This window comes from Saccopteryx bilineata, chromosome 6 (assembly GCF_036850765.1).
Source record: "Saccopteryx bilineata isolate mSacBil1 chromosome 6, mSacBil1_pri_phased_curated, whole genome shotgun sequence".
In the NCBI taxonomy this organism is placed as follows: Eukaryota; Metazoa; Chordata; class Mammalia; order Chiroptera; family Emballonuridae; genus Saccopteryx; species Saccopteryx bilineata.
This window is the reverse complement of record NC_089495.1, coordinates 183,911,264-184,193,907: the sequence shown is the minus strand read 5'-3', so window position 1 is coordinate 184,193,907 and position 282,644 is coordinate 183,911,264. Positions and strand designations below refer to the sequence as shown.

Here is a 282,644-nt window from a genome sequence, read left to right as displayed (position 1 = left end):
CGACCTCAGCATTTCCAGGTCGACGCTTTATCCACTGCACCACTACAGGTCAGGCCCCTGCCAATTTTTGAACACCTTCCACACAGACGCCCCATTTCGCTAGCCGGGACAGAGTCCCTAAAGTGCTCGCGGGGAGCCCTCCGGATCATGCAGCTCCCGCCTAACAACGTAACTAGGGGAAAGATGGTATGAGTGGCTGTGGCCCAGCTTTCTGAAGGACCCGGATCGCTGCCTTTGGGGAGCCCCCAAGGCTCCTACCCGCTGCGGGATCCCTGTGCTCTGGTTTGCACAGTGTTGGCAAACTCATTTTCCTGAGCTCTTGTTTCCATCCAGTCTTCCCCTGCTGCAAAGCGCTCCAGGGCTCTGCAACTGTCTCCAGCAGAGCCTCACAAACTTTTTAGCAGCATTTTGGGTGATTCGTACGCACTCTGGCGTTTGAGATTCTGTCTTCCAGCGCGGGCATTGGGAGATTTCAACATTCTGATTCCAACCCACCAGCTCCTGTCAAAAGCTTTCTCACTACCCAACCCCACTGTTCCATGCGCTCTATTGTGCACCCCCTTCAATTGTATGCCCATGTCTGTTCTATTCTAAAGGGTCTAAAGTTGGCAGACAGTGGTCCCAAAGCAGACTGCAGTTGTATTTTGCTTAGCCCACATGGGCTTTTAAAAATTCCAATTCTTGGCCCTGGTTGGGTAGTTCAGTTAGAGCATCATCACAATACGCCAAGATTGTGGGTTCAATCCCGAGTCAGGACACATACAATAAGGTGACCAACGTTTTTACAATGAAAAGGAGGACAAAAATAAATTGAAGAAAACAATATTGTAAATAAAAGATACATTTTATTCATTGTAACAATACACTATAATATGATAAATGCATAAAAAAACTTGTAATATTTTGTTATAATTATGCTTACATGCCTATTAATTTTTAATAATAATTGTAAGAAAAAGTACTCATTTTCCATTGAATGAGTTTTTTTGTCAATGTATCATCTTGTAACAACATATTGGAAATATCTGAACAAGAAATATCCTTTATATTGAATTTTACGGCAAGTGCTGCAGCTAGAGTATCAACATTCAATCTTGATTTCTCACATCCAAAAATCATTAGCAATTGAAAAAACTCTTTCAACTGCTTCATTAGTTCCAAGGCAGCACAATGTAAATTGAACAAGAATAAATAAATTTTCACATGGACTATGTGCATTTTTGAAATGGCTGAATATTTCCACCCATCTTTTATCAATTTCGACGTTTTCAGAATTTAAATATACATTCAGTCTTCTGATTTCTTCAAAGAGACAATAGTCTATTTTGATGTCTGGCATTTCTTTAGATAAAAACTCAAAACAAGATTCAATATCTGTCCAATATACTTGCGATGAAGTAAAAAAAAACATTGAAAACTTATTTCCTGTGATGTTTGTTTCAGACCATTCTTCAATATATTGATTGAAAACATGTCTGGTAAAAATTCTGCACTTCTTTGATAAACTTTTCTGTTATGCCCGGATTTGATTCCTCTAAGTCTGACAATTTTCTTTTTATAATTAAAGGAAGAAATTTTTCTTCAAAATGAGATTTATATTGAAGGATAAAGTCATTCAAAATAAGACTAACTTCCATAGCTGAAATGTGTTCACCTTCAATCTTTTGAATCGTTTTGTGAAAAATAGGTGCTTGAGTATATACAAAATACATTAATATCTCAGATATTTTATTATTGAAAAACGATTCCAGGATTTTAGGACATTTGTCTAAATTTTAAAAATATGAATGGAGAGGATCAAATAATTGTAGAACTCACTCTATAGCAAGTGTTAGAGCAAGCCATCTAACTTTTTAAAAATACTTTATTGATTTTTACAGAGACAGGAGAGAAAGGGGAGCATGGAATGGGAAGTAACAACTCATAGTTGTTTCAGGCTAGTTGTTCATTGCTTGCTTGTGGTATGTGCCTTGACCAGGGAAGCCCAGGGTTTCAAACCAGCAACCTTGGCATTCCAGGCCAAAGGTTTATCCACTGCGCCACCACAGGCCAGGCACCATCTAACTTTTGAATATCCTAAAAGTTTTTTGTAGTAAATGTTTGCTTCTTCACAAAATTGTTTTAAAGTAGCAACACATGGTAAAATGGACTAAAATGCAACTAAATTGTAGTTATTATTACTTCTACATCAATTGGCATGGCACATGATGCTGTGTTAATTGCGTTTGACAAAATATGTGCATTACAACCTATTCCTAGTATTTTCTTTTGGAGTAACTCTTGTAATTTTACATACACATTATTTATTCCTTTGCATCTTCACTCACCAAAATTTGTATTTGTATTATCAGCTGTTAGTGCAACAACTTTGGATTTCAAGTTGTTTTCATTTATTACTCTGTATAGTAATCGAAATTCCTTTTTCAATTTATCATTGAAATGGCATTTTCTGTTTTTTTATTTTTCCATCCCTTAAATGAAACTAAAAATTAAAAATAAAATATAGAGGTACACGAACGATGCAAGCACATTAGGAATTAAAAACATTACATTATGTTAGGCGAATTTTCTGGAAGCTAAATTAACAAAACTAAATATCAAACAAAACCACTAATTTGGAGTGATATTTGGGTGTATTTATCATTTTCTTTTTTTTTTATTTTTATTTTTATTTATTCATTTTAGAGAGGAGAGGGGGGGGGAGAGAGAGAGAGAGAGAGAGAGAGAGAGAGAGAGAGGAGAGACAGAGAGAGAGAAGGGGGGAGGAGCTGGAAGCATCAACTCCCATATGTGCCTTGACCAGGCAAGCCCAGGGTTTCGAACCGGCGACCTCAGCATTTCCAGGTCAACGCTTTATCCACTGCGCCACCACAGGTCAGGCTCTTTTTTTTTTTTTTTTAATTTTTATTTATTTATTTATTCATTCATTTTAGAGAGGAGAGGGAGAGACAGAGAGAAAGAAGGGGGGGAGGAGCTGGAAGCATCAACTCCCATATGTGCCTTGACCAGGCAAGCCCAGGGTTTCGAACCGGCGACCTCAGCATTTCCAGGTCGATGCTTTATCCACTGCGCCACCACAGGTCAGGCCTCATTTTCTTTTTTTTTAATATTTTATTTATTCATTATAGAGAGGGGAGAGAGAAAGAGAGAGAGAGAGAGAGAAGGGGGGAGGAGCAGAAAGCATCAACTCCCATATGTGCCTTGACCAGGCAAGCCCAGGGTTTTGAACCGGCAACCTCAGTGTTTCCAGGTTGACATTTTATCCACTGCACCACCACAGGTCAGGCTATTTATCATTTTCTAATTTAAAAATGTCTGTTTTATGCAATTATTCAATCAAAATGCCTTATTAATAGATATGGTTTGAGGTTAAATTTCCACTTTAAAACTTGAATTTCGGGAAAATACTTATAAATAAAATTATACATATTTGGAAATTATTAAATAGATAATGAATTAGTAAAGCGTGAATTGTGCTTACCTGTCTATGATTGAATATTCACTGAGAAAGAAATAACTGTGAGTCTACAATGTCGTATGTGCCACGTCATGTTTCAGTAAGAAGTACACAAAGCCATTTGCGCGCTTGGTATATCATACACTCTCTCAAGGTCTCCTGTGTGGAGCGCATGCGTCTCGCCACACTGTACTGATCCTTGACGAATCGTCATGTCAAATACAAATATATCACATCACACGCAATGGATTAACTCTGCATCAATCAATTACGGACATTTACAGATTAGTCTTCCAATATCAAAAAGGAGGACGTGCAGGAGGTCACTTTTCGAGGGAGGACGGAACTTACAAAAGAAGGACTGTCCTCCCTAAAGGAGGATGGTTGGCCACCTTACATACAAGAATCAACCAATGAATGCATAAATAAGTGGAAGAACAAATTGAAGTTTGTCTTTCTCAAATCAGTCAATAAATTTACATTTTTTATTCTAATTTTTTTCTCCTCTTCTTCCTCTTCTTCCCCACCTCCATTCTAGTCTTCATTTTTCTCCCCTTCCTCTACTTATTCCTCTTTTATTTTTTTTAAAGATTCTATTTATTGATTTTTAGTGAGAAGAGAGGGGAAAGGGAGCTGAAAGCATCAAACAGTAGTTGTTTCTCTTATGTGACTTGGCCAGGCAAGCCCAGGGTTTCAAACTGGCAACCTCAGCATTCCAAGTAGACATTTTATCCACTGCGCCACCAAAGGTTGGGCTACTTATTCCTCTTTAGAAATACCCAAAAATCTAACAAGATGGGTTCATGTTTCAGCCTGGCACCAAAGGCTGGCATATCAGTTTTCCATAGTCCCCAGCAATTCCTATTTTCTCACATTATCTGGGTCTGTGCATACATTTGATTTCATGATACCTTCCTTATGCTACCTTCCCACCTGGAATGCCCTTCCTACTCGCCTCTCATGGGCAAAATTCATCCTCCAAGAACAAGTTAAGGCTTGCTTATTTATATCTTTCTAGCCAACTACTCACAACCATTCCTGGCTCTTCCAAACACACAGACTAGCTGGAACTGCTAACTTTGGGCTGTCTGGTGCTACAGTATTTCCCCCTTTATCTGTGATTTCACTTTTCATGGTTCCAGTTAGCTGCCATTGACTGTGGTCCCAAAATATTAAATGGAAAGTTCTGAAAATAAACTACTCAAAGTTTTAAATTGTACACCATTCTGAGTAGCACGAAGAAGTCTTGCACTGTCCTCCATCCTGCCCACGCTATCTGTGTACACTACCCACCCGTTAGTCATATACTGGCCATCTCTGTTATGAGATTGGTTATCAGAGAGAGAGAGAGACCATATTCACTCTGTGCCTAATTTATAAATTAAACTTTATCATAGCTACATATGTGTAGGAAAAAACAGTATGTATAAGGTTTGGTACTATCTGAGGTTTCAGGCATCCACTGGAGGGATCTCAGAATGTAATCCCTGCAGATAAGGGGGCACTACTATATATTGTATTGTATATTCTAGTTCCTATCTTTTTACTGATTTTTTTTCCATTGGTTGATTTTTTTTTCTTTTTACACAGACAGAGAGAGTCAGAGAGAGGGATAGATAGGGACAGACAGACAGGAACGGAGAGAGATGAGAAGCATCAATCATCAGTTTTTCGTTGGGACACCTTAGTTGTTCCTTGATTGCTTTCTCATATGTGCCTTGACCGCGGGCCTTCAGCAGACTGAGTAACCCCTTGCTGGAGCCAGCGATCTTGGGTCCAAGCTGGTGAGCTTTGCTCAAACCAGATGAGCCCGCGCTCAAGCTGGCAACCTCAGGGTCTCAAACCTGGGTCCTTGCACATCCCAGTCCGACACTCTATCCACTGTGCCACCACCTGGTCAGGCTCATTGGTTGATTCTTGTATGTGCCTGACCAGGGATAAAACCTGCAACCTAGCATATTGGGACGATGCTGTAACCAACTGAGCTACCTGGCCAAGGAACTTAAGTACATGTCTTGGTAAACATATGGATGCTTTTCTCTTGACTATATATTGAGGAATGAAATCACTGTATCAGAGCTGTGGTGGCTTTATAATGTGCCAACTTAGGATGAACTACATTTCCCAGAAATCTCTTCCATGCATGTTTCCAATTAGGGTGAACTACAACAGACATTTTGCATGAGATTTGAAGGGCAGAAGAAAAGCAGTGACTATACTGGGTTTTACACTTGCAAGGCCTAGGCAGGAGCTTTGTAGCCCATGGACTTTGTTGCTGATCTGCTGGCTCACCTCACTGACATTGGGGTAGCACCCAGGCCTGCAACTGCTCCACTTTGCCCTGGATCCTCCTTCACCACCTCTAACTCCTGGACCAGATAGGAAAGGGCACCAGTTTCTCCAGCATGACACCCACATCTTCATGTTTGGAAGCAGGGGAGACAAATGTGTTCCAGTTTGTCCTCAAGGGTCCCAGCTTGTGCTCATGGATTCCAACTCATCCTTTCTCTTTCCCACTTTATATCCATCTTCCCTACCCAACTGCCTGACCTATGAACTATTGTTTATAATCTTTTTAATGTTTATTAATTTTAGAGGAAGGGAGAGAGCAGAAGGCAGACAGAACATCTGTTCTTGTTTGTGCCCTGACAAGGGATCAAACCAACAACTTCTATACTTCGGGACGATGCTTTAACCAGCTGAGCTATCTGGCCAGGGCCTGACCTGTGAACTTAAAGCTCCAGTATCAGATGCAAAACATGAGCCTTACAGAGCCTACTTAGCCAAAGTCAAATCCCTGTAACAAATCCTTTCTGCTTCTCTGATTGAACTGATACAATAGCATAGGCATATGTTTAGTTTTATATGAAACTGTCAAACTTTTCTAAAATGGCTGTATTCACACTGCCATCAGCAGAGTATGAGAGTTCTAGTTGCTTCACATCCTCATTAATATAAAAATTAACAATTAATTTTGTGAAGACATAACACCACAAGTAAAAGCAGGCCAATGAGCCACCAGTCTTCAATGTCTGCTCTGAACCATGTGCTTGTAGGGGACAATTTCACAACATCTATCAAGATTACAAATGTAGCCTGACCAGGAGGTGGCGCAGTGGATAGAGCATTGGACTGGGATGCAGAGGACCGAGGTTCGAGACCCCAAGGTCGCCAGATTGAGCGCGGGCTCATCTGGTTTGAGGAAAAGCCTACCAGCTTGAACCCAAGGTTGCTGGCTCCAGCAAGGGGTTACTCGGTCTGCTGAAGGTCCGCAGTCAAGGTACATATGAGAAAGCAATCAATGAACAGCTAAGGTGTCCCAACGAAAAACTAATGACTGATGCTTCTCATCTCTCTCCGTTCCTGTCTGTCTGTCCCTGTCTATCCCTCTCTCTCTCTGAAAAAAAAAAAAAAAAAGATTACAAATGTAGGCCCTGGCTGGTTGGCTCAGTGGTAGAGCGTCGGCCTGGAATGCAGGGGTTCCAGGTTCGATTCCCGGCCAGGGTACACAGGAGAAGCACCCATCTGCTTCTCCACCCCTCCCCCTCTCCTTCCTCTCTGTCTCTCTCTTCCCCTCCCGCAGCCGAGGCTCCATTGGAGCAAAGTTGGCCCGGGTGCTGAGGATGGCTCCATGGCCTCTGCCTCAGGCGCTAGAATGGCTCTGGTCGCAACAGAGCAATGCCTCAGATGGGCAGAGCATCGCCCCCTGGTGGGCATGCCAAGTGGATCCCGGTCGGGCGCATGCAGGAGTCTATCTGACTGCCTCCCCGTTTCCAACTTCAGAAAAATAAAAATTAAAATTAAATTAAATTTTAAAAAAAGATTACAAATGCATGTATTCTTTGACCTAACAATCCCAGTTCTGGAATTTATCATGCAGATATACTTGTACACAATACTAAATTATGAATGTATGAAGTTATTCACTGTGTTGTTTTTTAAAGATTTTATTTATTGATTTTAGAGAGAGGAAAGAAAGAGGGAGAGAGAGAGAGAGAGATAGAAGGGGGGAGGAGCAGGAAGCATCCACTCATAGCAGTTGCTTCCCATCTGTGCCATGACCAGGCAAGCTTGGAGTTTTGAACTCATAACCTCCGCATTCTAGCACAACATTTTGTCCACTAAACCACCACAGGTCAGGCGCATTGTTGTATTATTAATAATAAAAGAATAAAAAAAATAGCCCTGGTTGGATAGCTTGGCTGGTTAGAGAATAGTCCCAATATGCCAAGGTTGTGGGTTCAATCCCTGGTCAGGGCACATAGAAGAGGCAACCAATGAATGCATAAATTAAGTGAAACAACACATCACTGTTTCTCTTTCTCTCGCTTCCTCTTTCTCTAAAATCAATCAATCAATAAACAAATCAAATGTCCTTTGAGTATTAATTAAACTTGGTACAGACAATAGAATTTTATTTCGTTTTAAAAGCAGAGGAAATTTTCAACGCACTAATATGGGAAAATCTTGCATTAGTTAAGGTTCTCCAAAGAAATGGAACCAATGGGAAACAGAGAAATTAACTCATGCAATGATGAAGGCTGGCAAGTTGCAAGATCTGTAAAATGAGTCAGCAAGCTGGAGTCCCAGGAGAGTCAATGGTTTAGGTCCAGTCCAAAGGCTAGAAGGCTTAATACCCAGGAAGAATCCATGTTTCAGTTAGAGTCCAAAGGCAGAGAAAAAAACTGATGTCCCAGTTCAAAGGCTATCAAGCAGGAGCAATTCTCTTAGTTGGGGAAGAGACAGCTTTTTTATTCTATTCAGACCTTCGATTGATTGGAAGAGGCCCACTCAGATCAGGGAGAACAACCTGCTTTACCCAGTCTACCCATTTAAATGTTAATCTCATCCAAAAACACCCTCACAGAAACATCCAGAATAATAATTAACTAAATGTCTGAGCCCCTGTGGCCCAAATTGGCACCTAACATTGACCATTATCACATATTTACCAGAGATCTCGTTGAGTGGAAAATCAAGATACAGAACAGAGTGGGTAGTCTGCTTCCCCTTTGTGTTAAAAAATGGTGGGGGTAAGCCTGACCTGTGGTGGTGCAGTGGATAAAGCATCAACCTGGAATGTTGAGGTCACTGGTTTGAACCCTGGCTTCCCTGGTCAAGGCACATACAGGAGTTGATACTTCCTGCTCCTCCCCCTTCTCTCTCTTTTTCTCTCTCTCTCTAAAATGAATAAATAAAATCTTTAAAAAATAAATGTTTAAAAATGATAAGGGTAAGATAAAAATAAATGTGCATATTTGCTTATATTCACATAAAGATACTCTGAAAGAACAAAAACTAATAAAGGTTACCTATTGGAAGTTTATGAGAACCAAGGAGAGTTTTTATGATTTTTTAAAACTTTTTTTACTGACCTGTGGTGGCACAGTGGATAATGCGTCAACCTTGAAACGCTGAGGTTGCCGGTTCAAAACCCTGGACTTGCCTGGTCAAGGCACATATGGGAGTTGAAGCTTCCTGCTCCTACCCCCTTGTCTCTCTCTCTCTCTCTCTCTTCCCTCTCTATAATGAATAAATTTTTAAAAAATCTTTAAAACTGTTTCTAGATTTTATTTATTCATTTTTAGAGATACAGGAGAGAGACAGAGAGAGAGAAAGGGGAAGAGCAGGAAGCATCAACTCCCACATGTGCCTTGACCAGGCAAGCCCAGGGTTTCAAACCGGCAACCTCAGTGTTACAGATTGATGCTTTATCTACTGCGCCAACACAGGTCAGGCCTTTATGGTTTTTTAAATGATGTGTTTTATCTATTCAAAATATTAAATAACAAAAAAATTTAAATACATTTTTACATGACTTCTTGCCCTCTAGGCTTGTGAAATGGGGTGATACAAATCTTGTTTTAATTATTTTTTTATTTATTCATTTTTTAGAGAAGAGAGAGAGAGAGAGAGAAGGGGGTGGAGGAGCAGGAAGCATCAACTCCCATATGTGCCTTGACCAGGCAAGCCCAGGGTTTTGAACCGGCGACCTCAACATTCCAGGTCGATGCTTTATCCACTGCGCCACCACAAGTCAGGCCATTTTTATTTTTATTTTATTATTTTAAGAGCTTGATTTTTTTTTTTATTCTTCTTTTAAATTTTTAAGAGCTTGAGTAAACAGAATTTGGCTCCACATAATCCTTGGTTCATGACACTTTTTCCCTAGTAGTCCATAAACAGCCCACTTATGAATACCTGTAAACGTACCACCTGCCCCACAAGCTAAAACATTACAAATAATTTATATCTACTCATGTGATATAAATCTTTACTTTCTCTTAGAAGTAATGACTATCCTAGGTTTTATCCTTCATAGCTTTTTCTTCCTTGTAGCCAGTTTCTAAAATGACTTCCAGCCTGGCCGGTTGGCTCAGGGGTAGAGTGTCGGCCTGGTGTGCAGGAGTCCCAGGTTTGATTCCCAGCCAGGGCACACAGGAGAAGCGCCCATCTGCTTCTCCACCCCTTCCCTTCTCCTTACTCTCTGTCTCTCTCTTCCCCTCCCGCAACCAAGGCTCCATTGGAGCAAAGTTGGCCCGGGCACTGAGGATGGCTCCATGGCCTCTGCCTCAGGCGCTAGAATGGCTCTGGTTGCAACAGAGTGATGCCCCAGATGGGCAGAGCATTGCCCCCTGGTGGGCATGCCAGGTGGATCCCAGTCGGGCGCATGTGGGAATCTGTCTGACTGCCTCCCCATTTCCAACTTCAGAAAAATACAAAAAAATAAAAATAAAAATAAATAGAATGGGATGGATGTGATGGATGGCACGCCCGTAATTGCATTAGCTAGGACTATAGTATAACTTCCATCTTGCTAGCAGACTCTAACTCTAAAATACACATTCTGAGACCCTGGCCAATGCTGCAGATTCAATCTACTATCAGGGCACTTAAGAGAAACAATCAATGAGTGCACAACTAAATAGAGCATCTAAGTGAACAAGCGAGTTCCTTGTTAGATGGCAAGGAAATGAGGGCAGCCACCAGTCAACAACCAGCTAGAAATTAAAACCCTCAGTTGAACAGGCCACAAGAAACAACTCAGCAAACAACCGCATGAACCTGGACATGAGTCCCACCCCAGTCACTCCTTCACATGAGACTCAGCTCCGGCCAACACTTTGATTGCAGCCTTGTGAGAACCCCTGAAAAGGAGCACCCAGCTAAGCCATACCTGGACTCTTGAGCCATAGAAGATATGTTCATGTTGCTTTAAGCCGTTAAGTTTGTGCTAATTTGTGACACAGTAATAGATAACAAATAAAAATCCTTTTCAGTTCTTTTGCTATTACAAAACATGTTGCTATGAACATCACTATACATGTGTACCAGTACACAGAACACAGAGCTCAAATTTCTCCTGGGTATATGCTGAGTGTATGCCTCAGAACAGAACTAGGGGAGGGGGACTCAGGGTTTCCAAATGTTCACTATTACTGATCAGAGTTAGGGTTATACCATGACCATGGTGTCTTGATCAGGATTGGGAGTTAAGCTTGTCTTCAGTTCAGAGAACTTGGGATCAGTCTGTAAGGGTTGAGAGTCATACAGAGGACATATTTAGGGGTCAGTCAGTCCATGGGCAGTGTTGAGAGCAAATATCTGGCTACATTTGGAGAGAATCTAAAGTCTGAGTTTGGACAGAGTTGGAAGATAGTATAAGGGTGGGTTTGGGGGTCAGTCCAGTAAGGGCAGAGTTAGAAATCAGACCCTCCTAGTATAGAAGACCTAAAGCTCTGTGATATCAACCTACTAAGCAATGGCGATCCAGGGCCCAGCTGCCCTCAATGTAAGACCCACTCTGGGCCCCAAAGACTCTTTCACTCAAGGGATGGAGGGGGCAGCACAAAGGAGGCAGGACCTCACTGTCCATAGGATCCAGCAGAGAGAGAGAGAGCAGGAATAGGAAAGAGCACACCTTTAATGGGGGCAGCTCACCCCCGTATACCCCAAATAGTCTCAACAACGCCTCATGGGAGGGGAGGGCAACTGGTATAGGCACTCCTCATGTCTTCTCGCCACACCTAGCTGAGCCACTCCTCACCCCTTCCTCTCCAGTGGCTGTGCTCCTCCGGCCTCCTGATGGGTCCCATGTAAGTACGGAAGAGTGGCAAGGAACTCCCTAAGCTGCCGGGGGTAGCTTTCCCTATAGCCCAGGGCGCAAAGAACTAGCCTGGATGGAGATATCACGGTCCTCACAGCTGGGTAACGACCCAGTTCTAGGGATGTGGACCAAATCAGTGGACCGCCCCCCAAGGCCCAACACAGGGAGCTCCAAGGTGGAGTCCCAGGTGTTGGACACTGTTTTGGGGTGCACACCAAGTCTTTGCACATGGCTCCTGAGTTCTGGAAAGCAGTCCATTCTCCTGACCCGAATGAAATGGAAGGATGTGGCTCAGTCTCTGGCTCCACTAAGGGTTCCTATCCCGCAACCCCACATTCATCCTCACCCCAAGGGAGGGGCTTCCTATGCCCCAGGAGGCTCTTCCAAGCCACTGACCCCGCCCGCCCCTTTGTCTGTGTCTGTCTGTGGGTGACTCAGTAGGTGGGGTGTGGAGTCAGGGCTCTGGCGGACACTGGGCATCCCTGAGTGGCCAGAGCCGCGCTCACCGCTGCGTATGTTCTGCCTGCTGGAGCCGCCGGGAGAGGTCGTCGATGCGTATGTTCTTGAGCTGGAGGAGGTGCTCCAAGCGCCTCACCTTCATCTGGAGGACCTGCCTCGGGGTGCAGAAGTCAAGTCCAGGGACCTGCTACGCTCTGTCCCTGCCTCTGGGGCCCCAAATCCCTCACCTTCCCAGTGCTCTCACCTGCACAGTTTCCTGTGAGGCTAACAACTCCTGCTCCTTTTCAGCGATCTGGAGGACAAAACTTGGGTCTCCATGCAGCACCTGGTTATACCCTCGAGGCCTGGAGGCTGGCAGCCGTGTCCCCCTGGGTGGGAATCAGGTTAGAGGAGGCCTGGACCTTAAGCTCCACCTTCACCCTTCCGGTGCTCCTCAGCAAGGCCTCCCCCCACCCGGGCCTGCCTTCCCTACCTTCCCAGCCCTGGGCAGGGAGCTGCCTTACCTGAGCTGCCCCCCTCCCTGGGGGTCCAGGGCACCTTCTCCTCGAGCCTTCTGTGAGAAACCTAAGAAGAGGTTAGTGGTGGATTAACTCTTCTGGAGTCCTGTTTTCTTGTCTTCCCCTCCGCCCTCCTCCCATAAGAAGGAAAGATAGGAGAACAACTCCTCCTGGGAGAGGGGGAAAAAAAAAGCCACTTTACCCACATCCATGTAGCCAGTGCCATCCTGGAGGGCCAGCTCCTGAAAGAACCGCAAGGTTTACCATGAGCTTACGCTCGCCCATCCCTAAGGAGCCCAGGTCCCTTCCTCTGTCCCTCAGGCCAGGCTCCCTTTAACCAGGCACCCTTCTTCCACACTTTTGCTAAGGGGGGAGCTTTCCCCAGCCTGGGGAGCGCCCCTAGACCAGTGGGGGAAGCCTGAGTTGGGTGGCACCTGTAAGGAGCCGGAGCCCTGCTTCCTCTGCTTCTGCCGCTCGTCCAGGCGCTGCCTCAGCGGAATGAGCACCAACTCCACCACGCCAGGGACGCACTGCGCAATCTTGCACATCACGTCTTCTGGTACTGAGAAGTTCAGCTTGTTCAGCACCTTCCTGGGAGGCAGACACAGGGAAGGCAGACTGGGTCCTCAGGAAATGGACGGGATGGGGGGAGAAAAATGTGGGTGCAGCAGTTGCTGTACTAAGTGTGCAGCCCGGAGGGAGTGGAAGGGCATCATACCTGAGCCCCATCCTTGGGTGTCCTAAGTTACCTTGTCGCCTCCCCAATAGAAGAGTTTCTTGATTATGTTACCAGACAATTCTGTCTGCATTGTCCCTCCCCACCCTGCTCTTCCTGGGAGCCCAGGATCGGGGCTGAAGATCCTGCTAGTGCACTCAGATATTCTTCTACCTGTTCAGGTGACGCCAGTTGCTGAGCTTCTGCTGGAGAGAGTTGGCAGGGACATAATTGTGCATCTCCACCATCTTGGGGAAGTAAAACTTGATGACTTCTGCGACCAGGACTGAGAGAGTGGGAGTGGGAGCAGACGTGGAAGATAGGGGGATAGGAAAGGGAGAAGAGGAAGGGGGAAGAAATGGGTGGGATGGGAGAATGGGGGGGGGCAAGTGGAGACATGGAGATGTGGAAAGGGAAAAAATGATAGGGAGTGGGGAGTGGTAGAGTTTAGGGGAGGAGGAGCCAAAGAAGTGAGATCAGTGATCAGCTGGAGACTAAGCCTCCAGCATACCCTAGAGGGACTGAATCCCTTACCCATTAACTCAGGGCATTTGAAAACAGCGGCCTCTAGTGCTTTAATAGAGAATTAATTTCATAGGAGTCTTTCAGGATCCTGGGGCCCCACCCTAGGCATTCATATGGATACACACATATACTCCAACATCAAAGTCCCAGGAGAAAGTCATAGACTTACACAGACACCTGTGATAAGATCCCTCTACAGATATGCACATAGGACAGAATTTGTAGACACGCAGGATACATATATGCCCAGGCACACATACAGCACACACACACAGACACAAAGAGATAGACAAACACATGTACACAAACACATACTTCCATCACTGAAGTTCCAAGGGACAGTAACCAACATAGACACAGAAGCACAAAGAGTCACACACATTAAAATCCCAGGAGAGAGCAAGAAAAAAAAATAAGAGAAAAAAAAATCCCAGGAGACAGTCTCAGACACACAGATATCTACACAATCTACAAAGTGACAGATATGCACACAAGATCCCCCTACATACACACAGGATAGAATGTGTCAATATACATATTAACACACACAGGCTCAGACTCCCAAAAGACATAGAATACAGCAATGTGCATGCACACACATAGAGATGCAAAAAGACAATACACAGATACACATCTTAGTCATTAAGTCCCAGGAGAGACACTGACACACTGCTACAATTGAAGTCCTAGAGGCAGTGACACTCCCCCCCCCAAAAAAAACTATACACACCCCACATGCACACAAGCATAAAGACATGTACACAAAACCCCTTTACACACGTTCATACAGGACAGAACATGTGGACACACACCTCCGTCACTGAAGTCCCGGGAGAGATTTCGCTTGGGCCGGGACAGAGGGATGTTGTCTACCCACAGGTACAGCTGATGCAGCGCCTCCTCGTCCACGCTGTCGGCCATTGGCGCCCTCGGCAGAGGCAGGCCGTTCCGGCCGTGAACCGTCCAGCCCCAAACTCACGACCGCTCAAGTGCCTCCTCTCTCGCGGCTGCGGGCGCCCAGATCCGATTCTGCCTCTGTAACCCGAAGACTCCCGTACCAGGAGGGAGCGGCCATATTGTTTTCTGAAACCATGACAACCGTTCCTGACTTCGGGAAGCAGACGCTCCTGGGAGTTGTAGTTTTCCCTGGTTACTGTCACTCAGGCCTCAGATTCGAAAAGGCGACTGACTATAGGTGGCCTTGTCTTCCCCGCCTCCCAAGAAAAAATCATTTTTGCCCACGTCACCGCTAACCAACCACTGGTTCACCGCGGGTTCTGCCAAAGCCAACCAGGCCTCCAGAACCCCTGCACCAGCATTCCTAGGGCTGAGATGCCCCTTCTGTTTCCTTTAGCAAGCAGCCCCAAGTGAAGGCAGCATCTGCTGCTTCCCATATGGACTGGGCCATAATGCCTCCTTGCTCAAAGCTATGGACTTATATATAGGTCCATTCACTGCATCCCCCTTCCCAGCAGTGTCCTGATGGAGCATTTAATATGTAGCCCAGACTCCCAGAGAGAACACCAGAATTTAAGGCCAGTGCCTGGGGCAGGTCATTTAACTCCTTAACCCTATTACCTTCTTTCTGAAATGCAGTTAGTTCTCATCTATTTGTCCCAATAGGGTAATGGGGAGGAGAATAGGAAGAGTATTTACAAAAGACCTGTATTTGTTTGGAGACTGCTGGAACAGGAGTTGGTTATAGGTGTAAGAGCTCCAAAAACTCCTATAGACACTTCCACATCACATATCTTGCTCCAAAAAGCTATTCGTCCATGGGTTAGAAATTTATTTCAGTAACCAGTTCCATTTCAAAAGGACTACCTTTAGGATTAGGAAGATGGGTCCTTTCTTTATTGCTTCTTAGGAAGAACAGCAATAAAGGGCCACTTGTAGGTCATCATGGGGAGAACAGTGGCTTCCACACTAGTGGTATAGCTTTGGGCACATTACTGGATCTCCCTGTGCCTATTTTCCCGTGGTTTTACCTAACTCATCGGGGCTTTGTGAGCATCTAAAGTGCTTAGCACAGTGCCTGACATGTGGCAAGATGTATAAACATCAGTTGGTGTTATCAATAATGAGATGATCTCAGTTGCAAGAGATGTTCTTGTAAGCAGGAGACAAATGGAAAGGACTTGCCTTGTTATTTGAGGTGAACTTTGATTGGCCAGAGGAACCTGGGGAGAGGGCTACTGCTCCCACTTACTTACTCCAGAGCAGGCCAGGAGGTGGGGGTGAGGGCATGGTGGACTTACTCCAGAGCAGGCCAGGAGGTGGGGGTGAGGGCATGGTGGACTTACTCCAGAGCAGGCCAGGAGGTGGGGGTGAGGGCATGGTGGACTTACTCCAGAGCAGGCCAGGAGGTGGGGGTGAGGGCATGGTGGTAAGAGGAATCCCTACTTTTTTGCTGTCACTTAGTTTCAAGCCCTGTGTGCCAGGAGTCACGGAGTTTCAAGCCCTGAGTGCCAGGAGTGAGGAAGGCCAAGGGTGGACTGATGATCCCATCTTTTGTTTTAAAGTCATACATAGAGAACTTGCATTTCTAGAAGGGACCACACCCAAGGCAAGCAAAAAAGAAAAGATTACCTGAATACCCACCCTCCTTTAACATTCCAGGGTGGAGAGAGGAACTGCAAGGTGGGGGGGGGAACTACAGGACTACAGGGGTTATGAGCCAGCCCTAGTCAAGGTGGGAAAACCGGTTTGGGGCCCAGACCGCCCTGCTCAAGATCAGGCCCTCCCTCAGCTGGAACCGCTGGAGCCTGAAGGCCTCACTGCTGGAGGGCTAGGAACACAGGGCTGGCCCAGAAAGGAGAAAGCGGATAGGATCAGCCAGGGGCTTGTCTTCACCTTTGGACTGGGGGGGGGGGGGGGGGGGCTGCAGGGCACCACACAGGGAGTTGCTAATTCACCTTCAGCCTCTTGGGGGTGCAATCTCTCCCCAGCAATACCATTTCTTCCACCTCTGTTCCCAAGAATAGCCACTAGGCTGCCCTGTATGCCCCTCCAAACTCCAACCTGGAGCACAACAGCTGTTCTAATACCCCTTTCTTTCTGCCCTCTGGCCCTACTCCTGCAAGAACCTTCTTTAATGAGCCTTGATAGGCCTACTTCCCAGGTAATTTACTTTAGCCCAAGACTGTTGGCTCCCTCCTTCCTGTCCCAACCAACTGATCCCAAGCTTCTAACCCCAAAGCAGTGCAAGCTCCAGCTTCCTCAAACCCATGCGCAGGCAGGTGCACTGAAGACCCCTACCTCGCCAAGTCTAGATAGCATTTAGATATAGAGGTGGCCTCTCACCCTCGTCAGGGCCTAGGCTGTGGCCACTTTCGCAACATCTGCTGTCATGTCCCACCAGAGCAAGGCCAAAGGAAACCAGAAAAGGACATGTCCCCAAGACAGACGCAAGCCCAGACCATGAAGGATGCACTTTTGGCTGTTAAAACGTTCACACCCACAAAAGGGGGGTGGACGGATTTATTGAATTCAAACTGGGAAAGGAGCAGCTGGATGGCTGGACTCTGGGCCCAGCCCCAGGCCCCCTGCCCAGGATAGGACCCTGCCAGCGAGGGAGGAGAGGCATGGGGCCTGCAGCTGCCCACAAGGGAAACGCCCATTTTCACTCCCCTGGAGGGCCTCTTGGGAGCCTTCAATCTGGAAAGAAAACCAAGGGCCGAAAGTAACATGGGCTGGGCCAGAGAAAGGGATTGGGGAGGTGGGAAAGCAGGCAGAGGCAGGCTCAGAAGCCTGGGGTGAGTTAGACTGTGCTTCTCGAGGCGGTCTGGGGGCAGGAGTGGGGGCTGCCAGCCTTGTGGGGGCCTAGGCTGGACCTTCCTCTGAAGCCCTTCCCAGAATGGCTTTGGGGTCCCCCCCACCAAAGACCTGGTGTGGACGGCAGAGGGGAGAGGCACTCTCTGGCCGGGAGCTTCCAGGGCCCATCCCTGGCGGCTGCTGTGGCCTAGTCCACTGATGGCATGGTGTGGTAGCACCAGACAGCTCCCCAACTGGTCCCCCAAGCTCAGGGGCAAATGGGGAGGAAACAGGACTCTGAGAAAGAGGCAGTAAGCAGGCAGTGAGGCTGACCCCAGCCCTGGGCCCTACCAAGTTGATGGGGCTTGTTCACAGGGCCTGGAAATCATCACTAAAGGATCTGGGGCTCCCATTCTGGCTCTATCCACAGCAGCTGCCCAGAGTCCTTTGCCCTGGGCTGACGCTGCCACATCTCGGTCGAGGGCATGGCTAGGCCCAATGGCTCAGCTTTGATATCCAAGACCCCAAACTCCTGCCTGCCTGGCGTGATTCTTCCTGGTCACATGGACCAGATCATGTTCCAAGTGGAGGATGTGGCTCTGCACACGATCATCAATGGGGAAGGAGGTCAAGTACCTCTTTACCATAGCAAAGTAAGCCATGGCCTCCCCGAAGCTGGGCACAGGCACCTCATCACCATCCTCATCATCATCATCTTCATCGTCATCATCATTGTCATCATCGTCCTCTTCTTCCTCACTGTCCGACTCAGAGTCCTCCTCACCTTCCAGGAAATGGAGGGTAGGGCACTGGGCCTCCTCCTGGGCACCATAGCCTCCAAAGCTGCCACCAGCCTCCATTACCCCCTGGGCCCAGTCCTCTGCTTCCAAGCCCTCAGAGGAGCTCTCTTCCTCCTCTTCCTCCTCTTCATCACTGTCATCAACATCACCCTCTTCTACCTCCTCTTCCTCCTCCAACTCCTCTCCTTCCCCCCCTTCCTCCTCTTCCTCTCCTTCTTCCTCCTCCTCTGCCTCCTCCTCCTCCCCTTCACCTTCCTCTTCCTCTTCCTCCTCCTCTTCTTCTTCCTCCTCCTCCTCCTCCTCTTCCTCACCCTCACTTTTGAGGGCAGTGGTGATGGTAGCATTTGGCCCACCCCCGAAGCCAGCCTCACGAAAGCAGGCAGCTATGTCCGAAGGCTCCACTGCTTGCCAGGCTGCAGCCACGAAGTGCAGAGCCTCCATGAGGCCGAGCTGCAGGCCTGACCGATCTTGGCCTTCTAGTGCAGCCATGGCCTTGAGCAGCATGGCTTGGCGGTAGTGGCCCTTCACCTGCTGGACCACTCCCCGCTCCAGCGGCTGTACGGTGCCCGATGGGAAGAAGGCCAGCTGCACATGCCGCAGGCCCGAGGTATCCAGGGACTGGGCAGCCAGGCGGCCGGCAAGTAGCAGGACTCGGCGAGACTCTGCAGCCATGCGGGTGTCTAGGGCCTTCAGGTACTTGGCCAGGGCCTGAGTGGTGACACCACCCTTAGAGTTGGCAGTGTAGTCGCAGGGCAGGCCAGCTTGGCCTGCACGGGGCTTGGCTGACTTGCCGGCCACCAACGGGGGCAGCTTCTCGCTGCCGTCTGCGTTGGCGCACAGCAACACACTCAGGCGCTGGGTGGCCCTGCGCGCACGTCCATCACTGCCGCACAACCCCGCGGCCTGATCCGGCAGAAGAAAGTCGTACCACAGGCTGGTCTCAGTGGCGCTGAACACGTCCTGGGAGGCGTAGCCCTCGACCACCGACGGCGGCTGTTCCTCCAGAGCGTGCCAGCCCGTCGTGCCCCCGCCGCTGCCCTCCGAGGGCACCGCAGGTGGGCTGGCGGGCGCTGCTGGGGCCCGGGAAGCAGTGCTACGCGAGCGGGCTCGAGCCACGCCACTGCCGGACACTACTCCGTGCCGCCGGCGGAAGCGGTCCAGCCAGCCATTGGAGGCAGTGAAGTCGTCCATGCCCAACTCCTCGGCTATCCGCAGAGCCTTCTCCTTGAGAATGATGCCCTTCACTGGCAAGCCAGCGGCGCGGATCTGTTGGAACCAGGCGATGAGCAGCCCCTCGAGCTTGTCGTAGGGGGATAGCTTGTTGGTCTTGCGGCAGGTGGAGGCCACACCGTACTTGCGCTCCGACGCCAGGATGGCGCGCTTGTTCTTCAGGATGGTGCTCAGCGTGGACGGTGGGATGTTGAAACGCCGCGCGATCTCGCCCTTGCGCAGGTCCGGGTTCTCCTCCACCTCCTGGATGATTCGCGACTTCTCCCGGAACGTCAGCTGCCGCCGCTTGGGGCCCATCCTGGCGCGCCCCCCGCCCCGGGGCCCGGCGCCACCGCCGCCGCCCCGGGGCGGAGGGCCCGGGCCCGCGGCGGGGGGCACCTGGCGGCCTCTCCCACGCGCCCCGCCCGAGACAAAGCGGCTCTCGGGGCAGCGGGCGGGGCGGCGACCGGTCGGGCCGGGGACACCTTCGGGGGCGCCGGCGGGCGCGGCGCCGAGCAGCAGGCAGCAGGCGGCGAGCGCGGACGAGGGCGGGTGGCGCGGGCACCGATGGCAGGAAGTGCCGCGGCGCGGGGAGCTAGAAGCGCGGCGAGCGGGGCGGGGCGGGCGGAGCGGGATCTCGCGGGAAGCGCGTGGACGCCCGGCACCGCCTCCCCGCCCTCCGCGCCCACCCCTCCCCGCCGCCCCGGACCGACCGCGGTGGGGCGCTGCGGCCTGCTGGACCGTCCAGTGCTCCGGGTTCCGCTGACCCCGGGGCGAAGGCACGGTGCCCGGCCACGGAGTCGGGTAGGCAGCGAATTGCTGCTTGTAAAGAATAACAACTATGTTTTGTGTTTTATTAAGGTGAAAATTACCCATGCTTTTTGCAGAAACTTAAAAGCATAGGAAACTAGAAATCACCTTTCATCCCAACACCTGGAGAGATACGCAAGTAACATTTTGATACATTTCCTTCCAGTCTTTTCTCTAGGCGCATGCATTTAAAAAATTATTGCATAAAACTGGTATCAGATTGTAGAGACTGTCTATCTGGCATCTCCTGCTCTTTTACCTGGCATCAGGTGATGAGAATTTTACCATATTGGCCAACATTCTTTTTAATGGTTGTATATTGGTCCAGTTATGAATAAACTAATCTCTGTAGCCTATTGCCACACATTTAGGGTATTTTTATAAGCAACACCAGTTTTAAATCTATTTGTTGGTACTCCCACAATTTGTAGATAAACACTGATAACATCTTAGTGTGTCACACGCACATAGTCCTAAATATGTGTTTGTACCAGCAGAAATAATGTCATGTATATAACAAATAGGCATGCATACACATGAGTCCCTGAAATCTCTTCTTTCTGCACCACATAAAAATAAAATTCTTAAAACGTTGACTGTATTACAGTGTTTAAAAAAATCTCTTAGAGTAACATGAGAAATAGGCAGAGAGGAATGCCGTGGTCCCAGGAGGAGAGCTGAGTGAGTACCTGGAGCTAGATGATGCTTCAAGTCAGTGGGTGTAGACAAAGAAGAAAAGAGAACCAAGGACCCTGCCCTGAACTTTCTAAGGTAAAGGGCTCAAGAAAGAACTAGTGCCTGACCTGTGGTGGTGCAGTGGATAAAGCATCAACCTGGAACACTGAGGTAGCTGGTTCAAGACCCTGGGCTTGCCTGGTCAAGGCACATATGGGAGTTGATGCTGCCTGCTCTTCTTCTTCTTCTTCTTTCTTCTTCTTCTTCTTCTTCTTCTTCTTCTTCTTCTTCTTCTTCTTCTTCTTCTTCTTCTTTTCTTCTTCTTCTTCTTCTTCTTCTTCTTCTTCTTTTCTTCTTCTTCTTCTTCTTTTCTTCTTCTTCTTCTTCTTCTTCTTCCTTCTTTTCTTCTTCTTCTTTTCTTCTTCTCCTTCTCCTTCTCCTTCTTCTTCTTCTCTTTCTTCTTCTTCCTTCCTCTTCGTCGTCGTCCTCCTCCTCCTCTTCTTCTTCTTCTTCTTCCTCTCTCTCTCCTCTCTAAAATGAATAAATAAAATCTTAAAAAAAAAAAAAGAAAGGACTAGTAATGACTGATGGGTGGTGGCGCAGTGGATAGAGTGTAGACCTGGGATGCTGAGGTCTTAGGTTCAAAACCCTGAGGTTGTTAGCTTGAGGGCAGGCTCACCAGCTTGAGTTTGGGTTCCTTGGCTTGAGCCCAAAAGTCCTTGGCTTGAGCAAGGGGTCACTGGCTCAGCAAGAGGTCTCCTCTCCACCCTGGCCACAAGGCACATATGAGAACAAGTTAATCTTCTTATCTGTCTCTCTCTCTGTCTCATGCTAGAAGGGGGAAAAATGTATACTGCAAATACATTCTCCAGTTGTCCTTTAACTTAGCCTAGGGAGTCTTAGATATGAGAAGTTTTAAATCTTTAAGTAGGCACATCTATCAATTTTTTCGGTATTGCTTCTAGGTTTTGTGTCTTACTTAGCCCTTTCCCACCCCTGAGATATAAAAAATATTCTTCTGGCCCTGGCCGGTTGGCTCAGTGGTAGAGCGTCGGCCTGGCGTGCAGAAGTCCTGGGTTCGATTCCCGGCCAGGGCACACAGGAGAAGCGCCCATCTGCTTCTCCACCCCCCCTCTCCTTCCTCTCTGTCTCTCTCTTCCCCTCCCGCAGCAAGGCTCCATTGGAGCAAAGATGGCCCGGGCGCTGGGGATGGCCCCTTGGCCTCTGCCCCAGGCGCTGGAGTGGCTCTGGTCGCAACAGAGCGACGCCCCAGAGGGGCAGAGCATCGCCCCCTGGTGGGCAGAGCACCCACCCCCGTGGGCGTGCCGGGTGGATCCGGGTCGGGCGCATGCGGGAGTCTGTCTGACTGTCTCTCCCGTTTCCAGCTTCAGAAAAATATTAAAAAAAAAAAAAATCTAATCACAAGGTCCAGAAGAAATGTAGGAGACTTTTTCCTATACAGGCCAGATCTGTGCTTTGCCCATAATGCGTGTATGGTCCCTGTACAAAGGTGAATGTAGCCCTGGCCGGTTGGCTCAGCGGTAGAGCGTCGGCCTGGTGTGTGGGGGACCCGGGATTCCCGGCCAGGACACATAGGAGAAGCGCCCATTTGCTTCTCCACCCCACCCCCCTCCTTCCTCTCTGTCTCTCTCTTCCCCTCCCGCAGCCAAGGCTCCATTGGAGCAAAGATGGCCCGGGTGCTGGGGATGGCTCCTTGGCCTCTGCCCCAGGGGCTAGAGTGGCTCTGGTCCCGGCAGAGCGACGCCCCAGAGGGGCAGAGCATTGCCCCCTGGTGGGCAGAGCGTCGCCCCTGGTGGGCGTGCCGGGTGGATCCCGGTCGGGCACATGCAGGAGTCTGACTGTCTCTCCCCGTTTCCAGCTTCAGAAAAAAAAAAAAAAAAAAAAAAAAGGACAAAAAAAAGGTGAATGTAGGGCCACCTGGCTGAGGACTCCTTCCCATGCATATTCAGGAAAGCTTGTTACATTTTGGAGATTTTGTCCATATGACATATGCCCTTTCCACCCCCCCTTAAACTGGAATATGGGTGGGCTTTTTCTCTACTTTGCTGAATTATCCAAGTTTCCTTCAATAATCAAGTAATAGGCCCTTTAAAATGAAATGCAGCTCCCTGGCCCAATAGCTCAGCTGTTTAGCGCATTGGCTGGGTAACATTAGGGTTAGAGGTTCGGTCCCCCCATCAGGGCGCGTACAAGAATCAACTGATGAATGCATATATAAATAAGTGGAACAACAAATCAGTGTTTCTCTTTCTCCCTTCCCCTCTCTCTTTGAAAAATATCAATCAATCAAAGAACCCCCCAAAAACCTAATGTTTTAATAAAATGAAAAGGAGAATGGTAAGCTCGTGGAGAAGCCCAAAGAAGAGTGATTAGGTAAGTGGAATGGTTATTAGGCCTGACACGCAGCTTCGGACAGCCTGGGCCAGAAGAAGAAAAAGATGACTGTGGCCTGACCTGTGGTGGCGCAGTGGATAAAGCGTCGACCTGGAAATGCTGAGGTCACCGGTTCGAAACCCTGGGCTTGCCTGGTCAAGGCACATATGGGAGTTGATGCTTCCTGCTCCTCCCCCCTTCTCTCTCTCTCTCTCTCTCTCTCCCTCTCTCTCTCCTTTCTAAAATGAATAAATAAAAAAAAAAAATTTAAAAAAAAAAAAAAAAAAAGAAAAAGATGACTGTGGACTTCCCTAAAGTAGAGAAGTGGAAAGATGGGGCTTGTGGAAGGAAGTGGGGGATCCAGGGCTTGGGATAAATTGGTGCGGGAAATAGACGAGAGGGAGTAGAAATGGGCCCTATGCACTACTACAGGCAGTGGTTAGAGCAAGGTGTCTGGAAATGGATATGCCATCAACGTGTGTGTGTGTGTGTGTGTGTGTGTGTGTGTGTGTCCTAGAAGCGGCTGTATCAGTTCCCTTGGTAGGGCACTAAAGTTGGGCCTGGAAGTAGAAGATACTGTGGGCCTATTGATGGGGAGCTGCTGCAATTAGCAGCAAAGAGGTTGTCCAGCCATAGAGTTCCTAGAGCCAAAACTCCGAAGAGAAATATCTCATCTCTCCCCTAATCCTTCATAGCATATGCTTTTATTTATTTTTTTTTCTGAAGCTGGAAACGGGGAGAGACAGTCAGACAGACTCGACTCCCGCATGAGCCCGACCGGGATCCACCCGGCACGCCCACCAGGGGCGATGCTCTGCCCACCAGGGGGCGATGCTCTGCCCACCAGGGGTGACGCTCTGCCCACCAGGGGGCGATGCTCTGCCCCTCCTGGGCGTCGCTCTGCCGCGACCAGAGCCACTCTAGTGCCTGGGGCAGAGGCCAAGGAGCCATCCCCAGCACCCGGGCCATCTTTGCTCCAATGGAGCCTTGGCTGCGGGAGGGGAAGAGAGAGACAGAGAGGAAGGAGGGGGGGGTGGAGAAGCAAATGGGCGCTTCTCCTATGTGCCCTGGCCGGGAATCGAACCTGGGTCCCCCGCACGCCAGGCCAACGCTCTACCGCTTAGCCAACCGGCCAGGGCATGCTTTTATTTTTAATAGGTTCATTGCAATATATTCCATGTAGTATACAATTTACCCGCTTAAAGTATACAATTCACAGTTATATGAAACTATTACCACAGTCAATTTCAGAACATTTCCATCACCTTAGAAAGAGATTCCATGCTTTTTAGCTATCATCTCCCTATCTGCACCCCACTACCACCCCTCCCCCAGCCCTAAGCAACCACTAATCTACTTTCTGTTTATAGATTTCCCTGTTCTAGACATTTCATATGAATGAAATTATGTGTCTATGGCTGACTTCTTTAAAGTTTTATTTATTGAGCATTTGCTGTGGACATGACCACAAAACATTTTTCCACTAGGTTTTCTTTCTATTGCATTGCTAGCATTCAGCCTGTTGGGAACATTTTTTTTTTATATTTATTCATTTATTTATTTGAGAAAGGCAGGGGCAGAGATTGAGACAGGAACATTGAGCTGCTCCTGTATGTGCCCTGACCTGGAATCGAACCGGCAACCTCCGTGCTCCGGGATGATGCTCCAACCGAATGAGCTATGTGGTCAGGGCAAGGGAACATTTTATTAACCCTTATTTCCATAACACAGGGTGTAAATGCCTTTGTAATACCCATTGGTAATCAGCGAGATGTTTTTTTAAATTTTTTATTTTATTTATTCATTTTTAGAGAGAGAGAAGAAAGAGATAGAGAAAGAGAAGGGGAGAGGAGCAGGAAGCATCAACTCCCATATGTGCCTTGACCAGGCTAGCGTGGAATTTTCCAATGAGATTTTTTTCTTTTTTTGTTTTTTTGTTTGTTTGGGGGTTTTTTGTATTTTGGGTTTTTTTTTTCCTGAAGTTGGAAATGGGGAGGCAGTCAGACAGACTCCCACATGCGCCCGACCGGGATCCACCCGGCATGCCCACCAGGGGGTGATGCTCTGCCCATCTGAGGCGTTGCTCTGTTGCAACCAGAGCCATTCTAGTGCCTGAGGCAGAGGCCATGGAGCCATCCTCAGCGCCCGGGCCATTTTTGCTCCAATGGAGCCTTGGCTGCGGGAGGGGAAGAGAGAGACAGAGAGGAAGGAAAAGGGGAGGGGTGGAGAAGCAGATGGGCGCTTCTCCTGTGTGCCCTGGCCGGGAATCGAACCCAGGACTCCTGCACACCAGGCCGACGCTCTATCACTGAGCCAACCAGCCAGGGCTTCCAGTGAGTTTTTTTTTTTTTTATAATTTTTACCCTTGTGTCATGGGCTGACTTTCAATAGATTGCAGCGAGGGAGCTGCTCTGCTACATACGAAACCCCGATCAGTGAGATTTTTTAATAGCTGTCTCAGACCTCTGGAGTTTGTCTCGCTAATTGTAGGTTGCTAGTGACCAGATAGTTTGTGATCACATGATTCATCTCTATTACTGTTATATAGGACTTACTGACATGACAACAAGACTGAGTAAAAAAAAGGGATTAAGACTCAGACTGAGCCTGACCAGGTGGTGGCGCAGTGGATAGAGCATCGGACTGGGATGTGGAAGGACCCAGGTTCGAGACCCCGAGGTCGCCAGCTTGAGCGCGGGCTCATCTGGCTTGAGCAAAAAAAAAAAGCTCACCAGCTTGGACCCAGGGTCTCTGGCTCCAGCAGGGGGTTACTCGGTCTGCTGAGGGCCCGCGGTCAAGGCACATATGAGAAAGCAATCAATGAACAACTAAGAGGTCACAACGCACAACGAGAAACTAATGATTGATGCTTCTCATCTCTCTCTCCGTTCCTGTCTGTCTGTCCCTGTCTATTTCTGCCTATGTAAAAAAAAAAAGAAAAAAAAGACTCAGACTGAGGCCCTGGCCGGTTGGCTCAGTGGTAGAGCGTCAGCCTGGCGTGCAGGAGTCCTGGGTTCGATTCCCCGCCAGGGCACACAGGAGAAGTGCTCATCTGCTTCTCCACCCCTCCCCCTCTCCTTCCTCTCTGTCTCTCTCTTCCCCTCCCGCAGCCAAGGCTCCATTGGAGCAAAGTTGGCCCAGCGCTGAGAATGGCTTTATGGCCTCTGCCTCAGGCGCTAGAATGGCTCTGGTTACAACAGAGCAATGCCCCAGATGGGCAGAGCATTGCCCCCTGGTGGGCATGCTAGGTGGATCCTGGTCGGGTGCATGCGGGAGTCTGTCTGACTGCCCTTTGTTTCCAACTTTAGAAAAATACAAAAGAAAAAAAAAAAGACTCAGACTGGAGGAACTGCAGTGAAGGACTCACAACATATGAAATTCCTTAAATAAAAATTTATTAAGCCTGACCAGGCAGTGACGCAGTGGATAGAGCATCGAACTGGGATGCAGAGGACCCAGGTTCGAGACCCCGAGGTTGCCAGCTTGAGCACAGGGTTCATCTGGTTTGAGCAAAAAGCCCACCAGCTTGAACCCAAGGTCGCTGGCTCCAGCAAGGGTTACTCGGTCTGCTGAAGGCCCGTGGTCAAGGCACGTATGAGAAAGCAATCAATGAACAACTAAGGTGTTGCAACGCGCAATGAAAAACTAATGATTGATGCTTCTCATCTCTCTCCGTTCCTGTCTGTCTGTCCCTGTCTATCCCTCTCTCTGACTCACTCTCTGTCTCTATAATAAATAAATAAAGTTTTATTTATTGGTTTTAGAGAGAGAGAGAAAAATGTCAATCTGTTGTTCTACCTATCCATGCACTCATTGGTCAACTCCTGTATGTGCCCTGACTGGGGATAGAACTCACATCCTTGGTGTACCAGGATGATGCTCTAACAAACTGAGCTACCTGGCCAGGGCTATGATCGGTTTCTTTCACTTAGCATCATGGTTTTTTTGTTTGTTTGTTTGTTTTAGAAGATATTTTTTTAAAGTATTTTTTTTAAGTCTTTATTCATTTTTTAGAGAGGGGAGAGAGAAAGAGAAAAGAGAGGAGGAGCAGGAAGCATCAATTTCCATATTCCTTGACCAGGGAAGCCCAGATGTTTTTTGTTTGTTGGTTTGTTTTTTTTGTATTTTTCTGAAGTTGGAAATGGAGAGACAGTCACACAGACTCCCGCATGCATCCGACCGGGATCTACCCGGCATGCCCACCAGGGGGCGATGCTCTGCCCATCTGGGGCGTCGCTCTGTTGCAACCAGAGCCACTCTAACGACTGAGGCAGAGGCTATGGAGCCATGCTCAGCGCCCGGGCCAACTTTGCTCCAATGGAGCCTTGGCTGCTGGAGGGGAAGAGAGAGACAGAGAGGAAGGAGGGGGGGAGGGGGAGGAGAAGCAGATGGGTGCTTCTCCTGTGTGCCCTGGCGGGGAATCGAACCTGGGACTCCCGCACGCCAGGCCGACACTCTACCACTGAGCCAACCGGCCAGGGCCAAGCCCAGGGTTTTGAACCGGCGACCTCAGTGTTCCAGGTTGATGCTTTATCCACTGCACCACCACAGGCCAGGCAGCATCATGTTTTACTATTTTTTTTTTTTTGTATTTTTCTGAAGCTGGAAACGGGGAGAGACAGTCAGACAGACTCCCGCATGCGCCCGACCCACCGGGATCCACCTGGCACGCCCACCAGGGGCAACGCTCTGCCCACCAGGGGGCGATGCTCTGCCCCTCCAGGGCATTGCTCTGTTGCAACCAGAGCCACTCCAGCGCCTGGGGCAGAGGCCAAGGAGCCATTCCCAGCGCCCGGGCCATCTTTGCTCCGATGGAGCCTCGGCTGCGGGAGGGGAAGAGAGAGACAGAGAGGAAGGAGAGGGGGAGGGGTAGAGAAGCAGATGGGCGCTTCTCCTGTGTGCCCTGGCCGGGAATCGAACCCGGGACTTCTGCACGCCAGGCCGACGCTCTACCACTGAGCCAACCGGCCAGGGCCCAGGCAGCATCATGTTTTAAAGATTCATCCTTTCTGTAGCAGCTATAGTACTTCATTTTTTTTAATAGCTGAATGAAATTCTGTTGTATGGATATGACATTTTGTTTACACATTTTCAGTTAATAGACATTTGACTTTTGGTAACCATGAATAATGCTGCTATAAACATTTGTTTGCACCTGACCAGGCGGTGGCACAGTGGATAGAGCGCCAGACTGGGATGCAGAGGACACAGCTTCAAAACCCTGAGGTTACCTCAGGGGTCCCCAAACTTTTTACACAGGGGGCCAGTTCACTGTCCCTCAGACCATTGGAGGGCCGGACTATAAAAAAAACTATGAACAAATCCCTATGCACAGTGCACATATCTTATTTTAAAGTAAAAAAAAAACAAAAACAAAAAAAACGGGAACAAATACAATATTTAAAATAAAGAACAAGTAAATTTAAATCAACAAACTGACCAGTATTTCAATGGGAACTATGCTCCTCTCACTGACGACCAATGAAAGAGATGCCCCTTCTGGAAGTGCGGCGGGGGCCAGATAAATGGCCTCAGGGGGCCGCATGCGGCCCGTGGGCCTTAGTTTGGGGACCCCTGGGTTACCTGGTGGGTTGGCTCAGTGGTAGAGCGTCGGCCTGGCATGCAGGAGTCCCGGGTTCGATTCCCGGCTAGGGCACACAGGAGAAGCACCCATCTGCTTCTCCACCCCTCCCCCTCTCCTTCCTCTCTGTCTTTCTTCCCCTCCCGCAGCCAAGGCTCCATTGCAGCAAAGTTGGCCGGGAACTAAGGATGGCTCTGTGGCCTCTGCCTCAGGTGCAAGAGTGGCTCTGTTCGCAACAGAGCGACACCCCGGATGGGCAGAGCATAGCCCCCTTGTGGGCATGCTGGGTGGATCCCAGTCGGGCGCATGCGGGAGTCTGACTGCCTTCCCGTTTCTGGCTTCGGAAAAATTAAAAAAAATAAAATAAAACACACAAAAAAACTTTCTCTCGCCTGACCAGGCAGTGGCACAGTGGATAGAGCGTCGGACTGGGATGCCGAGGACCCAGGTTCGAGACCCCAAGGTCGCCAGCTTGAGCGCGAGCTCATCTGGTTTGACCAAAAGCTCACCAGCTTGGATCCAAGGTCACTGGCTTGAGCAAGGGGTTACTCGGTCTGCTGAAGGCCCGCGGTCAAGGCACATATGAGAAAGCAATCAATGAACAACTAAGGTGTCGCAACGAAAAACTGATGATTGATGCTTCTCATCTCTCTGTTCCTGTCTGTCTGTCCCCGTCTATCCCTCTCTCTGACTGTAAAAACAAAAACAAAAACAAAAAAACTTTCTCTCACCTGACCTGCGGTGGTGCAGTGGATAAAGCGTCGACCTGGAATGCTGAGGTCGCCGGTTTGAAACCCTGGGCTTGCCCGGTCAAGGCACATATGGGAGTTGATGCTTCCTGCTCCTCCCCCCCTTCTCTCTCTGTCTCTTTCTCTCCTCTCTCTAAAATAAAAAAATAAAAAAAACTTTCCCTCTCCAAAAAAGCCTAGCACCAAAAAAAAAAAAAAAAAAAAAAAGGCTTCAAAAACCCTGAGGTTGCCGGCTTGAGCGCAGGGTCGCTGGCTTGAGTGTGGGATCATAGACATGACCCCATGGTCACTGGCTTGAGCCCAAAGGCTTCTGGCTTGAAGCCCAAGGTTACTGGCTTGAGCAAGGGGTTGCTCGCTCTGCTGGAGCCCCCTGGTCAAGGTACTTATGAGAAAGCAATCAATGAACAACTAAGGTGCCACAATGAAGACTTGATCCTCATCTCTCTCCCTTCTTGTCTGTCTGTCCCTCTCTGTCTCTGTTGAAAACAAAAACATTTGTATGCAAGTTTTTTTTGTTTTTTTTTTGTTTTTTTTTTTGTTTTTTTTTTTTATTTTTCTGAAGCTGGAAATGGGGAGAGACAGTCAGACAGACTCCCGCATGCGCCCGACCGGGATCCACCCGGCACGCCTACCAGGGGCGACGCTCTGCCCACCAGGGGGCGATGCTCTGCCCCTCCGGGGCGTCGCTCTGCCGCGACCAGGGCCACTCTAGCACCTGGGGCAGAGGCCAAGGAGCCATCCCCAGCGCCCGGGCCATCTTTGCTCCAATGGAGCCTTGGCTGCGGGAGGGGAAGAGAGAGACAGAGAGGAAGGAGGGGGGGGGGTGGAGAAGCAAATGGGCGCTTCTCCTATGTGCCCTGGCCGGGAATCGAACCCGGGTCCCCCGCACGCCAGGCCGACGCTCTACCGCTGAGCCAACCGGCCAGGGCCATGTATGCAAGTTTTTGTGTGGATATGTGTTTTCACTTTTCTTGGGCTTGCCAGGTGGATCCTGGTTGGGGTACATGTGGGAGTCTGTCTCTCCCTCCCCTCCTCTCACTGAATTAAAAAATAATAATAATAAATAAAAATAAATGAATAAAATCTTTTTTGTGACAGAGACAAAGAGAGACAGAGAGAGGGACAGATAGGAACAGACAGACAGGAAGGGAGAGAGATGAGAAGCATCAATTCTTCATTGCAGCACCTTAGATGTTCACTGATTGCTTACTCATATATGTACCTTGATGGGGTGAGAGGGGGGCTACAGCAGAGTGAATGACCCCTTGCTCAAGCCAGCGATCTTGGGCTTAAGCCAGTGACCTTTGGGTTCAAGCCAATGACCATGGGGTCATGTCTATGATCCTATGCTCAAGCTGGCAACCTCAGGGTTTTGAACCTTGGTCCTCAGGTTCCCAGGCCGGCACTCTATCCACTGCACCACCACCGGTCAGGTGGCTTAGACTGTTATAGATGATGTAACAAATTTATAATAGGCTGCCGGGAGATTTGTGTGGGTAAGAGATTGAATTTTCACTACCTTTTTCTCTTTTTTTTAAATGAAAAAATTTTAAAGATTTTTTTAAATTTTATTTATTGATTTTTAGAGAGAGAGGAATGAGAGAGAAAGAGAGAGAAAGGGGGAGGAGCAGGAAGCATCAACTCCCATATGTGCCTTGACCAGGCAAGCCCAAGGTTTTGAACCGGCAACCTCAGTGTTCCAGGTCGACGCTTTATCCCACTGCGCCACCACAGGTCAGGCTTAAATGAATTTTTTTAAGACTTTAATCATTTTATTTTCTTTTTTTTATTTATTTTTATTTTTTTATTTTTTTTCATTTTTCCGAAGCTGGAAACGGGGAGGCAGTCAGACTCCCGCATGCGCCCGATCGGGATCCACCCAGCATGCCCACCAGGGGGCGATGCCCTGCCCTTCCGGGGCGTCCCTCTGTTGCATCCAGAGCCATTCCAGCGCCTGAGGTAGAGGCCACAGAGGGCGCTCCTCCCCAGCGCCCGGGCCATCTTTGCTCCAATGGAGCCTCGGCTGCGGGAGGGGAAGAGAGAGACAGAGAGGAAGGAGAGGGGGAGGGGTGGAGAAGCAAATGGGCGCCTCTCCTGTGTGCCCTGGCTGGGAATCGAACCCGGGACTCCTGCACGCCAGGCCGACACTCTACTGCTGAGCCAACCGGCCAGGGCCAAGACTTTAATCATTTTAGAGAGAAGAGAGAACGGGAGAGAGAGAGAGAGAGAGAAGGTGGGGTGGAGCAGGAAACATCAACTCCCATATGTGCCTTGACCGGGCAAGCCAAGGGTTTTGAACCGGCGACCTCAGTGATCCAGATCGGTGCTTTATCCACTGCGCCACCACAGGTCAGAATTACTACCTTTTTGTATCATTTGAATTTTCTTCTTTGTCTGAATTTTTGGTACCATGTACCAATTTTTTTATAAAGATTTTATTCATTATAAAGAGGGGAGAGGGAGAGAGAGAGAGAGAGGAGGGGGGAGGAGCAGAAAGCATCAACTCCCATATGTGCCTTGACCAGGCAAGCCCAGGGTTTTGAACCAGCAGCCTCAGCGTTTCCAGGTTGACACTTTATCCACTGTGCCACCACAGGTCAGGCCCATGTACCAATTTTAAAAATCCATTTAACATGTCATAATCCATGACCAAAAAAAAAAAAAAGGTACCAGAAAAATGAGTCCCCCAAAGAAGATGCTGTTTGGGAACAGGCTTGGAGAAGTAGGACTTTACAAGCTTGTGGTCATTTTTCCTCCGCTTGTGGCAAGGCTCCAGGGTCACACCAGACCCCTTAACTAAGCCTAGTGCTTGATGTGTACAGTCTGGTGCCAGGTCATCCCTTCTATAGGAAGACTGAGCCTTCTGCCCAGAAGTAGCATTGGATGAGAGGAGTTGATCCTCTTACTCTAATGTTTGCAATTTTTTTTAGCTTCTTTTTATTGACTGGGATTCTTTTTTTTTTATTTTTCTTAATTTATTTTTATTTTTTATTTTTATTAATTTTTAGAGAGGGGAGAGAGAGAGAGAGAAGGGGGAGGGAGGAGCAGGAAGCATCAACTCATCAACTCCCATATGTGCCTTGACCAGGCAAGCCCAGGGTTTTGAACTGGTGACCTCAGCGTTTCCAGGTCGACGCTTTATCCACTGCACCACCACAGGTCACAAGTCAGGCTGGGATTCTTTTTTTTTTTTTTTTTTCTGAAGTAGGAAAGGAGGAGGCAGTCAGACAGACTCCCGCATGTGCCTGACTGGGATCCACCCTGCATGCCCACCAGGGGGCAATGCTCTGCCCATCTGGGGCATCGCTCTATTGCAATCAGAGCCATTCTAGCGCCTGAGGCAGAGGCCATAGAGCCATCCTCAGTGCCCGGGCCAACTTTGCTCCAATGGAGCCTTGGCTGTGGGAGGGGAAGAGAGAGACAGAGAGGAAGAAGAGGGGGAGGGGTGGAGAAGCAGATGGGCACTTCTTCTGTGTGCCCTGGCCGGGAATCGAACCCAGGACTCCTGCACACCAGGCCGACGCTCTACCACTGAGCAAACCAGCCAGGGCTTGGGATTCTTTTTTTTTTTTAATTCATTTTTTAGAGAGGAGATGGGGGGAAGAGAGAGAGAGAGAAGGGGGGTGGAGCAGGACAACTCCCATATGTGCCTTGATGAGGCAAGCCCAGGGTTTCAAACCGGTGACCTCAGTGTTCCCGGTCAATGCTTTATAGGATTTTTTAAAAAATTGAACACAATCTAATCTAATCGGCAAAAGGAGACAAAGGAAGATACACAGAACTGCTGAGTGGGATGCTCTGGAATGATCCCTCTGTGGTCCTGGCTCCTCCTCAGTTGTCCAGAGGTGACCTTCTGACTGGGATTTCAAGGGATTGGAGTATCGCGGCTCGCCCCGCCATTACCACTACCACCTGGGCACACCCTGTAGAAGTATGTGTGGAGTTACCCGTGCTGGGCTGATTTTGAAAGTGCAACCCTCAGAGCAGTTTTATTTCTGGTCTTTTGGGTGAGAGCCCCCCCCCCCCCCCCAGCAATCACTATCTTAAATCTTGGAAGTCTGGAGCTGAACACTTGACCCAAAATCTAGCACACAACATAGCTCCTGTCATAGCACAGGAGCTGGGCAAAATGTAGAGAGAAGGAGAAGTCACGACCCTCACCTAGGTCACCCCTATAAGATGGTCCCATTCCCTTCCTCTACACATGTGTCCCCTAGCTGACAGGTCCTCCTTTTCGACGCTGTGGTCCAGTGGTTGGAGCTACACAGGAAGGGGCGCAAGGCTGCATGAAGCTCCTACCTTCCTGAGGATACCACATCTTCCCTGGGAAGACAGGAGGCAAAAGCTGCTTACCACCCACTTGATTCTGGTTACAGTCTTCCTGTCTCCTTCCAGAAAATAAGGCTTGCCAGAAGGTAATTAGGTAATTAGAAGATGCTCAGCCTGACCTGTGGTGGCACAGTGGATGGAGCATGGACTTGGAATGCTGAGGTCGCTGGTTCGAAACCCTGGGATTGCCAGGTCGAGGCTCGTAGGAGAAGCAACTATTATGCCTTTCTCTCTCCCTATAATCAATAAATAAAATCTTTAAAAAAGAAAAATGCTCAGTTTAAACTAGTGACAAATTCAGCCTCTCAGATCATCAAAGAAACACCAATTAAACTATATGATGTACTTTGATACCACATTAGCCAAAATGTCAAAGGGCCAGAGATATGCCCACACTGGGTTTTGAGGTCACGGACACCCTCCTCAGCCCTCGCTTCTACAACCCACCATTAAAGCCTCCGTTGGCACAGCCTTATAAAACTGGACGCCTTGGTGTCACATCTAACCTGGGTACCGGGGAAGCGTCTATCAGTTATATCAGTTAGGTGTTGACCCCCCACTTCGGGTCCACTTCCTGCGCTGGAGGATCCTGGTGGGAATTAGGCTTTGGGGCCGCCTGTTGCCAGGGCAGGAAAGCTGCGCGAGCTGACGTGCCTTGGGGAGAATCTCGGCTCCACCACTTGTCCATCGCTGCGACCTTGAACGAGTTAAGGAACTTCTCCACGCCTCTACGTCCCGTCTGCAAAGTGGCGAACACAAACCGCATAGTGCAACTGCGTTTGGCAAATTCCTGGAACCGGTACCTCTCCCAGTGCCTACGGGTGCTTATAAATGATACTAAACCGCGGCGGTCCCTCTTGAGGCCATCCTAGAGGTTTGTTGCGTCCCCTGGGGCTCTCTCCGCTGGGGGTGTGTAATTCCAAACCACGTCCTCAGAAGAGGAATTAGGAAGCCAGGATTCTCCGGCCTGGGCGTATGGGGTGGAGTAAGGGTGGTGGGGCGTGGGAGAAACCCCAATTCTCCGCCTCACCCTAAGCCTGGAACCAGGCGGGGCAGGGCTGGCCTCCGCGCCTTTCTCCCCGCGGGCCCCGCCCTCGGTCCCGCCCTCCTCTAACCCGCGCCCCCATTGGTGGCGTCCGGCGGCGCGGCCGCTGTTATTTTTCGAATATATAAGGAGATAGAGGTGGCAGCTGCTGCTTGAGGCTTCCTAGACTAGTGGCTGGTCCCCGCATCCCTCCCCCCCTCCCCATCCTCCCCGCTTCCCTCTCCTCCCTCGCTTCCCTCGCTCCGTCCCCGTTGCGCTTCCTTCCTTCCCCTCACCCCGGACCCGCTCCCCACTTGGTCCTGGCCAGCCGTGCCGGCGTCTGTGGGTCTCCCGGCGCCCTGCCGTCCGGGCAGCCTCTGCGGGCCCCGCCACGATGGAGCTGCCCCAACCGGACCCCGCCGCGCCGAGCTCGGCTCTCAGTCCGGCCGGCGTGCGCGGCAGCGCGGAACGTCCGAGTCACCTCCCGGGCCTCCGGCTGGGAGCTCATGGCCTCCTGGGGTCCCCGAAGCGCGCGGCCACTTCCTCGCCGGTCGCCACCATCACCCAGACCATGCACGACCTCGCCGGGCTTGGCAGGTAGGGCGCCCCAAGGAGGCGGGGTGTGGGGTGACAGGTTCTCACTAGGGTGTTGGGTCACGGGCCTCCTGGGGAACCCGGCATGGGATCCGAATCCGAGAGGCAGAGAGGAGAGGTGTCTCGGGCAGAGCCTGCTTCGGGACAACTGCAGTGAAGCCACACTCTACAGGTGACCTGCTCTACACGGGCACAAGACTGAAGACCATCTACCCCACCCCGTTTCCAGTATGCCTCCACCATGCTCCCTCCCTAATTTCTGCCCAAATCGCCACCGTTTTGATCCACGCAGGGATCATGAGCCTGGAGGGAAAAGTTGAGGGTGGCAGAGCAGTCCCGTTCTCATGTCCATTGCCCCTGCCCCCTCTACCCCTAGTTCTTTCCTGGGGGTTAAAGGGTTCAATGCTGGTTCTGCTGCCTGAGCTAGCCTGCAGGGTCCAGGCTGGGTTGTCCTCCCAGCAACAGAAACCCAAATCTTAGCCCTTCCTCCAGGAAGGCTTGTGGATGGGTAGATGCTTAAGGCCCTCCAGGGCTTCTCTGCTGCCCCACTATCCCAGCCCCTTCCTCTTGTCTTGGGCTCACCTCCCCCTCTAATCGGGAGGATCTTTCTTAAATCAGTCAACAAAGAGAAGACACTTAGCGACTCTGTAGAAGGAGCCTTCCTTGGCTTGAGAAGAGGGCAGGTTTTCCATGCCATCACCTCTCCTGGGGCAGTACAGAAGCTGGATGGGCCCTTCAGAAGTGGATGGCTGGTGGGAGCATGGGCCAGCCAGCCCTTGAACCCCATATTTACCTTTCTGCTTCCCTGGGTCCCTGCTACCTTCCCAGGGAGATACCAAAGCATCAGGTAGGCAGCCTGCTCACATGCCTATCCCTGTCCCCGCGGCGGGCGTCTGCATCCTCCCTGTCGTCTGAGTCCTCTGAATCTTCTGATGCAGGTGAGGCCCAGGGGAGTTTGGGGGCCTGCCGGAGCCTCCCCATTTCCCTGCCAATTGGACTAACATTCTTCCAACAACCTGGGTACCTGAGAGGCCTCCCCCCACCCACCTGTGGTAGGGCTCACCACATCCAGCCCAGAATGACAGAGCGGGTAGTTGGGTGGGGCCCTCTTCCTGAGATGAGATCTTACCTCTTTAAAACCAAATTCCCTGCCTGACCTGTAGTGGCGCAGTGGATAAAGCGTCGACCTGGAAATGCTGAGGTCGCCGGTTCGAAACCCTGGGCTTGCCTGGTCAAGGCACATATGGGAGTTTATGCTTCTAGCTCCTCCCCCCGTCTCTCTCTCCTCTCTCCTCTCTCTCTCTCTCTCTCTCTCTGTCTCTCTCCCCCTCTCTCTCTCCTCTCTAAAATGAATAAATAAAAATTTAAAAAAAAAAAAAAAAAAAAAAAAAAAAAAAAAAAAAAAAAACTAAATTCCCTGATCGCTTCTCGGCCTTTTGGCTAAGATCAAGTGTAGTATCTGTTCTTATCAGTTTAAAACCAAATTCCCTGAACCATAACCCCACCTGGGAGGCATTATGGCTGAAAGCTGGTTATTTAATTACACTCACTTGCCCTTAGCTATAATATTTTTCTTTTAAAAAGCTGTTAGCTCTTCCAGAACCAATGATCTTAAGCCAGTTAAAGAAAAATGCGTAGCTAAACCATATAGAGGTGTTTCCACAGTAAACGGGAAGTCAGCCCTGGGCAATTGGGGAGGGATCCATGAGTGGGTTTTGCTTCATTTGTTTAATGTGTTAAGATCTTTTCCCTTCTCTGAATAGGGTTGGGATATGGTGGGGGAAATCGTGCAGAAAATGGCACTACTGTCAAACCAAGGCACTCTGTCCCCTCAGGTCTCTGCATGGATTCTCCCAGCCCCATGGATCCCCAGAGAGCAGAGCAGACGTGAGTAGAGAAGAGGGATTCCCACTCCCAAGGAGTTGGCACCTGCCTTTGGGAATCCTAGCTCTAGCATAAACTCACCGGGAAAGCCTGGGAGAGTGGACAGAGCCCTCCAGATCCCCACATGGGGTACTAATAGACCTTCCTAAGTTCTGGGTTCTGCTCCCTGTCTCAGAGAAGGGTCTGCTCCTGTTCTCACAGGAACAGACCCTAGTGGGCTCAGGGCCAGGGTGGTGGGGACAGTGGCTTCTGGGAGCAGCAGCTACTTGACGCCAGCCAGCCCTTGTGGAAATACAGGCCTGGTATGTATCCTGTTTTCCTTACTGCCTATATAGGTGTGTGTTTGTATGTGTGGGTGTGTGTGAAATATCACAATTTTATTTTATTTTATTTTTGTTTAAAAAAGACTTTATTTTGCCTGACCAGGCAGTGGCGCAGTGGATAGAGCATCGGACTGGGATGCCTAGGACCCAGGTTCAAGACCCTGAGGTCGCCAGCTTGAGCGCGGGCTCATCTGGTTTGAGCAAAAGCTCACCAGCTTGGACCCAAGGTCGCTGGCCCGAGCAAGGGGTTACTTGGTCTGCTGAAGGCCCGCGATCAAGGCACATATGAGAAAGCAATCAATGAACAACTAAGGTGTCACAATGTGCAACGAAAAACTAATGATTGATGCTTCTCATTTCTCTGTTCCTGTCTGTCTGTCCCTGTCTATCCCTCTCTCTGACTCTCTCTCTGTCTCTGTAAAAAAATTAAAAAAAAACCCAAAAACTATTTTTACACAGAGTGGGAAAAGGGAGCCAGAAGTATCAACTCATAGTTGCTTCTTTTTAGTTGTTCATTGATTGCTTGTCATATGTACCATGACTGGGCAAGCCCAGGGTTTTTAACCGGTGACCTCAGCATTCCAGGTAGATGCTTTTTCCACTGTGCCACCACAGACCAGGCAAAATATCACAATTTTAAAATATGGTTCAACTAATTCAAAAGCTTTTATCACTAAACCAAACTAGTTGCTGTAGACTGGTATGGCCCTCTGCCATCCTATCAGCAACCTCTGGTGTGACACTTAACCCTCTGGTCTACCCTTGGACCAGGCCCTTACTGGGAGGGACTAGAGAGGGAGCTAGTGGGCTCTGCTGAGGACAGATCTCAGCCCTTGGTGGTGGGGCGGGAGTAGTACCTTCCAGAGCACAGCTGTTCCCATCCAGCTGTTTGAGCCTCAGCTGGGAGAGCAGCTGCCAGGCATTAATGAGAACAGCTGGGCATCCCTAACCTGGGCTGGGGACTATGGCTTTGGGTTTAGGGCAGTGGCTGGCTGTCTTTCCTCCCACTGCCTTTGATCAGACTGGGCTAGGCCGCAGGGTTTGTTCACAAACAGGAAATGGGGAGAGAATTGGGTGGAGGGACTGCATGTTCGGTTTTGGTAGCAACACAGAGCTGTTGCTGCTTTACCCCCAAGGCCCAGGTGCAGATTGGAAACCAAGCCAATGAAATTGGTCATCCTTGATGCCAGGTTGGCTGGGTACAGCCACCCCCACACACATACCTTGGGGCCAACCCCCTGATATTTTAGTCCTCAATGCCCACCCCCCCACCTCTGCACCTGCTTGGACTGTTACAGTTTCTCAAAAAGAAGCTTGTGTATGTCTGTGTGCATGCATAGATGCACAAAGTCCTGTGTGGCAGGTGGCCTCTGGTAACACAGCTAGGGGGGCGGGGCCTATCTACAGAAGCTTGTGCTCCGGCCTCAAAAGGAACATCTGTTGGAATTCCTTGCCTGCTGGCCTCTATGGCAGGATGAGGAGGTGGAACAGAGGCTGGGTCTAGAAAAATTCCTTAGGATGTGACCCTACACATTTGTCATTGGGGGATCTGGCAGGCAGACTATGGCTGATCCAGAAGCACACTTAACCAGGCTCCTGTCCTGGGGGGAGCCAGGACAGCCCCACAAAAGGAGGGAGACCCAGCCTTGCTGGCATCTAGGCCTTGGAGGCACCCACATTGTCAGCCAAGACCTGTCATCAGGGGATGGATGAATGCCTTTCCTGGTGGCCATATGGCCTCACTGAGGTCATTTGCATACAGGTGGAAGGCCTCCGGGCAGGCTGGTGTGACCGTTGTCTGGGTAACACTCAGCCACCCCGCAGCCTACCCAGCTGTCTCCATCGTTGCCACTCTCTGAGCCCTCTTGCATTCAAGGCATCCTCTAAATCCCAGGCTGCCTCTCATCTTCCCCCTCCCAATACCTGGGTGGCCAGATAGCTGACATTCTTCCTACCTCCCCTTTCCACGACCCTTTGCCCTAGTCCCCAGGGGTTGTGGATGGGGGGCACTGATGCTGGTGGCAGGGAGTAGGCTACATGGGGCCCTTCTCTCCTAGATTTGAACAGGCCATCCAGGCAGCTAGCCAGTTCATTCGAAAGTAAGTGTTTGGCCTTCCTCTTGCAGGCTCTGGTGGTCTACCCACCACAGGCCACTTCTGCTCTCCCAGGCCCTCCCACGGGTGGGGGAGAGGTGTGCAGGGCGAAGCAGCACTGTGCGTGCTCTTCATTATGGTCCTGGACCCTCCAGCTCTGACGTGTCCCTGTTTCCTTCGGCAGCAAGCAGTTCACCATCCAACGCTTCCATTCCTTGCCGGTGAGTGCCCTCTGAGACTCTATAGGAGGCTCAGGCATACTGGCCAGGATTGGGAAGGGCAGGAGGGTTCTGGGGCCCAACTCCTAGAGGGTATGTTTGGGGTCAGATGTCCCTAATCTGGCTGTGGGAGGTTGGGTTGGGGGAGGTGGATGGGCGAGCAGGAAGACTCAGGCGGGATGGGAGAAGGTAGGGCCTGTGCTGGTGTTAGAGAAATGGGACCTTCAATACCTGCTGCCCTTCTGGCTCCCTAGGTGAGGCTTCTGGGCCACAGCCCTGTGCTTCGGAACATCACCAACACCCAGACACCTGGCAGCTGGAGGAGGAGCGAGGCTCGTGGCCAAACTGCCCACAGCTCTGGGGAAGATAAGGAGAATGTACGCTTCCAGCAGGCCAGAGCCGGAGTGGAAGCACGCCAGCGGCAGAGGGCACACGCTGGGCTGGTTCCCTGGCATTTGATGATGCCCACATCCCACCCCCTTACCTTGCCCACAGGATGAATTTGTCTTCAAGATGCCGTGGAAGCCCACACATCCCAGCCATGCCCAAGCCCTGGCTGAGTGGACCGGCCGCAGAGAAACCTTTGCCCAGAGGCCAAGCTCAGCCCCCGACCTCATGGTACGCTGGGAGGGCTGACCCTTACAGGGCAGGTGTGCACATGGGAGGTGCCGCCAAGGCATCCTGGGCATGGGAGGGTGATTCTGAGCCTGAGGCAGGGGACCCTTTCTCAGGATAGGGGCAGGGACCGTCTCGAGTTCCCACCCCTGAGAAGCCACCCACACGAGTGTGTTTGTCACCCACACAAGTGTCTCACCCCTGAGCGGAAGATGGAAGTAGAGGAGCTGAGTCCCCTGGCCAAGCGCTTCCCCCTGAGCCCCACCAAGGGGGCTCCCGAGGAGGAGGATGACGGGTTTGTGGACATCCTGGAGAATGACTTAAAGGTAAGCAGCCCTCAGGCCCCTACGTCTCCCTCCTTGGGGGCTCCCAAAGAGGAGAGCTCTGAACTCCAGCAGCAAGACCACAATCTCATTCCCATGTCAGAAGAATTGGCGGTGATTGAGTCACAGCCTGACCTCTGGCTAATCTGCAAAGAGCAGGTAGCTGAGGCCGCAGCGAGGGGAGGATGAACAGTGTGGCAGGAAGACGCTCCTTCATGGCCACGGTGCTCATGGTTCTGTGGTTCTGTGCAAGACCTGGCAGCAAGGGGTCCCTGCCATCTGGCTCTGCCCGTGTGGAGGTGCTGGCAGGGCCAGAGAAGGCTGGACTGAAGGACTGGGGCCTGGGGGCTGGCCTGTGCCTGAGGATGTGACCACAGCCTTGTTCATTTGGCCTCAGGACCGTGATTCCGTACCCCCAAGCATGGAGAGACTCATTAGCGCCCCACTGGTCAGGACTTTGGAAAAGGAAGAGGAACAGGTGAGTTTTCTGGGGTGGCAGCCCCGGAACCTGGAGGGATGGGGCCCTACCCTCCAGGTGGGGTTGGGGGGAGCAGGAGCTAGCACTCTGTCCCCTGACATTGCCCTCGCCAGGACCTCATCATGTACAGCAAGTGCCAGCGGCTCTTCCGCTCTCCCTCCATGCCCTGTGGCATGATCCGGCCCATCCTCAAGAGGCTGGAGCGGCCCCAGGACAGGGAGCTGCCCACACAGAACAAGCGGAGGAGGAGCGTGACCCCTCAGGAGGAGCCGCAAGAGGCTGAGGAGCCTGTGAGTTCCTTCCCCTGGGGTGGGCGGCCACCTTCCGAGTCCACTCTGCAAGCCCTTCTCAGCCAGGGCACAAGCAAGGGGGTATACCAGGCAGCCTCCCCTCTGACCTGGGCTGCCGTTTGTCTCACAGAAAGCCCGTGTCCTCCGCTCCAAGTCCTTGTGTCACGACGAGATTGAGAACATCCTAGATAGTGACCACCGTGAACTGATTGGGGATTACTCCAAGGTATGAGCTGGCCAGACCCTCAGGCCCCACCCCTACTGACGGTGCCCTCCCCCCCAGCCCAGCAGCTGCGTCAGGGCTGCCCTCTCTCCCCGGAGGCCCCCTTGCTTTGTCCTTTGTGTCCTACTGTCCTTTACTCTTACCCAGCCTCATTTCTCTGGCTGTCCTTGGTCTCCTGACTATCTCACATATGTCCGGGCATCAGTGGTGCCTCCATCTTGAAAAATATTTCCAAACTAATGTTTAGCCTGATCTTCCTCAGGCGTCATCCCTGGGCTCGGCAGAGCTGGGGGCAGGAGGCAGGAGGCAGGAGTCCATCGCTTCCCTTAGGAAGGTTGCTCCCGGGGTGTCAGACCCAAGAGGTGCCTCTCGGTTGCTTTGGGAATCAGAGCTGAATTTGAAGGTCCAATTAGGTGTGGCTTCTGGGCTTGGGAAGGGAACTCCATCCTTTCCGTGCTCCTCAGCTTACCCGTTTCACTTTCTTCCTCTTCTCTTTCTCAACCTTTCTCTCTCTGCCGCTCCCCTCAGGCCTTCCTCCTACAGACCGTGGATGGCAAGCACCAAGACCTCAAGTACATCTCACCAGAAATGGTAGGTGCGGGTGCAGACGAGCCGCTTGCCTGTTAACTTTCCCTGGTTAACAGGCTGCAAGCACTGGGTAAGGTAGGGTTAGGGGCCAGCCCCTGCCTGCCAGCCTGACCTACTGGGACCCGCCTCCATGGTTCCTACAGATGGTGGCCCTGCTGATGGGCAAATTCAGCAACATCGTGGAGAGGTTTGTAATTGTGGACTGCAGATACCCCTACGAGTACGAAGGCGGGCACATCAAGGTGAGGCCGGAAAACGCACTGGCTCTGTCCTTCCTCTGTCGGGGCACCTTCTTGTGGGGAAGGGTCCTCCTAGCAAGAGGTGGGGTCACCCTTTTGAAGGGTAGGCACTGCCTGGGGGAAGGCTCTGCCACTCAGGCCCCGGGCTCTGGCCTGACCTCCAGCTCCCCCGCAGAGTGCTGTGAACCTGCCCCTCGAACGGGACGCCGAGATCTTCCTGCTGCAGAGCCCCATCACGCCCTGTAGCCTGGACAAGAGAGTCATCCTCATTTTCCACTGTGAATTCTCATCTGAGCGTGGGCCCCGCATGTGAGTCCCAGCTCCACCAAGCTTATGGATGCTCAGGCCAAGAGGTCTGAGCCAGACCCTCCTTGGCCTGGGCCTCTTGTCTCATCTGACCGCCTGGAGCAGATCTCATCCCTGCTTCCTTCTGCATGGCACCTTCCTCTTGTCTCCCTCTTACTGTCTTTCCTATCAGGCCTCACCCTCCATCCATTGCTGCCACCCTCCCCAAAAGCTGGTCCCAAACCCCCAGCAGGGTCCTTAAAATCCAAAGGTCCTATCCCAGTCCTCAGTGACATCGATCTTTCTGACGTTCAAGTTCCCTTGCCTTTTCCCACCTCTCTTCCTCACCAAGTCTTATACATCTTTTGAATTTTGTCCATTCTCTTTGTTCTGTTTACCCTTTCCTGGTTCCAACTAAATATCACTAACAGATTCTGTGAGAGCCACCTAGGAACAGAGAGGCCCCCCTTGATTTTCCTCCTTCCTTCCATCTTCCCAGCTTCTTCTGTACCCAGTAGCCAAACTGATGGAAAAGTGCCTGCACTGAGCCTTCTGTGGTTCTCCAAGGCCTTCGGTGGAGTGGGCACAGGGAGTAGGTTCCCTGAGGCCTACCCTGCTGCACACCCACCTCTGACTCCACACCCCTGGTGGTCCCAGGTGCCGTTTCATCAGGGAGCGAGATCGGGCTGTCAATGACTACCCCAGCCTCCACTATCCTGAGATGTACATCCTCAAAGGCGGCTACAAGGAATTCTTCCCACAGCACCCGGTACAATGGGCAGGCGTGGCCGCAGCGTCCATAGGAAAGTTGGTCTGCAGGGAAAGGGCTTGGCCGGGTGTCACCGTAGGAGAAGGGAGGGCTGCCCCCCAAAAGTTACCCATTCTCCCATATTGATTGACCCCGCCCATCCTGCCTTAGACCTTCTGTGAACCCCAAGACTATCGGCCCATGAACCATGAGGCCTTCAAGGACGAGCTGAGGACCTTCCGCCTCAAGACGCGCAGCTGGGCTGGGGAGCGGAGCCGGCGGGGGCTCTGCAGTCGCCTGCAGGACCAGTGAGGGGCCAGCCACAGACTGACCGACCTTCATTGCCTTGAGTGGCCTGGGCACCAGCCACCCAGGGGCCTGTGGGGCTGGGGGTCTGCTGGAGGCCCCAGGCACCATCCAGGGAAAGACAGGGAGGCTGTCCTGTGTGTCTGCCCCTAGCCCCAGGCCCCTTGTCTCACTCCAGCCATACTCCATATCCCGGTGCTGTCCCTACCCAGCCCCTGGAAGAACCCAGCCTGTTGACTTAGTGAAATTGGATTAAGTTCAGCTCAAAGGAAGTATTTTGTGTTCAGCAGGAGCCTTTTTGCTTTTTTTCTTCCTTGTTTGGGTTAACCCTTTATCTTCCTGTGTCCAGGAAATCCCCCCCCTTTTTTAGAGACTTTCTCCCAAGATGGGCCAGAGCTGTACTCCTCTCTGCCCTGAGAGGCAGCCCTGTGTCCTGGGCCTCACAGCACTGTGTCCTGGGCCTCACAGCACTGTGTCCTGGGCCTCACAGCACTCCTGAGTGTGTCTGCGTGTCCTCCTCTCTCATACACTTTCCTGTCCCTCCTTGTGTACACTTCCAGCACAAACGGAAGCTCTTACTCCTTCCTGTTTCAGTATTACCTGCCTGCTTGATTTGTCTGTTGGATTTTTTGGCCCATCTCAGGACATTCACAGGAGGCCAGGCAGTCACCCTAAGAGAAGGAGGCAGGGCTACCCCCACCCAAAGTTAGCCAGCAGGCTCCCCCTATCCAGTTGGGATTAGAGACTCAAACCTTAATTATCTACTTGGCCTGTCTTCTTTTGCCTTGGAAAGTGATGTTGTTATATTTGGGGGGCCCCTGGGTGAAGGCTAAGGCCTATGTCCTTAACCTCACTGGAAGCCCAACCCCCACTGCTGTGAACCCTGGGGCCTGACCTCTCAGAACTTGCTGCCGTCTTGCCGTGGGTGGAGAGACAGAAGGACAAGTGGATGGATGATGAATGGATGGATAGCTGTAGGTGAACTAGGCCTTGCACATACTGAGTGGAAGCATTTCAGTGAGCATGACAGCCTATGACAGGAGTATATGTCTGTATGGAAAAAATCCTTATACTTTTAAGGTTTAGAAATGCTCAAAAGGAAATGTCATGGAAGCAGCTAAACCAAGGACAGATCCACCTCTGACTTCTGAATCTCAGGATGTGGGAAGGGCTGTGCTTGAAGGCCCTGATGAGTCATCTGTTAGGGCCTTGTTTCAATAAAGCACTGAACAAATTGAGCAACCAGCATTGTGTCCTGTGGGGCCCTTGACAAGACCACAGCAGACCCTGATGATAGGGTCCAGAAGGGGAAGTTCAGCAGACTGGGGAGGTCCAGAAGGGGAAGACAGCAGCCTCATGCTGTCTTCCCAAGTCTTTTTAGACTGGATCTAGTCTCCCTCTTTATCTGGCTGCTCAAGCATCTCTGGGCTCACCCTTACTCAACTTTGAACCAAGAAGGCAAGAGTCCCTGACCAGGTGGTGGTGCAGTGGATAGAGCATCGGACTGGGATGCAGAAGACCCAAGTTCGAGACCCCAAGGTCGCCAGCTTGAGCATGAGCTCATCTGGCTTGAGCAAAAAAATAGCTCACCAGCTTGGACCCAAGGTCGCTGGCTCGAGCAAGGGGCACTTGGTCTGCTGAAGGCCCATGGTGAAGGCACATATGAGAAAGCAATCAATGAACAACTAAGGTGTTGCAATGAGAAACTGATGATTGATGCTTCTCATCTCTCCGTTCCTGTCTGTCTGTCCCTGTCTAACCCTCTCTCTGACTCTCTGTCCCTGTAAAAAAAAAAAAAAAATCAGAGAATGGGAAAGTGCAATCTGGGAAAACTGGTCCCAGGCCCAAGCCCAGTGACTCAGGAAATCCTCTCAAAATACCACTGCTATTGACGACAACCCCCCCAAAAAACCAACGTGAGCTGTTTGTGATTGCAGGGACCCTTTTGCAAATGTGTAAGATGCTGCCTGGCACAGAATGGCACATATGTCAGGGGTCATGAACATTTTATATGGAAAGGTCATCTACTGAAGGGATGACCAAAGTGGTGGGATGATGATCCCCTCCACTTTGCAGATGGGAAAATGGAAGTTATTTCTAACAAGAAGGGACTCCAGATTCCCAGGTGAGACAGCCCAACAATAGTCACCTCCCCCTGATGGTTTTACAGAGGAGGAAGGCAACTGGCTGGCCCCAGCAGATAGAAGCAGAACAGCCATTTCAGCTGCTCAGGACTCCTCACTCCTCACTTCCTGCCCTGGACCCAGAGCAGCCAAGGGGGTGGGGCTGGGCTGCTTGGCTTCTGTTCTGAGTGTCCTCTTCCCACTACTTCAGCCTGCGTAGGACCACATGGGGAGGAGGGAACACTGGGTGCTGAGTGGCTAACAATGCCCAGGCCACGTGCCAGGTGCTGACATGCACAGCCATGTCTGCCCCCTCCTAATCTGGCACCAGAGTCATAGCTGCAGTCATGGGACACTTAGTCTGCTCTGGGTACTTTTACACATTATCTCCCAAGCTCACCAGGTCAGTTTTCAGCACATTTTGTAGGGAAACAGGAGGAGGGCAGGGAGGGGGCTTTGGTCAATCCAGGAGACAAAACTTCCCCAAGAGAAGGCCCTGGTGCTGGCATCTACCCTGAGGAAGGTGCAGGCCTCAGCCTGAAGGAAAGGGATATCAGCGGGTCACCTTTTCAACTCAGGCCAGGATCCCCTCTGACCTGAAGAAGTTCAGCACTTGAAGCAGAGGTGGTCCAATCCCTCATTGCTCCAGCAAGATAAGCTATAACTTTCTTCCTGGATATTCAAAAGGAAGAGGATCAGACAAGGAAGTGGTTTCAATTCTGGGCTGCCAGCCAGTTTTTAAGGTTGTTTTGCTTGGGCCAGGGTGGGGCAGGAATTCCAGGCTGCAAGGAGCCACCTGCAGTCAGCTCCCCTGGTTCAAGAGCTGCATGCCTTTGGGTGCCAATGGGATGCTGGGCTGTGCCAGGCCTGGCCTAAGCGGTGGGCAGGCAGGGGGTCTGGCCATCATCTGAATTGCTCTCCAGGTAACTTTCAATGACAATTTTAAAAAAATAATGTTTTCTTTTTCTTTTTATTTATTTATTTATCATTTTTTATTGTTTTATAGGGACAGAGAGAGACTCAGATAGAGACATAGATAGGGACAGACAGGAACGGAGAGAGATGAGAAGCATCAATCATCAGTTTTTCGTTGCGACACTATAGTTGTTCATTGATTGCTTTCTCATATGTGCCATGACCGTGGACCTTCAGCAGACTGAGTAACCCCCGCTCGAGCCAGTGACCTTGGGTCCATGCTAGTGAGCTTTTTGCTCAAACCAGATGAACCTGCACTCAAGCTGGCGACCCCGGGGTCTCGAACCTGGGTCCTTCCGCATCCCAGTCCGACACTCTATCCACTGTGCCACCGCCTGGTCAGGTGATGTGTTTTCTTTTTAAATTAAATAATCAACATTTCGGCCCTGGCCGGTTGGCTCAGCGGTAGAGCGTCGGCCTGGCGTGCGGGGAACCCGGGTTCGATTCCCAGCCAGGGCACACAGGAGAAGCGCCCATTTGCTTCTCCACCCCCGCCCTTCCTCTCTGTCTCTCTCTTCCCCTCCCGCAGCCAAGGCTCCATTGGAGCAAAGATGGCCCGGGCGCTGGGGATGGCTCCTTGGCTTCTGCCCCAGGCACTAGAGTGGCTCTGGTCGCGGCAGAGCGACCCCCCGGAGGGGCAGAGCATCGCCCCCTGGTGGGCAGAGCGTCACCCCCTGGTGGGCGTGCCGGGTGGATCCCGGTCGGGCGCATGCGGGAGTCTGTCTGACTGTCTCTCCCCATTTCCAGCTTCAGAAAAATACAAAAAAAAAAAAAATAATAATAATAATAATCAACATTTCCTCAAGGGCACCAAGCACAGACCCGAGGAGCCACCACACAGCTCAAGATACAGGAGTGTCTACAGTCCCAGGTTTCCTCCTCATCTGTCCCAGTTCTAGGACTCTGAGGTCCCCGCTATTCTGGCCCCTATCACAGTAGATTAGTTTCATCTGTTCTAGGGCTTTATTTACATGAAATCACACACTTTTTTTAATCTTTTGTGTTTTGTGTCTTGCACTCAGCATGATCAGTTCAGTTTCAGTATTTTCCACACAGTTCTCCAGGGTTGTTGCTATGCCGACTTCCTGCCAGCAGTAGCTGAGAGTTCTGTTGCTCCATAATCTTATCAAAATTGGTAAATTTTAATCTCTCTCTTCATCAGAAAACTTGATTGTATATAGCAAAGAGCTCTGTTGTCAAGCTGAATCTACATGCCATGACACGGCAGTAGCTGGGGTGGGAGCGTCCCAGAGCCAGCCTGTTTTCTGACTATCCTATATTGAAATATTAGCCTTAGTTCTGACTTTTTTCCTATCAGCTTCTTTAAGAAGTTAAAGTGACTCTGGAGTTAATTGGCAATATGTTGCTGGCTTGCGTCCATCCACTGACGACAGCTCACAGCCATCTAGAAAACTTAGGACTTCTAAAAGGTTTTTATCCCTGGAACTGAATGCACAGGCACTGTACTTTCCAGAGACAATAAACTGTTGGTGGTGCGGAGGGTGTTTAGACAAGAAAGTCCATAGCCACGTGGGATCTGGAAACAATCAGGAGAGGGAAGTTGAGTAATGATGGAGAAGTGGCTGTTTTGCAGCCATGAAAATTAGGCCTGAGAGAATGTTGGATAATATGAAGTTATTCAGTCTATTGTTTAAAGAAGACAGTTGATTATGGGACAGAACGTAAGAAGCCATCCCACTCTACCCCCATGGGAGTTTGTGTGGGTGCCAGGCATCGCTGCTGGGGTGGCCTCTGCCTCACCCAGCCCATATTGCACACATATCCCTGGGAGGGGGTGCCAACAGCAGCTGCCAGGCTCTGAGTCAGCAGGGCCTGGGGTAGGGGGAAGGGAAGGGGCCTCACGTGGCTGGGCCTGAGCTACCTCGTGAGGCCTCCTGGCTCTCAGCCCTGCAGGAAGTGAGGCCGTTTGAAAGGGCGAATCACACATGGACTAGTCCTCCTGGGACCCAGCCAGGACTACTTTCATGGGCCCTGAGCCTCCCTGAGGGGATGGCCAGTGGAGAGAGCTTCCTGGGTTGGGACTGGGAGCACTGAAGAAGGCATCAACCAACCGGGAGGGAAGAAGTTCCCAGGCTTGGGTAGTTGGGGGTAAGTAGTGCTGGGTATATGGCCTCATGGAGTTGAGGGCAGGAGCTGAGCCAGCCCCTGGGGTGGACTGGAGGCAACAGTGGAAGAAAGGGAAACCCAAGGGGAGAGACAGGAACAGACTAAAACCTATTTCTGTTGACGCGCACACCTTCCTTAGCACATGTGTAACATGGGAGAAGTTATTTGATTTCGCTGTGCCTCAATTTCCTCACCTGTAAAATGGAGATATAAAGCCCCTCCTTCAAAGCAATGTGGATTATATCAAATGAGTTGGTGCATGCAGAACACGCAGAACAGGGCCACCGATAGCAAATGCCATCTAAGAGTCTACTAGGGCTGTTATGACTGAGGGTGTGTAGGGATCAGACAGGTAAGAGAATGATCCTAAAACCATTCATACTGCTCACAAAAATTAGGGAATATTTTATCACTTCATATTCATTTTGAAGATATCCCCTAATTTTTGTGAGCAGTATAATTTAAAAAAGGACAGCCTGACCAGGTGGTGGCGCAGTGGATAGAGTGTTGGACTGGGATGTGGAGGACCCAGGTTCAAGACCCCAAGGTCACCAGCTTGAGCGCGGGCTCATCTGGTTTGAGCAAAGTCTCACCAGCTTGGACCCAAGGTCGCTGGCTCAAGCAAGGGGTTACTCGGTCTGCTGTAGCCCCCCCATCAAGGCACATATGAGAAAGCAATCAATGAACAACTAAGGAACCGCAACGAAGAATTGATGTTTCTCATCTCTCTCCCTTTCTATCTGTCCCTCTCTCTGACTCTCTCTCTGATACACACACACACACACACACACACACACACACACACACACACACATAAACGAAGGACAACCTGGGTATTCCCTCCCCTTTTTGCAGATAGAAAAGCCAGTGGATGATGGGTTAAAAACCTAGCCACTGTATTTAGGAGGCAGGTGGCCTACTGCACAAGTCTGTGTAACAAGAAGCTGTGAACAGGGGTTCGGGTGACAACAGAGGAAGAAGGCATCTGGGTGACCCATGGGAGGCTGCCCACACAGGTAAGGTGACCAATCGTCCTCCTTTAAGGAAGACAGTCCTTCTTTTGTAAGTTCCATCCTCCCTCAAAAAGTGTCCTCCTACATGTCCTCCTTTCTTTTTTTTTTTTTTTTTTACAGAGACAGAGAGTCAGAGAGAGGGATAGACAGGGAGAGATGAGGAAGCATCAATCATTAGTTTTTCGTTGCACATTGCGACACCTTAGTTGTTCATTGATTGCTTTCTCATATGTGTCTTGACCGCGGGCCTTCAGCAGACCAAGTAACCCCTTACTCAAGCCAGCGACCTTGGGTCCAAGCTGGTGAGACTTTGCTCAAACGAGATGAGCCCGCGTTCAAACTGATGAGCTCGGGGTTTCGAACCTGGGTCCTCGGCATCCCAGTCTGTCGCTCTGTCCACTGCACCACCACCTGGTCAGGCTGTCCTCCTTTTTGATATTGGAAGACTAATCTGTAAATGTCCATATTCGATCAATGCAGAGTGGATCCATTGCGTGTGATGTGACGTATTTGTATTTGACATGACGATTTGTCAAGGATCAATACAGTGTGGCGAAACACGATTATGAGATGCATACACTCCACACAGGAGACCTTGCGACAGCTCACGATATACCAAGCACGCAAATGGCTTTGTGTACTTCTTACTGAAACACGACACGCACATACGACATTGTAGACTCACGGTTATTTCTTTCTCAGTGAATATTCAATCATAGACAGGTACGTACAATTCATATTTTATTCATTCATTATCTATTTAATAATTTCCAGCCTGACCTGTGGTGGCGCAGTGGATAAAGCATCGACCTGGAAATGCTGAGGTCGCCAGTTCGAAATCCTGGGCTTGCCTGGTCAAGGCACATATGGGAGTTGATGCTTCCAGCTCCTCCCCCTTCTCTCTCTCTGTCTCTCCCTCTCTCTCTCTCTCTCTCTCTCTCCCTCTCCTCTCTAAAATAAATAAATAAATAAAAAATTTTTAAAAATATTAAAAAAATAATTTCCAAGTACGTATACTTTTATTTACAAGTATTTTCCCAAAATTCAAGTTTTAAAGTGGAAATCTAACCTTAAACCATATCTGTTAATAATGCATTTTGATTAAATAGTTGCATAAAACAGACATTTTTTTAAAAGATTTTATTTATTTATTTTGGGGGGGAGAGAGAGAGAGAGAAGGGGGGAGAAGTAGGAAGCATCAACTCCCATATGTGCCTTGACCAGGCAAGCCTGGGGTTTTGAACCAGTGACCTCAGCATTGCAAGCCAATGCTTTATCCACTGTGCCACTATAGGTCAGGCAAACAGACATTTTTTAATTAGAAAATTTTAAATACACCCAAATATCATTTCAAATTAGTGGTTTTGTTTGATATTTAGTTTTACTAAATGAGTATTATTTTTTGTATATTTTGAAATTAGAAGTGGGGAGGCAGTCAGACTCCCACATGCCGCCCAACTGGGATCCACCTGGCATGCCCACCTGGGGACGATGCTCGGCCCATCTAGGCATTGTGCAGCCGGAGCCATTCTAACACCTGAGGCAGAGGCCATGGAGCTGTCCTCAGTGCCTGGGCCAACTTTGCTCCAGTGGAGCCTTGGCTGCAGGATGGGAAGAGAGAGATAGAGAGGAAGGAGAAGGGGAAGGGTGGAGAAGCAGATGTGTGCCCTGGCTGGGAATCGAACCTGGTACTTCCACACACCAGGCCGATGCTCTACCACTGAGCCAACTGGCCAGGGAATGAGTACTTTTTCTTACAATTATTATTAAAAATTAATAGGCATGTGTGCAGCCAGTAGGCACAGCCGCCATTACAGCCGCCTAGCCCATGCAGGTTCGCATTGGATTTGGACAGATGGTAATGAAACAACGGAGCCACAGACTGGTGGGCCATCATCTTTAATCCTAGCTTGCACCCGGCAGGCAAGTAAAAACACACACTGGGCTCCAAAACCCACTCATTCAGTGCTCACAAAGCTACTGACTTATCCGAGTTTCCTAGAATCAAAGATTTCTAGCTCACCAGACTTAGTCACTTCTGTTCCCCATCTCCTTCCTTCTCCCTGCACAAACTCTGCACAAGCTGGCTTCTCCCTCAGCACTCCACCATATTGGCTGCTTCTCCTGGCCTCCTCCACGTGGCCTTTCTCTGCTCTGCTCTCTAATGCTAATCTCAGGAACCGAGAGCAAGCTCCCATTCTGCCCCCATTTTATTGTGTAGAAATCAAAACTTTTAATCCAATATACAAAATAGGGAAGCCTCTAATACAAAGTCACTTATCTGGGGCATGATGGGATTGCACCACCCCACATCAAAAAGGGTGGGAGCCTGACCTGTGGTGGCACAGTGGATAAAGCGTCGACCTGGAAATGCTGAGGTCGCCGGTTTGAAACCCTGGGCTTGCCTGGTCAAGGCACATATGGGAGTTGATGCTTCCAGCTCCTCCCCCCCTTCTCTCTCTCTGTCTCTCCTCTCTCTCTCTCTCTCTCTCTGTCTCTCCCTCTCCTCTCTAAAAAAATGAATAAATTAAAAAAAAAAGAAAATATTAAAAAAAAAGGGTGGGAAAGGCTTAGTCTTAAAACCAAGCCCCAGGCTACAAGGATCCTGCCTGCCCACAGCCCGCCCCCAACACACATTAATATCACCTGGGCAACTGGCCTCCACGTGGGCAGCGCCATCTTTAACAAAGTGAGCATAATATTTATATATTTTATCTGCTCAACAGCGTGTAAGCATAATTACAATGTAAAATATTACAAATATTTTTATTATGCACTTATCATATTATAGTGTATTATTATTGCAATGAATAAAATGTTTCTTTTATTTATGATATTGTTTTCTTCAATTTATTTTTGTCCTTCTTTTCATGTAAAATAAGTTGGTCACCTTACACACAAGGCAATGTCATCTCTGAGCTGGCCCAGGGAATGGGAGAGGAATGAAGGAGAATGCTTGCCTGACTTTGGTCCCCTTAGGGCAACCAAATCTATTCAGTCTCAGTTGACCTGTGTTCTCAAAAAAGCAAATCCTCTCACTCTCTTAGTTTCCTGTTCTAATCTTTGAGAAATGACTAGATATCCTTATCCAGGAATCAATCAAAAAACCTACTGACTGAGGTTGACAGATTCCACCTAATTGCTCTTCCCACGCCCAGAAATAGGTGGTGGCTTGACTGTGGTCTGAAGGATCTCTGAAAGTCATTGATAAGGCTTTACAGCTGTTAATAACCAAAGAGGCTGTCCCAGGGAATGATCTCCCTGTCTCTAGAGGTGTGTAAGCAGGACTTGGGGTTTGGTCCTGATGTCTGGGAGAAGCAGCAGAACTTTCCAAGCTGTCCATCAATATTTCAGGACCCTGCTGTGCTTGGGTAAGTGGTAATGGAACCTCTTTTCCAAATTCAGTCAGTAACAGTCACCAAGTGTGTCCTAGTGGTGGGTGACAAGGAGGATCAGAAGAGACAAGCACCAGGCTGCCTGCCCCAATGGTGCAGGTCTCACCCTGACTTGAGTATAGAGCAGCGGAGGGTCGGGTGTAGGGAAGGGGCCAGTGTGAGGGTCTGTAGGCAACCTGCCCAACTCAGAAGACCACTGAGAAGAACAGAATTGGGCGTGAGCCAGAGGGCAGGGAGGGAAACTGACACAAGGTGTGGCCACTAGCCCCATATGGGCAGGTGGGCCAGATCTCACATCCAGCCATCTATCTGCTTCTTCAAGCTCCTTTAAAGTTTTTGTTATGCTTTATTTAAATTTCTTTTTCTTCCTTCTCTTGTCTGTCTCTCTCACATACACACCCTTCTATCCATATCCTACAAACCCACATCTGTACATATTAACTGTGGGCCTAACCTCGCCACATTATTTAGGATAACCAGTATAAAAGCCTTGCGCATGTGAACATGCACACACATTGCCTCCAACACACTTCGACTGTCCAGTTTGTTTTCAGGGAGGGCCTTATAACCCTGTGAAGCACAGGAAGTTTGGCCTGTCCGTCCCTCTGCCTCTGGATTAATAGCTGTCAACATTGATTGATTTGCTCAGTGCCAAGCTCCCTCCTGCCCACTCACACGCTGCCTCACTTAGGAACGAGTTAGGCTGCATGTAACAGAAACCTCACAAAGCACAAATTAAAGTATGTGTTCCTCACTCAGCAAGAAGACTCTAGGCCTGACCTGTGGTGGCGCAGTGGATAAAGCGTCGACCTGGAAATGCTGAGGTCACCGGTTCGAAACCCTGGGCTTGCCTGGTAAAGGCACATATGGGAGTTGATGCTTCCAGCTCCTCCTCCCCTTCTCTCTCTCTGTCTCTCCTCTCTCTCTCTCTCTCTCTCTCTGTCTCTCCCTCTCCTCTCTAAAATGAAAAAAAGAAGACTCTGTGGCATACACTGGCTGAGGGCTATAAAAAGTCAGGAATGGGGCCCTGGCCGGTTGGCTCAGTGGTAGAGCATCGGCCTGGCGTGCAGAAGTCCTGGGTTCGATTCCCAGCCAGGGCACACAGGAGAAGCGCCCATCTGCTTCTCCACCCCTCCCCCTCTCCTTCCTCTCTGTCTCTCTCTTCCCCTCCTGCAGCCGAGGCTCCATTGGAGCAAAGATGGCCTGGGCGCTGGGGATGGCTCCTTGGCCTCTACCCCAGGCGCTAGAGTGGCTCTGGTCGCAACATAGCGATGCCCCGGAGGGGCAGAGCATCGCCCCCTGGTGGGCAGAGCGTCACCCCCAGGTGGGCGTGCCGGGTGGATCCCGGTCGGGCGCATGTGGGAGTCTGTCTGACTGTCTCTCCCCGTTTCCAGCTTCAGAAAAATACAAAAAAAAAAAAAAAAAGTCAGGAATGGCAACTGAGTCTGCCCCTCTTATCTGGACACATCATCTGGGTGCCCCATGGCCCTCAACATAGTGGTTCAGGTCAGCTTCTCAATGCTGTTTCCTCCACGCACCTCACACAGGTTGGCCCCACAGTGGCCTGGGACTTGGACTGCACTCACTGCCTGAGGAGTGGACAGAAGCAGGACTACTGTGTTCCAGACGCCAGGTGGCCTCCAGCGACCAGAGCCGTGTGCCAGTTCTCTGCTGTAATCAGCTGGCATACATGAGTCCTGGCTGAGAGCGATAGGAACGGGGGACCAGGAATTGAGCCAAAATGATCCCCAGACTTACGGCTGAGGCCCCATACTCTCTGAGCCTGCCCCTCCACATACAAAAATATTTCTATGTTGTACCTGTGCCTGCCCACATGCCCTGGCCAGCCCCTGGCTACCTCCTCTAGCCTCCCTTCAGTGGCCCCTTGCCCAGGTCCTATGGCCAGAAGGACCCTTGGAGGGCCCTAGTGCCAGCGTCCCTGCCCTGTTGGTCGTTCCTTCAGTCATCAAGAAGTGTGTTTGAGTTGGCTCCAGGCCTGCCTTGTGCACGGCTCTGGGGAGTGAGGCGAGGCGCCATAGCCAGGCTGAACCCCATGAGAGACCCACTACCGCAGGCAGACCCTGGGTGGAAAGGGGACACCTGATAGCTAGTGGACAATTTAGACAGGAAAGCTTCTCCTAAGTTTTTGTCTGAGCACATTCTGAAGGGCAAAAAGGGGATGGAAGCGCCTTCCAGGCTGAGGGAATAGCCAGTGCAAGGGTTCTGAGAAACAGAACACTGGGCCCGTCTGCGGAAGCTCCAGCATCTCACCTGCCAAGAGGTAAAGGAGTATGTGTGTTTGTGTGTGTGTGTGTGTGGGGGGGGGCACCCAGGGCAGGCTCTGAGACCCCAGACAGACCTTGCGAGGCCCCAAACACCTCTAGGCCAACCCCCAGTTGGGGCTTATACCCACTGCAGAGCTCTGGAAGCTGGCACCTGGTTGTGCCCCTTTCAGGTTTAAGGTATAAAAGTCTCCTCACTATGCCTTTGATGGCAAGGAGGGAGCTTGTCAGAAGTGGGAGTGCGAAAGGAAAAACTGGTCAGCCCACTAACTCCTGTGGACTTCACTGGGGCCCAACGAACTGACTGACCTGCCGGGGACATGCAGCTGGGCTGGGACTAGAGTTTGAGTCGTTCTACTCTAGAGGAAGTCCTAGTCTTAATCTACTGCAGGAACTCACAACTCTGAATTCCTCCTCCAAACCGCGTAAATAGACGTATTTCCCTTAAAAGTCATAATTTCCGGGAATCGGCATTTTATCAGACGTCCCAATGATTCCCACGTATGCCAGTTTGAGAACTCGGTCCTGCACGTTCAGGTCCCGCGAGCCTGACAAGACTGGTAGGAACCGCGGGACTCTGAACCCCGCCCTCTGGCGACGACTCGGCCACCCGGCCTCTTCCCGAAAATCCACGGGACGGGCCGCTGCGCCCCCTCGCGGCCGCCAGATCCGGTGGCCTAAGCCCCGCTGGTTTGAGGCTTCGAGCAGGAACCCACCGTACCCGGTCCAGGAGTGACGGGCGTGCGCACGCCCCTTCGTGCACGCGCCCGCAACTCTTGTGCGCAGGCGCCTAGAGGCCAAGCAGCCGCCATTTCTCCCTGGCTGCTGACCGAAGTACCCTGTTAAAAGTCTGCGGGAGCAGAAGGAAGGGTAAGTACGACGCCTCGAGGACAGCGACTCAGGCCTGAAGGGGTAGCATACTCAAGGCGGTATGCTCTGCTTAGACCTGGCCGACTGGAGCAAGGAACTACAATCCCCAAAATGCACTGCGCTGCAGGGTTGCGCGAGGCAGTGACGTAAAGAGTCTTTGCTGCTACCATTTCTCTATGCGGGGTACGTGGTGGGGAGGTCTGTTCGTTTTTCTTGTGGTTAGAGAGTCTCTGAAAGTCGGTGTCAGGTCGACTGACTCTGGTTCTGAAAGTGCCTTCGCGAACCATCTTGTTTGACCAGTTTAAATCGACAATATATTTACACTTAACTACAGGTATCTGCATACTGTGTACCTGCTGCCTTTGAACCCTGGCTCTTTATTTTGAAATAATCTCAAACTTACAGAAACTCTTAAGAATTTTTTTTTAACAAAGAACTTCTATATCCCTTTTATAACTAAGTTAGTTGCAGATATGATGCCCCTTTACCTCTATGTTTAGAGGTATATCAGTGTGTGTTTTGTAGAAAGGACATTACCTATCGTGCAAAATCAGGAAATACTGACTTTTTATTTATTTATTTTAATACAGGGACAGAGAGTCAGAGAGAGGGATAGATAGGGACAGACAGACAGGAATGGAGAGAGATGAGAAGCATCAATTATCAGTTTTTCGTTTTGACACCTTGTTGTTCATTGATTGCTTTCTCATATGTGCCTTGACCATGGGCCTTCAGCAGACTGAGTAACCCCTTGCTCGAGCCAGCGACCTTGGGTCCAAGCTGGTGAGCTGTTTTTGCTCAAGCCAGATGAGCCCGCGCCCAAGCTGGGGACCTGGGGGTCTCGAACCTGGGTCCTCTTCATCCCAGTCCGACGCTCTATCCACTGTGCCACTGCCTGATCAGGCCAGGAAATACTGATTTAAACTATAATCTAGGCCCTGGCCGGTTGGCTCAGCGGTAGAGCGTCGGCCTAGCGTGCGGAGGACCCGGGTTCGATTCCTGGCCAGGGCACATAGGAGAAGCGCCCATTTGCTTCTCCACCCCTCCGCCGTGCTTTCCTCTCTGTCTCTCTCTTACCCTCCCGCAGCCAAGGCTCCATTGGAGCAGAGATGGCCCGGGCGCTGGGGATGGCTCTGTGGCCTCTGCCTCAGGCGCTAGAGTGGCTCTGGTCGCAACATGGCGACGCCCAGGATGGGCAGAGCATCGCCCCCTGGTGGGCAGAGCTTCGCCCCTGGTGGGCGTGCTGGGTGGATCCCGGTCGGGCGCATGCGGGAATCTGTCTGACTGTCTCTCCCTGTTTCCAGCTTCAGAAAAATGAAAAAAAAAAAAAAAAAATTAAACTATAATCTAACTTGTAGTCTGTATTTAACTGCTTCCAGTTGTCCTAATAATGCCCTTTATTGAAACTATCTTTTTCTTGGCCCGAAGTCCCGTCCAGGAACATATATTGCCTTTAGCTGTCTTGTTTCTTTAGTCACTGTCAACCTGGAGCAGCTCCGGAACTTCCTTTGACTCTCATGAGTTTGACATTTTTTAATATTTCTGGCCAGTTGTTTTGTAGAACTGAATTTGGGGTTGTCAGATTTCTTCACCATCAGACTGTTATGGGCAGAAACGATACTGACCAGCCTGTTATTCAGAGCCTGGGAGTGTGTTTTGGGTAGCCGAGGAGAACCCGTGACCGGCCACACCAGTCTTTAAACATAGTTCCAGACCTTGCGAGGTCAGACCTTTTTTTTTTTTTTTTTTTTTACAGAGACAGAGAGAGAGTCAGAGGGATAGACAGACAGGAACAGAGAGAGATGAGAAGCATCAATCATTAGTTTTTTCGTTGCGCGTTGCAACACTTTAGTTGTTCATTGATTGCTTTCTCATATGTGCCTTGACCGCGGACCTTCAGCAGACTGAGTAACCCCTTGCTGGAGCCAGCGACCTTGGGCTGAAGCTGGTGAGCCTTGCTCAAACCAGATGAGCCCGCGCTCAAGCTGGTGACCTCGGGGTCTCGAACCTGGGTCTTCCGCATCCCAGTCCAACGCTCTATCCACTGTGCCACCGCCTGGTCAGGCAAGGCCAGACCTTTTCTGTGGTTGCCTCCCTTGTTGGGGTTTCACACTTACCTCACCCAGGTGTCTGGCTTCCCTGCAGCACTCACCCTGGAGCCATGGTCCATGCCTTCCTCATCCACACCTTGAGGGCCCCACAGGCTGAGGATACAGGCCTTTGCCGAGTGCTCTACTCCTGTGTCTTTGGTGCGGAGAATTCACCTGATGACCCACGACCACATGGTGCTGAGAGGGACAGGCTTCTTCGCAAGGAGCAGATTTTGGCGGTGGCCAGGTAACCACACATCCCCGTTCAGCCCCACACCTTCGTTGATCACATGCCTGATTGTGATAGGTTTTCTGGGGGTCACAGAGAAATGAGAAGACTAAGAATCAGAGAGGAAGTTTTACAGTAGCATTTTCCAAAGAGTCTTTCACAGTTGTTCACAAGTGACACATGAAAAGTTTAAAGAAAATAATAATGCTATTATTGTAGTTTTAGCTAGCGTTGATTGAGCTTGAAATATGTACTAAGCATTTATGTTCTGAGCATTTCATGTATATGAATTCATTTAATCCTTGTAGCAGTCTTTTGAAGTAAGTACAGTTATACCCATCTTACAGGTAAATAAATGAGTGAACTGAGGTGTGGGGAGTGTAAGGAGCTTATCCTGCACAAGTTTATGTGGCTGGAAAGCAATAGAGCTGGGATTTGACTGTAAGCAGGCAAACATCAGGACAGATTAGACATGCTTTGCACTGCAGGACTTCTTGGGGCCTTCACTGTACCTGTGGGTTTAATACATGTCTAAGTAGGAGAGAGAATATGGTACGTAGGAACTTTTTATGCTCAGAGCCTTCCAAAAGCTTGGGATCCAAAGAGTACAGTTTGGGAAACACTGTTCCAGATGGGGTGGCTGGCCTTGGACCTTCCCATCTCAGATGGAGTCAGCAGGTACCAGACTCTCCTGGTCTCTGCATTCTGGCTGAGGGATTAACACTCTGGGGCAGCCCTGTGTCCGATTCCTGCCACCCCCTTGTTCCTGTGGACCTCTGCTGCCTCCTGTGGCACGGAAGACCAGACAGATTCCTTTAAGACCAGCCTGTGCAAGCCTTGGTGGGATTCAAATACTGTAACAGCCAGTTCTCTGCCCTGATGACAGTTTCGAGTATTAAAAAATGATATACCAATAGGTAGTTTATTATTTCATGCATTTAAATAAGAACAATTGCCATGGCCGGTTGGCTCAGTGGTAGAGCGTTGGCCTGGCGTGCAGAAGTCCCGGGTTCGATTCCCAGCCAGGGCACACAGGAGAAGCGCCCATCTGCTTCACCGCCCCTCCCACTCTCCTTCCTTTCTGTCTCTCTCTTCCCCTCCCGCAGCCAAGGCTCCATTGGAGCAAAGTTGGCCTGAGCACTGAGGACGGCTCTATGGCCTCAGCCTCAGACGCTAGAATGGCTCTGGTTGCAACAGAGCAATGCCCCAGATGGGCAGAACATCGCCCCCTGGTGGGCATGCCGGGTGGATCCCAGTTGGGCTCATGCGGGAGTCTGTCTGACTGCCTCACCATTTCTTTTTTTTTTTTTTTTTTTTATTAAAATTTTTTTTTATTCATTTTTTTTTTTTAGAGAGGAGAGGGAGAGAGAGAGGAAGAGAGAGAGAGAGAGAGGAGAGACAGAGAGAGAAGGCGGGGAGGAGCTGGAAGCATCAACTCCCATATGTGCCTTGACCAGGCAAGCCCAGGGTTTCGAACCGGCGACCTCAGGATTTCCAGGTCGATGCTTTATCCACTGCGCCACCACAGGCCAGGCCTAAGAAAGCGTTTTATTTTTTTTATTTTTTTAAAGCATTTTAATTTTTTTTTTTAATGTTTCCTTTATTTATTTATTTATTTATTTACAGAGACAGAGAGAGTCAGAGAGAGGGATAGACAGGGACAGACAGACAGGAACAGAGAGATGAGAAGCATCAATCATCAGTTTTTTGTTGTGACACCTTAGTTGTTCATCGATTGCTTTCTCATCTGTGCCTTGACCGCGGGCCTTCAGCAGACCGAGTAATCCCTTACTCGAGCCAGCGACCTTGGGTCCAAGCTGGTGAGCTTTTTGCTCAAACCAGGTGAGCCTGCGCTCAAGCTTGCGACCTCGGGGTCTCGAACCTGGGTCCTCCGCATCCCAGTCCAACGCTCTATCCACTGCGCCAGTGCCTGGTCAGGTGCATTTTAATTTTTTAATTAATTTATTTAGTGACAGAGACAGAGGGAGTCAGAGAGAGGGACAGACAGGAAGGTAAAAAGATGAGAAGCATCAATTCTTCGTTACGGCACCTCAGTTGTTCACTGATTGCTTTCTCATATGTGCCTTGACGGGACTACAGCAGACTGAGTGAGCCAGCAACCTTGGGCTCAAGCTGGTGAGCCATGCTCAAACCAGATGAGCCTGCACTCAAGCTGGCAACCTTGGGGTCTCAAACTTGGGTCCTCTGCATCCCAGTTCGACGCTCTATCCTTTGCGCCACCGCCCGGTCAGGCGCCTAAGAAAGAGTTTTAAAATATTTAAAAAAATATTAAATAATACCTGACAAAAAACAATAAAACTGTTATTTAGAAATTTTTATTTTATTTATTTTTTTATGTATTTATTCATTTTAGAAAGGGGAGAGGGAGAGACAGAGAGAGAGAAGGGGGGGAGGAGCTGGAAGCATCAACTCCCATGTGTGCCTTGACCAGGCAAGCCCAAGGTTTCAAACCTGCGACCTCAGCATTTCCAGGTCGACACTTTATCCACTGCGCCACCACAGGTCAGGCAATAAAACTGTTATTTAAACTGTTTCCATATTACTTCTTTTTTTTTTTTTTTTTTTTCATAAATTTTTTTATTTATTCATTTTAGAGAGGAGAGGGAGAGACAGAGAGAGAGAGAAGGGGGAGGAGCTAGAAGCATCAACTCCCATATATGCCTTGACTAGGCAAGCCCAGGGCTTCGAACTGGCCACCTCAGCATTTCCAGATTGACGCTTTATCCACTGCGCCACCACAGGTCAGGCTCCATATTACTACTTGATTGGTCTCCTCACTTGCAATTTTTTTACATATGGACGGAATGAACATTACTATAGGCACTTAGAATACACCGTTGTGCAGATGGAAGTTAAAAAAGAGTAAGGAGCCTGACCTGTGGTGGTGCAGTGGATAAAGCGTCGACCTGGAAATGCTGAGGTCGCTGGTTCAAAACCCTGGGCTTGCCTGGTCAAGGCACATATGGGAGTTGATGCTTCCTGCTCCTCCCTTTCTCTCTCTCTCTCCTCTCTAAAATGAATAAATAAATAAAGTCTTTAAAAAAAAAAAGGAGTAAGGAATGTAAATTTGTGATTTCCACATTGGGCAGCTGCTCAGTTGCCCACGTTAGAGAGAACGCTGATTACAAGTGCCATTTCAGCAACTGGTTCACCAAACTAAAAAATTAGGTATCGATTCTGCCTAACTGTTGTGAACTGGCTGAATCCCACCACTGTGTGCAAGGCCCAAATTGGAGGTCAATTCAGGAGGCATCAGAGAGTGCTTTCAAAAGCCTGAATGGCCTGACATGTGGTGGCGCGGTGGATAAAGCGTTGACCTGGAAATGCTGAGGTCGCTGGTTCGAAACCCTGGGCTTGCCTGGTCAAGGCACATATGGGAGTTGATGCTTCCAGCTCCTCCCCCCTTCTCTCTCTCCTCTCTCTCCCTTTCTGTCTCTCTCTCTCTCTCCTCTCTAAAAATGAATAAATAAAATAAAATAAAATAATAAAATAAAAAAATTTAAAAAGCCTGAATGATCAAGTGAAGGTTTTTCTTTTCTATTTGGAGAGGGTTGCAGGATGGGATAAGGATGGCAATTTTTGATGGCGCAGGTTGGGTGTGGCTTTTACACCACTTCTCACTGGTTGCTTTTCTTCATGTTGAGGAGACCTCTGTGTAGCAGGTGGGTCAGGATCTTCTTCCCCTGGTGTCCTTCTCCAGCCCAAGCAGCTGTGTTCAAAATCTGCCTTCTCTTGGCCACACTGACTGAAATGATTTAGGGCCTGGAGGCGGGAGCCTGGATTTCTGTTCCAGCTCACACTCCCTTCTGTGGTGCAGGGCAGGTCATTTAGTCTCTAGGGCTCAGCTTCTCCATCTGAGATATGGGGATAATGGCAACTCCAAGTGTGGTCATGAGGATGACAGAAGTTGGTGACCTGCCCACTCTCCCCAGGCAGGTGGAATGCATGTGCCAGCTGCAGCAGCAGGCATCTGGCCGGCCCCCTCCGGACCTGCAGCCCCAGTCCTCAGATGAGCCAGTGCTTCTGCATGAGGCCCCACGAGGGGCCTTCCGCCTGGCGGCAGGGGACCCGTTCCGGGAACCTCGGACGGTGGTGTGGCTGGGAGTGCTCTCGTTAGGCTTTGCCCTGGTGCTGGATGCCCACGAGAACCTACTGCTGGCCGAGGGCACGCTCCGGCTGCTGGCACGCCTCCTCCTCGACCACCTCCGGCTGCTGGCCCCTGGCGCCAATCTCCTGCTGCGGGCTGACCGAATCGAGGGCATCCTCACCCGCTTCCTGCCCCATGGTCAGCTGCTCTTCCTCAACGACCAGTTTGTCCAGGGTCTGGAGAAGGAATTCAGTGCTGCCTGGCCCCGTTGACCCCTCATTGGATGGACTTCTTGAGAGCACAGGAAGGAAGGACAAGGACGTGTGGACCCACAGCCAGGTGAAACTCGGCCTCCACCTCCACCTCAGTCTGCCTCCTGCTCGGGTGTGCTGCCACCGTCGGGACAAGTGGGTGGGACAGGCTGGCGGAAAAGGGGGGAGGGCGGAAGGTGGAGGGGAGGAATCACAGAACCCTCAGTGCCTGGAGCTGCTGCATGGTTTATTCGGACTGCCACGGTGGGCCAGCCCTGCTTGTCCTTGACCGCTTTCTCCCATACCCAACAACCAGCCCCATACCGTCCACCAGCCCCTACTGCTGGGGCAGTGAGGAGCAGCTGCCTGGGCTTGGCCTACCTCCTCCTCCCAAACCCAGAGTCCTCGCAGTGCAAGAGGAGTGAGACTCAGCTCCATCATGGTTCACATGATGTCAGTCATTCAGGGGGACTCTGTATGTGCCTGTGGGCCCAGCCATGCCCACCAGACAGCCTCAAGATGAGCATGGGCTTCCCTCATCTTCAGGGAGAGGTGTGTCAGGTGGGTGTAAGAAGCCTGGCCTGGATGACGTCATCTTTCTAATTTTGAATTAAAAGCACTGACTATATCATTTTGTCATTGATCTCAAGGTTGGGAGGGGACCCCAGGTTGTGGTGGTTCTGCTCAGTGTTGCTTGTGTTGAAGGAGGAGAAACCAGTAGAATGCAGAGGAGAGGGAGCCTGCAATGTCTGGGGTCTTACACTCCAGCCCGTGACCTCAGTGTTCTGACTGAGGGAACAAGGGCAGATAGAAAAGTTTGAAAAATAACAAACCAAGGCTATGGACCTTGCTTGTTATCAGTTCCTGGAAATGAACTTGCAGCTCCAGTAATAAGAATGAGTGATAGGATTATCAAAGACAGACCCTCCAGCCTCCTCTCCCCTTCCCCTCCCTAAGACATGAAAGTCATGTAGGCCTGCAAACAGGGAAGTCATAGAACTCGGGCATTTGTCATGTGAAAGCTAACACTGTAAAGGATGTAAGAAATCTAACATATAAGATGTAAGAAATCTAACTTCGGGGAGTGTGAAGCCAGGGGCTGCCATTGTGGCCATTCACATGCAGGTTTGCATTTGATTCAGACAGAGTAATGAAACAATGGAGCCAAGAACTGGTGGGCCTGTAAAGCCAGTAGCCGCCATCGTGGCCATTCACATGCAGGTTCGCATTGGATTCGGACAGTCGGTAAAGAAACAACGGAGCCACAAACTGGTGGGCCATAGTCTTTAATTCTAGCTTGCACCCGGCAGGCAAGTAAAAACATACACTGGGCTCCAAAACCCAATCACATTCAGTGCTCACAAAGCCACTGACTTATCCGAGTTTCCTAGAATCAAAGGTTTCTAACTCACCAGCCTTATTCTCCTCAGTTCCCCATCTCCTTCCTTATCCCAGATACTCTACACAAACTGGCATCTCACTCAGCACTCCGCCATCTTGGCTGCTTCTCCTGGCCACATGGCCTCTTTCCGCTCTCTGCTCTGCTCTCTCCTCTAATGATAACCTCAGGAACCAAGAGCGCAAACTCCCGTTTTGCCCCCACTTTATACTGTAGCTTCACAACCTCTAATCCAATATACAAAGTAGGGAAGTCTCTAATACAAAGTCACTTCTCTGAGGCATGATTGGATTGTACCACCCCACATCAAAAAGGGTAGGAAAGGCTTAATCCCAAAACCAAGCCCCAGGCTACAAGGATTCTGCCTGCCTTTAGCCCACCCAACACACATTAATATCACCTGGGCGTCGGCCTCCTTGTGTTATCTTTAACAAAGTGAGCATAATACATTTTACCTGCCCAACAGGGCCATTACCTTTAATCCTAGCTTGCACTCAGTGGGCGAGAAATACACACTGTGGGAAAACACTTCCCTTTCCATTGAGTGCTCCCAAAGCCACTGACTTATCGGAGTATTCCTAGAATCAAAGGTTTCTACCTCACCAGCCTTATTCACCTCTGTTCTCCATCTCCTCCTCTCTGCACAAACTGCACAAACCGATTTCTCCTTCAGCACTCGCCATCTTGGCTGCTTCTCCTCTGCAATGTTAATTTCAGGAACAGAGAGAGAGAGAGAGAGAGGGAGAGCTCCTGGTCTCCCTTATTTTATAGTGTAGAAATTAAAGCCTTTAAGCCAGTATACAAATAAGGAAGTCTCTGATACAAAGCCACTTATCTGAGGCATAAATGGGATTCCTCATAAGAGTGTACCACCCCATATCATGCAACAATCAGGTGTGGGGAAAAGCTTAGTGTTGAGAAGATCTTAGTATTAAAAGGGTGGGAAAGGCTTAGTCTTAAAACTAAGCCTTAGACTATAACAGGGTTCAGGAACCTTTTTGGCTGAGAGAGCCATGTACACCACATATTTTAAAATATAATTCCGTGAAAGCCATACAACGACCCGTGTACATTTCACATTATCCAATAAAAATTTGGTGTCCCGGAGGACAGCTGTGATTGGCTCCAGCCACTCGCAACCACAAACAGTGGTAGGAAATGAATGGATTGTAATACATGTGAATGTTTTATATTTTTAATGTTATTATTTTTTTTATTAAAGATTTATCGGCCCTGGCCGGTTGGCTCAGTGGTAGAGCGTCGGCCTGGCGTGCAGAAGTCCCAGGTTCGATTCCCGGTGAGGGCACACAGGAGAAGTGCCCATCTGCTTCTCCACCCCTCCCCCTCTCCTTCCTCTCTGTCTCTCTCTTCCCCTTCCGCAGCCGAGGTTCCATTGGAGCAAAGATGGCCCGGGCGCTGGGGATGGCTCCTTGGCCTCTGCCCCAGGCGCTAGAGTGGCTCTGGTCGCAACAGAGCGATGCCCCGGAGGGGCAGAGCGTCGCCCCCTGGTGGGCGTGCCGGGTGGATCCTGGTTGGGCGCACGCAGGAGTCTGTCTGTCTCTCCCGGTTTCCAGCTTCAGAAAAATACAAAAAAAAAAAGATTTGTCTGACAGCCAGATGATGCCATCAAAAGAGCCACATCTGGCTCATGAGCCATAGATTCCCAACCCCTGGACTATAAGGACCCTGCCTGCTTACAGCCTGTCCCCTACACCCAATGCAAATGTAAAGCCAGGAGGCACGGCCAGGGCCAGCATCACAGCCGTCTGGCCCATGCAGGTTCACATTGGATTCGGACAGTCGGTAAAGAAACCATGGAGCCAAAAACTGGTGGGCCATAGTCTTTAATCTAGCTTGCACCCGGCAGGCAAGTAAAAATACACACTGGGCTCCAAAACCCAGTCACATTCAGTGCTCACAAAGCTACTGATTTATCTGAGTTTCCTAGAATCAAAGGTTTCTAGCTCAACAGCCTTATTCTCCTCAGTTCCCCATTTCCTTCCTTATCCCAGATACAAACTCTGTACAAACTGGCATCTCACTCAGTACTCCGCCATCTTGGCTGCTTTTCCTGGCCTTCTCCACGTGGCCTCCTCCCGCTGCTGGCTCTATTCTCTCTGCTCTCTCATGCTAACCTCAGGAACCAAGGGAGCAAACTCCCGCTCCGTTCCCATTTTATAGTGTAGAAATCCAAACCCTTAATCCAATATACATAATGGGGAAGTCTCTAATACAAAATCACTTCTATGAGGCATGATAGGATTGTACCACCTCACACCAAAAAGGGTGGGACAGGCTTAATCCCAAAACCAAGCCTCAAGCTACAACAATTCTCAACACACATTAATATCACCTGGGCAACGGCCTCTTTAACAAAGTGAGCATAATACATTTTATCTGCCCAACAGCAAATTATAAGCGAGCGAACATATACATCATATTTGCAAACTTATTTGACATTTGACACACAGGGAGCATGTGTTTTGTTGCCTCTTTTGGGGTCACGCAGCTCCACCAGCTAAATAAAGCCTATTTTCTTCATCAAGTTGTCTGGACATTTTCATCCTCCTTTGATTCCTACAATATAAGGTGACCAACTTTTTACAATGAAAAGGAAAACAAAAATAAATTGAAGAAAAAAGCATCATAAATAAAAGAAACATTTTATTCATTGCAACAATAATACACTATAATATGGTAAATGCATAATAAAACATTTGTAATATTTTATATTGTAATGCTTACATGCCTATTAATTTTTAATAATAATTATCAGAAAATACTCATTTAGATACATACACATCACATCACATGCAATGGATCGACTGTGCATAGATCAAATACGAACATTTTCAGATTAGTTTTCCAGTATCAAAAAGGAGGACATGTAGGAGGACACTTTTCTAGAGAGGACAGAACTTACAAAAGGACTGTCCTCCCTAAAGGAGGACAATTGGTCACCTTAATAATGTGGCCTTGGCCATGTAGTTCATTAGAGCGTCATCCCCATATGCCAGGGTAGTGGGTTGCAGGTTTGATTTCTGGAATCAACCAATGAATGCATAAATAGGTGGAAGAGCAGATTGATATTTTTCTCCTCTCTCTCTTTCTCTTGTTACCCACCCCTTTCTCTCTCTCTCTCTCTCTCTCTCTCTCTCTCTCTCTCAAATCAAGCTCAGGGGAGGCTGCCTTGTCAGCCTTACAAACTCAGAGACCTAAGTAAAGCAGTTCTCTCTGGGTAGTAATGTCCTAGGGCGGTATTTTTCCCTAACAAAGGTCAATGTTTACATTAACTGAGCCTGTCTTTTTGCATCTACAGTAACATACCTGATAACCTTTAAAAATGTAAGAGTTACATGCCTTTGAAATGGAAGAGTAATCTTCCAGACCCCTCAGGGCACAACCACTGCCCTGAAGCTGAGACCACAAATCCCCTTTGTATTGTCATGTTAATCGTTAACTGTTAACTATCCTATACTCACCTATGTAAAAGAAGTCTGTGTTTATCCCTTTTACTTTTTATCCAGTCGTAGAGATTTCCCCACCTCCCTAATCTATCACCAGTGGATTTCCCGTAACCCCTGACGTGTTCCCCTTTGATTGTGAGGTATAAAGTAAATGGTGAAAGTGCCATTTTCCCGGAGCATTTTCTCAGTCTGCTTCCCAGCAGTTGTGGGTCAGTTTGGCTCAAATAAATTCGTAAGAATTCTTACAGGTTTGGATGTCTCTTTCTTCCTTTCTCTCTTTATTTCTCTCTTCCTTTCCTCCTCCTCCTCCCCCTCCTCCTCCTCCTCCTCCTCCTCCTCCTCCTCCTCCTCCTCCTCCTTCCTCTTCTCCTTCCCCTCCCTCCCTCCCTCCTTTCTTTCTTTTAGATTTTTTTTGTTTGTTTTTTAAGATTTTATTTATTGATTTTACAGAGAGAGAGAGAGAGTAGAGGGGTTGAGGAAGGAGAAATATTTTTTTTTTTTTTTTTACAGAGTGTTGGTCAAATAAGTTTGTAAACATGATATATATGTTTGCTCGCTTGTGACTTATAATGGGTGTGGGGGACAGGCTATAAGCAGGCCAGGTTGTTGTAGCCTGGGGTTTGGTTTTGGGACTAAGCTTTTCCCCACACCCTTGACTGATTGTATGATCTGGGTGGTGCACTATCATGAGAAATCCAATTATGCCTTGGATAAGTGACTTTGTATCGGAGACTTCCTTGTTTGTATATTGGATTAAGGGATTTTGGTTTGCTACACTATAAAGTGGGACAGACCAGGAGCTCAGACACACAGTTCCTGCTATCACAATTGCAGGGGCTCCCCTGATCCCTTGCCCTTCATGGGAAGAGCTGGTTTTCTGCTTTTCCCTTGTCTTCTTTTGTGGTTTGCCTGTCTTGGTGAGACACCAATAAATAGGATGGCCCCCCATCCTCTGACTCCGCCATTTCTTTATCGTCTGCCCGAATCCAATGGGAACCTGCATGTGAATAGTCACGATGACGGCTCCTGGCCTTACACAGAGACAAAGTCAGAGAGGGATAGACAGACAGGAATGGAGAGAGATGAGAAGCATTAATCATTAGTTTTTCATTGCGACATGTTAGTTATTCGTTGATTGCTTTCTCATATGTGCTTTGACAGCAGGCCTTCAGCAGACCAAGTATCCCCTTGCTCAAGCCAGTGAGTGACCTTGGGTCCAAGCTGGTGAGCTTTGCTCAATCCAGATGCACCTGCGCTCAAGCTGGCGACCTCGGGGTCTCGAACCTGGGTCCTCTGCGTTCCAGTCCGACACTCTATCCACTGTGCCACCACCTGGTCAGGCTCCTTTAGATTTTATTTATTGATTTTACAAAGAGGAGAGAGAGGGATGGATGGGAAGTGAGAAGTATCAACTTGAGTTGGGTTGTTCATTGCTTGCTTGCTTGTTGTATGTGCCTTGGCCAGGCAAGCCCAGTTTCGAACTGGCAACTTCAGCATTCCAGTTTGTTGCTTTATCCATTGTACTGCAGGCCAAGCTATTGTTACACACTCCTAATTCCTAAGTGTCTTGATCATTTCCCCCAAGGGGGTCTTCTTTCCCCCGCCCCCAAGGGGGTCTTATCGTCTTAGTCTCCCTTTTCCTCTAGAGCTTCAGCCTCACATCAACATTCTGGCTGCTCCCTTCTTTTAAAAAATTTTTTAAAATTAATTAATTAATTTTTTTACAGAGACAGAGAGTGAGTCAGAGAGAGGGATACACAGGTACAGACAGACAGGAACAGAGAGAGATGAGAAGCATCAATCATTAGTTTTTCATTGTGCGTTGCAACACCTTAGTTGTTCATTGATTGCTTTCTCATATGTGCCTTGACCACGGGCTTTCAGCAGACCGAGTAACCCCTTGCTGGAGCCAGCGACCTTGGGGTCAAGCTGGTGGGCTTTTCCTCAAACCAGATGAGCCCGCACTCAAGCGGGCAACCTCGGGGTCTCGAACCCGGGTCCTCTGCATCCCAGTCTGATGCTCTATCCACTGTGCCACCGCCTGGTCAGGCTAAAATTTTTTTAAATTAAAAAATTGGTTTTTGTCCTGACCAGGCAGTTGGCGCAGTGACTAGAGCATCAGCCTGAGACTCAGAGGGCCTAGGTTTGAAATCCTGAGGTCACTGGCTTGAGCGTGGGCTCATCTGACTTTAGCATGAGGTCAGGGGCTTGAGCATGGGATCATAGACATGACTTCATGGTCGCTGGCTTGAGCCCAAGGTTGCTGGCTTGAGCAAGGGGTCACTGGCTTGGCTGGAGCCCCTGGTCAAGGCACATATGAGAAAGCAATTGAACTAAGGTGCCACAATGAAGAATTCATGCTTCTTCATCCCTCTCCCTTCCTATCCGCCTGTCTCTCTCACTAAAAAAATAAATAAATAAAAATAAAAACTTATTTATTTTTATTTATTCATTTTAGAGAGGAGGGAGGGAGAGAGAGAGAGAGAGAGAGAGAGAGAAAGGAGGGAGGAACAGAAAGCATCAACTCCCATATGTGCCTTGACCAGACAAGTGCAGGGTTTTTTGTTTTGTTTTGTTTTGTTTTTAATTTATTCATTTATTTATTTGAGAAAGGCAGGGGCAGAGAGAGAGAGACAGGAACATTGAGCTGCTCCTGTATGTGCCCTGACCTGGAATCGAACCGGCAACCTCCGTGCTCCGGGATGATGCTCCAACCGAATGAGCTATGTGGTCAGGGCAAGTGCAGGGTTTTGAACCGGCAACCTCAGTGTTCCCAGGTCGACGCTTTATCCACTGCGCCACCAGAGGTCAGGCTAAAAACTTATTTTTTTTTTTTTTCCATTTTTCTGAAGCTGGAAACAGGGAGAGACAGTCAGACAGACTCCCGCATGCGCCCGACCGGGATCCACCCGGCACGCCCACCAGGGGTGACGCCCTGCCCACCAGGGGGCGATGCTCTGCCCATCCTGGGCGTCGCCATGTTGCGACCAGAGCCACTCTAGCACCTGAGGCAGAGGCCACAGAGCCATCCCCAGCGCCCGGGCCATCTCTGCTCCAATGGAGCCTTGGCTGCGGGAGGGGAAGAGAGAGACAGAGAGGAAAGCGCGGCGGAGGGGTGGAGAAGCAAATGGGCGCTTCTCCTGTGTGCCCTGGCCGGGAATCGAACCCGGGTCCTCTGCACGCTAGGCTGACGCTCTACCGCTGAGCCAACCGGCCAGGGCTAAAAACTTATTTTAATGATTTATTTATTTACCTTAGAGAGGAAAGAGAGAGAGAGAGAGAAGGGAGGGAGGGGCAGGAAGCATCAACTCCCACACGTGCCTTGACCAGGCAAGCCCAGGGTTTTGAACTGGCAACCTCAGTGTTGCAGGTCGATACTTTATCAACTGCACCACCACAGGTCAGGCTGTTTATTTATTTATTGATTGATTGATTTTAAAATATATTTACATAGCGCCTGATCAGGTGGTGGCACAGTGGATAGAGCATCGGACTGGGATGCGGAGGACCCAGGTTCGAGACCCTGAGGTCACCAGCTTGAGCGCAGGCTCATCTGGTTTGAGCAAAAGCTCACCAGCTTGGACCCAAGGTCACTGGCTTGAGCAAAGGGTTACTCGGTCTGCTGAAGGCCTGTGGTCAAGGCACATATGAGAAAGCAATCAATGAACAACTAAGGTGTCGCAAGGAAAAACTAATGATTGATGCTTCTCATCTCTCTCCCTTCCTGTCTGTCTGTCTGTCCCTGTCTATCCCTCTCTCTGAATCTCTCTCTGTCTCTATAAAAAATAAAAATAAAAATAAAAAATAAAATATACATAGCATAAAACTGACCATTTTAACAATTTCTCTTTCTTTCTTTCTTTCTTTCTTTCTTTCTTTCTTTCTTTCTTTCTTTCTTTCTTTCTTTCTTGTGTCTTTTTTTTTTTTCTTTTCATTTTTTTCTGAAGCTGGAAACAGGGAGAGACAGTCAGACAGACTCCCGCATGCGCCCGACCGAGATCCACCCGGCACGCCCACCAGGGGCGACGCTCTGCCCACCAGGGGGCGATGCTCTGCCCATCCTGGGCGTCGCCATGTTGCGACCAGAGCCACTGTAGCGCCTGGGGCAGAGGCCACAGAGCCATCCCCAGCGCCCGGGGCCATCTTTGCTCCAATGGAGCCTCGGCTGCGGGAGGGGAAGAGAGAGACAGAGAGGAAAGCGCGGCGGAGGGGTGGAGAAGCAAATGGGCGCTTCTCCTGTGTGCCCTGGCCAGGAATCGAACCCGGGTCCTCCGCACGCTAGGCCGACGCTCTACCGCTGAGCCAACCCGGCCAGGGCTCTTGTGTCTTTTTTTAAATTTTTTTTTTATTTTATTTATTCATTTTAGTTAGAGAGGAGAGAGAGAGAAGGGAGGAGAAGCAGGAAGCATCAACTTTCTTTTATTTATTTATTTTTATTTTTAAATTATTTTATTTTATTTTATTTATTCATTTTTAGAGAGGACAGAGAGAGACAGAGAGGGAGAGAGGAGAGAGAGAGAAGGGGGAAGGAGCTGGAAGCATCAACTTCCATATGTCATCTTTTCTTTTTTTTTTACAGAGACAGAGAGAGATTCAGAGAGAGGGATAGACAGGGACAGACAGACAGATAGGAAGGGAGAGAGATGAGAAGCATCAATCATTAGTCTTTCCTTGCGACACCTTAGTTGTTCATTGATTGCTTCCTCACATGTGCCTTGACCATGGGGCTACAGCAAACTGAGTAACCCCTTTCTCGAGCCAGTGACCTTGGGTCCAAGCTGATGAGCTTTGCTCAAACCAGATGAGCCCGCACTCAAGCTGGAGACCTCGGGGTCTTGAACCTGGGTCCTCCGCATCCCAGTCCGACGCTCTGTCCCCTGCGCCACCGCCTGGTCAGGCTATTGTATCTTTTTGAAGTGAGAAGTGGAGGCAGAGAGACAGACTCCTGAATGCACCCTACCGGGATCCACCCAGGATGCCCACTAGGGGGCATTGTTCCTTTGCAACCAAAGCCATTCTAGTGCCTGAGGTGGAAGCCATGGAGCTGTCCTCAGCGCTGGGGCCAACTTTGCTCCAATGGAGCCTTGGCTGCAGGAGGGGAAGAGAGAGACAGAAAGAAAGGAGAGGGGGAGGGGTGGAGAAGCAGATGGGCGCTTCTCCTGTGTGCTCTAGCTGCAAATCGAATCCAGGACTTCCACATGCTGGGCCGACACTACTGCTGAGCCAAACGGCCAGGGCAGCTGTGCCCACTTTAAAAGGAGGAAGAAGAGCCTGACCAGGCGGTGGCGCAGTGGATAGAGCGTCGGTCTGGGATGTGGAGGACCCAGGTTCGAGACCTCAAGGTTGCCAGCTTGAGCGCGGGCTCATCTGGCTTAAGCAAAAAGCTCACCAGCTTGGACCCAAGGTTGCTGGCTCGAGCAAGGGGTTACTCAGTCTGCTGAAGGCCCACGGTCAAGGCACATATGAGAAAGCAATCAATGAACAACTAATGTGTTGCAACGAAAAACTGATGATTGATGCTTCTCATCTCTCTCCGTTCCTGTCTGTCTGTCCCTATCTATCCCTCTCTCTGACTCTCTGTCCCTGAAAAAAAAAAAAAGGAGGAAGAAGAGAGTGTTCTGGGCTCCATCTTAATCAGCTCAAAGCACATTTTCAATTCTGCTTTGAAATTACACACTCTTATGGGACATGATTAAATTATCAGGCAAGACAGCCTTCTCCACTAATGTCTGCAAGCTAGACCATAAAAAGATACTTCCAGATGTGAATCATACATTCCCCTTAAGAGGCAGGGATAGCTATACTAATTTTTTAACAGCTTTCTCCATCCACATTGCATGCTTGTGTGTTAATTAATGTTTATTTTCCCCATCAGGTTATAACCTCCAGGAGGGTTATACTGTTTGTCTTCTACATTAACACCTGGCACTTAGCAGGCACCAAGTACAATATATATCATATTAAAGAAGTGAATGAATGAATGCATGAGTGAATAAGTGGTATCTAGTTCCTTGGGGTCAAGGACTCTGAAACATTACATATACCAACTTTTTCTTTCTTCTGGGAAGCAAGTAGAAATAATAGACGGTGTCTTTTATTTTTAAGGATTGTATCCCCGAACTATATACAGTATCCCTTTCCCAAGTGATACACTGTTTGTGACAGTAAAAGAAGCAGTCATGTAACATTGGCAAATTTCTTGCTACAAGGCCCCAGTCTTCCTAAATTATGCTGGCTTGCCTTCTACACCACTGTCAACAAATAGGAATGATCTTTCCCCTCAGTATTCTGAAAGAGGGCGGAGTCATGATTAGGTATTACCACAGGCCTATGATTTCTGCCCCTAAAAAGGTGAGTAAAGTGATCAAAATACCTCTTTTCTCTAAAACGGTCTTTTGGTTTTACAAAACCTAGCAGTGGTCAGAACAACAGACACCTTCTATGTTCCCCCTAATTAGACAAGACTTGAGCCCTGGTCGGTTAGCTAAGTGGTAGAGCATCAGCCTGGCGTGCAGGAGTTCCGGGTTCGATTCCTGGCCAGGGCACACAGGAGAAGCGCCCATCTGCTTCTCCACCCCTCCCCCTCTCCTTCCTCTCTGTCTCTCTCTTCCCCTCTTGCAGCCAAGGCTCCACTGGAGCAAAGTTTGCCCGGGCGCTGAGGATGGCTCTGTGGCCTCTGCCTCAGGTGCTAGAATGGCTCTGATTGCGGCAGAGCAATGCCCCAGATGGGCAGAGCATCGCCCCCTGGTGGGCATGCTGGGTGGATCCCGGTCTGGCGCATGCGGGAGTCTGTCTGACTGCCTCCCCGTTTCCAGCTTCGGGGAAAAAAAAAAAAAAGACTTGAGTGTCCAGAAGTCTTTGAACCAGCAAAAATTTCACCTTAAGCTAGAGCTGGCAGCAGAATGTTTACTGTCTGAGTGTTGCTTGGGAGTGAGACTTGATCAGAAGTAAAAGGACATTAAAACCCCTGACAGAAAAAACAAACAAACAAACAAAAAAACACTCTGACAGGCCCTGGATAGTTAGCTCACTTGGTTAGAACGTCGTCCTGAAACACCAAGGTTGTTGGGTTCGATCCCCAATCAGGGCACAAACAAGAACCAACCAGTGAATGCATAAATAAATGGATCAATGAACGCTTCTTTCTCTCTTCTTCATGCTGTTTCTTTGAAATCAACTTAAAAAAAAGAAAAGGGGCCTGACCAGGTGGTGGCGCAGTGGATAGAGCGTCGGACTGGGATGTGGAAGGAACCAGGTTCGAGACCCCGAGGTTGCCAATTTGAGCACGGACTCATCTGGCTTGAGCAAAGCTCCCCAGCTTGGACCCAAGGTCGCTGGCTCAAACAAGGGGTTACTCGGTCTGCTGAAGGCCCACGGTCAAGGCACATATGAGAAAGCAATCAATGAACAACTAAGGTGTTACAATGAAAACTGATGATTGATGCTTCTCATCTCCATTCCTGTCTGTCTGTCCCTATCTATCCCTCTCTCTAACTCTCTCTCTGTCCCTGTAAAAAATATAAATAAATAAAATAAAATTAAAAAAAAAAAAAAAGAGCCTGACCAGGCAGTGGCACAGTGGATAGAGCGTCGGACTGGGATGCAGAGGACCCAGGTTCGAGACCCCGAGGTCGCCAACTTGAGCGCGGGCTCATCTGGTTTGAGCAAAAGCCTACCAGCTTGAACCCAAAGTCGCTGGGTCCAGCAAGGGGTTACTCGGTCTGCTAAAGGCCTGCGGTCAAGGCACATATGAGAAAGCAATCAATGAACAACTAAGGTGTTGCAATGCATAATGAAAAACTAATGATTGATGCTTCTCATCTCTCTCTGTCCCTGTCTATCACTCTCTGTCTCTATAATAAATAAATAAATAAAATTTAAAAAATTTATAAAAAAAAAAAAAAAGAAAAGAGAAGGAAGGAAGGGAGGGAGAGAGGGAGGGAGGGAGGAAAAAGAAAGAAAGAAAGACAAACCCTTTGACAGCTCTGACTCATGTGGTTCTGCACCAGCCATGCGATGAAAACAGTAAGTAAGTTCTGGCCAAGACAGGAGACGTCCCTGACTTGGAGAGGCCCTCAGGTAGGCGGCTGCTAACAAAAGTGATAAGAAAAAAATCAGTACTTTTCTATGTGAATGAATAGTGAGTTAATAAATATAAGAAAGACAAGATCCCATTTAGCATAAGGACAAAAAATATAAAATACCTAGGATCAGAAATAATTACAAATACACTGGGTCTATATGAAGAAGACCTATGAACTATGTATATATAGCAAGATGCTAAAACCAGTGGGTGAAAGGTTGATGAGAAATAGGATTTTTTTTTAAAGATTTTATGGTGTGTTTTTGGGTTTTTTGTTTGTTTGTTTGTTTGTTTTGTATTTTTCTGAAGTTGGAAATGGGGAGGCAGTCAGACTCCCGCATGCACCTGACTGGGATCCACCCAGCATGCCCACCAGGGGGCGATGCTCTGCCCATCTGGGGCATCACTCTGTTGCAACCAGAGCCATTCCAGTGCCTGAGGCAGAGGCCATAGAGCCATCCTCGGCACCCGGGCCAACTTTACTCCAATAGAGCCTTGGCTGCGGGAGGGGAAGAGAGAGACAGAGAGGAAGGAGAGGGGAGGGGTGGAGAAGCTGATGGGCACTTCTCCTGTGTGCCCTGGCCGGGAATCGAATCCGGGACTCCTGCATGTCAGGCCGATGCTCTACCACTGAGCAAACCGGCCAGGAGAGGAATAGGATTTTTATATAGCCTCAAAGTGCCTTTCCATAAATTACTTATTAATTAAAAATGGAGACATAGTAAATCTGCAGAGAAGAAACCTGGAGGGCACCTTCTTTACCAAGTGATCAAAATGAACATTGTCAGTAATGAAACAAGTGAACATCTGTGCCCCCTGAAGGGCAAGGAGGACACAGTCACTGCTGACTTCCAGCAGTGCTTAGCCTGGAAGATCAAGAAGAAGCCACGGTTAAACCCAAACAGAGGGCAGTTCTGGCCTGTCTTCTTCAAACTTATCATGGCAGTGAAAGGCCGGGGAACAGTCTGTCTGTGGCAGTGAGAATGAAAATGTCACCAGATGTTAAACCAGTGGGGCCGGACTGGACCTTTGTGCAGCAACCTTGGTTCCTGAGTTCTGGCTAGGTAAAAATTCAGAGTCAAGACTCAAATATAGCCCTGGCCGGTTGGCTCAGCGGTAGAGCGTCGGCCTAGCGTGCGGAGGACCCGGGTTCGATTCCCGGCCAGGGCACACAGGAGAAGCGCCCATTTGCTTCTCCACCCCTCCGCCGCGCCTTCCTCTCTGTCTCTCTCTTCCCCTCCCGCAGCCAAGGCTCCATTGGAGCAAAGATGGCCCGGGCGCTGGGATGGCTCTGTGGCCTCTGCCCCAGACGCTAGAGTGGCTCTGGTCGCAATATGGCGACGCCCCGGAGGGGCAGAGCATCGCCCCCTGGTGGGCAGAGCGTCGCCCCTGGTGGGCGTGCCGGGTGAATCCCGGTCGGGCGCATGCGGGAGTCTGTCTGACTGTCTCTCCCCATTTCCAGCTTCAGGAAAAAAAAAAAAAAAGACTCAAAATATAAGAGAAAGTTTATTTGACAGTCACAGAGGTAGGAGAAATGGGCTTTAAGAAACATGACACAAGGCCCTGGCCAGTTGGCTCAGTGGTAGAGCATCAGCCTGGCGTGCAGGAGTCCTGGGTTTGATTCCCGGCCAGGGCACACAGGAGAAGCACCCATCTGCTTCTCCACCCCTCTCCCTCTCCTTCCTCTCTGTCTCTCTTCCCCTCCTGCAGCCAAGGCTCCATTGGAGCAAAGATGGCCCAGGCGCTGAGGATGGCTCTGTGGCCTCTGCCTCAGGCGCTAGAATGGCTCTGATTGCGGCAGAGCGATGCCCCAAGATGGGCAGAGCATCGCCCCCTGGTGGGCATGCCGGGTGGATCCCGGTCGGGCACATGTGGGAGTCTCTGTCTGACTGCCTCCCCCTTTCCAGCTTTGGGAAAATACAATAAAAAGAAAAAAGAAAAAAAAAGAAACATGACACAGAGGCAACAGAAGGGAAGATTAGGAGAAAGAGAGAACACGCTCCAGAGGGGTGAGGGAGAGGCACCGCTGTGCTCCTAAGGGCTTTCGGGGAGGCAGACTTCAGGGGAGGCCCCAGGGGAGGGTGTCAAGACTATTCATCAGCTCTCCAGGTATGGCCTTTCAGGGCTGTGGTTTCCAGTGATAGGTCTGCACCAGGGCAGGGGGCCCTTCATTAACGCACTTGGTCCTGAGGTCAGCTGTGGAGTCACTTGTCTGGTTTTGCTGCTTTTCTGAGCATGGAGCTGCAGCACAACAGGGCTGGCCTTTCATCCTTGCTTTGGTGACCTTCTGTACTAGGCTTCTCATCCTTGCTCTGCTCATATCTGTCTATCTGCCTACCATAGAACTGCTTCAGATGAAAGGAGTTCTAAGAAATATGACCTCTCAAGGCAATGTGTGATCACACAGAGATTTAGGGGAAAACACCCCCACAAGTTTATTTCACCCCATGTTGCCTTTTGTGTTTGAGTTTTTGTTCTATTTTTGGTTTTAGGTGAAAGGAGGGGAGATAGTGAGTCAGACTCCCTCATGCACCCCAAGTGGGATCTATTTGGCAGCCCCATCAGGGGCCAATGCTCGAGTACTGAACATTTTTAGTGCCACTGGCTGCAGGAGGGGAATAGAGTGAGAAGGGGGAGAAGGAATGGAAGAGAAGCAGACGGTCGCTTCTCTTCTGTGCCCTGACTGCGAATTGAACCCTGGATGTCCATACACCTGGCTCATGCTCTATTCACTGTGCCACTGGCCAGGTGTGTTTGAGTTATTTTTAATATTTTCTCATAACGCCTGACCAGGTGGTGGCGCAGTGGATAGAATGTCGGACTGGGATGCGGACGACCCAGGTTCGAGACCCCGAGGTTGCCAGCTTGAGCGCGGGCTCATCTGGTTTGAGCAAAGTTCACCAGCTTGGACCCAAGGTCACGGTCAAGCAAGGGGTTACTCGGTCTGCTGCAGCCCCACAGTCAAGGCACATATGAGAAAGCAATCAGTGAACAACTAAGGTGTCACAACGAAAAACTGATGATTGATGCTTTAAATCTCTCTCTGTTCCTGTCTGTCCCTATCTGTCCTTCTCTCTGACTCTCTCTCTGTCTCTGTAAATAAATAAATAAATATTTTCTCATAACATCTTATAATATTGTAATGAAATGAATTATAATGTCATTTCCTCTTTAAAATTTTTTTATTGAATTTATTGGGGTGTCTGGCTAATAAAATTATGTTTCAGGTTTACAATTCTTTTTTTTTTATTATTCATTTTAGAGAGGAGAGGGAGAGACAGAGAGGAGAGACAGAGAGAGAGAAGGGGGAGGAGCTGGAAGCATCAACTCCCATATGTGCCTTGACCAGGCAAGCCCAGGGTTTAGAACCGGCAACCTCAGCATTTCCAGGTCGACGTTTTATCCACTGCGCCACCACAGGTCAGGCAGGTTTACAATTCTATAATACATCATCTATATATTGCATTGTGTGTTCACCGTCCCAAGTTACAATGTCATTTCCTAATACAAAGCAAGATGTGTGGGAAGAAAATGTACAATTCTTTTTTTTTAAAATTATTATTGATTTTTAGAGAGAAAGGAAAGGAGAGAGACAGAGAGAAACATCAATTTGTTGTTCCACTTATGTATTCATTGATTGATTCTCCTGTGTGCTCTGATTGGGGATCGAACCTGCGACCTGAACATGTAGGTACAATGCTTTAACCAACTGAGCTATCCGGCCAGGGCCAAAATGTACAATTCTTTTTTTTTTTTTTTTCATTTTTCCGAAGCTGGAAACGGGAGGCAGTCAGACAGACTCCCGCATGCGCCCGACTGGGATCCACCCAGCATGCCCACCAGGGGGCGATGCTCCGCCCATCTGGGGCGTTGCTCTGTTGCATCCAGAGCCATTCTAGCACCTGAGGCAGAAACCACAGAGCCATCCTCAGTGCCGGGGCCATCTTTGCTCCAATGGAGCCTTGGCTGCGGGAGGGGAAGAGAGAGACAGAGAGGAAGGAAGGGGGGAGGGGGGGAGAAGCAAATGGGCACTTCTCCTGTGTGCCCTGGCCGGGAATCGAACCCGGGACTCCTGCACGCCAGGCTGACGCTCTACCGCTGAGCCAACCAGCCAGGGCCAACAATTCTTTGATTAAAATTATTTTCCACTGACTTACACTTTGAGTGTTTCATAGAATAAATAAATCATGTTCTACACCAAGAAAAATATTTTAAAACTTTTTTGAGTGAGGAAAAAAATTGTTATTGTCAGGGAATTATTGGGATAATGATAGGACCTTGGAACCATGGACCTTCAAGAGATCCATGGATACAATTCAGGGAATTCTGCAGAGTTAGATGGGAGCAAAACTTGCATCTTTTCTACTACTCACTTATTAAAATTAACATTTTCTTTTTAAAAAAATGTTAAGAGTTTCATGATGTATAATTGGCATACAATGAGGTGCTGTAAGCATAAATAAAATGAATTTTTTTGTTTAATGAAGGAGAAGTAGCTGCTTCTCCCTTCATGCTAGGAAGACTCCTTAAGAACATCAAAGGCCCAGCCTGACCTGTGGTGGCGCAGTGAATAAAGTGTTGACCTGGAACACTGAGGTCACCGGTTTGAAACCCTGGGCTTGCTCGGTCAAGACACATATGGGCCTGACCAGGCAGTGGCACAGTGGATAGAGCATCGGACTGGGATGTGGAAGGACCCTGGTTCAAGACCCCGAGGTCGCCAGCTTGAGCACGTGCTCATCTGGCTTAAGCAAAAAGCTCACCAGCTTGGACCCAGGGTCGCTGGCTCGAGCAAGTGGTTACTCGGTCTGCTGAAGGCCCACGGTCATGGTACATATGAGAAAGCAATCAATGAACAATTAAGGTGTTGCCACGAAAAACTGATGATTGATGCTTCTCATCTCTTTCCGTTCCTGTCTGTCTGTCCCTATCTATCCCTCTCTTTGACTCTCTCTCTGTCCCTGTAAAAAAAAAAAAAAAAAAAAGACTCATATGGGAGTTAAGAGAAGGGAGGACCCCCTTCTCTTTCTCTCTCTCTCTTCTCTAAAATGAATAAAGTCTTTAAAAAGAACAGCATAGGCCCAACTAGTTGGTCAGGAATTAGATAAACCCTGGATTTCATAATGCTAGCCTTCTGATCTTAGAACCCTATCCATTAACCTCCGAAACTCACTTAGGAATTTCCTGTGAGGTGGACAGGAAACTATCACAAGGTTCACTCATTTGTCTCCCGAGGAGATAAGGGAAGTTTTCCTTGTTCTTTCTTCTACTTCACTGGATAAGAAGTGTGAAGTGCTGCCAAGACTCTGTATGTCTCATGAAGTACCTGCATATTTTTTTTTTTTTTTCTTTCCATTTTCCTGAAGCTGGAAACAGGGAGAGACAGTCAGACAGACTCCCGCATGCGCCCGACCGGGATCCACCCGGCACGCCCACCAGGGGCGCCGCTCTGCCCACCAGGGGGCGATGCTCTGCCCATCCTGGGCGTCGCCATATTGCGACCAGAGCCACTCTAGCGCCTGAGGCAGAGGCCACAGAGCCATCCCCAGCGCCCGGGCCATCTTTGCTCCAATGGAGCCTTGGCTGCGGGAGGGGAAGAAAGACAGAGAGGAAAGCGCGGCGGAGGGGTGGAGAAGCAAATGGGCGCTTCTCCTGTGTGCCCTGGCCGGGAATCGAACCCGGGTCTTCCGCATGCTAGGCCGACGCTCTACCGCTGAGCCAACCGGCCAGGGCCTGCATATTTGTAATCTGATTGCATTTTTAAAATTTTATTTTATTTTATTTCTATTTATTTATTTATTTATTTATTTTTTAAATTTTATTTATTCATTTTTAGAGAGGAGAGAGAGAAGGAGAGAGAGAAACAGAGAGAGAGAAGGGGGAGGAGCCGGAAGCATCAACTCCCATATGTGCCTTGACCAGGCAAGCCCAGGGTTTCGAACTGGCGACCTCAGCATTTCCAGGTCGACGCTTTATCCACTGTGCCACCACAGGTCATATTTCTATTTATTGATTTTAGCGAGAAAGGAATAGAGAGAGAGAGAGAGACATAGAAACATCCATCTGTGCCTGTATGTGCCCTGTCCGGGGATTGAACCCACAGCCACTGTGCTTTGGGATGAGGCTCTAACCAACTGAACCATCTGGCCAGGGCTGATTGCATTTTTAATACTAGTATTTTCTCTCTATATATTGTTGTATGGGGGTCTTTCTTTCTTTTTTAAAAAATATTTTATTTATTAATTTTAGAGAGAAAGAGCGGGAAGCATCAACTCGCAGTAGTTGCTTCTCATATGTGCCCTGATTGGGCAAGACCGGCAACCTCAGCATTCTAGGTTGATGTTCTATCCACTGTGCCACCACAGGCCAGGCTATGGGGTCTTTCTGTTATCAGGATTCTTTTTTTTTTTTTATACATACTTTTTTTTTTTTTCTTTTAAAGAGAGGAGGAGAGAAGGGGGCAAGGAACGGAGCATAACTCGTAGTTGCTTCTCATATGTGCCCTGACCAGGGAAACCCACGGTTTTGAACTGGTGACCTCAGCATTCCAGGTTGGCGCTTTCTCCGCTGCACCACCACTGGTCAGACAGATTTTACCTTTTTTATTTTTTTTAATTTTTTTTATTTTTCTGAAGCTGGAAATGGGGAGGCAGTCAGACAGACTCCTGCATGTGGCCGACCGGGATCCACCCGGCACGCCCACCAAGGGGGCGTCACTCTGTTGCGACCAGAGCCGCTCTAGCGCCTGAGGCGGAGGCCATGGAGCCATCCCCAGTGCCCGGGCCATCTTTTGCTCCAACGGAGCCTCTGCTGCCGCGGGAGGGGAACAGACAGAGAGGAAGGAGAGGGGGAGGGGTGGAGAAGCAGATGGGCGCCTCTCCTGTGTGCCCTGGCCGGGAATCGAACCTGGGACTCCTGCACGCCAGGCCGATGCTCTACCACTGAGCCAACCGGCCAGGGCCGCAGGATTCTTTAGTTCTCCCAAACTATACATATCGAAAGTGTACAATTGCTGAGACTTGATGCATGTACATACCCATGAAAACATCACTACATCCAGATGACAAACACATATCTGATACTCCTTGAAAAGTGTGCCTTTTGTAATTTTCTTCCTTTTTTTAAATTTTATTTTATTTTTTACAGAGACAGAGAGAGAATCAGAGAGAGGGATAGATAGGGACAGACAGGAATGGAGAGAGATGAGAAGCATCAATCATCAGTTTTTCGCTGGGACACCTTAGTTGTTCACTGATTGCTTTCTCATATGTGCCTTGACTGTGGGGCTACAGCAGACCGAGTAATCCCTTGCTTGAGCCAGCGACCTTGGGCTCAAGCTGGTGAGCTTTTTTGCTCAAACCAGATAAGCCTGCGCTCAAGCTGGTGACCTAGGGGTCTTGAACCTGGGTCCTCTGCATCCCAATCTGACGCTCTATCCACTGCGCCACCACTTGGTCAAGCTATTGCTTCATTTTTAATGTGAACAAAGTTCACCAGACATCTGGGGAAAGCTTGCCATGCCATACTAAAGAGAAACTAAATAAGCAAACAGCAGAAAATTGTTTCAGAGGAAAATCATGCAGGGACATAAGAGAAGTATTAAAAAAAAATTCTCTAATTACTATTATCAGTAATTAGATTCAGGAAGATATCACATCCAAAAAGCAAAAACAGGAACAACAGAGAATAGGAATGAATTCTCAGAAAATAAAAGATAAAAGTGTTATTGCTTACTTTAAAAATTGAGATGAGCCCTGGCCGGTTGGCTCAGCGGTAGAGCGTCAGCCTAGCGTGCGGAGGACCTGGGTTCGATTCCCGGCCAGGGCACACAGGAGAAGCGCCCATTTGCTTCTCCACCTCTCCACCGCACTTTCCTCTCTGTCTCTCTCTTCCCCTCCCGCAGCCAAGGCTCCATTGGAGCAAAGATGGCCCGGGCGCTGGGGATGGCTCTGTGGCCTCTGCCTCAGGCACTAGAGTGGCTCTGGTCACAACATGGCGACGCCCAGGATGGGCAGAGCATCGCCCCCTGGTGGGCAGAGCGTCGCCCCCTGGTGGGCGTGCTGGGTGGATCCCGGTCGGGCGCATGCGGAAGTCTGTCTGACTGTCTCTCCCTGTTTCCAGCTTCAGAAAAATGAAAAAGAAAAAAAAAATTGAGATGAAAAAAAAATTTGAGATGATATGGAAAATAAAGTTAAGTAACCCAAGAAACAGAACAAAATGAAGGGACAGTAAAGGTAAGATACAAAGAATCTTGTTGCTTTGCACAAAAAAGAAACAAAGTTCTTGGGATTTGCTGGGTTGTTTTGGGAGGAGGAAGTATAGTGGATGCTGTGGACTGGTGTGGTAGATTGCCCTGACTTTTCATCCGACTACTTTTCACACCCTTGCAATGTGGCTCTACATCCCCTCCTGGAAGAGGTGGAGTCTATTTCTGCTCTCCGCTAAGTTCCGCCCCATATCTGTGAGCTGAATAAATGGGTGCTGTCATGTTTTGGGGTAGCTTTCTTACTCAGCAAAAGCCAATGGATGCAACTCGGGATGTGCTCTTGAGCTCAGTTATTGTGGTGGTAGCCTCCTGACTCTGGCTTCTGTAGCCCCCCTCAAAATTTTGCAGCCAACTACTTTCCTGTATTAAATCCCCATCTGTAAAAAAACCCTGACCATGTCAAGTGTTGGTGAAGAAGACTAGACTGTAGCACCTGGAACCGTCAATACACTGCTGGTGGAAGTGTAAAGTGGAAGAACCACTTTGCAGAAATGTTTGGAAGCTTCTAACAAAGCTAAACATGCCCTGCCCTATCATCCAGCACTTTTTTTTTTTTTTCATCATCCAGCACTTTTTAAATGAGTGTATAACTCCACAGAAAAACTTATCAGGGTTTCTCCCCCATGCGACCAGGGCATGAACCAGGCATGGGCACAGACCAAAAGCCAAGCTGGGATAAACAAGAAGTTACTTTGTCCCTGGCTGATGTGAGACAAGCAACACCAAACCAGGGGCAACTCTACCCAGGTCAAGGACTCATAACAGTTTTATTCCTAATAGCTCAAATCTGGGAAAGCCCACATATTCCATTAAAATATAGAATGAATAAACAAACTGTGATATATTCATATAGGGGGGGGGAGGGGGTCCTCGGGTTATGACACAGTTCCGTTCCTATAACAGTGACGTAACCTGAATTTTGGTATAAGTTGAAACACACCCTAGTGTAAGTCACTTACCTATCCTAACACAGTTGTAAAATCATAATGTAGAACAGGGGTAGTCAACCTTTTTATACCTACCGCCCACTTTTGTATCTCTGTTAGTAGTAAAATTTTCTAACCGCCCACCGGTTCCACAGTAATGGTGACTTATAAAGTAGAGAAGTAACTTTACTTTATAAGATTTATAAAGTAGAGTTACAGCAAGTTAAAGCATATAATAATAATTACATACCAAGTACTTTATGTCGGATTTTCGCTAAGTTTGGCAGAATAAATCTTTATAAAACAACTTACTATAGTTAAATCTTTTTTTTTAGTTAAATCTTTTTTTAAAATATTTTTTTAAATTAAATTTAATGCAGTGACATTGATAAATGAGAGTACATATGTTGAGAGAAAACATTGCCAGATTATTTTGACATTTGATTATGCCGTATACCCCTCACCCAAAGTCAAATTATCTTCTGTCACCTTCTATCTGGTTTTCTTTGTGCCCCTCCCCTCCCCCACCCCCTTTCTCCTTCCTCGCCCCATCCCCTAGTTAAATCTTTTTATTTATACTTCGGTTGCTCCGCTACCGCCCACCATGAAAGCTGGAACATCCACTAGTGGGTGGTAGGGACCAGGTTGACTACCACTGATCTAGATCATAAAAACAAGTAAGACACAGCCTGACCTGTGGTGGCGCAGTGGATAAAGCGTCAACCTGGAATGCTGAGGTCGCTGGTTCGAAACCCTGGGCTTACCTGGTCAAGGCACATATGGGAGTTGATGCTTCCAGCTTCTCCCCCCTTCTCTCTCTCTGTCTCTCTCTCTTCTCTCTCTCTCTCTCTCTCTCTCTCTCTCTCCCCTTTCTAAAATGAATAAATAAAATAAAATTTTAAAAAATTAAAAAAAAAAAACAAGTAAGCCACAGATAAAGAATATTGTGCCTGACCTGTGGTAGCGCAGGGGATAAAGCATTGACCTGAAATTCTAAGGTCGCCAGTTCGAAACCCTGGGCTTGCCTGGTCAAAGAACCTATGGACCTATGGGAGTTGATGCTTCCTGCTCCTTCCCCCTTCCCTCTCTCTCTCTCTCCTGTCTAAAATGAATAAAGTCTTCTTCGGCCACATGCAGCCTAACTAGTTTACCCACTTAGTCCATAAGTATCCGTAAGTACAACGCTAACAGCATAAGCCGAACACATCTCAATTTTAAAGTTTTTGTGGACTGAGCATCATAAACTCTAAACATCGTATATTGAGACTGTCATAACCCAAGGACCCCCCCTGTAGTGGACTACCACTCAGCAATGAAAGAATACATTTCTGATATATACAACATATATCGATGTCAAAAAACGTGTTGAGTAAAAGATGCCAGACACAAACAGTATGTATTATCTGGTTCCATTCATATTAAATTTAAGAACAGGCAAAGCTAACCTAAGGTGATGAAATTAGAATAATGGTTGGGGGTGGAAACTGATAAAGAAGGATTACAAGTGAACTCTCTGGGGAGGTGGAAATAGTACAGATCTTGATCTAGGTACTGGTCACACAGGTATTTACTTGGATAAAAATTAAACTGCACACTTAAGATTGATGTATTTCCTGGAATGTAAATTATGTTTCAAAAAAACAAAACCCTTTCATGCAGTAAATACCTACAGTGGTTTCTGTTTTCTGCATTGAGCTCCAAATCCTGGGCGAGGGGCCACAGGACCAGAGAGAGTAAGAAGGTTTGAAAGCAAGCAGGGCACCAGCAGTGTGATAGGCATCTGTGGCCAGGGAAAAGTCTGCACTGAATGTTAAGAACTCTGATCTAACCTGACCAGGCGGTGGCGCAGTGGATAGAGTGTCATACTGGGATGCCGAGGACCCAGGTTCGAGACCCCGAGGTTGCCAGCTTGAGCACGGGCTCATCTGGGTTTTTTTTTTTTTAATATTTTATTTATTGATTTTTAGAGAGAGGGGAGAGAGAGAGAGAGAGAGAGAAAGGGGAGGAGCAAGAAGCATCAACTCCCATATGTGCCTTGACCAGGCAAGCCCAGGGTTTTGAACCGGCAACCTCAGTGTTCCAGGTCGACGCTTTATCCCATTGCGCCACCACAGGTCAGGCCATCTGGGTTTTTTTGAGCAAAAAAAGCTCACCAGCTTGGACCCAAGGTCGCTAGCGAGCAAAGGGTTACTCGGTCTGCTGCAGCCCCATGGTCAAGGCACATATGAGAAAGCAATCAATGAACAACTAAGGTGTCGCAAGGAAAAACTGATGATTGATGCTTCTCATCTCTCCGTTCCTGTCTGTCTGTCCCTGTCTATCCCTCTCTCTGACTCTCTCTGTCTCTGTAAAAAAAAAAAAGAACTTATCTAACTTTGAAGGCATGTCTTGCCCATGCATTCATTTCCGTGTCCCTCCAACCCCAATTTAAATATCTGTTGCCAAGCAACTTGTCAGTGGTTCTCAGGAATGAATAGCATATGTCAGCCTCTGAGTGGCAGTTGACCAGCAACACACTGCCTGGAGGCTGACAAAGCCACGCTGACCACAGGGGCTGGCAGCTCTGGAGGAGTTGGATGCAGCAGGGACTGACCCATGAGCTGACATTGTCCAAGTTCCCTCGTTCTTCTGAGACCCCTGAGAGGTAAGGGCTCATACCAAAGGACCTATCATATCCTAGATCATGACCTGAACCGTCTCATGTGACTGTTCAAGGCAAGGGGGAACTCCAGGAAGCCAGAGGAAAAGAAAATACTAGAAGGAAAGACACCAGCGTATCACTAGTCGTTTCTCCTAGGTGGTGGCATCATGAGTACAGATTTGATTTTCTTTCTTAAACATGTCTGTTTTCCCTCATATGAACCATATGAGCATTTACTAATTACCCCCAGCCTTATTGAGCATATGTTAATTTTTTGTAATAAAACAGTATGAAAATATAAACTATTTTAAAGAATAGCAATTTAGGAATTTATTTGAAACAATGTTGTAAAGGCAGGGATTATATTTTGTTTTTCAGTTTGGAAGAGTTCCCTGAAGGGACTCAGACATGAGAACATGTCCCTCTCTGCAGCCCTCCGGCACTATCTTTGGGCCTGACTTTGCTCTCTGGGGGAAATGTGAGCTGGTGGTTGCTGAGTCATCACATGTAAGCCACATGAGCCACAGCCTTCCTTGGAGAACTGGCCTGCAGACATGGGCCACCTGCATGGGGATGAGCTTTACTGCAGTGGGGGTGGAGGGGTGGGGCGTTGCGAAGCCCTCACTGGGGGAGCTGCCTGGGTATAGATCACTCTTTGGACTCACCCTTCTACTAATAAATGGACAACAATCAGTGACTTCTACTCATGAAAAAGGGTGGAATGTAATCAACATTTAAACACTTGCCATTTTCTGTTTATTTATTTATTTTTTTAAATTTTTTATTTTTTATTTATTTATTCATTTTTTAGAGAGGAGAGGGAGAGACAGAGAGAGAGAGAGAGAGGAGAGACAGAGAGAGAGAGAAGTGGGGGGAGGAGCTGGAAGCATCAACTCCTACATGTGCCTTGACCAGGCAAGCCCAGGGTTTCGACGAACTGGTAACCTCAACATTTCCAGGTCCACGCTTTATCCACTGCGCCACCACAGGTCAGGCTTCTGTTTGTTTATTTTAATAATAGCCATCTTAATGGCTGATCTCTATTCTAGATTGAATGTTTATGTTGCTCCCCCCACTCATATATTGAAACCTAATCCCCAATGTGATGCTATTTGGAGATTTGGAGGTGAGGGTCTTTGGAAGGTGATTAGGTCATAAGGGGAAAGCCTTCAGGAATGGAATTAGTGCTCTTTTTTTTTTTTTTCTTCTGAAGCTGGAAACGGGGAGAGACAGTCAGACAGACTCCTGCATGCGCCGGACCGGGATCCACCCGGCACGCCCACCAGGGGCGACGCTCTGCCCACCAGGGGGCGATGCTCTGCCGCGACCAGAGCCACTCTAGCGCCTGGGGCAGAGGCCAAGGAGCCATCCCCAGCGCCCGGGCCATCCTTGCTCCAATGGAGCCTTGGCTGCGGGAGGGGAAGAGAGAGACAGAGAGGAAGGAGGGGGGGGGGATGGAGAAGCAAATGGGTGCTTCTCCTGTGTGCCCTGGCCGGGAATCGAACCCGGGTCCCCCGCACGGCAGGCCGACGCTCTACCGCTGAGCCAACCGGCCAGGGCCTCTTTTTTTTTTTTTTTTAAAGATTTTATTTATTCATTATAGAGAGGGAAGAGAGAGAGAGCGAGAAGGGGGGAGGAGCAGAAAGCATCAACTCCCATATGTGCCTTGACCAGGCAAGCCCAGGGTTTTGAACCAGCAACCTCAGCGTTTCCAGGCTGACACTTTATCTGCTGCGCCACCACAGGTCAGGCGAATTAGTGCTCTTTTAAAGAAGACCCCAGAGCCCTGGCCAGATAGCTCGGCTGGTTAAAGCAGTGTCCCGATAGGCAGAGGTTGCCAGTTTGATGCTGTGAGGACACATACAGAAACAGATTGATGTTTCTGTCTCTCTCTCCCTTCTTCTCTCTCTTAAAAAAAAAGAAAGAAAAAGACCCAAAGAGCTCCCCTGTTCCTTCTGCCATGTGAGGACACAGAGAGACGACTATGGCTATGAACCAGGAATTGAGCCCTTAGCAGACACTGAATCTGCCAGCCCCTTGATCTTGGACTTCCCAGCCTCCAGAACTGAGATGTAAATGTTTGTTGTTTAAGCCACCCAGTCTATGATGTTTTTGTTATAGCATCTCAAACAGACAAGACAGTAGTATCTCCCAGTGTTTTTTGAGGAAGCGGTATATAAATATTTTTAATGCCCTGTGAGGTCCAGCAAAAACAGGGTGACAACTACATTTCAAAGCAAGTTGCCATACTCCTGCTGCCCTTCCTAAAAGAATTAAATATGAAGTCACTGGATTTGGGTGGGTTTCAGGCAGGATTAATTTTCAAATCTATCAACGTTCACCTTGTCTTGGTTTTATTACAGTTAGTTGAGTTTAGGTGTGATATTAACATTTTGTATGTGCTGAATGTTGTGAAATATCCACAAGTTTACCAAATAAAGTAATACAATCCCATCTGAAAAATGTTCAGGTATTTATTTGCACATAATCTTGGCCAAGCCTTTTAACTCCTCGGGTGTCTTTTAAGTTGCACTATAAAGTTTAATAATCTTAAGTACACAGCTGATGCATTTTTACACGTGCAAAAGCCCCTGTACTTAACACTCACATCAAGAAACACAATATATCCATTCCTCCCAGAAGCCTCCCTTGTACCCCACCCTCAAGATACCCATAAGTAACTAGTGATTTGATTTCTATTTATGTAGATGAGTTTTTGAGCCTTACCTTGTGACTGCAGACAGACAGCATGTACTCTCTGTGCTTGGCTTAATTAGTCACAGTGTTCATTTATCCAGTGAGATTTAGCCATGTTGTGTCTATCAATAGCTTGTTCCTTTTCACTGTTGTATATTATTCCATGTTATAGCACACCAGAGTTTGTTTCTCCATTTTATTTTTTTAAATTATTTTTATTTATTTATTCATTTTAGAGGAGAGAGAGAGAGAGAGATTGAGAGAGAGAGAGAAGGGGGGGGAGGACCAGGAAGCTTCAACTCCCATATGTGCCTTGACCAGGCAAACCCAGGGTTTTGAACCAGCAACCTCAGCATTCCAGGTCAATGCTTTATCCACTGCGCCACCACAGGTCAGGCCTTGTTTCTCCATTTTCCTGCTGATGGGTTGTTTGGAATTTGCCTATTCAAATAAAGCCACTATGAACATTGCTGTGCATGTCTCTAGGTAGATGCATACCCAGGAGTCATTGCTATGTGAGAGTGTTGGCATATGTTTAAATTTTAGAAAGAACTGCCAAACATTTCCCCAAATCTTTAAATCTCTCTTTAAAACAGAAAAAATAAACCTCTACCTCGTTATTGTAAGAGATTTAAAGGGCCCTAAGATACAGACTTTAAGCCTTTATCCGGAACATGGCAGATGCTCAAAAGTGCTGGCTTCTGCCCCAGCAAGTGTCCTCTGCCTCATTAGAGGAAGGACAAGGCGGTTGACAAGCACTGAGGGAGGTACCTGCGGGGGCAGAGAAACCTTTGCCACACAGCACTCAAGGCCCACACCCAGGGTGCCAGGCGCCCCAACCTTGGCGCTCATGCCTACAGCTGGATCCTGCTACTTCAGACCCAGCACGCGCTGTTTCCTGGCTGGGCACTCCTACACATGTAAACTTTGCGAGTCACCCGACGTTTATTTTATTTTATTTTATTTTATTGTATTTTTCTGAAGCTGGAAACGGGGAGAGACAGACTCCCGCATGCGCACGACCGGGATCCACCCGGCACGCCCACCAGGGGCGATGCTCTGCCCACCAGGGGGCGATGCTCTGCCCCTCCGGGGCCTCGCTCTGTCGCGACCAGAGCCACTCTAGAGCCTGGGGCAGCCTGACCTGTGGTGGCGCAGTGGATAAAGTGTCAGCCTGGAAATGCTGAAGTCGCCGGTTCAAAACCCTGGGCTTGCCTGGTCAAGGCACATATGGGAGTTGATGCTTCCAACTCCTCCCCCCTTCTCTCTCTCTGTCTCTCCTCTCTCTCTCATCTCTAAAAAATGAATAAATAAATAAAATTTAGAGCCTGGGGCAGAGACCAAGGAGCCATCCCCAGCGCCCGGGGCCATCTTTGCTCCAATGGAGCCTTGGCTGCGGGAGGAGAAGAGAGAGACAGAGAGGAAGGAGAGGGGGAGGGGTGGAGAAGCAGATGGGCGCTTCTCCTGTGTGCCCTGGCCGGGAATCGAACCCAGGACTTCTGCACGCCAGGCCGACGCTCTACCACTGAGCCAACCGGCCAGGGCCCGACGTTTATTGAGCACTCACAGTGTGCCAGGCCCTGCGCGCCCAAGAGCGAACGACGTAACGCCCCTCACCCCTTAAACTACTCGGAGGGACGACGTGTAGCGTCCCTTATGAAGCATGGGAACCGAGCTGGCCACATAGAGATCAACCGTCCGCTTGATTTCTGGCCAGACCCTGAAAGTTGCTCTACAAACAAGAAAAGAAAAGAATCGATTCCTTTGCGCACCAGCAAAAACCTAGGTCGTTTTGGAGCGCGGGTCCAGCGGAGCCAGGCCCCCAAACCTAGGTTTTTACACATACACAAGCCCATGTACTCAGCACTCGCACCAAGATACACAATAAATATATCCATCCCCCCAGAAGTAACTAGTGATTTGACTTCTATTTAGGAACGTCCCTGTTGCCCGGCTAGCTGCCCACGCGAGCCGCGAGGTCCCGCCCCTGCCGTCTAGCTAGTGGCCCCGCTCCTCCCTCCCTGCGGGGAGGGTTCCGGGCTGCAGGTGGCGGTCCGTACAAGTCCGTGGCTGTCGGCAGGTCGCCGGGTCTTGTCTACCGAAGGTAAGATCGCCGCCCAGTGAGCTCCGTCCTTTGGGCTTAGGGAGCACGGACGCCTTTCGGTGGGTGGCCCGCGGAAGCAAGAGTCGAGTGGGACTCAGAGCCCGCCTGGGCACGCGGGATCCGGGGCCGGCGGGGAGCGGGGGAGCGGACAGGGCGCGCGGGGCTCAGGGCAGTGCGGGCCCCACGCGCCGCATCCAGTTCCAGGGGGCTCGGGAGGTGCATGGCGCCGGGCGTCGGCTCGGACTGCGGGGGCGGTTGGGCCGGAAGGAGCTGGGCGCCGGCTGCCGAGCTCCTCCAGCGGCCGACAGGCTCAGGGTGACCCTGGGCGAGGCCTACTCCGGGGCACCAGGCGAGGGCGGGCGCCGCCGCGCCTGGGAGTAGAGGGTTACCGCCCTTCCCTCGGCTTGACAGTTTTCGGTGGTGACACCTGCTCCGAAGAGCTGCCTCCCGGCCCCCCGCGGCCCTGGGTCTGTCCCAGGAGTCTAGGATCTGAGCCCAGGCTGTGAGGCCTCACTCCTCCGGCGCGCGGGTGGATATTTCTCCAACGCGCTCAGAGCCCTAAGGCAGTAGGGTTGGAAACTCTCTCCCCTCTGGGTGCATCCAGAACACTCGGCCGTCTATTTTCTCTGAGACAGTAAAGAAGTGCCAGAAAAACCCTAGGGAAAACAAAACAAAACAATACCCAATCACGATGTTCTCCGTGTAGATGCTGGAGCCTCCAAAACATCTGGAAGGACGGTCAGCGACCTGAGACCCGCGCTGCTGTGGAGGGCACAGTTAGAAGGTCCTCCGCCCTGTCTGAAAGATTGCCATTGTCCACAAGAGAAGGGACTAAATGTTGCATCTTCCCAGGCACAGCCTTACCCAGCGACTCCCACCTCTACCCCCAACTCAGGCAGTTACCTTGGCGCCTCCCTGAGCTTAAAGGCAGGCGTCTGTATGCTTCTCACTTGCTTCAGGGCCTCTATGCACTGCCAGGTGTATGGTGAGCTCTGTATGCTTCTCACTTGCTGCAGGGCCTCTGTGCACTGCCAGGTGTATGGTGAGCTCTGTATGCTTCTCACTTGCTTCAGGGCCTCTATGCACCGCCAGGTGTATGGTGAGCTGCAGTGAGTCAGTGACTGACATATTAGGTTCAAGTCCTGTCAGAGCCACTGGTCAGCTGTGCAACTTGGCTTTATTTATCCTCGTGGGATTGTGGCAAGGATTAAATGAAACAAATATAGGATGTGCCTACCTATAGCGGATCCTCAATAAATGTGAACAAATATGGGCTTCCTTTCTTTTTGGTGGGACCATATATATCATAAAACCATGCCCCCCAAACTCTGAGTCTTAACGGCTGAGGCTGGGATGCAGAAGAATGTTTCACCTCACTCTCTCCTGATACCTCCCTGGATGTCGTGGGGGGGGGGGGGGAGGAGAAAAATGTCTATTAGCTACCATTGAGTTGTTCTTTGCTTACCTCCTGAAGCCTCCTGAGGACCCTGCCCCACCTCCCTGATTCTCTTGACCTCTGTCATTAGCACTTGCCCCACCAGGAATGTAGCACCTGATGGTTGGCAAAACAGGTCATGCAGTGTGAGTTGTGAGGCCATGAGGCTGGTAGCCTGGACTGCTTCCCTGTTTCCCACGTGGTGAGGGACGGGTGGTCTCCGCAGTTTTTGGATGCTCTCTGCTCTTCAGCACTGTCTCCTAGAGGTCTCATTCACCCTGCTATCCCTGTTTCTACTCAAGCCTGGCCTTCTCCTCTGGCGCTACCCTCCCTGAAAACGCATTTGGACATCCAATAGCATCTCAGGGTTCACTTGTTCAAAATGGAGCTCTGGAGTCTCCTGACAATGCTCCTCCTCCTGAATACCCTGGCTGGCTGAACAGCAGTCTCCATCCAACCAGCGCCCAAGGAGTCGTTCTTTTTTTTTTTTTTTTTTTAATTATTTATTTACTTATTCAATTTAGAGAAGAGAGAGAGCAAGAAAGAGAGAGAGAGAAAGGGAGGAGCAGCAGGAAGCATCAACTCCCATATGTGCCTTGACCAGGCAAGCCCAGGGTTTTGAACCGGCAACCTCAGCGTTCCAGGTCGAGGCTTTATCCATTGCGCCACCGCAGGTCAGGCCAAGGAGTCGTTCTTGACTCTTCTCTCTCCCTCACCTCCTGAATCCACAAACACAGTAATCCAACCATCTCAAGCCACCTCCGTAGTTACCCTCCCAGCCATACCTACTATGTGTTTGTCCCCTGCTGTGGTCTCCTGACTTGTCGCCTTGCCTCCATTCTGGCCCCTCCACAGTCTAATGTCCTTACAACTGCCAGAAGAGCTTTAACAGAAATCAAATCCTCTCTCTTCCCTGCTCAGATCCCTCCAATGGTTCTTTGTTTCACTCCAAATAAAACCCAACATCTTTTCCTATAACTCTATATATGGGCAGACCCTCCCAACCTCCTTGACCTTGATCTCTGCCCCTCCCACTAGTGTTCTTAACCTGGACCACCTGGACCTGCTTTCTTTCCTTTCTTTCTTTTTTTTTTTTTACAGAGACAGAGAGAGAGTCAGAGAGAGGGATAGACAGAGACAGACAGGAACGGAGAGATGAGAAGCATCAATCATTAGTTTTTTGTTGCTCATTGCAACACCTTAATTGTTCATTGATTGCCTTCTCATACGTGCCTTGACCGCGGGCCTTCAGCAGACCAAGTAACCCCTTGCTCAAGCCAGCGACCTTGGGCTCAAGCTGGTGAGCTTTTTGCTCAAACCAGATGAGTCCTCACTCAAGCCGGCGACCTCGGGGTCTCGAACCTGGGTCTTCCGCATCACAGTCTGACGCTCTATCCATTGCGCCACTGCCACATCAGGCTGGACCTGCTTTCTATTCTTCAAACATGCCTAGCTTGTTCCCACCTTAGCAGCTCTCCCTTGCTGTGCCCTCTGCCCGATATCACAGCTATCACAGCTAAGAACGGCTCAGCTCAAATGTTGCCAATTCAGAAAGGCTTCTCTGACTATCCAGTTCAAGCCGCATGCCCTTCTGCATGGGCTCTGTCTCATTACCCTGCTTAATTTTCTATGTAACTTTTATTATTATCCATGTATCCGTTTGCTGATTTGTTTTCTGTCCCACAAAGTAGAATATAATGTTGGATGATGGCACAGACCTTGTCTTATTCCCTGCAGCTCTCCGTAGGGGGGAGACAAATAAGAAACAAACAAACAAATGCATTTATAATTGCAAATTGTGGTAAGTTCTACACAAGCAACTGGCAATAATGGCTAGTATTTGAGGCACTTGTGAATTTTAAGCTTATAGGGCAGAACTAATGCATTGTCAGTACAAGCTCTCTGAGCCATTTTACGGGTAAGGATAAGCCTGGAAAAGATTGGTAAATTGCCCTAGGTCAATAGTGAGTTCAGGGCAGAGGAGCTCAGCTTCCTAAGAACATGTATGTAGCAAGCTTTATTTATTTATTTTAAAGATTTTATTTATTGCTCTTACAGGGGGTGGGGGAGGAATGAGAAGTATCAACTCATAGTTGCTTCACTTTATTTGTTCATTGATTGCTTCTATTATGTGCCTTGACTAGACAAGCCCAGGGTTTCAAACTGGCAACCTGAGCATTCCAAGTGAACGCTCTATCCACTGTGCCACCACAGGCCAGGCATGTAGCAAGCTTTAAATGGTGGGCCCACAGTAATGTTCTGGAAAGAACCTGATCCTGGATCCTGAAGACCTCAATTCTTTACTCTTCCATTAACTAATAGCTCCCTTTCTTATTCTTTTTTTTTTGTTTGTATTTTTCTGAAGTTGGAAACGGAGAGGCAGTCAGATAGACTCCTGCATGCGCCTGACCGGGATCCACCTGGCATGCCCACCAGGGGGTGATGCTCCGCCCATCTGAGGCGTTGCTCTGCTGCAACCAGAGCCATTCTAGCGCCTGAGGCAGAGGCCACAGAACCATCCCCAGCGCCCAGGCCATCTTTGCTCCAATGGAGCCTCGGCTGCGGGAGGGGAAGAGAGAGACAGAGAGGAAGGAGAGGGGGAGGGGTGGAGAAGCAGATGGGCACTTCTCCTGTGTGCCCTGGCCAGGAATTGAACCCGGGACTTCTGCATGCCAGGCCGATGCTTTACCACTGAGCCAACTGGCCAGGGCCAGCTCCCTTTCTTTCTTAATACTTCATTTTATTTATCTTTCAAGTAGGATGAATCCTAGTATCATGTTGGGCTGCTGCTCCCCCCCACCCCCAGTGTACCTCAGAGAAGCAGCACTTCCAGGTGGAGCCCTCTTACTAACACAGACCTGGGGAGGATGGCGGGGACCTTCCTCAACACTGACCAGCTTGCAGGGCAGAAATGGACCCTAGATCTTCAGAATCTGATTGGATTTGTTTTTATTTTTATTTTTTGTCATCAATTTGTCTTTAAGCAAATTGCTTGAAGGTCTGTGGGACTCCGGCCACAATAAAATAGGATGCTTAAAGAGAAAAGCCAAAATTCCAGAGTTGAGAAAGAAAGAATTGCCTTTTGTCCGACCTCACCTCCAATCCTGTTGTCATGTGTGCTCTCTTTTCTTCCAGTCTGTTCCCCTCTCAGTCCTTGGACAGACCAGAGCCCTCTGTCACTTCAGAACCTAGACAGTGATGACGTTTGCCGAGGACAAGACTTATGAGTTCATCCGCCACCATTTCCGCAAGTTTTACCACATTCATGTTCTGGAGATCCTGCCTTACTTGTCTTGTCTCACAACAAGTGACCAGGTGAGCCACGGCGTGAGCACCAGCCAGACGGGGGCAGGGCTGTGCAATGCAGAGTTTCACTCAAGCCACAGTCAACTCCTTCCTTCCCTGTCCTTGTCCCTTTTCTTTTTTTTTTTTTTTTTTTTATTTTTTTATTTATTCATTTTAGAGAGGAAAGAGAGAGGGAGAGAGAGACAGGGGGGAGGAGCTGGAAGCATCAACTCCCATATGTGCCTTGACCAGGCAAGCCCAGGGTTTCAAACCGGCGACCTCAGCATTTCCAGGTCGACGCTTTATCCACTGTGCCACCACAGGTCAGGCTCCTTGTCCCTTTTCTAACTTTCAGAGAGAATGTGGTTCAGGGTGGCCTTTCCAACTTTGCTGAGCTCCCTCTGATGCCATTGTGGTATACACTCGTCCCTCGCCATATCACGGTTCATTCTCGTGGTCTCGCTGTTTCGCGGATTTTTAAATTGTATACAGTATATTTAATTTTGTATCTCGGGTTTTCCGCTATATAAGTGTTTTTACCTATAGCGTGGGATTTTGTGGTATATAGGTATTTTTATATATTTATTATTTTAATTATTTTTGTGGTAAAATAAGCATTTTCTAGCCTAAAAAATTGAAAAGGTTTATAAGAGCATGGGGAGGGTTTATAAAGCCTTAAACTATATATAAATAATAAAATAAATATAAGGTTGCTACTTCATGGATTTTTGCCTCCTGGGGGGTGTTCTGGAACCTAGCCCCCGCGATAGACGAGGGGCCACTGTAGTGCTTACCAGTATGGCGCTGGCTGCCTGAAATTCCAGGCTCCAGGGCCCTGCATCCACTTTTATCGGAATCGTCTTTTTCTTCATCTCTTGTCCTTGTTCTGGCTGTTTTGATTCCATTCTCCTTGTTGCGGGACCCCGTCCTGTTACGGAGCCCAGGGCTCAGTTTTGAGAGTTCATGAGTGTCAGACCAGCCCAGCTGCCTCAGAACCGAACCCGTTATGAAGTGGGCCAGAGCCTTCCCAGTTATTGCTGTTCTTAGATTGAACTCCCCTATTCTCTGCTTCCTGCCCACTGATGCTGGCAGCACCAGTCTGTGACTGATGGGGTTTGGCCTCTTGTATTTTGCGGTTTGTGGGGATACCTTGTCACCTGTTCTTCAGTAAATATTTTCCATGAGTTTTGTTTCTGCTCTCTGGTTGCTTATTTGTATGTGAGAATTCAGGTGGATTTAAAGACTGCAGCTGCTTCATCATCCCAGAATCTCCCGTCCGTTTTCTTCCCTGGTTCTCATTGTTGACCTCCTCTCTTTCCCTGTATGCTCCTCTTCAGCTGCTGTTTCCTACACTTCTTTTCTTCCTCTGCTAATTTAAACCCTTTGGCCTTGGGGCTATATAAATAAACCCCAGGCTTTGGCATCAGACTAATAGGGTTCAGATTCCCGCCCCACTGATGTAGGATCTTTCTACCTTACTTCTGCGAAGTCTTAGTTTCCTCATCTGCAGAGTAGGAATAATAATTGCATTAAATAAGATAACTCTAGAGAGCCCAGGACATGGTAGGGGCCTCTGGCAGCTTTCCTGGTGGCTGCCTTTATTTATATTTTGTTTATTCCATTCATTGAGAGAGCAAGGGCGGGGGCATGAGGGGGGTGGAGAGGGAGGGAGAGAAAAGAATCAACTTGTTGTTTCATTTAGTTGTGCACTCATTGACTGCTTTTCGTACTTGCCCTGACTGGGGGTGCAACCAGCAATCTCAGTGCACTGGGTGACACTTTATCCACTGAACCACCCAGCCAGGGCATGGTAGCCACCTTTAAACTTGAACTCAAACCCTAGCCTTGTCCTGGCTCTGACCCAGTTTCAGATAGCTGCCTCCCTCTTGTGGTTGCTGGGTGCCCCTCTCTGCAGCTGTGCCCTCTAGAGTGAGGAAAGGGCCAAGGCCACCTGGCTTGAGCAGGCCTATGGGCTGTGTCTTCCAGGACCAACTGCGGGCCCTCTATGATCACAGAGGGAACCGGAACACCATTTGGGAACTCTTCAACAGCCTTCGGCGGCGGAGTGGCTGGGTGGAGTCCCTCATCTGGGCACTGAGGTCCTGTGAGCTGGCTGGTCTGGCTGATGAAGTGGCCCACGTCTATCACAGCAACCTGTCCTGTAAGCTGCCTGCCCTGGGCCTCTCCTTGGAACCCCTGTCTGTTCCCCTGGACTCCACTCCCCCTTTCCTCTCACCTCTGTACTCTACCCTTCCTCTGACACCCTCCATCCCATTACTTCTGGGCCGTAGACAAAGCTGGGGTTAGGTCCCAGCTTAACTACTTATTAGCTGTGCCCTTTAGGCCAAGTCCCTTAATGTCCCTGAGCCTCTGTCTTCTCCTCTGTAAAACAGGGCTAATGGCAACATCTACCTCATGGGCTGCAGTGGGAACCATGGGATGTCAGCATGCTGAGTGCTTAGGTGGGGCTGAGCTCCCCCTGTGCTCAGCAAATGGAGCTGTGATACTTGCCTCCTGCCCCTGTTCTCACTTCTTCCTGTCTCTTCTCCCTCAGTTCATGCCCCTGTTCTCACTTCCTCCTGTCTCTTCTCCCTCAGTTCATCTTCTCTCCACTCCTGTCTCCTTTCCCTCCCTGTACCGTCTCCTTTTCCTCCCTCATGGGTTTCTGCTATCCTTTCCCCTCCCCTGGTTTCCCTTAGTGCCTTCTAGCTCCTTCTTTACCCCTCTACCCCCCCCCATCCTCCCTGCCAGGCCAGATGCCCCTTGGGGCTTTTAAGCCCTGCCTAGATTTATAGCCTTGTAAAACTGCACCCTTATTTGTCTTCTCTCGTTTTTCTCTACCTCCAATCCTTCCCTCTCTTCCTCCCTTCCAAGTACGTCATTTGTGGAATTAACAGTGATTCCCTGAATACAGACAGTTGGGGTGGGGACAGGGGTAGGTCTTGAGGGCAAAGGGGAGTGGCCGAAGAGGAGGCAGCATCAGGTCAGGGTCAGTTGGTGGTGACAACCAGCCACAAGGAGGAGAAAGCCACAGGGTCCCAGAGCACCTGGGAACAGAGAAGCAGTGACTGCTGGCCCAGTCTGGGTGGTGAGAGGCCAGTGCGGCCAGCCATTCTCTCCCTTTCATCTCACTCCACCTCCCTCTCCTTGTTCCCCCAGCCCCTGCCTCCCACCCACTTCCACCTCCCACTCATTGAAGCTTGTCTCCTCTGAGTGCATCCCATGTCAGGACAGCTGTGGGAGCTGTGGGAGTTCCAACAGCCGTGGCCTGGGGTGTCCCAGAGCACCCAGGCCTCTCCCGTTACTGTGAACACCCCGATTCCTCCTTGACCTCATTATATCTCTGTCCTCCAGCGAACCAAAACCGGACCCCAGCCCCACCAGAGCTGTCACCAGTTCCTGCTGAAGCTCCCAGGCCCTCCACGCCTGCTGTGGCCCCCACTGCCCCCCACAACAGCTACAGAGACGAGGAGCCAAGTTACTCCATGCCTGTCCAGGATACCCACTTGCCACCATCCCCGGGAGAGGTGGGTCCTCATAATCTACCTTTGCCCCCTTCTTTTGTGTTATCATTTGCCTACTTCTGCTCACTCAGCCCTCCAGAAGCCCTCTCCTGCACCCCACAAATCATGCCTAATCTCTGCTCAGAACCCCAGGGCTCCCCTAGCAGGGATCTTCCCCAGACCAGCTCCCAGACTGCTGACCAGGGCTTCACTCTGTGGCTGCCCTAATCCTCTCAACAGTCAGCTGTGAGGTTACAGCTTGAGGTCTTTGCAATGGTGCATGTGAGATGTTGAGGGACCAGGGGCTGACCAGATGATGGAGAGCGAGGGAGAAGGAAGCAATGGGGCAGTGGGTGGATGGTGTAGCTGTAATTATTACCAAGGCCATGAAGTTTGGGGGAAGGATGACTGATTCTGTTGAGATATAATAAATGGGCAGTGGGTGCCCTGGAGACACCAAACCATGGACTTGCAGCCCAAGAAAGAGGTCTGTACAATGGCTTTACAGAAAGGGACCTTTCTACAGGGCCCTAGATAGGTATTCCCCAGAGTATGGTGTGTGTGTTTTCTATGAGGTGGGTTCAAGGTCACCTGTAGACAGAGGGTCTGGCAATAACCGAAGCTAAAGCAGCGGCTTCCTGTTTCCTGTGCTCCATGGTGTGGGCTGAGCTCTGTAGGAGCTGCCCCATGAGTATAAGCTATCCTTTGCCAGCTCTTGGGAAAAGCAACTGCCTTTTTCACATTTTTCTTCTTGCAGAATTCAAAGAAGGCCCCACAGACATCCAGCTCTGGAGCTGACCCGAGGAGGCCTGGTGGCCCCGTGGAGCCCTCCTCTGACACGGCGGCCCTTAGCCCTCTGACTTCAAGTGGACTTCAGAAGCAGGACACAGAACTGGGCAGTACCCACACAGCAGGTATGTGTAGAGTCTACAGTTACAGGGCCTTTCTGATCTCTAAGTGGGGGTGAGAGTTAGAGTTGCTGCTCTGGCTTTGTTGGACAAGAGGCAAGGGTGGGAATAAAGGGAGTTTACTCTAGGGAACAACCTAATTTTTACAGGGTATATTAGTTAGCATTTACTGTGTAACAAACAGTTCCCCAAATTTAATAGCTTAAAATATGACTATTTATTTAGTTCACGATTCTCTGGGCCAGCAATTTGGGCTGTTCAGAACTTGGCCGAATTCCCTTTTGTGTACACAGTCAGGTATACATAAGCTCTGTTTGTGGCTGTTGTCTGGGGCACCTGGGTTCTCTTCCATGAGTCTCATCCTCCAGCAGACAAATCCGTTTCATGGCAGCTGAGCAGAGTTCTGAGAGAGAGAGAGAGAGGGCTCCTGGGACAGAAGCTCAAAACTGGCACAGTGTTGCCTGACCTGTGGTGGCGCAGTGGATAAAGTGTCGACCTGGAAATGCTGAGGTCGCTGGTTCGAAACCCTGGGCTTGCCTGGTCAAGGCACATATGGGAGTTGATGCTTCCAGCTCCTCCCTCCTTCTCTCTCTCTGTCTCTCTCTCCTCTCTCTCCCTCCTCTCTAAAATGATTAAATAAAATTAAAAAAAAAAAAAAACTGGCACAGTGTTCCTCCTGCCTCATTCTGTGGGCCAAAGCAAGTCACAAGGCCAACCCAGGCTCAAGGAGTAGGGAAACACTGCATCCCTAGATAGGAGGACTGACAAAGTCACATGGCAGAGGGCGTGGTTACAGGTAGGAGAAGAGAATTAGAGCCACTTCTGCACCCTGCCAAAGGGCCTCCAGAGGGGTCCACTAGCACCTGGAGGATAGTGCAGAAGGGAGAGTCCCTGCTGGTGGCGGGGGAACCCTTAGGCACTGCCCTGCCCTAAAATGGTTTCTCGCTCCCAGCCAATCACATACTTTCTCAGCCCCCAGAGGTAGTATGGTCTCCATCAGCCAAGGGCCCGAGTCCCACACAGACCTCAGTGCTCCCCCTCTGGAATACAGAGCTGTCCACTCTGACCCCCAGGCTGGCATCTCTCTGTACCACTACTTCCCAAACTGTGTTCCACATGACCCTGGTGCCTGCCTGGCCAGCTCTCGGTGCCTCTGGGACAGACACAAGGCACACAAGCAATTATAGGCTCAGAGAAGCCACCTTAGAGCCCTATACTCTGTCACTTCAGAACTCTGCCCCAAGCATCCGTTTTCAGCCTGCGTGCTACGGAATACCTTCATGGGAAGCGCTGCTGTGGACCCGAGAGGCGAAGGGCATCTCAGTGTCGGTCGCTGTGGACAGGTCCCTCGAGATTCTGTGGTGTTACCTTTGGGAGAGACATCAGAATCACTCCTGGCCTTTGTCAGCTGTAGGGCCTGGCGTGCGCATTCTCAGAGTTCTGTGGGCCGTCCTGATATAACTGCCTTATACCTTCACCACCTGCTCCCTCGTGCTTCCCCAGGGCAGGCCCTCCTCGTGGGGGCGGCTCTGGCCTGCACACCGCCACCTCGAGTCCGTAGGCCTCCTAGGAGATATGTACACTCTGGGGGTCAGCTGGGTCTCTGGGACCACGTGACCAGTGTGAGTGCTTCTGCCCGAGCCGCCCTGCTGCCCATGCCCTGGCCTAGGATCGCTCCTGCCGGGGCGGGCGCAGAGGAATGATGGCAGTGAGAGGGGCATCCAAGATCCCACCGGGCTGGGGAGGCGATGGAACAGGCAGACCCAGGGGGAAAGTGGGGGTGTCCCAGGCAGGAGAAGAAAAAGCAGAGTGATAATTAATGATATTCAAACTCATAGAAGCTGTTGGAGAGATGGGCCATTTCACTCTTGTGAGAGAATAGACTTGGTGCCATAGGTCAAGCAAGGACTGAGGATACAAAGGACCAAAAACGGGCCTGCAGTTCTCGGGCCTTCAAGCCCGGGAGCAGCGACCAAAGGGACTATGGAGACTCCTCCATGGAGGAGGCTGAGAGACCGTGAAGCTGTAGAGATGGCGTAAGCTGGGCCAGAGGGGTCCTTCTGCAGCCCTCTGACCCCAGCTCCCCTGTGGGCACGTTTTCCTCTTTTGTTTTGCCAGCTGCAGGCACATCACCCTGTGGGCCTATGTCTCCAACCGTCTCCTTCCAGCCCCTGGCTCGTCCCACCGCCAGGGCAAGCCGCTCACCTGGACCCTCAGTGCCAGCTCCATCTACGGGCACCACTTCCTCCTCTGCAGGGGGTGCCGGTGACCAGGCTGAAGCTACCCTCTGCTCCAGTGGGGTAGAGGTGCCCACCAACACTATGCCCACCAGCATAGCACCCTCCAAGGTGCCTGTCCGCTCAGCAGTTACCAGCACAGTGCCTTCTAAGTTGTCTACCAGCTCAAAGTCCCCTGGTATAATGCCCACTAATGTATCCCCCAGTCTAGTACCATCTAAATTGCCTATCAACTCAACACGTGTTGGCACAGTGCCACCCAAGGTACCTACTGGCATGGAGCCTGAGCACAGGATGCCCACAAGCTCAGTGCCCAGCAAGGTGCCTGCCAACACAGCAGCCTCCAGCAAGATCAGCAAGAGACCTGTGGAGGTGAGTCCTCACCCCTCCTAACAGTGATCTGGGCCCCTTCCCTAGCCCTGTCTTTGGACCCTTCCCAGCCTGTGTTCTGTCTCCAGCCTGGGCTGGCCCAGAGACTCTTTTCAAGGGTATAGGGACAGCTGACAAGTAGTCTCACTCAGACCCCACACCATGTCCTTTAGAATAATAATAATCATTAGAGCTCTTAAGTGTGGATGTCTCAGGGGGGTCAGGCACGGTAGGCCACCCACACTGGTCATGTGCATTCATCCATTTAGATCTCACAGCTCCCTGGTAAGCGTGGTGATGCCATTTTGCAGAAGAGGAAGCAGTGAGGGATACAGCAGGACGGCTACCTGCCTTGATGCTTTGCTCTGCCCCTCTGACCAGGGTTTTACAGACAGTGGTCCCAGCGCGTCCAGCCTGGGCGGCTGCCCTGACCCAGCAGCCCCACACAGCTGCCCCTCTGAGCCTGCACGTATGACCCTACTGCTGCTGTCTGCCCAGAGGAACCAAGCCCATGGGGCTTCTTGGGGGCATGGCCAGGGCTCTGACCCTGTGGCCAGCCACTCCATGACCCTTAGACCTAGGCTGAATGTTGGTGCAGGATGGCGCCACACCACCCAGGGCTCCCAGGGGGGAGGCTGAATTGACACACAAGCCTGTGAGTAGGGACAGGGCTGCTCTGGGGGAGGTCACCAGTGATGCTGCTGCAGGGCCTGGTCTCCTCCCCTGCTGCCTTCCTGCACTATCAGGAAGCCTCCTGGGCACTGTGGGCTGGGACTTGTGGGTGGGGGTGCTTGTCCTTGCTCTGGCCTAGGAAGGGGGCTGTCCACCCCGCCATGCCCAGTCCCTTCCATCCTCTCCTTTTTTGTTTCTTTTCGCCAGGAGACACCCGTGTCCCCAGTGCCCACGGGTGCCGCTGCTGGAGGCACCTGTACAGACAGCAGCTCTGACAGCTCAGGGCTGGAGCTGAGCAAGCCAGGCAGGCTGTCTTCCGGGATGATCGGCTCGTCGCTCTCCGTCCGCTCCGAGGACCTTGACATCAGCAATAGCATCTCCTTTGCTGCAGGACCTGATAACACCCCAGAGGAGAATGAGTATATGTCAGTGGACACCCTTAACATCCACGTGGCTGAGGGTCCTAGCACTGACCTCCTGTCGGGCAACCCAGGGCTGCACACTGACCCCCAGCTCCAGGAGGAGGAGGTGCCGTGTGCTTGGACGGCCTCGTGGGTTCCATGGCTCGGGGCGGCTGCTGCTGGGGTGCTCGTGGCCACACTCCTGGCTGCCCTGTACCGGCGGCGCCTGCTCCAGTGAAGCCTCCCTGCCCTCCCTGCCGTATGTCTGTTCCCATCTCCTCTGTACATCAGTCTGAGTCATTGGGCCGATCTCACCCACCTCGTTCCTTTCTTGTGGCTGGCAGGGGCTGGGTCAGAGGGGACTCAGGGCCACAGCCCTGATGGAAGCAGAGCCATCGCTGACTGAGTCCTGGGAGACAGCATTTCCACCCCAGCTGCTGTTTTCTACCATCTGGGCTTTCTGGGCTCTGGGCGGTCCTGTGCCCTCCAGACCTGCCATTAGGCAATCTGGGTTCTCACCCTTGTCCTCTGGAGGAGGTGTTTCTGTCCAGGCCTTATCTCTGTTTGCCCAAGCCCATGGGTCAGCAGGTGCTGCTAAGAGTGTAGGGCATTGGCAACAGTCCCCTACCCTTATCCTGCTCTGGTCTCCTGCCCCTGGGGTCCTCCACCCATGCCAGGCAAGGGTGGGGAGGAGGTCTGGAGGTTCTTGTGGACCCCGGGGAAGCCTGAGACAGCTGCTAGGCCTGAGAACACCTCTGAAGCCCCTTTCCAGTCTCCTCAGGCCCTTCTCTCCCTCCTGGTCCCCGTTCCCGTGTAGATTGGGGAGGGGCCCTTCAACTCAGGCCGAGGTTTGGATTTCAGCTTCATCCCTTCCTGGGCTGTGTGGCCTGGGAAGATGATCAGACTTCTCTGGTCTTGCTTCCCCACATGCACTGTGAGTATCATGGCTCGTCCTTCATTGTGTTCTAATATGATGGAAGTGTACAAGTGTTCGTCAAGTGCCTGGCCTAGAGCAGCTGGTCACTAAATGCTCCTCCCATCTCTCCCCTGCCCAGTCTGGTAGGGATGAGGGCAGGAGAGGCAGAGTGCCCCATGGGTGAGGCTGCATCTCTGCCGTACAGGTAGTCCTTGGCTTACAACACAGTTTTGTTCCTACGACAGTGACATAACCTGAATTTTGGTGTAAGTTGAAATACACCCTAGCCTATCCTAACACAGCTGTAAAATCATAATCTAGAACATAAAACACAACTAAACCACAGAAAAAGGGAAAGGACATAAATATACTGTACTGTATACTGTAGTAATATAAAAAAAAATGACATAAAATGAATGTAAAAAAAAGTTCCTTCCCTTTATTTCTGTGGTTGGCTTGCACACTGGAAGCGGCCAACTCCCTCACTCATGCGCCGCGTTAACTGCGTGTTCTTACACTGCACACAACCAAACTAGTTCGCTCACGTAGTCTGTAAGTAAGACGCTAATGGCGTAAGCCAAAACATTCACGTCTCAGCTTTTTAAAGCTTTTATGGGAGTGTCGTAAACTCGAAACGTTGTATGTCGAGACCCTCGTAACCTGAGGACCCCCTGTATAGAGTAGCCTGGGCCTGAATCCCGTTCTGCCTCCCGCTTGCTCTGCTCTCGGGCAAGGTGTTGTTAGCCTTTGTGCCTCCATTTTCTTAGTGTGAAAGGGGGATGAATAGTAAAAAAAAAAAAAAAGTAAATAAATAAGTATATATATATTTCTCCTAGTGTTCTTGTGAGGATTAAATTAATTTATGTAGATTTTAGAACGGTTCCTGGCATTTAGGAAGGGTGGGAAACACGTTCAAACTGGAGGGGCTGGAACCCTTGGCTACACCTTTGGAGGCAGCCTCAGACCCTGCTGCCTCCCCCTCCTTTATATTTGCCCCTTACGTTGTCCTGTGCATGGGGGATTGTGAGGGAGTGGGGAGGAGAGCGCGTCCATGGAGCAGCTCTGCAGGATGTGGGCTGGGAGCCCCCCAGCAGCCAGAGGGACTGGGCGTATAGCCTGTGCATCGTTTTCAGGCGCCATCGCAGGACAAGGAGCAGGCAAGGAGCCTCGGGGGCTGATTCCATTTCTGGGCTTTGCAAGGGTCAGGGGCGAGAGCCCTAGGGAGCCAGCAGGGTGGGGTGTCACTGTGGTCCACCCCCAAGCTGTTAGCCTGTCGGGTTCTGCACCCTGCTTTGGCTGCTGCAGTCTTTCTTCACATTGCCCTGGGGGACTTCGGCAACCTCTACCTTTAATGAGCTCTACTTCTACCCCTGAACTTCTCTTCAGCCCTCACTGAGAACCCAACAACCTACACCAAAACCAGGAGAGGTCCCTACCCAGCTATCTGTATAACTCCCCATTACCCTTACTTTTTTTTTTTGATTGATTTTAGAAAGACAGGGAGATGAAGTGAGAGAGAGAGAAACATTCATTTGTTGTTCCACATAGTTGTGCATTCTTTGGTCACTTCCCTATATGTGCCCTGACTGGGGTTTGAACCCACAGCCTTGGTATTTTGGGATGACGCTCTAACCAACCGAGCAAACTGGCCAGGGCCACCCTTACTCTTAACCAATCCTCTGTGCTTTCCCCTCCCTCCCAGGTACCCAGGTCAGTGAACAATTCATGCACATGTGTTCCCTTCCCAGGGTATCTTTGGAAAAAAGTATCTCAAGAAAATGATGTGTAGCCCCGAAGAATACTAAATGGTGGACTTTCAAGCACAGTGTCCAATGTGTTGGATGGCACTGGGACTGTGGACTGTGGGAGCCCAGCCTTTGACCCAAGGTGAAGGGTGTTTTCCCTAAAATGTGGGAAATACCGTTGGGCAAGGTGTGTTGGAAGCATTCAGGCACTTCTCAAACGATGTTGCCCAGAAGCCTTACTTTGGCCTGCACTGAACAGCATCCCTGGTTTGGCTGTTGTAAACCTGAAGGCCTCTAAAATGTCAACTTCAAGCAGGGCTGGGAATCGGCCAGTGTTTCGAGGCCTGTGGCCAGGAGAGGGCTTCGGGTAGTTGATGTGTCAGAGCTCCCGAGTTTGGAGTGTGGCTTTCAGCTGCAGGGCATTGCGTGTAGGAGGGAGACCAGACAGGCTATCCTCAGCCATGTCCGGGATAGTGGAGGCCAGAACCAAGGGAAGGGAGGGAGGGCCTCCACCCCTGGGAAGGCACACTTCACCTCGGGCTAAAGGCTGGGCTAGGGCCAGAGACCCAGTGCCAACCTACATGCTTGGGGTGGACTCACCAGCAGCCAAGGTACCTGCATATAAACTCTCCACATTCTTTTTTTTTTTAATTATTTTATTTTATTTTATTTTTTTATTTTTCAGAGAGAGAGAAAGGGATAGACAGGGACAGACAGACAGGAACGGAGAGAGATGAGAAGCATCAATCATTAGTTTTTCATTGCGCGTTGCAACACCTTAGTTGTTCATTGATTGCTTTCTCATATGTGCCTTGACCGCGGGCCTTCAGCAGACCGAGTAACCCCTTGCTGGAGCCAGCAACCTTGGGTTCAAACTGGTGAGCTTTTTGCTCAAACCAGACGAGCCCGTGCTCAATCTGGCGACCTCGGGGTCTTGAACCTGGGTCCTCCGCATCTCAGTCCAATGCTCTATCCACTGTGCCACCACCTGGTCATGCACTCCACATTCTTTTTTTTTTTTTTTAAGATTTTATTTATTCATTATAGAGAGGGAAGAGAGAGAGAGAGAAAAAGGGGAGGAGCAGGAAGCATCAACTCCCATACATGCCTTGACCAGGCAAGCCCAGGGCTTTGAACCGGCAACCTCAGCGTTTCCAGGTCGACGCTCCATCCACTGCGCCACCATAGGTCAGGCTCCACATTCTTTTTTTCTGAAGCTGGAAACGGGGAGAGACAGTCAGACAGACTCCCGCATGCGCCCGACCGGGATCCACCCGGCATGCCCACCAGGGGGCGATGCTCTGCCCCTCCGGGGTGTCGCTCTGCCGAGACCAGAGCCACTCTAGCGCCCGGGGCAGAGGCCAAGGAGCCATCCCCAGCGCCCGGGCCATCTTTGCTCCAATGGAGCCTTGGCTGCGGGAGGGGAAGAGAGAGACAGAGAGGAAGGAGGGGGGGGGGTGGAGAAGCAAATGGGCGCTTCTCCTATGTGCCCTGGCCAGGAATCGAACCCGGGTCCCCCGCACGCCAGGCCGACGCTCTACTGCTGAGCCAACCGGCCAGGGCCTCCACATTCTTCTGAAGCAACATTTCTCTCAAAGCTCAAGAGCTGTCACTGCTTCCCTCTCCTTGGAAAACACCTGCGGATCCTGCTTGGTAACTTACTGAACTCACACCGACACCACACCCTCACTGTATTTCCCTCTGGATATGCTCAGGGTTAATTGCATTTACAGAACTTTTAGTCAAAGACCAGGAAGTTGCTTTTTACCCTGCCAGGCCTTGGATTATTCATAGCTTCTTTTAAGAAACATTTTTTGTTATGGAAAACTTTCAAACACACAAAGTAGAAAAAAAGGAATATGTATGAGAGAGGCTCTGGCTGGTTAGCTCAGTGCTGGTGTGTAGGAAGTTGAGCCTGCCAAGGTTGCGGGTTCAAACCCTGGTCAGGGCACATACAGGAAGCAACCAATGGATGCATAAATAAGTGAAACAACAAATGAATGCTTCTCTCTTTCTCTCTCCTCCTCACTCTCCCTTCCTCTCTCTCTCTCTCCAAAATCAATAAATTTAAAAACTATTCAAGAAATATATATATAGGGCCCTGGCCGGTTGGCTCAGTGGTAGAGCGTCGGCCTGGTGTGCAGAAGTCCCGGGTTCGATTCCTGGCCAGGGCACACAGGAGAAGCGCCCATCTGCTCCTCCACCCCTCCCCCTCTCCTTCCTCTCTGTCTCTCTCTTCCCCTCCCTCAGCGAGGCTCCATTGGAACAAAGATGGCCCAGGCGCTGGGAATGGCTCCTTGGCCTCTGCCCCAGGCGCTGGAGTGGCTCTGGTCGCAACAGAGCGATGCTCCGGAGGGGCAGAGCATCGCCCCCTGGTGGGCGTGCTGGGTGGATCCCGGTCGGGCGCATGTGGGAGTCTGTCTGACTGTCTCTCCCCGTTTCCAGCTTCAGAAAAATACAAAAAAAAAAAAAAAGAAGAATATATATATATAAAATAAGTACCCTCTGTGCCCATCAGCAGCTTCAATAATGATGGACTCATGGGCAGTCTTGTTCATTGCTGCCCGATTCCTCTTTTTCTCTACGGGTTCCTTTTGTAAGTCAGAGAGTGAGGGGCTCAGAAAGCCAAATGGCAGACCTGGGTTGGGAGCATTTTGTGGCAAAGAACTTCTTTTTTCTCCCAAAGCAGCATTAGACATTTCCCTTTTGGTTTCTTGGTCTCTGTGGGTGACATCCCACTTGAACCACTTCAGAGTGTGCACAGCTCTGAGTCTTTGTCTTAGGAGAGGGCCAATGGGTATTCCTCCATTGACAAGCACCTTGGAAGTGACAACTGATGGGTTGTCCAGTGGCAATAAGCCCATTGCACCAGGGGCTTCCGCTAGGCCCTGACAGAGGATTTCAGCAGCAGAAATTCCCATGCTGAGCCAGATCCAAACTCCACAGCACAATTCCTGCTCTCATAGGAGTCTCCTCGGAATGAAGTCTCAGGCCTTGAGGTTCTTGCTTTCCACGAACACAGTCACAAAGCTGACGGCCTAGAACGACCCTCTCAACCTTCTCAGGAAAGCAGTGTCCAGGATTCCTGGTTTAACTTGTACTGGAAGTGGTAACTCCGTAGATCAAAATCACAAGTGCCTCCTGTGCTCAACTTTCTGCTCAGGGCCACGAAGTTCACACTTGGTGCTGGGCATGGTCACCCAGCATTACTCATTCCTGCTGCTGCTACTGTTAACAACAGTAATAAAAAGGTCTACCAATTACCCTACACTTTGCTGTGTGCTAGTCATTAGGCTAAGCACTTTACATATATTAACGCCTTTAATCCTCACAATGACCCTGTGAAAGGGGTGCCATTATGACCCAATTTATAGCTAGTCTGCAAGACTGGGAGGGAGGGGGGATCAGAGGGGACATTGCAAAGGAAAACTGGCCTCTGAGTCCCAGAGCTAGATATTCTGTATGTCCAGGACCCATAGTTGACTGGGTATCTGGAGCCTGGGGCCCCGTTTAAAGTGAAATTTCACACCAACATATGCCTGCCCAGTGTGGCAAGATTTGCTACCTGCTATAATAATGTAATAACATGTAATATATAATTAGTATAACCTCAGGGATGTTTTAACAATAAGACTATAATCATCTTGTGTGTCCAGGCTCAATGGCCTGAGGCTGTGTGAGACAGGGCAGGGGCACAGGCCTAAAATGACAGTTCTCCGGAAGCCAGTTTGGTTTCGCAGACATTATTTATTAAAGGGTTCCCCTGCACAGGGTCTAAGGTCTAAAATGAGGGCTCCTACTTGCATGCCCTCCAGTGGTTGGGGATGGCTCACACAGTGTGGTGGAGACAAATAGGCTTTCATGGCATCCTTTCATGTATTTTATAACATTTCTGTTTTGTACCTACTGTGTGCAGAGTACTGGGAAAGGCTTTGGAGACACAGTATAATACAGCAAAGACCCACCCCGAGAGTCCCATTCTACCACCTATTGTTTCCAATACAACAGTAAGTGGTCTAAAGGAGTGTTCCCGAAGCATGGGTGGGGATAAGGGAGAGACAAGTATTCTTTTGATCAGTCATATGCTATTATTTGTAATACCAAAACACAGGTAAACTGCTAACACTTACAGCTCATAGAGATTAAGAAAAAAAATATTTCTAAAGATTTTTATTGATTTTACAGAGAGAGAGGAGCGAGTGGGAAGCAAGAGGTATCAACTCATTGTTGCTTTACTTTAGTTGCTCATTGATTGCTTCTTGTATGCGCCTTGACTGGGCAAGCCCAGGATTTTGAACTGGCGACTTCAATGACTTCAATGTTCCGGGTCGATGCTCCATCCACTGTGCCACCACAGGTCGGGTGGTAATAAGAAAAATACCAAGTATAAATTTACAAAGACACCTACCAGAAAGGCTGAAATGAAAGTGCCTGACAAGATCCAATGTTGCCAGAAATACAGAGCAACTAAAACTCTCATGAACTTTTGGGGGCATGTAAGTTGGTATAAACTTTTTGGAAACCTGTCAGCAATTCTACTCCTGGGTAAGTACACAATAGAAACAAGAGTTTATGTTTACCCAGACATGTGCACGAATGTTTCTAAACTGCACTGTTCATGGTAGCCTCAAACTGGCATCAGCCTGTTGCTGGTGGAAATAGGGCTTTTCCATGGAGTCCTGAGAAAAGCACTTCAAAGACCACGCATGGGATGAGGTGCAGTGGTAACATTTACTGGAGTAGAAATAAAAGCCTTCCCCGGCTTCCCGGTGTGGAAGAAGTCTAGCCTTGTCTTCATGGAGCCCAGAAAGGCCAGTGCCCAGAAAACCTATGCCATCAGTTCAGTCGCCCCATCTGGCTAGCTTATTCTTTGTAAAAAACAACAGCAACAAAAACAAAACCCTCTTTCCCAAACTCACACCTTTATATTAAAGTAAAATATATATCCTAAAAAGATACACAGAAAGGGAAGGGGAGGCAAGAAGGTGGAAGGAGAGAGAGAAACATGGGAGGGAGCAGGGAAGATAGAGGAGAGAAAACCCTGGGCTCTAGTTCTGGTCCACAGCCAACTCCTGGCATCCCTTAACCTCTTGAACCCACAAACCTTGAGGCTGGACAAGAGGATGTCAAATCCTCCCCTGTCCAAAGCCCTTGAGTGTCCTTGGCACAGACAGACGCTGCGCTGCTTCCTCCTCCTACTGTGCCCGCCCACATCTCCAGGTGCCTTTGCCTTATCATGTGAATCACTTATTTCCTAGCAATTAGATGCTGTCTTCTATTTAATCAATTCTCTTGTATTTAACATAAGAAAGAAAAAGCCTTTCATTATCACAAGCAGCTGGAAATCAGCTTCTTGCAGGCCTATCCAAAGGAATTTGGAAAGAGAGAAACTGGTAATTGCTAAAAGAATTATTTTCTTTCCTATTTGCTGCTATGATGTCCTTAGACTTGTGAGGTCAGTTGTTGCTGGTGGAAATGGGGTTCTTCCGTAATGTTGCAAGAAAAGCATTTTAGGTTAAGATGTACTGGAATGGAACTGAAAGACTGTCCCCAGGTTCCCTGTGTCTCACCTCTGTCTACCCACTGTGAAAGAAGTCCAGTCGGTCTTCATCAAGCCCAGATGACAGATCAGGGTCCAGAAATTCTGTGCCATTGGTTCTTAGTTCATGCCTCTGTCCCCATCCAGATAGCTTAGCCTCTGTTCCCGGCTGGCACAGCTGGTTCCGCCATGCTGTACCTGCTCGCATTTGGAGCTACGCCTGGGCCCAGCAAGGCTGCTTGGCCCACAAGGCTGCTACTGAGAGAACACGTGCAAATGAGGAGGTGGGTGAACTCACATCACCAGGCAAGAGCTTTCAAACCGACCAATCTCTTTCCGAAGCCTTTTTGGGCTTGCGCGGGCCCTCCCCCTAACCAATTCATTTCCTGGACCTTCTGGGGTTCTGTGTCCTTTATCCAACCCAATCGTTTTCCCAGACTAGACAGCTCCTTTTTATGGTCACCCTCTTGGCTTCTACTGCACATGCCTTAGCAGAGGAATTTCCACTTTCTGTCTCTCCCTTAGTGAGTCTGGCTAATGATTGGTAATGATCCGATCCTGCCTGCCCACCTCAGGGGTGCAGCGGTCCCCTGGGGAGCTATGAATGCTGCAGCTTCCTAGTGAAGCAGGCTAATTGTCCAATTCAGCTCCTCAGTTGATTAGGCTTACTATCTGATTTCTTTCGCTCCTTTCCTTTATTAATATTAACTAGTTACCTACTAATCCAGCGACACTCTTTTGCAGTAGTTCTGCTATTATTACTTACAGAATTTAAGATCCTTGAACATTTCCTTACTTCAATCCACAGTTATGAGGATTTACTATGGCCAGATGTCTGCTCATGAAGGTAAAGAGAACTTTCAACCCGGAGGGCTTTTTCTGGATCTTCTGCCTCCCCCTCTTGCCTTCACTCCCGGGAGTCCTTTATTCGGCCGTGCTCCTCCGCTCTCAGGGCTGTGCAAGCTGTCCCCTTCCAGGCTGGCTCAGTGCACTCATTCTGCCTCCCCCTCCTGCCTTCACTCCCGGGAGTCCTTTATTCGGCCGTGCTCCTCCGCTCTCAGGGCTGTGCAAGGCTGTCTCCTTCCAGGCTGGCTCAGTGCACTCATTTTGCCCCACTCTGTCCATTTTCACCTTCCTTATAATCTAATCTTTTAAAAACATCTTTAATACACAAGTAGTATATGAACATGTGCTCACTGTAAAAAATTAAAATTCCAAATGATACACTTATGTAGGCCAGTTTCTCAAACTTCAGTACAGACACCAATCTCCCAGGGATCTTGTTAAAGGCAGGTGCTGACTCACCGAGTCACTGTATTTCTAAGGAGATTTTTCTGAGGAAAGACAAGTAGTAAAAAATTTAAATGCTCTTTGGCCCTGGCCGGTTGGCTCAGTGGTAGAGCGTTGGCCTGGCGTGCGGGGGACCGGGTTCGATTCCCGGCCAGGGCACATAGGAGAAGCGCCCATTTGCTTCTCCACCCCCCCCCTTCCTCTCTGTCTCTCTCTTCCCCTCCCGCAGCCAAGGCTCCATTGGAGCAAAGATGGCCCGGGTGCTGGGGATGGCTCCTTGGCCGCTGCCCCAGGTGCTAGAGTGGCTCTGGTCTAGGCAGAGCGATGCCCCGGAGGGGCAGAGCTTCGCCCCCTGGTGGGCAGAGCTTCGCCCCTGGTGGGGTGCTGGGTGGATCCCGGTCAGGCACATGTGGGAGTCTGTCTGTCTCTCCCCGTTTCCAGCTTCAGAAAAATACAAAAAAAAAATAAAAATTAAATGCTCTTTATCCCCTGCAATACTGTTCTCTTCTAAGGCAGTTTGATAGCCATCATTCCTTGCCTTTCGCTGTGTGCTTCTGCGCTATGTGAGATAGTGCTGATTTAACCTCATCCTTGGTCTGGGGTGGGCACACTCTCTGAGGTCCTGTTCATAGTAATGGGTTGAAGGGCTTTCTGGCTTCCAGCCTCCTCTATAGCTCCCTCTAGTGTCCCAAACAATATGGTTATTGTTTCAGTTGGTTGAGGAGCCTCTGGCTTGAGCCACCCAAACCACTGATGAAACAGAGAACAGGGCAAAGCCAGAATCAGAGCCTACACAGTGCTACTAAAGATCACTGGCCAACTGACCTCATCAGCTGACCTCATCATTAATCGGTTAATCAGCACTCTACTCTCTGTACAGTTATCTAACAGTTAAGAGTATACATAACACAACTCCTATGTATGTTATGCCAAAACTTAGAAACTTAAAACACATTTACTACCTCAGTTTCTGTGGGTTAAGATTTCTGGCATAGGGTCTCTTACAAGACTGCAGTTAAGGTATCAGCTGAGCTGCAGCCATCTCAAAGTTCAGTTAGGGGAGGGATTTGCTTCCGAGCTCCCTCACTTGGCGGTTGCAGGATTCAGTTCCTCACTGAATGTTGCTCTGCAGGCCTCGCTGGCTTGTTGGCTGTTGGCCATATGCTGCCCTCAGTTCCTTGCCACGTGTGGGGCAGCATACAACACGGCAGCTTGTTTCATTAAAGCAAGCAAGAGAAAAGAACGAGAGAGAGTGTATAAGAGCAAGATAGGAATGACAGCCTTTTGTAAACTTAATCTTGGCAATGACATCCCATAATTTTTGTCAATTCTATTCAAGGGACGATTTACAGGAAGTGGGGATAACTGGGAGCATCATTTAAAAATGAGTGGAAAAATTTGTATAAATGCATGATATAGTTTTTTCTATAAAAACGTATTTTCTAGATCTAACCACCAAAACAGCATGGAAACAACGAACAACCCAGTAGCAATGAGTACTCCTAGTGGCCTTTAACTACCATTTTTCACTGAAAGGGACAATTAATCCTTGGAGAAATGGCTGATTCAAGACCTGGGCAGGGCCCTGGCCGGTTGGCTCAGTGGTAGAGCGTTGGCCTGGTGTGCAGGAGTCCTGGGTTTGATTTCCGGCCAGGGCACACAGGAGAAGCACCCATCTGCTTCTCCACCCCTGCCCCCTCTCCTTCCTCTCTGTCTCTCTCTTCCCCTCCCGCAGCCAAGGCTCCACTGGAGCAAAGTTGGCCCGGGCGCTGAGGATGGCTCTATGGCCTCTGCCTCAGGTGCTAGAATGGCTCTGGTTGCAGCAGAGTAACGCTCCAGATGGGCAGAGCATTGCCCCCTGGTGGGCATGCCGGGTGATTCCCAGTCTGTCTGATTGCCTCCCTGTTTCCAACTTCAGAAAAATACAAAAAAAAAAAAAAGGAAGACCTGGGAAGGAAGTTTAGAGTTGAGGTTGGAAACTTGTTAAACCAAAGAAAAAAGAAGCTATTTGAGACTAGTATACTAGAATCATGTTCAAATTACTGAGGAGTCAATCTGGAGGGCTTCCATTGGCCAAATGTTGGACAATTTGAATATCTGCTGCTTGACTCCAGCAGATTGAAATTCATCAAATATGTTTCTATAACGCATGAATTCATAATAATACTAAAAATAAAATAATTCATTAGTTGACTTAGAGGATGCTAGGAAACCAATTCATTCTGAAAACTGGTCAATAAAAAGAATCAATCCTGCCTTTCTATATAAATTGTACTTCAGGATACCAGAGTCAATGAAGGAAAGTTCATTATCAGAGAATTATAGTTATTAAGTGCAGAAGGGACAATAAAATTAGAGTATCACAATTTTGCAGCCCCTAGTGAAATAATGGCTATATCATCATTAGACAATATCACAAATCACTGCTGAGGCCTCCTGCCAACAGCTACTGCCAACTTGCCAGCCATGTTAAGTCATTTTGTAAGTGGACCCTCCAGTCCATCACACTTTCAAATGACTGCAACTTTATGGAAGACTTTGACCCACAACCACATAGGTAAGTCACTTCCAAATTCGTGACCTACAGAAACTGAGATAATATAAAATATTTACCACTGTTTTAAGATGCTAAACTTTGGAGTTGTTTTTCTATTAGTCATAAGCGTAAGACAGATGTGTTTTGAATGATGTTATGTCACTGAAATGGCTCTGGATTTACAAGTTATTACTTTAGAATTTGGTTAGTTCCTTTGAAGCACAATGCTTATCCTGACCCTAGTGCTTCTAATTCTGGTGTGAACATCAGAAAATTAGCTTCTCCCCAAGGTTAAATAACTGAGAAGTGATAAAGGACTTTATAATGCTTTCCTTATAAACTATTATAATAACCACAGAGAAAGAAAACCTCTTTTTTTTTTTTTTTTCTGAAGTTGGAAATGGGGAGGCAATCAGACAGACTCTTGTATGCACCTGACCTGGATCTACCCAGCATGCCCACCAGGGGGCGTTGCTCTGTTGCAACCAGAGCCATTCTAGCGCCTGAAGCAGAGGCCATAGAGCCACCCCCAATGCCGGGGCCAACTTTGCTCCAATGGAGTCCTGGCTGCGGGAGGGGAAGAGAGAGACAGAGAGGAAGGAGAGGGGGAAGGGTGGAGAAGCAGATGGGTGCTTCTCCTGTGTGCCCTGACCGGGAATCGAACCCGGGACTCCTGCATGCCAGGTCAACACTCTACCACTGAGCCAACTGTCCAGGGCAAAAGAAAACCTCTTAATTACTACTTTCACTTAAAATTTTTTCCCCCATTGCCTGACCAGGCAGTGGCGCAGTGGATAGAGTGATGGACTGCGACGTGGAGGACCCAGGTTTGAAGCCCTGAGGTCGCTGGCTTGAGTGCGCTCATCTATCTGGTTTGAGCAAAGCTCACCAGCTTGAACCCGGGGTTGCTGGCTTGAGCAAGGGGTCACTCTGCTGTAGCCCCCTGGTTAAGGCACATATGAGAAAGCAATCAATGAACAACTAAGGTGCCACAATGAAGAGTTGATGCTTCTCATCTCTCTCCCTTCCTGTCTTTCCCTATCTGTCCCTCTCGTTGTCTCTCTCTGTTCCTGTCACACACACACAAAAATAATAAAATTTTTTTCCCTATTGATGTCAAAGAGAGAGAGAGCGAAGCATCAGCTCATTGTTCCACTTAGTCTTGCACTCACTGCTTGCTTCTGGTACTCGCCCTGACTAGGGATTGAACCCATGACCTTGGTGTAATGGGATGACGCTTTATTCACTGAGCCACATGGCCAGGGCCTGTTTCATTTTTTGGAAAAAAAAAAAATCTATGCTTATTCATGGGTTTCCTTTCTCCAAGGCAAATCTTCAATTCGTTTTTTTAAAAAAAGTTATATTTAAGCATCACACACATACAGAAAACTGCACAAATCAAATGAACATCTTAATGAAATACTAAAGTAAACATACTCATGTAACCACCACCCAGAACAAAGACACCAAACATTACCAGCCTTTATAAGTCTATCTGGTATCCTCTCATCACTACTTGCTCTTTCTCCCAAGAGTAACCATTATCTTGACTTCTAACATCATTTATTAATGTTTCACTTCATATAAATGGAATCATACAGAACCTATTCTTTTATGTCCGGTTTCTTTTGCTCAACTTAATTGCATTTAAAAAATAATTTTATTTATTCAAATTTAGAGAGACAGAGAGAGAGAGAGAGAGAGAGAGAAGGGGGGAGGAGCCGAAAACATCAACTTCCATATGTGCCTTGACCAGGCAAGCCTGGGTTCTTTTTTTTTTTTTTTTTTTTTCATTTTTCCGAAGCTGGAAACGGGGAGGCAGTCAGACAGACTCCCGCATGTGCCCGACCGGGATCCACCCGGCATGCCCACCAGGGGGCGATGTTCTGCCCCTCTGGGGCATTGCTCTGTTGCATCCAGAGCCATTCTAGAGCCTGAGGCAGAGGCCACAGACCCATCCCCAGTGCCCGGGCCATCTTTGCTCCAATGGAGCCTTGGCTGCGGGAGGGGAAGAGAGACAGAGAGGAAGGAGAGGGGGAGGGGTGGAGAAGCAGATGGGCGCTTCCCCTGTGTGCCCTGGCCAGGAATCGAACCCGGGACTCCTGCACGCCAGGCCGACGCTCTACCGCTGAGCCAACCAGCCAGGGCAGCAAGCCTGGGGTTTTGAACCAGCAAAGGCAGCAGCATTCCAGGTAGCTGCTTTATCTACTGTGCCACCACAGGTCAGGCTAATTGTATTTTTGATTTAGGGTTAAATACACCTTGCCTAACTGCAAGTAGTATATGCTTCACTTATTATTTTGTTTAAAATTTTTTTTTACTTATTGACTGGCAACCTCTGCACTTCGGGGTGATGCTCTAACCAACTGAACTATCTGGCCAGAGCTTCACTTATTATTTTGGATAAACTTTAATGATATCCACAGATTGTAAGCAAATTCACAAATACACTAGAGAGTGATGACATGCCTATGCTGGTGCAGTGGATAGAGCATCGACCTGAAATTGAGGTCTCCAGTTAGAAACCCTGGGCACGTCAAGGCACATACAACAAGCAAACAATGAACAACGAATGTGAAGCAACTATACTTCTCACTCTGTTTCCTCTCTCTGTAAAAATCAATAAATAAAATCTTAAAAAAAAAAAAGAGAGAGACAGTGATGACACACATGTACTTAAGAGGAGAATAAAACTTTCCGGTAGTGTATTGGAATTTCACAGAATCACTGAATCCATGTCTTCTTTTATTATAAGGTAGAGCAGCGAACCTTTCTGAAGTCCAGGTTCTGTCATTTTATAAAACTGTGTGCCTCTCAGTAAGTTGCCTCATCATCCAGATGTTGCTGGGAGAAGTGATATGTAAAGGCGCTCTGTAAACTATAAAAGACGTTACACATATTTCAGGTGTAACATGTTTCGATGCTGGGGTTCATCTTAGCAGCTTCAGATGATGATGATTCTTTGATTCCTCAGGACAGAAGCTTCCTCAGGTTAAGGAAAACCATATATATATATATATATATATATATATATATATTTATTTTATTTTATTTATTTATTTATTTTTTTTGTGGTAGTGGGAAGGAGCCAGAAATATAGGCAATGCGATTTGTAAGAGTAGTTAGTAGCTGTTCTCGGTTTTTGTACGGTCCATCTGGGGTAGCTTCCTGCAGGAGCTGGAATTTTCAAAGTTAGGAAATCGGGGGTTCCAGAGTTATTCCTACGGTGAAGGGAGCAAGTTTGCAGTGAGCATAGTCATTCTATTCAGCAAGTAAGAGAGAAGCGTATCTTTCTTGTTCAGTCAGCTACTAGCAGTCATTATGGGAAAGGTAAATGAAGGAAGTAAGTAAGCGCCATCACCCAAAGGCCATTGCAGTCTCCCAGGGGAGGGATTTAAAATAAACCTCCAGCCCTGTTCAACTTGACTGAGTGAGGGAGCGCCCTGAAGGTAGAGAGGGGCAGGGTCCTAACAGACTTGGGTAACCCCCAGGAGACGGGGCCCTTGGAAGGGCCTTTGGTAGGTGTGAGAGGTCAGAATCTCAGGGCTGGAAGCGACCATGTTCTCGTCCCAGAAAAAAGGCAATAACATATTTTAAAAAAAAGACTCTCCCTCCTCCAAGCTCCAAGGCGGCCACCAAATCCTTCCATGTTCTCTAGCGCACCACACATAAAGGGGTGCCAGACTCTCTTTCAAAAACCTAACCCTACTTCCCGGCTCCCACACTCCCTCCTTCACCACAGGAGGGTGGCGAAGGATTTATAACCCACCTCTTTCTTCCAGTTGTCATGGAGACCAACCCCGGTCCTTTCATTTTTTCTGGTACTGGGAACATTTCTCCAACGCAGTGAGAATGGAGAGGGCTTAGTCCAAACACGCCAGTGGCGGTGCTGGGGGAAGGGGCAGGCGTCCTCGACGGCAGCGAAGGAACCAGGCCGAGGGACAAAGGCTAAAGTCAGCCGCAGTTCCAGACCCTCCGTCTGCCAGCGGACGCTGCGGGGGCACTGCTGGGCCGGAGGAGTGAGCTGGGGGAGGGACAGAGCAGCTCTGCGGGGGTCGGGGGCGCGCGGCGGCGTCCCGGGAGAGTTCTGAGGCCTCGGGGCGCCGACCTGTCCACCTAGGTAGGCGGCTGCGAAGGGAGGAGGGGGCCCCTCCACCCACGCGCTCATTGGGCGGTGCCGCCATCACTCCCTCCTCTGCCACACCGCCTTTCCCTCCTCCGCCGATCCCGGATCCCCTCCCAGGCATTCTCCGCTCGCCCCCGGCCTGAGAGTCTCTCATTGGGCCGAAGGGGCAGTCAATCTGACTCGAGTCAGGGAGCCGATTGGGCACGAGGCCCTCGGGCTTCCTCCCAGTTTGCTGGGATTGGTTTGTTGCGCGTTGGCGCAACGGAAGAGGCGGCTGGTGGAGGGTGCGACTCCGCTTCTGCTGGGCTGCCGCGGAGGAGGCAACGAGGGGTCCGGTACTGGGGAGCTGGCTCCGGCGGCAGCAGTGGCTGCTGCGGATGGGAGGGGGTCGGCTCGGCGCGTCCATGGAGCGCCACGGCGGGGCTGCCGCCACTCCCGTCTCGTCGACCCGGGAGCCGGCGCCCGAGGAGCCAGATGGGCGGCGGCAAGAGCCGCCGCGGCGCCGGGCGAACAGCGTGTCGGAGCCCGAGGTCGGGGCCTCTGCCTCGGCGGAGGGAGTCAAGCGCGAACGGCCCGGCTCCTACGGTGGCGCTCCTTCGGTCTCCCGCCAGCGCGTGGAAAGCCTTAGGAAGAAGCGGCCGCGTAAGTGCCCGGCGGGGCGCCCTCACGGCTCGCCCTGCCCCCTTCCGGTCCGGCCACCGTTTTTCCCGCGCGCCGGCGTGGGGACAGTGCCCCCGCACGGTGGTCCCAGGTTGGTGCGTGGGCAGATAGTGGGTTGGAGGCCTGGGGTCCCAGAAACGCCGCGGCTTCGGGGTTCGGCCCTGGCGCGCGGTAGTCAGTGCAAGAGCTGGGACCCTTCCTCCCTCCGAGCTCCTTGAGCATTCTTTGCCCCGGAGTCACTTCATTTGATCCTGCAGAAGGCCTTTTTTGACTCATTTCCACCATCTCCTCTCCCCCCAAATCCTTTGAATCTCCAGTGTCTGTCTAATGTGGATTTTCAAAGAACTGCTCTCCAAGACATTAAGTCTTTTTTTTTTTCCTGGAAATTTCGGACTTGCTGGAAAATGGTTAACTGACCCCTGAGTTGCTGCAAACCTAACTGGATTCCGTGTTCTGTGCACTAAGTTTTGGCAGTTTTTCTAACCGTGATAATTCAGGTCATCTCTCACCCAGGTGGCTTCTCAATTTTCTTTACATCTTTTTGCTGAGACTCACGATTCAGGACTGGAGCGTTCTGGGCATTAAGGCTTTTTTGTTTTGAGGGAAAATGACATTTTCCTGAATCTCACCTTGGAAGTTGTATACGCCTTTTCCAGATAATCGTTTTCTCTCTCTTTATTATTACTGTATCATTTTCTGTGTTCAGATCTAGTCCAAGTATTTTCTCTTCATTATAGGTCTTCAATTCAGGCCGTCTGTGTAGCGCCTTTGGTGCTGTTGAAAGTATCCACTGGCCTGATAGGCTAATGTGAACCTTACAGCGTAGTATCATTTTATATGAGGTTGGACATTTTTTTTCTTTGCTATTGTGACCAAATTTCTATTTCAGGAAATCATTTTGTTTTAATTATCTTGTTTTAATAATCATCTTGCTTATGAGAGGGAGACATTGGCAGGATGAATGTGAGCTTTTTATTGGATGATCATGTATAATACATTGACCCAACCTCTCAGTTTTACTTTTTTTTTTTTTGGTATTTTTCTGAAGCTGGAAACGGGGAGAGACAGTCAGTCAGACTCCCGCATGTGCCCGACCGTGATCCACCCGGCCTCGCCCACCATTGGGCGATGCTCTGTCCACCAGGGGGTGATGCTCTGCCCCTCCGGGGCATCGCTCTGTTGCGACCAGAGCCACTCTAGCGCCTGGGGCAGAGGCCAAGGAGCCATCCCCAGCGCCCGGGCCATCTTTGCTCCAATGGAGCCTTGGCTGCGGGAGGGGAAGAGAGAGAGAGGAAGGAGAGGGGGAGGGGTGGAGAAGCAGATGGGCGCTTCTCCTATGTGCCCTGGCCGGGAATCGAACCCGGGACTTCTGCATGCCAGGCCGACACTCTACCACTGAGCCAACCGGCCAGGGCCTCAGTTTTACTTTTTTTAAAAGTTATTTTTTTATTTATTTTTTTTTTACAGAGGCAGAGATAGACAGGGACAGACAGACAGGAACGGAGAGAGATGAGAAGCATCAATCATCAGTTTCTCATTGAGCGTTGCGACTTCTTAGTTGTTCATTGATTGCGTTCTCACATGTGCCTTGACCGCGGGCCTTCAGCAGACCGAGTAACCCCCTGCTGGAGCCAGCGACCTTGGGTCCAAGCTGGTGAGCTCTTTGCTCAAGCCAGATGAGCCCGCGCTCAAGCTGGCGACCTCGGGGTCTCGAACCTGGGTCCTTCCGCATCCCAGTCCGAGGCTCCATCCACTGCGCCACCGCCTGGTCAGGTTCAGTTTTACTTTTAACATAAATGATTTGGATGGGTAACTGTAGCCCTATTTTGCTATTAAAAGTGTGGGAGTTTTCAATTTTTCTGTCTTTTACTAACCTCTTGAAAGAAGTTTGGAAAATACCTACTTTCAATCTATACCGTTTTTAGAGCCAATTACCTGGTTTATGTTTTATTTGAGAGACTTTTTTTTTTTTAATTATTTTTATTTATTCATTTTAGAGACAGAGAAAGATAGAGAGAGAGAAGGGCAGAAGAGCAGGAAGCATCAACTCCCATATGTGCCTTGACCAGGCAAGCCCAGGGTTTTGAACTGGCGACCTCATGGTTCCAGGTCAATGCTTGATCCACTGCACCACCACAGGTCAGGCTTATTTGAGAGACTTTTAAGCAGTGCAAAACAGTTCCTTCATGGTTTTGTATTACATTATTGGATATGGATGCAAATTCCAGAGATTCAGCAATCACAAACATAGTCAATTTTTAGTGGCCACTGGCCACAAGGATTCTAAATGAGTATTACATTTTGAGTGTTACACAGGTCAGGTGCACTATAAAAACTATTAAAAAAAAAAAATTAAACCTGCCACCCCACCCTTTCAGGAGCAGGCCAGTGCCTTCCCCTGCCCTACTTCTCCCAGGCACATTATCTTTGTCTTTCTCCTAAGCTTCCAAGGGCCCTTTTTTTGCTTCTTGTTTCCTGAGCTTATGCAGCCCAGCTGGCTCACTTTTACTACCCTTATAACTTTCTAAATAAACTTTCTCTTATAATTCAAAATAATTTTTTTTCATGTACTTTTCTGAGAGTTTTAATAGTTCATTAATCCTCACACGACTCTAAGGTAGGTAGGTAGTAGTAGTATTCCATTTTACAGATGGGAAAACTGCGGCCCATTTGCCCAGTGTGAAATGGCTGGTGAACAGAACTGTAAACTTAGAAATTTCATTTCATAGCATCCACTCTTAACCACCGTGCTTTACAGATTGTTCATGTTTTTTTTAAATTTTTATTTTTTTTACAGAGACAGAGTCAGAGAGAAGGATAGACAGGGACAGACAGACAGGAACAGAGAGATGAGAAGCATCAATCATTAGTTTTTTGTTGCGCATTGCGACACCTTAGTTGTTCATTGATTGCTTTCTCATATGTGCCTTGACCGTGGGCCTTCAGCAGACCAAGTAACCCCTTGCTGGAGCCAGTGACCTTGGGTCCAAGCTGGTGAGCTTTTGCTCAAACCAGATGAGCCCACGCTCAAGCTGGCGACCTTGGGGTCTCGAACCTGGGTCCTCTGCATCCCAGTTCGATGCTCTATCCACTGCGCCATCGCCTGGTCAGGCTGTTCATGTTTTTAATAGCTAATTTCTTCATTGCTCTGAGAGCAAGCATAATCATGATCATTTGTGTTCAAAGGTTTTCTTACTTAAAGTGAAAATTTCTAGCTGCTTTCAAATTTTGAGCATAAAAACGACCTGGGGAATTAAAAATGCAGAATCCCTGGATTCAGTTTTCTTTTTTGGAATCAAAATTTGGAGAGGGTTCTAAGAACCTCCTCATATCATTCATCTACAGGTGACTCAAAGACTACTCTGAGCCCTGGCTGGTTGGCTCAGCGGTAGAGCGTCGGCCTAGCGTGCGGAGGACCCGGGTTCGATTCCCGGCCAGGGCACACAGGATAAGCGCACATTTGCTTCTCCACCCCTCCGCCGCGCTTTCCTCTCTGTCTCTCTCTTCCCCTCCCGCAGCCAAGGCTCCATTGGAGCAAAGATGGCCTGGGCGCTGGGGATGGCTCTGTGGCCTCTGCCCCAGGCGCTAGAGTGGCTCTGGTCGCAACATGGCGACGCCCAGGATGGGCAGAGCATCGCCCCTGGTGGGCGTGCCGGGTGGATCCCGGTCGGGCGCATGCGGGAGTCTGTCTGACTGTCTCTCCCTGTTTCCAGCTTCAGAAAAAATATGAAAAAAAAAAAAAAAAAAAAAGACTACTCTGAAAAACACTGGTTTAGACTGTGTTGGGGAGGGTTGTATAAGGTGGTTTTGAAACATCTTTTAGGAACTGAGAAATATTTGTGTTGTAGGATTTATTTTTTTGTCTTGTTTGCCGTTTGTTGTCTCTCAGAGACCTGCTAAAGAAATAAACAAGAAAAATTAAAAAAATAAACAAGATACTATCCTTTCTCCCATTTGCTTTTTCTGTGCTGTACCGGGGTGTACATCTTGGAGAGATGGCGTGTTAGACTATTGGACTCTTCACGAATTTAACAGTTGACCCTGGAACAACATGGGTTTGAACTGTGTAAGTCCACTTACAAGAGGATTTTTCTCAATAAATATCTGGACTGTTTTCCATCTGCATTGGTCTGTGCCGTTTTATATAGGGAACTTGAGCATCCCACATTTTGGTATTCAAAGAGTATCCTGGAACCAGTTCCCCTTAGATACTGTGGGACTGCTAAACTTGGAGGGAGTCAGTTATGTGGATTTTTGAATGCGTGGGGATCAGTGCCTCCAGCTTCCTCCTCCATGTTGTTCCTTCCAGAGGCAACGAACGATATTGGTCTTAACTGGGAGAGAATCCAGTAAAGACTCATTCTGTCTGTAGGTGGTGCCACTTTTCTTTTAAGGTTAGCAAACCTTGTTCTGACGTCATTACAACTGGTCTGAAGATAGGAGACTAGTTGTCATTTGAAACTACAAGGAGCTATTCAGTTTTTGTAGGCTCTGGTTTTAATCCTGTTCTGCCATACATATTCCCTAGTAGTGTGGTTCCCAAAACTGTCCTCATCCCAGGCTTAACACATCGCAGTCATTAGGGGTAAGGCTAGGCATGTGTGTGTCTAAGAAGATCTTTAAGTTTTAGATTAGGTATTGTGTCACAAGACAGAAATACCAAATAAAGATTGGTTTAAAATGATGGAAACAAGATGCTAATAATGGTAACATAGTGCTTACTTACTGGTGTTAGACACTATACCAAATAATTTATGAACGTATCATTTAGATCTCACAATTATCCTGTGAGGTAGGTACTTTTTTATTCCTAGTTTCCAGATAAGGAAGCAGGCTCAATGAAATTGTTCGTTTGTCTAAGAGCATGTAGTAAGTTAGCAATGAAGCTATATGTTTTGCTTCTAGATGTCTGAATTCTGACCCAGTGTTCTTGACTTGATTCATTTTGGGATAGGGAGATACATGCCATGTAATCCATAGCAGTGGTCTCACATGGAATCACCCAGAAGTTTAAAAAAAAAATAGAAAAAGAGACCCCTCAGATTTCAAGGGGTCTAAGAACATGCATCTTTAGTTTTAAAAATTTTAATAAGCCATGTTTACATTCAGTGAAATGTACAATTTTGAAAAATGTATGTATTCATGTAATAGGAGAATGCTTTATTTAATCAAGGGCCCCAGATGTGCAGGAAGTGTGGGAACCCTGGGGTCAGAGTGTTCCATACCACTGTGGGATGAGCGGGATCTTTCAAAGCATGGGAGATCTTTGGGACTTACAATTTGGGCTCATCCCAATCATGGAACGTCCTTAACTTCCATTAGTTTAGAAAATAAAGCTTTTGTTTATAGCTTGACAATTTTATTGATTGATTTTTTTTAGAGAGAGAGGAGTGAGAGAGAGAGACAGAGAGAGAGAGAGAAGGGGGAGGAGCAGGAAGCATCAACTCCCATATGTGCCTTGACCAGGCAAGCCCAAGGTTTCGAACCGGCGACCTCAGTGTTCCAGGTCGACGCTTTATCCCACTGCGCCACGACAGGTCAGGCCAGCTTGACAATTTTAAACTAGAAAATGGATTGCTTTTCCTTGGCTTTGGGACAGCATCAGTGTTGGCAGAACGGAGCTGGTGCTGGCCCCCTTATCATATGCAGTTTCATCTTTAGTTAGGGAATTAGGAAAGGCTGTCCCTGGAAGCTAGGGAAAAAGTTTGAGACATATCATATATATATATATATATATATATATATATATATATATATATATATATGATATATCTGTTGCTTTGTAGCTGCATTCTTTTTTTTTGAAAGAGAGAGACAGGAACATCGAGCTCCTGCTCCTATATGTGCCCTGCCCCGGGGAATGGAATTGACAACTGCACTCTGGGAGGACGCTCCAACCAATAGGCCAGGGCTTAATTTTTATTGATTTTTAGAGAGAGAGAGAAGAGGAAGGGAGAGAGGGGGAAAGGAAGTATTCATTTGTTGTTCCACTCAGTTGTTCATTCTTTGGTTGTCTCCTGTGTGTGCCTGATGCGGGATTGAACCTGCAACCTTGTCATTTTGGGATGATTCTCTTAACCGACTGAGTCAACCAGCCAGGGTGCTTTGTAGTCCATTTTTGAGAGACAGAATGGGAGAGCATGCTTTTTGAACTATTTTGTTTACTTTAAATGAAATTGAAGTAAAGACAACCCCTCTTTTGGATGTGTAACAAATATAAAACATTAAATAGGGCCTAAATATAGTCCTATTAGGCAGTTGTATAAAATGGTAAGAGTTTGTTATTTTAGGGATTTTATGTATGAATCGTGCATTTAGATAATACGATTTTTCAGTTGTTGGCATCCCTGTTCCCTGTTTATCTGAGGAGACGGTAAACAAGACGAGATGTGTGCTACTAAAAATATTTGCTTAGGCCCTGGCCGGTTGGCTCAGCGGTAGAGCGTCGGCCTGGCGTGCGGGGGACCCGGGTTCGATTCCCGGCCAGGGCACATAGGAGAAGCGCCCATTTGCTTCTCCATCCCCACACCCTCCTTCCTCTCTGTCTCTCTCTTCCCCTCCTGCAGCCAAGGCTCCATTGGAGCAAAGATGGCCCGGGCGCTGGGGATGGCTCCTTGGCCTCTGCCCCAGGTGCTAGAGTGGCTCTGGTCGGGGCAGAGCGTCGCCCCTGGTGGGCGTGCCGGGTGGATCCCGGTCGGGCGCATGCGGGAGTCTATCTGACTGTCTCTCCCTGTTTCCAGCTTCAGAAAAATACACACACACAAAAAAAATCGCTTAAACACATTTGAAAGGAAAGAGAAGGAGCAAAAGAGTAGACCGTTGGTTGTTGGAGAGGACCATGTCAAATAGTGGAAAGAATGGCTATTTTAACTGGTCATTTAAACTTTAAAGGATCAATGATGTTCCTTTAGCTTACATTTATAACTTAGCATTTTTCAGGTTCATAACTTGGGGGATCTTTATCTTCAGGCATTTTTCTCAATTAATGTCAGCAAGAGTGACTAGGATGTGAAAATCCCCTTTTTAAAATAATGGCTTAGCCTGACTGGTGGTGGAGCAGTGTACAGATCATCAACCCGGGATGCCGAGGTCCCAGGTTTGAAACCATTAGGTTGCCAGCTTGAGTATGGGATTGACACAATCTCATGGTTCCTGGCCTGAGCCCAAAGATTATTGGCTTGAAGCCCAAAGTCGCTGCTTTGAGCAAAGGGTCACTGGCTGGTCTGGAGGCCCCCCCTCGCCCCGTCAAGGCACAGATGGGAAGCAATGAACAACTGCTGCAGCTCTGAGTTGATGCTTCTCATTTCTTTTCCTTCCTGTCTCTCTCTCAAAAAAAAGGGCTTAAATTTTACTATCTAAAAGTGAAAGCCATGGTTTTGAGTATTTATATTTTTTGAATGTAAAGTGTATTATTGAGTCTGCTGATTTTATAACATAGTATTTTTTTCATAGTATTTTTAAGTATCTAGTTCCTGAGTTAAAACTATTTAGTGAATAAGAACAATTTTATTAAGATATATCTTTCAATATGAGGACAAGGATTGCTGTGTACACCAGCCTAAGGTGTGGATTTGCAATATCTACCCACATTGGACTGGTCATGGTATAGTTCGTAATGTTGGAAAATTGAGAACATTTTTATAAACCATATATTTCTCACTGGAAAGCATGTCAGTTGGGATTTATTATGAGTCAGACATTGTGCTAAAGATGGTTTTACATAAATAATCTGTGAGGGAGAGTTTAAATTCTTTTGTCAAGTATAGATCTTCTAGGCTGAGTACTTTAGAGCAGTGGTCCCCAACCTTTTTTGGGCCATGGACTGGTTTAATGTCAGAAAATATTTTCATGGATTGGCCTTTAGGGTGGGATGGATAAATGTATCACGTGACCGAGACAAGTGTCAAGAGTGAGTCTTAGACGGATGTAACAGAGGGAATCTGGTCATTTTTGAAAAATAAAACATCATTCAGACTTAAGTATAAATAAAACGGAAATAACGAGACTAAGAGACATGGACAGGAGTGTGGTGGTTGTGGGGGGAAGGGGGAGGGGGAGGAGCACAAAGAAAACTAGATAGAAGGTGATGGAGGACAGCCTGACTTTGGGTGATGGGTATGCAACATAATTGAATGATAAGATAACCTGGACATGTTTTCTTTGAATATATGTACCCTGATTTAGTGATGTCACCCCATTAAAATTAATAAAAATTTATTAAAAAAATAAAACGGAAATAATGTAAGTTATTTATTCTTTCTCTGCGGACTGGTATCAGATGGCCCACAGACCGGTACCGGTTCACGGCCCGGGGGTTGGGACCACTGCTTTAGAGGTCTTAATACAGGAAATATGCTAAGAACTGCAGACTAAAATATCTGTTAAAATTAATGAAAGGACTCACTAATTAAACATAATAAATAGGTATTCTATTGATGAGCTATGAGGAATGTGATAGTGTAGCAAAAATTGCTTTTTCTTTGACTTTTATCCGGAACCACATACTTTTTTTTTTTTTAACTTACTGATTTTTAGTGAGAGAGGAGGGGGGTGGGTGTGGACCATCAATCTGTTCCTGTATGTGTCCTCACCAGGGATCGAACCAGCAACCTTTGCACTTTAGGAGGATGCTCTAACCAACTGAGCTATCTGGCCAGAGCCAGAAACACATATTGTTTTGATATATGTATTCATGATATATGTGGTAGTCTACAGTCACCTGTAGGACTCTAAGCCCCTTTGGACAGGCTAGATGTTTACAAATAACAGAATTGTATGGACTGAGACCATTCCCTCTGCCATTGTCTGAAGGCATGTTTTTCCCTGGCTGGTTTTGCTCAGTGGATAGAGAGCATCGTCCCAGCACGCCAAGGTCATGGGTTCGATCCTGTTTGGGGTATGTAGGAGAAGTGATCAATGAGTACACGACTAAAATGTAACAGCTAAGTGGAATGAGTTGATGCTTATCTTTCTCTTCTTCCCTTGCTTCTCTCAAATCAATAGAAAATTTTTTAAAAAGGAAGCATGTGTTTAATGGACCTCCCATGCATCACAGTGCCTTAGTTATTGAATATGGTAGAGGGTTTGATCAATAGTACAGAGAAAGATCCCAAAACCATTAAAGGCTATCACAAAGATATGACCTGACTTACTCTTTTGTTTTTTCTTTTTCCTTAACCATTGTTAATTGTCTTTATATATTTAAAGTACGTGAATTTTAGCCTGACCTGTGGTGGCGCAGTGGATGGAGCGTCAATCCTGAGTGCTGAGGTTGCTGGTTCAAAAACCCTGGGCTTGCCTGGTCAAGGCACATAAAACAAGCAGTCAGTGAACCAACTAAAGTGAAGGAACTATGAGTTGATACTTCTCGTTCTCCACTCCCATCTCTCTGTAAAATCAGTAAGTAAAATCTTTAAAATAGTCCTGGTCGATTGGCTCAGTGGTAGAGCATCGGCCTGGTGTGCAGGAGTCCCGGGTTCGATTCCTGGCCAGGGCACACAGGAGAAGCGCCCATCTGCCTCTCCGCCCCTCCCCCTCTCCTTCCTCTCTGTCTCTCTCTCCCCCTCCCGCAGCCAAGGCTCTATTGGAGCAAAAGTTGGCCCGGGCGCTAAGGATGGCTCCATGGCCTTTGCTTCAGGCGCTAGAGTGGCTCTGGTTGCAACAGAGCGATGCCTCAGAGGGGCAGAGCATCGCCCCCTGGTGGGTGTGCCGGGTGGATTCCGGTCGGGTGCATGCGGGAGTTTGTCTGACTGCCTCCCCGTTTCCAACTTCAGAAAAATACAAAAAAAAAAAAAAATCTTTAAAATAAAGTATGTGAATTTTATTAAACTACTTTATTTTTTTTTTAATTTTATTTATTGACTTCAGTGAGAGAGGATGGAGGGGGAGAGAGGCAGAAACATTGAACTGTTCCTGTCTGTGCCCTCATCGGGGATTGAACTGACTGGCAACCCCTGCATTTCAGAGCAATGCTCTAACCAACCAAGCTATACAGGCAGGGCTAATTTTATTTTCTTATTAACCCAAGAATATGTGTTCTGTGTTCTTAGGTTGGTATAGTTAACTTTTAAATATACTTGTTAAAGGAGTTAAAAAAATTTTTAAAATATTTATTGATTTTAGAGAGAGGAGACAGAGTAAGACGGGGAGGAGCAGGAAGCATCAAGTCGTATTAGTTGCTTCTTGGCAAGTCCAAGATTTTGAACCGGTGACTTCAGCATTCCAGGTTGAGGCTCTGTCCACTGCGCCGCCACAGGTCAGGCCGATTTAGGAAATCCTGATTTTGAGGCCCACCTCTACCTTTCCTTGACCATGACCATGGGCCCTTTTGTATTTTAGTTTCTTAATCTGTAAAGTGGGATGATTATAGTACTTAACTATAACATTAACTATAACATTAAGTTAATGCAATCAAGTCCTAATACAGTGTTTGGCTGTTAATAGACAATCACTTAAAAGATAATAGCCATATACTAATGTTTCTTTTTTTTTACAGAGAGAGAGTCAGAGAGAGGGATAGATAGGGACAGACAGACAGGAACGGAGAGAGATGAGAAGCATCAATCATTAGTTTTTCATTGCGCATTGCAACACCTTAGTTGTTCATTGATTGCTCTCTCATACTTGCCTTGACCGCGGGTCTTCAGCAGACCGAGTAACCCCTTGCTGGAGGCAGTGACCTTGGGTTCAAACTGGTGGGCTTTTCCTCAAACCAGATGAGCCCGCGCTCAAGCTGGCAACCTCGGGGTCTGGAACCCAGGTCCTCTGCATTCCAGTCCGACACTCTATCCACTGCGCCACCGCCTGGTCAGGCATGTTTCAATTTTTTAATCTAAGGAAACAGGAATCAGGTTTTATTTGCTTTAGGTATTACAGAATCTCCCACTGGTCTTAGATCTGTCCAGATAATCTTCAGATTCCATTCTTGTTGATGAAAATGTTTGTTTGTGGAGTGCTATATCTCTTTCCTGTACACCAAGTTGGCAGGGATCCTTTTTTTTTCCCCAGAGAGAGGGACAGATAGGGATAGAAAGGAAGGGAGAGAGATGAGAAACATCAATTCTTTGTTACGACACCTTAGTTGTTCATTGATTGATTTCTCATATGTGCCTTGACAGGGGATGGGGGGGTGGAGGGGGCTACAGTAGATCGAGTGACCCCTTACTTGAGCCAGCTCAAGCTAGTGAGCCTTGCTCAAACCTGATGAGCCCACGCTCAAGCTGGCAACCTCAGGGTCTTGAACCTGAGTCCTCCGCGTCCCAGTCCGATGCTCTATCCCAGGGGTTGGGAACCTTTTTGGCTGAGAGAGCCACGAACGCCACATATTTTAAAATGCAATTTGTGAGAGCCATACAATGACCCGGGTATGTTATGCATTATCCAATAAAAATTTGATGTCCCAGAGGATAGCTGTGATTGGCTCCAGCCACCTGCAACCATGAACATGAGCAGTAGGAAATGAATGGATTGTAATACATGAGAATGTTTTATATTTTTAACGTTATTTTTTTTTTATTAAAGATTTGTCTGTAAGCCAGATGCAGCCATCAAAAGAGCCACATCTGGCTCGTGAGCCATAGGTTCCCGACCCCTGCATCCACTGTGCCACTGCCTGACCCAGGCGGCAGGTATCCTTGAATTGATGGTACTGCTTGTAGGAAAATAGGAATTGAAGCTCTGTTTCAGTTATATCCAGCACTGTTGCTTTTTTTTTTTTTTTTTTTTATAGAGACAGAGAAGGATAGACAGGGACAGACAGACAGGAATGGAGAGAGATGAGAAGCATCAATCATTAGTTTTCATTGCGCGTTGCAACACCTTAGTTGTTCATTGATTGCTTTCTCATATGTGCCTTGACCGTGGGCCTTCAGCAGACCAAGTAACCCCTTGCTGGAGCCAGCGACCTTGGGCTCAAGCTGGTGGAATGTTTGCTCAAACCAGAAGAGCCCATGCTCAACTTGGCGACCTCGGGGTCTCGAACCTGGGTCCTCTGCATCCCAGTCCGAGGCTCTATCCACTGCACCACCGCCCGGTCAGGCACTGTTGCTTTTTTAAGACTGAGAAAACTTTGTTTCTTCTAGATGCCAAGGATAGACTTTGAATGATTCTTGCCAGGTTGGATTCATCCTGTCACTGGAAATGGAATTTGTGTTGGAATAAAAAAATTGGCACTCTCCCTAGATTGAGGTAGAATGGCTGCTGAGTAGTCAAACCACAGCGTTCTCTTTAGAATTGCACTGACACAATCGTTAGGTTAATTTGGGGAGAAGTGAAAGTTTAATAATATTTAGTCTTCCTGGGACAGGTTCCATCTTCCTGCTGCTATGTCATACAGCACATCATTTTAATAGCTGTCATGCACATTTAGTGTTAAATTTATTTCTGAATATTTTATGACTTCTGTGCATGACATTTTTTTTTTTTTTTTAAATTTTTAAATTTTATTTATTCATTTTTAGAGAGGAGACAGAGAGGGAGAGAGAGAGAAGGGGGAGGAGCAGGAAGCATCAACTCCCATATGTGCCTTGACCAGGCAAGCCCAGGGTTTCAAACCGGTGACCTCAGCATTTCTAGGTCGACGCTTTATCCAATGCGCCACCACAGGTCAGGCTGACATTTTTTTTTATAAATTTATTTTTTATTTTTTATTTATTCATTTTAGAGAGGAGAGAGAGAGAGAGAGAGAGAGAGAGAAAGAAGACAGAAAGAGAGAAGGGGGGGAGGAGCTGGATGGAAGCATTAACTCCCATATGTGCCTTGACCAGGCAAGCCCAGGGTTTCGAACCGGCGACCCCAGCATTTCCAGGTCGACGCTTTATCCACTGTGCCACCACAGGTCAGGCTGTGCATGACATTTTTAATGTCATTTTTTTGTGGTTTTGCTCATTATAGGGGAAAAAACCCGAGTTTTTTGTATCAAATACTCAAAAAATTTTTATTAGTTATGTTGGTTTGAATTTCTTAATTTTTATTTTTTAACCAAATTGAGAGAATTATGGTTTTTCTCCTTCAATTTATTAATATAAGCAAGCCTCATTCATTGGAATTTCTAATGTGAAAACCATCCTTACATTCCTGAGAAGAATCCCTGTTGGCAGTGTTGTGTTACTCCTACTGCACAGCTCTGTTCTATTATTTAATAATTTCATGTTTTTACATTTGTATTGTGTGATACTTTTCTGGTGTTGATATGAGGTATGACTTGGGAGTTTTTCTAGATTTGTGTGTGTGTATGTGTGTGTGTGTTCCTTAGAAGCTCCCTTAAAGGTTTTCCTGGAAACCATTAGGGCCTGGTGCTTTTTGTTGTTTTTGTTTGGGTGATAAATCTTTGATCACTTCTTCAGAAATTTCAGCGCTTTTTTTTTTTTTTTTTCATTTTTCTGAAGCTGGAAACAGGGAGAGACAGTCAGACAGACTCCCGCATGCACCCGACCGGGATCCACCCGGCACGCCCACCAGGGGCGACGCTCTGCCCATCCTGGGCGTGTCGCCATGTTGCGACCAGAGCCACTCTAGCGCCTGAGGCAGAGGCCACAGAGCCATCCCCAGCGCTCGGGCCATCTTTGCTCCAATGGAGCCTTGGCTGCGGGAGGGGAAGAGAGAGACAGAGAGGAAAGCACGGCGGAGGGGTGGAGAAGCAAATGGGCGCTTCTCCTGTGTGCCCTGGCCGGGAATCGAACCTGGGTCCTCCGCACGCTAGGCCGACGCTCTACCGCTGAGCCAACCGGCCAGGGTTCAGCGCTTTTGATTTCTGGGTAGGGTGTTTTTTTTTTTTTTTTTTTAGATTTATTGATTTTTAGAGAGGAGAAGGTTGGGGGTGGGCGAGAAGCTGGAAGCATCAATTCATAGTACAGTAGTTGCTTCCTGTATGTGCCTTGACCAAAGCTCAGGGTTTCAAACGGGTGACCTCAGCATTCCAGGTCGACACTTTATCCACTGAGCCACATAGGTCAGATTTCTGCGTTTTCTACCTTATTTTGAGCCACATTTGGTATTCAGTTTTTTTTTAAGCTAATCCCCTGGTTTAGTTTACATTTTAAACTTACTGTTCTAAAATAAAGTATGTTAGCTGATTTGTATACTGTACTGTTACATACTCTTTCATTTTTTTTTTTTTAAATAAAAAAGCTCTAGCTTCTCTTTCTTGGATGTACCTACTGGAAATTTGTCAGTTTTGATGGCGTCTCAAAGCTTGATTTTTACTGAAACTGACTTTTTTCCTACTTATTTGAAGGTCATGTGTTCTTTTCTATCCTGGTTGGTTCAGTCCATTTAAACCACTTCTTTATTGTTTTGAATTAATGGGACTCCCTTTCTCCCAAAAAACAGAACTGCTGCTTGCTTTTACTTCCCTCTCTTTCTCTTCCCTCTTTGACTTCATGACGAAGATATTTTTTTCTAATTTCATTTACATCTTGCTTTTATCTTTAATAGCTTCCTTCTTCCTTCTGTTTAATTTGGCTCTGTTTCGTCTTTTTTATTCTTTTCCTAGCGTTTCAAATTCTATATGACATTCTCTTTTGTTCAGGCTTTCTTTTTGAATACATTTGATAAACATTTAAGGCGAGAGGTTTCCCTTTTTTTTTGTGGCAGAGACAGAGAGAGTCAGAGAGGGACAGTTAGGGACAGACAGACAGGAAGGAAGAGAGAGATGAGAAACATCAATTCTTGGTTGCAGCTCCTTAGTTGCTCATTGATTGATCTCATATGTGCCTTGATGGGGGGGGGGGGAACTACAGCAGATCGAGGACCGAGTGACCCCTTGCTCGAGCCAGCGACCTTGGGCTTAAGCTGGTGAGCCTTGCTCAAACCAGATGAGCCCGTACTCAAGCTGGCGACCTCGGGGTTTCAAACTTGGGTCCTCCGCATCCCAGTCCGACGCTCTATCCACTGCACCACCGCCTGGTCAGGCAAGAAGTTTCCTTTTTGAGTGTCACCTTGGGTATATCATATTGTTTTTGATATAGAGGGATCTCATTATCATTCATTTAAAAATAAATTTTGTTTTGGTTTCCTATTTAATCTCAGAGGTAATAGTAGTGGGTTTAAAACTTTCCAGGTGGATACATTTCTTTGTATTTGTTAGATTAATTTCTAATTTTGAGGTGTGAAAGTAAATTTGTCTATGGCCGTAACACCCTGAAAGTGCCTGCTCTCATCTGGTCTCGGAAAGTAAATGCAGTTTGTTTTTGTTCATAAAGCTTGTGTAGTTAATTTTTGTGAATGGTTTATGGGTATTTGAAAGGAAAGTGTATTTGGGTTTTTGATACAGCATTATATTTGTGTTTAATAGATCACCTTATTAACAGTCAGAGTCAGATCCTCTATACACCTTTATTTTCTGTGTGTGCAAATTTCTGAGACCTGTGTCATTTGTAGATTTGTCAGTTTCTCCTTGTTTTTAATATTTTTTGGAGTGTTATACTTTTTTTTTTTTGTATTTTTCTGAAGCTGGAAACGGGGAGAGACAGTCAGACAGACTCCCGCATGTGCCTGACCGGGATCCACCAGGGGCCACGCTCTGCCCACCAGGGGGCGATGCTCTGCCCCTCTGGGGCATCACTCTGCTGCGACCAGAGCCACTCTAGCGCCGGGGGCAGAGGCCAAGGGCCATCCCCAGCGCCCGGGCCATCTTTGCTCCAATGGAGCCTTGGCTGCGGGAGGGGAAGAGAGAGACAGAGAGGAAGGAGGGGGTGGGAATTGAGAAGCAAAGGGGCGCTTCTCCTGTGTGCCCTGGCCGGGAATCGAACCCGGGTCCCCCGCACGCCAGGCCGACGCTCTACCGCTGAGCCAACCAGCCAGGGCCTGGAGTGTTATACTTTTTTATGCAATCACATAATTTTGTCTCCTTTTTTTATTTTTTATTATTTATTTATTTATTCATCTTAGAGAGGAAAGAGAGGGGGGGGAGGGAAGGGAGGAGCAGGAAGCATCAACTCCCATATGTGCGTTGACCAGGCAAGCCCAGGGTTTTGAACCAGCGACCTCAGCATTCCAGGTCGAGGCTCTACCCACTGCTCCACCACAGGTCAGGCTATTATTTCTCCTTTTAGTGCTTTTTGTTTGAATTTTGTCTTCTAGTTACCTGTTTTCTGTTAACATTTTCTTGATACAGTGGAGTAGCATTGTCCAAGCATTTATTTTGCTTACCGTAATTCAACAATATAAATGTGGCAGATCAGTTAAGTAAATGATGCCAGTGATTTCTACCCACTGATTTGGTCAATGAATAGTATATGATTCAGAGTGAATGTAGGGATGAGAGTTGTGAATCTTATTTTCTTGGTAGGTCACTGCCTGGAAGGGCACCTTTTACCTTGTGAGCATAGCCCCTGTTAAATGTACTGCAGGTTTTAAAACATGGGTTCGACTTTGACGGTAGTATGTATTGTTCCTGCATGTAAGGCAGCTAGCTGCTCTATCAGTCACCAGTGAGGCTCTTAACATGTTGGTGTGAGTACTGGACTTTTGATTGGAAGCTGTTTTTATCGTAAAGCATGTTATTATGGGACTTTGTTGTGGGTGTTTTAACATTTATGTATCTTTCATCTACTTGTAGACTAATCTTGTTTTAGATGCATTTGTTAAAGAAGCATATGTTGAATTTTCTCTTCAATCTGGAAGATACATTTGACCTATTTGTGATTACTGATATGTTTGCATTCATTCCTGATGTTTTTAATTTTGTATTTATCATATTTTTATTAACTTTTTTGGTTTTGAACTGATTTTTTTCTTACTTATTTGAAGGTCATATGTTCTTTTCTATACTGGATGGTTCAGTCCATTTAAATCATCACTTCTTTATTGTTTAGAATTAATGGGACTCCCTTTCCCCCTAAAAACAGAACTGCTGCTTGCTTTTACTTCCCTCTCTTTCTCTTCCCTCTTCGACTTCCTGTGTTGAAATCGGGTATTTTATATAGTTCTAGGTTACTTGTTTTTCTAAAAGCATGTTTTGTTTCTTTTGCTTATCATTGTTCCTTATAGCTCAAATCTTAAGTGCTTGAAAAATTCTATTGGAGTGCATTTTACTAATTATTTTAGGGAATGTCTTTGGGTGGTAAATGTTGAGCTCTTTTATGTGTGAAAATGTCTTTTTCACTGCTACTTGAAAGCTGATTTGTCTGGAAATGAGTTTCAAAATCTTTTTCCTTATCACTTTGAAGCTATTGCTTCATTGTTTTCTAGCATCTGTGTTGCTGATGAAGTCTCAATTTTACCCTTATGTGACTGATGTATCTTTTTAGGAATTCACTTTTTTCCTTTGGGAGTTTTTAGGATTTCATTAAGATGTGTTCAAGTCTCCCCTTTTCCCACTCATTGATTCGGTTTAACAATTAGTGGATCCTTCAACCTGATGATTAATGTACTCCCTCCCCTATCTCCACCAGAAAATTTCTAGAACTCATATAAGATAGATGTTGGACTCTGGTTCTATGTTCTGCATATGTACCTTTCTTTCATACTCAAGAGGCATTTTAGGAGAATTTCTTAGTTTTTCATTTTATTTTCTGCATCTATTTTGCTGAATGTACTTCTTGTTAAGCTTTATTTTGGAAATCAAATTTTCTCCTTTTTTGTACATGTGTTTTTATTGAGGTGTAATCTACATAGAATAAACTGCATTCATTTCAAGTGTACAGTTCCATGCATTTTGACAGATATGTACACCCATGAAACTCCCCTCCCCAACAATCATAATTTGCATTACCATGGAAAGTTTTCTTCTACCCCTATGCAGTCCTTCCCTCCTTCTCTCCCTCAGCCTATCTGCTTCTGTGAGATGCAGAAAGGATTAGTTTGCATTTTCTAGAGTTCTATAAATGGAATCATATAGTATGCAGCCTTTTGTGTAAGTTTTCCTCAGCCTGTATTTGAGATTCATCTATGTTAAGTATGTAGTTTGTCCTTTTTTTTTAAAATCCCTCTCCCCTCTAGCAAATGAACGTTGATACAGTTCACAGACATTAGATTTCACTAGTTTTACATAACCTTTGTGTATGTGATTTAAGTTCTGTATAATTTTATCACATGTGTAGATTCTTGCAGCCATAACCACAGCTGGCAACCAATCATTTCTTAATTTCTTATTTTTTAAATGGTAGTTTGTTCATATTTTGTGGATAAGAACTCATTTTACCTCTGAGATGTTTATGATTAAGTTTCCTGTTTGTTCCTGCAACTCATTCTTCATATTTTTAGCTTCCTGTTTTTGTGGTGTTGATTTCCCTTTTGGTGCTTTTCTTTTATCAAGTGGTCATCTCTGGTTGGAGGATTGCTATTTTCCTGTCAGTGATGCAGTGTCTGTTTACCAGTCTGTCAGGTTGTATTGTAGGGGAGAGATGGGATATATAGCCAGAATTGGATACCTATATCTTCTGGGTAAAAGCAGCTACTTGGGTGCCATCTGCATCTTGGGCTCAAGTGCCTGTGTTCATTGAAAACTGCCTTTGTTGTCTGGAGCAAGTGGGGAGTGGTTCTCAGTAGAGGGAAGGAGCTGACCTGTCCAGTTGTGCCAGTATTCCCACCAGATCACCCATGACACCAGAGTTCCTGTTTCCCCATATAGTCTGGATGGAATACCCCATGCTTCTCCCTTCCCTGTAACTGTTCCCAATTAGTATAGTATTCCTTTTTTGAGGTTTCTGGACAGTTAACTACCTTCAGCAGCCTAGTTTGGGTAGTATCACTTCTTGTTTACAGAATTATTTTAGAATATAATATATCAATAAATCTATATCTTTAGTCATTTCTGGGATTTAAAGTGGGAAGGGAAGGCAGATATATCTGCAGTCCATCTTTACTAATCTCTTTTGTGTGTGTTTGTGTGCGTGTGACACAGAGACAGAGAGAGGGACAGATAGGGACAGACAGGAAGGGAGAGAGATAAGAAGCATCAGTTCTTCATTGCGGCACCTTAGTTGTTCATTGATTGCCTTCTCATATGTGCCTTGACTGGGGGGTACAGCAGACCGGGTGACCCCTTGGTCAAGCTGGTGAGCCTTGCTCAAACCAGATGAGCCTGTGCTCAAGCTGGCAAATGGGGTTTTGAGCCTGGGTCCTCCACGTCCCAGTCAGATGCTCTTATCCACTGCGCCACCACCTGGTCAGGCTTTATCTAATCTCTTAAAGCCATTTTGTGGGGGTGGGTTTTTTTGGTAACAGATATTAGCTTTGAAACATCTGTTGCATTAAAGTCTGTTGAAATCTTTTTTTAAAAACATCAGGGCCCTGGCTAGTTGGCTCAGCGGTAGAGCGTCAGCCCAGTGTGTGGAAGTCCCAGGTTCGATTTCCATCCAGGGCACACAGGAGAAGCGCCCATCTGCTTCTCCCCCCCTCCCCCTCTCCTTCCTCTCTGCCTCTCTCTTTCCCTCCCGCAGCCAAGGCTCCACAAGTTGGCCCCAGCGCTGAGGACAGCTCCATGGCCTCCTCCTCAGATGCTAGAATGGCTCCGCTTGCAGCCGAGCAACGCCCCAGATGGGCAGAGCATCGCCCCTTAGTGAGCTTGCCGGGTGGATCTCTGTCGGGGTGCATGATATAGGAGCCTGTGTCTGCCTCCTGCCTTTCATATATTAAAAGAAAAGAAAGAACATTAGGTTTTGAGAGAAATTGAACACTGACTCTTGTATGTTACATAGGGTTGGGATGTAGAGGGTTTCCTCTACCCCTAGTCTGAGTAGTAAACCAGAGCTCTGAAAACTTCCAGCATTTCATATGTAAGCCAAGGGGAAGGATGGAGATTTTCATACTCAATCTTTTTGTTTTCAGAGTTGAGTTTCATAGGTAGTCTTTTTTTTAACAATTAATTTGAGAGAGAGAGACACACAGGAAAGAGAGAGGGAGGGAGGATAGAGATGAGAAGCATCAACCTGTAGTTGTTTGGTGATTGCTTCTCGTACATGCCTTTGACCCAGGGAGTTCAAGGCAAGCCAGTCACCCCTTGCTCAACCAGTGGCCTTGGACTTCATGCCAGCATCCTTTGGACTCAAACCAGTGACCTTGGGATCATGACAGTAATCCTGTGCTCAAGCTGGCAACCTTTTCAAACCAGGAACCTCAGCATCCTGGGTTGATGTTCTATCCACTGTGCCACTACCCATCAGGCCATTTTGTTTTTAATATTTCGTAGGGCAGTTTGGGCTTGTCTGTATAAGAGCTGGGTTGGCTCGATAGTCTGATAATGTTTTGTTTATAATTTTTACAAAAAGTTATTCTTCCTAGTGGTGGCACAGTGCATAGAGCAGGGGTCGGTAACCTTTTTGGCTGAGAGAGCCATGAATGCCACATATTTTAAAATGTAATTCTGTGAGAGCCATATAACGACCTGTGTACAATATGCATTATCCAATAAAAATTTGGTGTTGTCCCAGAGGACAGGTGTGATTGGCTCCAGCCATCTGCAACCATGAACATGAGTGGTAGGAAATGAATGGATTGTAATACATGAGAATATTTTATATTTTTAACGTTATTTTTTTTGTTAAAAATTTGCCTGCGAGCCAGATGCAGCCATCAAAAGAGCCACATCTGCCTCTGAGCCATAGGTTTCGACCCCTGGCATAGAGCATCAACCTGGGATGCAATGGTCCCAAGTTTGAAACCCTGAGGTCACTGGCTTGAGCGCAGGCTCACCAGCTTGAGCACAGGTTTGCTGCCTTGAACCCAAGGGTTGCTGGTTTGAGCAAGGGGTCACTGGCTCAGCTGGAGCCCACCAGTCAAGGCAATATAATATGAGAAGCAATCAATGAACAACTGAAAGTGCCACAATTATGAGTTGATGTTTCTCATCTCTCTCTCCAAAAAAAGTAAATAAAATGTGCTGCCAAATCAGATAGAATTGTACTTCTTTTCACCCAGATTTTTTTGATTATATACTCCTAGGAAACCTCAGGGTATGAAATAAGTTTCTGATCTAGTAAGTGTAAATTTAGTTTACATGAAAAAGCTGTTCTGACTTTTTCTTTCTTCCCCATTCAGTTTTTCCATGGTTTGGCTTGGATATTGGTGGAACCCTAGTCAAGCTGGTTTATTTTGAACCCAAAGACATCACTGCTGAAGAAGAAGAGGAAGAAGTGGAAAGTCTTAAAAGCATTCGGAAGTACCTGACCTCCAATGTGGCTTATGGGTCCACGGGTATTCGGGACGTGCACCTGGAGCTGAAGGACCTGACTCTGTGTGGACGCAAAGGCAATCTGCACTTTATACGCTTTCCCACTCATGATATGCCTGCTTTTATTCAGATGGGCAGAGATAAAAACTTCTCGAGTCTCCACACTGTCTTTTGTGCCACTGGAGGTGGAGCGTACAAATTTGAGCAGGATTTTCTCACAGTATGCATTTTTTTTTAGCTTATATTCAATTTATGGTAATCTGATAGTTAAAAATAATGCCAGCCTGACCAGGTGGTGGCGCAGTGGATAGAGCATCGGACTGGGATGCAGAGGACCCAGGTTTGAGACCCCGAGGTCGCCAGCTTGAGCGTGGGCTCATCTGGTTTGAGCAAGCTCACCAGCTTAAACCAAAGGTCACTGGCTCTAGCAAGGGGTTACTCGGTCTGCTGAAGGCCCGCGGTCAAGGCACATGTGAGAAAGCAATCAATGAACAACTAAGGTATTACAACGCACAACGAAAAACTAATGATTGATGCTTCTCATCTCTCTCTGTTCCTGTCTGTCTGTCCCTGTCTATCCCTCTCTCTGACTCACTGTCTCTGTAAAAAATAAATAAATAAAAATTAAAAAATAATAATACCAGTAGCAAGTGGTGGAATGATTCCCATCTTGAATCAAACTTGAATTTTCTTGAGTCAAAATTAAATATAAATTAGTGGTAAGAGTTAGCCATCTAGCTGTTGCTGTACAGTTTACTTTTTGCTCAGTTGAGATGATTGATGAGAATCAGAACCACTAAAAACATACTGTTTTGTTCATTGAGTATAAAAAACTAGTGAAGTTGTGATAAGCAGAGTAAGCGACTACCTATGAGGAACAACATCATTAAATTTGGAACAATGAGACTGAAAAATAATTTTAAAAATTAATGTCATTTCATGTCATAAAATTGTTTCCAATCTTCTCTACCTTATAGTTTTTCTAGTCACCTTCAATTGTTTCTTGGCAAGTTTACCTTTTAATAAACAAGGAAAGATACAAATAAGAGCAACAACTACAAAAACACCAGAGACCTCTGTTTCAAAGTGGTAGTTTTCAGGCCTCAAAACTAGGTGGAGAAAGTTGACGTGGAGCCTCCTCTCACCAGATGCCTTGTGTTCTGTGCAGCACACTTGTTAACAATGGTCCCTCAATCCTATCTGGACACTAGGGGGAGTGCTGGTGCACATTTTATTTATTTATTTATTTATTTATTTTGTATTTTTCTGAAGCTGGAAATGGGGAGAGACAGTCAGACAGACTCCCGCATGCGCCCGACCGGGATCCACCTGGCACGCCCACCAGGGGGCGACACTCTGCCCACCAGGGGGCAATGCTCTGCCCATCCGGGGTGTCGCTCTGTTGTGACCAGATCCACTCTAGCGCCTGGGGCAGAGGCCAAGGAGCCATCCCCAGCGCCCGGGCCATCTTTGCTCCAATGGAGCCTCGGCTGCGGGAGGGGAAGAGAGAGAGAGAGAGGAAGGAGAGGGGGAGGGGTGGAGAAGCAGATGGGCGCTTCTCCTGTGTGCCCTGGCCGGGAATTGAACCCGGGACTTCTGCACGCCAGGCCGACACTCTACCACTGAGCCAACCGGCCAGGGCTCACATTTGATTTTGTTTTCATTCAGTGAACATGTGTGCCAGACCTTGAGGCAGGGGCCTTTGAAGGCTGATGTTGTGGGTAGGAGAGTTGGTAACTGAATTGGCCAAGACTCTTGACCTTCGAAATAAAAATAACCTTCAGTGACCATGTTTTTAATACTACAAATGAGATTGTTATTCCAGAGATAACTGCCTTTGCCTGTGTCATTGTACATATTTTCCCCATGTGTCATGTATGATATATGACCTTGTTCTCTTTCTTTGTCTTCTGTCTCCTGACTTTCTCCCATAACTGTCCATAATCATCATATAAAATTGAATATTATAAATGAAACTAAAGATTTTATTGGATGGATTTTAGAAACATCTATTTTTTGTTTCACTTAGTTCAGGGATTGGGAACCTATGGCTCGTGAACCAGATGTGGCTCTTTTGATGGCTGCATCTGGCTCGCAGACATATCTTTAATAAAAAGAATAATGTTAAAAATATAAAACATTCTCATGTATTACAATCCTTTCATTTCCTACCGCTCATGTTCATGGTTGCTGGTGCTGGAGCCAATCACAGCTGTCCTCCGGGACGACACCAAATTTTTATTGGTTAATGCCTAATGTACACGGGTCGTTGTGAGGTCAGGAAGTAAACTTCCCTCCTTTTAATCAAGTAGTCAGCTAATTGCAGAAACCCTTTGACGAAGAAGATGGCTAAAAGAAGAAAAGATGAGGAGTATTGTACTTTTCAGCAGGAATGGAAAGAGGAATTCACCTTTGTGGAGAGAGCAGGTTCTGCAGTGTGTCTAATATGCAATGATAAAATTGCATCGATGAAACGGTCAAATATAAAGCGGCACTTCGACACATGCTATACTACATTTGCATCGAAATATCCAGTGGGGAACAGCGGGAAGAAAGCATGTCAAGAGCTACTGTGCAGAGTGCAAGCTAGTCAGCAGCAACTCTGGGATTGGATCCAACAAGGTGACTGGAATTCGGCTAGCTTTGCTGGTGCTTTAGCAACTGTGAGAAATGGAAAGCCATTCACAGATGGGGAGTATGCCAAAACATTCATGCTTGATGTTGCCAATGAACTTTTTGACGACTTTTCGGATAAAGACAAGATAAACGAATAAAAGACATGCCTCTGTTGATCGTACCATCATGATGGCAAATCAAATTGAGGCAACACAAGTGAAGGACATAAATGTAGCGCCATTCTTTTTTTTTTTTTTTATATTTTTCTGAAGCTGGAAATGGGAGAGACAGACAGACTCCCGCATGCGCCCGACCAGGATCCACCCGGCACACCCACCAGGGGCGATGCTCTGCCCACCAGGGGGCGATGCTCTGCCCCTCCGGGGCGTCGCTCTGCCATGACCAGAGCCACTCTAGCGCCTGGGGCAGAGGCCAAGGAGCCATCCCCAGCGCCCGGGCCATCTTTGCTCCAATGGAGCCTTGACCACGGGAGGGGAAGAGAGAGACAGAGAGGAAGGGGGAGGTGGAGAAGCAAATGGGCGCTTCTCCTATGTGCCCTGGCTGGGAATCGAACCCAGGTCCCCCATACTCCAGGTCGATGCTCTACCGCTGAGCAAACCGGCCAGGGCCGCAGCACCATTCTTTTCTCTCACTTTGGATGAGTCAACAGACGTAAGGCATTTATCCCAGTTCAGCATGATTGCAAGACTTGCTGTCGGGGACACACTACCTGAGGAAAGTCTTGCTGTTTTGCCTATGAAAGAGACAACAAGAGGGGAGGATTTATTCAAGTCTTTCACTGAGTTCGCTAAAGAAGAAAATCTACCAATGGATAAACTTATTTCGGTGCTCCATGCATGGTGAGGAAAAACAGGATTTGTAGCACTTCTTTGTGAACATGAAAAGAGACCCATCCTAAGTTTTCACTGCATCCTACATCAGGAGGCGCTTTGTGCTCAGATGTGTGGCGAGCAGCTTGGTGAGGTGATGTCACTGGTCATTCTAGTGGTCAACTTCATTGTTGCCCAAGCTTTAAATGATCGCCAGTTTCAAACACTGCTGGATGAAGTTGGGAATACTTATCCTGGTCTGCTTCTGCACAGCAGTATGCGTTAGTTGTCAAGAGGGAAGGTGCTCAGCCGTTTTGTGGCTTGTCTGAGCGAATCTGGACTTTTCTTGAAATGAAAAACGTTGAGCATCCTGAGTTAGCTAACACTGAGTGGCTCCTGAAGTTCTGCTATCTCATGGACATGACTGAACATCTGAACCAGCTCAATGTGAAAATGCAAGGCATTGGAAATACAGTCTTATCCCTACAACAAGCAGTGTTTGCATTTGAAAACAAGCTGGAACTCTTCATCGCCAACATTGAAACAGGTCGTTTACTTACTACACTTTGAAAAACTGGGAGAATTTAAAGATATATGCACAGCAAGTGACCCTGCTCAACATCTTGATCTCCAGCAGCTTGTAGGCTTCACATCTAATCTGCAGTCATTCAAAGCACACTTTGGAGAATTTCGTGAGTGCACTTGTCTTTTTAAGTTCATCACCCATCCACACGAGTGTGCAGTGGACAGCGCCAACCTGAGTTACATCCCCGGTGTCTCCGTCAGAGGCTGCTGCCCAGAAGGCCTCAGACATGTGGGTGAATAAGTTCAAGTCACTGAATGAAGATTTGGAAAGACTTGCATGACTGCAAGCAGAGTTTGTGAGCAAACACAAGTGGGGAGAAATGAAAAAACTTCCACGGACCAGCTGATTGTCCAAATTTGGAACACATTTCCCGTTTCATACCACATACTGCAGCGTGTGAGTATTGCTGTACTGACAATGTTTGGCTCTACGTATGCATTGTGAGCAGTCTTTCTCACATCTAAAGAAAGTTAAGACCAACCTATGATCACGTTTAACGGGTGGAAGTCACAACGCCTGCATGAAGCTTAACCTCACCACGTACACATATCAACCAGACTACAAACAAAGCCATCAGCAAAACCATGCAGCACCAGAAGTCGCATTAATGGTAAGAAGTACTTTATTCATCATTGGTTAGCAACAGCATAACAACGTTATTGAAAAGAATACAGAGACTTATTATACTTTAAAAGTGTTGGTCTTACATAAAATGCACACATTGACTTGTATTTAATGTTAAACATATTGTATGGTTCTCATGGAATTACATTTTAAAATATGTGGCGTTCATGGCTCTCTCAGCCAAGAAGGTTCCCGACCCCTGGCGTAGTTGTACGTTCATTGGTTGCTTTTTGTAAGTGCCCTGTCTGGGCATTGAACCCACAACGTTGGCGTATCAGGACGATGCTCTAAACAATTGAGCTACCTGGCCAAGGCTTAAAATTGAATTTTTAAACAAGGTTTTATATTCTTTGTTTGAATTTCCCTTGGTGGTTGGTTTTTAGTGGTTTCTTTTTCATCTTTGAGTAGGGGAAGGTAGAAGGATCATAGTGGACTCTGGACTATAACTGATGGGTAAGGGAGAAACCTCTCTTTCCAGGACCCTGCAGAGAGATGCCCTTTGGATCCTGTTAGGAAATCATTCAGGCTGTTACTAGAGATTCAGCGTGGTGTGGTAAATGAAAGGAGAAGGGTGCATAGTGGATTTTAGATTTTAGAAATTGCATAGGCCTTTTGGGTTTCTCATTTGTATGAACCAGTGCTAGCCTTGAAAACTGAAAATGAAATGCTTATCAAATCCTGTTTGTACATTAGGAATGACTAATATTTAATAAAGCTGCAGTGAAATATATAGTATTTTAATTTTAAATCATTTTTAATTTTTCCATGACAGTTGACGTACATTATTATATTAGTTTCAGGTGTACACCCCAGTGATTAGACATTACACTTACTCAGTGATCATACTGAATGATCTTGCACCCACCTGGCACCATATATATTTATTAGTGTATTATTGATACTGTTTCTTGTGCTATACTTTACATCCCCATGTCCACTCTCTAACCACCGTTTTGTACTTAATCCCTTCACTTTTTTCACTCATCCCCTTACCCTGCTCCCATCTGGCAACAAAGTGTTCTCTGTATCTGTGAGTCTATTTCTTTTCTTGTTTATTTAATTTGTTTTTTTCAGTGAGAGGAGGGGAGGTAGAGACAGACTCCTACATGTGCCCCCACTGGGATCCACCTGGCAAGCCCACTAGGGGGTGATGTTCTCATCTGGGGCATTGTTCCGTTCCTCAGCAGCCGAGCTCTTAGCACCTGAGGCGGAGCCCAGGAGCCATCCTCAGCACGCAGGGCCAACTCACTCCATTGAGCCATGGCTGCAGGAGGGGGAAGAGAGGAGGGGGAGGAATAGAGAAGCAGATGGGCACTTTTGTTTGCCCTGACTGGGAATTAAACCTGGGACGTCCACACACTGGGCTGACGCTCTACCTCTGAGCCAACTGGCCACACCTTGCCTATTTTATTTTTAAGAATCAGTTGTTGATAATTACTGCCATTTTATTGTTCATATTTTTTAAATTCCTATTTTTGATCTTTTTTTTTTTTTTTTCTTAAAGAAGATCCTTTAACATTTCTTGTAGTACTTAGTTTGGTGGTGATGAACTTGTGCTTTTTCTTGTCTTTGAAGCTCTTTATATGCTCTCTGTTCTTTGTTTCTAAATGATAGCTTTGCTGAGTAGAGTAATCTTGGTGGTAGATCTTTGCTTTTCATCATTTGGAATATTTCTTGCCAGTCCTTTCTGGCCTGCAGAGTATCTGTTGAGAAATCAGCTGACAGCCTTATGGAAGCTCCTTTAAGGTAACTGCTTTTCTCTTGCTGCTTTTAAGATTCTCTTTGTCTTGAAACTTTTGCATTTTGCTTATGATGTATCTTGGTGCAGGCCTTTTGAGTTCATCTTGTTTGGGACTCTCTGCCTTCCTGGTCTTGCATATCTATTTCCTTCACCAGGTTAGGGAATTCTTCTGTCATAATTTTTTTTTTTTTGCATAGGTTTTCAAGTTCTTGCTTTCTCTCCTCTGGCACCCCCATGATACAAATGTCGGTGCACCTTAAGTTGTCCCAGAGGCTTCTTATATTTCCTCTCTATATTTTTGGATTCTTTTTTTCTTTTTGCTGCATTTAAATTTGTCTTGGCAGGGAGGGCTCGATCAGATGAAATAAGGACAGTGATGAACAATGCAAGGGTTTGGGTTCAGTCGATGAGTAACTTAATTTGTTGTTGTTTTTTTTGAGAGAGGTAGGAAGGGAGATGAGAAACATCATCTCATAGTTGTGGCACTTTTTAGTTTCAATGATTGCTTCTCATATGTGCCTTGACCCAGGGGCTCAAGTTGAGTCAGTGACTACTTGCTCAAGTCGGCAACCTTGGGATCATGTTTGTGATCCATGCTTGAGCTCATGAGCCTGCGCTCAAGCTGGTGACCTCGGGGTTTTGAACCTGGGCCTTGAGCATCCCGGGTCAGTGTTTTATCCATTGTGCCACCACTGGTCAGACTCTTTTAACTAGGGATTAAGGATTAAGATGAAGTTACCTCTTCCATCTCCACTGTGGATCAGAATAAATTGCACATAAATGTAATCAAACAAGGGGGAGAACTTGCAGGGTTGGTTGTCAAGGGAAACAGGTGCTTTAGGGGTTGCATATTTACATTTGTCACATATACAATATTAAGTATGTATGCTTGTAGTGGTCAGATGGGTTAGAAGTTCACAGTAAAACGTGGAAGTTTCTTTATAACATGTCTTCAGTGTCTCCTCTGTTTAAAGTTATATATCTTTGCATGACTGTGACGCAGACATATAAACAGGTTTTTAAAAAATTTTATATATTTATTTTGTGACAGAGAGAGTCAGAGAGAGGGACCGATAGGAATGGAGAGAGATGAGAAGCATCAATTTTTCATTGTGGCACTTTAGTTGTTCGTTGATTGCTTTCTCATATTTGCCTTGACGGCGGGGAGGGGGGCTACAGTAGAGCAAGTGATTCCTTGCTCAAACCAGATGAGCCCGTGCTCAAGCTGGCGACCTCGGGGTCTCGAACCTGGGTCCTCTACATCCCAGTGTGATGCTCTATCCACTGCGCCACCGCCCGGTCAAGCTAAACATAATTTTTGTTTGTTTGTTTGGGTTTTTTTGTTTGTTTGTTTTACAGAGACAGAGTCAGAGAGAGGGATAGACAGGGACAGACAGACAGGAACAGAGAGATGAGAAGCATCACTCATCAGTTTTTTGTTGCGCATTGTGACACTTTAGTTGTTCATTGATTACTTTCTCATATGTGCCCCGACTGCAGGCCTTCAGCAGACCAAATAACCCCTTGCTTGCCAGTACCTTGGGTCCAAGCTGGTGAGCTTTTGCTCAAACCAGATGAGCCTGCGCTGAAGCTGGCAATCTCGGGGTCTCGAACCTGGGTCCTCGGCATCCCAGTCTGACGCTCTATTCACTGCGCCACCACCTGGTCAGGCTAAACATAGTTTTAAAGATAGGCCTATTATGTATATTATTATATAATGCTTCTCAGCTTGCTTTTTTGACTAACAACATGCCTTGGAGTTGTTCCCACTTCAATTCTTGATTGAATGAAGATCCTCTGTATAGTGTCTTATAATATAAATAATGATTTATTTAAGTGAAGTTAAGTTGATAATTTTTAAATTCTGATTCTGCTAAAATCTCACTGTCCTCCAGAGGCTGTAAGTTGTTTAGATAGTGGAAAAATTTTACCTTCTTAGTGCCCACTTGCAGCCTTTGGGCTTTAGGTTATTAATAATAAAGTGTGGCTACTTTGTTACTGTCCCAGAGCCTTGAAGATGGCCTTTTGGGAGGCAGGTGTTAAACTTTGCAGCTCCCACTATGTGTTACCATGTGCTCACATGGATTTCTTGGAGCCTGCTTTCTGATAGGGTTGTCGCCCAGGCTGTGTTCCTGCTTCATCCTGTAAGCAGACATCTTGTTTGCTGCTTGGGTATTGGTGCATTTCTCCAGCTGCTGCAGTGAGTGGTCTGTAGGTAGAGTGTATTTGGGACTGTGGGAGCAGGAGTTTGTCCTACCAATCCATCCTTGCTTGTTGTCTCCAAATTTGTTCTGTAAGCATGCACAAATAATATACCCCCTTGAGTGTGCTTCTGTGGTTTGTGTAATACAAATGGGATGCCTTAGTTAATGGAATTTTTATTTCTGTTTGGCTTGTTAAAAAGTCTGAAAACATTTTATTTCATTACAGATAGGTGATCTTCAGCTTTGCAAACTTGATGAACTAGATTGCTTAGTAAAAGGAATTTTGTACATTGACTCAGTTGGATTCAATGGACGGTCACAGTGCTATTACTTTGAAAACCCTGCTGATTCTGAAAAATGTCAGAAGTTACCGTTTGATTTGAAAAACCCATATCCTCTTCTTCTGGTGAACATTGGCTCTGGGGTTAGCATCTTAGCAGTATATTCCAAAGATAACTACAAGCGGGTCACTGGTACCAGGTAGGTCTCTTATATTCTTGATATCATATGGCTTAACACTGAGTTTTAGGTATTACATATATATACAGTGGTACCTTGAGATACGAGCAGACCAACATACTTTTTTTAAAGATACGAGCTGTGACTCGATCCGTATTTTTGTTCAAGATCCAAGCAAAATTCCAAGATATGTGATTCGGGAAGCTGCTGCTGGTTGGCGCATTGGCTCATGGGTTTAGTATGGGCAGCCCAGCACCATTATCTTGTTCTTTCTCACGTGTTACCTGCAGAATCAAGTTGAATCTCGTGTGCTGTACTCGTTCTTGCATCATTTTTGCATTTTTTACTACCTTTTTTTGTGTGCTATCATGGGGCCGAAGAAAGTGATTGTAAAGGACAGTGGTGAGAAGAAGAGAGTGATGTCGATAGAAAAACATGAGTGTGGTGTATGAGTGATTAAACTGGCAAGGCTGTACGTCCGCAATACATCTACAATTTATACCATCCTTAAACAAAAGGATGCCATCAAAAGCACAAATTCAGCAAAAGCAACTACAGTTCTGTCCCAGTTAAGGACAAATATCCATGAAGAAATGGAGAAGCTTCTGGTGTGGGTGAAAGAGAAAGAGCTGGCAGGAGATACAGTGACGGAGACTGTAATATGCAAAAAGGCATGTATTATTTACGGCGACTTGAAGAAGAAAGAACCATCAACCTCAAAAGAGGCAGCAGAAGATACATTTAAGGCAAGTCACGGCTGGTTTGAAAATTTTAAGAAGAGATCTGGCATGCACTCGGTGGTGAGGCATGGTGAACCTGCGAGTGCTGACGTTAAGGCAGCTGAGGAGTACACTGCACATTTTGCTGCGCTTATTGCAAAGGAAGACTACAGCCCCCAACAAGTGTTCAACTGTGACGAAACTGGATTGTTTTGGAAAAAAGTGCCCTGGAGGACTTTCATCACCGCAGAAAAGAAGCTGCCAGGCCAGAAACCCATGAAGGACTGTCTGACCCTTGCAGTGTGTGCAAATGCTAGCGGTGACTGTAAAGTAAAGCCACTGCTAGTGTATCATTCCGAAAATCCTTGAGCCTTTAAGACTCACAAGATTCTTAAAGAAAAACTGCAGGTTATGTGGCGCGCCAATGCTAGGGCATGGGTTATGCGGCAGTTTTTTACTGAATAGGTAAGTCTCCTCTTTGGTCCTGCAGTGAAGAAATATCTTCAAGAAAATAAACTCCCAATGAAAGCATTACTAGCCTGACCAGGTGGTGGCGCAGTGGATAGAATGTTGGACTGGGATGCGGAAGACCCAGGTTCGAGACCCCAAGGTCGCCAGCTTGAGTGTGGGTTCATCTGGTTTGAGCAAAAATTCACCAGCTTGGACCCAAGGTCGCTGGCTCAAGCAAGGGGTTACTCAGTCTGCTGAAGGCCCATGGTCAAGGCACATATGAGAAAGCAATCATTGAACAACTAAGGTGTTGCAATGTGCAATGAAAAACTAATGATTAATGCTTCTCATCTCTCCGTTCCTGTCTGTCTATCCCTGTCTATCCCTCACTCTGACTCTCGCTCTCTCTGTAAAAAAATTTAAAAAAAAATTAAAAAAAAAAGAAAGCATTACTAATCCTTGAAAATACTCCAGCTCACCCACCTGGTTTTGAAGATTACATTCTCGATGAGTTCAAATTCGTGAGAGTCCTCTACCTCACACCCAACACGACCTCAATCTCACAACCTATGGATCAGCTGGTTATTTCCAACTTTAAAAAGCTTTACACAAAGCACTTGTTCCACCGCTACTTTGAGGTGACTGAGAGTACAAATCTAACCCTTCGAGAGTTTTGGAAAGATCACTACAACATCGTGATATGTTTACTCATTATTGAGTTGGCATGGCAAGAGGTTACAAGAAGAACCTTGAACTCGGCATGGAAAAAGTTATGGCCTGATGTTGCAGACAGGGACTTCGAAGGATTTGAACCAGAGACTGAGACCGAGGTAGAAGCGTTGGAGGAGATTGTGTCCCTCGGAAAGTCAATGGGTCTGAGGTAGATGAGGGTGATGTAAATGAGCTCGTTGAGGAACATGAGGAGGAACTCTCAACTGAGGAGTTGAAGGAGTTGCAGATGATGCAACATACGGAGCTTCTGCAAGAGATTAGTAGTGAGGAGGTAGAGTTGGAGGAAGTGATTTCTACAAGTGAAATTAAAGACATGCTGGCAATGTGGGAGACGCTTTCAATTTTCACTGAAAAGAAACACCAGAAAAAGTTTCAATTGGTTGTGCTTCAGTGGAACACTTTTTTTTTTTTTTACAGAGACAGAGAGAACCTCAGAGAGAGGGATAGATAGGGACAGACAGACAGACAGGAATGGAAGCATCAATCATCAGTTTTTTGTTGCAACACCTCAGTTGTTCATTGACTGCTCTCCCACACGCGCCCTGACCATGGGCCTTCAGCAGACCGAGCAATCCCTTGCTCGAGCCAGCGACCTTGGTGAGCTTTTGCTCAAACCAGATGAGCCCGCACCTAAGTTGGCGACCTCGGGGCCCCAAACCTGGGTCCTCCACATCCCAGTCCAACGCTCTATCCACTGCGCCACCACCTGGTCAGGCCAGTGAACACTTGTTTGTCACATTTCTGCAACATTTTAAAAGGCAGGCAAAAGCAAACCTCTTTGGATAGATTTTTATTCAAAAGTCCTACAAGTGAAAGTGCCGAAAGTGCAGCCCAAAAGGCAAAAACGTGATGATTAAATGAAAAATACATAATGTTAAGCTTAGGTTAAGTTTAAAGTGCATTTTTTTGCAATTAAGTTTTTGTGGTTTCATTTTAAGTAAAGAAAGTGCAGTTTTAGGTTTTTTTTTGTTTTTTGTTTTTGTATTTTTCTGAAGCTGGAAACGGGGAGAGACAGTCAGACAGACTCCCGCATGAGCCCGACCAAATGATGTGAAAGATAAAACTTTTTCTGGGATTATGCAAACAAATGTTTCTCTTTGAAATTCAGATTTCATGACCTACTTTAATCTGTATTGCTCCAGGTTTTCTTACTGTATAAATATCTCATTAATAGACTCATTGAGACTGTCGTCCCTGCCTTCAACTAGTATATTGTGTGCATATGCCATAAAATAATCAGCTCGGTAGCATCTATAATGAGAAGGCAAGGCAAGATCCTAGCTTTGTATAGGCATACGCGCAGGTGGATGCATAGCCGAGGATGATGTGAGATATAGAAGTTGAGCTATTGAGCAATAGAAAAATGATTAGGAGGTTTAGTCTGAAAAGGGAGAATTAGGTGACAGATGAGAAAGGAATATACTTTGATTTAAGGATCAGTGATCACTTGAATGAAAATGAGCTGGGAATTAAGACAAGTTTTTAAAAAACATCTGAATTTAAGAATGAGAGGAGTAAGGGGAAAACATTTATGGGAGAGTTCTTGGAGGTTGGGGACTGATGAGTCAGGGTGAGAAGGTGCCTGTGTGAGTGTGACTTGGGACATAGGAGTTGCCAGCACGGTCCTAACTGTGGGCTATTTGCACTTGAGATTCCTCAAAGTCAACAGATGCTCAGACTGAACTGGAGACAGGGTTTAGAGGGGCCCTGTGTTTTGCCATGTTGCTTGTTGGTGCATATGAATGTATTTAGCTTCAAGGTGTCTATTAGGGACCTATTTTTATCTTTTCACAGACTTGTTTCTTACTGGTGGCATCTGCATGATTGGGTTAGGGCAAGAGGGCATTGGTATGTGAATATGGTTTGGGGTTCATAAATACTACCTTCCTATTTGAAAAAATGTTATAATACTTATAATATTATGTTGTTTGTTTTTAATCACAGTCTTGGGGGAGGAACATTTTTTGGTCTCTGCTGTCTGCTCACTGGCTGTACCACTTTTGAAGAAGCTCTTGAAATGGCATCTCGTGGAGATAGCACCAAAGTGGATAAACTAGTGCGAGACATTTATGGAGGGGACTACGAGAGGTTTGGACTGCCAGGCTGGGCTGTGGCTTCGAGGTAAGAGGGCATGGGTGTTCTAAGAGTACAGAAATAAAATATTAAATATTGGGTATTTTTTCCTTTTAAACAGCTTTATGTACTATAAAATCACCTGTTTAACATGTCCAAATTTAGTGGTTTCCTGAATGCTTACAGGCTTTTGCAGTCATAACAATAATCTAATTTCAGAACATTTTTTCATCCTTGTATTCATTAACTGTGGTCGCTGTTGTGCGAGCTGTCCCCCCCCCCCCCCCAGTCCCCTGATAAACACTAATCTGTTTTCTGTCTCTAGAATTGCCTGTTTTGGACACTTCATATAAATGGTATCCTACAATTCATGATTTTGTGACTGGCTTCTTTCATTTTGTTAATGTTTTCAAGGTTCACCCATTTTTATTTCTTTATTAATTTTAGAAATGGGGGAAACATTGATTTGTTTCACTTATTTATGGGAATGAACCTACAACCTTGGTTTGTTGGGACCTGAGCTACCCAGCCAGGGCCTTGCTAACACTTCCTTTTTAAAAAATTTTTTTTATTTTTATAATTCATTTATTGATTTCTTTTTTTTTTTTAGACAGAGGAAGGGAGAGAGAGAGAGACAGAAACATTGACCTGTACCTGTACATGTCCTGACTCGGGACCAAACCCACAATCTTTGCATATCAGGACAGCGCTCTGACCAACCCAGCATCCGGCCAGGGCATTGCTAACATATCTCATTGTGTATCTCTGTGGTTTTAACTGCCTTACTAGGTGGAAAGTCATCTCTCATTGTGGTTTTGATTTGCGTTTCCCTAAGGATGTTGAACATCTTTTCATGTACTTATTGACGTCTGTTTGTCTCTCTTCTTTGGAGAAATGTCTGTTCAAGTCTTTTACTTATTTTTTTTTCTTTTAAATTGTATTATTTGTCCTTTATTATTGAGTTGTAAGAATTCTTACATGTTGTGGAAACAAGTACCTTATCAAATCCATAATTTGAAAATATTTTTTCCCATTCTGTTGGTTGCCTTTACTTTCTTGATGGTGTTTTTTGCAGTAAGAAGTTTTATTTTATTTTTTTTTTTATTTTTATTTTTTATAAGGTAAATTTTTTTTTTTTAATTTTTATTTTATTTATTCATTTTAGAGGGGAGAGAGAGAGAGAGAGAGAGACAGGGGGGAGGAGCTGGAAGCATCAACTCCCATATGTGCCTTGACCAGGCAAGCCCAGGGTTTTGAACCGGCGACCTCAGCATTTCCAGGTCGACGCTCTATCCACTGCGCCACCACAGGTCAGGCCTGCAGTAAGAAGTTTTAAATCTAGGCCCTGGCCAGTTGGCTCAGCGGTAGAGCGTCGGCCTGGCGTGCGGGGGACCCGGGTTCGATTCCCGGCCAGGGCACACAGGAGAAGCGCCCATCTGCTTCTCCACTCCCCCCCATCCTTCCTCTCTGTCTCTCTCTTCCCCTCCCGCAGCCAAGGCTCCATTGGAGCAAAGATGGCCCGGGCGCTGGGGATGGCTCCTTGGCCTCTGCCCCAGGCGCTAGAGTGGCTCTGGTCGCCGCAGAGCGACGCCCCGGAGGGGCAGAGCATCGCCCCCTGGTGGGCAGAGCGTCGCCCCTGGTGGATCCCGGTCGGGCGCATGCGGGAGTCTGTCTGACTGTCTCTCCCCGTTTCCAGCTTCAGAAAAATTCAAAAAAAAAAAAAAGAAGTTTTAAATCTAAACAGATAAGATGAAGTCCATCCTCTATATTCTTTCAGTGCTTGTTCTTTTGTTGTTACTTACAAGAAATGATCACCTAACTTAAGAACATGAAGATTTACTTCTGTTTTTTCTTTAAAGATTTTTATAGTTTTAGCTCTTACATTTAGGTCTGTGATCCATTTTGAGTTAGTTTCTGTGTATGGTGACCATAAATGAATGGTTTATTTTGGATGCAGTCTGTTCCATTGATGATTATTATTATGCCAGTACCACAGTGCTTTTGATTACTGCTGTTTTGTATTAAGTCAGTGGTAGTCAACCTGGTCCCTACTGCCCACTAATGAGCGTTCCAGCTTTCACGGTGGGTGGTAGCGGAGCAACTAAAGTATAAATAAAAAGATAGATTTAACTATAGTAAGTTGTTTTATAAAGATTTATTCTGTCGAACTTAGCAAAAATCTGACATAAAGTACTTGGTAAGTAATTATTATTATTATATGCTTTAACTTGCTGTAACTCTGCTTTATAAATTTTATAAAGCAAAGTTACTTCCCTACTTTATAAATCACTATAACTGTGGAACCGGTAGGTGGTTAGAAAATTTTACTAACAGAGATACACAAGTGGGCGGTAGGTATAAAAAGGTTGACTACCCCTCTATTAAGTTTTAAAATTGGGAAGTGAGTCTTCCAACTGCTCTTTTTCTTTCTTTTTTTTTTTTAAATTTATTGATTTTTAGAGAGAGGGAGAAAAATTGATTTGCTGATCCACCTGTGCATGCTGTTATTGGTTGATTCTTGTATGTGCTCTGGGAATTGAACCCTCAACCTTGGCATGTCTGGATGATGCTTCAACCAACTGAATTACCCAGCCAATGCCCTCTGTTCTTTTTTAAGATTTTTTTTTTTTTTTTTTTTTTTTTACAGAGGCAGAGATAGACAGGGACAGACAGACAGGAACGGAGAGAGATGAGAAGCATCAGTCATCAGTTTCTCGTTGCGCGTTGAGACTTCTTAGTTGTTCATTGATTGCTTTCTCACATGTGCCTTGACCGCGGGCCTTCAGCAGACCGAGCAACCCCCTGCTGGAGCCAGCGACCTTGGGTCCAAGCTGGTGAGCTTTTTGCTCAAGCCAGATGAGCCCGCGCTCAAGCTGGTGACCTCAGGGTCTCGAACCTGGGTCCTTCCGCATCCCAGTCCGACGCTCTATCCACTGCGCCACCACCTGGTCAGGCTTTAAGATTGTTTTGGCTTGTCTGTGTCCTTTGACTTTCTATATGAATTTTAAGATCAGCTTGCCAAATCTCTGCAAAAAAGGACAACTAGCATTTTGGTAGGGATTGTATTGAATCTGTAGATGATTTTGGATATTATTGCCAGCTTAACAGCATCTAGTCTTCTGATCCCAGAAGATGGCGTATCTTTCTATGTATAAATATTTAGATGTTTACTTTCTTTCACTAGTGTTTTGTAATTTTCAGTGTATAAGTGTTATTCTTTTGTTAAATATATTTCTAAGTATTTTCTTTGATGCTATTGTTAAGTGGAATTATTTTATTATTTTTGGATTGTTTGGAAATAAAAAATTTTTGTGTGTTTGGGCATATGGTTTTTAATAATAGAAAAGGCACCCATAGCCTGACCTGTGGTGGCGCAGTGGATAAAGCGTCAACCTGGAAACACTGAGGTTGCTGGTTCAAAACCCTGGGCTTGCCTGGTCAAGGCACATATGGGAGTTGATGCTTCCTGCTCCTCCCTCCCCCTCTATAATGAATAAATAAAATCTTAAAAAATAAAAATAAAAATAAAATAAATTATTTAAAAAAAAAAAGGCACCCATATACCCATGCTTGCTTACTAATTTTAGGTACTTTGTAAATGCTATAGATTTCATTTTCTATGTTTGCAGTATTTGCTCATTGATAATAACTTTCTTTTCTCATTGGATGGGTTTGTTTTCTGGGCAGTTATTAATGTAGCAATTCTGTAGGCCTGTACTTTTGAAGTTCTTGATCTTAGGGAAATCTGAAACTCTTTATGTAGTTTACTCTGGGACTTGGCTGTCTACACTTTGCTCTACTGGGTTAAAGCAGTTTAGCAGATGAGAATCTAATCCTTTAGCTGAGTGGAACAGCTGGGCATTGGGGAAGGAATTGCTAATGGGGTGTCTTTCTGGAACTTTCCCTGGTGCAGGAACAGGAGTGCCTTACAGTGGATGGGATGAAATCTTAACATGTGAATATCTGCTGTCAGAAATCTTGATATATTTCTGTGGAACCCAGAAGGAAAGCCATTTGCTCATTTAGAATGCTTGAAGGTTCTCTTTGAAGCTGCATTTCTCTGAGCAGATTGTCCTTTATTTTGTAATGAACAGTCTAAAGATTTGAACATTGCTCCAAAAGTCACTTTGATCTTAGTAAAATAACATTCAAGTTCTGGTGGGCTGTGTTGCCTTTGGTTTATCAAAAGGATATTTTTTTTTCCCCCATCACAGCTTTGGAAACATGATGAGCAAGGAGAAACGAGAGGCTGTCAGTAAAGAGGACCTCGCCAGAGCAACTTTGATCACCATCACCAACAACATTGGCTCAATAGCAAGAATGTGTGCCCTTAATGAAGTAAGGGGACACGAGTTTCTCTAGTTGCTCTGAGGGAAATACAGAACATCCCAAGTGGGCCCCACCTTGTACACAGTGTCTGTCTTCTCTGAACGGGGCTTAATTGTAGTCATTTGTGGTGGAGTTTGTTTCATTGGCCCAGTTAAAATTCTTCACATATAGATTAATCTTGATTTTTTTTTCTTACTGAAGATAAACACTGCTACTACAGAAGTAGAGGAGAAAGTAGAGGAAGGCAGGCGGGAGCCAGTACTCCAGGCGATGGGGGACTGTTGGGTGGTGATGACGGATAGTGATGCTGGATCTAGACTCCATGCTTGTGTGGAGCTCTAGGATTCCTGGGAAGGGATCCAGAGGGGGTCACTGAAGCTGGGAGAAGACGGAGCGGGCAGCGGCGCCCGTGCTCCCCTGCTCCCTCCGCCGCAGAGAGCTGTCTTCGTGCTTTCAGCTTCTTTACAGTGCTGCCTTGTAGCATTCAGGTCAAGCAGCATTGTACAGGGCTATGAAAGAACCAAGAATGGCCTTCCCCTGGGCATCCTGTGATGCAGCTTTATAGCTCGTCCCTATTCATACATTTTTTTGTTTAAAATTATTCTTTTAAACAAGCAAGATAGATGTGTAGCTTAAAAAGGAAATCTTAAAAGATATAAAAGGATTGTTTTGTTTTTAATTAGAGATACTGTAACACCACCACATAATTTTAAAAAATTCTTCATTTGAGTAAGTTAACACTATTTTCTTTATTGCATGTTCCCTTTCCTGTGCTTATATACTTAAGATTTTAGTTGGTATACATACCATGTTATATTTTTTACGTAAATATAAATTTCACGGCTATATATTTGATTTCTTTTTATATCATAAGTCATTCATAAAGAGCTGGGCATTTGGCTGCTTGCCAATGCCAGCTCTGTGGTAAAGCATTTTAAACATGAAGCTATTTCTTGGTTGAATTTTACTCTTGGTAAGAGACCTACTCAGGAGTGAGAGTTCTCATTTCAAGAATATGACCATGACCAATCTTCATAGGTATTTCCAAGGTGCTTTCTTTGCACAAGGGCATCGTTAGCAGTAAATGACTGGGTCAGTTTTACCACGGCATGGCGAATATTGGGGGTGGAATTTCAGTTAGTTGTCTTGCTAACACTTAAAGGGTCTAAATTTTTACTCTTTTTTTTTTTTGGATCACTAGTGAATTTCTTTTCTGTAATATTTCTTGTATAATTTGTCTATTTTTGTCAATTTTCTTTGAATTGGTTCTATTTTTTTACTTATCTTTATAAAACTTTAATAGTAGTTATTGTTTGTCATATTTAATACATGGTTTCCTAATCTGTTTTCTCCTGTGATATATCTGGCATGCTTTGAAATGGGTCCATCTAGGGATCAAATTAGGTAGCCCTGGATCAATTGGAATAAATACACATTTTTTTTTTTTTTTATCAGAAGTCAATTTGCTGCTAAAAATTATGTACATGGTTCCAGTTTGGGTAGCTGTTACAAGGGAGCAGAAATTAAGATGAAAACTAATTGCCTTCTTTTGATGTGCTCAGAATATTAACCAGGTGGTATTTGTTGGAAATTTCTTGAGAGTTAATACGATCGCCATGCGGCTTTTGGCATATGCTTTGGATTATTGGTCCAAGGGACAGTTGAAAGCACTTTTTTCGGAGCACGAGGTAAGCAGACTTACTTCCTGCAAATTGTCACCTACATAAAGAGCATACAGTTCACACTGTAGGAATTTGAAGTGGAGGTCAAATGGGCTGTACTACTTACATATTTTTGTAATTGTATGATATGGAGTTTAACTTTGAATGTAATGTTCAAAAGCTATCTTAAATCCGATTCAATGCAAGGTAGATTTTTGGTTAAGTTCATTGTGAGCTTTAGCAATTTTAAAGAAAGAAGTCTTAATGAACGTTCAGCCATATTTCTGTTGCCTTATTCATTCCTGAACTACTATATTTTTCCCATTATACTTTTTATTTTTATTATATTTAGTGAGAGAGAAAGGGAGAAAGATGAGAAGTATCAGCTCATAGTGGCGGTACTTCATTTGATCACTTCTCATACGTGCCTTGACATGGCGGGGGGTGCTCCAGCTGAGCCAGCGACCATGGAGTCATGTCTGTGATCCCATGCTCAAGCTGACAACTCTGCGCTCAAGCAGATGAGCCTGTGCTTAAGCCGGTGACCATGGAGTCATGTCTGTGATCCCATGCTCAAGCCGGCAACCCCATGCTCAAGCTGGTGAGCCTGTGCTCAAGCAGATGAGCTTGTGCTTGAGCCAGCAACCTCGGGATTTCAAACCTGGGACCTCAGCATCCCAGGTTGCCGCTCTATCCAACGTGCCACTACTGGCCAGGCCCCATTGTACTTTTTAAATGTGGTTACTCTGGTTTCTTCTCTTTTCAATGTTTATTTTATTGATTTTACAGAGAGGAAGGGAGAGAGCGGGAGTAAGATAGGAACATTGATCTGTTCCTATATATTCCCTGACCAGGGATTGTACTGGCAACCTCTGTGCTTCAGGATGATGCTCTAACCAACTGAGTTATCCAGCCAGGGCCATTTTTCATTTTTGATGTTATTTATTTATTTATTTATTTTATTTTTTACTCAGAGAGTGAGTCAGAGAGAGGGATAAACAGGGACAGACAGGAACGGAGAGAGATGAGAAGCATCAATCATTAGTTTTTCATTGCACGTTGCAACACCTTAGTTGTTCATTGATTGCTTTCTCATATGTGCCTTGACTGCGGGCCTTCAGCAGACCAAGTAACCCCTTGCTCGAGCCAGCAACCTTGGGTTCAAATTGGTGGGCTTTTGCTCAAACCAGATGAGCCCGCGCTCAAGCTGGCGACCTCGGGGTCTTGAACTTGGGGTCTTCTACATCTCAGTCTGACGCTCTATCCACTGCACCACTACCTGGTCAGGTGATGTTATTTTTTTTAATGTATTGATGAAGTTCATGTGTCATTTATTTAAGATACATGTTCTGAAAACAAACATCAGTTAAAAAAATTGCGAGACTTAGAACCACAGTATCATAAACTTAACACGTGGACAGGGTGGAAATGACAAAATGGAAAAAAGACATTGAATTGTTCAACCTGGTACCCTATTTTGGAAAATGCCTTTCTGTTTTTCCATTTGGGGGGAATAAAACAGAACTAGAGCTAAGAGAGGGGCTCTCTCTTTCCTCCCCTTGGTTGTGGGGCAGTTGAACTATTTCAACTATTATTGAATTTTATTTTATTAAATTTAATTTTTTTAAGCGAGAGGAAGGGAGAGAGATGATGATAAGCATCAACTCGTTGCAGCACTTCAGTTGTTTATTGATTGTTTCTTATATGTGCCCTGATGGGGGGCAGAGGGAGAGCTGAAGCCCAGACAGTGACCCTGGGCTTCAAGCCAGCAATCTCTGGGCTCACGCTAGTGACCTTGGATCATGTCGATGATCCCCTGCTTATGCTGGCAACCCCATCTTGAGCTGGTGAGCCTGTGATCAAGGGGTTTTGAACTTGGCTCCTCAGCATCCCAGGTTGACACGCCACCATTAGTCAGGCTCAACTATTGTTGAATTTTAGATAGTGTTGTTATGAACATTTTTTTTTTTTTTTTTTACAGAGGCAGAGATAGACAGGGACAGACAGACAGGAACGGAGAGAGATGAGAAGCATCAATCATCAGTTTCTCGTCGCGCCTTGCGACTTCTTAGTTGTTCATTGATTGCTTTCTCACATGTTCCTTGACCGTGGGCCTTCAGCAGACCGAGTAACCCCCTGCTGGAGCCAGCGACCTTGGGTCCAAGCTGGTGAGCTGTTTGCTCAAGCCAGATGAGCCCGCGCTCAAGCTGGCGACCTCGGGGTCTCGAACCTGGGTCTTTCTGCATCCCAGTCCGACGCTCTATCCACTGCGCCACCACCTGGTCAGGCTGAACATTTTTAAAAATTGTATGTGCATATTTACTTTTAACAGTATATGAATTGACAGATTCAAAGTAGGATTTGAAGTGCTATAGAGATTGCTTTTTCCTTTAAAATAACTTATTTTCATTAAAACTTTTTTCTCTTTATTCAGTGAGAGGAAGGGAGACAGAGACAGACTCCCACATGTACCCTGACTGGGATCCACCCAGTAAGCCCACAAGGGTGCGATGCTCCGCCTATCTGGGGCTTGCTCCATTGCTCAGCAACCAAGCTCTTAGCACCTGAGGCAGAGGCCATGGAGCCATCCTCAGCCCCTGGGGCCAACTTGCTCCAGTTGAGCCATGGCTGCAGGAGGGGAACAGAGAGAGAGAGAGAAGCAAGAGGGGGAGCGGTGGAGAAGCACATGGGCACTTCTGTATGCCTGGACTGAGAATCAAACCTGGTACATCCACATGCTGGGCTAATGCTCTACTGCTGAGGCAACTGGCCAGGGCCAAAACATTTTCCATTGATGTGCGAGGGTTTTGGGGAGTGAGAGAGAGAGAGAAGCATCCATTCGTTATTCCACTTCATTGTTCCATTGTGTATTCATTGGTTGCTTCTCTGATGTGCCCTCAGAGCACCAGGACAATGCTTTACCCAGCCAGGGCCCAACTTTTTTTTAAGCTACTTAAGTTCATAGTTAAAACCCAAAGTGCACAAATTTCCCATATCAAAAGCTTAAAGCTCAAGACATCTAACTTGTTTATTACTTTTAATATTATATTAGTCAGTACCAAGTTATTGTTTCTTACACCTTTTATATATATACATCCTGATTCTTGTGATCTTTTACCTGTTTTATTTTGCTTTATATTAGAATGTAAAAAAATCACATTTAATGTTATATTTTTAAAAAAAAACTTAAAAAAAAATGTTATCAACTTGTAGCTGCTTCACTTCAGTTGTTCAGTAATTGCTTGTTGTTATGTGCCTTGACCAGGCAAGCCTAGGGTTTCGAACCGGCAGCCTGAACATTCCAGGTCGGGGCTTTATCTACTGTGCCACCAAGGCCAAGCTTAATGTTATATTTTAATGTAATTTTCTTCCTGCTGAATTTCTACCTCTTCTTGAACCTTTTCCTAGGTAGAACATGGAGACTATCTCGTTAACTTTTAAAAAATTTTTACTTATATCTTCATATCATCAGTTATAATTTTTTTTTAAATTTTTTATTTATTCATTTTAGAAAGGAGAGAGAGGGAAAGAGAGAGAGGAGACAGAGAAGGGAGGGAGGAGCAGGAAGCATCACCTCCCAAATGTGCCTTGACTAGGCAAGCCCAGGGTTTGAACCGGCGACCTCAGCATTCCCAGGTCGACACTTTATCCACTACGCCACCACAGGTCAGGCCCTCATCAGTTATAATTTGAAATTTTGTTTTTTATATTTTGTCATTCTTATTGCCTGCTGATCTAGTTTTCCTCTCTGGTTAGCATTGCTGGTCTGTTTGTCCCCATTTTTCCTATTTGCTTTCAGGCTTCTGACTCTGGTATTGATTTCTGCACATATGGAACTTCGCTTGTTTTAGGCACTGAGTCTTGAAATACAATTAATCCTTGAACAATGTGAGTTTGAACTGTGCAGGTCCATGTGTATGTGGATTTTTTTCAGGAAATACAGTTGGCCTTTTGTACCCATGGGTTTCACGTCCATGGATTCATCATACAGCAGATCAGAAGCACTTTTTGAATTCTCAACCTGGGTTTTCCAACAGTGGATTCCCAAAATGAATCGAAAATACTGGGCTCAACAAAAAGGGTGGTCAGGCCTGGCCTGTGGTGGCGCAGTGGATAAAGTGTCGACCTGGAATGCGGAGGTCGCCAGTTCAAAACCCTGGGCTTGTCCAGTCAAGGCACATATGGGAGTTGATGCTTCCTGCTCCACCCTCCCCCTTCTTTCTCTGTCTCTCTTCCAAAATAAATAAAATCTTTAAAAAAAAAAATAAAAAAAACAAATATATATATATATATATATATATTGGTGCTCAGGAATTAAGGACGTTTGCTTTAACACTAGTAATTACATTTATGGTAATTTAAATATTCTAAGGAAAATTGCTTATATTGTGTATTTTTCTTCCAGGGTTATTTTGGAGCTGTTGGAGCACTCCTTGAGCTGTTGAAGATTCCGTGATTGTTACCTGGGGCAGAGGTTCATGGAATTATCCACAATGGAATCTGTGAACTTTTGTTTTTTAAGAGACTTACTTAATTTTATGATTGTGTATTACCCAAATCAAAGCAAGAAAGGACAAGTGAATTTTTCTAAGTCATCAAGATAAATCCTTAAAAATTCTGTCTACACTAGTAACCATACATATGTATATATATATATGTGGGCCATGTCCATGGCAGTGAAGATTTGCTGTAATACTTACTGTATATTTTTGAAATTCAATGTCACTGGTGCCACTTCAGGGGAGAGCTGTTCTGTGTTCAGCTGACTGTGGTTTTGTGTCCTATTGATCTTGTAAGGCAAACTAATATGTGTTATGATCTGATCCCAATTTTGTCAGTATGGCCTTGAAGATCAGCTCCTGTGCATTAACTCCGGTGTGCATTTAGCCTCTGTATGAACATACTGAAAAACATGTTTTAAGGTTCTGCAAAGTTAATTGGGCAGGTTGATTTTGTACCTGAAACTTTGATAAGCAACGTTTAGAAAGACCGTTCCAGTTTACTTTACACCGTAAATTGTAGGAAGGTCTTTTTGGAAAGATAGGACTTCTTCGTGGGCAGTTACCTTGAGCATTGCCTGATTTTTGACCTGATGGAAGTAAGCTAGTACAAAAAGCATCATCTGGGAGATTTCACATCAGACAAAAGAGGCTACCCCCTCCGCCCCCGAACTTGGGGAGAATCTGGCTACACTGTCAGGCTAGTAGAAATGAGGAATTGAGGTGTCCATTCATTAACTCTTGGGGAGGAGGGCAGGGTTCTTCTACCTTTTCTGTCTCACAGCTCCCAGGGACAGTCCTGAGGTCTGGCAGGCTGGCCCAAAAGGCAGTTTGAAAGACAGGTTTTGAGTTTGAGTATTAATAGAGATGGATTTTGGATCTTTTCTTTCTGCTGTGCAGAATAATTTTTAAAAACCTTCCCCTTGAAGATAGAGAAACGTTTGTGTCTTATTTTGTGTATTACTGGTGTATAAAGTAGCTTTTGAACTAGATGGAAACGATAAGGTTCTGTAGCCTCCTTGTGTCTACCGGTGGTTTCAGGCAGGAGACTGGCCTGGGAGGGAAGGTTCCTAGGGACTGAAGGATGCAGGGGGCTGGGGCTAATTGAAGGAGGAGGGGCTTGGTCTGCTACCACTTCTGATTGGCTGGGCTCCTGCCATGCCTCCCGTGTTGGCCACATGGGGGCAGCAGATGCTCATGTCCATGGTTTGTGAGGGCATGGCCATTTCCCAGATGGTGACCCTTTTTGTACTTGGTCCCCAGCACATGTAGGTTATGGGTGTCACCAACAAGATGCAGGCCACAGAACTGGAGGGATGGTGCTGGGGATGGGAATTGTGGCCCTTGGGTGGCGATCAGGGTCTCTTCTTTTGCTGGCTGCCCCTTGCAAGGCTCCTTGGCCTCAGCTGTGACCCCCCGCTACACGCGCACGCGGCACACACGCACGCACGCACACACAGGTGCTGCTTGGTGGCCCCGCTCACTGCTACCATAGTTGTGCTCAAGAGCCCCTTATGTTCCAAGGCCTTCCTCTGCTTGCTGAGCAGCTGTCCTGTCACCCATCCCAAGGTAGATAGGAAGCTCAGTTTGATCAGAACTACTCACCTTGACTTTCTAACTCTAGCTACATGGGCTTAAGTGGCCTGTGGGTGACCACGGGTGGGTACTTGATTAACATGAAGTATTTTTCAAAATCTCTTTATTTACATTTGTTTGTCAATTACATGCATGTTTTATTTTTTAAACGAGTAATTAGCAAAAAATGCATTAAAACTTTAAAATAGCAATTAAATATACAAAAATATAGCTTACAAAAACTGCGAATGTTTAAAAATATTCTGCTGCAGAATTCTTAGTGTATAAACACGTCTATGAAACCTGAGGCTCAGCATTTCATAAACCTTTTTTTTGAGGGAGTTATATAATATCTAGTCTAGTGAATAAACCCCAATGGGCTAAACTATAAGACTATCCTCCTTCCTGGCAGTGATCTGTCAAGAGACCCGGAGATGACAGGAACACTGTCTTGGAAGATGGTGTCACCAGGAGGGACTTCTAAACACTGGCCCCACCTGCCTACTTGCTTTAGCAGAACCGGGGAGGGAAGGGACAGACAGGGTTGTGTGCAGTCGGCCCAGGGTGCAGACCCACTAGGCTTACACATACTGGCACGGGAACTGAGGGGCTTCAAAATACAGGTCTCTCAACAGTGGGACTCACTTTCTAGGTCCACGTCCCTGGAGCAGACGGGTGTCCTGACCCTGCAGCCACGGAAAGCACGCAGTCGATTGGTAAACAGAGGGCTGATGCTTGGTCTAAAAGTGGAGTAAAATTACTTGCATTTTGGAACAATTTGGGCTCAAACTGAACTGGAAGAAGAATATTTATTGAACAAACCACTCTGGTTTTCTCTTGATACTCTCAAATGGAAGCACATAATCTTACCTGCTAAAGAACTGTAACCCAGCATTTTCCAGTTTCTAACTGCAGATTTCACCTGATTTTATACTTGTGAATTTAGACATGTCCTTTACTCAAATTCATAACAGCTAACATGAAAAACAGGCCAGACAATCCATCACGTGACAGAAGGGTGAAGGTGTACATGCAATTCCTTTTCAAATTTTAGGTCAGGGGCCCAAATGCTCCTTGAATCCCCGGGGAAGCTCTGGTTGGCAGGACACTGGCGAGGTGGGTGAGGACCGAGAGGCACCAGGTCATGGGCCTCCCCCCACAGTCACCTAGAGGAAGCAGCTTTAATTTTTATCTTCTGCAGGGGCAATAATGAATTTAATATCTTTTTAAAGAAAAGATTACTGATGAGGTAATGTCATCAAATGGAAAAGTCTTGGGCTAGGAGAAAATTCTGTGGGAAGTATTTCATACAGGGTGTGTACAGAGTGGGGGAAAGAGCCTGGCCCATAATTCTAGGTCATGTGTGGTTAATTCTGAGATTGACCACCTACTTGCTTTGCAACATCTGAGACATCTGCCCCACAAGATAGGTACCAGGCCTTCAGTTGCCGCTGCCTTTCCAACTGCCTCAAATACACTGACGGGCACTTGCCTAAGAAAGCAAGACAGTTAACAGACATCACTGCTGGGCTCGGGTTTCAGTAGGAACTGGCCAAGATGGTGGTGGTGCTGGGGAGGTGGGCAGCTTGTCCAGGAGGCTGGCTGCAAAGCGGCAGGACCTGGACAAGAGGCCTGCTCTTAAGTGTCCTGTCACAGTCTGGAAATTGGCTGTACTCTCGTTATCTGGACATCTGTCTGTGGTAAGGGTCAGGGAGATAATGCAGTTTCTGATTTGTATAGAAAACTAGAATTCCAGTGTGCTGCAATAAAAAATATAAAAAAGAATGCCTTATTCAAAAGGAATGTGATTGCAAAATCCCCCAGGTCAGGGCTCACCTTTCACAGATCTGACTTCTGGTGTGGCTCTCCCCACGTGAATAGGAATGTTCCTTCAATATACTCGGGTATCACATGAGTAAAAGAAAAGTTATATACATGTACATATATATGCATGCACACGTGTGTACTTGCTTGTATATACATAAGTGACCTGGAAGGATACACGAGGAACAAAATTGGGTGGGTGTTCAGGGGGTGAGAAGCTGGGCTTGCTGGACGTCAGGGATGCAAGGAAGACTGATCTGAACCCTGTAAAGGGATCGCTTACTCAAATTTAAAAAGGCATGTCAAAGCCTCTAGTTTTCTCGATATTCTCAAATGGAAGCACATTCATCTACTAAAGAACTGACCCAGCATGTTAATAAGCAACAAATTGGGGAGCACTGAGCAAAGGCAGATTGAGGTGACAAGGGGAAGAAGGGAGCCAGCAGATGTGGGACAACAGGAGTCCCATGTGACCTCCATGACAATGTTACCTGGTAGCAGCAGCTCCCATGACCTGCAGACCTGTCACCTGCTAAGCTCTGGACACCGCTATCCTTGCAAAAGCCAGTAAAGATACTGTTATTACAGTCCCTGGGTGATAGATAAGCAGGCTCTGGGAGGCAGAAAGGTACACGCTAACAATGATGATTCAAATTACTGGTCACCTTTCCTGTCCAGAGCTCTGAGGATGCTCCCAGTGTGCATTTCATAATTTCCAACAAAGCCTCAAAAGTAATTACTACAGTCATTAAGAATAGTTTCACAGAGTTAGATTAGGCCGTGGGGAGAGACTGGAGTGGGGCTGTGGGAAGGGCCTGAGGTCATGGGTTAAAAGGACTTGGCATGGGGGAAAGGCTCTGGCAATGGTGGAGTCCTGTCTCCCTCAGCCCCGACTTCATGAGCCACCTGTTACCTTCCGGGGACAGGCCTTAACCAAATCACACTGTGGTAAAGTGGCAGATAGCAACCAAGAAGCAAGTCGAGCTGGTTCTGTTCCCTTTCTGAAGCCAGCTGAATTCAGCTGTGCCCATGGTAACCATTAAATAATGATTCAGCCACCAGTGGAATCCAGTTGAGACTGAGTTCTGTTTCACTAACCCATGGCACACAAGTAACACCCAATCTTGGAACTGCTTAAGATGCGTTAAGATGGGGGGGAAATCACATCATTGGCCAGTGGCCCAACAGCAGGTCAGAGTCCCCACATGTCTACAGAGTAAAAAAGGTCACCCACAACTCCGATAACTGCAGACAGGGTGGCCTCACTGTGAGGTGTGAGCCTGAGCCAAGGGTGAAGGGGTTCTTGACTTTATAAAAAGAGTCCAGATGGAAATTTCAACTTGTCTGTCACACCAAGCTGGTTCTCACCAGAATGAAAGGAAGACGCAGCTCCCCCAGCCGCATGCAGCCTGGCAGTGCAGCACAGGCAGTGCTGGAGGACCAGATGTGGGTGGCAAGTGCGTTCAGGTTGTGTTGCTAAGAGTTGCAGGGACTACTGCCAAGTGACAATGGCCATGCTACAGACAAGCACCAAGCCAAGAAAGATGACTGAGCAGTGGGCACCCATCCTTCCAAATGCCCAGCCTCATCCTAGTGGAAGAGCTGCATGTGAGAAAGCCCCCCACATCCACAAATGTTGAGGTCATAACTAGTGGCACATGGGGCCAAAGAGGACCCACTGTGGTGCCCAGTGAGGAATGCATGGCACTCTCCAGCTCTAGACTATCTGGCTTTGCGCCTCTAGCCCAGTGTGCACCAACCACCTCAACTTGCGTTTAGCTGTGACACAGTGGGAGGAATTGATGTGCTTCCCTACAAATGCAGGGACTTGGCGAGGCTTGCCCCCTGGGTACTGGCACCAGGACAGAAAGGCTGCAGTGAGAGGCCATGCTCCCACAGAACCGGAGCTGAGGCAACGTGCAGTATAGAGCCCAAGCATCCCTCCTCTGGGGGGAGGATATTCTCTTCCTGTTTGAATCCCTTAACAAGATGACATTTGTCCCAAGGCCATTCCATGGAGAAGGGGGGAGGGTGCTGGTCCTTAATGAGGCCAGTCCAGAAGCAAGTGTACTTCTGATACTGGTTACTGAAGACGCTTCACTGTAAACTGGGTGCTGTGCAGCACTCAGCCCCACTGCTGCAGACAACGCAGAAAGGGTGGAAGTCCGAGTATAGAGTTCTTTTCATGGGGGCCAAACAGGCTAAGGCTTTCATGTAAAAACATTCCACTTTCCTTGCCCTGTTTAAGAAACAGTCCAGTTGGTGTTGAGAAACAGTTGGCATACCATATAAATACCATATAATAGGTCACACATAGGAAGCAGCCAACACTGACCAACTAGATTTGTAATTTTCCAAACTGGATTCTGCCCAGCATTTTTCTAGCTAATGGGAATTTTCCTCATGCTTTGACCCTAGCCACCTGAGCCAAGGACAGATTCCCTCTCCCATTCTAAGATAGTAGAGGCTGGGTTTCAGAAAACGTTCCTGAAGAAATGCCATGAATAGAATTGCAAAGCTTCCTCACCCTCTCTCCACACTGTGCAGACGGGACTTCAGCGAGCAACGGCCCCGCTCACACCTGTGAGGGAGTGGAGGCAAAGGTGTCACCAAGGAGCCCGTCCCTGTAATGGAAGGGGGTGGAGAACAAGGCTGTGGAAAAGAACCAGGAAGTTCTTAGCTAATTTACACAATAGTCATGAATCCTAATGGACTCTGAGTCATTTCTAGGAAAGTTGGGCAGAAAGAGCCAAAGACTAGCATGCATTTCTCTCCTTAGTTTTCAGAAGTCTGAATACTGAGGCACACACCAATGAGTGAACAGCCCTGCAGGGGCTTTGTGAAACTATATACAATTTCAAGTAGATCCCCAGCAAGAGAATTACAGAAGGATCTTATTTGGGATGCTTTAAACTGTTAAGTCAATGACAGGCATTTTCTCTGAAGTAGAAACAATAGGGCAAGAGAGGGAAGAGAACAGAGGGAAGGAGGAAGGGGAGAGGCACGGGTTCAGCATCCTCCCACCTCGGCAGGGCCCGGAGGACGAGCCATTCTCGGCTGTGTGAGGGGCTCCCAGTGGCTCCCTACCAAGGCAGTGGGCCAAGCCCCACAGCTATGCTGGAACATTTTGTACAGGGGACATGGGTAGCACTCCGAGGTCCCAGGGTCACACAGGGACAGCATGGGTTCAGCAGACCACCCCCTGCTGGGGCTACTGCTGGGCCGGTGGCCGTGACTCACTGGTGAGGAGGGTGGGAGAATAAGGAGAAATGGCTTCTGATCAGGCCTTTCCAAGCACAGCTAATGTTTTTAGCTTAATTTGATAAGCAAGTGTTGTGAAACTGAGGGAGAAGTCATGGCGAGGGGCACTAACCAAAGCCCTTGGGTTCCAAGATGGCCTATCGAAGGCCCATAAGGTGGAGAGCCTTGCAGGCACTGTCTCCCCAACCAGGCACCGGCGTGCGGCGGCTGAGGCCCGGCTGCTTTACTCGGCTCAGGGGCTCCGCGGCTAAGGCATGCACAGTCTGCAGAGAAGCTGGTCTATCCACAGGCTTGCGGCTGTGGCTGTAATGACCTGCTCTCAGTTCCCTTCTCTAACACTTCCCTTCTGATTGGGAAAGTTCACCTTACATGGAGATAAGTGTCTGCGAGACATGTAATTCAGTCAGCAAGAGACTCTCAAGAAGTTTCTTGAACCAAACCTGCAGGCTCATTCGACTTCTTTTCTCTCGACATGGGGTAGTGTCAGCGTGCTTTGGTTGTCACAAGACCCAGAAGTCTGGGCTCTCAGCTTAGTTGGCCCAAGAGTTCTTCATGAGGCAAAGGAAGTGGCAGCTGGTGCCCCAGGTAGGACAGCCAACACAGAGAGCACTTGTGTTCCTCCTGCCTCCCTGCAGACGAGGGGTCCCGCACAGTCTGATCCTTGTGGTGAGCTATACAATGTTCTCTGCCCCGGGCAGGGGCCCCTGTGGGGGTCCATGGTCCTGTTTACTGTGCAACTGGGCCAGCTGCAGAACTGGCATGTTGCACAGTGGACACACTTTCCGAACCTCCAGCCATTTAATAAGGCACCTGCAGAATGAGACACCACAGGAAGACATTAGTCCCCAGCCGGGGTCCTGTACCCGCCCACACATCCTGCATGTTGAATACATCTGTGACCCAGAACAGCCAGGGCCCTAGGAGCTCCCCATCTTGGCGGAGAATGTACTTTACCTTCTGGAGGAGAAAAGGTGGGGGTAAGAAGCCAGTTACGTGCTATACCCTTAGTCATCCATGGTTTCTTAAATAAGTATACTGACGGTGGTGTGATGTATAAGAAATAACATTTTCCAACAAATGCAAAACGCATAAAATTGCAAGAGAGGGGTAATATGAATATATCTGTAGAACTTATCTATCTTGATTTAAAATAACTATGATTTTGATTAAAGTAAGTTTTTGGAATGGAAACTCTCATTGGGAAGTTCCAGTTAAATAGCTCTTTATAGCCTGGGCTTCCAGGAGGTGTGGGCTTGTCCGGCTCTCTGCCCAAAGTACTGCTGTGGTGGTCATGTTCCATGATCCCAATCCCTCCTGATGTCATGCGCGCACACGCCCCGCCCTGTAGGGTGCTGTCTGCATTACAGTCCAATCATGAAGCCATCAAGCTTGTCTGGCACTGTCCTGAGCCCACAAGTAAGTAGGTTGATGTGCCTCAAACTCAGTCCCCTTAAATAATTCCACACCAATACTCACTTTCTGTGGAAGGCATGCTTACATGGACAAATCCCCAACTCATCTCGAGGCTTGAAGTCTTCTAGACACACTGCACAGAGCTGAAAGACAAAGTCACAGATGAGGCAAAGTGTCTGCTAAGCATTCCCAGGCCACAAAGTCAAGTGCAGGCCCCGAGGCCCAGCCTGCGAAGGGATTGACAATGTCCCACAGTTCCTTAAGTGAAAGAAACAGACTCGACTGGGCAAGGTCTTCTAAAGAAGTTTCCTGCTCTTCCTGTCAGTCACATGTCTTCAAAGATGGAGGGCAGAAGGGAAAAGACAGAAAGCAAGAGACCGCTTCCTTCCCTGCAGTGTGTCAGGACAGTCTGACTTGGGTTAGTTCTCCCTAGACTAGCCAGAGGCAGTGTGACTGCCCGGGGTGTGCCCAGGGGCTGGCTTTCCATAGGGGTGCTCTGCCTGCCCCGCAGCACAGCCCCTGCAGGGGACTGCTCACTCACAGGGCAGGCCCTGGGGCTCTTTCTCTGATCACATGCTTTCTATAGTTCCTGGGTCCTTCTGTCAGTGTGTGTCTTTGTCATTTAAAGTTATCCGAGCCTTGGCCAGAGGTTGGTTGGAGCAACATCATGAAGCACAGAGATTGCCGGTTTGATCCTTGGTCAAGGAACCTACAGGAACAGATTGATGTTCCTGTCTCTCTCTCCCCCCTTACCTCTTTCTCTAAAATCAATCAATAAATATTTTTTTAAAAAGTAATCCAAAAGTCACTGAATTTAAACTTGAGAAAATGTGCAGATGGGGCCAGCATTTTTCTCTGACAGCTGGCTGGCTCCACAGCTTGGAACAAGGCCTTCTTCACAGCCAACTGCTAGGTTCCAACCACTACTTCTTGAGCACTTACCAGTGCCCAGGGACACCAGCTTTTGTCACTTCTACCCATTTTACAGGTGAGGAAACAGCTCAGAGCCACCTCCACGGCTCCGGGCAATGCGCCTGCTGCCCTGAGGCGCTGCTGGGCCACTTCCAGTGCTGCCCAAGCCCGAGCTCCTCCCTGCTCGCTCCCCCATCGTCTCCAGGGATCCCGGCTCAACCATAACCATTTCTTTTTCTAAAGATTTTATTTATTGATTTTACAGATGGGGTGGGGTGGGGCAAGAAGCATCAACTCATAGTCACTTCACTTTAGTTGTTCATTGATTGCTATCATATGTGCCTTGACTAGGCAAGCCCAGGGTTTTTGAACCAGCAACTTTGGCATTCTAAGTCAATGCTCCATCCACTGTGTCACCACAGGCCAGGCCAGCCATTATCATTAAAAATTTTTTTTAATTTATTGATTTTAGAGAGAAAGGGAGAGACAGAGAGTGTACATGTGTGAGACAGGAACATCGATCTGTTCCTGTATGTGCCCTGATTGGGGATCGAACCAGCAACCTCTGTGCTTCAGGACCACACACTCTAACCAATTGAGCTATCTGGGCAGGGCAACCATTACCTTTTCTTGTTGACTACTGACATGTCCTCACTGCCACTTGTTTTATAACCTACAACATGTAACCCAGTCTTCTTAGGTTATGTGACAGGACACGTGGCTTTTGGTGCCCCATGGCCAGTGCCAAGAATGCTGGTCTTCCACACTCTTCCCGCAGGGCCTTGTGGACACAGCGGACAGATCTTCACAGGAAGAGGAGAATGAAGAACTGTCTTACCAGACTGGCATTACTGCTGAGACACCAGGAGAGCAGGGAGGAAGGCAGTCCACAAGGCAGTTGTTTTTATTCACATTTCAATTTTGGAATGGGAGCACTATTTTCAAACCCAGTTTTGTTTTCTGGAGGAAGTCTGAGAAGAAGCTGTCGGTACAGATGAAACACTAAGTAGCTCTCAGCTTTGCAGTGATCTGGGGCCCAGTTTCCCACCTGTAAAGGTGGAATGATGTTCCCATCTGATAGACTGTGTGAACAGCCCCCTGTCCTTAAACAGCCAGCTTCCCTCCCAGCACAGCCTTCTCCTGAGCCGGCTGTCCTTTCCATCCTAAAGGTTCAGGCAATACTGCCCTGACGGAGGAGGGACCGACCCAGACTGGCTCATGTTTGGAAGCTACGTGGATGGCTGCGTCACTATATTGCAGATGCAGACTTGGGGTCGGCAAGGCTGTGCCTGTTCTGCTGGCTCCTGTGGCAACAGCAGGCGAGTGAGGCCTTCTCTGGTGGGGTGGCAGGACAGAGTGCAAGGCAGGAGAAAATCTGAATAATTGCTGAAAACTTCCTAAGCTTGGTGAAAGACAAATGTACATATTTATGAAGTTGAGTAAGCCCCAAACCAGATAAGTCCAAAGAAATCCATGCCCAGACATTATAATTAAGTTGCTGAAAACCAAAGCCAAAGAAAAATGACACATCACTGATAGGGAATCAATGATGCAAATGATTGTGTATTTCTCATCTGAAAACCATGAAGACTGGAAGGGGGTGGCGCAACATAAAAAGTGATGAAAGAAAAGAACTGTCAACCCAGAGTGCTGTATCCAGCAACAATAGCCTTCAGGAGTGGAGGTAAAGACATTTTCAGATGAAGGCTAACAGAATTCAAAGCCTGTAAAGGAAGGTCATCATACAGAAGGAATAGGACAGAAGTAAACTTGGAACACTGCAAATGAAAAGCAACACAATTGGTAATTGTATGGATAAATATAATAGACTATTCTTCCTCTCCTAAATTTTTTACAATGTATCTATCCAGTGGTTAAAAGTAAAAAGAACAGTAACATTGTCTGATGGGATTTTCATTGTATTAATATATATACCACAGCTATTCCCTAAAAGGATCTAAGTGGATATAAAGTGTCTATATTCCAATTGAAGATGAAAAAAACCCTGATTATGCTGTAATCTCTAAGGAGCCAGGAAAAAGAAATACAAAAAATAAAGTATAATAACAATAGATAAAATGGAATACTAAAAATGTTGAAATGACCAAAAAGAAGGCAGGTAAGGGAAACAAAGGAATAAAGAGAGGAGAAAGCAGAAGATAAAGAATAAAATGGTAGACCTAACTTCAAACATACTGATAACTGCATTGAATGTAAATGGTTTAAACACCAATTAAAAGAGATTGGCAGAGCCCTGGCTGGTTGGCTCAGCGGTAGAGCATCGGCCTAGCATGCGGAGGGCCCCGGTTCGATTCCCGGCCAGGGCACACAGGAGAAGCGCCCATTTGCTTCTCCACCCCTCCGCCGCGCTTTCCTCTCTGTCTCTCTCTTCCCCTCCCGCAGCCAAGGCTCCATTGGAGCAAAGATGGCCCGGGCGCTGGGGATGGCTCTGTGGCCTCTGCCTCAGGCGCTAGAGTGGCTCTGGTCGCAACATGGCGACACCCAGGATGGGCAGAGCATCGCCCCCTGGTGGGCAGAGCTTCGCCCCTGGTGGGCGTGCCGGGTGGATCCCGGTCGGGCGCATGCGGGAGTCTGTCTGACTGTCTCTCCCTGTTTCCAGCTTCAGAAAAATGAAAAAAAAAAAAAAAAAAAAAAAAAAAAAAAAAAAAGAGATTGGCAGAGCCCTGGCCGTTTGGCTCAGTGGTAGAGCGTCAGCCTGGTGTGCGGAAGTCCCGGGTTCGATTCCCGGCCAGGGCACACAGGAGAAGCGCCCATCTGCTTCTCCACCCCTCCCCCTCTCCTTCCTCTCTGTCTCTCTCTTCCCCTCCCGCAGCCAAGGCTTCATTGGAGCAAAGATGGCCCGGGCGCTGGTGATGGCTCCCTGGCCTCTGCCCCAGGCACTAGAGTGGCTCTGGTCGCAACAGAGTGAGTGACGCCCCGGAGGGGCAGAGCATCGCCCCCTGGTGGGCAGAGCGTCGCCCCTGGTGGGTGTGCCAGGTGGATCCCGGTCGGGCACATGCAGGAGTCTGTCTGACTGTCTCTCCCCATTTCCAGCTTCAGAAAAAAATTTAAAAAAAAATTAATAATAAAATAAAAAATAAAAAAGAGATTGGCAGGCCTGACCAGGCAGTGGCGCAGTGGATAGAGCACTGAACTGGAATGCAGAGGACCCAGGTTTGAGACCCCGAGGTCGCCAGCTTGAATGCAGGCTCATCTGGCTTGAGCAAAAAGCTCACCAGCTGGGACCCAAGGTCCCTGGCTCCAGCAAGGGGTTGCTCGGTCTGCTGAAGGCCTGCAGTCAAGGCACATATGAGAAAGCAATCACTGAACAACTAAGGTGTCGCAACGAAAAACTAATGATTGATGCTTCTCGTCTCTCTCCATTCCTGTCTGTCTGTCCCTGTCTATCCCTCTCTCTGACTCTCTCTCTGTCCCTGTAAAAAAAAAAAAGAGATTGGCAGAATGAATTAATAAAACATGGCTTAACTATGTGCTGTCTGTAAGAAAACTCAGTTCAAATATAATTAAACAGGTAGACTGAAAATAATAAAAGGAAGAAAAAAGACACCAGTTAAACATTAACCAAAAGAAGCTAGAATGGCTATATTAATATCAAAGATTTCAAAGCAAAGAAACTTACCAGGCATAAAGAGGGATATTAGATTTTGATAAAGAATCAATTCACAAAGAAGACATAAAAATCCTAAGTGTATATGAACCTAACAACAGAACTCCAAATAAACAAATGGAAAGACATGTTTGTAAAGATGCCAATTTTCCCCCAAATGATTTATAGATTTAATGCAATACTAATCAAAATCTCAGCAGGTTTTTTTGTTTGTTTTTAGATATAGCCAAGTTGATGCTTATATTTATATGGAAGAGGAAAGGAACTAAACTAGCTAAAATAGTATTGGAAAAGAATAAAATTGAAGGAATTATACCACTTGATTTTAAGACTTACTATAAAAAAAAAAGACCTACTATAAAGCTACAGCACCAAAGACTAAAGAAATAGACACATAAATCAATGGAAGAGACTCCAGAAACAGACTCACAAAATCATGGCCATTTTTTGACAAAGGTGCAAAATAAATTTAATGGAGAAAGCAACCACTCATCATAACCAGAGCTGGGGACACTGGTGAACAAATCAAAGAATAAATGCAAACGGCAAGTAGCTCATAGACCAATGCCAAGACTCTCAGGCTTTGCTTAAAACAGCCCAGATCTGGCAACAACGGGCCCGTGTTCCCCCATGGCAACAATGAGCTAGAACTGAGTACTAGCAACTCCTTTACACAGGACCTGCATGCCCTGTGTGTCACAGCTTCCAGGGCATCTGTTCCTCTTGACCCGTTAGATACCATTTATTATCCCACTTGCATGGTTAGAACTAGAATGTTTTTTTTAGAGATTTGTTCCTCTATAACTGTGTTTCTATTAAAAGATGGAGGAAGGAAGGACAAACAGGAGAGACTATGGGGGGGGGGGTTGTTTGTTTTTGAAAGAGAGATTGGCCCGACCTGTGGTGGCGCAGTGGATAAAGCGTCGACCTGGAATGCAAGGTCGCCAATTTGAAACCCTGGGCTTGTCTGGTGAAGGCACATGTTGGAGATGATGCTTCCTGCTCCTCCCCCACTTCTCTCTCTCTCTCTCTCTCCTCTCTAAAATGAATAAATTTTTTAAAAACCTTAAAAAAGCGACAGGAAGGAGGGTGGAGAGAGATGAGAAGCATCAACTCATAGTTGCTTTACTTTCACTGTTTATTGATTGTTTCTCATATGTGCTTTGACTGGAGGGGGCTGGAGAGGGGACATTGCTCAAGCTGATCCAGTGACCCCTTGCTCAAACCAGCAACCTTGGGCTCAAGCCAGTGACCCTGGGCTCAAGCCAGTGACCCTGCGATCATGTCAGTGATCCTGCACTCCGGCTGGCAAGCCCATGCTCTGGCCAGAGACCTCGGGTTTTCAACTGGGGCCCTCAGCATACTGGGCTTACACTCAATCCACTGTGCCACCACCAGTCAGGTACTATGGGTTTTAAGAGAGGATATTTTTCTTTATAGAAAGACAATATATTCTCCTGTTTGGATATGTATATATCACCCCTTAGCTTCACTTATTGTAAGTGTTGCTTGACTCCTAGACTGGAAGAAAAAAATGAAAAAAAAATTATATAAATAGACATAGCCATAGAGGCTGGGGATGGTGCTGGTGGTGTCTGGGCATCTGAGTCTGCAAAGTCCGAGGAAGGCTCCCTTAAGGGAGCAAAAGCCAAGAAGCTATGTGATCATGCAGTACAGGGCCTCTCAAGGGCGTCTCAGGGTGTACAGCAGGTAACAGCACACTTCCGCATATCATATGACTTCCTCATCTACAGTCTCCTTTGCAAGACTCCTAACTTCTTGAGAGCAGAAATGAGTATTTTATGCTTCTTTGTGTCTCTGTGGTTCAGTACAGTGTCTGACATATCATATGCATTCAATAATTGAAAAACTATTTTAAAATTTAATGTTAACTTATTTTCCTTCTTTAAAATTAAGAACACTGCATATAAAATTAACATCCATTTGACTAACTTCCCCTAATCGTTTTCCTCTTTTCTCCTCCTCCATGTGATCATTATGTGTCATTCTCAGAGTCAAACACTTTGTGGTATGTATATAAACCCATGAACAATCTGGTGTTTATTTCATTTTACATGTGATATAAACATGTATATCATTTTGTAACCTGCTTTTATTGAGATCCCATTAGAGATTTTTCCAGGTTGACTGATGTATTTATAGACAGACTTGTTCCTTAATTTTGCCGGCTGCAGTACTCACTCCATGAATCACTGGACTGGGTTTTCTGCCTTTCCTCTCCCTCTCTGGGTGGCTGATCTTCCAGTACATCATGTTTTATTTATTTGTTACACTACTGATGGACGTTTAGCTTGTCTCTGATTTTTCACTACTGTAATTATTCATTAATAACAGTATCCATATTGAAATTCCATGTGCTGACATAGGACCAAGTTATGTGTCACTGTAGAATTAGTCAATATATACACGTGTTTGACAAAAAGTAGTTTCATTACTAAGAAATGCATCTGGAATGAACCAAAAGTACATAATGGCCTCTAAACACAAGCTGCTGGGCTATAGTGTTAATAGCGGGAGGGTGGGTCAGGAGTCTGGTCAGACTCAGCGACACTGAGGTGGGAGGGTACAGGTAGGCGGATTACCTACTCTGATAGAGAAGGCGGCAACACAACGCACTGACTCAGGATAAAGATTCTGAACTTATAAGTCAAAGCAATAAGGAAGACTTCTGTTCCTGATAAACCTGGTGATTCAATGTTGCTAATACATGTCAGGATTTAATCTTTTCACTTATGGCCATCAAAGAGGACCCAAATAGGAAAGGGATCTTCCGCTATTATTTCATGTTAGTTTTGGCTACGTGTCAAAGTTAACTTTTGAAAAATTTTAAAATCAAACAGTAATCAATCAATGCTTGAGTTTCATTCAAGGTTAGGGTCTAAAATGCTGTAACATTATCAACTCTGATTAAAAATATGCAGAAAGAGCAAAGGGACACTAGATGATTTCAAAGTGTTCAAGAATAATATAAATAATAATTATTATTATTCAAATAATTTCATAAACTGTCTTTAAAGAGGCTGGCAATGTGGCTTCACTCCAGTTAATCTATAAAAAACACAGATATTACACGTGCAGCATTCCAAGTCCTTCTGTTAAGCACCAACTCAAAAACTCAGAAAGAGAGAAAGAGAAAGGGCTCTAAAATTAAAAATAAAAATTCTGAACATTTGTAGTTAGTCAACGTAAGGAACAAAATGAAAAAGAATTCTTACAGACTATGTGTCTTACAGTGTACATCAGGATACGTACACACTTTGTATTTAAGTTACAAAGCACAATAATACAGGGAACACCTATGAGCCAACAATCATGCAACCTCAACACTAGATAATCCCAAGGCTATCCCTCTCCCTGCATGTGCTGCCCTATCGCACCCCTCTGCCTCACCTCCCCAAACTCCTCCCCCCAAGAAATAATCACTGCTTTTCTTTCCGACGTTGGTAAGTAGGGACCACTGGGGACATTTTCAAGAGTGAAATGACTGCAGATTCACCTTGAGTAGAAAAATGAACGTATCTCCAGCACTGACAGCAGGCAGCCCCCCTGTTGCTACGCCATCCTCCATGGGCGCCATTGCTATTACAAATATGGGTTATGCTGCTCTCTTAAAGTCTTCGCACAGTTATTTTTATGTGATCTCATTTTCAAATGTTCTATTAAGCTGATGAAAATAAACCTAATTTTTCACCTTCTGAAAATTAATATGTTTAAGCATACCATAGTATATCCCTCTATTAGAAAATAGCTCAAGAAAATATTAAAGTATTTATAAGGCAACTTACCTCATGTAAATTCAGTTCTTTTACTTTCTCTTTTAATATAACCTGTAAGACAAAAAGGATGTTTTTATGCCAATTTAAATCTGAAATTTAAAAATTTCTCATGATCCTTGCAAATATTTTTCTTTTGTGTATATAGCTCATTTTCCCTCATATTCAGTATTGGAGAGAATCTCTTTTACAGTTTAAGACAGAAAATTTTATCAACATTCTTTGAATCTGAGCAATGAATACAATATTCTTCTGGAAAGCAATTTGAAATCTCTTTGGCAATAGGTTATTTTGGGGGAAGCAGCACATGCTCCTCTGGACTAAGCGCTAACGGGGGAAATAAATGGGGTTGGCTGCCTCTGCATCAGTAAATCCAGCGCGGGCGATGGGACTGACTGCTCAGTAGTTTATAGAAGGTTAAAAAGTAAGGCCAATCTTTAGAAGCTTTGCTCATTATTATAAGTCACTATCCTCAGAAAACTGTAACTCTATCTAGAGTTATGTAAATAGGCTTAAAATTCATCCAGGTACTGTCCCTCACCTGACTGTGTAGTGACTGGGACTGCTATCAGTTTAAAGGCATGCTGAATGACAAAAGGGCAAGTTACTGTTTAAACAGAAAATTTCTGACAATAAACTTAGCTATTAGAGTTATATATCATCTTCAAGTGAAAACACAGACAATTGAAATTCGGGGGAAATCTCTATTTTGAATCTTATATTCCTGAACCAAAAATAATTTTGAGGGCAAATTATATTTTCAGAAATCATAACCAAAAGCTACCATCTAGCTTTTGTGAGGGATGTATTAAATTTCAAATTCAATATTTTAAAAAAATATTATTTAGGCCCTGGCCGGTTGGCTCAGCGGTAGAGCGTCGGCCTAGCGTGCGGAGGACCCGGGTTCGATTCCCGGCCAGGGCACACAGGAGAAGCGCCCATTTGCTTCTCCACCCCTCCACCGTGCTTTCCTCTCTGTCTCTCTCTTCCCCTCCCGCAGCCAAGGCTCCATTGGAGCAAAGATGGCCCGGGCGCTGGGCATGGCTCTGTGGCCTCTGCCTCAGGCGCTAGAGTGGCTCTGGTCGCAATATGGTGACGCCCAGGATGGGCAGAGCATCGCCCCCTGGGGGGCAGAGCACCGCCCCTGGTGGGCGTGCCAGGTGGATCCCGGTCGGGCGCATGCGGGAGTCTGTCTGACTGTCTCTCCCTGTTTCCAGCTTCAGAAAAATGAAAAAAAAAAATATTAAAAAAAAATATATATATATTATTTATTTATTTATTTTAGAGAGGAGAGAGAGAGACAGAGAGTGAGAGAGAAGGGGGAGGAGCAGGAAACAACTGCCATACGTTCCAAACCAGGCAGCTCCAGGGTTTGGAACTGGCGACCTCAGTGTTTCCAGGTCGACACTTGATCCACTGCGCCACCACAGGTCAGGCAAAATTCAATATATTTAAGGACAATTTTTACAATGCCTTATGATTTTATTAGTTCTGTCCGTCAATTTCACCTTTTAAGTGACCACTAAGGCCAGTTTTACTTTCTAGTTAGTTTTACATAAAAATATCTTGTAGGTTGTCAAGATCATGACAGAACTAAGTTAAACAGATTCATTCATTTAGAAAACTAAAACATTAGACTCTGTATGTGAATTCCACACGAGACCTATGGGAAAGAGTGTGGGGTTATCCATGATATCAGTGTGGACATCTAAGGAACTCGCCAGCAAGCTCAGATTTCAAAGAGAGAAAAGATGGACAAAAAGATATGCAACCCTAAAATGTTGAGATGGTTCTGAAACATCATGTCAGCAAGGTTCAAGATCCAAAGAAGCTGAAGCCTGCCTCTCCCCCCAAAGATGGGAACAAAATAATTTCATGCTTTGGTCCAAAAGAAAATTAAAGAACAAGTAGGCCCACTGTTTGGTGTCAGTGGTAACATGTTAATGGATGACACATGGAAAACAATTTTACTTTGCTTTCAGGTAAATCTAAGTTTATTACTTCCATGTTTTCATTTTATTAATTTAGAGAGAGGAACATCAGTCTGTTCCTATATATGTGTCCTGACTGGAACGGCAACTGCAACGGCTGCACTTTGGGATGATGCTCTAACCAACCGAGCTATCCAGCCAGGGCCCCGAGTGTATTACTTTAAAGAACCAATCAGTGAAGGGATAGTACAAAGGGGTAGGAGTTACCAGTCATGATCCAAGAAGACTTCTAGTATGACATAAGCTAACATTTAAAGTACAAAAGGGGAGATGAGATCACTATAACAGAGCTGGCCATCTCTGAGGAACTGGTACGTCTTAAATGAAGGAGGTAAAAAATTCATTTAATAAAATCTCATTTAATACCATCTTTAAGGGTGTATAAGCTACAGCGAGAAACAGACAGGGACAGAGATGAGAAGCATCAATTTTTTGTTGTGGCACCTTAGTTCATTGATTACTTTCTCTTATGTGCCTTGACCTAGGGGCTCCAGCAGAGTAAGTGACCCCTTGCTCAAGCCAGAGACCTTGGACTCAAGCTAGCGACCTTGGGCTTAAAGCCAGCAACCATGGAGTCTATAATCCCATGTTTAAACCGGAGACCCCATGCTCAAGCTGGTGAGCCCGCGCTCAAGCTGGCAACCTCAGGGTTTCAAACCTGGGCCTTAGCATCCCAGGCTGACACTCTATCCACTGCGCCACTGCCTGGTCAGGCTAAAAGCTACAGAATTTCTCTTTAGCAAAATGCTGGCTTAAATTCTCTGTTAAATTATATTACTATATTATCCAAACTTTCTATAACTTCAAATAATAAGAAAGAAGAGTACTTAAAGTTGACCTATTTTTTACTGCAAATTGGCAAGTGAAATCTTAAAATAAACACAGGTCCTAGTTAAAAATAAGTGGAAATCTGAGTTCTCTTTTTTTTTGAGTAAAAAACACAATCAAAGCCAATCTGAAGTCAATTTCTCACCTGTTTGTAGGCATAAAATTCTTTGTGTGCTTGATGTCTTAACCTAAAAGACAAATGAACAATATGATATTGAGATTTCCAATATAACAATTTGAGGGAAAAGGAAACTGCTAATTTTGGTATTTGTTTATATCATTTATGGTTTAAAATTCAGAATCTTCATCCTGGAATATACTTAAATGACATATCTGTTACTATGTCATGAGAAAGTGATCAGTGAACCATAAAATGTTATCCAAATGTAAGTTCAAGTAAAATCTCATTAAAACAAAATTTCAATACAATGAATATATATATATTATATATATATTTTTAAAATATATATCTATATATATATGTATTTTTTACAGAGTCAGAGAGAAGGATAGATAGGGACAGACAGAAATGGAGAGAGATGAGAAGCATCAATCATCAGTTTTTCATTGCGACACCTTAGTTGTTCATTGATTGCTTTCTCATATGTGCCTTGACTGTGGGCCTTCAGCAGACCGAGTAACCCCTTGTTCGAGCCAGCGACCTTGGGTCCAAGCTGGGGAGCTTTGCTCAAACCAGATGAGCCCACGCTCAAACTGGCAACCTTGGGGTCTCGAACCTGGGTCCTCAGTATCCCAGTCCGACGCTCTATCTACTGTACCACTGCCTGGTCAGGCAATACAACAAATATTTTAATGAAGCTTCAATTTTTATATTGATAGTCTTCTTGTTTCAATATATAATATATCACTTTTCTTAAATTAAAATTTTAAGTATAATATACATCTAATAATGTGCAAAAACCTTAAGAATTCAGCTAAATACTAAAAATATATATACATGCCCCTATATATACACACACCAGTTTAACCATCATCTAGATCAAGATATACATTTCCAGCATTCCTTAAATGACTCCTCCCAATCAATATCCACCCCTAAGAGGTACCCACTACCTGATATCTATCATTGTGGATTAGTGATGCTTGTTGGTTTTTTTTTTAGATTTTATTTATTCATTTTAGAGAGGGAAGGGGGAGAAAGAGAGAGAGAGAAAGAAGGGGGAGGAGCAGGAAGCATCAACTCCCATATGTGCCTTGACCAGGCAAGCCCAGGGTTTCAAACTAGTGACCTCAGCATTTCCAGGTCAATGCTTTATCCACTGCGCCACCACAGACCAGGCCTAATGATGCTTGTTTTTTGAACTTCTCATAAATGGATCATTTGGTATATATTCTTTTGTGTTGGCTTCTTTCAGTCAAAAATTACTTTTGAAATTTATGTTGTTGCAGTAATTCTCTTTTTGACGGACATAGTGTTCATACAATGGAACACTATAAATAAACATAATTTATTTATCCATTTTACTGTTGGAAAATATTTAGATTACTCCAGTTTGGGGCTGCTATGAATAAAACTGCTACACAAATTCTTCTACCTGTCTTTTAGTAGACATATAGATTCATTTCTGTTGAGTGTATACCTAGGTAGAACTGCTTGTCCAAAGTGCCTGTACCAATTTCTACTCCTACAAGTAATGCATGAGAGTTCTAGTTCTCATCTTTACCACTGCTTCATAGGAGCAATTTAAATTTTTTTAGCCAATCCGGTAGGTGTTCCGTGGTAATCTCACTTTGCTTTTAATTTGCATTTCCCAAGAACACTTTCATATGCTTATGCCCAACTGGATATCTTCTTTTTTTTTTTTAATTTTTTTTTATTTATTCATTTTAGAGAGGAGAGAGAGAGAGAGAGAAAGGAGAGAGAGACAGGGGGGAGGAGCTGGAAGCATCAACTCCCATATGTGCCTTGACCAGGCAAGCCCAGGGTTTCGAACCGGCGACCTCAGCATTTCCAGGTCGACGCTTTATCCACTGCGCCACCACAGGTCAGGCTGGATATCTTCTTTTTGAAATACCTGTTTAATTTTTTTTTTTGCCCATTAAAAAAATAAGTTGTCTATCTTACTAATTTGTAGGAGCTCCTTATATATTTTAGATGCAAGTCCTCTGTTGGGTCTATATACTGCAATTATCTTCTTCTACTCTGTGGCTTTTGCCTTTTCATTCTTTTAAAAAATTTTTTTAGTTGTTGATTTTAGAGAGAGAGAGGAAGAAAGAGAGGGAAATATCAAGTTGTTTTTGTTCCACTTAAGCATTCACTGGTTGATTTTTGTTTGTGCCCTGACAGGGGACCAAACCTGCAACCTTGGTGTGTGGGGACAATGCTCTAACCAACTGAGCCACCTGGACAGAGAACCTTTCATTCTCTTAGTGGTCCCTTTGGAGGAACAGAAGCTTTTATTTTAAACTAAGTCCAATTTATCAACTCTTCCCAATAATTTCAGGATTTTTGTGTGTCCAATTAAATAAATCTTTGCTTATCCCCAGATCATGAAGATATTATGAAATCAATTTATTTTATCAATTACGTTTAGGAATATAATCTATTTGAAATTAGTCTTTATGTACTGAGGTAGAGGTCAAGATTCTTTTTACTCACATGAAGATTTTCATTTGACTCGTTTATTACGAAGACCCTCCTTTCCCAACTGCACTGCAGTGGTACATCTGTTGTAAGTTAGACACAGTATTTGTCTGTTTCTAGAGTTTTTACTATGTTCCATTGGTCTATTTGCCTATACTTGTGTACTGAATTGAACAGTGCCCCTCAAAAATTCATATCTAACTGAAACCTTAGTCTATAACTATATTTGGAAATAGTCTCTGCAGATTATTTAGTTAAAATGAGGTAATACTGGGCCCTGGCCGGACAGCTCTGTTGGTTACAGCAGTGTCCTGAAGCACAGAGGTGGCCGGTTTGATCCCGGGTCAGAGCACATACAGGAACAGATCTATGTTCCCGCCTCTCTCCCTCTCCCTCTCTACCTTCCTCTCTATCTAAAATCAATAAAATATTTTTTTTAAAAAAAAGATGAGGTAATATTGGCCCTGATCTGTAGTGATGCAGTGGATAAAGTATCGACCTGGAATGCTAAGATCACCGCTTTGAAACCCTGGGCTTACCTGGTCAAGGCACCTATGGGAGTTGATGTTTTCTATTCTTTCCCTTCTCTCTCTCTCTCTTTCTCTCTCTCCTCTCTCTAAAATGAATAAATAAAATATAAAAAAAAATTTCCAAAAAAAAATGAGGTAATATTGGGATTAGGGTGGACCCTAAATCCAATATGACTGATGTCCTCAGAAGAAGAGAAGAAGAAATATAGACACAGAGATGAAGGCCAGGTGAAGACAGGGACAGAGACTGAAGGGATGCAGCTATAAGCTGAAGAATATCTAGATTGCTGTTACCCACCAGCAACTAGGAAGAGGCAAGGAAGGATCCTGCCCTAGAGCCTGTAGGGAACATGGCCCTGCTGACACCTGGATTTTGAACTTCTACCCTCCAGACTAGTAAGATTAAATTTCTACTGTTTTAAACCACCCAGTTTGTGGTACTTGGTCACAGCAGCCCTGGGAAACAGATGTACCTTGTGTTAATACCATGGTAGTTAAAAAAAGCAAAACAAAAACAAGCTTGTATTATAAAATAATTTTAGATTTACAGAAAAGTTGCAAGAAATAGGGTTCACATATACCTTTCACTCAACTTTTCCAATGTTCATCTCTCATACAAACCATAGCACAATGATCAAAACAAGTAAATTGACACTGATATACTGGCATTAATATTGACATATTAACAAAAAAATAGTTTGAATTTCACCATTTTCTTTACTAATGTCCTCTCCCTATTCTATGCTCCAATCTGAAATCCCACCCTGCATCTAGTTATATCTCCTTAGTCTCTCCCAATCTGTGACAGATTTCTTAGGTTTTCCTTTTCTTTCATCGTTATAATAACCATGATCTCTTGGTTATGGAAGTGTCTAGTGGGTCTCTCCTCCGAACTTACAATTTTCCCCTTTGTAACTGATCAGCATCTTGGGGAGAGAGATTGAAACTATACAAATATCCTATTTGTTGACTGTCAAGCTTTTGTCCACTGTTCATACCCATCTTGCTTGCAACAATCACTGTATTTATATTGTTTGCCTCGTGGCAGATTTGTAGTTTCCTAATTCCTTGTACATTTCTTTTCTTTTTTTTTTTTTTTTCCTCCATTTTTCTGAAGCTGGAAACGGGGAGAGACAGTCAGACAGACTCCCGCATGCGCCCGACCGGGATCCACCCGGCACGCCCACCAGGGGCGAGGCTCTGCCCACCAGGGGGCGATGCTCTGCCCATCCTGGGCGTCGCCATGTTGCGACCAGAGCCACTCTAGCGCCTGAGGTAGAGGCCACAGAGCCATCCCCAGCGCCCGGGCCATCTTTGCTCCAATGGAGCCTTGGCTGCGGGAGGGGAAGAGAGAGACAGAGAGGAAAGCGCGGCGGAGGGGTGGAGAAGCAAATGGGTGCTTCTCCTGTGTGCCCTGGCTGGGAATCGAACCCGGGTCCTCCGCACGCTAGGCCGACACTCTACCGCTGAGCCAACCGGCCAGGGCCTTGTACATTTCTTAACTGGAATACTTTTGTAAGGAACAGATGTTCTCCTTCACATATCTTTTTCCCTTATTTATTATATCAACTTTGTGTTCAGACTAGGTAAGTTTCCTGCTTTGTCTGCTACTTGAGAATATAAAGGAAATGGACTTTCTCTGAGGATTTCAGGGAAAGTGATGAGGCATTTTGATCACTTTCTTTGAGGGTTCAACCAGAACACCTTTTAATGCTCTGTTGCAAGTAGAATTCTTTCCAATATTAACCTTCAGGGCCAACCTGATAAAATGGTGAAGGAGGGTCTGGGCACCCTTTCTCAAACCATTCTCCTCCACTTGAATACTTTGTTGACCTCCCCATTCTACACACAGGCACACCATTTTATAGATTCATTGATATTTGTTTTAGTCTATGTGTTAGAATTCAACAGGATCACTATTTTTTATTTTTTTATCAAGTGAGGCAGGGAGGTGGAGAAACAGATCCACATGGCAACCCCCATCTGGGGCTGCTGCTCTATTGCTTGGCAACTGAGCTACTTTAGTGCCTGAGGTAAGGCCATGGAGCCATCTTCAGCACTCAGGGCCAACTTGCTCATTTGTGCCATGGTTGTGGGAGGGGACAGGGGGAGGGGAGAAGCAGATGGTTACTTCTCCTGTGTGCCCTAATTAGGAATCAAATCTGGGACTTCCACATGCTGGGCTGATGCTCTACTGCTAAGCCAACTGGCCAGGGCCAAGATCACTATTTATTTTGTTGCTCAAACTGATTTAGGTATCGTCTTCAGGAGCTCCAATAGGTTGACTTCTGTGTACTTTAAACATGCCCTTCAGCCTTTTCCATGTATTACCTTGCTTACTGGTACTGAAAGATGTTTGAGGTTCATCTTGTATTTTCCATGCCTCAGTTGTGGAATTAACCACTTCTTCCAGAGAACCTTGGTTCCCTTTATTAAAGAAGAGTATTTAGAAAGCAAGATCTGAATGCTAGGTGAATAGCACTCTGTTTTAAGTACTGAAGCTCTGTAATAAGTCTCAAGGTCTAGCAGTTAAGTCCTCCAGCTTTGATCTTAACTATTGTCTTGGCTATTCTTGGCCCTCTGCATTTCCATATAAATTTTATGAGCTTGTCAATTTCCACAAAAAACATCTGTTGGATTTTGACTGTATAGAATTTATACATCAATTGGGAAAGAACTGATACCTTTGCAAACTGAGTTTCCAACCTATGAAAATAGTATATTCCTCTATTTATTAGATCTTAATTTCTATCTATACATTTCTAGGTAGAAAACTTATACATCTTTTTTTTTTTTTTTCTTTTTTTTTCATTTTTTTCTGAAGCTGGAAACGGGGAGAGACAGTCAGACAGACTCCCGCATGCGCCCGACCGGGATCCACCCGGCACGCCCACCAGGGGCGACGCTCTGCCCTACATCTTTCATTAGATTTTTCCTAGGTATTTGGTAATTTTTGATCTACTATAAATAATTTTTTTTCATTTTCTAATTTTTTTTTTGCTACTATATAGAAAGAACAATTTTTTTTTTTTTTTTTTTTTTTAACAGAGACAGAGAGAGAGTCAGAGAGAGGGATAGACAGGGACAGCCAGACAGGAACGGAGAGATGAGAAGCATCAATCATTAGTTTTTCGTTGTGCGTTGTGACTTCTTAGTTGTTCATTGATTGCTTTCTCATATGTGCCTTGACTGTGAGCCTTCAGCAGACTGAGTAACCCCTTGCTGGAGCCAGCAACCCTGGGTCCTAGCTGGTGAGCTATTTGCTCAAACCAGATGAGCCTTTGCTCAAGCTGGTGACCTTGGAGTCTCGAACCTGGGTCTTCCGCATCCCAGTCCGATGCTCTATCCACTGTGCCACCGCCTGGTCAGGCGGAAGAACAGTTTTGTATATTTATCCTATATCTAGTGATAAGTTCACTTGTTAATTTTAAATAGTTTGTAGACTTTTCTGGATTTTTTAATATACACAATTATTTTGTCTATATATAATGACAGTTTCAACTCTGCCTTTATAATCTTTATATATTTTTTTTCTTCCCTCCCTCCCTCCCTCCCTCCCTCCCTCCCTCCCTTCCTTACTTATTAAGTGAGAGGCAGGGAGGCAGAGAGACAGACTCCCCCATGCTTCCCAACTGGGAGCCACCCAGCAAGCCTCCTACCAGGCGATGCTCCGCTCATCTGGGTATAATCTTTACATATTTTACTTCTTTTTTCCTTATTTCATTTCTTTTATTCCTTTTTCTTTTCTGGATTGCCTAGGACTGCTGATACAATATTAAAGAAGAGTGGTGATGGTGAATATTCCTATCAACACATCACTATTAACACATTCCTATCAACACATCACTATCATGTTCTCTCTAGTTTTGTAGATAACTTTGATTCAAATAAACAAAGTTCCCTTATATCCTAGTTTTTTTGAAAAATCATGAATAGGTATGTTTCTATCAAATGCTTTTTTTTCATCACTTTTGCCTCCCTTTTTAATGTTAATGCGGTGTGTTGTGGTGATACCTTTATTCCTGGAACAAAGCCCAGCTGCTTGGAATGTAGTTCCTCTTTTGCATATCCCTGAGTTTGACTTACTAATATTTTGTTAATGAGAAACATAAGTCTGTAATTCCCTTTCTTGTAATGCTTTGTGAGGCTTTGCTGAGCTCATTATGAGTTGTGAAGTATTTCCTCTATTTTCTGGAAGAGTAATTTAAAAGTGGTATTTTTTCTTAAATATTTGAAGGAATTCACTGGCAAAGTTACCTGGCTTGCAGTCTCTTTGTGGGAATGCTTAAATAACACATTTGATTTCTTACTAGGTATATAATTATTAATATTTTCTATTCTTGAGTCAGTTCTTTATTCCTTTAATAAAAAATTTTAATATTCCTTCATTTGTATTCACAAAACATACAATTAACCATTTTAAACTGTATAATTCAGTGATGTTTAGTGTGGTCACAACATTGTGCAACCACTAGCTCTCTCTAGTTTCTTTTAAAAAATATTTTTAGAGAGAGACAGAGACAGACAGGGACAGACAGACAGGAAGGGAGAGAGATGAGAAGCATCAACTCATAGTCACGGCATCTTAGCTTTTCATGGACTGCTTTTTCATACGTGCCTTGACCAGGGGACTTCAGCTGAGCCAGTGACCCCCTGCTCAAGCCAGCAACACTGAGCTTAAGATAGCGACCTTGGGCTTCAGGCCAGTGACCTTTGGGCTGAAGCCAGTGACCATGGGGTCATGTCTACAATCTCTTGCTCAAGCTGGCAACCCCGCACTCAAGCTAGTGAACCTGCACTCAAATTGGCAACCTTGGGGTTTTGAGCCTGGGTCCTTAGCATCCCAGGCCAATGCTCCATCCACTGAGTCACTGCCTGGTTAGGCAAGCTCTCTCTTTCAAAACCTTTTCATCGCCTTCCAAAAACATGTGGTCTCAGTAAGTAGTCACTCCCCACTCCCCTTTTCTCCCATCTCCTATTAACCTCTAATCTGCCTTCCATCTCTATGGATTTGCCTATTACGGATAATATAAATATATGAAATACACATATAAGAAATCATACAATATGTGATCTTTCGTGTCTGGCTTTTCATTTAGCATAATGTTTCGAAGCTCATCCTAACTGTAGCATATATCAGTTCTTCACTCCTTTTTATGGCTGAACATACACCACAGTTTGTTTAACCATTCATCCATTGATGGACATTTGGGTTGTACACATCTCTGGGCTATTATGAATAAGGTTGCTATAAGCAGTCCTGTATAAGTAAGTTTCTGTGTAGACAAAGCTCTTCATTTGTTCTGGGTATTCACCTAGAAGTGAAATGTCTGGGTCATATGGTAATTCTGTTTACTTTCTGAGGAACTGCTGAACCCTTTCCCACAGAGGCTGCACCATTTTACACTCTTACCAGCATTGTATGTGGGTTTCTATTTCCCCACATCCTTGACAACAGTTGTAATTTTCCATATTCTGATTCCGGCATCTTAGTAGGTGTGAAGTAGTGTCTCACTGCGGTTTTAATTGACATTTCTTTAATAACCAATAACGTTAAACATCATTTAATGTGTTTGTTGGCCTTTTGTACTCAATCTTCTTTGGAAAAATGGCTATTTAAGTCCTTTGCCTATTTTTAATTGTCTTTAAAAAAATTTTTTTAAGACCTTTTTTTTTTTTTACAGAGACAGAGAGTGAGTCAGAGAGAGGGATAGACAGACAGGAACGGAGAGAGATGAGAAGTATCAATCATTAGTTTTTCACTGTGTGTTGCAACACCTTAGTTGTTCATTGATTGCTTTCTCATATGTGCCTTGACCACAGACCTTCAGCAGACTGAGTAGCCCCTTGCTGGAGCCAGCGACCTTGGGTTCAAGCTGGTGGGCTTTTTGCTCAAACCAGATGAGCCCGCGCTCAAGCTGGCAACCTCGGGGTCTTGAACCTGGGTCCTCTGCATCCCAGCCCGACGCTCTATCCACTGCGCCACCGCCTGGTCAGGCTTTTTAAAGACTTTATAGAGAGGAGAGAGAGTAAGAGAGAGAAGGGGGGAAGGAACAGGAAACATCAACTCCCATACGTGCCTTGACTGGGCAAGTCCAGGGTTTTGAACCGCAACTTCAGCAGTTCAGGTCAATGCTTTATCTACTACTGCACACCCTCAGGTCTGTTTTTTATTATTGAGCTGTTTAAGAGTTTTTAGAATATATTCTAGATGTTAATCCCTTATCAGATATATGATTTGCAAACATTTTTCTCCAATTATATAGGTTATTTTCACTCTCTTGATAATGTTCTTTGATACAAAAGTGGTTTTAATTTTTATAAGTCCAATTTATTTTTTCTTTTGTTGACTGGGCTTTTGGTGTCAAATCTAAGAACCCACTGCAGTCTAAGTTCATGAAAATTTACCCATTTTCTTCCAAGCTTTTATATTTAGGTCATTGATCTATTTTTAATTTTTTTTTTTAGAGACAGAGAGAGAGTCAGAGAGAGGGATAGATAGGGACAGACAGACAGAAATGGAGAGATGAGAAGCATCAATTATTAGTTTTTCGTTGCGACACGTTAGTTGTTCATTGATTGTCCTCTCATATGTGCTTTGACCGTGGGCCTTCAGCAGACCAAGTAACCCCTTGCTTGAGCCAGGGACCTTGGGTCCAAGCTGGCGAGCTCTGCTCAAACCAGATGAGCCCACACTCAAGCTGGCGACCTCAGGGTCTTGAACCTGGGTCCTCCGCATCCCAGTCCGACGCTCCATCACTGCACCACCGCCTGGTCTGGCAAGTTAATTTTTAAACTGGATGTGAGGTAGGGGTTCAAGTTCCTTCTTTCACATGTATTATTCAGTTGTCCTGCTATTTGTTGAAGAGACTATTCTTTCCCCCATCAAATGGTTTTGGCACCTTTATTGAAAATCAACTGGACACAGATGTTTGAGTTTATTTCTGGACTCTCAATTCTATTTCATTGGTTTGTAAGTCTATTCTCATGCCAGTACCACAATGTTTTGATTACTGTAGGAAGTTTTGAAATTGGGACATATGAGTCTTTCTGTTTTTCTTTTTCAATATTGTTTTGGCTATTTTAAGCCTGACCTGTGGTGGCTCAGTGGATAAAGCCTCGACCTGGAATGCTGAGGTTGCCGGTTCAAAACCCTGGGCTTGCCCTGGCCGGTTGGCTCAGCGGTAGAGCGTCGGCCTGGCGTGCGGGGGACCCAGGTTCGATTCCCGGCCAGGGCACGTAGGAGAAGCGCCCATTTGCTTCTCCACCCCCACCCCCTCCTTCCTCTCTGTCTCTCTCTTCCCCTCCCGCAGCCAAGGCTCCATTGGAGCAAAGATGGCCCGGGCGCTGGGGATGGCTCCTTGGCCTCTGCCCCAGGCGCTGGAGTGGCTCTGGTCCCGGCGGAGCGACGCCCCGGAGGGGCAGAGCATCGCCCCCTGGTGGGCAGAGCGTCGCCCCTGGTGGGCGTGCCGGGTGGATCCCGGTCGGGCGCATGCGGGAGTCTGTCTGACTGTCTCTCCCCGTTTCCAGCTTCAGAAAAATACAAAAAAAATTAAAAAAAAAAACAAAAACAAAACAAAAAAAAAAAACCCTGGGCTTGCTCGGTCAAGGCACATATGGGAGTTGAAGCTTCCTGCTCCTCCCCCCTTTGCTTGCTCTCTCTCTCTCCTCTAAAATGAATAAATAAAAATAATTTTAAAAAATATTCTAAAATGTATAGCTCATAATAGAGTTTTTATTACTAAGTCAAAGACTTAAGCCCTTAATTTTTCTATTTTAAGAAAAATACTGGCCCTGGCGGTAGAGCATTGACTCAGCGGTAGAGCATTGGCCTGGTGTGTGGAAGTCCCAGGTTTGATTCTCAGTCAGGGCACACAGGAGAAGTGACCATCTGCTTCTCCCTCCCCTTCAACCCCTCCCACAGTCATGGCTCAAATGGTTTGAGCAAAGTTGGTCCCAGTTGCTGAGGATGATTCCATGGCCTTGCCACAGGCGCTAAAATAGCTTGGTTGCTGAGCAATGGAGCAGTAGCCCAGACAGGAAGATCATAGCCTGGTAGGGGGCTTGCTGGGTGGATCCCAGTTGGTGTGCATGTAAGCGCTGTCTCTACCTCTCCATCTCTCGCTTAAAAAAAAAAACTGGTTTCAAATATTACATTTTGAAATTTGAATTAAGCCAGTATTTATAGAGAAATTTCCAAAAACTTTAGTAGGTCTGAAAAAAAGGAAATATTTTAATGTGGTATGGTCCTGTTTAATTATGGCTAATTCTCTAATTAAAAAAAAAGCTCTCTCTCACTATCTCCCCTCCTCTCACTTAAAAAAAGCTGAATGTTTACATAATATTTATCAAACTATTATTAAAGAAATGTTAGAAAAAGAAACTTTCTGGAAATAGATTTTTTTTTAAAGCATTTTAATTTAATTAATTTATTTATTTTGTGACAGAGATAGAGAGAGGGACAGACAGGAAAGAAGAGAAGCATCAATTCTTCGTTGTGGCACCCTAGCTGCTCACCAATTACCCTCCCATATATGCCTTGACCGGGGGCTCCAGCAGACTGAGTGACCCCTTCCTCGAGCCAGCAACCTTGGGTCCAAGCTGGTGAGCCTTGCTCAAACCAGATGAGCCTGCACTCAAGCCAGCGACCTTGGGGTCCCGAACCTGGGTCCTCCGCATCTCAGTCCAACACTCTATCCACTGTGCCACTGCCTGGTCAGGCTGGAAGTAGATTTTTAAAAAGTGTTTACTAAATGCTATAATTATATTAGCTAAGTATTTATTTCTCTGAGTAAGACCTAAAAGTCATAAGCAGCCATTATGTCTATGAGATACAAGGAGGATTACATTGTGAGAACTTTAGAGAATATTCACTTTCTATGGAGAATATATAAATTTACTTGTCAGAAAATTAGAAACTACACACTAAATTCATTCAAATTTGACCATCAGTAAATAAGTGTCCCAGAACACTGGGGGCAATAATGAGTTATTGCTGAAAGATATCCGAAGACAGTATTTATCTTGACCATAATTATACACTGTACAAATACTAAAAAAAAGATGTATAGCTGTATAATAAACCCAATTTTCTATTATTTTATTCCATAAAGCTCTTTGAACAATACAGTATAAAAATTTTTACAGTCTGAGTTTTGGCTTTGAAAATTAGGCTTACTAAATACTGAAAAGGAGAAAAATGCTCACTTAAACAATCATGAGTCAGCAACTGAATTTTCGCTGGCCAAATCCATTTCCTTCAAGTTACTTGTTACCCTTCATCACTAGTCAATACATGTGCTGCAGAGCTTGTGGAATAGTCTGTTTTATGCAGATAACCAATCACCTGAACACCAGACCAGTTCAACAACAAATGGGAGGTTAAAATCTTGAGAGAGCACAAGAATTTGCTTAAAGGCTTGGATCTTACTTGGAGATTGTTTTCTGATCCCTAATGACTTAGACAATGACTTGTCTATCCAATCCAGATGTCAATATCCTGGAAAAACAAATGAGAACAATTTTCTCCCAGAGTAAAACACCTCATCAACAGAAAGGATTGAAGATTGTATAAAGGTGTTTTATTGATTAGTAACTCATAGAAAGTTAAAGTGTTAAGCCACCTTAAGTTTTAAAAATTTGCTAATCATCTTTCTGACGTGGTTCAGAACAGGCCTCCCCAAGATGTGCAACTTTGACCTGTAGATTATTTTGTGCTGAAGGCAACTGAGACCCTGTGGGCCCAACAGAAAGCTTTATCTCTTCCTTAAAGAATCTAAATTGGGTGCTTTGCCCATAACATTTATAACCATAAATAAGTTTTTATGATCTACTAGGCAGGGAAAACATGTAATTACTGAACATCTGCTCTTCTTATGATCCTTCAAATGACCTTCCTCCTCTCTGAAGCCCTGAGGCACCTTACCTTATCTTTAGCTCAGAGGGCCAAATATCATTTTAACATTCTGTTTCTGAACCTTCTCACGTATGTGGGATCTCTGACTCTCCCGTGTATGTAGGGTTCCCATATGTACATATGTAATTAAATTTTGTTATTTTTCTCTTGTCTAGTATCAGTTTGATTATTACACCAGCTGAGAGAACCTAGGAGGCTCTTCCTCATTCACAATATTTATAAAAATGTCTAACATAAGGGCAGAAAATTAATTTATTATTGTTGAACATACTCTAAAGTAACAGAATAAAAATTGATTACCTAATCAAGTAGCAACAGAAGAGTAAACTAAGGATGAAGACAAATATAGCAGTGCCAAAAACCACAATATATATGTTGAGAGGCAGATTCTGGAATCCAATATTGGGCATTCTGAAGTTGTAATGTGGGAAATCCGAGCTCATGGATGAACTGTGGGGGGAAAAGAAAATTTAAAAAATTAGGTTATAAAGACTAAGAACCAAGATAGCATCATCTTTGTACATGTACAGTAGCTCCTCCTTATTCCTGGGGGATACATTTCAAGACCTTCAGTGGATTCCTGGAGAGTACCAAACCCTATATAAATTATGTTTTTTTCTTATACATACATACCTATGATAAAGTTTAATTTACAAATTAGGCACAATAAGTGATTAACAACAACTAAAAGAAAATAGAAGAGTTATAAAAATATACTATAATAAAAGGTACACGAACGTGGTCTTTCCCTCTCTCTTAAAAGATTCTATTGTACTAAAGGTACAATGTAGATATGTTGGACAAAGGGATGATTCACATCCAGGGCTGGACACTGAGAAATTTCCTCACACTATTCAGAAAAGCACTCAATTTAAAACTTATGAATTGTTTACTTCTGGAATTTTCCATCAATATTAATGTCAAGGGAAATATATACATATGTGGTTTTCATCCACAATTTCTGGCTTACAGCTCTGGAAACCCTTATCATTTATTTCTTGAGTGTTGAGAATAAAAAAGGTGTCGTTTGTTAATGAGGTGAGTTTGGGGGATATATAGAGGGGGCATAAAAATCCAGGACAGCCTGTTGGTCTTTTTCTGGAGAACTTCTGGGTCAGTGAAGACAATGGAGGTGCTGGGACAGTGATGTGCCTGGAAGGGGCCTGGAAGCTCCATGCACCTTCAAACACACCTTGCCCTAGGCATCTCTTCCATCGGGCTCTTCCTGAGTTATATCATTTTGTAATAAACCAGGGATCTAGTACGTAAAATGTTTCTCTGAATTCTGTGAGACATTCAGGCAAACTAATTGGAACTAAGGAGGGGTAGCGGGAACCACTGAGTTATAGCCAGTTTGTCAGAAGCAAAGGGAACAACTTGGACATGCGATTGGCATTCTGAGTTGGAAGGGGGTCATTGGAGCCTCCAATCTATTGCCAGTTGATCAAAATACAGGTAAGAGAATAGGCTTGAGGTTGGTGTCTGAAGTGTATGTGTGTGTGTGTGTGTGTGTGTGTGTGTATGTAGTCTTGTAGGACTGAACCATTCACTTGTAGAATCAGATGCTGTCTCTGGGTAGATGTCAGAATTTAGTTGAATTCGCGAACATCCTTCTAGTATCCAAGAACTGTTGGTATGGGGGGTCCCCCCCACCCCATGTTGGGACTGGGTCCAATAACCCTTTTCACCTCCTTAGAAATACCCTTCAATCTCTTAGAACTATCTTTCACCAGACAAATTAGATCTGGAAAAATAACTCTCAGTTTAGGAAATGAGTGTTAAACATCCATGCTGAAAGGACTAATAGAGAAATAGGCAACAGAGTCTGTATTTGGCCCATCTATATCTCAATTTTCTCATGTAAGGCTTTAATGTGTGTGTGTGTGTGTGCGTGCATGTGAACATTCTGGTGGGGCCAGTGGGGTGGAATCACATTAAATAAAAGTAGTAAAAAAAAAAAGGAGTAAATGTCGTAAAAGAAGTCTGAAGGAAAAAACCCAGTGCTCCTTTCTCAGGGAGCTCCTCTGCACACACTTCTAAGCTTTGTGTCAAGTGGTCTGCCATCCTGGTTCCCAGACACAGGAACTGAACACCTATCCTGCCCTAAGACAGCCATTAATCCAGACCAGCTGGCAGTGAGCTAGTGGTGTGAGAACTCTGCCCTGCAGAGGTCCTTGCACTGGGTGGCCCCACCAAGGAGCTCTTGGGGATTCTGAACAGAGACACAAACATGCAGAGTATTAGAGGTAGTGCTGTCAGGAGACAGCTGCCTCAGTACTTTTGGTGGCTGACTGCTAAGACTTTCTTGTGAGTTGTGACTTCTTGGCAGCAGCTTACCATCCATTTCCAGAGGGGTGGGAGTTGGCAGAAGATACAATGATGCAGAATACATTTTAGTACTTTTTTTCTCCCTTTCTGTGGTAAATGCAATTGCTCAGCTATGCCTGATATGTTAGCCCAACAGTCTAAGTAGATGGTGTATTATTCCAAGATGTTAATCCTGGACTAGTGATATACTAGTTCTATAGTATTTCCATCATATCCTTTCAGTGTATTAATAATCTTTTAAAATAAAATAATCTTTAAAAAGAGAGCTATTTTTTTTATCATTCTAGTAGTAAGCATTCTTTGCCTTTTAGGTATCACAAATGCAGAAGTCATTTGGTAACTGCTCTTTGTGGGAATGCAGAGGAGAAACACCCAGTGCACGGCTGGATCCTACTCAGCATTTCTGACTTTAATTACATGAAAGCCTTTTCTTCCCTTCAATCACTCATGGTTCCTGAAATTTCTAGTCTCAGTCTAAATTTCAAACCATCTAATCAATTTATTAAACAAACAAACAAATGAAAAGAAACAGAAAGATGAGTATTTTACTGGCAGTGGGATTTCTCATCAAGATACAAAAGGGAAAGGTACACAAGAATTTGGTTCCACAGAGGAACCTGTGATTTAATAATTAAAAAAAAATTACTTATTGATTTTAGGGAGAAAGGCAGGGGAGGGAAGGGAAGAAAAGAGAAAGAAAAAGAGAAAGAGAGAGAGAGAGAGAGCAACACTAATCCATTTCTATATGTGCCCTGACTAGGGATCAAACCCTTAACCTCTGTACGTTGGGACAATGCTCTAACCAACCAAGCTATCCGGCCAGGGCTAATGACTTTTATTATATCCTGCCTTCTACTTGCTTTGGGTTTGGTTTGCTCTGCTTTTTATAGCTTCATTATAGTGAATTTCTAGGTTATTGATTTGAATTCCTTACTCTTTTCTAATACAAACATTAATAGCTATAAATTTGCCTCTTGCCTCTAACCTCTGCTTTAACTATGTCCATTTTCTGGGTAATTATCAATAATCTAATTTTTTAAACAATGATTTAGCCTCCAAAATGTTTTTTAAAAATTTTATTAATTTTAATTTATTTTGTTTACATGGATTCAAGTGTCTCACTCCAAAATCTTTTTAATAACAAGGTAGAATCTGGGGTTAGTTTTTTTTTATCCTCGGCTGGCCTGTGGCCTTTCCGTGTGCTTGAACTTCTAGCTCTTGGGTCATAAGTAGGGTTCACTGCAGCTGTGAGGGGTTCCTGGGGCCTTGCTGAAATGCCTGTACATCTTTAGGCCCTCGCAAGGACAGAAACAGGACAGTGCCACAGCCACTGCAGGGGTCCAGGGCCAGCTGGTCGAGGGTGAGGATCTTGCTCCTGGCCTTGAGGATGCGGCTCCAGGCGCATGGTGGCTCCTAAGTAGTCCACACACCTTTAGCTTGGGCACCTCCTGGACATGCCTGTCACTGGTTACAGTCCCTTACAGTCACAGTGGTTTTGCCCTCCTGGTCAGGAGGTTTCATCTTCCAGATGGTCCGAGAAAAGGTTAGCAGTGGCTGGTTGGTTCAACTCATAAAAAATCTCTTCAGCACCACTTGGTTGAAGGTGGAATTGGTTCATCTGGCCAGAAACCTGTGTAGCTTTACCAACTGCCTTAGGTACATGTCCTGGCTCTTGGGCTCCTCGCAGCGAACCTTTCCATCTATGTTGTGGCAGACGTCACCTCCCATGATGGTGCCTTCACTTGAGCAACAATTTAATAAAAATAACTTATTAAGTATATTTTTAAAGTCAAGTAGCAAATAATTATGACAAAAGTAGCACCTTTGAAAATAATTTACAAAATTTAGGTTTATCACAACTTAAGAGTATATACCTATACCCTGTATATACTTAAAAACCTGCTGAAACTCACATAATATAAAATTAACCGTTTTAAAGTTGAGAAATTCAGAGGAATTTAGTGCCTTCACTATGTTGTGCAACCACCACCTCTATGTAAATCCAAAACATTCAATCACTCTAAATAAAACCCTGTGCCATGAAGCAGTTACTCCTTACATCCCTCTCCAAAGACCCAGCAACCACCAAACTACGTTCTCTTTCTATGGATTTGCCTATTCTGGATATTTCATATGCATGGAATCATACTATATGACTTTGTACCTGGCTTCTTTCACTTAGCATAATGATTCTGAGGTTCATATCCATTCTGTAGTATGTGTCAGTACTTAATTTCTTTCTGAGGTAGAATAATATTCCATTGTATATATATCCCACAATTTGTTTATCCACTCATACCCTGATGGACATTTAGGTTCTTTCCACTGTTTGGCCATTGTGAATAATGCTACTATGAATATTTGTGCTCAATGATTTGCTTTAGTACCTGTATTCAATTCTTTTGGGTATATTCCTGGAAGTGGATTGCTGGGTCACATGATAATTTGATATTTAACTTTTTGAGGAATCACCAAACTCTTACACGGTGACTACATATCATTTTACATTCCTACTAGTGATGTATGAGAATTCAAATTTCTTTGTATCTTCACTAACATTTATTTCTGTGCCTTGTTTATTTATTTATTTCCTTTGATTGAATTTACTGGTTAACAACAAAATTATACAGGTTGCAGGTGCACAATTCTACAACACATCATCTGTATGTTGTATTGTGTGATCACCATCCAAAGTCTGCTTTTTATTTTTTTATTTTTTATTTTTTTTCTTTTTTTTTATTTTTATTTATTCATTTTTAGAGAGGAGAGAGAGAGAAGAGAGAGAGAGAGAGAGAAAGAGAGAGAGAGAGAAGGGGGGAGGAGCTGGAAGCATCAACTCCCATATGTGCCTTGACCAGGCAAGCCCAGGGTTTCGAACCGGTGACCTCAGTATTTCCAGGTCGACGCTTTATCCACTGCGCTACCACAGGTTAGGCTGCTTTTTATTTTTTAAATACCCATCCTCATGAGTGTGAAGTGTTATTTCATTGTGATTTTGATTTGCATTTCCCTGATGATTAATGATGTGGAACATTCTTTCATGTACTCATTTCATGTGCTTTGGAGAAATATGGCTATTTAAGTATTTTGCCCATTTTAAAACTGGATTGTCTTTTTATTAAGTTACAAAAATTCTTTATGTATTCTGGATACTAAACCCTTATTAAATATATAATTTGTAAAAATTTTCTCCCATTTTGTAGTTTGTCTTTTTACTTTCTTGATGTCCTTTGATGCACAAAAATTTTTTAATTTTGGTGATCCAATTATCCTTTCTTTTGTGGCTCATGCTTTTGGTGTCACAGCTAAGAATCCACTGCCAAATCCAAGATCATATAGATTTACCTCTATGTTTTCTTCTAAGAGTTTTAGTTCTTATATTTTAGGTCATTGGTCCACTTTCACTTAACTTTTGTATTAGATATGAGAGGTCCAGCTTTATTCTTTTGCATCCAGTTTCCAGCACCATTTTTTAGACAATTTTGTCCCCACTGAATGGTCTTTACACTCTTGTCAAAAATCAGTTGGTCACAGATCATAGACATGACCACATGGTCACTGGCCTGAGCAAGGGGTCAATGGTTCAGCTGCAGCCCCCTGGGTCAAGGCACATATGAGAAAGCAATCCTGACCTGTGGTGGCACAGTGGATAAAGTGTTAACCTGGAATGCTGAGGTTGCTGGTTCGAAACACTGCACTTGTCTGATCAAGGCACATATGGGAATTGATGATTCCTGCTTCTCCCCCTTTTTCTCTCTCACTCTCTCCTCTCTAAAATGAATAAAAAATAAAAATTGAAAAAAAGAAAGCAATCAATGAACTAAGGTGCTGCAACGAAGAACTGATGTTTCTCATCTCTCTCCTTTCCTTTCTGTCCTTATCTGTCCCTCTCTCTGTCTCGCTCTCTCTCACTAAAAAAAAAAAAAAAAAAAAAAAAAAATCAATTGGTCACAGATGTCTGGGGTTTATTTTTGGACTCTCAAATCTACTCCACTGGTCTATATGTTTATCTTTATGCCTGTACCACAGTTTTGATTACTGTAGCTTTGTAGTAAGTTTAGAAATTGGGAAGAGTTAAATCTTCAAACTCTGTTTTCTTTTATTTCAAAATTGTTTTGGCTGTTTGGGCTCCTTGCAATTCCATAAAAATTTGAGGACTGGCTTTTCCATTTTTGCAAACAAACAAACAAAACGATAGGGATTTTGACAGGGATTGCACTGAATCTGCAGATTGCATTGGGTAGTATCCCATTATTTTGGTTTGTTGTATTTTCATTTTCATTCAGCTCACAATGTTTTCTAACTTTCCATGTAATTTTTCCCTTAATCTATGGACTACTTAGAAGTATAATGTTTAATTTTAAAATATTTATGAATTTCCCAAATTTCCTTTTGGTGATTTTGAATTTAATTTCATCGTTAGGTTTCAATTCTTTCACATTTATTGAGACTTACTTATTTCATTGCCTAGTACAAGGGTTTGCAAACTAGGAATAGCCTGCTTGTTTCTATAAATAAAATTTAGTGGAACACAGACATGTTCACTTGTGAAGGTGTTGTCTATGGCTGCTTTTGAGTTAAAATAGCAGAGATGAATAACTGTGACAGAGACTGTTATAGGGAACAAGTCTAAAACATTTACTAACTGGCTCTTTAAGAAACTTTTTATTACAAACCACTGGCCTTGCATATGGTCTATCTTGGGAAATGTTCCATGTGTGTTTAAGAAGAATGTGTATTACGTAGATTGTTCCATAAATGCCGGTTAGGTCAAGTGGTTGACAGTGTTGTTTAACTCTTATGTATACTTGGTGTTTTTTGGTAGTTGTTCTACCCATTACTAAGAATGACATTGAAGTTTACAACTATGATTGTTGAATTATCTATCTTCACCTTTAATTTTGTCAGTTTTTGCTTCAGGTATTTTGGGGTTTAGCTATTAAGTCGGTGTATGTTTATAATTGTTATATCTTTCTGATTGATTGACTATTTTATTATAAAATACCTTTCTTTGTCTCTAGTAATTCTTTAAAGTCTATTTTGTCTGTCATTGGCATAGCCACTCTAGCTCTTATGCATATTCTTGGCAAAATGTATCATTTTCTATCACTTTATGTCATTGAATCTAGTGTGTCTCTTGTCGGGAGTATATAGATGGACCTTCTGGTTTTTTTTAAAATCTGTTTTTGTATGTGCCCCGGCCAAGGACCGAACCAGCCACCTCTGCATTGCAGGACAATGCTCCAGCCAAGTGAGCCAGCCAGCCAGGGCAGTTTTTTAAAATCTAGTCTGCCAACTGGCTGCCTTTTAACTGGAGTAATCTATCTAATATTATTATTGCTATGCTTGGCTTTATGTGCCATTTTGTTATTTTTCTGCATGTCTCATGTCCTTTTCTGACTTTTTTGGGTACTAACTGGGTATTTTCTAATGTACTATTTTTATTCCTTTTTTGATTTTAAAATATTTTTCTTAACTGGTATTTTATTAAGATAATTCAGATTCACGGGCAGTTGTGAGAAATAATGAAGAGTGCCACTGGTGTCTGCTGAACCGCTGTGGAGGCTGTTCTGCTTGGGTAAGGGGTTAAAGTACTTAAGAGGAATGTCTCTGCCCAAAGAGAAAATGAGTTTAGCTCTGAGAAATGAACTTGTAGTAGACAAAACAAAGAGGCAAAAAGGAAGCCTCTGGCCTGACCAGGCGGTGGCGCAGTGGATAGAGCGTCGGACTGGGATGCAGAAGACCCAGGTTCGAGACCCAGAGGTTGCCAGCTTGAGCGCGGGGTCATATGGTTTGAGCAAAGGTCACCAGCTTGGACCCAAGGTCTCTGGCTAGAGCAAGGGGTTACTAGGTCTGCTGAATGCCCAAGGTCAAGGCACATATGAGAAAGAAATCTATGAACAACTAAGGTGCCACAATGAAAAACTAATGATCGATGCTTCTCATCTCTCTCATTTCCTGTCTGTTCCTACCTATCCCTCGCTCTGACTCTCTGTCTGTGGAAAAAAAAAAGAAGAAGTCTCTGTAGAGCAGAAACAAGAAATTAAATATGCTTTTGAACTGCTTGACACAGATAAAGCAATAGATTATCATGAATTAAAGGTGATGAAAGCCTTGGGATTTAATGTAAAAAATGCTGATATAACAAAAAATTTTTTATTAAATTTTATTTTTTAATTACAGTTTACATTCAATATTATTTTGTATTAGTTTCAGGTGTACAGCTTAGTGGTCAGACAACCACATACTTTACAAAGTGCTCCCTCAATATTTCCAGTACCCACCTGGCACCATAGATAGTTATTACAATTTTATTGACTATATTTCCTTTGCTATACGTACTTTACATCCCTGTGACTATTTTTGTACTAAAAAATTCTTAAAAGATTCTGACAGAGGAGCCATGAGGAAAATCATCTTTGAAGATTTAAAAAAAAATTTTTATTGGGGGGGGAAGGGTGAGAGAGGGTGACAGCATCAACTTATAGTTGCTTTCACTTTAGTTGTACACTGAACTTCTTGTACATTGGAAGTTAACCAACAGTGTACTATATTTATAGCTTACTTCAGAAGAAATGGGTCCTTTTATCCAGGCACATGATACATCTTTTCATTTATTCTAGTTTTATTTTATGCCTCTTGGTAGATTTGTATAGCTTTATTTATATAGATTTTATACTTTTCTTTAGTTTGTTCCCCAGTTATTATATATTTTTGTTTCTATTATGAATAGGATCTTTTTTTCACATACATTTTCTAAGCTAGTTATACCCAGCATAGAGAAAAGCTACTGCTGTTTGTATACAGATGGTATACAATTTATGATGGTTCCACTTTACACTGGGGCAAAAGTGGTAGGCATTCAGTAGAGACTACCTTGAATCTTGATCTTTCCCAGGCTACTGATATTTAGCATAATGCTCTTTCGTGATGCTGGGCAGCAGCAAGCTGCAGCTTCCAGTCAGCCTTGATCACCAGGGTAAATAGCCAATACTCTACAGTGTGCTGTGCTGCCTGCATTACTTGTATGTTTTTATATCCCATCTTGTCCACAAAATGCCCATCTCTGTCTCTTGCTTCTGGTAAGACGAAGGCAATTACTCTTGACATGAAACTCGAGTAATTGCCTAACTGAAGGCTCACATAGTGTTCTGAGCAGGTTTGAGGTAGGGTGGGCTTCGCTATGATGCTTGGCAAGGTAGGTGTATTAAATGCATTTTCAATTTATGATATTTTCAACTTATAGTGGATATTGGGATGTAACTCCATTGTAAGTCAAAAGGCATCTGTATTTATTTTGGAGCCTAACCTGGAAAAAAAATTTTAGGGCAGATACAACCAAGTGCATGCATACAAATAAATCTTAATAAAGTACCCACAGAACACTCAGCTCTGAACAGTGGGCACTCCGAGAAAAACGAGCTGCAAAATAAACACTAAGGCAACTGAGCATAGTGACTTTCTTTTTTTCTTTTTTTTGTATTTTTCTGAAGCTGGAAACGGGGAGGCAGTCAGACAGACTCCCGCATGCACCCGACCGGGATCCACCCGGCACACCCACCAGGGGAGGTTGCTCTGCCCATCTGGGGCATCGCTCTGTTGCAACCAGAGCCATTCTAGTGCCTGAGGCGGAGGCCAAGGAGCCATCCTCAGCACCCGGGCCAACTTTGCTCCAATGGAGCCTCGGCTGCGGGAGGGAAGAGAGAGACAGAGAGGAAGGAGAGGGGGAAGGGTGGAGAAGCAGATGGGCGCTTCTCCTGTGTGCCCTGACCGGGAATTGAACCCGGACTCCTGTTCGCCAGGCCGACGCTCTACCACTGAGCCGACCGGCCAGGGCCAAACACAGTGACTTTCTTTTTTTTTTTTTTACATAGGCAGAGATAGACAGGGACAGACAGACAGGAACAGAGAGAGAGAAGAGAAGCATCTATCATTAGTTTTTCGTTGCGCATTGCGACTTCTTAGTTGTTCATTGATTGTTTTCTCATATGTGCCTTGACTGCGGGCCTTCAGCAGACCGAGTAACCCCTTGCTGGAGCCAGCGACCTTGGGTCCAAGCTGGTGAGCTTTTTGCTCAAGCCAGATGGGCCCACGCTCAAGCTGGCGACCTCGGGGTCTCGAACCTGGGTCCTTCCGCATCCCAGTCCGACGCTCTATCCACTGCGCCACCACCTGGTCAGGCCACAGTGACTTTCTATATGTGTTTTTTACTTATACATTACCTAAAATATAAAAATACGTATCACTAAATATAACTTTTATTTTGGACTAGCTGATCTCTAGCTCATCTTTCTGACAACAAAATAGCAAAATGGCAAGTTGTCTCTAAAGACCCTGCCCAAACAGGACAGTGCTGTCTGTGCTTTAGAAGATGTAATCTTTTTTTTCCTAACACTATCAAAGGTGATTTCAGGAACTAATTATAAATACAAGAAAACCAGGATATATCCCTCTTTTATTCAGCTATATAGGAGCCAGTTTGCAGAAGAGATCTTTCTCTCAAACCTGTGACTGAAGTTCAGGTGAGAAGACACAGTGAGGCCTCCCTGGACTAGCCAGTAGCTGGCCTCACTGCAGTAACGTGAGTCTGAGAGACTCAGACGGCAGGTTCTGTGTAGCTATTAACAATCAGGAATAGGTGTGAAGCCTCCACAGCTCAGTCCACAACTGACCACTCTGAACCATGTCACTGATAAAACTGCAAACATGTTATTAGTTAGATTTGATAGATGTCACTCCTAAAGAATATAGAAATTTGCTTGTATATGCCTAAACTATCCCTGAGAGAATATCCAAGAAATTGATAATCTGAGCTGCTTTTGGTGGGAGGACAAGAACCCTAGGGAGGATGGAAGTCATATCTATATCTATAAATACATGTATATCCTTTTGTATCTTTTGCATTTTTGAATTTAAATTTACAGTCATATAGTTGAACAATATTTGCCTATATCTGTACATAAAAACTAGTAGAGACAATGGCATTGAATGATTTAAAAGGAGACAGTGTTAGTACATATCTGTTTGTATGGAAGCATAGATTGTCTAAATAGAATTAGGCATACATTTCCTGCCAGTGAATGTCAAAACTGAGACATTATACATAGGTCCACCAGAAAGCCCTATATCAGGGAAGAATACCTCAAGTTTAGCAGAGAAACATGTCTTAAAAACACAGTTCTTTATTCTAACTAAATTTAACAAATTTACCTAATGATTTTAATTGTTTTCCCCACATGACTTACCTAAGTGCAAAAATTTTACTTATGCTTAATCAAGGTTCAAGCTCACCTGAAAATTCTATTTCTCCTAACAAATCTATAAATTGGCAGTCTTGTGAGCTTTGGTTAGCAAGATTTTCTTAGGACCTGGTTACCCCTGAGTTAAGGTAAGGTTGCATTTCTGTACTTGTAGAGGCCCAGACCCTGGAATGCAGCAGGTTGGGTACAAGTCCTGCACTGAGAAGCTTTGTGCCTGAATACCTAAGCTGCCATTTCTGGATAATTCCACAGTCTCATTTCCTGCCAAGTACTCCTCTCTCTACCACTTATATTTCAGAAGTTTCCTCTGCATTCCCAGTCTTTTATAACCTTCTCTGGTACTTGGCTGTTTGAAATTCTTCTAAGATACAGGGTTCAAAATCTTTTATCTTCAAAAGGCCGACAGCTAGGCAAGATAAATTGTTTAGTATTTCATAAATATTTCCCTAAATGCACCTTCTTTCTATAATCTAAGTTACAAAGTTTGAGGTCATTCTTATCTTCTACTCTTCAGAGGACAGTTTTTCCTTTTCAGTTGTAGGGGACTGATAAGCAGGTATGTCTTTAAGTGCCAAATCTGGAAAATAAGTGCTTTACAAATTCTCAACCTGTAGGCAAAGGTCTAATTTTCTCTACAATAATGTCAGTTTTTCCTTTACTGAGGCATCCTCCTATTTGTAACAACCTCCCTTCCGTCTAGGGGGGAGTTGCAGGAGCAGAAGAAAACTGGATCTATAGGATTTGTTATAACTCATTTGTCTAGTTCATCTGTGCTTTAATCCGGAAATCTACGTCTAGCCTCAATTTTACTGACCACCCCATTATTTTGATGCCATTTTTTCCTTAAGGGATGTTGTACATTTCTTTATACTTTTATTTTATTTAAAAAAAATTTTCCATTTCTTTGAGAAAGGAGGGAGTGGAGTGAAAGAATGAAGGTGAAGGGAGCGAAGCATCAGTTCACTGTTCCCTTTAGTTGTTCCATTTGCTTATGTACTCATTGATTGCTTCTCATACATGCCCTGACTAGATCACACCCGCAACCTTGGTGTGCCAAAATGATGCTTTATCCATTGAGCCACCCAGCCAGGACTTCTTTATACAGTACTTTTTATAATAGTGATTCAAGGTTTTGGTTTTTAAAAAAAATTCTAACCAGTGCCTTTTAATACTATTTGTATCTTTTATCCTTTTCAGCCCTATTATTGACAATTCCATTTTCTGCAGTTTGGGTTTTGTATTTCTGTTTCCTCTATTCTCATTGTTTTCTCTGGATTTATGCATACAGAGCTTTTCTCTTTATTGGTATTACCAAAGTTCCCAAATCAAGTCTGAAATGCTATCTTTGCTATCAAAATTGAAGTGCGTCTTCTAAAGCATCCTGCACACCTGTTTGATGCTGGAGCAGATTCTTCCCACTTAGTTCATCTCCTGCATCAAGATGATCCAAAAGTATTAGCAGAGAGCTGCTGGGCCATTTTCCTACCTTATGGATGGTCCAAATGAACAGATAGAAATGGTTGTGAAAACAGGAGTCATCCCCAACTTCTGAAGCTCCTAGAAGCTACTGAATTACTAATTGTGAGTCCTGTGCTATGAGCCACAGGTAATATTGTCACTGGGACAGATGAACAGACTCAGGTTGTAATAGATGCGAAAGCGCTTGCCATATTTTCCCAGCCTACTAATGAACTCCAAAACTAATGTTCAGAAGGAAGCTACAGGGACAATGTCAAACATCAGAGATATAGGACCAGATACAGTAGTTGTGAATCAAGAATTAGTCCCATTCCTAATTGCTGCTCTCTAAGGCAGACTTTATGACACAAGAGCTGTATGGGCTGTGACCAAGTCTATCAGTGGTGAAACAGATGCACAGATTGTATACCTCGTTTATGTGGCATAACAGAACCACTGAGGAACCTCTTAACTGCAAAAGACACCAAAATTATTCTGGTTATTCTGAATGCCACTTCAAATATCTTTCAGGCTGCTGAGAAACTAGATAAAACTGAGAAACTTAGTGTAAAGACTAAAGAATGTGGAGGTTTAAACAAAATTGAAGCCACTGGGGAACAATTTTTTTTCATTTTCTGTTGCATGAGGTTTTAGAACTGTTTCTATATATATCTGCATTGCTGATTCCAAATCTGAAGTCTGTTTTTTGGTGCATGCTTTAGTTTATATGCAATTTTAATTTCTTTTTGTTACAGTTATTGGCATGCACTGGTTTTTAAATTGGAGTTAAAGGGCAACGACTCTTGGATTGAACATAACCACAAGGCAATTAATGTTTTACAAACATCACTTTTACATAATTGTAGTTGTTTTTAAATGTAAAAAATTATTATCTGATAAAAACACCCTCTTATTTTGTTTTAAGATTGAATCATGGCTTCTTCGAGTAGGCGTAAATGTGAGAATAGTCCTGACACCTTCTGTTATATATGTGGCTGTTACACATTTCAACGTCAAAGGCGCAATATTTCATCATTTGTGACCTGTGTATATATTGCCTATTTTCAAGTTCCTCTTGGGAATCAACACAAGAATTGGGATCCTCATATTGTGTGTCATAATTGAGAGGAAATGCTTCGTGACTGGACAAAAGAAAAATGCAAAGGAATGCCTTTTGGTATTACCACGGTTTGGTGTGAACCTAAGGACCACAGCAGTGACTGTTATTTCTGTCTGATCCATACAAAAGGCACTGGCGAGAAAAAACGGCATATGATTGCATATTCTAATATTCCTTCAGCAATACGACCTATCCCACACTCTGAGACCCTCCCAGTTCCAGTTTTCAATGGTTTTATTTCTTCTAAGGATGAAGAAAGTGAACATTGATCAAATATATTTTGATAAAATGCATGAAGAAATGGTTGTAGAATCTGAAGGGTCTTCTTTTGATGCCAAGCAGTCATTAACCCCTCAGCAGTTCAGCCAACCCAAATTGAATGACTTAGTAAGAGATTTGGGCCTATCAAAGAAAGCAACTGAGTTATTAGCCTCCAGGCTTCAAGAAAAGAATGTACTTCACTGGTCAGCTAAAGTATCCCATTTCAGGAAGTGTGAACAAATTTTTGTGGACTTTTTCCCCAAAGACAAACACCTTGTTTACTGTCATGATATCAGTAGTCTTCTCAGCCAGCTAGGTGTTACCACTTACAGTCCAACAGAATGACGGCTATTTCTTTTTCTTTCTTTTTTTTTTTACAGAGACAGAGAGAGAGTCAGAAAGAGGGATAGATTGAGACAGACAACAACAGAGAGAGATGAGAAGCATCAATCATCAGTTTTTCCTTGCGACACCTTAGTTGTTCATTGATTGCTTTCTCATATGTGCCTTGACCGCGGGTCTTCAGCAGACCAAGTAACCCCTTGCTCAAGCCAGCGACCTTGGGTCCAAGCTGGTGAGCTTTTTGCTCAAGCCAGATGAGCCCGCGCTCAAGCTAGCGACCTCGGGGTCTCGAACCTGGGTCCTCTGCATCCCAGTCCAATGCTCTATCCACTGCGCCACCGCCTGGTCAGGCTATTTCTTTTTTTTAAAATTTCTTGACAGCTCTAAACGGAGTCTGAAATGTGTTCTCCTACACAACGGTAATGTTTATGCAGCAGTTCCAATTGGTTATTCAACTCATCTGCGAGATTATAATGACATAAAAATTGTCCTCGACTTACTGAAGTATGAGGAACATAACTGAATCATTTGTGTGGATCTTAAAATGGTAAATTTCCTGCTAGGACAACAGGGAGGTTTCACGAAGTATCCTTGCTTTCTGTGTTTGTGGGACGGCCAAGCTCAGGAGAAACACTGGATACAGGAGTGGCCAAAATGTGAAGCTCTGGAAGTAGGGATGCAAAATATTGTGAATGAACCTGTAGTTAATCGAGACAGTATCATTTTCCCCCACTTCACATCAAACTTGGCTTAATGAAGCAGTTTGTTCAGGCTTTGAATACAGAAAATGAATGCTTTCAACATATTATTTCTGCTTTTCCTGCCTTGTCTTTCGAGAAGATAAAAGCAGGTGTATTCGATGGACCTCAAATTCAAACCCTCATATGTGATGAAGAATTTGCTAGGAAGATGAATAAGGAGGAGAAAGCAGCATGGCAGTCTTTTGTGGCAGTTACAAAGAACTTCCTTGGCAACAAAAAAGCAGAAAATTATGAACTTCTGGTTCAAAGGATGCTGTTGCCTTTCCACAACATTGGATGTAACATGAGCGTTAAGATTCACTTCCTGACCTGGCCAGGTGATGGTGCATTGGATAGAGCATCGGACTGGGATGCTGAGGGCCCAGGTTCGAGACCCCGAGGTTGCCGGCTTGAGCATGGGCTCATCTGGTATGAGCAAAGCTCACCAACTTGGACCTAAGGTCGCTGGCTCGAGCAAGGGGTTACTTGGTCTGCTGTGGCCCCATGGTGAGAGCACATATGAGAAAGCAATCAATGAACAGCTAAAGTGCCACAATGAAAAATTGATGGTTGATGCTTCTCATCTCTCTCCATTTCTGTCTGTCTGTCCCTATCTATCCCTCTCTCTGACTCTGTCTCTAAAAAAATAATAATAAATAAAATAAAATTGCTAAAAAAAAAAAAAAGGATTCACTTCCTGAACAGTCACCTTGATAAGTTTCCCAAAAATCTTGGAGCTGTTAGTAATGAGTGGATTACTGCTAGAGCATCAAACAAGATTGTCCTCAACAAGTACACAAACGCAAGAGCTACAAATGCAAATTTTTGCCTGAATAAAATTTAAATAAGTTTTGCGCAAATATTATGATTAAAATAAGTGTTTTAATATGTTCTATTTCGATATTGTAGACAAATTCTGATGCAATCATATCTTTTAGTGTATTAGTGTATTTACTGCATTATATAAATTATTATATTTTCACAAAGATGATGTCCAAGAAGACATTCTACTTCATTATGTTAAACTAAATGTTGAAAATTTTACAGTAAGATGAAAACCTAAAATCTTTAATTGCAAAAAACCTGTAGCTTACAGAGAAAAATTAACGTCAGATTTGAGATCAGCACACTCGAATTAGGTAAGAACAAGTGTTTTTGTGGATGCAACAAAAATTTTGTTCCCCAGTGAGCTCTACAAAACCATAAAAATGAGTCTGTGTACAAAGCTTCATTAAAACTTGATTGAGAAGTATTTCTCTGTAGAGGAAGAAGATCAAAATTGCCAGCAACTACCTCCGATTACTGTCTGTTTCAAGTTCAGGATGGCACTCCTGGGACCTATAAATTTTAGACTGTGCAGCTGAGGCATAAAAAGTTGTTTGCTGTGTACTATGTTTGGTATAACTTTATCTTACTTTTTCTCTACTAAGAACTCTTTTTAAATGTAGCTTGTTATGGTAGCTCTTTTTACAATTAAACTATACTTGGACAGGTCCAAACTGTACATACTGTTATGAAGCTTCTCCTCTCAATGGATTTCTTATTTTTTATGTGGAATTTCATATTTTGCAGTGTCCTGTAAATTAAGATTAAATTTTACCATTTTCATTAAAAAAAAAGTTGTAAGGAAGGAAAGGACGCTCAGGAGAGCCAGCCTTTCTTCAAACAATTCTTTAGGATATTAATCAAAATAAACATTTTGCATAGTACTTTAGAGTTAATGACTGACATTCAGATACATAAATTTCATTTAATCCTTACAGTCCCCATGGATTGATTGGGTATTATATTCTTCTATATTCAGATAAAGAAACTGAGACTCAGAAAAATCAAGTCGGCTCCCAAACTGAAACCACTAGTTCATGGTAGAACAGGGACTGAAACTCCTGACTGAATCCAAATCTCTTACTTGTCCCATGAGAGCCTTCTGCCTTCCAGGGACCTTGCTAAGCTGCATCAGACTGGCAGTATTTGAGTAACACACAAGTGAAACAATTTCTGTCACTGGTTCTGCGGGCAGTGAGTAGAATACTTACTGATGCATTTTGGGCAATCTTTTTTGCCTTAGAGAGCCTCAAGAAAGGCCAATACCATAATTCCCAAATAATCTGGAACAGTGTATATATATTTACTTAAAGTTTTAATTTTGAGCCAGACCAGTGGTGGAGCAGTGGACTGAGCATTGATCTGGGATACTGAGGACCCAGATTTGAAACCCTGAGGTTGCCGGCTTGAGCATGGGCTCATCCAGCTTGAGCATGGGATCATAGACATGACCCCATGGTCACTGGCTTGAGCCCAAAGGTTGCTGGCTTGAGCAAGGGGTCACTGGCTTGTCTGGAGCCCCTGAGTCAAGGCACGTATGAGAAGCAATCAATAAACAACTAAAGTGATGCAACCACAAGTTGATGTTTCTCATTTTTCCCCCTTCCTATCTGTCTCTCTCTTATTAAAAAAAAAAAAAAAGTTTTAATCTTGAAGTAATTTTAGACTTACAGAAAAGTTACATGAATTCCCTTATACCTTTCACCTAGCTTTCCTTAATGTTAAAATCTTACACAACCACAGTACAATAACAGGAAATCAACACTGGCATAATACTATAATACTATTAACTAAACTGTAGACTTTATTAAAATTTTACCAGTTTTTCTGCTAATGTTCTTTTTCTTTTCTAGGATCCAATCCAAGATTCACATCATATTTATTGATAGTTATGACTTTTTAGTCTTCTCTAATCTGTGACACAGAACTGTGTCTTTAAAATTAATAAAGGTTTATTTGATTCTGAAAATGTCATGATATTTCTGAAAACAGCTTTGAATATTGAAAACCCACCCTGAGAATTACTGGGTCTATGTGATGACCAAGGAAAAATCCTGAAATAAAGAGCCAGAGTGGCCCTAAAGATGAAACACACACACAGACACACACACACACCAAAAACCAAACAAACAAACAAACAAAACCACTCTCTAAATAAAGGGAAGAATTGGCTGTGATAATCTAGATAGGTCAATCGTATTTAAGACACATGTCCATGGAAAATAAATCAACAATCAGTTATAACTCCCTGGAAAAGCACCAGGTGCCAGAGAGAAATCAATACAACTCTATTTAATGGAGCAGTTATGAAAGATTAATTTGCTTTTAAATTAAAGGACTTGAGTTTGTTCAGTCTACAAACTGGGTAACTTAATAACTAAATTCAAGTATACAAAAGTTATCAGAAGGCACTGAATTTCCTCTACATATGGGCTCCTTTTTCTAAACTGTAGTATAAAAGTTGCTGAGCTGTGGGTGACCTATTGCATATTCTGGACCCTTGGGAAGGTGCCTTCTCTAGACCCTGTTCAAGTTACTATGGGAGAAGTGGTAACAAGGTCCTTCATAAACCTTGATAGGTTACCTCTCATTCTTGAAGGTTCTGGGTTGAGCACATTAATTCCAATGCTTTACTGGTGAATTCTCACATACTAGAAAAGGTACTGGTTTTTTTTAGAATTCCTACAGAAGCTTAGTATCCCTGAAGAGGAAAGATCTGAATTCATTAATTGTATGTACTAAAACTGATACAAGAAACTTGAGTTAAAACCACAAGCACTACTAGAGTGGTAAAAGGAGAACAAGCTACCAAATGAAAAACAGCCTGGAAAATGAGAGAAAACAATGTCTCTGTGGCTTAAAAATTCATTAGCCAAGAGCCTGACCTGGGGTGGCGCGGTGGATAAAGCATTGACTTGGAACGCTAAGGTTGCCGGTTCAAAACCCTGGGCTTGCCTGGTCAAGGCACATAGAACAAGTAATCAATGAAAAACTAAAGTGAAGCAACTATGACTTGATACTTCTTGTTCTCTCCTCTCCTCTCTCTGTAAAATCAATCAATAAAATTAAAAAAAAAAATTTTTTTTTTTAAATTCATTAGCCAAGAAATGAGGGCAAATCAGAGGGGTCCATAGTAGAGGAAGATGCCACAGCAGAGGCATTAACTACAGACTTTTAAGCTTAGCTACTCCCCCCCACTAGGGCTGTAGGCAAGTCTCAATGTCCTCATTGTAAAAGGAGGCTAGTTACAACATCTGTCTCTGGGGGATGTGCCTGGCATACAGGAGTGCTCATCATCATGATCAAGGTCTTTTAGTTCTTGGTTGTGAGGTTGGCACTGAGGTTAGTGTCTGAATATTCCTGAGTCAGAGATCATTTGAGCCCAGGCTACATCTCCCTGGGCCACTCTGGTTCAGATTCAAATCTTTGAGCCTGGGCCACAAGTGGACTCCTTTCTGAAGTGACTCAGACAGAGAGGGGAACTTTGGGAAACAGACATTAGTTTAGCTACGTTTCTTCAACAATTTCCAGATGGCTAATCTGTGTAAATCAAAAGCCTATTGGTGTTTTGGATCTTAGTTTTATAGTAGACTTTTATAGTCATAAAACAGTATCTGAGATATTCCTGGCTAACTAAGCAAACCTCAAATAGTTATTAATCCAGCAAATTGTGCAAATTAACTTAAACTTCTAGATATTATAGCCTGACCAGTGGTGGAGCAGTGGATACAGTGTAACCTGTGAACTGACTTGAGTGTGGGCTCATCTGGCTTAAGTGTGGGGTTGTTGGTTTGAATATGAAATCAAGCCCAAAGGTCCATGGCTTGAAGTTCAAGATTGCTAGCTTGAGCAAGGGGTCGTTGGCTTGGCTGGTGCCCCACAGTCAAGGCACACATGAGAAGCAATCAACGAACAACTAAAGTGTCACAACTATGAGTTGATGCTTCTTATTTCTCTCCCTTCCTGTCTCTTACTGAAAAAAAAAAAAAAAGTTTCTAGATATTTTAGTCCTAAGCATGGCCTCCTTTGTTTGCTGGGATCACATTGTTCTTTTAAGAAAGACATGGGAAAACATCATCCTTAAGATGATTTCAGGCAGGCAATGGAACAGCTGAGACAATGGCACAGATGAAATATGTTATTTCAATATTCCGGAGAGTGAGTCGTCTGGTTCTGCTGATTATGTATTTTCAAAAATTCTGAAAAGGTCACAACATTCCAGAACTGTGACTAATTCTCTAAGTGGGATTTTAAGAGCAAAGGCTTGCCATATCATTAAGCCCTGGAAGCTCTTTCCTACATAAAAACATATTATAAGACTATTACCAATCTTCATCATGAAAAACACTATTATTTTGATTTTATAGATGGATATATTAAAGACTATACAGTTGTGGTCCTTTACACCCCTCCCTGCCCAGATCAGGAATAGGAGATGAGGCTCTTGCCGGCTGGCTCAGTGGTAGAGCGTCAACCCGGTGTATAGATGTCCCCGGTTTGATTCCTGGTCAGGGCACACAGGAGAAGCGACTATCTGCTTCTCCACCCCTACCTCTTCCCTCTATCTCTCCTCCCCTCCTGCAATCATGGCTTGATTGGTTTGACTGATCAGCCCCAGGCACTGAGGATGGCTCCGTGGAGCCTCTGCCTCAGGTGCTAAATATTGTATAGCTCAGTTGCAAGCATGGCCCCAGATGGGCAGAGCACTGGCCCCAGATAGAGGTTGCCAGGTGGATCCAGGTTGGGGCACATGCAGGAGTCTGTCTCTCTATCTCCCCTCCTCTCACTTGGAAAAAAAGAAGAAAAAAAAAAAAAGGAATAGGAGATGAGTGGTTCAGGTCAAATGAAACCTTGTGCCTTACAAGGTCTATGTTCCTAGTATGCTCACTGTACATCTAGGGTTGGGTCTATTCTCTCTTTGATCAGTTTCCCCAGGAATTACTGGGCTCAGTGGCAAAAAGTCACATTAACTCACAAGAGGCTGGCTCATAAATCATTTCAACTCATTAATTAAAATAAAAAATATATCTATCAGTTCTCTCTTGGAAGATTCCATGCATTAACCCTATTACAGAAAAGAGAATGACATATTCTTATGAAATGTTTCCATGATGTTGTAAGCTCTTCTCATCTAAAAGGACAATTCCATTTAGAGAACAAGTATCAGTCACTAGAAACAGCTACTAAAGAAGGAATCCTTCTTCTTTAGTGGAAGATACAATGGTAAATACTCTTTGGTTTTCTCTTTTGTTTATCATTAACTAGACTGTAGTAGAGACTCCCCATACCCCAATATCTTTTCTCCTACTTGAATTAGAATTTTCAGCTGGGCAGATGGCTATACTTCCCAGCTTTCCTTGCAGCTGTGAATGGCCACATGTCTCAAATCTAGCCAATGCGATGAATGTATCTGGAGGGGTCTGGTAATCATATATAGTACTGAAGGTGCCTTCTACCTTCTGCTTCACCCCTTTCTCCATCCTGCTCCATGTAATGTGTATGTCACCATCTTGCTCAATAACAAGATGGTTTACACCCAAGAGGAGGATAAAGTGTTAAGAGGGAAAAGGAGATAATCAGTAAAAGATCTATGATGCCTTGAAGCTCCATACCAGACCTATGCCAACTTTTATGTAAGTTGAGAAATAAAGTTTAATCTCATTTTAAGGTATCTGTTTTGGGTTTTCTATTACTCACTGCTGAACCCATCTAACATACTGATGTTCTAGGTGAGTAATATTTTAAATTATTTTGTATCAATAGACATGTGGAATATCAGATCATGGATCCTAATTCTTTTTCAGAAAAATGTTATTTTTTGATAAGACTATACATACCATTAGCTTTCTGCCATGAAACATTAAATAACTAATTAGAACACAGGAAAGCTGCCATTACAATGCAATTTCCTCAATGTGATGTAGAAAGTAGTATGGAATCATCAGTAATACAGTTACCAATTATCTTCACAGAATCACAGAGTTAAAGACTGTTAGCACTAATTAAATATTAGTTTAATTCCCCACTTTACAGAGGAAGAACCTGAGGCACAGAGAGGTTGAGTTTTTCAAAGTCAAAGGCTGGCTTTTTTTTTTTTTTTTTAGCTATGCCACAACTTTGAAGGGGTGGTATATGCTCTGAGAATTGTACTTATATGTATCCTGTTTCCAACAACTCATTTATACTAATACATAACTACTGTTTATTTCCAAATAAAATACCTAGCATTTATCTCATCAGACTCACATAAAAATAAAAAATATAGCATGTGCCTGACCAGGCATGGGCGCAGTGGATAGAGCGTCGGACTGGGATGTGGAGGACCCAGGTTCGAGACCCTGAGGTCGCCAGCTTGAGCACGAACTCATCTGGTTTGAGCAAGGCTCACCAGCTTGAGCCCAAGGTTGCTGGCTTGAGCAAGGGGTCACTTGATCTGCTGTAGTCCCCCAGTCAAGGCACATATGAGAAAGCAATCAATGAACAACTAAGGAACCACAACAAAGGATTGATGTTTCTCATCTTTCTTTCTTCCTGTCTGTCTGTCCCTATTTGTCCCTCTCTCTAACTCTCTGTCTCTTCTACAAAAAAAAAGGCATGTAACTAAAGTTATTATATAATATGTCTGAGTCATGCAGAATATTCAGCAGGAAAATTAGTAACAAGAGGAAAAGTAGCAAGTAAAATGACAGTGGTGTGCCCTGGCTGGGTAGCTCAGTTGGTTAGAGAATTTCCTGATATGCCAAAGTTGCAGGTTCAATTCCTGGTCAGGGCACATATAAGAATCAACCAATGAATGCATAAATAAGTGTGGAATATTTTTCTCTCTCTCAAATCAATAAATAAAAGTTTTTTAAAAATAAAAAATAAAATGGAAAAGTTAAATTTTTTAAAAATATATGCTTAGGTTTTCCAGAGCTAGAAATTAGTCTGAATAAAACCTATATGCAGACTCCACTGATTTTATTGCATTTGTGGTGAGTTATCTTAGCCTGGAGAAAGTCCTGAAATTGTTCAAGGGAATCCAGTTTTCTTCAGCTTTATAGGAACTTTTAAGTCATATTATATGTAAAATGTCAGAAAAATATTAAAATTACAACCTCAGATCTAATAAATTCAGAAGTGAACTATATATCTTAACTTCATTAAATGTAGTGATTTTAGCTTCATTAAAGTTCATTATATAAAAAACAAGTTTCTTACCACAAGACGTGGAATTTCTATAAATTCAGACTAAACAATACCTGGTACTTAAAAGATTCTGGATGAAATAATTGAAATACCTCTAAAAAGACAAAAAGCACCCTTGTTTCTGGCAGAGGATAGAAAGGGAGAATATACAAGCTTTGGGGCCTCCAAAGAGAAGAGCTTCAACCCCACAAATCCGTGTGCTCACTACTCTCTAGCCCACACAGCACTTAACAAACAAGGAAACAGGACAAAGGGCCCTGGCCAAGGAGCTCAGTTGGTTAAGCATCATCCCAAAACACCAAGGTTGTGGGTTTGATCCTCAGTCAGGGCATATACAAGAATCAACCAATGAGCCTGACCAGGCGGTGGCACAGTGGATAGAGCGTCAGACTGGGATGCAGAGGACCCAGGTTCGAGACCTCAAGCTCGCTAGCTTGAGCACAGGCTCATCTGGTTTGAGCAAAATCCCACCAGCTTGAACCCAAGGTCACTGCCTCCAGCAAGGGGTTACTCGGTCTGCTGAAGGCCCACAGTCAAGGCACATATGAGAAAGCAATCAATGAACAACTAAGGTGTTGCAACGCGCAGTGAAAAACTAATGATTGATGCTTCTCATCTCTCTCTGTCCTGTCTGTCTGTCCCTGTCTAGTCCTCTCTGACTTACTCTCTGTCTCTGTAAAAAAATAAAAAAATAAAAAATAAATCAACCAATGAACGCATAAATAAGTGGAACAAATTGATACTTTTCTCTCTCTCTCCCTTCCTCTTTATCTCTAAATGAATTAAAGAACAAACAGACAAACAGGACAAAGGCTTGATGAGGCCTAAGCATAGAGGCTATTGGCTGCATTAAGTGAAGATGAAAATACAACACATTGAGATACAATTTCTATCTTCAGCCAAATAGTAAAATCAACTCTACTACTCAACACCTAGGCTAATGACTCGCACACTGTAGGTATTTTATAAGCATCTGTTTAATTCATCAGGTAGATAAATGTAATTTTCATCACTAAAACCATTTTAGAGTCCCAGTGAGGAATAATCAGCTTTTATGCTTAGCTCAACAAACTAAAAATAAGTATACTGATCTTATCTATGGTCTTTTGAGGCATTTCTTTATAATGACATTCTTTCATTCAGAAAGACCCACAGTATTATTTTTAAATGAACAGCATAATCATAACACAAGGATTTACCCTAAGGCGAAGTCACACTAGCACATACTTTTAAGGGCCTTCTCAAAGAGTATGTTTAGAAGCTGTCTCAAAATGGCTACTAATCTAAGGATACTGACCTGTTTAATTTTCCATCTGATATCAAGTTTACTTTCCTCATAATATGCAAGTTCAGAAGATGAATAAAAACAAATGTGCTAAGTAGGTTTACAGATATTTGTATGGAAAATAATACAATAATTAATAATATAAGAATAAGTTGTTTTGTGTACTTACAACAGTAAACTTATTTTTGCCCCACCCTTTACATGGGAGCTCACTCTATAATATAGAATGCAAAGAAATAGATCAGTTCCATATAAAATGGTATATAGCATCAAAAGCATATTCGAGATACAATAATACAGTCTAGAGGGCATATAACATTATTTAGAGTGGAGAGACATTATCTCATTATAATTTCAACAAACTTGCCCACATTAGGTTTAAAAGAGAAATTCTTATACTAAGGAACACAGAAAAATGGTGGTGGGTTGAATATTGTAGCTCTTTAGAATTTTATTTATATGGTGAGACGTTGATATTTTAAGTTTATCCTCTTTATAAAAAATACTATTTTTATGTGGGTACATTTGTGAGTCTAAAAAGAAAAAATATTTAAGAACCGAAGCAAAAAAAAAACAACACAAAAAACCCTGCTGAACTTTTGGTCAAGATGGCGGTGTAGATAAACATGGTACTTAAATCCTTCCACAACCACACCAAAATTACAACTGAACTACAGAACTATCACCATTCAGAACCACTTGGGATCTAGGCAAATGGAAGTTCTACAACTAGGGATTTAAAGAAGAAGACACATTGAGACTGGTAGGAGGGGTGTAGACATGGAATGGGCTGGTCCCATACCCATGAGTAGCAGTTTAAAATCAGAGTCCCCGGCCCCACACCAAGCCTCCCAGCCCAGGGCTCCAGAGCCAGGGAGAGAAGTCCCTATGACTTCTAATAGTAAAAACCAACAGCATTGTGGCTGAGTGAGACAGAGGGCTGTGGGAGTCCCAGGCAGTTCCTCTTAAAGGGCCAATGCACAAACTTACTGGGACTCACTCCCTCTGAGCTCCAGCACTGGGGCAACAGTTTGAAAGGAATGAGAGACATACAAGGAGGATTGTCAGACATCAAGGCAAAAGCTGGGGGTGCAGCTTTCTGCCAAACAAAAGTGCTGGTAGAGGCCATTGTTCCTGGGTTGTTTTTTTTGTTTTGTTTTGTATTTTTCCAAAGCTGGAAACGGGGAGGCAGTCAGACAGACTCCCGCATGTGCCCGACTGGGATCCACCCAGCATTCCCACCAGGGGCCAATGCTCTGCCAATCTGGGGTGTTGCTCTGTTGCAAACAGGGCCATTCTAGCACCTGAGGAAGAGGCCACAGAGCCATCCTCAGCACCCGGGCAAACTTTGCTCCAATGGAGCCTTGGCTGCGGGAGGGGAAGAGAGAGACAGAGAGGAAGGAGAGGGGGAGGGGCGGAGAAGCAGATGGGCGTTCTCTTGTGTGCCCTGGCCGGGAATCGTACCCGAGACTTCCGCATGCCAGGCCGACGCTCTACCACTGAGCCAACCGGCCAGGGCCCCATTGTTCCTTTTATGAGATGTACCCCTCTTCCCCAACAGAGCCAGCGGGTGGGTGCCATATCTGAGTTTCTATCAACCTGGCTCACACTATTCATCCTGCCTAAGTAATTCCCAGAGAACCCTGCCCCATCCAACCTGCGGGCCGATCCAAGCCATTTTCAGCAGTTTTTCCATATAAATGACCTATCTTGGCTCATGCTTGGGACTTTCCTAAAGTCTCTCAAACAAGCAATGTCTGGCTTCAGCATACCCAATACCTCCTGCTAAGTGGACCCAGGCCTGGCACTAGCGTCAGCTGGCCTTAGTTCCCAGCTTGGCCTCTTCAGGGCATCTCCAAGCCCAGCACAAGTAGCACCCATCTACATATTGCTCTGTACCTCATGCCGGGTGGCCCTGGGCAGGGCACAGGCAGTAACTGACTTTGTACTTCCTGGGAGGTTCCAGAGCCAGTGCACTGGGTGGACAGCTTCAGACCACCAGATTACAACCCTACCTACCATCTCTATAAGCAACACACTCAAGGCACCAAAGCCCCACTGAAAAAGCCTGCACCATAGGGTCAACTCCTGCACTGCAGCTCCTCTGCTATAGTTGCAGCCAGTTCTCAAAGCTCATCAGCCGGAAGGTCAATGCCCCCCAGTGACACCAACAGCAATCAAATCTCAACTACGACAGTGTACACAGCCCACACAAGGGAGTACCTGTAGTGCCCAGTTTGGGTGACTGGAAAGGCTGTGCCACTGGACTGTACAGGACACCTACTACAAAGGCCACACTAGCAAGTCTGGGAGACATGGCAGCTCTACCTAATACATAGAAACAAACACAGGGAAACAGCAGCAGGGGATGCAGAGACAAATAACCATGTCTTAAATGAAAGAACAGGAGAAATCTCCAGAAAAAGAACTAAAAATGGAGGCAAGCAGTCTACTATATAAAGAATTCAAAACACTGGTTATAAGAATGCTCAAGGAACTTAGTGAGAACTTCAACAAACAAGTAACAAACATAAAGGACACAGAAACCATAAAAAAATCCAGTCAGATATTAAGGATACAATAACTGAAATGAAGAAAAATTTACAGAGCATCAACAGTAAAGTAGATCAAACTGAGAATCAAGTCAGTGATTTAAAATATAAGGAAGCAATAGCACCCAATCAGAAGAGCAAAAAGAAAAAATAATCCAGAAAAGGAAGATAGTGTAAGGAGCCTCTAGGACAACTTCAAGCATAACAACATTCACATCATGGGGTGCCAGAAAAAGAAGAGAGCAAGAAGTTGAAAACCAAAAAATAAAAAAAATTGAAAACTTACTTTAAAAAATAATGACAGAAACTTCCCTAACCTGGTGAAGAAAATAGATGTACAAGTTCCCTAACCTGGTGAAGGAAATAGATGTACAAGTTCAGGAAGTGCAGAGTCTCAAACAAGATGAACCCAAACAGGCCTACACCAAGACATGTCATAATTAAAATCCAAAAGATTAAAGACAAAGAGAATCTTAAAAGCAGCAAGAGAAAAGCAGTTAGTTACCTACAGGGGAGCTCCCATAAGACTGTCAGCTGATTTTTCAATAGAAACTGTGCAGGCCAGAAAGGAGTGGCAAGAAATATTCAAAGTGACAAAAAGCAAGAATCTATAACCAAGATTAGACTACACAGCAAAGTTGTCATTTAAAATCAAAGGACGTATAAAGAGCTTCTCAGACAAGAAAAAGCTAAACCACCAGACCAGTATTACATAAAATGTTAAAGGGTCTTTAAAAAATTTTTTTTATTGATTGGCTTTACAAAGAGAGAGGAAGGGAAAGGGAGAGAGAGAGAAACATGATCTCTTCCTGTGTGTGCTCTGACCAGGGATCGAACCCACAACCTTTACTTATCGGGATAATGCTCTAACTAACAAAGCAATCTGGCCAGGGCTTAAAAACAAAAACAGAAACAGAAAACAAACAAACAAAAAAAGAAGATAAAAATATTAACAATAAAATGGCAATAAATACATATCTATCAACAATTGAATCTAAAAACATAAACAAAGAAGCAGAACAGAAATAGACTCATATAGATACAGAGACCATTTTGATGGTGGCCAGATGGGAGGAAGGGTTGGGGAAATGCATGGAAAAGGTAAAGGGATTAAGAAGTACAAATTGGCCCTGGCCGGTTGGCTCAGTGGTAGGAGTCCCGGGTTCAATTCCTGACCAGGGCACACAGGAGAAGCACCCATCTGCTTCTCCACCCCTCCCCCTCTCCTTCCTCTCTGTCTCTCTCTTCCCCTCCCGCAGCCAAGGCTCCATTGGAGCAAAGTTGGCCCAGGCGCTGAGGATGGCTCTATTTGCCTCTGCCTCAGGCGCTAGAATGGCTCTGGTTGCAACAGAGCGATGCCCCAGATGGGCAGAGCATCGCCCCCTGGTGGGCATGCCGGGTGAATCCTGGTCGAGCACATGCAAGAGTCTGTCTGACTGCCTCCCCGTTTCCAACTTCAGAAAAATACAAAAAAAAAAAAAGTACAAATTGGTTGTTACAGAATAATTATAGGATGTGAATTACAGCACAGGGAATACAGTCAATAATATTCTATTATGGTATGGTGTCAGATGGGTATGAGACTTATCAGGATGATCACTTAGTAAGTTATATAATGTCTAATCAATGGGTTTTACACCCGAAACTGATATTTCAACTGTAATTGGAAAATAAAAAATAATTTAAAAAGGACAAACTTGCCTAAGGTACAATGGAGGACAAATAAGTAAGGCTTCTATTCAGTATGACTTTATTCAGTAATTTTACTTAATAAAAATGTGAAAATAGCCTGACTAGGCAGTGGTGCAGTGGACAGAACGTAATGGATGCTGAGGACTCACATTTGAAACCCAAGTTCACCAGCTTAAGCATGGAGTCGCCAGCTTGAGCATGGGGTCACAGATATGACCCCAAGATCGCTGGCTTGAGCCCAAAGGTCACTGGCTTGAATAAGGGGTCACTGGCTCAGCTGGAGTCCCCCAGTCAAGGCACATATGAGAAAGCAATCAACAAACAATTAAGGGGCCACAACTATGAGTTGATGCTTCTCATCTCTCTTCCTTCCTGCCTGTCTGTCCCTATCTGTCCCTCCCTGTCTCTCTCTACCTCACACACACACACACACACAAAAAGACCTGAAGTTAAACAAAAGGTATTATGAAAAACTCTCACAGGACTCTCTCCCCCATAAAATGTAATTTAAATTAAAAAATGATATTCAATAGAGAATTCTTCCTGCCTTTAAACATATTTAAGTATTAATTCTATAACATAATCTTGATTTCTTTAGTCTACAATTTCATGAAAACACTGATAATATTTCAGACACACACACAATACACACACTTACACACACACTCATACAACCCAGTCTATGAAGAATGAATAAATTAAACATTTAGGGGCTAAGCCAAATTAAATCCAAAAATCCCATCTTTAAATCTTAATCTAGTATTCTTTCCTCTCCACTGCTTGATTCCAGTCTATAAAAGGCTTTCATATATCTTCACCTCTAACTTTCAGAGCAATTGCTATACACATCTCACTTGAACAAAAAAACACCATGATTCACATTTCGCTATACTACTCAGAATTTTATTGTAACATTCATTAAAACAAAATATAAACTCAATTCCTTTTATTCTGATTCAAACTCATTATCTTTTATCAAAAATACAACAGTATTAAATTATTTAGAAGTCTCTCATACAAAATGTATTTCAGAATAACCACAAACAGCCTTAGTTGGTGAAGTAAAGGTCATTTTTAGAGAACTCCTGCTAATAAATGTGGAAGAAATATCAAAATAAGAAAATCACCATTTTGCCATTTTGGAGAAAACAAAGGACACTGACACAATCATCCACGGGGTCTGTTAGGATCACAAGAAGTGGAGTAGTCAGATATAGCAGGTCTCCTAAACATTCTTGCTAAAAACTTAACATTTGATTTTAATCAAGCCTCTAGAATTAACTTCCACTTGTAGGAAGCACAGGGAGCAGAGAACAAACGGATACCATGATGAAACAAACAGACAAATCCCAAATGTGAGAAGTTCCACAGGACTACTGACCCGGTATCCTGTAACTAGTTCATGACACACAAAAAAGTTGAGAAGAGAGAGGGAGGGAGGAGAAATTGCCCTAAATCAAAATAGACATGATGCCTGACCAGGCAATGGCACAATAGATAGAGCGTTGGCATGGGATGCAGAGGACCGAGGTTTGAAACCCCGAGGTTGCCCGCTTGAGCATGGGATCATCCGGCTTGAGCGTGGGCTCACCAGTTTGAGTTCAGGGTCGCTGGCTTGAGTGTGGGATCATAGACAAGACCCCATGGTCACTGGATTGAGCATAGGATCACAGACATGACCCCATGGTCGCTAGCTTGAGTGCAAAGTCACTGGCTTAAGCAAGGAGTCACACCCTCTCCTGGAGGCCCCAGTCAAGGCATGTACTGTATGAGAAAGCAATAATTTTTTTTTTTTTTTTTCTTATTTGAAGCTGGAAACGGGGAGAGACAGTCAGACAGACTCCCGCATGCGCCCGACCGGGATCCACCCGGCACGCCCACCAGGGGGCGAAGCTCTGCCCACCAGGGGGCGATGCTCTGCCCCTGTGGGGCGTCGCTCTGCCGCGACCAGAGCCACTCCAGCGCCTGGGGCAGAGGCCAAGGAGCCATCCCCAGCGCCCAGGCCATCTTTGCTCCAATGGAGCCTTGGCTGCGGGAGGGGAAGAGAGAGACAGAGAGGAAGGAGGGGGGGGGCGGGGGTGGAGAAGCAAATGGGCACTTCTCCTATGTGCCCTGGCCGGGAATCGAACCCGGGTCCCCCACACGTTAGGCCGACGCTCTACCACTGAGCCAACCAGCCAGGGCTGAGAAAGCAATAATTGAACAACTAAGACACTGCAAGGAAGAATTGATGCTTCTCATCTTTCTCCCTCCCTGTCTGTCCCTCTGTCTCATTCTCTCTCACTAAAAAAAAAAAAAAAAAAAAAAAAGACACAAGAGACAAAATGACCAATTGTGATCTGTGGACTTGAAACTCACTATGAACAAATCATCTCTAAAAAGATATTCTTGAGACAATGGGCAAGTCTAAATAGGGTCTAGTTAGTAGATGATGCCAAAAAGTAATTGCTTATTTAGGTGTGAAAATGGCATTTTGGTTCTTTTCTTTTTTTTAATTTTTTAAAAATTTTATTTATTAATTTTAGAAAGGAGAGAGAGAGAGAGAGAAGAGAGAAAAAGAGAGAGAGAGAAGAGGGGAGGAGCAGGAACCATCAACTCCATATGTGCCTTGACCAGGCAAGCCCAGGGTTTTGAACCGGCAACCTCAGCATTTCCAGGTCGACGCTTTATCCACTGCACCACCACAGGTCAGGCCGCATTTTGGTTCTATAATACAACATTCTTATTTTTAGAGATGTCTATAGAAGTATGCCAGGGTATACATATAGAAATGCCTAGGTTTTGCTTTAAGTTATCTCAACAAAGGAGAAAGAAAAGTAAATTAATTGGAAAAATATGGCAAAATCTTGATAATAGTTGTATCTAAGTGATGAGTTAATGGGGGTGTGTTGTACTATATCTCTACTTTTCAGTATATTTACAATTTTTATAATTAAAATTAAAATTTTATAATTTTATAATTAAAAACAATTAGCAGAGAAACCTGCAGTACAAGTAAATCAATTATTAATCTCAGGTAGAAAACAAATAGATCAATAAAAAAAATTAACATGGCAGTTGATTATTTAGAAATTGAGCGAGTTATATGGAAAACATCAATTTTCTCTGAATGTTTGTGTTACCCCCGCCCCAAATTCATATATTGAAATGTAAATCCCGATATGATGATAGCTGGAGGTGATTAGGTCATGACAGTGGAGCCTTCGTGAATGGAATTAGTGCTCTATTAAAGAGACCCAGACAGCTCCCTGTCCCTTCCACATGAGGGCCCAGCAAAAAGTACTGTCTACACACCAGGAAGTGGGCCCTTACCAGACACAAAATCTGCCAGGGCCTTGATCGTGGACCTCCCTGAGAAATTTTTGTTGCTTGCAAGACACCCAGACTACGATATTTTGTTACAGCAGCCTGATCAAACTAAAACAGTCAGACAGCTATATATTGTTTTACTCCTAAAGTGTTTCCATTGAAAACCCACAGTAGAGAACAAGCAGTTTTATAGAATATATTTTAAAACAACAACAACAAGAAACAGACAGGAATGCAGCTGTCTGTTTTCTTCCCTCAGAACTGTGTCATAATTATATAATTCTGGAGTTCTAAATGGATGGTGATAATGAATTGAAAAAGAAAATTCAGACACAGAAAAGTCAAAGCTGCATTTTGAACTGAATGCTGTTTTTCTTTTTGTGTAATCAATTATTTGATCAGTTTTATATGAACCCAGGATCTACTTCACATCCCTCGTGAAAGAATATTTTAACTTTTAATATACAAAATTTATAACATATCCCATAGATAGTGTTGACTGAGGCTCTTCAGAACACAATTTTCAAATTATGTTCCAAGTAGTTTAAAGTAAACCAAACTGGCTGAGGTCGCAGGTTCGAAACCCTGGGCTTGCCTGGTTAAGGCACATATGGGAGTTGATGCTTCCTGCTCCTCTCGCCTTCTCTCTCTCTCCCCCCTCCTAAAGATTAATAAATGAAATCTAAAAAAATAAATAAAGTAAACCAAACAGAAAATCAATAATCTTTAAGAAACATTTTCAAAGCATAAAGCACATTTTATTTCTAATAGAACAGTGGTTCTTAACCTGAAAATCCTTCTATAGAAAAAAAACACAACATATTATTCAAAGGGTTTTATCATATCCTTAAAGGCCCATTAGAAACCCCTGTGCCCTGGCCGGTGGTTCAGTGGATAGAGCGTTGGCCTGTTGTATGGACATCCTGGGTTTGATTCCTGATCAGGGTACACAGGAGAAGCAACCATCTATTTTTTTCCCTCACCCTTTCCCCCTTCTCTCCCTCTTCCCCTCCTATAGCCAGTGGCTCAACTGGTTTCAGCATGGCCCTGGGCACTGAGGATAGCTTAGCTGGTTCGAGCACATCAGCCTTGGGGTGCTAAAAATAGCTCAGTACTTGGGCATTGGCCCCAAATGGGGTTGCCAGGTGGATCCCGGTTGGAACACATGTGGGAGTCTGCCTCACTATCTCCCTTCCCCTCACCTAAAAAGAAAAAAAGAGGAAAAAAAAAGAAACCCTTGTAATACAGTGTTCTCATGGATAAGCAACTCTAAACAAAGTACAAATTAATCAACTAACACTAAAGGTCTCCCATGAATTGGCTTGGACTATCATCCTCATTCTCTATTATTTCTCTAAGTACCATACTTTAGTCAAATAAAGATGGTTCCCTATCTTTGTCACTATCTGCATACTCCATTACACCAACCATCTGATAAAAGTCTATTCTTCATGATCTGTCACAAGCAATACAGCCTCCATGATGCCTTCTTTGATTACCTAACCTTCCTCTGAATTTCAGTCATCGGTTCTTCTATACTTCTAATAGCTTTCTCCACTTTGTATTGTGGTCTATTGAATACTTGTCTAATCTGGGATTCTGTATGGTACAGCAGTTAAAATGAAAATCATCACCAAGGAAGTTCTTACCACCTGTAGTGGGCTGAACAGTGGCCCCAGCAAAAGATACGTTTATGTCTTAATCCTAGGAACCTACGAATGTGATCTTATTTGGAAAAAGGGTTTTTGCAGATGTAATTAAGGATCTGGAAACGAAATTATTTTGGGTTATACAGGTGGATCCTAAACCCAATGACAGTGTCTTTATTAGAGAGAGAAAGAGGAGAGGGCCATGTGAATACAGAGAGACTAGAGTTAGGTAGCCACAAGTCAAGAACATGTAGAGTCACCAAAAGCTGGAAGAATCAAGGAAGGATTCTCTTCTGGTCTTTGGAGGGAGTGTATGTAGCAGCCCTGCTGACACTTTGATTTCACACTTCTGGCCTCCAGAACTGTGAGAGAATAAATTTCTGTTGTTTTAAGCCATCAATTTTGTGGTAATTTGTTATGGCAACCTTAGGAAACTATACAGCTCCTTTGTCCCATTCTAGATCTAACAAGTAATTGTTATTTACTGCAGTAGTTTTGCAGTGATTAATTACTTTAATAGCATCAGAATACAGATACTCCCCTACTGTCTCATTATTCTCCGTCTATTTTCTGCAGAGGTTTCTGAACTTCCTTTATTAATGGTCTTCCAAAAGTGCCAGTGCAGGATAGTATATAAATAGTAAAGAGACTTATTCTTATCAAAGTTGACAACATCAGCTGTGCTATATGGTAGGTTGAAGGATGAAGGTTTGGGCCCTGGCTGGATAACTCAGCTGGTTAGAGCATTGTCCTGAAGCACAGAGGTTGCTGGCTTGACCCTATCAGGGCACATACAGGAACAGATGAATGTTTCTGTCTCTTGCTTGCTCTCCTCTTTCCTCTCTCTCTAAAATCAATAAATAAATTAAAAAAGAAAAAGAAAAAAGAAAAAAAAAAGGAACGAAGGCTTGAATTCTAAACCTGATCTCTGACCTTATGAAACTGAACAGGTTACTTCTTTGACCTTCTGTTTTATCATCCATAAACAACCCCCTTGTGGGTTGCTGCTGAAAGGAGTAAATAAGCAATGCATGTACAGCTACTGGCACAGAAGGTTTTTGGTATAGGTTAGCTAAGGTGAAAAATGATTTTCTGGTTATAGTATTGCTCCTGGCTATCGATATACTGATTCATGATTTAAAAAAAAAATTTTTACTTATTGAGTTTAGTAAGAGAGGAAGGGGGGGAGAGACAGAGACAGGAATATCATCTGTTCCTGTATGTGCCCTGACAGGGGATCGAACCTACAACCTTTGTGCTTCAGCATGATGCTCTAACTGACCAGGCTATCTGGCCAGGGCTGGTTTATGATTTTTTAAAGTTATCTTTCTTACTACCACAAAAATTCCTTCATGCTTGTTGTTTTCAGGGACAATAAGTTAAAGCAAAATCTTTTATTTAATTACAGCCAAGCATGAGATGTCCAACATATTTCTGAAAAGCTTTTGCAATTTCTTTTGCACTAAAGGGAAAAAATGAAAACCTACATCTTTGACTTCCCTTCCCACCCATTTCCTATAAACTACATTAGCTCATACTTTGGTGTCTCATTATCTGCCAAACTTTTTCTTTCAGTTCAAGATGAAGAGCCTATTTGGATATGATACCTAGATTCTACTTTGGGTTTACAGCACTGTATTTTTCACACTCAGAGTTGGGTAAGAACAAAAAGAAGATATAGGTAGTTCATATTTTTTCAGTTTGCTTAGATGAACTTAATAAACATAAGTATTGCAGCACCACTCAATCTCCAAATTAAAAAAATTTAAAGGTAACATAAAGCATACTGATAGACTGCTGTGAAGTTAGTAATCTTGGGAATCCAACACGCACTGTCACCAGATGAAGTGAATACTCACTCCTGCAGTGCCACACTTGCACTTTGTTCTCAGTTGAATTATTATGACATCAAGCTTGCTAAAGTAAGAACTGTATCTGATACAAACATCTGTTTAGTTAGGAAAACATAAATAACAGACAAAATGAGACACAGATTTCAAGACAACATACATAATTAAACTCCTTCAGAAGAAGCCTATGGTTATATAGGAGCAAGCTTTATGACAGATGAAAATTATTACTAATCCAAATGACCTAAATTTAGAAGAAAACAAAAAGAACAGGCAAGCCTCAGTTTAATAAAAGTCAAGAAATGAAAACAGGAAATTTGAAAGCAGATCAACTGAAAGTTATTTAAAATATGAAAACATTCACTATAGATACTTCAGCTATAAACAACTCTAATACAGCAGAAAAACTCAAGTTGCATTACACTTTTCCAAAGCAAGATCACTTGCAATCACTTGTGAGGTTCACTTGCAATGCTAAAAAGCATCTTTCTGCCTGACTAGGAAGTGGCACAGTGGAGAGAGTGTTGGACTCGGATGCGGAGAACCCAGGTTCAAAACCCTGAGGTTGCTGGCTTGAGCGCAAGGTCACTTGTTCTGCTGTAGCCCCTGGTCAAGGCAATTATGAGAAAGCAATCAATGAACAACTAAGGTGTCACACGAAGAATTGATGCTTCTCATCTCTCTCCCTCCCTGTCTGTCTAGCCCTATCTGTCCCTCTCTCTGACTCTGTCTCGGCCAAAAAATTAAAAATAAAAAAAAAAGAAGGTGAAAAGTGGCTTCCTTTCCTTGCCACTCAGGCTCCAATTTCCTAAAGCATCATGGAGGTACACACCATCTTTCTGGTATCAGACTATCCTTAGGCAGACGGAGGGCCCAGGCTGGCTTTCCCAGGAATGGCCAACCAAAATAAGGCCACTGGCCAGCAACTCGTGGGCCAGCTGGCAGGGAACAAAGCGTCTGGTTCCTACCTCCAGAGCAGACAAGGCTCAGCCAGCTGGCTTTCAATGGACTGCACTAGTTGGAGTGCTCACAATTCCTTTCAAACAATCTGGCATTCTTTTTGAACCCTAAATTTACCCAACACTACACTGATGTTATAAATGCTCAGATAATTGGAGGAGTTACCACTGTCTACCTAGATAAGAAAAGAAAGAGGCAGAGGTAATTGGTAAGTTAACTGCTTCAAGAAAAAATTCCTAAAATTAAAAACTGCTCTAAGCTTTAGCTTGTGTATATATTACCAGCCTTAAAATCTAAACTACTCCGATTATTAGCGAATTCTCAATATAAAAATCAAGACAGATAATATGGGAATAGGCTAAAGCAGACAATTTAACATGCAGAAAAGTTGTAAGACTCTCGTAAGGCTGGCAGGACATGATTCTCCCTATGCTGAACTTTTATAGAGCTTGTCTTTACCCCTCACGTGGCCTACAGAGTGGACTTTGTATTGCTACACATATTTATCTTCCCAGCTAGCTACAAGTGAAAACAACAGTGCCTATCACTACTTAAAATCTGTAGCTGATGTACTAGATGTTTTAAAAGTTCCATTTCCAGAAATAAGAAAACTTAATGTGGAATAACATGAAGAAGGAACCTCTCTCCTAGGGAAGCCAAATAAAAAACAGGATCTGACATAACTGGTGGTGGCACAGTGGATAGAGTGTTGACCTGAAATGCTGAGGTCACAGGTTCGAAACCCTGAGGTCACTGGCTTGAGTGTTGGGGTTGCCAGCTTGAGTGTTGAATCATGGACATGATCCCAAGGTCACAGGCTTGAGCAAGAGGTCCATGGCTCAGCTTCCTCTGGTCAAGGAAGGCACATATGAGAAGCAACCAATGAACAACAAAAGTGCCGCAGGTACGAGCTGATGCTTCTCTTCCCTTCCTGTCTCTCAACAACAAAACAAAACAAAACAAAACAAAACAGAAAAACAACAAAAAGAAGAACAGGACTTGGCTTGAAATATTTTAGCAAATGATCAAAATGATTAATCAAATGACCAAACTGCTGGGAATATAGGATGCTCATGTGTCAACTGTAGATCATTTTACCAGTCTATACGTGGCATAATCTGGGAAACAGAAAGGGTAAGGAATCAGGAAAAAAACATAAAACTAAAAACAGCTGAGTCACATTTATAGCCAACATAGTCTAGGAGCTATAAGTACTCTGGACAAAAATATTACAGTGACTAAGTTAGATCAAATATTAGAAATTAGAGAAGGCTAGGCTATACAAATAACTATAATTATTTTTCATTACATTTACCTGATGCCAAGTACTGGGTTTAATATTTTACATGTTATTTCATTTGACCCACATAACAAACATATGATGTGGGTACTACTCTTATTTCCATCTTGCAGATGAGGAAACAGAGAAGTTGGGAAACCTGCCAAGGTCACATAGCAAAATGTGAAGAGTCAGAATTCAATTTCAAGCAGTCTGACTCCAGAACCCAGGTGCAAGACTGCCAATATTAAATTATATTTATGAAAGAATGAAATGTAATGTAATGTAGGGAAAAATTCAATCATTAATATAGTCTTCATAATTTTTCAACTCCTAAGTATAGGAAAAAGTGATGAATAATTTTAAAAAATGAATAAAAATTGATTTTGTTAGAAAAATTTAAAAAGCAAAAGCTATTCGTTCTAGCAGTTTAAAAATATTAGTTGTGCCTTTTTGCCAATATAATTGAGTAGGAGCTTGTGCCAGTTGCTGCCCTAAGGGACATAGTGGTAAACAGGACAGATGAAGCCCTTGCCTTCCTGGAGCTGACCTTCCAGTGGTAAGAGACAAAAATATCAGTCAACACAGATTTTCAGAGTGCTATGTACTTCACAGGAGGGTAGGGAGGAAATGTAAACTTCTCTTTTGAGACATATAACCATGAAGGTAAACTGAAGGGGATGGATGGGAGGTCAGGAAAAAGTTGTTTGTTGTAATTATTTCTTCTGTTTTCAAAGATGGGCAATATCAGAGCATATGTGTATAGTGACACGGACGGCGCCCTGGAGAGTTGCTGATGCAAGGGCGAGGGCACAGATGCAGGAGTCAAGTCTTTGAGGGGTATGAGGAGGAACAGGGTGGGAGGGAACTGAGTCTCTGACAGGAAGAAAGACAGAAAACATGGGTCCTAAGGAAGGTAAATTTCTAAATTTAGTGAGGGCAAGATGAGGGGAGGGGTACCTTTTTGATAACTTCTAAACCCTCAATGAATTATGAGGCCTGTTTATCAGTATGGAGAGGGGTAGGCTGCTCATAAATTTAAAGAGTGGGAAGGAATAATTAAATAGTTATAGGCAAAAAGATTTTCTGAATCTTGTACAATAGCTTTTCCCTGGGCAGTGCTAAGAGCCCACTTCAAATTTTTAATCATGATTCTGAAGTTCTCTAGTAATATTCAGCTACTCATGTGCACTCATGAAAAAGTTAGATGAGGGATAAGGCAACTGTAAATAGAATACAATTCATGGGTAAAAAAATATTTTTAAAAATATGTATCTATGAGATAAACACAAAGTCACTGACAATGTCCAATCAAGCCATGGTCTACATAGCTCCATTTGTCCCCATCTTCTCATCACAGAAATTCTTGCAAATAATATATTTGTCCTATTTAGTAATGACATATTTGATTGTGAAGCTTAAACAGTGTTTCTTTTTTCATCATGAATGGTTCTGTTACTTCCTACAGTGGATTTTTAAAAATGTACCTGGTAGCCTTCATGTAGATTCTAAAGGTAATTGCATTTCACTGCTTGAAGAAATTTTCTGTGATGCTAACATTTCTAGTGCTGATTCCATTTAAAAGTAAAATATTTATATATCCCCCCCCCAGGTGCATGCTCTTGATCATTCAGCTATGCTCCTGAATCATGATTTTGCTCTTAGACACACATTCTGGGGAGCATTCATGTCTGCACAAGTTCAAGGAGAGGGAACAAAGACCCCAGTCTTGATGGAGGCATTTCAACACCATCAAGAACAGCATATTGGGTGAGATGGGATGTGTGCATGCGCAGATGCATGTGTGGACATATATACTGGGAAAATATTATCTGCCCCATGAGCAAAAAGAAAAAGATATTTCAAGGAACATTATGAAATGTCAGGAACATCAGGGATAAAGAGAAGATCCTAAAATCTTCCAGAGTGGGAGGAAAAAGGAAATGGGCATTCAGATGGCATTGGACTTCTCAAGGGCAACACTGAAAGCAAATGCAACAATGCTTTCAAAAGAGGGACATTAATTTTCTATTTAGAAGTCAATAACCAGTTAACCCACTATTCAAGCGTGAGGGTAAAATGACATTTCCAGCCATTCAACTTCTGAATTTAGGAAGGAATTACATAGTTTGTGCCCTTTCTCAGGAAACTACTAAAGAATGAAGGAGTCCTGGCCAGATAGATAGCTTGGCTGGTTAGAGCAGGGGTTGGGAAACTTTTTGGCTGATAGAGCCATGAACGCCACATATTTTAAAATGTAATTCCATGAGAGCCATACAATGACCCGTGTACGTTATGCATTATCCAACAAAAATTTGGTGTTGTCCCAACACCAGCTGTAATTGGCTCCAGCCACCTGCAACCATGACCATGAGCGGTAGGAAATGAATGGATTGTAATACATGAGAATGTTTTATATTTTTAACGTTATTTTTTTAATTAAAGATTTGTCTGTGAGCCAGATGCAGCCATCAAAAGAGCCACATCTGGCTCGTGAGCCATAGGTTCCTGACCCCTGGGTTAGAGCATCATCTCGATATGCAAATACTGTGGGTTTGATCCCAGGTCAGGGCACATACAGAGATAGATCAATGTCTCTGTCTCTCCTCTCTCTCTAAAGAGAGGAGAGGAGAGGGAAGGGGAGGGGAAGGGGAGGGGAAGGAGAGGGGAGGGGGTGGGGGAGGGGAGGGGAGGGGGTGGGGGAGGGGAGGGGAGGGGGAGGGAAAGAAAGGAAAAGAAAAAAATAGAAACAAAAAAAGAGAAAAGAATAAAATGAGGAAGGCAGCCTGATCTGTGTTGGTGCAGTGGATAAAGCATTGACCTGGAATGCTGAGGTCTCAGGTTCAAAACCCTGAGTTTGCCTGCTCAAGGCAAATATGGGAGTTGATGCTTCCTGCTCCCCACCCTTCTCTCTCTCTCCTCTCTAAAATGAATAAAATTTTTTTAAAAAAAGGAGTGAGGGAGATACAGGATCTGGGAAATAAAGAATCTAACACAGAAAGAAGACAAAGGTAATTTCTAAGATGGTAACAAAGAGAAGTCCTAGACAGCTAGAATAAAGAAATGAAACAGATTATCTGAAAACATTAAAAGATTAGTTCTGTCATAGAATTTGAGAATGAATTAGTGACTGGCACGAAGAAAACTAAGCAAATGAAAAACAAACAAAAGAGGTGATTATTTAATTCAGGAAAAACAAAAGTTGTACAAGAAAGAAAATGTAATACTAGTACCCAACTTGGCTCATCTGTGAATAACAGGTACATTGTCACAGTCATAGAAATACTGAAAACTGACTTAACTGGGAAATGTAAAGTATAGCTATGAGTGGGAGGGTGGGAGGGTGGCAGGATGGCAGTGTGGGAAACTAAGTCCTCAACTTCCAAAATACTAGAAGTCCATAATAATATCCAAATATCTAAAGATGAAAAATCAAGAAACAGCAGTTTAAACATTAAAAATGAAATAAAGAGAAATATCAGTAAAAACTGCTGAGAGTTGGAAGTCATTAAACCATATGAAATTGCTGATTTTTGACTACTCTCAATCTAAAAAAATGACAATTTCATATAGTTTAAGCTAATATATAATAATGTTACTTTGTTACTGATTTTAGAATAAACTGTCATTTGAAATAGCAAACAATTATTGATAGAAAATGCTCAAAAGAAAATATTTTACTTTCTATTACCAGACATTGTTGGGGGGAGAGGTATTCCAGTTTTATGGTAACTGTTACCATACCTGCTATTCCCATCACTAACATAAAATATTAATATTTCTAATGAATATAAAAAATATATTTACTACTAAAACATTTACCATAATTTAATCTATTTTGACGATATAGAAATTATTTTAGAATTTTTTATTTAATCATCATAGTACAGGAAATGCTGAACTATGGGTTGGTCAAGATTTTGGTTAACAGAATGTTGAACAAGACCAGGATGTTTTTAGGTTCCTTTACTGATTCAAACAATAGCTAAGTCATGCTTGCAAAATTAAAGTTCCACAATATTGTGGTACTATGAAAGCCTATTTCAGCGATAATTCCGGTTATAGTACTTTGTTTATTTAAGACTTCCCCTTATTTTTTTTTAAAAGGGTATTCCTAAAAAAATAATAATAATCGTATAGGGGCAGTTCATAAAATTATTGGGGTTGCTTCAATATTAGTGACATTAGTTAATAAAGTCCTTGTTTTTAAGTTAACTTATTTTGAATTAAATTCATTGATATTAAAATTTTATTTAAATTCTATATCATAACCCAAAACTTCTCCAAATTGAAAAGTCAACTTTTACCAATTTGAACTTTTTTTTTCTTTCTTTCTTTTTTTTTTTTTTGTATTTTTTTCTGAAGCTGGAAACTGGGAGAAACAGTCAAACAGACTCCCGCATGCGCCCGACCGGGATCCACCCAGCACGTCCACCAGGGGCGAAGCTCTGCCCACCAGGGGGCGATGCTCTGCCCCTCCGGGGCGTCGCTCTGCCATGACCAGAGCCACTCTAGTGCCTGGGGCAGAGGCCAAGGAGCCATCCCCAGCGCCCGGCCATCCCCGCTCCAAAGGAGCCCTGGCTGCAGGAGGGGAAGAGAGAGACAGAGAGGAAGGAGGGGTGGGGGGTGGAGAAGCAAATGGGCGCTTCTCCTATGTGCCCTGGCTGGGAATCGAACCCGGGTCCCCCCGCACGCCAGTCCGACGCTCTACCCCTGAGCAAACCGGCCAGCGCCCCAATTTGAACTTTTACCAAAAAAAAATTTGATCAGCTAACATGAGGTAAGAATTTTACTAGGAATAATGGATCCCAATACAATCAATAGAAAATTTCCCCTTCAAATTGAAAGCAAATGTTTTTAATAGAGGGAATATACACAAACAATTTTGTGGAAGACAGCTAAGTTTAGATTTTATTTTTCACTGAAAACTACCAAGAATTAAAACACACATGATTTAAAAAGTCTTAAAACTGAAGCAATTCAATTATTCATATCATCCAATAAGCTTTCCTAATATTTTTACCACCACTATTTTGAACCAAAAGATTATAATTAAAATATATTTTGGAGGCGTGTGTCTTATAACCAACTTTAGCTAATTTTCCATCACTTAGAAAAATTATAAAGGTAAAACTGAACTATAAATTATAAAAAAACCTAATAATGCAATCCATTATCTTCTAAAGTTTATAAAATCGGGTTTAAAAAGAAGAAAAGGTCCAAAGAAAATAGCAAGGAATAGCTGGTGCTATTACAATGGCTTCTTTTTAATTGGTCTACCTCAATCTTGTAACTCTAGGTCTTGCTAACTTTAGGAAGATGACAAAGTCAGGCAGTCAGTTTTACTGACCAAGTGAAAGTCTGTGGGAATCTGCAGAATTTCCTTCTTTCTCTGGGGATGAGGACAATGATAAAAGGTGTTCTGTTTCTCAGTAGTCCTGTGAGAGGAGCCATTGAGCTGGGCTGCACAACCAGACAACAGAACACAGGAAAATTCAGATCAAAGCAAGGGCACATGCCAGGGTAATATGCAATAAAACCCTGTGCCAAAGCATTAAGAAAAAAAAGCAAGGAGGTGGACAGAACCTGCTGGACCACCTTCTTATTAACACAGGTGCAGGAAGAAACAAAATCTGCCTGTACCAAGGAGCTCAGAAAACAGTGTCCTAGATAACTGGAATATTTCTCTAGACGTGGATATGAGTATAGGGATGTAGTATAAATGAACTAAACCCAGAAAGCAGTCCTATATGTACTGGAGTATTCCCAGGTACATACATACGAGTACCTTCCCCCCAAAGCAAAGTGGTCTAGTTACACAGATGCATGAGAATATAGACAGTTTCAATGAACGAAACCGACTGGTTTAAAAGTAAGAAACAAACAAAAAATACTGTTTGAAAGAATATCGAAGACAGAACTGGGTGAAGGTCTGATGAAGTAATGTCTTTTTTCCTCAGACCCCTTTTAATGATCTCTGATTGATCTCACAGGACGGACGGTCGGACACACACACACCATTAGGTCTCTTGAAACAAAGGAGGGTCCTTAATTCTCCGGCCTTCGGAAGCACAGGCGCCCCCCACCCACAGACTGGAGGCCACCACCTGACTTTAATTAATGAGTAAGCCGAGACAAGAGATCGCACCCTGGACCACAATCATACACAGTGACAAACGGGCACGAGGGAAACGCCACAAAGAAAGGGGAGGAGCGGAAGGGGACCAGGAAAACACTGCCACGCCGCGCCCCCCAAAGCGCGTTCCAACTGCCAACGCGGAGGCAGCGGTCCCCGCCACCCGGTCCTCGGCTTTCCGCACATCGCCGCCGCGTCCCACGCCCGGGGCCCGACGCCCGGCACCGGCCAGTGGGGCGCGCGGGGCGTCGCGAACCTCCCCTCCGTGACCGCCTGGTGACAGCCCGCGTAGCCCTTTGTGCTGGGCTCCCCCTCCGGCCCGGAGCGGACCCTCCTCCGCGTCCCTCCCGGCCTGGGGCCGTCATCCCACTCCTCCCCGCCCCCCGCCGGAGCGCCCGGAGTGGGTGGGAGGCTGGCGCGGGCCGCGGTCTCCTCAGCATCCCGAACCCGGACCCGCCCTGTCCCCTAAGCCCCAGCCAGGGAGCGACGAGCCTCGGCGCCCCGGTCCCCGCTCATTCACTCACTCGGGTGCGCCGGCGGCGGCGGCGGAGGAGGGCGTGCAGGACCGTCAGCTCCCGGCGGCGGCGGGCTGCGGGCGGTGAGCGTCCGTCGGAACCTTGTGCGGCTGAGGTGGCGGCGGCAGAGTGCGCGCAGCGGCCGGGGCGAGGGGAGGGCCCGGCCGGGGAGGGGCGGGCGCCGCGCCTCTCATTCATGCAGCAGGGCGGGGTGAGGGACCCGGATGCCCTGGCATCCCCCGCCCCCCTCGCCGAGGACGCTGTGGCTTCAGGGTCTGCAGTGCGCAGGCGCTCTGCTCCCTGGCTGGGCCTGGTCCCACCTCGTCCGCTGGAGAAGTTCCACCGGAGCAGTGTGGCGTTTAGACCCTCTCGCTAAATCTTTATTTTTTTAATTATTTATTTACCTATTCATTTTACAGGAGAGAGAGAGAGAGAGAGAGAGAGAGAGAGAAGGGGGGGAGGAGCAGGAAGCATCAACTCCCATATGTGCCCTGACCGGGCAAGCCCAGGGTTTTGAACCGGCGACCTCAGTGTTCCAGGTCGATGCTTGATCTACTGCGCCACCACAGGTTAAGCTCGCTCAATCTTTAGCACGTTTGCATGTCCTATAAGCACTTTTAAAAGTGAAACCTTGGAACGCCATCTCCTTCCTAGCATCCAGTCTGCCAGACCCCAGAGGCACAGGAGTGCCCCTTAGTTTGATGCCGATACCGTGCAAACCCCCTCTTCCTCTGTCTGTTTCTCCTGCAGCAGGTCCTCTCAGCTGAGTGCTGGCACCTCACTGATGAATTAGAATCTCCCCGGATAGTGGAGAGCAGCGTGCAGGAAAGTGTGCATTCCTTCGTTTATTTGTATTGACTTAGTCCACTCCACCCCCGGCTTCCATTCTACAGAGCAGGCATGAAACTGACCTTGGTTTGGGGCTGGGGCTCAGCGCTTCTGTAATTCCAAAGCCTAGGGTCTTTCTAATGCAGCTCCAAGGATTTGAGGAAGTCTCTCTGGCAGACAGTACATTCTGCGGAGACACCCTCCTGTTTCCAGACCCTTGGCTCTGCCAGTCCTGGCCTGAAGGAATCTTTGGTGATGCTGGGAATCTGCTTCAGGCATCACAGCCATCCCCTCTGAAGCCCTGGGCTGAGTGTGTGGACACCTGCGGCTTGGGGCTTATAGAAGTGATTTCCCCCTTTCCCTTAGTCCCCATGTCCCCCTCTGAGGTTCTCTTTCCTTCTCCTACCTTCCCGGAAACAGCTCAGAGGCTTAATGTTGGGAAGCAAAAGTCATCATGGAAAGTGCCTACAGGCAAGTTCCTTCTGCTTTGGCAAAACATAAACCTCCAAATCAAGGGGGAAGTAAAGACAAACATCAGTGAACATCTCAAGAAGTTACCCAATCATCCTAGCTCCCAGAGTTAGAGATGGATGAAGACATGTGCTAGGCATAGTATGGCAAAAGAGAGAATGTGGGAGACCCATTCTTCCTCTAAGGTTGCCTGTCAACACGTATCTCTCCTGCCACTCAAGTTAAGAACCTCAAGATCCTTTTCTCTCCCTTCAACTCCTAGTTCTCATTTGGACCCAGAGGGCCTTCTCAACTCTGATTGGCTGATACCTCTCACTCTATCTAAATCAGGCCTCCTCTCTCCAGGGCTATTGCTAAAGTTTCAATCCATGCGAGTCAACTTATCAATACATGATATGCACATGTTCCCATGTTCCCATCCTTTTCTCTTTTCCTGCCTGTGTTCTTGCTGTTCTCTTTATTATGAAAGCAACATGTCTCTAGGAATTCTCAAAAGTCAGTTTTTTATGAAGTCTTCCTTCCTTGTTGACAGACTTTCTTTCAGAATCCTCACCTTCGCCCTGTACCCACTTTCCTCTCGGCACCAGGCGCACTTAGGGTTCCTACTCATTTGCATCTTTTCCTTCACGACCTGAATGTGAGCCCTTAAACAGTAGGAACAATGTTTCCTTGAGACCTAGCAGGTGACTGGTGCACAGTGGTTATGTAGTGGGTGTTGGGAAAATGTTCTTGGTGGACAAAGGAGGCTCCATAGAGGAGAGAAAGGCTGAACTCCTTTTTCTTTCTTCTCCCTTCTGTGGCTTCCTTCCCCTAACCAGTGTTTAGAAGCCTGTTTTGTTTGTTTAGAAAGCTTGGCTAGAAATTCACTAGTCCAGACAGGCTATAGAGTGAGGGTGGAGTGTCTTCATGTCCTTTGTCCTTGTGAAAATTAGGACACAGAAAAAAAGAGAGGGCGAGAGAATGTAAGGCTGTAAGGAGTAGGGCTGTGTTCAGTCGCTATTTGGGGGGAGACCGATCTTATGAAAGTTTTGTTGAGGTATCAGCTAGCCCAACGGCCCTTTGGGTCAGCAATAAAGTTTCCCTTGTGACTGGACAGATGGAACCTGACCTCACAGTTTCTACAACACATATGAGAGGATCCTGCCTTTCTGTCCTCAGTAGTGAATTGGTTCTTATTGGTTTTTTTACCCTAGGGTAAAAGTCAGAGTTTTTGGTCTCTTGGTATTTCCAGCTGGAGATTCACCTACCAATCCATGATCCTATCTGCCTAGTGATACAGAAGGTTCTACTCCACCCTTACCAGTCCCAACCAACGCCCTTCTCTAGGCAAAATGCATATGAAGTGTAGGAAATGGCTATAGTGAGGGAAGTCTGGGAAGTTTAGGTGGGTACCCCAAAACAGCAGGAATCCAGGACTTGAAGTAGTTGCTTTCTCAGCTAACACATTCCTTTGTTCCACATGATGGGGTGTGGGGAGGAAAAGACTTCAGAGGATGCCCCTCTTTCTACCCCCTGCCCTTCAGTTCTCTCCCCATCCTCTCCCTATATTCTACTTCCTTTAGAGCACTTCCATCATCTCCACCCGCTTTCTCAGAAAACTCTGTCCCTACCCACATGGTCAGAAGTCCTTTAAGTCTTCTGGACCCTCTGGAAATAAGATGCTATCTAATTTTAAATCAAATGTCTATGACTAATTTTGCAACAGTAGCTTTCTGATGGTAATTCTAGTGGGAGAAGAGGCTGATTTTAGTCATCTTGGATGTGGTGCTCAGTACAAGTATTTTTTTTTTTTTTTGAATGACTGCTGTTGGGCAGATAAAGTGTATTATGCTCACTTTGTTAAAGATAACACAAGGAGGCCGTCACCCAGGTGATATTAATGTGTGTTGAAAATCCTTGTAGCCTGGGGCTTGGTTTTGGGATTAAGCCTTTCCCACCCTTTTTGATGTGGGGTGGTACGATCCAATCATGCCTCAGAGAAGTGACTTTGTATTAGGGACTTCCCTACTTTGTATATTGGATTAGAGGTTGTGAAGCTATAATATAAAATGAGGGCGGAACGAGAGTTGGCTCTTGGTTCCTGAGATTATCATTAGAAGAGAGAGCAGAGGAGAGCAGAGAAAGGCCACGTGGAGGAGGCCAGGAGAAGCAGCCAAGATGGTGAAGTGCTGAGTGAGATGCCAGTTTGTGTAGAGTTTGTATTTGGGATAAGGAAGGAGATGGGGAACAGAGGTGAATAAGTCTGGTGAGCTAGAAACCTTTGATTCTAGGAAACTCGGATAAGTCAGTAGCTTTGTGAGCACTGGATGTGACTGGGTTTTGGAGCCCAGTGTGTATTTTTACTTGCCCGCCGGGTGCAAGCTAGAATTAAAGACTATGGCCCACCAGTTTGTGGCTCCGTTGTTTCTTTACCGACTGTCCAAATCCAATGCGAACCTGCATGGGCCGGGCTGCTCTGATGGTGGCTCTGGCTTTGGCTTCTGGCTTTACAACTGCCTAACCAATAAAGGCCAAAATCAGTCTTTCAAACAGAAGCTAAAATCAAAGGTTGTCTATAGCCTAACTCCTCTGCCTGTCCTCCCAACCTGGTGGGGCCTATCCATCTGTTGAATGGTAGGCACTGTCCCAGAAAAACATCACTTGTATTGGCCAATTATTTGACTGCTTGATTATCTAGAACTCTGAATAATCCTTTCAAGGGTTGGCCATTTAATGCTTTGACCCTTTGGACTGGGTCAACAACAAAGTCTCACATTTCTTTTTTTTTCTTTATTTTTTAAGTGAGAGGAGGGGAGATACTGAGACAGACTCCCACATGTGCCCCAACCAGGATCCACCTGGCAACCCCTGTGTGGGGCTGATGCTCAAATCAACCAAGCTATTTTTAACGCCTGAGGCTGACACTTGGACCAACTGAGCCATCCTCAGTGCCTGGAGCTGATGCTCAAACCAGGAGCTTCAGGAGGAGAAGAGGATAGGAAGGGGGGAGGGGAGGAGAGGAACAGATGGCCACTTCTCATATGTGCCCTGACTGGGAATTGAACCCAGGATGTCCATACACTGGGCTGACACTCTATCAACTGAGCCAACTGGCCAGGGCAAGTCTCACATTTCTTGAAGAGACTGGGGTATGGTCCTGTGCTCCCTGAGCCCCTTCATCAGAGATTTCCAAAGAGTTTCCTATTGGGCCTCCCTGCTGGAATCCTCTCAATGCCCTTCCCTCCTCACAGCCTATGTGGATCTCTAGCTGGGCTATGACCTTGCCTTTGAGTGATGGAATTGCTTTTCAATGCAGGATGTGTGTGCATGACTGTGAAACAGTATGAGTGGGGGAGGAAGTATAAGTTCCTACGTGCACGGTAGCTTTGAGCCAAGCTATGTTTTCTGTCTGAGGCAGGAGCCAAGCATTTTGTTTGCCCAGCCACCAACAACTCATGCTGCCTTTTTGGGCACACACAGGCCCAATGACCCAAACAGAACTCAGAATTCCTGAAAATATAAGTGTGCCTAGCATCCCATGTGAGCAGCTTTTAGCTGAGACCAGGAACAGACAGAGGAAGTGGAAGCACAATTTTCCAGGGGTGGTGCAGCCTGCTCTTTCTTCCTTTTGGATTGGAGGACACATGTCTTCGTGTGAATTCTTTCAAGAGCATACCCTTAGGCAAGGGCTGGGATGCAGGTAATTAACTTGGGAGCTGATCCTAGGCAATAGGAGTAAAGAAACGGGAAAGCAAAATATAGAGGGGAGAGAAGCCAATACAAAGGTGTGTTGAGGGGCCAGTTACTGCCATGGGCAACTGGGGGTCCGTCCTGCTGGGAATCCCCTGAGAAACTTTGTGAAGACATTCTCACACTGTCCTCCCAGGTGACAATGAAGGAGGCTGGAGTAGTTACTGACTGACTTCCTGTTGCTTATAGATGACCATCGGGAACTTTCAAGTTAAATCCGTGCAGCAAGGTGAGCTGCCTAACTCAGCTCCTCCTGCTATTGGTGATGCAGCCTCTACACTGTCATCGCCGTAATTCCTGCCCCTCCTAAGTTCTCCTACCCAACTATGTCACTACCTTTTCTCTTTTCTGGGTTCTTGGGTCTGAGCTTGCAGGAGGAGGTGAAGTGGGGTGATGTCTTTTTCAGGAAAAAAGGAACTGTAATGTTTTATTTCTTTCCTCTTTTCAACTTATCCAGTCTATACAAATAGCACTCAGCCACCATCATCTTCTCCTAAAGCAAGGGATTATAAGAAGGAGAGGGCAAGAAAGCAGGCTGGGTTTCTGGAATGACTTCTGGCCTCACAGAGTCATTGAAGCAGAACTAGAAGGGATGAACTCTCTCCTTAGGAAGATGAGAGCTAGGCCCTGGCTGGTTGGCTCAGTGGTAGAGCATCAACCCTGCGTGTGGATATCCTGGGTTTGATTCCTAGTCAGGGCACACAGGAGAAGCGACGATCTGCTTCTCCACCCCTCCTTCTTCCCTCTCTCTCTCAGTCTCTCTTTCTTTTCCCCTCCTGCAGCCATGGCTCGATTGGTTTGAATGCACTGGCCCCAGGTGCTGATAATGGCTCTGGGGAGCCTCTGCCTCAGGCACTAAAAATAGCTCGGTTGTGAGCATGGCCCCAGATAGGCAGAGCATTGGCCCCAGATGGAGGTGGCCAGGGTGCATGCGGGAGTCTGTCTCTCTATCTCCCCTCCTCTCACTTGGAAAAAAAGAAAGATGAGATCCAGTATCTGTTCCTTCTCCCACTACTGCAGCACCTCCTCTAGGTAGGCTTCCCTGGTTTATCTTGGCTTTCTGCACTTCCAACCTTCATAATCTGGACTCAGCCCTTTATGCTCTCAGAGGCGGGTGAAGGCCATAATTGGGGAAAGAAGCTTGAACTCTGTAGGAAAGAGTGTCCTCCACTGAGAGACACAGGTTCCATTACGGATCTCAGGCTCCTTTACCTGGAGTTCTCACTGCTCTGTCACCCAAAGGGGCTCACAGAAGGGGAATGCTGGGAGGAAATATCTTCTTAATACAACCAGAGGTCCCTTTCCCTCCGTTAAGATGGTGAACTGAATCCACACATCTACTTTTGCTCCCTCCTGAAACCCACTAACACTACTATCAGGAGATATTTTTTAAAAAGACACACAAACTTGCCTGACCTGTGGTGGCGCAGTGGATAAAGTGTTGTCTTGGAATGCTGAGGTCGCCGGTTTGAAACCCTGGGCTTGCCTGGTCAAGGCACATATGGAAGTTGATGCTTCCTGCTCCTCCTCTTCTCTTTCTCTCTCTTCTCTCTAAAATGAAGAAATAAAAATCTTAAAAATAATTTAAAAAAATATAAAAGACACAAACTTATGAGGGCAGAGAGAACAGAAGATAATAGCAAAAAGAATTTTGGAAGCTGGAAAATGGATGAACGGTAATTGGGTTAGCAGTCTTGAAAAAGTTGAAACCCAGAGAAAATTAAGAACAGACCTACTTTCATGGTAAAATACTAAAAATTAAAAAAAAAAAGGGGGGGGGAATTGGCAATCTTAGATATCTCTGGAACAGAGCAAGCCAAAATCAGGAGAACTGGGTGAAAGGTGATTCGGGAGCAGCTAAAGTCCTAGCTCCTTTCACACACCCTTTATGCTGCAGGGCCCCTCTCCCAACAGGCAGAGAGCTGCAGATTTGGTCTGGAGAGGGTAAAACAGATGGTCTCTGGGCTGGGGACACCAGGCACAGCTGAGGATAAAGGTTTCATGCGAAGAACAGGAGCAATAAGTGAATATTTGCTCACTACAGGCTGAGATCCCCAGCTTTCTTTTCTGCTTACCTTCCAGATCACTGGCGGCCACACTCCACCCGTCTTCTCTGGAACTCTGACCAGCCCTAAAGTAGAGAACCAAGGACACTGGCATTGGAATTTCCAATAAATGACCACCCATATCTCCCTACTGCGAATTTCTGAGTTGACAAGTCTGACTCGCACACGCGGGGCTTTCAATTACTCTACTCTTAATCAAGAGCAGACAGACAGTTAACGGTGATGATGTGTTAGGTTCCCTGCAAATGGGGCAGAGGTGGTTCAGGTGCATGTGATTGACTGAGAGTGGTCTCTCAGGAATAGCACCTCACACCCTGCCATGCCTCACTTCTCTAGAAGCTGCAATAGAAGAAGCTAAGAGCAAGGCTGTGGTCTTAGCTGGAGTCTAGCTTCAGTCTGACCCCCAAGAGAGCCCTGCAGTGTGAACTGCATCACAGAATTGATCTCACTTTGATGCAAGAGGGCTTTTTTTGTGTGTGTCCCCATATTAATCAGTCATTGGCTGTGGGCTGTTAGGGAGCTGGCCATCATTCAGGGTGGTGTCAAACAGTTTTCAGCTGGGAGATTTTCTGAAATCCAAAGCATTGGCAGATGGCATCCTCACTGTTCGCCTCAGCATCACATCGGTCCATTTTTCTTTTCTTTCCTTTTTTTTTTTTTTTTTGTGTGTGTGTGTGACAGAGACAGAGAGGAATAGATAGGGACAGACAGGAAGGGAGAGAGAGGAGAAGCATCAATTCTTTGTTGCAGCTCCTTAGTTGTTCATTGATTGATTTTTCATATGTGCCTTGACCAGGGGGCTACAGTAGACCGAGTGAGTGACCCCTTCCTCAAGGCAGTGACCTTGGGCTTGAGCTGGTGAGCCTTGCTCAAATCAGATGAGCCTGCGCTCAATTGGGCGACCTCAGGGTTCGAACTAGGTCCTCTTCGTCCTAGTCCAACATTCTATCCACTGTGCCACCGCCTGGTCAGGTTGGTCCATTTCTTTTAAGTTGTCAAATTTCTGAGCTTAAAGCTTTTCATAGTATTCCCTTATTATCCTCTTAATGGCTTTAACAATGAAGTGATATCCTGTTTTATTCCTGATATTGGTTATAGTTGTCTTCTCCCTTCTTATCTCATCAGTCTTGCTAGAAGTGTATAAACTTCATTGAATTTTTCAGAGAACTAGCTTCTTGTTTCAATGGCTTTCTCTATTGTCCTCTTGTTTTCAATTTAACTTATTTTTGCTCTTATCTTTATTATTTAATTTCTTCAGCTTGATTTTATTTTATTTTGCTGTCTTTTCTTCTAGTTTGTTGAAGTAGGAGCTTAGATGATTGCATTCAGCTCTTTAAATTTTCCTTTCAGCACTGCTTTATTGGCATCCCACTAATTTTGTAAACTTTACTTTTTAAATTTTCTTTAATTTGAGAGAGAGAGAGAGAGAGGAAGGTGGGAGGGAGAGAGAGAGAAAGAGAGAGGAACATTGCTTTGTTGTCCCACTTATTTATCCATTCATTGGGTGATTCTTGAATGTGCCCTCACTGGGGATTGAACCTGCAACATTGGTTTATCAGGATGACTCTCTAACCAACTGAGCTACCTGTTTAGGGCTCCATCCTACCACTTTTTTTTTCTTGTGGCATAGACAGAGAGAGAGAGTCAGAGAGAGGGACAGATAGTGACAGACAGACAGGCAGACAGGAAGGGAGAGAGATGAGAAACATCAATTCTTCGTTGTGGTCTCTTAGTTGTTCATTGATTGCTTTCTCATATGTGCCTTGACCGGGAGGCTACAGCAGACCGAGTGACCCCTTGCTCGAGCCAGCGACCTTGGGCTCAAGCTGGTGAGCCTTGTTCAAACCAGATGAGCCCGCACTCAAGCTGGAGACGTCAGGGTCTTGAACCTCGGTCCTCCATCCCAGTCTGATGCTCTATTCACTGCACCACTACCTGATCAGGTTCCATCCTACCACTTTTGATGTGTTGTATTTTAATTTAGGTCAATGTATTTAAATTTTTTCTTTAAGACCTTTTTGTCAATGAATTATTGAAATGTGTGTTTAGCTTTTAAATTTTAGAGATTTTCATGTTGTCTTTTTGTTAATTTATAGTTCGATCAACATACTTTGTGTATATAATTTCACCTTAAAAAATTTTATTGAATTTATTGGGATGACATTGGTTAATAAAATTATATAGGTTTCAAGTGTACAAGTCTATAATACATCATCTGTATATTGTATTGTGTGTTCATCCTCCAAAGCCAAGTCTCTTTTCACCTCCATTTGTCCCCTCCTTCACTCTTTTCTACCCTCCATTCCCTCTTGTAATTACCATACTATTATCTGTGTCAAGTATTTTAAATTAGTTAAGGTTTGTTTTATGGCCCAAGATATGGTTAATCTTGGTGAACATTCTATGAGTTCTTGAAAAGAACAGGTGTCTGCTATTGGTGCATGCAGTATTTTTATGTCAATTATATCTTGTTAATTGATGGTGTTGTTCAGTTCTATATTCTTGTTGATTCTCTAATAGTTTTATCATTTGCTGCAAATAGGAAGTCTCTACCTGTAATTGTGGATGTGTCTATTTCTCCTTTCAACTCTATTAGTTTTTGCATCATGTATTTTGATGCTGTTTTTAGTGTGTACAGATTTAGGATTCTTGTGTATTCTTGCTGGATGGATCCTTTGATCTTTATGTAAGGTAGCAGGAAAAATTATTGTTCCCATTTACAGATGAGGAAATAGAGGTGCAAAAGAACTTAAAATTAGGTCTACAAATGAGGGAAATAGAAAAATCACCACTAGGCAAACTCTAAAGTAATAACAGTTGCAGGCAAGATCCACTAATAGTTGCTAAATTTAGTGGACAAAAATTTGATGGAAAACCAAATCTCAAAGTAACTCCCCAGCATATTTGTTAATTATAAAGGAAAAATATTAAAGTGGAGAAACCTGGCAGACAGCTCTTTAACCAAGGGCTTAAGGTTAAGATCACTAATAGTAACGCTATTGACATTATGTACCCCCTGACACGATGCACGATGCACAGAGAAGGGCACAATATTGCTTCTCACACCGATCTAATCATGATAAAACTCAGACAAACCCAGTCTGAGACAGTCTACAGAATCCTACAGAGCTATATGGATTGGAGCTCAGAGCCCATACATACCCTTTCCACTCTAGTCAGGAGAAGTGTGTAGGACACAGATATGGGAAGTGCTCCCTTTCTGAGACAAGGGACACACTGCTGACTGGACAGGCACCCACCTCACTGCTTGGGACCTCCTACTTCAGTGTGCTCTGTGGGTAGAATGCACATCTCTTTGCCTGAGGGCTTTCTCCAAAGCTACATGCTTACATAGTGCTTACCACTTACATAGTGGTTCTGTTTGTGCTGGCCCGAGATTAGAACACTCTACCACCACCTCCAGGCAGCCCTCAACCAATGACTAATGGGAGTGGGTATATAAACACTCCAGCTCCCTTCTCCCTGTGTGGAGTGGTGGTGGAATGGGGATAACACTGGGGCATGCTCTACATTGGCTCTGAGTTCCTCTGTGGGATTGAGCACTAGTTGCCTACACTTCTTTTTTTTTTGGTTTTTGTTTGTTTGTTTGTTTTGTTTTTGTTTTTTGTCCAAAGTGAGAAGCTGTGGGGGGGGGGCGGCAGACAGACTCCCCCATGCACCCCACCGGGATCCACCCGGCATGCCCACCAGGGGGCGATGCTCTGCCCATCTGGGGCGTTGCTACGTTGTGGCTGGAGCCATTCTAGCGCCTGAGGCGGAGGCCATGGAGCTATCCTTAGCGCCTGGGCCAACTTTGCTCCCATAGAACCTTGGCTGCCAGAGGTGAAGAGAGAGAGATAAAGAGAGAGGAGAGGGGGAAGGGTGGAGAAGCAGATGGATGCCTCTCCTGTGTGCCCTGGCAAGGAATCAAATTCGGGACTTCCACACACCGGGCCAAGGCTCTTCCGCTGAGCCAAATGGCCAGGGCCTGCCTACACTTTTGTTGCCTGCTTTCCCTTCCTTGTCTCACTTTCCCACTCCCCTCCCAGTGTTTCCTGGCATCGCCTCTCAATTAAACTACTTGCACCCAATTGCTCGTATCAGAGTCTGCTCTTGGGAAGAACCTAAACTATGGCAACTGTTAAAGGCACTGTTATTCTTCCTTCAGTCACAAGCAGACTGCAACCAGCGAAGGCATTATGCATGAGGCAGTACCAAACAGGGCTGCTGTTCATGGGCAGGCACTGCACGACTACATACAAATCAATGCCTCATTATTTTCTTATCACTGCTGTAACTAATTAGCTTAAAACCACACAAATTTGTTACCTAACAGTTTTGGAAATCAGAGGTCCAAAATGGGATTCACTGCAGTAAAATCTAGGGTTTGGCAGCTCTGTGTTTTCTCTGGAGGCTCTGTCTAGGGGAGGATCTGTTTCCTTACCTTTTTCAACCTTTTGATGCTTCTTGCCTTTCTTGGCTTGTGGGTCCTTTCTCCATCCTCAGAATCAGCAGGGTAACACCTTTACATTTCTCTTTCTCTCTCCTCTGTTTCTGTCATCTTCTCTGGCCCTCCTGCCTATCTCTTTCCTTTATAAGGACCCTTATTATTATATCAGACCACCCTGGCTAATCCAGAATAATCTCGCCAACTCAACATCCTTAATTTAATGTCATCACAAAGACCCTTATGCCATATAAGGTAACATATTCATAGGGTCTAAGGATTAGAATCTGGACTTCTTGGGGATCATTATTCTGCTTCCCATAGTGCCTACAGTTAAGGGTCCAGAATTAAAGGGCTGTGAGTGGGCAACACCTGCCTAGAGTAAGCCAGCACCATGTGGAAAGGTGGCAAAAGGAGCTATGATATAGAATGAAGAAATACGTAGAGGAGACATATTTCAGTGGATATATATGTGTGTGATATGTGTTTGTGCGCATATATGTATGCATGTGTATTTATGTGTGCCTGTATGTGTGTGTGTGTTTGTGTGTGTGTGTGAGGAAGAAGGTGAATCTACCAATCTAATCATTATAATCATGATTGGTGAGATGAGGGTAACAATGACAGGGCCTGAAAAAAACAAAAGCAGCAGTCAGGAGATGCATAGGGTGGGTCCACTTCTGGGGAAGTGGCCCTGTCTGAGGTGGGGCTGTAGAGAGGCAGGGTGAGGGAGGAGCCCATGGACTTTATAGAGAGAATTTTTAAATGCTGCCAAGAATGCGCACATGAGATAAAAATAGAGGAAGGGAGTGTGGCCTGGAGCTTCAGGCCAACCAGAGGGTGGGCGGAGCCTTCTCATGACGTCTAGGGTTGCAGCGAGAGAGGAGGAGGCAGGGCTCTGAGACCAGAGATTGGAAAAAGAAAGAGAAACTAGGTTTGTTATGGGAAATGGGTCCATGGTCATACTTGTAAACACTGGTATGTGATAAGCATAAACATAGGATTTGGTAGCAGGTTGGGGAAGAATTATAACTCTGCAATTTGTATAAAACTTTTTTCCCCCTGTTAAAAATCCTCTGTGTGGTCCTGGCCTGGTAGCGCAGTGTCATTCCAATACACCAAGGTTGTGAGTTTGATCCCTGCTCAGGGCACAGCACATACAAGAATCAACATACAACAAATGCACAAATAACTGGAACAAATTGATATTTCTCTCTCCCCTTTCCTTTCTCTCTCTAAAAATAAATAGAGCCTGACCAGGCAGTGGCGCAGTGGATAGAATGTCGGACTGGGATGTGGAGGACCCAGGTTCAAGACCCCGAGGTCGCCAGCTTGAGCGCGGGCTTATCTGGTTTGAGCAAAGCTCACCAGCTTGAGCCCAAGGTCACTGGCTCGAGCAAGGGGTCACTCAGTCTGCTGAAGGGCCACGGTCAAGGCACATATGAGAAATCAATCAATGAACAACTAAGGAACCACAACGAGGAATTGATGTTTCTCATCTCTCTCCCTTCCTGTCTGTCTGTCCCTATCTGTCCCTCTCTCTGACTCTCCCTGTCTCCACCACACACAAAAAATAAATAAATAAAAATAAATAGAAAAGTTTTTAAATCTTATTTTAAATATCCTCTGTGTGTATCCAATGAGATCCACCCATGAATTCATGTATAAAATTCTGAGCTGCTGCCAGGCATCGGGCAAAATTCTCTGCATTGGAGATGCAAACAGTGGCAAATGAGGGGAGTGAATAGAGTCAGAGAATCAGATGTGATAGAAAAAGAAAGGTGGGGGTATGAAGGAGCGAGTGGGTGATGCGTAAGGCAGTAAGGACTTCTCTTGGCAGAGGATAATGTAGGGTTTTCTGTATCCCTGTTACCTGCTGAGGGAAGCTTGCCCAGGTCTCACCCTCCAGCCCACCTGTTCAGGGGAGTGGCTTTGAAGCATATATTTCCCACTGTTCTCCTCCTTGGAGCCCTTCTCTCTTTTCTTCCTTCCTCCTCTTCCATTTTCTGTCTCCTTGCCAATAAGCCCTTTTCCACGACGATTCCCTTTGTCCTGGGACTTGGGAGGACCAAGGTTGGAGGAGACAGTGACTATGGTTTCCTTCTCTTGCTTCCATTTTCTTCCTTTTACCCTTTCTACCCTTCCAGAGTCATCAGGACGGCCCCAGCCTCTACAGAAAAGTTAGCACCTTAGACAGGGCACAGTCACCTACACAAGAAGACACACTCTTGGAGAAAGTGTGGCCCCGCTGACAGCTTGATTTCAGACTTCTAGTTTCTAGAACTAAGGTGCATGGGGAAGAAAGGAGAAAGCAGACCAAGGTCAGAAGGAGACAGAGGTCAGAGAGAATCGGAGGCAACCAAGTAGCCCTCACCCAGAAAGCTGGAGGAAGAAACGGGGGCAGATGGGTAGCTGTTTTTTGGACCAGTGTGCCATGGCCATTGTCCCACTCTGGACCCAGCCTTGCTGTCCGGGCCTGGCACTCCAGGATGGAGGGAATAGAGTCCTATTTCATTTGGTGGGTTATGTCTCAGTCCCAGCTTCTGGATATGAAGAGCTAAAAGACCCAGTCCCCTCTAGTCCATCTGTCCATTGCTTCATTTGGCCACTGCCTTCTCTCTTTCGCTTCCCCCCATGCCCTCCTCCTGGGGTCCCCACTGCAAGGAGGACCGTATAGAGGCCCAGACAGACAGAAAGGCAGCCTGGAGCAGAGGAGGCTCTGGGGACAGAGTGGGGTAGGGCCAGAGGGAGCTCCTCTTCATTCCCTGCTTTGGCCTGAAAAGCTCCCCTGAATCTCCATGAAGGGCAGGCAGCCAAAGGTCCTATGAGAAGGTAGTCTCATTTCCTTATAAATTATGTGGTTATGAGGGCGGGAGTTTCACATGTGGCTTTTTGCATAATCAGCGTGTCAGGTAGTTAGCCCATTAGAGGGCTCATAAAGTCTCCAGCTGCTCTGACTCACAGCATGAGGCATCAGGAGGTGAGCCAGACGGGCATGGAGCTCCGAGGAGCAACCTGCCTGTGTTGTGTCAGGTGGAGATACTCGTTGGGGCCCAAGTGTCTCAGAAACCTGGGCACCAGAGTCAGAGTTCAGGTCTTGCCTTGCCTTCACTCCTTGCCAGCTGTGTGATCTTGAGCAAGTAACTAATCCTCCCTGAGCTTTTGTTTCCACATTAGGGCCGTGGTGATGCTCTTAAGGCGGAGGACTGGCCTGGGAGAGGGCAACTGACTGCTCTGACAGGTCCCTGAGGAGGGCAGTACATGGGTGTGGCCACCAAGTTCCAGAATCAAATCCTTGGATTTCCCACAGAAATTTAGTGGTTGGCACTTAGGCAAACTGTTGGAAAGTATCGAGTGAACTCCCTGTATTCGTTTCCTAGGACTGTCATAACAAAGTACCATAAACCAGGTGGCTTAAAACAACAGAAATTTATTCTCACAGTCCTGAAAGTGGGAAATCTGAAATCAAGGTGTCAGCAGGGCCACACTCTCTCCAAGAGCAGCTTCCTATTGCGGGGTGGGATGGCCATCACCTTTGCCCCCTGTCTAAAGTGCTCACTTTTCTGTGGAGGCCAGGGGCAACATAATAATGCATTTGTCAGTCTTCACTGCAGGAAGAAAGGAGAGAACATTATGGAACCTAGGCTAATTGGGGAGGATATTTGGGGGGGTCTTCACATCCCTTCTTGTCCCCTTGGGTCCTCAGCATCCTGGAGATCACCAGGAGTGGGTGGGAACAGGGAGCTCTGATGAGTGCCGTTCCTTTTGGCTCTTCCTCTCCCTCTTCTGAGGAGTCGCCCTTCCCTCGTGTCTCCTCCACCATAGGCTAAGGAGGGTGAGCTGAGGAGAAGCTGGAGGCAGGGCTACTGCGAGAGCCAGGGGAGGGGTGTGCCTGACTGAAGGGGTTGCTGGGACAGCAGGTGCTGCAGATGCCAGGCAGGCTGGGGGAGTGCACCTGTCTTGATTCCCAAGGATTCAGAAGTGTCGTGGCATTCCTATAAACACGATTGGTTGGTGATAGGGAAACGCCCTTGGGACAGTATTATTGAGGACTGGGCTGACCACCTCCTTTCCATATGTACTCTCTTTCTATATGTATTTATTGGAAGAGAGAGAGGGAAAGAGAGAGAGAGAGAGAGGTTTAAGGAATCGACTCACACAATTACAGAGGCTGATAAGTCCAAAATCTTCAGAGTGAGCCACCAGACTGGAGACTCAAGGAAGAGCTTATGTTATAGTTCAAGTCCAAAGGCCATTTGCTTGCAGAATTTCCTTTTGATTGTGGGAAGTCAGGCTCCTTTTTCAGTCAAACCTTCTATTGATTAAAAGAGGCCCACCCACAGTATAGAGAACAATCTGCTTTACTCAAAGTTCACTGATTTGAACATACTGTTATCCAAAAACACCCTCACAGCAATATCCAGAATACTGTTTGACCAAACCTGGGCACCCATGTCCCAGTCGAGTTACAAAATTAACCTCCTGACTAAAATGACTTCAACAAGCAATTGGAATGGTAGCTTCCAGTCACTGCGTGAGAACTTACCTTGTGTTGGGGACCTTATGCTTTCTTCTCAACACACCTGTATGGTAAGTTTTATGCTTGTTTTACAGAGGAGTCAACTAAATTTTTCCCAGCGTAATAGCTGGTTGGTGCCCACCTGGGTCTCTTTCCCTAGCCGCTGCCAGTGTTGTGGCTAAAAGCTGATGTCCTTGTCCAGAATCTTCTGGGAACTTATTTCACCCCCTCTCCCACCCACTACCCCCTAGTCTCCGGGGGTGGACAATGACCAGCTGACACAGGGAGATAAGAGCCTGGCCGCTTACCTCAAGGGCGATCAACCCTGGACTATTCACCACCCTCCCTCCAGAGCTCCGCGTTGGGTCAGGCTGAGTGAGGTTAGACTTCACTGAGCCCCCATCCTTGGTGAGCATCTGCCTCTGCCCTGGCCTGCTTCCCTCCCTCCCTTCTCCTGAGATAATTTTCTCAGTAAATCATGTGTGCATGAATCCCTGTCTGCTTCTAGAGAATGGGATCTAAGACATCAGTTAGGGAATTTAAAGCCAGATCTAGCTGATCTCAAGGTCAGCCTGATCCCCCCACACCCCGGCACCATCCATACCTTGGTGGCTTTGTCACTCTCTCCCTCTCTCTTTTTTTTTATTTTTTATTTTTACAGAGACAGAGAGAGGGATAGATAGGGACAGACAGACAGGAACGGAGAGAGATGAGAAGCATCAATCATTAGTTTTTCATTGTGACACCTTAGTTCAGGGGTCCCCAAACTACGGCCCACGGGCCACATGCGGCCCCCTGAGGCCGTTTATCTGGCCCTCGCCACACTTCTGGAAGGGGCACCTCTTTCATAGGTGGTCAGTGGAGGAGCATAGTTCCCATTGAAATACTGGTCAGTTTGTTGATTTAAATTTACTTGTTCTTTATTTTAAATATTGTATTTGTTCCCGTTTTGTTTTTTACTTTAAAATAAGATATGTGCAGTGTGTATAGGGATTTGTTCATAGTTTTTTTTATAGTCCGGCCCTCCAACGGTCTGAGGGACGGTGAACTGGCCCCCTGTGTAAAAAGTTTGGGGACCCCTGCCTTAGTTGTTCATTGATTGCTTTCTTTTCTTTTAATTTTATCAACTTCTTTTTTTTTTAGATTTTATTTATTCATTTTAGAGAGAAGAGACAGAGAGAAAGAGAAACAGAGAGAGAGAGAAAGGAGGAGGAGCAGAAAGCATCAACTCCCATATGTGCCTTGACTAGGCAACCCCAGGGTTTCGAACCTGTGACCTCAGTATTCCAGGTCAAACCTTCCATTGATTAAAAGAGGCCCACCCACACAGTATAGAGAACAATCTGCTTTACTCAAAGTTCACTGATTTGAACATACTGTCATTCAAAAACACCCTCACAGCAATATCCGGAATACTGCTTGACCAAACCTGGGCACCCATGGCCCAGTCGAGTTACAAAATTAACCTCCTGACTAAAATGACTTCAACAAGCAATTGGAATGGTAGCTTCCAGTCACTGAGTGAGAACTTACCTTGTGTTGGGGACCTTATGCTTTCTTCTCAACACACCTTTACCCGCTGTGTCACCATAGGTCAGGTTTGATTGCTTTCTTATATGTGCCTTGACCGTGAGGCTACAACAGACTGAATAACCCCTTGCTCGAGCCAGCGACCTTGGGTCCAAGCTGGTGAGCTTTTCTCAAACCAGATGAGCCCGTGTTCAAGCTGGCGACCTAGGGGTCTCGAGCCTGGGTCCTCCATATCCCAGTCCAATGCTCTATCCACTGCGCCACCACCTGGTCAGGCTCTCTCCCTCTCTTATGCACCTGTTGCTACTGTCTCATTCTACAAAATTAGGCAGCAGCAACAAACTGCCGTGTTAGGTACCTCCACAGGGTCAGGAGGGGCAACTTAAAGTCTATGCTTATGGGTAGAGATGAGAGGGGGTAATAAGAAGCTAGTGGAACAAGGGAAACTGAAACAAAATAATTAAATAAGGCCAAACAATTTAAGCAACTTACAGCCACCTAATGAATCACAAGGTTTTATCTTCCCTAACCAAAGATGTTTAAGAGCAAATAGTTTACACATTACAGTGCATCCCGGAACAGGCAGGCCTTGGCCCTGGTCCCTCTTTGATGTTGTTCTTTAGAAATGAAACAAACCAGAAAATAACCCCAACCTCTCTTTATGTACATTTTGATGAATCCACATATTGAATGACACACCTAGAAAGCTAATGAATATTGTGTTAAGGCCCTGTCCTGAGACCTCCCCTGGGATTGCCACTAGCTAAAGAAAGATAAAAAGCCTCAAGACAAAGGACCCACTCAGGTGCACACTTTAGAGTACTCCCACGCCTTTCTCTCTTACTCTAAGGGTCTCCATGACACTTGCACCCAGGGGAGCAGTGGGCAGTGGCAGCTCTTCCTGGGCTGACCCCTAAACTGGTCTGTCTCCAAGGTCCCCTTTTTCTCTGGCTTTCCAGTGAGTTGCCAGCAACCCCACCTTGGTTCACTTCTGCTGGTGCGACTTTTACTTCTCAGTGAGTTCATCCAGTCCAGTGTGGCCTCCTTCTTTCCTATAATGTTTCTGAAGAAACAAAGCTGCCCTGCCTAGACTCTCTCCTGTTGCTTCTTCTATCCTAAGCCCTTCCTTGTTGCATTGTCGCCAGATGTAATCAAAATACTCTCAAAATCACCTGGACTCTTCTTGTGAAATCTTTCCCGCATGAAGTCAAGAACCCACACACTGCCCAGTGGGCAGAGGCAAACCCGCCGCCCTGCTCATTCCCCATCTGGTAACAGGGAGACTGTGGTTCTGAGTGTCTCATCCCCCAGGCTTCTCAGAGCAGAGAGTCGCTGGCTTTCAGGAGCAGGAGGCCAGATGTGCTGCAATAGGAATGTATTCAAAGTCCTGAGAGAGCGTGAGCCAAACCCCGTGGGCAGGCCGCCTGGTTGCAGGCTCCAGGCCGAGGCTGTGGTCCGAGGCCCCCATTCACAGCCCCCTGCCTGTAGGAGTGCTGAATCACCACCCTGGGAAGGCCTCTGCTGGATTTTTCCATAACTTGGAGGTTTGGAAGTGTCCCAGTCACGCCTGCTCCAGTTAGAATTCTGCCTCGGCTTTCCCAGGCAGCCTCCAGCCCTCTCTGAAAGACAGCTGCTCAAGGACAGCAAATAAGTGAGAACTGGTGTTCCCAGGGTGGGGGATGAGAAAGTGAGAAAGTCTGGACCCAAGAAGGCGGAGTCAAAGCCTGGCAGAGGAATGGCTGGGCGTGGGGGAAGGGCTTCTCTCTGGGCTCCAAAGAGCCTCTACTCTCCCTGACTGGGGACGACAGCAAAGGTTGGGGGCGCCCGAGGGCAGAGGGCCTTTCTTAACAAAAAGAGAAGTGTTGGGTTGTTCTCTTTGGTTAAAGACCTTCACTACCGCCTTCTCTGTGAAAGGATATAGTGTCGGGACTTTGGTGTCAGGTAGACCTGAATAAAAACCTCTATTCTGTGATGCTGGGAAAGTCACTTAATATTTCAGAGCCTCAGTTTTCTCATCCAGAAAACGGGTGGCCATGCTTATGGCACAGGCTTGCTGACTGGGATGGAGCACATTGCATGAAGGAAATAGCTTAGCAAGAGGCTGAGGGAGCCTTGGTGGACTAGGAACATTAAAGAAAGATTTAGCCAACTTCTCCACGAAGGAGCTAATTTACTTTCAGAGCGAGGGTGGTGGACAGATGGCCACTGCTTACCCATTCCAGTGCTCAAGGCAGACATCACTAATTATGTCTGCACACTCCAACCCTGGACAGAGCCTCCAGGTAGCTTCTACTAATTGATTAAAGGTGGCACTCAAGGTCTCTGCCCTCGGGTCAGGATGTCCTTGACAGTCATCAAGGAGGAGTCCCTGAGTATGCGAAGAGAGATTTAAAGGAGAAAAAACTTGACTTGAAAGTGTCTAGCCTGAATACCTTAGGATGAAGATAGTTTTTGATGGAGCAGCCTAAATCAGTGGTTCCCAACGTTTTTTGGGCCACAGACCGGTTTAATGTCAGAAAATATATATTTTCACGGACCGACCTTTAGGGTGGGACAGATAAATGTATCACGTGACCAAGATAAGCATCAAGAGTGAGTCTTGCCTGACCTGTGGTGGCGCAGTGGATAAAGTGTCAACCTGGAAACACTGAGGTTGCCGGTTCGAAACCCTGGGCTAGCCTGGTCAAGGCGCATATGGGAGTTGATGCTTCCTGCTCCTCCCCCCTTCTCTCTCTCTCTCTCTCCTCTCTATAATGAATAAATAAAATCTAAAAAAAAAAAAAAAATTTATAAGAGTGAGTCTTAGACGGATGTAACAGGAAATCTGGTCATTTTTTAAAAATAAAACATCGTTCAGACTTAAATATAAATAAAACAGAAATAATGTAAGTTATTTATTCTTTCTCTGCGGACCAGTACCAAATGACCCATGGACCAGTACCGGTCCGCAGCCCGGGGGTTGGAGACCACTGGCCTAAATGATCTAGCATTTTTAGGCAGCCTGAGCTGCTGAGCCGAGGTCAGGCTTGGTGTGATCCTTCCAGGTGACAACTAGTCTGATATGGCTGGCCTCACCCAAGGTGGACTCTCAGGCTTCTTGTCCACAGAAGCACAGCCTGAGACAAGGATTCAAGTGCAAGAAGCTTATTTGTGAAGTCATGCCAAGACCTCTAGTAGGAGATTCACGAAGTGAGATGGGGAAGAGAAGTAGGCCAATGCAAGGGACATCTCAGTCACTGTGGCTGACTGGAGCTCAATGCTGCCCAGGAAGTCCAGGAGTTATGGCATCTGAGGGGCGAGGGAGCTGGGATAGTTATATACCGACTCCCATCAGTCATTAGTTGAGGACTACCGTGTTAGGATGTTCACTTCCTGGTTACAGATAAACACAATGGGGTCAAGTGACCAGAGAAAGTTCTCAGGTTAAAAAAAAAAAAAGAGATCTCAGGTACTGGTGGTTGGAAGTGGTAAAAGGCAAAATCAGTATCTGCTATTCATGTGTTTCCCAAACTGAGCCTTTTCATTGAAAATCAGGGCAGCCCAACCTTTCCCAGTGTGGAGTTCTCTTTCCAGTGCCGGCAGCTTCACCCTTCACCCTGCCCCATCCCTAGGTGCACAGGATGTGAATGTAGTCCCTGGTCTAGACTGAATAGTCAGAACCCTAATGTTTAAAATAGTAAACACTTATTTCATACTTGCTATAGACCAAGTGCTTTGGTAATTGCTTTATAAGCTGATCTCCTTTAATTTTCACAATGCTGTGAAACAGATGCTACTATTACCTCTGAAGTTCAGACAGATTAGATAGTTTCCTAAGGTTACAGTGACAGTGTAATGCACTGTTTGTGTCCCTTCAAATCTCACACGTTAAAATCCTAACCCCCTGTGTGATGGTATTAGGAGATAGGGTCTTTGGAGGGTAATTAAGTCATTAGCTGGAACCCACACCAAGGGGATTAGTGACTTTATAACAGGAGTCGGAACCTTTTCGGCTGAGAGAGCCATGAACGCCATGTATTTTAAAATGTAATTCTATGAAAACTATACAATATGTTTAACACTAAATACAAGTAAATGTGTGCGTTTTATGTAAGACCAACACTTTTAAAGTACAATAAGTCTCTGTATTCTTTTCAATAACGTTGTTATGCTGTTGCTAACCAATGATGAATAAAGTACTTCTTACCATTAATACGACTTCTGGTGCTGCATGGTTTTGCTGATGGCTTTGTAGTCTGGTTGATACGTGGTGAGGTTAAGCTTCATGTAGGCATTGAGACTTCCATCTATTAAACATGATTGTAGGTTGGTCTTATTGTTCTTTTTTTTTTTTATTTTTTATTTTTACAGAGGCAGAGATAGACAGGGACAGACAGACAGGAACGGAGAGAGATGAGAAGCATCAATCATCAGTTTCTCGTTGCGCATTGCGACTTCTTAGTTGTTCATTGATTGCTTTCTCACATGTGCCTTGACCGTGGGCCTTCAGCAGACCGAGTAACCCCCTGCTGGAGCCAGCGACCTTGGGTCCAAGCTGGTGAGCTCTTTGCTCAAGCCATATGAGCAAAGCGCTCAAGCTGGCCACCTCGGGGTCTCGAACCTGGGTCCTTCCGCATCCCAGTCCGACGCTCTATCCACTGCGCCACCACCTGGTCAGGCGGTCTTATTGTTCTTTAGATGTGAGAAAGACTGCTCACATGCATATGTAGAGCCAAACATTGTCAGTACAGCAATACTCACACGCTGCAGTGTGTGGTATGAGATGGGAAGTGCGTTCCAAGTTTTGACAATCAGCTGGTCCGCGGGTTGAAGTTTTTTCATTTCTCCCCACTTGTGTTTGCTCGCCAACTCTGGTTACTGTCGTTCAAGTCTTTCCAAATCTTCATTCAGTGACTTGAACTTATTCACCCACATGTCTGAGGCCTTCAGGTCAGCAGCTTGTAGCTCAAAATCTCTGACGGAGACACCGGGGATGTAACTCAGATCGGCGCTGTCCACTGCACACTCGTGTGGATGGGTGATGAACTTAAAAAGATGAGGTGTGCTCACGAAATTCTCCAAAGCGCACTTTGAACGACTGCAAGAGATTAGATGTGAAGCCTACAAGCTGCTGGAGATCAAGATGTTGAGCAGGGTCACTTGTTGTGCATGTATCTTTAAATTCTCCCGCCCTTTCTCACAACCATGACAGACATAGCTAATTCATCACCAGACTCTTTCAGACAAGGACTTACAACCCCTCTATGTAGAGTGAGTTCTCTAGTTAGCCCCTGTAACATAATCCCAGGATAATCTCTGATAAACACTTAGCATAAGATCTGACACACAGTAGGTGCTCAATAAATAGAAGATATTAGTATCATTACTGTTGCCACTTAGCGATGAAATTCATTGGCCAACTATGCCCTGATCCCAAGAGAGATGGACTTTGTCAGATTCATCCCTCTGCAGCAGCTATGAAGAGTGGGAGTGGAGGGGAGGAGCTGTGAGAAGCTAGAAATTGGGGTAATTTGAGAGAGGTTGATTTTGGAATGCCCTGATCCCAAGAGAGATGGACTTTGTCAGATTCATCCCTCTGCAGCAGCTATGAAGAGTGGGAGTGGAGGGGAGGAGCTGTGAGAAGCTAGAAATTGGGGTAATTTGAGAGAGGTTGATTTTGGAGCCTGGGTCTTCCCAGGAGGGAGGCCTGGGTGTGGTGAATCAGGAGGATTGTTGGGAGCTTGGTGCTCAGCAGAAGCTGACAAGGGAGGAGACAGGGTGAGAAGTGTTAAAAATTGTCCCCTTGCCTGACTAGGTGGTGGCGCAGTGGATAGAGCCTTGGACTGGGATGCGGAAGACCCAGGTTCGTGACCCCGAGGTCACCAGCTTGAGCCCAACGTTGCTGGCTCAAGCAAGGGGTACTTGGTCTGCTGAAGGCCCGCGGTCAAGGCACATAAAAAAAAATTGTCCCCTGGTCCTTGTCCTCTGTGGATAGGTCCTTGCCTCCTGAAATGGTATGTCCAGCTTCCTACTCCTTCCTTTCCTTTGGCCTTCCTTCTGCCTCACCTTTTCTTCTAATACCCAGTCAGAATCAGAGATGGGGACTGACCTCCAGGACTCCAATGGCTTATCCCTATATTTCTCCCAGGTCTAGGTTTCAGCGAGGGAGGGGCCCTTGTGGAGAAAAGAGCTAGAGGCTGTCCTCAAAGCAGCCAGTGAGTGATTGAGGGTTTTGCTTGAAAACCTGGGGTTTGACAGATTCTATCCTGGGATTGCCTTTGCCCCATGCAGCAGAGTGATTTTAAACAATGGCCCTAATTTTGCACCGCTCCATGAATCCACACCCTTTATGATCTGATCTCATAGCTCATCCCATTGAGAGGTAGAGTCTGTTTGTCAACCCCTTGAATCTGGTCTGGATTTGTGACTTGCTTTGGTTGATGGGATGCAGTAAAAGTTGTAGAGCCCTTTCTGAGCCTTGCTTGTCCCTGCTTGCTCTCTTGAATGCTGCTATGACCATGTGAACATGCTCAGACTAGTCTACTGGAGGACAAGAGACCACATGGAGCAGAGACAATCTTCCTAGCTGAGGCCACCTTACACCAGCCACTAGCTGGCACCCAAATGTGTCAGACAGCCCAGCCAAGATCAGCGAAGACACCTACTTGACCCATAGATATCTGCAGACACAAGAGAGATCCCATATAGTACAAGACTGCCTAGCTGACCCATAGACTCATGAATGATAATAAATGCTTATTATTTTCAACCACTGAGTTTTGGAGGGATCTGTTACACTACTCTAGCTAACTGATACACCCAAATCCCAGGAATTAAACCTCGCCTTGCCCCAGCTGGCCACTCAGTCTAGCCCAAAACATAACAGCGGCTTCTAGCCTGACCAAGGCTTCCACAGAAGCTCCCTTGTGGCCACAGCCAGTGATCGCTGGCTTCCTCTCTGTCAGTGGGACTGCGCTGACATTCTCCCATCTTTTTCCTGTGTTGCTCTTTGAGGGGGCTAATCTGTGTGTGCGTGATGTATGTGGTGTGTGTGTGTGTGTACATCTGCCCTTGTGCAGTGCACCTGTGAGCTCTAAAGCACATTCCACACCATGTGTTCAGCCTCTTCCTCTCCCTGATGTCCAGGCTGTGCTTTGTCCCTAGGAGACATTCCCTACATGGAGACCTGGCCTTCATTCCTTGAAAGCTGTTCCTGCCTGGCGCTTAGCCTATGTTGTGAGTGAAAACCCAGCTCTGGGTTCAGGTCAATCCCATAAACTTCCCTGCTCTGTTATTCATTCCAGCAAGGCTGGTGCACAGCAACCTCCACCTACCCAGCTGAAACTGGTCCCCTGGCTGGGTTGGCTTGCCCTGCAGCTGCCCTCAGCAGCTCTCCCCAGCCTTCCAAGGGCTCTTCCTGCCCCATAGCTTTCCCTTGTAAACTGGCTGGTCATGGAACAAGCTCTCTCTGGCTGTCTGATCACCGGTGTGGTGAGACTTGATGAACCAGAGTGACTTAGGGCACCATGCAGATCTCTCCGACACTGTCCTGGGCTCTTTCCACGCAGCATTTACCAGCCGAGGTGTTTGGTTTCAACCACAGAAATGGTTCTAAGCAACAGAGGAATTTATTAGAAGATTACAGGGTAACTGATGGGACTGATCAGAAAGACTTCCCATGGGAGGCATGTGGCTGAGCACTGCTGCCGCTGAGCCCACTGTCTGACTATGGCTATGTTCTCAACTACCTCTGCCTTCTGTGGCCTCACCCCAGACTCAGGGCTCTGGGGAGTATTCCCAAGAGGCTAAACTTGGTTCTGGCCCTTTGTGTTCCTCTTGGATAATCCCATTTGAGGAAATGACTATTCTCATGTTAGCTTAGTTTTTCCTGTTCTTGAATGTATTCTTTTGTGTAAGGTTAATTTTGCTTAGCATAATGCATTTGAGATTCTTTCTGGTTGCTGTTTGTATTAGTAGTTTGTGCCCCCCCCCCTTTTTCTTTGTGATGGAGACAGAGACACAGAGAGAGGGCTAGACAGGGATAGACAGACTGGAAGGGAGAGAGATGAGAAGCATCAATTCTTCGTTGCGGAACCTTAGTTGTTCATTGATTGCTCTCTCATATGTGCCTTGACCTGGAGGCTACAGCAGACCAGTGACCCTTTGCTCAAGCCAGCGACCTTGGGTTCAAGGTGGTGAGCTGTGCGCAAACCAGATGAGCTCGTGCTTAAGCCGGCAACCTCGGGGTTTTGAACCTGGGTCCTCTGCATCCCAGTCTGACGCTCTATCCACTGCCCCACCACGTGGCAGATGAGATTAAAATTTAAGCCATTGGCTTGACCTGTGGTGGCACAGTGAATAAAGCATTGATCTGGAATGCTGAGGTCACCAGTTCAAAACTCTAGACTTTCCCAGTCAAGGCACATATGAAAAGCAACAATTAAAGGTTGATGTTTTTCATTCCTCCTCCCACCTTTCTCTCTCTCTCTCTCCTCTCCTTAAACTCAATAAATAAAATATTTTTTTTTTTTTAAAGAAAAAAGCCTGACTAGGCAGTGGCTCAGTGGATAAAGCATCGGACTGGGACACAGAGGACCCAGGTTTGATATCCCGAGGTCACCGGCTTAAGCGCTGGCTCATCTGGCATGAGCCCCGGTTCACCAGCTTGAGCACGAGGTCGTTGACTTGAGCATGGGATCATAGACATGACCCCGTGATCACTGACTTGAGCAAGGGGTCACCCACTCTGCTGTAGCCCCCGGGTCAAGGCACATAAGGGAAAGCAATTAAATAAGAACTAAGGTGCCGCAACGAAGAATTGATGCTTCTCATCTCTCTTCTTTCCTATCTGTCTGTCCCTATCTGTCCCCCTCTCTGACTGTCTCTCTGTCTCTGTCACAAAATTTTTTTTTAATTTTTAAATTAAATTTATTGGTGTGACATTGGTTAATAAGTGTTAGATTCTTGAAGAGACTGCTAAGAGAATCTTTTGGGTTCTCTCTCTGCCTCTTCTGAGACTTAGCTCACTTTGGTTCAAGTCCCCAGTGTCACAGCCAATGTGAGTCCAGTGCAGGCTTGGGGATTAGAAGAGGTGTTGGGAATCGGTGAGATGGGGCTGGGCCTGGGAGGATTTGTGTAGACATGTAAGGGTGAGCTTATCTGCACTTCCTGGTTGATAATGACCTGTGTGTACCAGTGCATTATAAAGCAAGGTAGGATAAAGCTATAATTCAGTGCTTCTTTGGCCAGTACAACAAATTAGGGCAAAGTTTGAGATTAAAAGTGCCAAAGGCATTGGCATAACAAGACACACTATCATGGAAGACCCCAGAGTGAGGTATTGAAGGAAAGACATAATTTTAAGAGATGGAGAAAGGATGGTAAAATAGTATTCAGGAAGAGGGGCGGGAGAGGGACAAGGGTGGGAAGAAAGACTGTATAAGCAGAGCTTCAAGGACAGAAAGAGTGAGAAATATCAGAGGACACCATGGAGACCAGGATCTGGAGAATTTGTGGTAAATGAAGCTGAAGTAGCAATTTCTAAGAAGGCTTTGAACACTTGGAGTGAGGAGTTTGGTTAGGGAAGTAACTGAGAGTCGGTGAGCAAAGGACAAAGGATGTCTCAGTTCACTTTTTCTGTGTGACAAAGCACCCCGGAATTCAGTGATTTAAAACCACAATTATTTATTATTTCTCACTAATCTATGTGTTGGCTGGGTGGTTCTTCTGGTCTGGGCTGACTTAACTTATTATGGTGGTGGTTTCCTCATGCATCTTCAGTCAGCTGATGGGTTGGTTGTCTGGAGGCTGGTTGATTCAGGGTGACCTCATCACACAGTTAATATGTGGCTGGCTACCGGCTGAGCCGATGTGGGAGCCTGGGCCACATGGTTTCTCTTCAGAAGGCTAGCTTGGGCTTGTTCACATGGTGGCTAGACAGATTTGCAAAAGTGGAAATGCATTTGACCTCTTGAAATCTAGGCTCATAATTGACACTTTGTCACTTTTACCATATTCTATTGGCCAAAGCAATTAGCAAGGTTAGCCCAGATTCAAGAGGTGAGGAAATAGATTCCACCTCTTTTTGGTAAGAAATATGAAGTCACATTGCAAAGGGCGTGGATACAGGAAGAAGAATTATGGCCAGGTTCACAATTAATCTACCACAGAGGGTTTGAGGGTAGGTGGTGGAAGACAAACTAGTAAGAAAAGGGCCCCAAGATAGGGGTATTGGTTGGGAAGAATCACAGTAGTGACTGGGTGGGGAGGAATAGGATATTTGTCCAGACTCTAAGATGGGTAGACCCTGGATCAGGGACAGTAGAGGCAACGGGGAGGAAACAAGTCTGAATATGTAGCCAGGCAATGGACTGGCAAGGGACATCACCATTCAAGAGCTAGGATATCAATATGTGGCTGCTGGAGAAAGGTCTGTCTGATTTGGAGCCGTGCACTGGAAGGGACGTGAGGCTTTGGGAGATGGCAGCTTTGATCCCTACAGCCTCTGCCACCTAGAGGCTGGGAGACCTTGGCAAGCCCTTAACGTTTCCTGGACTTGGTGCTCCCCTCAGTAGGGTAAGGGTGGGAATCTTAACCTTGCAGGGCTGTTAGATGACAAACCAAGGCACAATGTGTAGAGGCATTTTGTAAACTCTTATGGGTGAACACTTACTAGTGATTTTATGGCTTGGTTTTGTTTTTTATTTAAGAGACATTAGTCTCGCCTGACCTGTGGTGGCACAGTGGGATAAAGCTTCGACCTGGAACACTGAGGTCGCCGGTTCGAAACCTTGGGCTTGCATGGTCAAGGCACATATGGGAGTTGATGCTTCCTGCTCCTCCCCCCTTCTCTCTCTCTATCTCTCTCTCTCACTCCTTTCTCTCTAAAAATAAATAAATAAAATATTAAAAAAAAAAGAGACATTAGTCTCCTAGGGATAGTGGCTAGGAGGGACCAAGGAGAAGTGTGTGAAGGGGGAAAAAGAGAACTCAGGGCAAGAGATGCTGTGAAGAAGTAGGAGGAGCTGAAGGATCCAGAAAGGGGAAGGGCTTGGCCTATACAGAGTCTCTCCAGCTTGGGGTGGGGGTCAAGAGTCAGGAGAGCCACAGTGTGGAGCATTCACTCATGGCTGTTCTATGCTCTCTTCGATGGGCTCAGAGAGTTGGGAGTTGGAGAGGCAGGCAGTATGTTGGGAGAAGTTAGTTTCCCTGCCTAGTTCTCTAACTGCAAAATCCTGGGTGGTCTGGACTGAAGTCAGCACAGCTCCCCCCTCCTCTTCCTCTCCTTCCTGCTGCTCCAAAAAGTCCAGTGGCATCACTGCTTCCAGATGTGGCCTCCAGATGTGGCCTGGAGCTGTTCCAGGTGGATCGAGGATGCAGAGGCAGCAGCCAAGCTCCTGGCTTCTCCTTTTCCCTCTTTCTCCAATGGATCCTGCCTGGTACTTTCCCTCTTCTGCCTGCCTTCCACCTCTAGATCAGCATACCAGGTACCCAGAGGCACTGGTGGATGGGTATATAACTACCAGTTATGAATAAACCTGAGGCAGACAGATGCATCTTTATTCACGTTGGAAAGAGCGTATAAATTGGGGCAGTGGACAACTTTCAAATGTTTCTGTTCTGTGAAGTCCCAGCGGCTCCAGGAGGAGGAAGTGAGCTGTCTCCTTGGCTGGGGACCTGCCAGGGCACTGGGCTCCTGGCCAGCCAGGGCCTGGGAGAAGCTGCCGAAAACCTCCCCCATAATGGGAACAGCCTGGGTTCTGATATCTCACCAGGATGGAGTCCCAATTAGGGGTGGAAAGCAGCTGTTTTATCAGTAGCAGACCATGGAAACCAGGTGGAGCTGCTAGGAGCCAGTTCTCTGGTTGCTTGGACCAGCGTGCATCAAAGTATACCATATACCCAGGGCTCTTCTTACAATGCAGATTCTGAATCAGCCCATCTGGGGTGGAGCCTGGGATCCTGTGTTTCTCACTAGCTCTCAGGTGATTCCTATGCTGCCTGTCTGTGGACCACATTTTGAGTTCTAGCCTGGATATCTAAAGCATGTCTATACTCTCTGACACATGTCTATTTTTTCTGCAGGTTTTCCTGTGTGTGTGTTTTTTTTGTTTGTTTGTTTAATTCAAAAAGTTCCTAAGGGTAGACTATAAAAAAGTCTTCTATTTTAGTCCCCAGCAACCCAGTGATCCCTTCCCATAGCCAATCAGTGTTGTTGGTTTTTGTGTATGTCCTCCCAGAGATATTTTATGACTGTACAAACAAGTATATATATATATATATATATATATATATATATATATATATATATATATATATTCTCTCCTCTCTTCCTGCCCCGTTTTGGGTATTAGCTGATATGTATTATTTTGCGTTTTACACTTAACACCACATCTTGGCCATTGCTCCAGTTCCTTCTTTCTCTTTGAAAGTTTCATTATGTATCATAGCTCACTGGGTGGATCCCTTGTTGGTGGACACTTGCTTGTGTCCAATCTCTTAGTCTCGAGGACAGTGGTACAATTAATACCTTAGTATCTTATCACTTCCTGCAGGTGTGAATCTCTCTGAAAGATTAAGGCCTGCAAATGGAAATGCAGGGTCAAAGGCTACATGCGTTTGTCATTTTGATGAGTATTGTCCCAGTGACCTCCCTATGGAGGTTGTGTTGTGTGAGAGAGGGCCTATTTCCCTATTTCCCCAATGCCACATGCGAACAGATTCCTGATCTTTGCCAATATGAGATGTAAAATAATGGTTACTGCTCTTTTTGAAACTCCTCCCTTAGCTTCCATGGTTCTGTCCAACTGTTTATTTGTCAGAATCATTCATCTTTTCTCACCAGCCACCTTATCAGGTGCTGGGTATCCAGGGGAAAACAACACACAAATAATCCCTGCATCTCTTTCTGTAGGGAAGACAAACAAATAAGCAAGAATCTCTGATGAACATGAAGAGTGTTATGATAAGCAGGTAGCTTCTTAAGACAGTGCCTCTCCAACTTCAATGTGCTCAGGTGTCAGCTGAGGACCTTATTAAGGGATTAGCCAATATATATATATATCACATGTAGATACAGATGACAGAGTAGCAATAGCCAGAGCGAAAGGGAGATGGAAGTGAGGGAACAAAAGAGGTGGAAATAGTGGTGGAAAAAGACTTTGCAAGGGCCATGGGGCAGGGCATGGTACAGTGTATAAATGGTGTTATATTGAGTTGTACACTTGAAACCATGTCAACACAATAAATTTAAAAAGAAATGAGGCAGATTCCAATTCAGTGGGCCAGGTGTGAGGGGTGAGATTCTGCTGCTCTAACAAATCCCAAGTGATGCTAGGCTGCTGGTCCTGGGACTATATTTAGAGTAGCAAGGTCCTACCTAGAGCGGAGGTTGGCAACTTTTTTCTGTAAAGGACCAGATGGTAAATAACCAGATGGTAAATATTTTGGCTTTGTGAACACATGGTCTCTGTTGGAACTACTCAACTCTGCTTTTTGAAGGCGGCCATAGACAATAGGTAAATGAGTGGGTGTGGCTGTGCTCCAGGAAAGACTTGTTTACAAACTAGGCAGTGGGAGGCATTTGGCCAACAGGCCATGGTTTGCTGACCCCTGGCCAATACCATCGGCATCCAATAACTGCTTGTTGAAGCAACTGAGTGAAGGGGGCTATTTGAGCCGTTACAGGTGCTGAGCTCACCTAGGTGTCTGGTCAGAGTCCTACCAGGAACAAAAACCAAGGTTGAAATAGAGGTAATTAAATGCAGGGAATTTGTCACACAGGTAATGAAAAAGTTGGGATGTTAACCAGGGGTAGTCCAGAGATTTACAACAGTGGGGAGCTGTTCCTACCCAGGGGAAGAAAAAGAGGGAGGAGATGGCATTAATGGGGCTCAGTTTACCCAGTGGGATTTATAACCAAGCTGGGTATACCTACTGGAAGCCCAAACCATGGATAAGACCCAGCTGTGGTCAGAGACCCTGGGAAGAAATACCCTGGAATCTTCTTCTTGTTCCTCTGTCTCTCACGCATCGGCCAAACCCAGTTCTGATCCAACCTATTTAAGAGCCTGTAGGGACCAGCTCATCATATAGAGCTGAATAGAAGGAGTCAAGGTATATGGTCTGAGACCAACTGGCCAAGGCCCAGCCAAAGAGATATTTTGAATGAGACCTGAAGTGTAGGTGGCTGGCCAGGGATATGAGGGACGGTGGGTGGGTATTTCAGGCACAGAGAGTGAGCATAGGAATGAGTGTGAGGGATGAGGCTGGCAGGGAGGCCACCCCCATAAGCAGAGTGAAATTTATGCTTTAAAACAGGACTTGGTAAAAGTCTTTTTTGCATAGTTCTCTGTTTTGTGTAAAAACAAAATGTAAAAAAAATAGAAACCATTCTTAGCTCATAGGCTGCACAAAGAAACAGGCCACGGGCAGCTTTTGGCCCATAGTAGCTTGCCAGTTTGTTTTAAAAAGATTCACTTTGGCCCTGGCCGGTTGGCTCAGTGGTAGAGCGTCAGCCTGGCATGCATGAGTCCCGGGTTCGATTCCCGGTCAGGGCACACAGGAGAAGCGCCCATTTGCTTCTCCACCCCTCCCCCTCTCCTTCCTCTCTGTCTCTCTCTTCCCCTCCTGCAGCCAAGGCTCCATTGGAGCAAAGTTTGCCCGGGCGCTGAGGATGGCTCTGTGGCCTTTGCCTCAGGCGCTAGAATGGCTCTGATTGCAACAGAGCGATGCCCCAAGATGGGCAGAGCATGGCCCCCTGGAGGGCATGCCAGGTGGATCCCGGTCGGGCGCATGCGGGAGTCTGTCTGACTACCTCCCCGTTTCCAACTTCGGAAAAATTAAAAAAAAAAAAAAAAAAGATTCACTTTTAGAAAGATGGATTGGAGTGGACAGGAGGCTAGAAGGGGCTCAAATGGGGACTGTCATGTTGGAGAGAGGTGTGAGCTGGAAATGTAGAGTGGACAGGATGTAGATGTCTTGGTCTGGACAGATGGCCTGGTATGGAGGGATATGTAAACGGACACACTGACTATTCCCTTGATTGGCTTGGAACCTCTGCCTCCCTGGTTTCAGGGAGTGAGATTACTTTGTCATCCTGTCAGTGGTGCACTTCCCTTCCCCACCCTCCCTTTTAGGTAGACTGGTGGAGGAGCAGGTTGCTCTGCTCTCAGTAGGCCAGGAGTCAAGGCCAACTCAGCTGTTGGTGACTCACTGGTTGCTCATTGTAGAACAAGGGTACCGAGCATCTCCTGTTGTCAGTTTCAGACTGTGGCTGCCATTCCAGGCTCAGGCACCTGCTGGTAGCCCTGCCATCATCCTGATCACAAGCTAATTGTGGCAGAGACAGGGCTGGGATGGTGTCTTATTTGGTTTTCCCTAGAAGCAGAGACAAGGATTCCAGAGCAAGCAGTTCATTGCATGGAGAGGGAGTAGGAAAGTGAAAGAGGAGTGGAAAGCAACCCAATACAGGATACATTTTGGAGCCGGTTACCGCTGTGGGCAACTGGAACTTTCTCCATTCTTCTGGAGCACTCTGAACTTCACAGTAGAGCACACGCCCCAGAGCTATCCTGGGAGTTACAGATAAAGGGCTTCTCCCAGGGATATTAATTCCTTGGCACTTGCAGTCTGCTAGATGGTTTTCTGCAGCTTGGGAAAGGAAGCTCTCAGATGCAGATGTGCAGACTTAGAGTAGGAATGCAGCTGGAAATTCCTGGAATGATGAGGCCTTCAGGAGATGGGGATGGTGCCTGCAGAACATGCTGTAAGTGTGGCTATCATCTCAACCACAGATGTGGGAACTGAGAAGCAAAGTGATAGTCCTCAATCACATAGTAGGGTTGTGACAAATGGGGGGGGGCTGGGGCTCAGAGCCTGTGGATTCAGTGTCTCCCACTATTTTTCAATCATTCCATGCTGATAGGGTCTTCTGTGCAGGAGAAGCCTTGCCCTCAGAGTCTCATAGGTTGCCCCATCTACCCTGCTGCGTTCTCTCCCCTGCAAACCCCCTACTTCCTGAGTCTACCTGGAGCCCAGAGCCATATCTGGAGAAGGGGCAGCCTGCAGGACATACACACGTGGTGAGGCTTGGCTTCTTTACTGAACGCCTACATGGGGCTTGCAGAGTCTGGAGAGGAGGGTAAGCAGGAAACAGAATGGGGCCGGGAGTAAAGAGGTGGCCAACTGGTCAAGCAGAGGCAGAGACAGAACAAAACAGATCAGCATGCAGGCACTCAAGGGAACTGTGAAGTAGGCTGGGTAGGTCTGAGCCCCCTGCCCCTTGTCCTGATTACTTGGGACCTGGGACTCTTTGCATAGCAAGAAGCAGACGATCCAAGCCTCAGCACTGAAGACTGAATGTGCTCAGAATCAGGCATGAGCCAACCACATAGTTGTTTGTTCATTTGGGGAGCACTTTCAGGGGCCCAGTATATTCCAGTCATTGTGCCAGCCACCCTGGGGAACACATGAATGAATCAGGGTATTGGCTGCTCTCAGACCCATTGCATTCTATAGGAGGAGTAGGACAGCAGTCTTCCACCTGAACTCTCCATTCTACATTGAGTCCAGAGTTGGATGGTAGAAAATCACATGGCTGTCAGGGAGCCCCTAATCTGAAGTGGAAGACAAACTTCTAAATCCTGGTGTGGAGTATTTTCCTGCTCAGGGAGGCTTCAGAAAAGTTTTATTTCTGAAATCACTGATACCCAACAGAGAGTGGGGAATGACTGAAAGCTCTACCTGATTAGCCCAGCAAAACCGTCATGGAATCCCATCCCATTCCTCAACCCAGCCTATGATAGATCATTAGCAAAGATGGTGGTGCCATTTCCCTCCCTGTGCCTCCCCCTTTGCAGTGGGGCTTTGTAGCTCTTCCCATCAAGAGTCTATTCCTCGCCTGACCTGTGGTGGCGCAGTGGATAAAGCATCGACCTGGAAAGCTGAGGTCGCCGTTTCAAATCCCTGGACTTGCCTGGTCAAGGCACATATGAGAGTTGATGCTTCCTGCTCCTCCCTGCTTCCTGCTCCTCCCTGCTTGTGTCTCCCTTCTCTCTTTCTCTCTCTCTCTCTCCTCTCCTCTCTCAAATGGATAAATAAAATATTTAAAAAATTAAAAATTAAAAAAAGAAGCAATCAATGAATGCATAAATAAGTAAAACAACAAATCGATGTTTCTCCCCCCCCCCTTCCTCTATATCTCTAAAATCAATAAATAAAAATTTAAAAAAAGTCTGTTCCTCAACCCTTCAATTTGGGCTTATTCTCCAAATTAGTCAAGATTCTCCAGAAAAACAGAATCAACAGGAAAGAGAAAAACTATGTATATATGTGCATATATCTGTATATATCCAGAGAGAAAATTTATCTATATCTATCTATCTATCATCTATCTCTCCATCCACCTATCTTTCCCGCTGTCCCTCCATTTCTCCATCCATCCATCTCCCCATCTATCATCTCTCCATCCATACATACATACATACATACATACATACATAATATCCAACCATCCATCCATCCATAGAAAGAGATTTAAAGGAATTGGCTTATGTTACTGTGGAGATTTGGTGAGTCCAAAAATCTGATGGGGAGGCTGGCGCTGGAGACTCAGGGAAGAGTTGCATTTCAACTTTAAAGGCTGTCTTCTGGCAGAATTTTTTCTTGCTTGGTGGGGAGTTATATAAGGAAGATTTGGGGGTAAGTCATTATTTGTCCTATTAAGGCCTTCAACTGATTGGATGAGGTCCACGCACATTATGGAAAGAAATCTGCTTCACTCAAAGTTCAATGATCAAAATTTTTTTTTGATTATTCTTTTTTATGAATATTTTTTATTTATTCATTTTAGAGAGGAGAGAGAGAGAGAAGGGGAAGGAGCAGGAAGCATCAACTCCCATATGTGCTTTGACCAGGCAAGCCCAGGGTTTTGAACCGATGTCCTCAGTGTTCTAGGTTGATCCTTTATTCGCTGTGCCATCACAGGTCAGGCTCAATGATTTAAATTAAAATGAATTTTTTTTGACAGAGACAGAGAGATAGGCAGAGAGAGGGACAGATAGGGACAGACAGACAGGAACGGAGAGATGAAAGCATCAATTCTTCATTGTGGCTCCTTAGCTGTTCATTAATTGCTTTCTCATATGTGCCCTGACCGAGCAGAGTGGGTGACCCTTTGCTCATGCCATTGACCTTGGGCTCATCTGGCAACCATGAGGTCATGTCTATGATCCCATACTCAAGCCAGCAACCCCGTGCTCAAGCAGGTAAGCCCGGGCTCAAGCCAGATGAGCCAGTGCTCAAGTCGGCAACCTTGGGGTTTCAAACCTGGATTCTCTGTGTCCCAGTCTGACACTCTATCCACTGATTCACTGTCTGGTCAGGATATTTTCTTTAAAAAAAAAATTTATTGATTGATTTTAGAGAGAGAAGAGAGAGAGAGAGAGAGAGAAAGGTGGGAGGAGGAATGGAAAAGATCAACTTTTAATTTTTGCTTTTCTTATGTGCCTTGACTGGGAAGGCCTAGGGTTTTGAACTGGTGATCTCAGCATTTCAGGTCAGTGCTTTATTCACTGCACCACCACAGATTAGGACAATGGCTTAAATTTTAATCTCATCTGCCTGACCAGGCGGAGGGGCAGTGGATAGAGCATCAGACTGGGATGCAGAGGACCCAGGTTCAAAACCCTGAGGTCGCTGGCTTGAGCACAAGCTCATCTGGTTTGAGCACACACAGCTCACCAGCTTGAATCCAAGGTCACTGGCTTAAGCAAACAGTCACTCGGTCTGCTTTAGCCCCCAGTTCAGGGCACATATGAGAGAGCAATCAATGGACAACTAAGGTTCTGTAATGAAGAATTAATGCTTTTTGTCTCTCTCCCTTCCTGTGTGTCCCTCTGTCTCTGTAAAAAAAAAAAAAAAAAAAAAAAAAAAAAAAAAAAAATCATCCAAGAAACACCTTTACAGAACCATCCAGAATAAATATCTGGGCACTGTGGCCAGCCAAGTTGACACAAAAATTAACCATTATAGCTGGCCTATCGCTTGCTGTGGGTCATAGGATGTGGTGAAAGTAGTGGTATATGAATCCTGAGCCTAAGCCTCAAGAGGCCTTGCTCAATTCCATGAACTTTCTTGGAACTTTTCCCAGGCTCATGTGACCAGTCTTGGGCTAGCCCATGGAGGATGAGAGACCATGTGGAACAGAGATGATTTATGCCAGTTGATGCCAGTTACCACCCACCCTGGCAGCTGACTAGCATATATACAGCAGTCCCAGCTAAGCTTAAATGCCCAGCAGAGCCCTACCCAAATTCTGTGGCCCATTTCTGGCCCACAGAACTGTGAATTAAATAAATCGTTCTTGTTTTAGGCCACTAAGTTTTGGAGTGGTTTGTTACACAGCAACAGCTAACTGATGCACAGTCCAAATTCTACAGTGCTCTCCCGGTACCCTATCAGCCTGCTATCTTAGTTGATGGAGAAGACAGGCAAACAGAGGGCTTATTTCAGGTTATAATTATAATAAGGTCCTATATAATTAGGGTGTCTGTATTCATTGATGGCATCCACGCAGACACTGTCCCACCCTGATATTTAAATATAGCTCTGTTCAAGCACACTCTGGCCTGGCAGGATCCCGTGATAATGCGTCAGAGAAGAAGAGAAGAAGGGCAGTTAGCAGCCAGAAGACTGGATGCTGGGGGTTGAGGGATGACTAGGGCTGTGTCCTGGAGACCATGTCTGTGTGCCTGGGGGAGCTTCAAGGATGCACTGTAGAATAGAGAACAGGAAAAGAGCTTGGGCAGAAGTGCCCTGGGTCAGGTTCTGTGTCTGATACTCATGTCATCATAGTTTATATCATGGGGCAAGTATCCTCACCATTAACAAAGACTGTTTCTTCAAGATACAAGTTGGGAGTTTCCTTTAAGCAGAAGAATACAAAACTATGATTACAAAATTTCAGGACTTTGGAAAGGGCCCAAGCAAGTTTCATTAGCTTTGCATTACAGTAAATCGCTTCTGGCTTCCTCACCAGCAACATAGGAAAGGCCATAATAACAATTGAGCAGGATTGTTTTGAAAGTCAAATGACTCCACCATCCACAGTGGGTATCCTAGTGGGTGGGATCTAGCAGGGAGACAGCTCTTCCTAGAATGATTTGCCCACGGGGGAAGGGCTCATGTGGCTGCTGTAGGGTGGGCTCCTGGGGGAGACATGGAGCGGGATGAAGAGGAATGGAGAAGAATGGGGTGGTAACTGGACTCCCACTTGGCCCACAGACTGCCTCTGAGGCTAGCAGAGAGGGGCGAAGGCAGAAGCAGGAGCTGATTTCATGACGGGCTTTGTGAGGTTCTAGGGCCTACGCATGATTGTGACACGAAGTTGGGAGAAGCGTGTGTTTTCTTCCCTAGTGTGAGAGGCTAAAACAGGGATGCCCGAGCAAGTGATTTA

The 282,644-nt window shown here is 45.8% G+C and overlaps 7 protein-coding genes, 2 long non-coding RNA genes, 5 other non-coding genes and 2 pseudogenes across 25 annotated transcripts; 7 read left to right on the top strand and 9 right to left on the bottom strand.

Annotated features, from left to right (window-relative positions):
• Window positions 1-8,640: 8,640 nt before the first annotated feature.
• SPEF1 (sperm flagellar 1) lies at window positions 8,641-14,918 on the bottom strand. 2 transcript variants are annotated; one of them, XM_066236772.1, is made up of 8 exons: window positions 14,573-14,918; window positions 13,410-13,521; window positions 12,955-13,111; window positions 12,723-12,762; window positions 12,527-12,587; window positions 12,268-12,391; window positions 12,071-12,174; window positions 8,641-10,987 (listed from the first exon to the last, which is right to left on the bottom strand). In XM_066236772.1, exons 1-8 carry the CDS (start codon window positions 14,679-14,681, stop codon window positions 10,963-10,965), a joined length of 732 nt encoding a protein of 243 aa, XP_066092869.1. In that variant the 5' UTR covers window positions 14,682-14,918; the 3' UTR covers window positions 8,641-10,962. The 2 variants fall into 2 exon arrangements, with proteins under 2 accessions (XP_066092869.1, XP_066092871.1); XM_066236774.1 differs by having other exon boundaries at window positions 8,641-12,174.
• Window positions 14,919-17,193: 2,275 nt separating this feature from the next.
• Window positions 17,194-20,117, bottom strand: CENPB (centromere protein B). Its single transcript, XM_066235606.1, has one exon. It carries the CDS (start codon window positions 19,838-19,840, stop codon window positions 18,017-18,019), a length of 1,824 nt encoding a protein of 607 aa, XP_066091703.1. The 5' UTR covers window positions 19,841-20,117; the 3' UTR covers window positions 17,194-18,016.
• A 15,169-nt stretch (window positions 20,118-35,286) lies between these two features.
• On the top strand, window positions 35,287-45,529 carry CDC25B (cell division cycle 25B). 2 transcript variants are annotated; one of them, XM_066235639.1, is made up of 16 exons: window positions 35,288-35,681; window positions 36,507-36,616; window positions 37,514-37,565; window positions 39,943-39,984; window positions 40,163-40,199; window positions 40,451-40,573; window positions 40,692-40,814; window positions 41,003-41,137; window positions 41,532-41,612; window positions 41,726-41,902; window positions 42,033-42,128; window positions 42,654-42,716; window positions 42,857-42,955; window positions 43,128-43,261; window positions 43,895-44,006; window positions 44,157-45,529. In XM_066235639.1, the coding sequence occupies exons 1-16, from the start codon at window positions 35,479-35,481 to the stop codon at window positions 44,295-44,297; spliced, it is 1,728 nt and encodes a 575-aa protein (XP_066091736.1). In that variant the 5' UTR covers window positions 35,288-35,478; the 3' UTR covers window positions 44,298-45,529. The 2 variants fall into 2 exon arrangements, with proteins under 2 accessions (XP_066091737.1, XP_066091736.1); XM_066235640.1 differs by lacking the exon at window positions 39,943-39,984 and having other exon boundaries at window positions 35,287-35,681.
• Window positions 37,099-37,285, top strand: LOC136309662 (U2 spliceosomal RNA). Its single transcript, XR_010726347.1, has one exon. It is a non-coding gene; the product is annotated as a U2 spliceosomal RNA (small nuclear RNA).
• A 3,859-nt stretch (window positions 45,530-49,388) lies between the features above and the next one.
• AP5S1 (adaptor related protein complex 5 subunit sigma 1) lies at window positions 49,389-64,502 on the top strand. 5 transcript variants are annotated; one of them, XM_066234295.1, is made up of 4 exons: window positions 49,389-49,498; window positions 55,472-56,205; window positions 59,222-59,413; window positions 63,349-64,501. In XM_066234295.1, exons 3-4 carry the CDS (start codon window positions 59,238-59,240, stop codon window positions 63,773-63,775), a joined length of 603 nt encoding a protein of 200 aa, XP_066090392.1. In that variant the 5' UTR covers window positions 49,389-49,498; window positions 55,472-56,205; window positions 59,222-59,237; the 3' UTR covers window positions 63,776-64,501. The 5 variants fall into 5 exon arrangements, with proteins under 5 accessions (XP_066090392.1, XP_066090396.1, XP_066090391.1 ...); XM_066234299.1 differs by lacking the exon at window positions 55,472-56,205 and having other exon boundaries at window positions 49,431-49,498; window positions 63,349-64,502; XM_066234294.1 differs by lacking the exons at window positions 49,389-49,498; window positions 55,472-56,205 and adding an exon at window positions 56,973-57,076 and having other exon boundaries at window positions 63,349-64,499.
• A 17,858-nt stretch (window positions 64,503-82,360) lies between these two features.
• TRNAA-AGC (transfer RNA alanine (anticodon AGC)) lies at window positions 82,361-82,436 on the bottom strand. The gene has a single exon. It is a non-coding gene; the product is annotated as a tRNA-Ala (tRNA).
• A 3,154-nt stretch (window positions 82,437-85,590) lies between these two features.
• On the bottom strand, window positions 85,591-85,726 carry LOC136309847 (small nucleolar RNA SNORA48). Its single transcript, XR_010726478.1, has one exon. It is a non-coding gene; the product is annotated as a small nucleolar RNA SNORA48 (small nucleolar RNA).
• A 4,294-nt stretch (window positions 85,727-90,020) lies between these two features.
• On the bottom strand, window positions 90,021-90,096 carry TRNAG-GCC (transfer RNA glycine (anticodon GCC)). Its single transcript has one exon. It is a non-coding gene; the product is annotated as a tRNA-Gly (tRNA).
• A 2,528-nt stretch (window positions 90,097-92,624) lies between these two features.
• Window positions 92,625-107,882, top strand: MAVS (mitochondrial antiviral signaling protein). 4 transcript variants are annotated; one of them, XM_066234290.1, is made up of 8 exons: window positions 93,282-93,337; window positions 94,044-94,121; window positions 97,908-98,087; window positions 100,073-100,218; window positions 101,412-101,584; window positions 102,318-102,474; window positions 104,587-105,077; window positions 105,954-107,882. In XM_066234290.1, the coding sequence occupies exons 3-8, from the start codon at window positions 97,996-97,998 to the stop codon at window positions 106,383-106,385; spliced, it is 1,491 nt and encodes a 496-aa protein (XP_066090387.1). In that variant the 5' UTR covers window positions 93,282-93,337; window positions 94,044-94,121; window positions 97,908-97,995; the 3' UTR covers window positions 106,386-107,882. The 4 variants fall into 4 exon arrangements, with proteins under 4 accessions (XP_066090386.1, XP_066090383.1, XP_066090387.1 ...); XM_066234287.1 differs by having other exon boundaries at window positions 100,044-100,218; window positions 105,954-107,880; XM_066234289.1 differs by lacking the exon at window positions 94,044-94,121 and having other exon boundaries at window positions 92,625-93,337; window positions 100,044-100,218; window positions 104,593-105,077; window positions 105,954-107,880.
• Window positions 107,883-116,103: 8,221 nt separating this feature from the next.
• Window positions 116,104-120,190, bottom strand: LOC136307681 (uncharacterized). The gene is made up of 2 exons (XR_010725986.1): window positions 119,651-120,190; window positions 116,104-116,848 (listed from the first exon to the last, which is right to left on the bottom strand). It is a non-coding gene; the product is annotated as an uncharacterized lncRNA (long non-coding RNA).
• Window positions 120,191-122,563: 2,373 nt separating this feature from the next.
• On the top strand, window positions 122,564-168,584 carry PANK2 (pantothenate kinase 2). 3 transcript variants are annotated; one of them, XM_066234292.1, is made up of 7 exons: window positions 122,564-122,941; window positions 143,939-144,291; window positions 152,899-153,152; window positions 156,977-157,153; window positions 161,320-161,443; window positions 162,997-163,122; window positions 167,501-168,584. In XM_066234292.1, exons 1-7 carry the CDS (start codon window positions 122,677-122,679, stop codon window positions 167,549-167,551), a joined length of 1,350 nt encoding a protein of 449 aa, XP_066090389.1. In that variant the 5' UTR covers window positions 122,564-122,676; the 3' UTR covers window positions 167,552-168,584. The 3 variants fall into 3 exon arrangements, with proteins under 3 accessions (XP_066090389.1, XP_066090388.1, XP_066090390.1); XM_066234291.1 differs by having other exon boundaries at window positions 122,624-123,050; XM_066234293.1 differs by lacking the exon at window positions 162,997-163,122 and having other exon boundaries at window positions 122,624-123,050.
• Window positions 168,585-173,187: 4,603 nt separating this feature from the next.
• On the bottom strand, window positions 173,188-244,766 carry RNF24 (ring finger protein 24). Its single transcript, XM_066234300.1, has 6 exons — window positions 244,630-244,766; window positions 200,172-200,321; window positions 186,966-187,008; window positions 184,014-184,055; window positions 175,731-175,810; window positions 173,188-175,064 (listed from the first exon to the last, which is right to left on the bottom strand). Exons 2-6 carry the CDS (start codon window positions 200,312-200,314, stop codon window positions 174,926-174,928), a joined length of 447 nt encoding a protein of 148 aa, XP_066090397.1. The 5' UTR covers window positions 200,315-200,321; window positions 244,630-244,766; the 3' UTR covers window positions 173,188-174,925.
• On the bottom strand, window positions 203,333-244,755 carry LOC136307679 (large ribosomal subunit protein eL18 pseudogene; annotated as a pseudogene).
• On the top strand, window positions 212,856-216,731 carry LOC136309430 (importin subunit alpha-1 pseudogene; annotated as a pseudogene).
• Window positions 231,031-231,106, bottom strand: TRNAV-AAC (transfer RNA valine (anticodon AAC)). The gene has a single exon. It is a non-coding gene; the product is annotated as a tRNA-Val (tRNA).
• Window positions 244,767-249,515: 4,749 nt separating the features above from the next.
• Window positions 249,516-251,836, top strand: LOC136308493 (uncharacterized). Its single transcript, XR_010726115.1, has 2 exons — window positions 249,516-249,598; window positions 251,731-251,836. It is a non-coding gene; the product is annotated as an uncharacterized lncRNA (long non-coding RNA).
• The last annotated feature ends 30,808 nt before the right edge of the window (window positions 251,837-282,644 follow it).

Bases quoted from the DNA above. Each gene is read 5' to 3' on its own strand.
- SPEF1 (XM_066236772.1), bottom strand. From the start codon at position 14,681: ATGGCCGACAGCGTGGACGAGGAGGCGCTGCATCAGCTGTACCTGTGG. The intron at 13,522-14,572 runs GTGTGTGTCCAC...CCACTCTCTCAG, and splicing joins CCGGGACTTCAGTGACGGAG to TCCTGGTCGCAGAAGTCATC. The intron at 12,175-12,267 runs GTGAGAGCACTG...ACCCCGAGGCAG, and splicing joins CCTCACAGGAAACTGTGCAG to GTCCTCCAGATGAAGGTGAG.
- CENPB (XM_066235606.1), bottom strand. From the start codon at position 19,840: ATGGGCCCCAAGCGGCGGCAGCTGACGTTCCGGGAGAAGTCGCGAATC.
- CDC25B (XM_066235639.1), top strand. From the start codon at position 35,479: ATGGAGCTGCCCCAACCGGACCCCGCCGCGCCGAGCTCGGCTCTCAGT. The intron at 41,613-41,725 runs GTGAGTTTTCTG...TGCCCTCGCCAG, and splicing joins TGGAAAAGGAAGAGGAACAG to GACCTCATCATGTACAGCAA. The intron at 43,262-43,894 runs GTGAGTCCCAGC...TGGTGGTCCCAG, and splicing joins TCTGAGCGTGGGCCCCGCAT to GTGCCGTTTCATCAGGGAGC.
- AP5S1 (XM_066234299.1), top strand. From the start codon at position 59,238: ATGGTCCATGCCTTCCTCATCCACACCTTGAGGGCCCCACAGGCTGAG. The intron at 59,414-63,348 runs GTAACCACACAT...CACTCTCCCCAG, and splicing joins CAGATTTTGGCGGTGGCCAG to GCAGGTGGAATGCATGTGCC.
- MAVS (XM_066234287.1), top strand. From the start codon at position 97,971: ATGACGTTTGCCGAGGACAAGACTTATGAGTTCATCCGCCACCATTTC. The intron at 100,219-101,411 runs GTAAGCTGCCTG...TCTGTCCTCCAG, and splicing joins CTATCACAGCAACCTGTCCT to CGAACCAAAACCGGACCCCA. The intron at 105,078-105,953 runs GTGAGTCCTCAC...TCTTTTCGCCAG, and splicing joins TCAGCAAGAGACCTGTGGAG to GAGACACCCGTGTCCCCAGT.
- PANK2 (XM_066234291.1), top strand. From the start codon at position 122,774: ATGGGCGGCGGCAAGAGCCGCCGCGGCGCCGGGCGAACAGCGTGTCGG. The intron at 123,051-143,938 runs GTTGGTGCGTGG...TTCCCCATTCAG, and splicing joins CCCCCGCACGGTGGTCCCAG to TTTTTCCATGGTTTGGCTTG. The intron at 153,153-156,976 runs GTAGGTCTCTTA...TTTTAATCACAG, and splicing joins AAGCGGGTCACTGGTACCAG to TCTTGGGGGAGGAACATTTT.
- RNF24 (XM_066234300.1), bottom strand. From the start codon at position 200,314: ATGAGCTCGGATTTCCCACATTACAACTTCAGAATGCCCAATATTGGA. The intron at 175,811-184,013 runs GTAAGTTGCCTT...TTTGTCTTTCAG, and splicing joins AAGAACTGAATTTACATGAG to CTCTGTGCAGTGTGTCTAGA. The intron at 175,065-175,730 runs GTGAGTATTGGT...CTCATTCTGCAG, and splicing joins AAGCATGCCTTCCACAGAAA to GTGCCTTATTAAATGGCTGG.